The sequence below is a fragment of the Sus scrofa genome, chromosome 7 (genome assembly GCF_054392235.1).
Source record: "Sus scrofa isolate SSC_HxYL_T2T_F1_AM1 chromosome 7, Sscrofa_HxYL_maternal_Yorkshire_Landrace_v2.0, whole genome shotgun sequence".
Lineage (NCBI taxonomy): Eukaryota > Metazoa > Chordata > Mammalia > Artiodactyla > Suidae > Sus > Sus scrofa.
In genome coordinates, this window is record NC_139389.1 from 135292388 (window position 1) to 135509228 (window position 216841).

The 216841-nt window shown below is 51.2% G+C and overlaps 4 protein-coding genes, 2 long non-coding RNA genes and 1 pseudogene across 42 annotated transcripts; 3 read left to right on the forward strand and 4 right to left on the reverse strand.

Annotated features, from left to right (window-relative positions):
• Positions 1-363: 363 nt before the first annotated feature.
• On the reverse strand, positions 364-7148 carry LOC146402110 (uncharacterized; annotated as a pseudogene).
• KLC1 (kinesin light chain 1) lies at positions 1588-69673 on the forward strand. Of its 16 annotated transcripts, XR_014811442.1 has the most exons (18): positions 1588-1860; positions 30874-31135; positions 32629-32859; positions 34316-34394; positions 34879-35104; positions 38150-38237; positions 38838-38939; positions 41576-41749; positions 41890-41989; positions 45022-45071; positions 45162-45229; positions 46333-46441; positions 50219-50353; positions 54985-55035; positions 57139-57269; positions 61398-61464; positions 68990-69062; positions 69300-69673. XR_014811442.1 is itself a non-coding variant. In XM_021081533.2 (17 exons), exons 2-16 carry the CDS (start codon positions 30875-30877, stop codon positions 69059-69061), a joined length of 1920 nt encoding a protein of 639 aa, XP_020937192.2. In that variant the 5' UTR covers positions 1588-1860; position 30874; the 3' UTR covers position 69062; positions 69300-69673. The 16 variants fall into 16 exon arrangements, 12 of the variants coding, with proteins under 12 accessions (XP_020937192.2, XP_020937193.2, XP_020937194.1 ...); XR_002341081.2 differs by lacking the exon at positions 61398-61464 and having other exon boundaries at positions 50219-50380; XR_002341083.2 differs by lacking the exon at positions 61398-61464.
• On the reverse strand, positions 66765-79223 carry XRCC3 (X-ray repair cross complementing 3). 13 transcript variants are annotated; one of them, XR_014811447.1, is made up of 8 exons: positions 78258-78314; positions 75580-75926; positions 73457-73594; positions 73128-73340; positions 70428-70582; positions 68348-68720; positions 68219-68253; positions 66765-68131 (listed from the first exon to the last, which is right to left on the reverse strand). XR_014811447.1 is itself a non-coding variant. In XM_013997336.3 (8 exons), exons 2-8 carry the CDS (start codon positions 75632-75634, stop codon positions 67864-67866), a joined length of 1077 nt encoding a protein of 358 aa, XP_013852790.2. In that variant the 5' UTR covers positions 75635-75926; positions 79150-79223; the 3' UTR covers positions 66765-67863. The 13 variants fall into 13 exon arrangements, 6 of the variants coding, with proteins under 6 accessions (XP_013852790.2, XP_013852783.2, XP_013852788.2 ...); XR_014811444.1 differs by having other exon boundaries at positions 68348-68560; positions 69682-70582; XR_014811448.1 differs by having other exon boundaries at positions 75580-76036.
• Positions 78636-86542, forward strand: ZFYVE21 (zinc finger FYVE-type containing 21). 2 transcript variants are annotated; one of them, XM_021081541.2, is made up of 7 exons: positions 78636-78816; positions 83309-83359; positions 83437-83605; positions 83771-83846; positions 83946-84037; positions 85697-85839; positions 85937-86542. In XM_021081541.2, exons 1-7 carry the CDS (start codon positions 78679-78681, stop codon positions 85970-85972), a joined length of 705 nt encoding a protein of 234 aa, XP_020937200.1. In that variant the 5' UTR covers positions 78636-78678; the 3' UTR covers positions 85973-86542. The 2 variants fall into 2 exon arrangements, with proteins under 2 accessions (XP_020937200.1, XP_084826408.1); XM_084970282.1 differs by lacking the exon at positions 78636-78816 and adding an exon at positions 79492-79817.
• A 236-nt stretch (positions 86543-86778) lies between these two features.
• Positions 86779-182011, reverse strand: PPP1R13B (protein phosphatase 1 regulatory subunit 13B). Of its 9 annotated transcripts, XM_084970275.1 has the most exons (19): positions 174889-175085; positions 174576-174709; positions 166148-166261; positions 144632-144779; positions 139861-139980; positions 130297-130373; positions 108050-108151; positions 105298-105472; positions 104347-104543; positions 100269-100409; positions 96823-97003; positions 93337-93506; positions 92636-93137; positions 90868-91643; positions 90291-90428; positions 90090-90223; positions 89453-89619; positions 88260-88459; positions 86779-87782 (listed from the first exon to the last, which is right to left on the reverse strand). In XM_084970275.1, the coding sequence occupies exons 4-19, from the start codon at positions 144777-144779 to the stop codon at positions 87741-87743; spliced, it is 3270 nt and encodes a 1089-aa protein (XP_084826401.1). In that variant the 5' UTR covers positions 166148-166261; positions 174576-174709; positions 174889-175085; the 3' UTR covers positions 86779-87740. The 9 variants fall into 9 exon arrangements, with proteins under 9 accessions (XP_084826401.1, XP_084826403.1, XP_084826400.1 ...); XM_084970277.1 differs by lacking the exons at positions 166148-166261; positions 174576-174709; positions 174889-175085 and adding exons at positions 95394-95498; positions 181671-181935; XM_084970274.1 differs by lacking the exons at positions 174576-174709; positions 174889-175085 and adding an exon at positions 180465-180714.
• LOC146402111 (uncharacterized) lies at positions 137663-139287 on the reverse strand. The gene is made up of 2 exons (XR_014811451.1): positions 138989-139287; positions 137663-138333 (listed from the first exon to the last, which is right to left on the reverse strand). It is a non-coding gene; the product is annotated as an uncharacterized LOC146402111 (long non-coding RNA).
• Positions 182012-202838: 20827 nt separating the features above from the next.
• On the forward strand, positions 202839-204996 carry LOC146402112 (uncharacterized). The gene is made up of 2 exons (XR_014811508.1): positions 202839-202943; positions 204275-204996. It is a non-coding gene; the product is annotated as an uncharacterized LOC146402112 (long non-coding RNA).
• Positions 204997-216841: the final 11845 nt, after the last annotated feature.

The following is a 216841-nucleotide window of genomic DNA, read 5'->3' on the forward strand; positions in this document are numbered from 1 at the left end:
GAGAATAAAAGAAAGATACAATAGAGTCTGAGCAGAAGGGCCGCAGTGGGGACGCAGAGGGGACGGACCGAAGCCATTCTACAGAGCTAGACTCTTGGTCACCCATCAGAAGAGGGCATCAGCACCTCGGCTTTCTCGCTTGCTCGCCTGCTGGGTGAGTGGAAGGAATGTCACACACTGAGCCCCGAGTCTCAGACAGAGAAGGGACTCTTGCTCAGCCTGCTCCCTTCTCCAAAGCCTTCTGGTTACAGCTGCCTGCCAAGCCCAGCCCAGTTGTTGAGGAGCAGGTGACATCCAAGCTGCAGTGTGTCCCAGTCACTCAGGGAGTGTGCAGGGGTTATTGGACTCTGTTTAACTGCCACCCCCCACCGCCACCCCCAGTAACTGCTGTGTCATGGAAGGCACTTCCCCACTTCTAGCTCAGCTTTGCATTTATAAATGAAAGCAAATTAACTGGACCTCCCTGGGAACATCCAGGGCCCTTTACTTCCAGGGTGACTGAGTAATTGCAGGGTTGAAATGGATGGCAATGCTGGGGCTAACATCTGAAAAGCAGAGCAGTTCAAAAGCAAATGTGGGGGCACATTGGCACAGGAGCCCCTCCTGGTTAATAATGAGACTTGGGACATCTGCAGGCACCTGGGGCGGGGTTCTCTCAAGCGGGTGGCAGGCAAAGAAAGCTGAGCTTTACCCACTGAATCAGCACCATCCTCCCAGCTGGCTGCTGAGTCAGGCCCGCAGAGCTGGCCATGCAGCAGGATGAGGCCCAGGGGCACTTTCTGACCTGGAAGTACTGCCCTTCGGGCTGGGCCAGAGTTGGCATCGCAGCAGGGGTGTGCCCTGGTGACGGCTGCCCGTGGGTGGGATGCGATGGCGGGGGTGGCACCTCTGCTGTGGCCAGGCAGGAGGGTTAAGCACCCCGGCCACTCTGACGACCCTGAGGTCCAGTTCCTGCGAGGCCTCCGTGGCTCAGGCGAGGGCCCAGCAAGTCCCCTGAGCTCTGACTCTTGAAGATCCCAAGGCCCAGCGTCCAGTGACCGAGGGGGGGAGGGCGTGGGGGCCAGGGCCCCGACCTAAGGCGGTAGGTTTTCCTGGAGGAAGGCCCCCTGCCTTCGTGCAGCGCCTCAGGACCCTTTCCTTTGGAGGGGCTGGTGAAAGATTTAAACGAGCACACGAAACACACGGAGACAGGGTTTGCACACAGCAAACATTATTCTCGATTCGCGAGGGCGGGAGTCGGCCGCGCGGGGAGCTGACCCGCCGTGCTGGGCGCCCCTCTGCCCCTGCCCGCGGGGAGGGGCAGCCGCCAGGCGCTCGGGGTCGCCGGCAGCCGCGCCCGCGCGGGGCCGCCCACGGAGGGCCCCTCGTCGCCCCTCGCCCCGCCCCAGTGTGGCCCGCGGCCGCCGGCCCGGGACCGCATCCGCGCCGCGGAGGCCCGCTCCCGCCGGCCCTCAACCCAACCCGCGCGGCGCGGGGGCCGAGGGGAGCCGCCCGGCCTCGGTTTCCCGGGCCGCCCCGCCCCCCGGCGACGGGCAGGGTGACGTCACGGCAGCGCGTGGCATTGTGGGGCGGGAGCGCCGAGCCGGGGGAGGGACGCCGAGACGCCATTTTCGGCGGCGGGAGCAGCGGAGCCGGAGCCGGCGGAGCGCGGGGCGGCGGCTGCGAGGAGGAGCCGCGGGAGACAGCGCGCGCGGGCGGCTGAGCATGCTGCGGGGCGGCCGCGCCGGCGCTCCTCGCTACTGACCGCGGCGCCGCACCTGAGGCGGCCGAGGCGGCGGCCCCGGCGGTCCTGCTCCGCGCACGCGCCCGCGGCCTCCCGGTGCTGACAGCGCGAGCGCGCGGCCCCGCGGGAGCAGCACGGTGAGTCGGCGGCGGGCCCCGGTCCTCCGGCCTCCCTCTTGCCCCCTCCCCGGGCCGCCGCCCGCGGCCTCCCGCAGGTCCACCCGCTCCCCTCCCGGTCCCGGTCGCCGCCCAGGCGCGGCCCCCTCCCCTTCACGTTCCCCCAGGTTCGGGCGCCCATCGCGCCCCGGCCGCACCCCGGCTCCGCATCCCCGCTCGGCCCTGCTGCGGCCGGGGGCGGGGCGGGGCGCGGCGGGGGCGGCCGCTCCGGGAGCAGCTGCGGCCCCGGGCGCCGCGGGGCGGGGGACGTGGCCGCGCCCGGGAGCGGGGCGCGCGGCGCGCGGGGAGGGGGCGGCCGGCCGGCTTTGTCCCGGTCCTCCCTCTTCCTTCCGGCCCCCGCCCTCTCCCGCGGCACCGCCCTGGGCGGACGCGCCTGTCAGGCTCGAGGGCGGCCGGCGGCCGGCGGGTCGAAGCGTGCGGGGTCCCTCCCGAGAGGCCGGCGGCACCTCGCCTGCTCCGGATCCCTTTCTTTGAGGCGCCGGGGGCGAAAACGTCTCTTCCGCCGTGTTCACCGAGGCCCGAATTGCTCCCGCTCAGCTGGCAGCATCCTGGCCCCGGAATACTTAACTCGGTTGTCAAATTTGGTTCCCCTCTTTCCCTAAAAAATTAAAGTGAAGCGTTAAAGTTAATGCCTGGTGGATTGAATGGTTTTGTAAGTTAAGGTTTGTAGGTGCAGGTAATTTTGTGTTGGAGATTTTGTATTGTTACTGCTTTTTATGTTTTGTTATTTAAACAACATGGAGTTTAGATGCTAAGTGTTTGATAAGTATTTGAGAAAATGATGTTGTGACAAATGTGAGAGTAGCACAGCATTTGCGATACACCATTTAAACTGCTGTGTGAAAGGGCAGTTGGTTCTCTGATTCTTTGCATTAGTTAAACTTCTAGGCTGTTTTTGTACAGCGTGACTAAGCCATGATCAGAATCATCAGCTCGTAACACATTGTAATAGTTAAGTGTAAAAACTCATTAGGAATTGGAACAACCTCTTTAAATGTCATACTCTTATTAGGACGAACCTTTCAGGGGCTGGCCACAAGCCTTAGATAAGATGGGAAATGATTCATCTTCTGTTTCCTGAGTGTTTCCAAGAGTTCAGTGATACTAAATAATAAAAACGAGATTGTTGGGGCTTCTGTGTGGGAGGGTGCCCTCTCTTGAGCCGGTTTCTCCAAGTCATCCCAGACTGCAGCCTCATGTTGCAGTGGAGCCCGGCCGCCCTGTGGTGTTGCTGAGGGCTGTGGGGGACCAGGCTGGTAACCTCACTGCGGCCTGGCTCGTTCCCCTGGCTTGGCAGCGCCTTCTGTAAATGCTGTAGACGGTACGTAGTAAAGGTAGAAGGACATCCGTGGGAATCAGGACAGTGATTGTCGCTAGCAGGGACTAGGAGGAAATGCCACTGAGACGCATAGAATCCTGAGGGTTACATAGCAAACGAAAACTCCGTTGCAGTTACTTAAATTATACCTTCTTAAAAAAAGATTATGCCTTTTTTTGGGGGGAGGGGCACACCCTTGGTGTGTGGACGTTCCTGGGCCAGGAACAGAACCTGTGCCACAGCAGTGACCCAAGCCACTGCAGTAATAACACTGGACCCTTAACTCGCAATGCCACAAGGGAACTCCAAAGTATACCTTCTTAAACATGTTTCATATGGTTGAAAAGTAGGTAAGTCAGTGTGTAGCTTTCCATGTAGACTATAAACTATCTTAAAAACACAGTTGTGTAAAGGGAACTAGAAAATAGAGGAGTCAGAAGTGGAATGAAACTTAGGATTCATATGACTGGAAACATAAGTAGAATATGTTAAGAAATCAGGACTTTTAACAAAGAAGTGGTCAGTAATGTCCTGAGCAGAAGCACGGGGAGATTTGAAGTGTCAGTGTCGTGGCATGGACTAAAGATGTTAGCCCATTAGGTTGCGAAAGCAGGGTCTTCAGTGTCTCCTGAGAGCCCCCTGCTGTGCTCAAGTAGTCGGGGACGAGGAGACAGCCGCCGCCATGGAGGAGCTCCATCTGATACCACAGAATAGGTCCTGTACTGTGCCCAGTGCTCCGAGGTGATGCAGGCTCTGAGGCTCGAAGAAAAGTGGGGTGGGACTGGGAGCGGTGGTGCTGCAGATTTCGAAGGGATGAGAGGGAAAGATGGGGTCAGGAAAGGCTTGTACACAGAGCTTAGGGCTTTGCTTTCATCCCGAGGCTAAGGAAGGAGGAGAGGAGGGGCTTAGGAGTGAGGTGATGGTTCACAGGTTCAGAAAGAGCATGGATGGCCTAGTGAGACTGTTTGTTTTTGGTCTTTTTAGGGCCCCACCTTCGGCATATGGAGGTTCCCAGGCTAGGGGTCAGTCGGAGCTGTAGCCGCCGGCCAACACCACAGCCACATCAGTGCCAGATCCGAGCCTGCGACCTACACCAGAGCTCACAGCAATGCCAGATCTTTAACCCACTGAGCGAGGCCAGGGATCAAACCTGCGTCCTCGCGAATATTAGATTTGTTTCTGCTGAGCCATGGCGGGAACTCCGAGACAGGTACTCCGCTCTAAGTGGACACTGAGAGCTTTTGCATTAGGGCAGTGGCAGGAGGAACGAGGACAGATGAGTGAGAGAGGGGTTGAAGGGTTCGGTCCTTACTTGGGATGGAGTGGAGTGAGGGAAGGGGGGCTGCAGGCAGAAGGAGACTGGAGGCAGTGTTTGAAGCCAGAGCCAACTGTTAAAGCATAAGCCGGATCCTGGCGCCTCTCTGCTGAAGTTCTTGCCACTGTCCTGAAAGTCCCCCAGCCCACCTTCCCCCCTCTTGCCTTGTCTTCTGACTGACTCTTGCCCTCCTTCAGGTGCGCCCAGGTGCACCTCGAGTCTGCTCTTCTGGACATCAGAGGGTCCTCACTTCCCCACACACTGCTTAGCTCTGCTGTCTCCTGTGCTGCATTATTGTACCTAATTATTTTCTCATTTAGTTTATTGTCTGTTTCCTTCACTTACATTCGAAGTCTCCACCAGGGAGTGTCAGTCTTGGTACATAAGAGGCACTTAAATGTTTGTTGAGGGAACGCGCCTGGAGTTACTTCCTCGTCTCTAACTTGAGTGACTCACTGGCAGGTGACACCCACTGAGGTGGGGAAATGGGGACAGGAGGTGGCTGGCGAGCTTGGGTTTGGGTGGGTTAAATCCAGAATAAAGTTCCTTTTGGTGCAATGCGTTAAGGATCCTGTGTTGTCACTGCAGCAGCTTGTGCCACTGCTGTGGCCTGGGTTGGATCCCTGGCCCCGCAACTTCCACGTGCTGTGGGTGTGGCCAAAGAAGGTAGTAACCAGAATGCTTGTAGATGGGCAAGTGGGATTGGTGGTCAGTTGGATATTCAGATCTGGAGCTCAGAACAAAGATTTAGGCTGGAGGTGCAGATTTGAGAGGCCTCATGTTGTTGAAAGCCGGTGACCTCTCCAAGGGAGCGTCTGATACCTGGTAGAGGCTGCAGAGAGGCTGTGCACACGGGGCTCCTGGGACACAGGGAAGAGGAGGAGGGCAGAGGCTGATTGGCTCAGAGGGAAAGGAAGATTTGGACAGAAAAATCTATTGGATTTGGCTTCTGGGAGGTTACTAGTGACCTTTTAAACATTTTCTGAGAGTATTACCTTCTAAGGCAGGAGGGCTAATTCGGAGGTGACCTGCCTTTTTTCTCCCAAGGCATGCTTGTGTCATTTTGCCTCCTGTTAATATACTCTTAGATCAAAAACGTGTTGTGGGAGTTCCCATCATGGCTCAGCGGAAACAAATCTGACTAGTATCCGTGAGGATGCAGGTTTGATCCCGGGCCTCACTCAGTGAGTTAATGATCCCGCAGTGTCATGATCTGTGGTGTAGGTTGCAGATGCGGCTCAGATCTGGCGTTGCTGTGGCTGTGGTGTAGGCCAGTGGCTACAGCTTGGATTGGATCCCTAACCTGGGAATTTCCATATGCCGTGGGTGTGGCCCTAAAAAGACAAGGGAAAAAAAGAATTATGATTTTATTTTTATTTTTATTTTATTTATTTATTTTTTTTGTCTTTTTGCCTTTCCTAGGGCCATTCCCGTGGCATATGGAGGTTCCCAGGCCTAGGGGTCTAATTGGAGCTGTAGCTGCTGGCCTACACCAGAGCCACAGCAACGCGGGATCCGAGCCGCGTCTGCAACCTACACCACAGCTCACGGCAACGCCAGATCCTTAACCCACTGAGCAAGGCCAGGGATTGAACTCATCACCTCATGGTTCCTAGTCGGATTCGTTAACCACTGAGCCATGACAGGAACTCCTATTTTTACCTTTGGAGTCAGGTGAAAGCAGTCTGGATCTATGCTTTTAATTTTTTTATTTTCAATTTTTTTTCTTTATGGAACATGGAAGTTCCCAGGCTAGGAGTTGAATGGAGTTGCAGCTGCCGGGCCTACACGGCAGCCACAGCAGCGGCAGATCCGAGCCACATCTGTGACCCACACCACAGCTCATAGCAACGCCAGATCCTTACCCCACTGAGCGAGGCCAGGAATCGAACCTGTATCCTCATGGATACTACTCAGGTTCGTTACTGCTGAGCCACAGTGGGAACGCCAGTGGATCTGTGCTTTTAAATATGCTTGGGATGTTGATGCTTAATAAAGAAGATCTCAGTGAATATCTGTAGAACAAGCCGTTTGAGCTGAGTGGCGTGCGTGTGTAAAGTAGAAGCTGTTTCCTTGGTTATAAAATACCCTGGTTCCCTCACCTGAACCTTCTCTTGTTCCCTGGGTTTGACGGCATAACATGGAGATTTGCGGAAGTCACTGTACTGCTACTCCTCCAGCTGGTGAGAGTGAGTCTGAACCAGAAAACCTTGGCAGGGTGATCAGCTCCATTCTGCTGTTGAGGAGACGGGATGAGCGAGGGCAGAGGATGGAAACCAGAGGTGCACAGCTTTGAGGTCAGACCTGTAACTCCAGGCTTTGTGGGTGCATTTCAGGCCTTGAACCACCTTGCTGTCATGAAGCACAGCAATGCTCATTTCAGGATTTCCCTTGTGGTCAGTGAGTTAAGGATCTGGTGTTGTGGCTGCTGTGGCACAGGTTTGATCCCTGGCCTGGGAACTTCCACATGCCAAAAACCCAGACAAACAAAAATCAGCCCAAAACAATGCTAAGCTCAGTCCTCCAGTGGCTTTCACCTGGGAAGCCCAGGTGATGCCGGCTGGGCCTGGCCACTCCCCGGCCTTGCTGTCTAATGTGCGGTGCTTTGCTCACCATGTTGGTGGTGTACTTGTGCTCTCCACAGAGGCTGGCATAGGATGTGGTCTTCTTTCTCGTGGGGAATATGATGGTGCATTTTCTCTTCAATTCACTTATTTTGCCTGTTTAAAAATGATTTGTATTATTGACAAACAAGGGGAAATATGTTTTCTTTTAAAATTGTAGTTAACCCTCCCCCAAACTAACCTTCTTAACTATTTCAAAGTGTGTAGTTCAGGAGTCTTAAATAGGTATACATTGTTGTACAGCAGATTTTTAGAACTTTTTTCCAAAACTAAAACTCTGTACGGATTAACACCTCCCCATTTCTCCCCATCCCCTCAGCCCCCAGCAACCACCATGTTACTTCTGTTTTCTGTGAATTTAACTACTTTAGATACTTCATATTCCTGGGATCGTATAGTATCTGTTTTTTGTGACTGGCTTATTTCACTTAGTGTAGTGTCCTTAAGATCGATCCATAATTTCTGTTCTTTTAACTAAAACATCATTAAGTTGTAAGGCTTTTTTCTGAGCGACATTTATATGAGTTTTCTATTTACTGTGTAACAGATTACTGATATTTAGTGTCTTAAAGCAATAACATTTGTTATCTCACAGTTTCTGTGCATGATGGGGTCCAGGCATGGCTTGCTGATCTCTCTGCTTAGGGCTCATGTGGCTGCAGTTGTGTGTTGGGCTGTAGTTCTCTTCCAGAACTCAGAGTGCCCCTGCAAGCTCTTGTCGTTGTGGCAGAATGCAGTTCTTTTGGTTGTAGGACTCACATCCTGGTTTTCTTGCTGGCTGGATGGCTGTCGGTTGGCAGCTTTCTTAGCTCCTAGAGGTGGCCTGCACTCTCTTGCCAGGAATACTGATTTATTTCCTTAACTCTAGGTTAGTTCTGTCTATTCTAGAGCTTCATATAAATGTAGGAGATGATACAACATGCGTGTTTTGCATCCAGCTTCTTTAATGTAATGTAGCTCTTTGGACTCAGGGCGTGGAACAGATCGTGTCAGTGGTTTGTTCCTTTCTGTCCCTGTGCGGCTCTTCTCCTGTATGGACTGCTGCAGTCTAACCATTCTCGTCTGGATGCGCATCCGGGGTGGGGAGCCCTCCCTCTTGGACACCATTATGTGGACGCGTATTTTCATTTCTTTTGCGTAAATATCTAGGAGTGGAATTTGCTCACACAAATAGATACCGGGTTGACTTTTAAAGACACTGTCACTTTCCCAAAATGGTTGTGCAGTTTGCACTCGCAGCAGCAGTGTGTGTGAGTAGTTAGTTCCAGTTGTTCGCTGAACCTCCAGCTTCTGGTTCATCAGCTGCTGCTAGATGCTGACCTCTTGTGGTGGGTCTGGCGCGCCTCCCCGGTTACTAACCGTGATGTGCACTTACTCACATGTTTGTTGGCTTTTACACCTGCTTTCATGAAGCGTCTGTTCAGGTCTTTTGCCCATTAAAATAAATTGGGTTTTCTTTTTATTATTGATTTTAGGAATTCTTTTTCTTTTCTTTTCTTTTTTTTTTGTCTTTTTGCCATTTTTTGGGGTACTCCCTCGGCATGTGGAGGTTCCCAGGCTGTTCCCAGGCTAGGGGTTGAATCGGAGCTGCAGCCGCCAGCCTAAGCCAGAGCCACAGCAACACAGGATCCGAGCCGCGTCTGCAACCTACACCACAGCTCATGACACCGCTGGATCCTTAACCCACTGAGCGAGGCCAGGAATCGAACCCGCAACCTCATGGTTCCTAGTTGGATTCGTTAACCACTGTGCCACAACGGGAGCTCCGATTTTAGGAATTCTTTGCATATTTGGGTACATGTCTTTTGCCATATGTTAGAAATATTTTTTTCCCAATCTGAGGCTTAACTATTTGGTTTTTTTTTTTGGTTGTGCTTTTTAAGAATCAATAGTTTCAAATTCTGATGAAGTCTACTTTGTCATTTTTTTTCTTACATGGTACTTACTGTTGTCTTCTCTGTTTGTTTATTTATTTATGTCTTTTTTAGGGCTGCTCCTGCAGCATATAGAAGTTCCCAGGCTAGGGGTCAATCAGAACTGTAGCTGCTGCCCTACACCACAGCCATAGCAACTCAGGATCCAAGCCATGTCTGCAACCTACACCACAGCTCACAGCAATGCCAGATCCTTAACCCACTGAGCAAGGCCAGGAATTGAACCTATGTCCTCATGGATACTATTTGGGTCTGTTATCACTGAGCCACAACAGGAACTCCTCTAGTTTTAAATCATTAAAAATGTATATGCTCTTTTGGGAAAAGCCATTATATAGGAAGATGTAAAGGTGTGAGTTGACTCTTTTCCCATTACCTCTCTCCTGAGAGAACTCATTTTTAAAAAATGTTTTAATGGAAGTTCCCATTGTGGCTCATGGTTGATGGATCTGTCTAGTATCCATGAGGCTGCAGGTTTGATCCCTGGGCTTGCTCAGTAGGTGTTGCTGTGAGTGGTGGTGTAGGTTGCAGACATGGCTTGGATCCTGCATTGCTTTGGTTGTGGTGTAAATGTCTGGCCTGGGAACCTCCATATGCCATAGGTGCAGCCCTTAAAAAAAAAAAGTTTTAACTGGAGTTCCCGTCGTGGCGCAGTGGTTAACTAATCTGACTAGGAACATGAGGTTGCGGGTTCGGTCCCTGCCCTTGCTCAGTGGGTTAATGATCCGGTGTTGCCGTGAGCTGTGGTGTAGGTTGAGACGTGGCTCGGATCCCGCGTTGCTGTGGCTCTGGAGTAGGCTGGTGGCTACAGCTCCGATTGGACCTCTAGCCTGGGAACCTCCCTTCTTAGGCCCGGGAGCGGCCTAAGAAATAGCAAAAAGACAAAAAAAAAAAAAAAAGTTTTAATGCCTGCCTTTAGTTAGGAAAGAAAATTATTCCATATGTGTTTTATTAATGCTTAAATATATAAACTCAGTCTTACGGCATTGTGTTAATCTGCTGACATTTTTCATTTACAGATAAAAATGGCTTTTTTTTTTTTGCTTTTTGTTTAGGCCTGCACCTGCAGCATATGGAAGTTCCCAGGCTAGGGGTCGAACTGGAGCTGCAGCTGCCTGCTGTACCACAGCCACAGCAACCTTGAATCCGACGGTTGTAACCTGCACCACAGCTCATGGCAACGCCAGATCCTTAACCCACTGAGCAAGGCCAGGGATCGAACCTGCGTCCTCATGGATCCTAGTCAGGTTCATTACTGCTGAGCCACAATGGGAACTTCCAAAAACTTAAATAAATGTTTATTTAAAGAGAGAAGAGAGAGAAGACAGGTGTGGAGAAAGCAGAGGCAGAGGTGGCTTGGGGCAGGGGTTGAGGGGGAGACCGAGACAGAGGAACGAGAGAGGAAGGGGCCAAAGATGCCTTTTTTTTAAACCTCCAAATGAGCACTTCTATATCCTTTTGCCCCAGGCGCCCGAAACATCCTGTCCTGCGTTCTCTCAGTCACACTGTCTGATGCAGCTGTTTTCCCTTCTGCTCACTCAACCGTGGATGGTGGTAGAGTCATCTGCGTTCCTGGGGCTTACTCACTTGTTTTTAGCAAAAGCATATGCTCCTGTATTTTCATGTTCCTTTTTCCTGTGATTTCTCATGCTTAAAATCTGCATCTGAAGAGATGGACCTGTGGTCCCACAGCAAATTAAATGACCTCAGCACACTTCCTGGCCTTGGCCTGGAGCCCTGCATGGGGGAGAGCAGGTACTTCCCCCGCTGGTTGGGGACCTGGCCTCCTTGTGACGTTCCTTCCACGGGTGGTGTGGGTAGGTCATCGGAGAGTGAGAGCATCTCTGTACAGAGAGGTGGCCAATTTCAAAGCAGAACCACACCCAGCCAACTTCCTGAGCAGGGCTGTGGGAAAAAGTCCCAAAGAGTTCTGACTGCCCTCATTTCTCTAATTTTGCAAGGGCATCTGCCTGTAATAGATTCACCCAAGAGGCAGATACATGCTTTTGCTTTCTGGGGTGGTTTGTAGTTGTGGGATGGCAACAAATAGATACTGTAAATTAGCAACGAGTAGATACTGTGCACTCTAGATTAGATTAGGTGAGAGGAAGAGTTAGAGGAGATACCATGGTTAAAGTAGAAAATGATGGCGTCAGAGTTCCCATCATGGCTCAGGGGAGACGAATCTAAGATCCTTGAGGACGCAGGTTTGATCTCTGGCCTCGCTCAGTGGGTTAAGGATCAGGCATTGCTGTGGCTGTGGTGTAGGCTGGCGACTACAGCTCCAATTCGACCCCTAGCCTGGGAAACTCCATAAGTCAAGGGTGCGGCCCTAAAAAGACAAAGAGAAAAGGAAATGATGGGTTAATACAATTTCCCTTCTGTAACAGGCTTTGGGATTGTACATTGCCTCTGTCAGTTGATAGCCCAGAGGTGAAGCTTCCAATCAAGAGGTACCTAGTAGAGCACATTCTCCCTTGAGTAGATTATAGTGATTTGTTGTTGTTGTTGTTGTTTTTCCTTTGTCCATGCCTGGATCTGCAGCATTTGGAAATTCCTGGATAAGGGATTAAACCCAAGCCACGCCAGTGACAATGCAGGTGTTGGTGACCCAAGCCACCAGGGAACTCCAGATTATAGTGATTTTTTTTTTTTTGTCTTGTTGTTGTTGTTGCTATTTCTTAGGCCGCTCCCGCGGCATATGGCGGTTCCCAGGCTAGGGGTCGAATCAGAGCTGTAGCCGCCGGCCTACACCAGAGCCACAGCAACGCGGGATCCGAGCCGCGTCTGCAACCTACGCCACAGCTCACGGCAGCGCCGGAACCTTAACCCATTGAGCAAGGGCAGGGATTGAACCCACAACCTCGTGGTTTCTAGTCGGGTTCATTAACCACTGCGCCATGACAGGAACTCCTGCAGTCGGCTTCTTAACCCACTGCACCACATCAGGAGCTCTGACATAGTGATTCCTAATGTGTAAGGGGTAGGCTGTGTGTGGCTGGAGAAAGTATGTCTATTATTATAATATGGTGTTACATTTAGAAAACAGACTTATGTTGTAACACAAACTCCAAAGGGGCATGACATTTGTATTTTTATCCAAAAATGTCCTGGCCTAAGAACGATCGAGGCCCTCCAGGAGACCTTTTTGGATTTTGCTCAGATCTGAACCTTAACTTTGTTATATGAGCTGGGGGAGTGACGCACCTCCTCCCGCTCAGCCTGTCCTGCCTCCACCCAAACCAGCCAGCCGGTCCGGGAAGTTTAAGAATTACTGTTTTGTGTCACCTCTTTTCCAGTAAGTTGTATTCTGCCTTTGACTCTGTATCATTTTTGTTCTGAAATTTCAGAACCACAAAATACATTTTTACTTCTTCCATCACCATTGATTACTTTGCTTTTTTAGTTGCACAAGGTAATGTATATTTGGAAAACCTTAAACGCATTGAAAAGGGCTTGCGCTTTTTCTTGTGTATTAAAAGGGGAGCACAGGATAAAAAGATTGAGAGATGAAGCTTTCTGTTACTCCTTGGCAGAGCTAAAATAGGTAAGGTCCCAAGAGGGGTTTGCTGTTTTGCTTTGTTTTCTTTGATCTGTACCATTTAATTTAAAAAAGGTCTGGTCATATTTTACTAAGATATGATTCCTGTATGAAAAAATTCACAGGATTGTGCAGCCCTCTGAATGCAGAACATTCGTCACCCCAGAGAGAGCCCTGTGCCCGTTAGCAGTCAGCTCCCTCGGGCAGCTACTGATCTACGTTCTGTCTCCGCGGGCATTTCCTATAAATGGGATTGTGTAATCTGTGCCCTTTTGTGTCTGGCCCCTTCAGTTAGTCCAGTGTTATCTGTGTTGCAGCATGCATCAGTAGTTTGTTCCTTTTTATTGACAAATATTCCACTGGATGGATGTAACCACGCTTTGTTTATTCGTTCATTAGTTGCTGGACATTTGGGTTGTTTCCACAATTTGACTATTATGAATAATGCCAAAATATTTGTGTACAAGTTTTATATTTGTCCAGGATTTTTTTTTTTTTTTTTGACCATTCATGTGTAAGTTTTAACATAAGCAAGTTTTCAGGAGTTCCTGTCGTGGCTCAGCAGTTAACGAATCTGACTAGCATCCATGAGGATGTGGGTTCGATCCCTGGCCTCACTCAGTGGGTTAAGGATCTGGTGTTGCTGTGAGCCATGGTGTAGGTCACATACGTGGTTTAGATCCTGTGTTGCTGTGGCTCTGGTGTAGGTCAGCAGCTACAGCTCCAAATGGACCCCTAGCCTGGGAGCCTCCATATGCTGCAGTTGTGGCCCTAGAAGATGAAAAAAAAAGAAAAAAAAAACAGCAAACCAAAAAGGAGTTCCTGTCATGGCTCAGTGGTTAATGAATCCGACTAGGAACCATGAAGTTGTGGGTTTGATCCCTGGCCTTGCTCAGTGGGTTAAGGATCCGGTGATGCTGTGACCCGTGGTGTAGGTCGCAGGTGCAGCTCAGATCTCGAGTTGCCGTGGCTGTGGTGCAGGCTGGCGGCTACAGCTCCAAGTGGATCTCTAGCCTGGGAACCTCCATATGCCGCAGGAGCGGCCCTAGAAAAGGCAAAAAGACAAAAAAAAAAACCCAAAAAACAAGTTTTCAGTTTTCTTGCATATATAACCAGGAGTGGAATTGATGGGTCATTCTGTAAAGAGTGGCTTTAGAATCTAACCAGTTCTTTAATTTTTTGGTCTTGTAAAATATTCAGTGTACTTAGCATTTCTATTCTTGTCTCAGTGTTAGGTTGGTCTATTTTTATTGTGGGAGAAGTGTCAAATTCTTTCTGTATTTGAGAGTTTAAGTTCCATTGCCTACAACTCTAGACAGTCTAGTTGCACACGCAAGCACAGCAGTGTAGTTGCTGAATCAAAGGTACATCTGAGCAGGGTGGAGAGAGCTGGGTTCTGATTCTGTTCTCAGTAGTGTGAGCACAGACTATAACTTATAATTGTCTCCTGTTATAAATAGGAATTATAGTGTTAGTTGACTAAACGACCTCAGACTTTTTTTTTGTTCTTAAAAACAATTCACATTTATGCTCAAAAACTAAGATACTTTGATGTCAATTTTTTTTTTTTTTTCTTTTTAGGGCCTCACCTGCGTCATATGGAGGTTCCCAGGCTAGGGGTCAAATTGGAGCTACAGCTGCTGGCCTACACCACAGCCACAGCAATGTCAGATCCTAGCCAAGTCTGTGACCTACACCACAGCTCATGGCAACACCAGATCCTTAACCCACTGAGTGAGGCCAGGGACCTAACCCACAACCTCATGGTTCCTAGTCGGATTCATTTCTGCTGTGCCACAATGGGAACTCCCGATGTCAATTCTTAATACACATATTGTGTATATCTATTCTGTTTTGTATTCTTTGTATGTTGATTGAAAAAGTAACCCTTTTATTTGAGAATATGTTTGGGTTTGCATAAAAGATGCGAGGATAGCATAGAGAGTTCCTGCATATTTGCTCTCACGTTAACATCCTATCTTACTGGGTTACATTTTTGACAGCTAAGGAAGCAGCACTGATACATAATTATTAACCATTCTCCACATTTTATTTGGATTTTACTGATTTTCTCCTTGTTATGTTGCAGGGCCCCTTCCTCACGGGACACCATATCACATTGCCCTTAGCTATCATTTTTCCTAGTCTGTTTTTTTTTTTTTTTAAATGGCTGGTGCGGCATATGGAACTTCCTGGGCCAGGGTTTGAATCTAAGCTGCAACTGTGACCTAAGCTACAGGTGTGACCTTTGCCACAACTGTGACAACACTGAATCCTTTGATTCACTGTACTGGACTGGGAATCGAACCTGTGGTTCCACAGAGATCTGACCTGCTACATCAGATTCATTCTTTCTTCTTCTCTTCTTTTCTTTTCTTTGTCTTTTTAGGGCTGCACCCACTGCATATGGAAGTTCCTAGGCTAGAGGTTGAATCAGAGCTGCAGCTGCCGGCCTATACCACAGCCACAATAACTCAGGATCTGAACCGTGTCTGTGACCTACACCACAGCTCACGGCAATGCCAGATCCTTAACCCGCTGAGTGAGGCTAGGGATTGAACTTGCGCCCTCATGGATACTAGTTAGGTTCGTTACCACTGAGCCACAACAGGAACTCCTTAATGGTGGTTTTTTTTTTTTTTTTTTTTTTGTCTTTTTGCTATTTCTTTGGGCCGCTCCCGCAGCATATGGAGGTTCCCAGGCTAGGGGTCTAATCGGAGCTGTCCCCACTGGCCTACGCCAGAGCCACAGCAACGCCAGATCCGAGCCGCGTCTGCAACCCACACCACAGCTCACGGCAACGCCAGATGGTTAACCCACTGAGCAAGGGCAGGGACCGAACCCGCAACCTCATGGTTCCTAGTCGGATTCATTAACCACTGTGCCACGACGGGAACTCCATTGGTATTTTTAATAATTAGTTTTTTTAGGTACAGCCTGAAGTATGAAACAAATATCCACAGTTCCACATTGGTACAAATGATAAATAAGTGAGGGAAGAGGCAGCTCAGAGGCCCTATCTCCCAGACAAAAGAATTCCATAGAATTTACACTCCCTCCTGAAGAGTTGAACTCTCCTCCCCACCCCCTGAGCGAGGGCTGCACTTGTTGGCCGGCCTCCCACCCATGCACTGTGGATGGGGTGTGGGGAGGTTCCCTGCAGTGGGAGAGCAGCACACACACCTCAGCCACTGACCAGGACTGACCCCACTAGCTGGAGGTCAGGTGGAAAGCGTAGACTCTGGCTGTAATGTGTTGAGATTGGTACTCGTACTTTTTAAAATCATTTATACCAAAAGGGGAAGCCCAGAGAGAGCAACATCTCTTCACTCAAAAAATATTTGCTGTTCTGGCATTGAAGGCCAGTGGGGCTTGTGCGCAGGAGCTCCACGGGACTGGGGGAAACGGAGACCCCATTCTTCTTCTTCTTTTTTTTTTTTTGTCTTTTTGCCATTTCTTGGGCCGCTCCCGCGGCATATGGAGGTTCCCAGGCCAGGGGTCGAATCGGAGCTGTAGCCGCCGGCCTACGCCAGAGCCACAGCAACACAGGATCCGAGCTGCGTCTGCAACCTACACCACAGCTCACGGCAACGCCAGATCGTTAACCCACTGAGCAAGGGCAGGGACCGAACCCGCAACCTCATGGCTCCTAGTCAGATTCGTTAACCACTGCGCCAAAACGGGAACTCCTTTTTTTTTTTTTTTTTGTCTGGAGACCCCATTCTTAAAAGACACACACAGACTTTCACGTGCACTGGGTCCCAGGGCAAAGCAAAGTCTCCACGGGAATCTGGGTCAAACCTGACCACAGTTCTTGGAGGACATCCTGGGAAAACAGGGGTGAACGTGGCTTGTTGTGAGGGAAGGACACTGAAAGCAAAGCTCTCAGGAATATTCAGTAGCAGACAAAATAGACTTTAAAATGAAGAATATTTTAAGGGACAAAGAAGGACATTACATAATGATCAAAGGATCAATCCAAGAAGATGATGTAACAATTGTAAATATCTCTGGAGGTGGCCATTTAGGGAAAATCTGGCCCCACCGTCAGTCAGCTGCTGAGAAGCCCCAGCTCAAACAACAATCCAGGTGGGATCACAGCCCTGCCCCTCAGTAAAACAGGCTGCCTAAAGACCCCCCAGGCACACAGCTGCCTCTAATCCCATCCAGAGACTAAGCCCCACCCACCAAAGGGAGTAGAATCAGCTCCACCTACCAGAGGGCAGGCATCAGCCCCTCCCATCAGGAAGCCTACAGCAAGCTCCCCATACTGACTTCAGCCACAAGGGGGGCAGACACCAGAAGTAAGAGAGGCTACAACTCTGTTATCTGTAAAAAGGTCACCACACCAAAAACCAATAAAAATGAAAAGACAGAGAACTAAAACTCAGATGAGGGAGAAAGGAAAAACCCCAGAAAAACAACTAACTGAGGAGGAGATTCTTAGCCTCCAGGGAAAAGATTTTAGACTGTTGATGCTGACGATGATGCAAGACGTTGGAAATAAACTGGAGGCAAAGATGGATAACTTACAGGAAACACTGACCAAAGAGATACAAGATATAAAACTTAAACAAGAAGAGATGCAAAATACAATAACTGAAATAAAAAATTCCCTAGAAGCAGCTAACAGCAGAGTACAGGAGGCAGAAGAACGAATAAGCGAGGTGGGGGACAGATTAGTGGAAATTACGGATGCAGAATGGAAAAGAGAAAAAAGATTGAAAACAAATGAAGAGAGTCTCAGAGAACTCTGGGACAACGTTAAACACACCAACATCCGTATTATAGGGGTGCCAGAAGGAGAAGAGAGAGAGAAGGAGACAGAAAAAATATTCCAAGAGATAATAGCTGAAAACTTCCCTAACATGGGGAAGGAATCACTCACTCAAATCCAGGAAGCACAATGAGTACCATACAAAATAAACCTAAGGAGGAATACCCCGAGACACATGTTAATCAAACTGACCAGAATTAAAGACAGAGAAAATCTTGAAAGCAGCTAGGGAAAAGAAACAAATAACATACACGGGAACCCCGATAAGGCTATCGGCAGATTTTCAACAGAAACTCTGCAGGGCAGAAGGGAGTGGCATGATAACAGGATGAAAGGAAAAAACCTCCAACCAAGATTACTCTACCCAGCAAGACTCTCATTCAGATTTTTTTTTTTTTTTTTTTTTTTTTGGTCTTTTTGCTATTTCTTTGGGCCGCTCCCGCAGCATATGGAGGTTCCCAGGCTAGGGGTCTAATCGGAACTGCAGCCGCCAGCCTACGCCAGAGCCACAGCAACGCAGGATCCGAGCCGCGTCTGCAACCTACACCACAGCTCACGGCAATGCCGGATCCTTAACCCACTGAGCAAGGCCTGGGATCAAACCCGCAACCTCATGGTTCCTAGTCAGATTCGTTAACCACTGCGCCACGATGGGCACTCCCTCTCATTCAGATTTAAAGGAGAAATCAAAACCTTTACAGGTAAGCAAAAGCTGAGAGAATTCAGCAACACTAAACCAGCCTTACAACAAATACTAAAGGAACTTCTATAGGCAGAAAAGAACAAGAGAAGAAGGAAAGAAAAAAGAGCAGCAAAAACAAATCCAAAGCAATTAATAAAATGGCAATGAGAACATACATATCAATAATTTCCTTAAATGTTAATGGACTAAACGCCCCAACCAAAAAGACATAGACTTGCTGAATGGATACAAAAACAATATATATGCTGTCTTTAAGAGACCCACTTCACTTCTAGGGACACATACAAATTGAAAGTGAGAGGATGGAAGAAAATATTTCATGCAAATGGGGATGAAAAGAAAGCTGGAGAAGCAATACTCATATCAGACAAAATAGACTTTAAAATGAAGAATATTTTAAGGGACAAAGAAGGACATTACATAATGATCAAAGGATCAATCCAAGAAGATGATATAACAATTGTAAATATCTACGCACCCAACACAGGTTCACCACAATGTATAAGGCAACTGCTAACAACCTTAAAAAGAGAAATCGACAATAACACAATCATAGTGGGGGACTTTAACACCCCACTTACAGCAATGGACAGATCAACCAGACAGAAAATCAATAAGGAAACACAGGCCCTGAATGACGCATTAAACCAGATGGACTTAATAGATATTTATAGGACATTCCATCCAAAAGCAACAGAATACACATTCTTCTCAAGTGCACATGGAACATTCTCTAAGACTGATCACATCCTGGGCTACAAATCCAACCTTGGTAACTTTAAGAAAGTTGAAATCATATCAAGCATCTTTTCCGACCACAACACTCTACGACTGGGAATCAACAACAAGAAAAAAACTGCAAGAAACACAAACACGTGGAGACTCAACAACATGCTACTAAACAACCAATGGATCACTGAAGAAATCAAAGAGGAAATTAAAAAATACCTAGCAGCAAATGACAACGAATATATGACACTCCAAAACCTATGGGATGCAGCAAAGGCCGTTCTAAGAGGAAAGTTTATGGCAATACAAGCCCACCTCAGGAAACAAGAAAAAGCTCAAATAAGCAAGCTAATTTTACATCTACAGCAGCTCGAGAGAGAAGAACAGACAAGACCTAAAGTTAGTAGAAGGAAAGAAATCATAAAGATCAGAGCAGAAATCAATGAAATAGAAACAAAGAAAACCATAGAAAAGATCAATGAGGAGTTCCCATCGTGGCGCAGTGGTTAACGAATCTGACTAGGAACCATGAGGTTGCGGGTTCGGTCCCTGCCCTTGCTCAGTGGGTTAAGGTTCCAGTGTTGCCGTGAGTTGTGGTGTAGGTTGCAGACGCGGCTCGGATCCTGCGTTGCTGTGGCTCTGGTGTAGGCTGGCAGCTACAGCTCCAATTGGACCCCTAGCCTGGGAACCTCCATATGCTGTGGGAGTGGCCCAAGAAATGGCAAAAAGACAAAAAAGAAAAAAAAAAAAAGAAAAGATCAATGAAACGAAAAGCTGGTTCTTTGAAAAGATCAACAAAATTGATAAACCCCCAGCCAGGCTTATCAAGCAAAAAAGAGAGAGGACTCAAATCAATAAAATTAGAAATGAAAAAGGAGAAGTAACAACGGACATCACAGAAATACGAAGAATCCTAAGAGACTACTATATGCAACTATATGCCAATAAAATGGAAAACCTAGAAGAAATGGACAAATTCTTAGAAAAGTACGATCTTCTAAGACTAAAGCAAGATGAAATAGAAAAGTTGAATGGGCCAATCACAAGAACTGAAATTGAAACTATGATTAAAAAACTTCTAACAAACAAAAGTCCAGGACCAGACGGCTTCACAGGCAAATTCTATCAAACATTTAGAGAAGAGCTAACACCTCTCCTTCTGAAACTATTTCAAAAAATTGCAGAGGAAGGGATACTCCCAAACTCATTCTATGAGACCGCCATCACCCTGGTACCAAAACCAGACAAAGATTCCACAAAAAAGGAAACTACAGGAGTTCCTGTCATGGCGCAGTGGTTAACGAATCTGACTAGGAACCATGAGGTTGCGGATTTGATCCCAGGCCTTGCTCAGTGGGTTAAGGATCCGGCATTGCCGTGAGCTGTGGTGTAGGTTGCAGACGCGGCTCGGATCCTGCGTTGCTGTGGCTCTGGCGTAGGCTGGTGGCTACGGCTCTGATTAGACCCCTAGCCTGGGAACCTCCATATGCCACGGGAGCAGCCCAAGAAATAGCAAAAAGAGGAGTTCCCACCGTGGCGCAGTGGTTAACGAATCCGACTAGGAACCATGAGGTTGCGGGTTCGGTCCCTGCCCTTGCTCAGTGGGTTAACGATACCGCGTTGCTGTGAGCTGTAGTGTAGGTTGCAGATGCGGCTTGGATCCTGCGTTGCTGTGGCTCTGGCGTAGGTCAGTGGCTGCAGCTCCGATTCGACCCCTAGCCTGGGAACCTCCATATGCTGCGGGAGCGGCCCAAGAAATAGCAAAAAGAAAAAAAAAAAAAAAAAAAAAAAAAGAAAAAAACTACAGGCCAATTTCACTGATGAACATCGACGCACAAATCCTCAACAAAACGCTAGCAAACTGCATCCAACAGTACATTAAAAAGATTGTACATCATGGTCAAGTGGGATTTATTCCAGGGATGCAGGGGTTCTTCAATATCCGTAAATCCATCAGTGTGAAACACCACATTAACAAACTGAAGAATAAAAACCATGTGATCCTCTCCATAGACGCGGAAAAAGCCTTTGACAAAATCCAACACCCATTTCTGATAAAAACCCTTCAGAAAGTGGGCACAGAGGGAACCTACCTCAACATGATAAAGGCCATATATGACAAACCCCCAGCAAACATCATTCTTAATGGTGAAAAGCTGAAAGAATTCCCACTGAGACCAAGAACAAGACAAGGATGTCCGCTCTCGCCACTACTCTTCAACATAGTTCTGGAAGTCCTAGCCACAGCAATCAGAGAAGTAAAAGAGATAAAAGGAATCCAAATTGGAAATGAAGAAGTAAAACTATCCCTATTTGCAGATGACATGATACCATACCTAGAGAATCCTAAAGACTCTACCAGAAATCTGTTAGAGCTCATCCACGAATTTGGCAAAGTCCTAGGATACAAAATTAATACAAAGAAATCAACGACATTTCTATACACTAACAATGAAAAAGCAGAAAGAGAAATTAGGGAAGCAGTCCTGTTTACCATTGCATCCCAAAGAATAAAATACCTAGGAGTAAACCTACCTAATGAGACAAAAGACCTGCACTCTGAAAACTATAAGACACTGATGAAAGAAATCAAAGATGATGCAAATAGATGGAAAGATATACCATGCTCATGAATTGGAAGGGTTAATATTATCAAAATGACTATATTACCTAAGGCAAGCTACAGATTCAATTCAATCCCTATCAAATTACGAAGGACGTTTTTCACAGAACTCGAACAAAATATTTTAAAGTGTGTTTGGAAGCACAAAAGACCCAGAATAGCCGAAGACATCCTGAAAAAGAAAAATGGAGCTGCAAGAATCAGGCTCCTGGACTTCAGACTATACTACAAAGCAGCTATCATCAAAACAGCATGGTACTGGCACAAAGACAGAAATATGGATCACTGGAACAGGATAGAAAGCCCAGAATTAAACCCACACACCTACAGCCAACTAATCTATGACAAAGGAAGCAAGAATATACAGTGGAGAAAGGACAGCTTGTTCAATAAGTGGTGCTGGGAAAACTGGACAGCCACATGGAAAAGAATGAAATGAGAACACTCCCTAACACCATACACAAAAATAAACTCCAAATGGATTAAAGACCTAATATAAGACCAGACACTATCAAACTCTTAAACATAGGCCAAAGACTCTCTGACATATACGACAGCAACATCTTCTCAGATCCACCTATCAGAGTATTGACAACAAAAACAAAAATAAACAAATGGGACCTAATCAAATTTCGAAGTTTCTGCACAGCAAAGGAAACCCTAAATAGCACAAAAAGACAACCCACAGAATGGGAGAAAATCTTTGCAAGTGAATCCACTGACAAGGGATTAATCTCCAAAATTTATGAACAACTTCTGCAGCTCCATACCAAAAAAACAAGCCTATCAAAAAATGGGCAGAAGATCTAAACAGACAGTTCTCCAAAGAAGACATACAGATGGCCAAGAAACACCTGAAAAGATGTTCAGCGTCACTCATTATTAGAGAGATGCAAATCAGAACCACTCTGAGGTACCACCTTGCACCAGCCAGAATGGCCATCATCCAAAAGTCTACAAACAATAAGTGCTGGAGGGGGGTGGAGAAGAAGGAGCACTAGTACACTGTTGGTGGGAATGTAAATTGGTGCAACCACTGTGGAAAGCAGTATGGAAATGCCTCAGAAAAATAAAAACAGAACTACCATTTGATCCAGCAATCCCACTGCTGGGCATCTACCCAGAGAAAACCACGACTCGCAAAGACACGTGTACTCCGATGTTCATTGCAGCACTATTTACAATAGCCAAGACAGGAGTTCCCATCGTGGCGCAGTGGTTAACGAATCCGACTAAGAACCATGAGGTTGCGGGTTCGGTCCCTTGCTCAGTGGGTTAACCATCCGGCGTTGCCGTGAGCTGTGGTGTAGGTTGCAGACGCGGCTCGGATCCCGCGTTGCTGTGGCTCTGGCGTAGGCCGGTGGCTACAGCTCCGATTGGACCCCTAGCCTGGGAACCTCCATATGCCGCGGGAGCGGCCCAAGAAATAGCAGCAATAACAACAACAACAACAAAAAGACAAAAGACAAAAAAAAAAAAAAAAAAACAATAGCCAAGACATGGAAACAACCTAAATGTCCATCAACAGAGGAGTGGATCAAGAAGATGTGGTCCATATACACAATGGAATATCACTCAGCCATTAAAAAGAATGAAATATCAGCATTTTTTGCAACATGGATGGACCTAGAAACTATCATGCTAAGTGAAGTCAGCCGTACAATGAGATACCAACACCAAATGCTTTCACTGACATGTGGAATCTGAAAAAAGGATAGACGGAACTTCTTTGCAGAACAGATGCTGATTCACAGACATTGAAAAACTTATGGTTTCCAAATGAGACAGTTTGGGGGCTGGGGGAATGTGCCTGGGCTGGGGGATGGAAATCCTGTGAAATCATATTGTTATGATCATTATACAAGTACAGATGTGATAAGTTCATTTGAGTAATAAAAAAATTTTTAAAAAATATTTGCTGAGCCCCCAATTCTATACTAGACACTGTTCTAGGGTTAGGGGTTGGACTTTACCAAAAATCACTTTTTTTTTTTTTTAGGGCTGCACTCATGGCACATGAAAGTTCCCAGGTTAGGGGTTGAATCAGAGCTGTAGCCCCCAGCCTCCCCCACAGCCACAGCGAAGCCAGATCTGAGCCCCATCTGCGACCTTCACCACAGCTCACGGGAACCGATACTTCACTTACTGGTCAAGGCCAGGGTTCGAACCTGCATCCTCATGGCTCTCAGTCAGGTTTGTTTTCACTAAGCCATGCCAGGAACTCCCCAAAAACTATTAAAAAAAATACTGTGGTCACAAAAGAATATCCTGAGTGCTGGGGTGGGGGGGAGGAGGGGGTTTACTGAGAGAGAGTTAAAACAATCAGAATGACTTCAGGTTTCTCAAGAGCAATATTGGAAGCAAAAGGCAATCAAGTGCCTTCAGAATTCTGAAGGGAAATTCTTTCCAAGTTAGAATTCTGTAGCCAGCCAAATAAACTCTCAACCTTTTGAGAAGAGAAGAATGACCTTTTCATGGAGTTCCCGCTGTGGCACAACAGAATCGGCAGTGTCTTGGGAGCCCTGGGACAAATCCCAGGCCAAGCAAGTTGGGTTAAGGATCCAGTGTTCCCGCAGCTGCAGCTTGGGTCTCAACTGCAGCTCGGATCTGATTCCTGGCCTGGGACCTCCACATGCTGCTGGGCGGTCAAAAAAGAAAAACGAGAAAGATATTTCCAGACATAGATCTCAAACGGTGTTACTGCTCATGCGCCCTTTCTCAGGCTCCTGGAAGCATGGGGGGCTCAGAAATATTTTTTGAGTGAAGGGATGTTGCTGTCTCTGGGCTTCCCCTTTGGGGGGTGAAGGCCTGGCTGCCAGGGTCCCATGGGCCAGACCTGGTTGAGGGTGGGGTCCTCCAGCTTCTCCCAGTGCGGCCTGGCTCCGCTGCCCTACTTCACTGGGCAGGGCAAGTCATCCTTCTCGCGTAAAGCACCAGCGCCGCTGTACGGAGTTGTCCACTCTCGGTTTGTCAGGTCCCATCGTTCCCAGCAGGAGTCCCTTGTTCTCAAGAGTTCTCTCAATCACTGATGTGTTGCAGCAAGTAAAAAACTTACTCCTGTCATAAAAGACAAGTTAGGTTAAAGGACAAATTAAAAGATAATTTTAGTATGTGCTAGGAGCTATTTGTGTGTTACCTCTCTTGGATTATATCAAAGTAGAAGTAAAGCAACAGAATATGGAATTTTTTTTTTTTTTAATCTTTTTGCCATTTCTTGGCCGTACCCAAGGCATGTGGAAGTTCCCAGGCTAGAGGTCCAGTCGGAGCTGTAGCCACTGGCCTATACCAGAACCACAGCAACTCGGGATCCGAGCCACGTCTGCAACCTACACCACAGCTCACGGCAACACTGGATCGTTAACCCACTGAGCAAGGCCAGGGATCGAACCCGCAACCTCATGGTTCCTAGTCGGGTTCGTTAACCACTGAACCACGACAGGAACTCCCCCAATATGGAAATTAGTATTTTTGCCTGGTGTTTTTGTTTTATTTGAAAATGGATTGTTAGTTATGTCTGTATGTTGGTTATTATTGCTAGTCATCCCTTCTGGGTGTTTTCAGGGTCCCAGTCCTTCCTTTACCTGTGTTATTAGGAATTTATGATACAGAGATGGAGCAGTTGCTTTGTTTGTCTTGTTTCAAGTTTGATCATTTAGGGATTTATTTTCTTAATCAAGGGCCTGTTTTTGGTTTCCTGTGCTTCCAAAGGGCAGGACAGCCCTTGGAAAGGATAAAATTGTATTTATTAATTTCCACTTATTGGGGTAATTTGTAAAGGAGCATATCTTTTTATTGTTTTTCAAGTGGCATTTTAAAAAGAAATAAGAATTGTTTTATTTTTAGGTTATAGGCTATTACGGGCAGGATTTAATTAATTGGGGGTCTGAATGTGGAGCCATGTGAGGCTCTCAAATGAGAACTTAGGAGTTCCCATTGTGACTCAGCAGTAACGAACACGGCTGCTATCCATGAGGATGTGAGTTCAGTCCCTGCCCTCAGCTCAGTGGGTTAGGATCTGCCATTGCTGTGAGCTGTGGTGTAGGTTGCAGATGTGGCTTGGATCTGGTGTTGCTGTGGCTGTGGTGTGGGCCTGTAGCTGTGACTCCATTTGGACCCCTAGCCTGGGAACTTCCGTATGTTGTGGGTTTGGCTGTGAAAAGAAAAAATATAAAATTGGATTCCTTTAAATGCTGTTACTTAATTGAAGCATCTCCTCAATTAAAGTGATACGTCTTTCTCATTTTGTTTTGATTTTTTTCCTGTAGTAAGTCCTACCTTTTATTGTTTTCCTACTTTTGCACAGACTCTCCTCCCTTTCTCTTTCGTGTGAACAAAACTGCCCTCTCTTGCCTCTTCAGCCACCTCTATAACCTGTGGAGGTGTGACACTGACTGTTGTTACAATTGGACAGGATTTTTTTTAGATTTTTATTTTGTCTATTATAGTTAATTTGCAGTGTTCTGTCAATTTTTGCTATATAGCAAAGTGACCCAGTCATACATGTGTGTACATTCTTTCTCTCACATGATCCTCCATCCTGCTCCATCACAAGTGACTAGATACAGTTCCCTGTGCCATACAGCAGGATCTCATTGCTTGTCCACTCCAGATGCAATAGTTAGCATCTGCTAACCCCAAACTCCCCGTCCTTCTACTCCCCCCCTCCCCCTCGGCAACCACAAGTCAGTTCTTCATGTCCATGAGTTTCTTTCTGTGGATGGGTTCATTTGTGCCATGTATTCGATTACAGATATAAGTGGCATCAAATGGTATTTGTCTTTCTCTTTCTGACTTACTTCACTTAGCGTGAGCGTCTCTAGTTCCATCCATGCTGCTGCAAAATAGCATTATTTTATTCTTTTTTATGGCTGAGTAGTATTCTATTGTGTTTATATACCATATCTTCTTAATCCACTCATCTGTCGATGGACATTCAGGTTGTTTCCATGTCTTGGCTATTTTGAATAGCACTGCAGTGAACATAGGGGTGCATGTATCTTTTTCAGTGAAAGTTTTGTCTGGATATATGCCCAAGAGTATTGCTGGGTCATGTGGTATAATTTTCTCAGGTACCTCCATACTGTTTTCCATAGTGGTTGTACCAGTTTACTTTCCCACCAGTAGTGTAGGAGGTACCCTTTTCTCCACACCTTCTCCAGCATTTTTTTTTTTTTTTTTTTTTTTGCTCTTTAGGGCCGCACCCACAGCATATGGAAGTTCCCAGGCTAGGGGTCAAATCTGATGTACAGCCGCCAGCCAAGCCACAGCAATGCTGGGTCTTTGACCTACACCACAGTTCATGGCAGTGCCAGATCCTCAATCCACTGAGCGAGGCTAGGGATTGAACCCACATCCTCATGGGTACTAGTTGGATTCGCAACCACTGTGCCACCACAGGAACTCCCTCTCCAGCATTTGCTGTTCACTGACTTGTTAATGATGGCCATTCCGACTGGTGTGAGGTGGTGCCTCATAGTAGTTTTGATTTGCATTTCTCTAATAATTATCGATGTTGAGTAATTTTTCAGGTGCCCGGTGGCCATCTGTATATTTTCTTTAGAGAAATGTCTATTCAGGTCTTCTTGCCCAGTTGTTGATTGGATTGTTGGTGGTTTTGCTGTTGAGTTGTGTAAGTTGTTTGTATATTTTAGAGATTAAGCTCTTGTCAGTTGCATCGAACCTCTGACTTTTGTTCTTTTTTTAAAAAAATTTTATTTATTTAGTTTTTGTCTTTTTGCCTTTTCTAGGGCTGCTTCCGGCAGCGGCATATGGAGGTTCCCAGGCTAGGGGTCGAATCAGAGCTGTAGCCGCCGGCCTACACCACAGCCACAGCAACTCGAAATCTGAGCCGCATCTGCGACCTACACCACAGCTCACAGCAACGCCAGATCCTTAACCCATTGAGCAAGGCCAGAGAGTGACCCCGCAACCTCATGGTTTCTAGTCGGATTTGTTAACCATTGTGCCACAACAGGAACTCCTTCTTTTTTTTTTTTTTTTTTTAAAAAACGTGTGTGTGTGTGTGTGTGTGTGTGTGTGTGTGACGACTTTTGTTCTTGATTAATGAAAACATCCTTGGCAAATGCTTTTGCTGTGGTCCTTCTTGCGCTAGTCCCAGAATCTCACCTCTGGCAGTGCAATAGGAATGCCTCTGCTGTCCCTCTTGATCACGGCCTCAGTTCCGAAACCTGCAGAGCGGAACCGTGGTCCCGGCTGTGGCATCCAAGTGGCTAGGGCCTGCTTTGAACACTCTCGTTGTTTCAAAGTAATGGACAGGATTTCATATTCTATCAAGATAACTTACTGTTCATCCATGCCCCGAGATCCTTTATTTTCCAGGGGTGGTTTGAGTCATGAAGTTGCTGTCATTTCTTACTAGGTCTTGGGACTCTCCTTTGCATCCTTTTGGGTTTGGTATTGTTGGGAAAGACTGAGAAGTTGCTGGTGAGACTTTTCTCTGGCAGTGGACCTGAGGGCTGGCAGAGGGTTGGGGAAGAAAGATTAGTGCCAGCCTTTGATGGATTGCTCCGTCGCTTTGCCACTGAAGCCCTCCTCTCTCTCCTGACTGCTGCCACCGTCTTTTGTACCCTACCCCTGGCTCTTGCCTTCAGAACGCAGGTGTCCTCTGATCTCACTCTGCTTCATCTCGTCCAGTTGCTGTGTGCCTAGCCCCCTGCAACCTGCAGCCAAGGCAGCTGCTTGCATGCAGCAGGTGCTTTCACACCTCTGCCTTGGCCCCATTGCTGGCAGTGCCCTCCACACATCTGGAGAGGATGGGCTCCTTTGGTAGGAACGGTTCTCCTTGGGGGGTCGGGAGTCATTTCTTCCATGGAGCTGGCCACCCCTCTCCAGTGGAAGTGACTGCCCGCTCACCCCCGCCCCCCCCCCCCCATGGTCCCACCATAAGGTTCTGTCACCTCTAAAGAGTCTTTGTCTCGGTGGACATTCGCCTTTAGCCTGTCTTCCCTTCACTTGCATGTCTGTCCCTCACGTCCCTAAGGGCGAGGCCCTTGTTAAGCTGTATATTCCAGGGACTCTCTCAGAGTGTTCTAGTTCAACACTTGTATCTAGTTTGGGAAAGAAAAGATTCAGTGTTGCACTGTTAGGAAGTAATACACAAATGTGCTGCTGCTAAGAGTGGGAAAGGAGGCCTTCTTTTTTTGTTTCTCTGGGGACACCAGTTCTGGAAAGGGAACTTAGGTAGTGTTCAGAGCAGCAGTGTAGCCTAGTGGCATTGAATCCTGCTCCGTGACAGCTGGTCCTAAGTTTCATTCATTCATTCAGCAGATAGTGTATTTAGCAATACTCTGACAGGCTGGGAATACGGTGCTGCACAAGGTAAATGAGGTCTCTGCTCTTGCGGAGTTTGCAGTGGGCTTGGAGAGCTGAAAGATAAATAGATATATAGCAAATCTAATAATAATGCAGCCCGTCAGGTAGAGGAGTCCCCTCTGTTCTCTTGTTTTTCTGGGCTCTTTGTGGTGTGGAGGTGGATTTCTTTTTTTTTTTTTTTTTTTTGTCTTTTTGCCCTTTCTTGGGCCGCTCCTGCGGCATATGGAGGTTCCCGGGCTAGGGGTCGAATCGGAGCTGTAGCTGCCAGCCTACGCCAGAGCCACAGCAACGCAGGATCCGAGCCGCGTCTGCGACCTACACCACAGCTCACGGCAACGCCGGAACCTTGACCCACTGAGCAAGGGCAGGGATCGAACCCGCAACCTCATGGTTCCTAGTCGGATTCGTTAACCACTGCGCCACGACGGGAACTCCCGGAGGTGGATTTCTGAATAGTCCCCTAGACAGCTTCTAAATTTCTAGTTTATTAGTCTTCGGGTTATGCAAAAAAAAAAATCAGTGTTCTAGTATGAACCTGGGGGTACAGGGACAGATGTGACCCTGTTAGCAACTGCTTGTAGCCTTCACTCCTAAATCTGGGAATATGAGGTCTGTGTCCACTGCTTCCCTTCCCCCAGCATCTCAGTGCCTTGGCCACCAGGTGGTCTGTGGGGTCAGGAGCTGTCCTAGGTACTGTCCATTCAGCTCGGTATGAGATAAGGCCCTGGCTCTTTAGATGGGGCTTATCTTCAAGAGGATGCAGACAACATGCAAAGCAGAGATTTCAGGGGTTGTAAGTGCGCCGAAGGCCGTCATTCTGACACGTGATCAGACTTCCATCCCAGTCACTCTCCTTCCTGAACAGGCCTTGTTCATGACCACTGTTCCTGGCCTTTTTAAATGAAATTAATTATCGGATTTAAAAATAGACGCAAAACTTGAGAGGACAGTAAAAAGAACTGTTGCTTAGTTTCAGCTGTCATCACCATTTTGCTGAGACTCTTTTCTGTGCTTCTTTCCTCCTTTTTTTTCTCCCTGTAGTATTTTATTTTTATTTTATTCATTTATTTACTTTCTTTAGGGCTGCAGGTGTGGCATGTGGAGGTTCCCAGGCTAGGGGTTGAATCGGAGCTACAGCTGCTGGCCTCCACCACAGCCATAGCAACGCCAAATCTGAGCTGCGTCTGTGACCTGCTCCACAGCTCTCGGCAACATTGGATCCTTAACTCACTGAGCGAGGCCAGGGATCGAACCTGCATCCTCATGAATGCTAGTCGGGTTCATTTCCGCTGTGCCACAATGGGAACTCCCTCAGTGTAGTACTTTAAAGCCATTTCCAGATACTCTGTTATTTCCTCCTGGTGGCCTCTTGGCTAGTCCCACCCAGTAGGCGAGCATAGCCCTCCTCCGCCTGGCGTCTTTACAGCGCTGGACACCTGCTGTGCTGCTCCCGCTGCCCGTGCGTCAGACATGCAGTTGCTCTGATTGTTCCCGTGCTCCTTTGCTGGTTTCTCTTTTTCCAGCTGTGACCACTTTTCAAGGCTTTGTCTGGTAAATATGTTATCAAGAATTTATTGGCTCTTCTGCATATCATTAAGGAAGAAAAGCTTGTAAACATTCAGAGAAAATTTTATTCACTGAGGCTGTATGTTTTGGAAATGCCATTTGGATGTTTTGCTGCTTTTAATCTTTGGCATTACTTACAGTTGCTGTCATTTCTTCCATTAAAAAATTAATTCAGACATAAGCCAGAAAGGTAATTAAAACTGGTCTGCAAAGGAAAAACAGGAACAGTACAGAATATAGTATTCGAAGGTAATAAATCACAGTACACATAGTAATTATTCACCTATGAAACGTTGAGTTGAAAGTATTCACACGTTTTTTCTTTGTTTTTGGCCACACCCGTGGCATGTGTACGTTCCTGGGCCGGGGTCGAATCCCAGCCACAGCAGCGGCAATGCCAAATCCTTAATCCCGGGCCTCCAGGGAACTCCTGCACGTGTGTTTTTCGTGAACATGGGAGCTAACGGAGCCTCGAATGCCGTGTCTAGCTTAGGTTCCTCTCTCTGCCCTAGAATGTACGACAGCATGTCCACGATGGTGTGCGTAAAGGAGGACAAGTTGGAGAAACTCACGCAGGATGAAATCATCTCTAAGACGAAGCAAGTAATTCAGGGGCTCGAAGCTCTGAAGAATGAGCACAATTCCATTTTACAAAGTTTACTGGAAACGCTCAAGTGTTTGAAGAAGGATGACGAGAGTAACCTGGTGGAGGAGAAGTCGAACATGATCCGGAAGTCGCTGGAGATGCTGGAGCTGGGCCTGAGCGAGGCGCAGGTACGGCTCAGCCCCGACGGGCCTGCGAGTCTGGAGGCCGCCTTTGAAGTGTGAGGGGGGCCCACACGGGGGCGGGTGCCGAGAGAGTGATGGAGATGGGCTTACAGGGGGCTATGTGCGTGATGCCGCCGAGGGCTGATTCGGGCAGGTCTCAGGTGTTAAAAGTAGATCGAAAGGAGAGGTAACCGCACGCGTGTCGGGATTTGATTGGACTGAACACATCAGAAAGCAGCAACAGTGGCCTAAACGTCATAGTCTTGTGTGAAGCACATTCTGAGGTAGGCTTTCCCAGACAGGCTCTATGGCTGCAAGGGGTCGGGGTCCCCGGGCCCCTGGACAGCCTGTCTCGTGGACTCAGGGTTCTGGCTGCAGCCACGCGACTCCACCCTCGGGCGGGACGGGCCTCCTCCGGTCAGTTCTCTGCCCGGGCACAGCCCTCTGCTTACATTTCATTCTCCAGAACTGCTTCCATGGCCGCACCTAGTTGTCAGGGACACCGGGGAGTACTGCCCTGCCCGCTAAAGTGCCAGGTTCCTAAGCCTAAGGAGGAAGGGAGGATGAGTGTTGGCCAATAGCTGATCTTCTCTGCAGGAGACAAGATTACCTTCTGTAAATATATATATTTTTTTGGTCTTTTTGCCATTTCTTGGGCTGCTCCAACGGCATATGGAGGGTCCCAGGCTAGGGGTCCATCCGGAGCTGTTGTCACTGGCCTACGCCAGAGCCACAGCAACATAGGATCTGAGCCATGTCTGCAGCCTACACCACAGCTCACGGCAACGCCAGATCCTTAACCCACTGAGCGAGGCCAGGAACCGAACCCGAAACCTCATGGTTCCTAGTCAGATTCGTTAACCACTGAGCCACGATGGGAACTTCTGCCTTCTGTATTTTTAAAAAAATTTTTATGGATGTAGAGTTGATTTACAATGTTGTCTTAATTTCTGCTCTACAGTAAATGTGTCTCAGCTATACATATGTATATTATTTAAATTAAAACTGACTTGGGCTCAGCTCTTGGCTGGGCAGCGCCTTCTGACTCACGGTGCTAGCCACAGAGCTGTCCTCCCTTACCTTGGACATGAAGGACCACCTGTGTGCCCACCCGCCCGCCCCTCAGAGGGACTGCCACTCGCACACATGCTGTCACCCGTGGGCAGGGGTCTCTGAGGTATTCTCTTGGAGCCATCCAGATAGAAAGTAAAAATACAGCTTCATCAGAACAGTAGCCGCCTGTCCATTGCTCGTCCGCTTTGAGAGGCTCTCCAAGAGAAAAATGTCTTTTTTGTGGACGTTCTGCACGTGTGAGATTGTGGACCCTGCCTGCGTAGCCCGTGACTGAGGTGGCAGCGGAGGCAAAGTGCGGTTTGTCCTCGTGTGCGCCTCAGAGCACATTCGGCACGCGCGCAGGAGCTTGAGCCCCAGGGTGCTTGTGCAGGCCGGGGCTTGGTGGGACCCATCGCTGCAGGGCTGTCGTGCTTCTGTCTGTCCAGGTCATGATGGCTCTGTCCAATCATCTGAATGCCGTTGAGTCAGAGAAGCAGAAACTGCGTGCACAGGTTCGTCGTCTGTGCCAGGAAAATCAGTGGCTGCGAGATGAATTGGCCAACACGCAGCAGAAATTGCAGAAGAGTGAGCAGTCTGTGGCTCAACTGGAGGAAGAAAAGAAGCATCTGGAATTCATGAATCAGTTAAAAAAATACGATGATGACATTTCTCCATCCGTAAGTGCTTCTGTAGGAATGCAGTAGTGACAGTAGTTACTGTCTCAGAGCCGGTGGATTCCAGCTGGCAGGGTTTCCTCTCCCCTCCGGCCACTGCAGTGAGCAGGACCCAGGGTTATGGGCTTTAGGACTGGGTCCCTGGGCAGGTCATTTAAGTTCTCTTTGGAGTGTTCTTTTTATCCTTTTTGTTTGTTGGTTGGTTTGTTTTTGGCTGTGCCTGTGATATGCAGAAGTTCCTGGTTCTGTGACTGGACCCACACCACAGCAGTGACCTGAGCCATATTGTGACATTACCACATCCTTAACTCACTGTGCACCAGGGAACTCCCATGTGTTTTTTTTTTTAAACAAATGGTCAGAAAATGTAAGAAGTTCTCTGTAAATATAAAGTACAATGCAAGATCCACCTCTTTATGGTGGGTTTTGTTTTGTTTTTTAAGGCTGCACCACAGCGTATGGAGATTCCCAGACTAGGGGTCGAATCAGGAGCTATAGCTGCTGGCCTACACCACAGCTCACAGCAAGGCCGGGGATCGAACCCACATCTTCACAGATACCAGTCGGATTCGTTTCCTCTGTGCCACAGCAGGAGCTCCTTTGTGGTGGTTCTTGACTTTCTCTGAGACTCCCTGCCCAGAACACCTCGTGGTCCTCCCGCTCCTCCCTGTGCCTCCTCCGGCCCTCGCGAGGGTCTTGGAGCGTGCGGGTCCCCAGGGAGCTTGTGTTTTCCTTTCTCTGGGTGCTCGTCCCTGTCTTGGTTACTTTTTTTGTTTATCATTTATTTCTGATTCAGTTAACTTTTTTTTTTTTTTGCTGCATCCATGGCATATGGAGCTTCTTGGGCCAGGGATTGAATCTGAGTCACAACGGCAACCTACACCACAGCTGAGGCAGTGCCTTATCTTCAACCCATTGCGCTGGGCTGGGGATTGAAGCTGCTCCTTGGCAGCACCCTGAGCTGTTACAGTCAGATTCTTTTTTTTTCTCTTGGCTTTTTAGGGCCGTACTCGCGGCATATGGAGGTTCCCAGGCTAGGGATCTGGTTGGAGCCCCAGCCGCTGGCCTACGCCACAACCACAGCAACGCCAGATCTGAGCTGCATCTTCAGCCTATACCATAGCTCACGGCAACGCCAGATCCTTAACCCACTGAGCAAGGCTAGGGATCGAACCTGCAACCTCATGGTTCCTAGTCAGATTTGTTAACCACTGCACCACGATGGGAACTCCTAGAGTGAGATTCTTAACCACCTGTGCCACAGCGGGAACTCCTCTAGCAAGCATTTTACTACTCTTTACTGAACTGATGGATAAACCAAATTGTGGATAGTTTTCTGTATTTGGTCTGAAAGTTGAATCGTCTTTTCTCTTTTTAATTAACATGCAATTTCTGTCAGTGATTTCCAGTGCAGGACTTATAGGACTTGTCAGACTCTTGTCTTGGGCTGTTTTTGTAGGAGGACAAAGACACTGACTCCACCAAAGAGCCTCTGGATGACCTTTTCCCAAATGACGACGACGACCCTGGCCAAGGAAGTAAGTTGGTTGGGGTGGTCCCCGGCGGCACACGAGTGGGAGGTGTTAGTCCTCTTGGGGGGGTGACTGCTGTGATGAGTGGGCACCCTGGTTGCTGCGCTGCCTCAGCCGCCTGTGCACACTCGGGCGGCCCTGTGTTTCCCCAAAGGATTTCAGGTCGTTTTCGCATCGGGCTGTGGCGGCGTGTTAAACCAGGCCCGCGTCAGCGGGCACGCGCAGCCAGTTCAGACGTGGTCTGTGCTTCTCACAGAGAGCAGAGGACAGAGTGAGTTCTCCTGGTGCCAGGAGCAGCCCTGCGCTGTCGGGGGCGTGCGCCGCCTATGAGTCGCCATGTCCCCAGCCTGCCTATGGCCTGCTGGACGGCTTTCCATGTGGGGGGCCATGTGCTGGCCTGGGGCAGAGCTAGACGGGGACAGTGCTCTGACTCGATGTCACCTGGGTGCTTTTCTCTGCACGCGTCTGAGGCGCAGCTTTCTCTGTGCAGTCCAGCAGCAGCACAGCAGCGCGGCGGCGGCGGCTCAGCAGGGCGGCTACGAGATCCCGGCGCGGCTGCGCACGCTCCACAACCTGGTCATCCAGTACGCCTCCCAGGGGCGCTACGAGGTCGCCGTGCCCCTCTGCAAGCAGGCCCTGGAGGACCTGGAGAAGACCTCTGGCCACGACCACCCGGACGTGGCCACCATGCTGAATATCCTGGCCTTGGTGTACAGGCTAGTAGTGTTCGCTTCGTGCTGTCCTCTTAACCCCACCCAGAGGGGACGTGTTCAGTGACCTTACCCCAGCCCTTTAAAACTGGCGTGAGCCACGTCTCCCGCCGTATCAGCCATTTTTCTTCAGACAGTAAGTTCAGAACGTGGAGCATGCTCTCCAGCAAGACTCTCTCGCCAGAGTAGAGCAGACGCTGCCTGGGACACACGGCCCAGCCTTCCTAGAGCAGCTCTTGCGCGCCCTTCTCTCGGGTCAGACTAAACTTGCGGTTTTCCTCCACTGCTCTTCCTGTGTCAGGCTTCTTTTGTCCAGAATGGCCTTCCCACGAAGCTGGCCAGTATCCTCTCACCCTTCTTTTTTTTTTCAAGTGGCCACACCTGCAGCATATCGAAGTTCCTAGACTCTGGATTGAACCCAAACCACAGCTGTAACCCGCTGTGCTGGGCTGGGAGTTGAACCTGCGCCGCCTCAGCAACCTGAGCCCCTGCGGTCGGATTTTTTTTTTTGTCTTTTGTCTTTTTAGGGCCATAAACACGAGGCATATGGAGGTTCCTAGGCTAGGGGTCCAATCGCAGCTGTAGCTGCTGGCCTACGCCAGAGCCACAGCAAGGCGGGATCTGAGCCGCGTCTGTGACCTACACCACAGCTCACAGCAACGCCGGATCCTTAACCCACTGAGCGAGGCCAGGGATCAAACTTGCAACTTCATGGTTCCTAGTCGGATACATTAACCACTGTGCCACAACGGGAACTCCTGCAGTCGGGTTCTTAACCCACTGCACCACAGCTCAAACTCCTCCTCCCACTGAGTCCTTTTTCTGTTTTTATTTTTTTTTTAGGGCCGGACATGAAGCATATGGAAGTTCCCAGGCTAGGGGTCAGATTGTAAGTATAGCTGCTGGCCTGCACCACAGCCACAGCCACAACATTGAGCTGAGTGAGGCTAGGGATTGAACCCTTGTCCTCCTGGACACTAGTTGGATCCTTTATCACTGAGCCACTGCGGGAACTCCTCGCTGTCCTGGTTGAATCCAGGGTTCCAGGTGCCCGTTGCCCCCGTGCCCGTAGCCCTGTCCCTGCCTCTCACAGCACTTGCCTGTTAGACCCGACGTGTCGTCTCTTCTGGAATCGTGGTTCCTTGAAGTTGAGGGTCGCTTTTTCTTCCGGTCTCCACCTTGAGTCACTTGAGCGTGTTCCCACCGCAGAAGCCCTTGGCAAACTTCTGAGTAGAATGAAATAGGTTTTTTTTTGGTCTTTTGTCCTTTTTTTAGGCCCCCCCCCCACCACATAGGGAGGTTCCAAGGCTAGGAGTTGAATTGGAGGTGCACCTGCCAGCCTACACCACAGCCACAGCAATGCGAGATCTGAGCGGCCTCTGCAACCTGCATCACAGTTCCTGGCAACGCCAGATCCCTAACCCACCGAGCAAGGCCAGGGATCGAACCCCCGTCCTCTAGTCAGGTTCATTACCACTGAGCCACAACGGGAACTCCCCAGCAAGGCAGTTTTAAAGGCGAAGTGAGGAAGGGGTGGTGTCATAGGCTTAACAGAATCAGTTCTTAAGCGGCTTGCTTATGGTCATTGAGTAGATGATTTCTTCCACTTGGCAGTGGTTTTTAGCATCTGAAGAGCTTGGGAAATGTTGGTGAGATACCATTATCTGGGTATCTTAGGGAGGAGCCCCACCAGGGGTGTGGGAGGGTCCATCCTGGCCGTCGCAGCGCACACCTCGCCTCCTTGAGCTCGCATAGCACTGCAGCAGTGACGAGCTGTGGCGGCCGTGTTTAACTGGGTCTCATCGCTTTAACTTTGTTTTGGCTGTGCCTTCTGCATGTGGAAGTTCCCAGGCCAGGGACGGAACCCACACCACAGCAGGGACTCGAGCAGCGGCAATGCCAGTGCCAGATCCCCAACCTGCTGTGCCATAGGAAACCTTCTGAACCGTCGTTTTGCACTTGGGACGTTCACAGAAAGTTTGAGCCAGTTTACATGATAAGATGATTGAAGAAGAAGCCTACATACTTGGCCAGAATTAGTGTGTTTTGGAGCATCTTGAAGCCTTGACAGCCCACCCAGGGTTCTGTAGGGCGGGCTGGCTTCTGCAGGCAGGGCCTTGCCGGGCAGCTCGTCTTACTCGGTTACACTTAGGCTGTGTGTCACCCCGTCTCACGGAGAGCCACATCCTCAGCACGCCGGGTGCTTCTCTCGCACAGTCGGCCAGACCTTTCATCCCGCCCTGCCCCAGCAGACTGCGGCAGTGTGGGCACATCCTGGGTTTATTTCCACAGGCGTTTCCAGGGCACGTGGTGTATCACTAGCTTCCTGCAGCAGCCCTGTGAGTGCCGTCTGACTGCGACAGCCAAGGCCACGTGATGTGCCGGAGCCACACTGCTGTTCACCAGCAGAGCTGGGCTCAGACATGGGGGCTAGCTCTGTCTGACACAAAGGGAAGCTCTGTCCACTGTCCCGGACTGCCTCACTGACTCTGCAGGGCAGCGGGCAGGTGCAGAACCGCACACAGTGTGGGCAGGATTGTTCCTGAGATCTGGGTGGAGGGCCAAGCTGGTCAGGCCCGACCCAAGCTCACCTCGCCAGTGTGCTTGTTGATGGAGTCTTTTTCTCCTACATTAGGAGTGCTTTTCATGATTTTAATAGCTGGCTTTTATTTTATTTTACGGTCTTCTTCTTCTTCTTTTTTTTTTTTTTTTAGGGCCGCACCTATGGCATACGGAAGTTCCCGGTCTAGGAGTCAAATCGGAGCTGCAGCTGCCGGCCTACACCACAGCCACAGCAACATGGGGTCTGGGCTGCGTCTTCGACCTACACCACAGCTCGGGGCAACGCCAGATCTTTAACCCACTGAGCGGGCCCAGGAATTGAACCTGCAATTCTCATGGATACTAGTCGGGTTTGTTACTGCTGTGCCACAACGGGAACTCCCTGACTGTTATTTTTAAAAATTAAAGCTTAACCGTTATTTTTTTATTGTGAACATTACGTAAAAAGAGTAAGCTCTAAAGCACTTCGTTGCATGTTTTTCAATTTAGAGACCAGAATAAGTACAAAGATGCCGCGAACCTGCTGAACGATGCACTGGCCATCCGTGAAAAAACGCTGGGCAAAGATCATCCTGCGGTTTGTGCATCTGGTTCTTTCCTCTTTGTGTATTTTATTTTCTCTAACATGTTCTCTGCCCCACTCATTTTAATGTTAAACTCAACAGGGAAGAGTTGAGAGCTGCCTTTTCACTGGACAGCACAGGTGGACCTCACTCGCTCAGTACCGGCGATAAGCCCCAGTGCTGGCGACCCTCCTGTTCAGCAGGTGTCAGTGTGCGCTTCGTTTATCGCCCACCTCCGATGGGTCACCTACTGTATTTTTTGATCCTAAATCAAATTGCATGGACTTCTATAAATTTTTTCCTAAAGATTTTGTACTGTCTTTTTATTAAAATCTGGTCAGATTTGCATATAGATCTACTTTGGTTGGCTTGTGGCTTCCAGTGAAATTAAAAACAAATCAAGACAGGGTTGATGTTGATTTAAGTGTAATACTCTGCAGGGTTACTTTACGGGCTCTCTGTGTAGTGAAGCTGCTCTTTTGCTTTAAGTGAAGTCACGTTCCTTGGTCCAGCTGAGAGCACGTCACTGCAGTACTGGGTGGGATGATGTGTGGTGTCTGGAGGCCGCTCTGCTGATGGCGTTTACCAGGCTGTGGTGCCCTCTGTGTTGGCAGGTGGCAGCAACTCTGAATAACCTTGCAGTGCTTTACGGCAAGAGAGGAAAGTACAAAGAAGCCGAGCCGCTGTGTAAACGGGCGCTGGAGATCCGAGAGAAGGTACGACTGGGCGCAGGTTCTCATTGCTGAGATGCTGTGTTAACCGTGCTGTTGAAATATTTCCCTTCTAAGCTCTGAGAAGCGACCCCTATGATGCATTATTACTGACCCTTTCCTGAAAATAAGTCTTTCAACCAGGTGGGCAGCCCCAGGGCAGAGCCAGACGGGGCCATCGGCCCACACACGTCGGAGTTAGGAGGAGTGGGTATTCAGAGGGTGGGGCCTTGAGTCGGCAGGCCCTCCCGGCCTGAGGCGGCCTAGAAATGGTCTACAGCGAAGAAGGCTGTTCTCAGGCCCATGACGGAAGGTGCGGATACGTCATCTGACAGTGGGGTGTATGCCTATCAGTAAGAAGAGTTTACAGTTTTTGGAGTTCCCATCGTGGCACAGTGGAAACGAATCCAACTAGAAACCATGAGGTTGCGGGTTCGATCCCTGGCCTCGCTCAGTGGGTTAAGGATCCAGCGTTGTCATTAGCTGTGGTGTAGGTCGCAGGCTTGGCTCAGATCCTGGGTTTCTGTGGCTGTGGTGTAGACTGGCAGCTAAAGCTCCAATTGGACCCCTAGCCTGGGAACCTCCATGTGCCGCAGGTGTGGCTCTTAAAAAAAAAAACTTTACAATTTTAAAAATAAGGTCACCAAATATGCTTATAAATCTTAAAAAAATAATTATTTTTGAGAACTAAAGAATAACCCAGAGGCGTTCCCATCGAGGCTCAGTGGTAACGAATCCAGTTGGTATCCATGAGGATGCGGGTTCTATCCCCGGCCTTGCTCAGTGGGTTAGGGATCCGGGGTTGCTGTAGAACTTCTGTGTGCTACAGGTGCGGCCCTAAAAAGTAAAAAGCAAAACAAAAAAACAACTCACAGCTATAGATTAAGTCAGTGTCATGGTTATTTAATGCCAGCTGCTACAGTTTATGGTAATGAGGTATTTAAAGATGTAACTTGTCAAATTCGTCGTTATTCTGTGACTGTGCTCAAATGTCATAGAGACTTGAGTGTCATGTCGTTGCTGTGATATTTTAATTTGGTTTGATTGTGTGAATATTTGCCATTGATACTGAGAGATTAACATGTACTTTGGGGTCATATGGCGAGGAGTTGGGCAAGGGGAATGAAAAGCGGCTCATTTTTCAAATTATGCAGGTCACGTTTTGTCCACGTTGCCATGTGCATGGTCTTTATGACGTCAGATGGCTTTTGTTTTAGTTCTCATGTATCCACTCAGCTTTTCAGTGGACTGGGGTTAAGACCCGGGAGAACCTCAGGCGTATCAGGTTGAGGATTATGAGCTGCGAATGATGGTCTGTCGCATGCGTTCGTGTCGGCTCCTTCCTCACTCGTTGAGCAGACAGCTACTGAGGACTTGGTAGAGTCGGTGATTCACACGTTAGATACGGCGCCCTGCCGGGGAACGATGCCCACCAGACGGACCTTGGGGATGCAGGTGCTTTGACGTCTAGCCTAGAGCCAGGAGGAGTATAGAGCCTGGGCTTCCCCCAGACGGTCAGGGTTTGAGCCGAGTCTGAATACCTAAGGTCCACGCTTCCCAGGCAGGGAGAGGCAGGCATGCAGAAGGGGGCAGCTGCAGCAGCCTCCCTGGGGACTGCATGCGTACAGGCACAAGGTGAGGGCGTTTGTCCAGTATTTATTCACTCCGCTGTGTGCCAGCGCCAACCGGGTGCTAGGCTTACATCGCATCCAGCTGCACTCTGAGGCGTCACGTTTTCACGGGCGAGAGGCAGGCAGCAGAGAACTAAATGGATGAGATGGTTTGGGGTAGGTAGTGATGCTTTCAGAGGAAGAAACGACTCGTGATGTGCTGTGTGCCTTGACCGGGGGGGGGGGGGGGGAGCGGGGGGAGGGGTCCCTGAGGTCAGGGATGTGCCGTTAGTGGGGGCGGGGGTGGGCAGAGGGCCCTGCGGGGAGAGGGAGAGCATCGGCGTCTGGGACAGCGAGGTCACAGGGCCCGGAAGGTGGACCTCGAAACAGGAGGGTGCGGTTCGGGGTGATGGCAAGGCCCCCGGTCTGCATGTGGAGGGGCTGGGATGTGGGTTGAAGAGTGGGAAGGCTCTGCTGAAGGCTCTCGATGTGTCGCTGTCAGCGTGACGTGGTTGGAGTCAGGGCTGGGTTTACACCTGGGCTCCTCCAGAACGTGGCAGTCGTCAAACAGCCTTTGGAGAACCCAGCTTGCTCATCTTCAGAATGTGCGTGTGTCACCTACCACGTCGGGGTCCTACAGGCGTTGACTGAGCTGAAGCCTGGGAAGGAAGTCAGCACCGTCCCCCCCAGCCCCCCAGCCATGAGAGTTTAATACATTCTGGTTTAAAAATTTTTTTGTTCATTTGTACCTGCGGCATGTGGAAATTCCCGGGCCGGGGATTGAACCCACACTGCGGCAGCCACCCAGGCTGCTGCAGTGATAATGCGGGATCCTTAACCTGCTGGGCCACTGGGGAGCTCCTCTGGTTATTCGTGTTTTTGCATGGGGGCCAGTTAATCGTGGTAAGTCTGGGAATGAGGCATAGTCATGTTCATGATCGAAAGATCCTTCTCCTAGAACAGGGTGGGTGATGGATTGGTTGGCGTGAGACACGTCGTAAGTGTTTCTAATAAGCTAACTTTGGTCCCCAGGTTTTGGGAAAGGATCACCCTGATGTGGCCAAGCAGCTGAATAACCTGGCCCTACTGTGCCAGAACCAGGGCAAGTATGAAGAAGTGGAGTATTACTATCAGAGAGCCCTCGAGATCTACCAGACCAAACTGGGGCCTGATGACCCCAATGTGGCCAAGACGAAAAACAACCTGGTAGGTTGCCCGAGGCAGCTCTGGCCATAGAGCCGCGGGCTTTCCTCCTGGGGCTCTGCCTCCCTCTCACCTGCGGGCAAGAATGTAGGCGTTCGCGTCACTCACACAAGAGAATGGTAAGCGTCTTGTTTTGTTTCAAGGCGTCCTGCTACCTGAAGCAAGGAAAATTCAAGCAAGCAGAAACACTGTACAAAGAGATTCTCACTCGGGCACATGAAAGAGAGTTTGGTTCCGTGGATGGTAAGACATACACTCCTTCCTCGAAGCAGATGCGGGTGTAGAATGCATTAGAAAGAGTGGTTTCCAGCTCGGGAATACTCAAGTCATCACCATATTTTCAAAATAGAATTCAATTTGCATTTATGTTCATTTTATTTAATGTTTTTTTTTTGTCTGCGCCTGCGGGGCCTGGGATTGAACCTGCGCCACAGCAGCAGCACCACTGGATCCTTAACCTGCAGCAGCACAAGGGCACTCCTCATTTGAATTTTAGAGCTGATTTTCTAAGTAGCGCTTAGAGGAGAGGACATGGCCCAGCCTGAGTGGCCATGGCAAACGCCCGCGCACCTGCCCGGGCAGTGCTGATCCTCAGCAGGCTGTGCCCCTGCGGCCAGGCCCGATGGGCCCCCTGCTGCGTTCTTTCCCCACTGCCTTCTCCAGAGTCCACGTGTCTGAGCGGCTTTAAGCATAGTTTAGATGCACTAACTCTGGAGAGCCTTCCTGGAGGCCTTAGTGCTTTCTAGAATTGTTCCCAAAAGACTGGCATGAACCAGCAGCGTCAGCACTACTTGGGACCTGTCGGAATGTGGATTCTCCACCCACCCGGGGCTGCTGGGTTGTTGGACCTCAAGCTCTTTAAGGCTGGTCTCCTTTGCCTTCCTTAAAGAATTGTAGGTACATAATACACGTTTTGGAAGAAATCTTTTCTAAGATTTTGGGAGTTCCCTTCGTGGCTCAGTGGTTAACGAATCCGACTAGGAACCACGAGGATGCGGGTTCAATCCCTGGCCTTGCTCAGTGGGTTAAGGATCCTGCGTTGCCGTGAGCTGTGGCGTAGGTCGCAGACACAGATTAGATCCCGTCCTAGAATAGATTTACAAGGAGATCCTGCTGAATAGCATTGAGAACTATGTCTAGATACTCATGTTGCAACAGAAGAAAGGGTGGGGGAAAAAACTGTAATTGCAATGTATACATGTAAGGATAACCTGACCCCCTTGCTGTACAGTGGGAAAATTAAAAAAAAATAAAAAAAGATTAGATCCCGTGTGGCTGTGGCTGTGGTGTAGGCCGGCGGCTGCAGCTCAGATTCAACCCCTAGCGTGGGAATCTCCATGTGCCGCAGGTGCAGCCCCTAAAAAGCAAAATAAATAAATAAAGATTGGTCAGTAGAGTGGTCTTTGTGTGTCACATTGGGCATTTCTCTACCCCACCGGCCGTCACAGTGTAAGGCGTTCAGCGTGAGGACAGTTGTCACCAGCGTGTGGAGACCTTAGGTTTTGTAGGAAGGACAGATTTTGATTAATGTTTTTTTCTTTTAATATTTTAGAGTTTCTAGAAACCACTTCTGAAAAGTCTTTGAAAGGTGTATTAATTTCTTTTCTTAGTTAATCAGCGGAGCAGTAAATCTCTTAGCAGGGGACGGTGTTGCCTCAGGCCCTCATTCTGCAGGTGGATTCTTTTGGCGGTTGTGCCAGGTTAGGGGACAGTGCACTTCCCTGCCAGGGGCTGGCGGTTCACCGGAGCTTCGTGTTCACGACTACCTGCGGCGGCCGTGCTGATGTCGTGTGGGTTCCAGGCCATCTCCTTAGTGTGATTTGCTAGCCGCTCTCTGCTAGAAATAGAAGTGTGAAGTCCAGTCAGCTGGGTTCTGTCCAGTTGAAAGGAGTTTTTCTGTTCTTGGATTTCTCCTTCACGCACATGTTGAAACGTGGGACCAAGGCGTTGTTTTCTTTAGGCAAGATGCACACATGTCCTGCTTGGCTCTCGGGGCGTGGCCCTCCGGTCACAGGGCCTCCTTTGCTACAGTGTGGCACTGAAACCCATAACCGGGTTTGTTGTCCGGGAATCTGGTTCTCCCAAGATTGGCTGGTTCTTGTTTATTCTAGCAGCGGAATTCGTTTAGTAAGCATAGCTAAAACTACAGTAAATACCAGTGTTACCAAGTTTTAAATACTGTTTACTCTTTTGAAACCAGTGTTTAAACCAGTTTCACGCTTCCGTGACACGACAGTGACTGTACTCCTCTTAGTTCAGCGTCTGGGACGTGCAGTCGTATTTAATTCTCCCGGCAGTCCTGTGACGTGGCCAAGCATCACTCCATTGTAGGAGCAAGGACGCCACAGACTCCGGCCCGCCCCGGGTCTGGCGGTGGTTGGATGGGCTTGGAGTGTGTGTCTCTTTCTCTAGAGCCCGAAAGAGGTCCTCGCTGTGGGAAACCTCAAAAATAAGCACAGAGCGGGTTCTCACGGTGGCACAGCCGTCACGAACCCAGCTAGCGTCCCTGAGCACGCAGGATACTAGTACGGGCCTAAAGAGACAAGGAAAAGAACAGAAAAAAGTGCAGAGACGGGAATGTGAAAATCACCCATGATTTCATCACCCAAAAGGTAGTTTAATACGTTCAGTGTCGTTCTGTCCCTTTTTTGCCTTGATTTGCATACTTGAAGCCGTACTTCACGTACAGTCCCGTGTGCGGCTTACTTTCCTTTGTACTTGCAGCTTAAGCGTTTTTCACGTCGTAAAAGTATTTTCATAGTCCTCACTTCAAAGGCTGCTTATCCGCCGTGATACCGGGCGCATTAGTTGTCTGGAGGCGTTGGATGAGAGGGATGTGTGAGCGTCGTCAAACGTTAAGGAAGTTTTAAGGGAAGGCTGCCTTCTGTTTTCTCCACTTTTGTTCCCAGCGTCGCACCGCTTTCTCTTAGACTCTCGTTTAACGCGGCGGTGCTCAAATCCTAAGCGGCCCGAGTGCTGTGCGCACTCCAGCAGTAAGGGTTGTTACCTCATCAGCCCCCGGCCCCTGCCTCGCCTCGCCTCGCTCTGTGGGTCCTGTGGCCTGTCCCCAGAGTGGCCTGTCCCCAAAGTGCCCGCTTGTGTCTCGTGGTCCGCTCCCGTCCTCACAGTTTCTTCCCGTTGCGAAGCTTCGTCTGTTCACTTTGTGAGAAGTAACGTCTGAAAAACAAAACGAAAACCCTGCAGTCAGTGGAACTCGACAGCTTACGCGCGGGGGCCTCTCTCAGGCTGACAGCCTGTTCTTTTTCCTTCTGCAGATGAAAATAAGCCCATTTGGATGCACGCCGAGGAGAGAGAAGAGTGTAAAGTAAGGACACGTTGTTTTGAGAGATTCCCTAAATCGCGTCTTTGATGGCTGGAGATAATTGCTCATTTGAAATTATTTGTTGTGATTTAGGGAAAGCAAAAGGATGGGACGTCTTTCGGAGAGTATGGCGGCTGGTACAAAGCCTGCAAAGTTGACAGGTATGTCTGCTCAGCTGTGGACGGTGCCCTGCTTCCAGGGTAGCGTGTATGTGGCCGAGTGTGTAAAGGGCCTTAGGGAAGGCTGGTTGCGCAGTCCCACATGTCCCCAGCTCCAGTACAGACCCATGACTTCACAAGTGCGATAACTCCGTTCACAGGAGCCCGCGCAGTGGGGGTCACGTGGGACGATACAGCCTCCGTCTGTTCACCCTGCCTCCCAGGCTCGCTCTGAATCCAGGGGGATGGCAGCCCGGGACGCGCATTTGAGGCCCAGCTCCCGCAGCGGCCCCAGCCGGCACTTGGCTCGCAGCCTGTGCGGACGTCCGTTTCCGCCGCTGACTGGGACGCCTTCCGTGCCGTCTTCCTGGTTTAACGTCCACTCATCCTTGGAGACTCCGTGTACCAAATAGTTGAGGAAAACTCTCTGAAGCCCTAGTTTGGAATAAATACCTCTCCTTTGGGTTCCCTGTAGCACTTTTCATAATTCCTGAATTTTATGCACCCCCCCATTCTGTGTAAACTGCCTCAGACGTGGAGTATAGCCCCTTTGTTTCTGTACCTAAAGCGCCTGTCATCAGTGAGAAGAGACCTCTTGAGGTTTTTACACTACGGTGAACTGGACTGATTGCTCGAGCGCAGAAACCCAGCGTCTGGGTCCAGCCTGTGTGGTCTGCCTCCCACACACGGCCGTCACTCTCGGATGCAGGTCCCGCTGGAGATGAGCTCCGGGTTCACTCCTCGTCCCCGGACGTGTACAGAGGGGGCGGGGGGGGTCCTGTTTGTGGCCTGACGCAGAGCGAGCCTCATGGTCACCGGACAGACCAGCACGGACCTTTCTGTTGCGACTGCCCAGTGGTCTGGGGGCTCGGCCGCTACCAGGAAGGACCACAGGGCTCATCCCGCCACCACGGGGCCTGGTGCCATGGGCAGGGCGCGCTTGGGATAGAGAGCCTTTTAGAATTTCACAGCGGGAAAAGTGCCAGAGAAATTTAAGTAATTTTAGCCAAACCTAAGTCTGTCAGTCCTTTAGATTGTATGCTGTTGATAGTGGTTGATGTAAAACCTATGTTTAATAGGTCCGTATATCATATGCTTTCTTATAGTCCAACTGTTACAACTACGTTAAAAAACCTTGGGGCACTTTACAGACGTCAAGGCAAATTTGAAGCTGCAGAAACGTTAGAAGAAGCGGCCATGAGGTCACGTAAACAGGTCAGTAAAAACTTTGACTTAACCTCCTGTTTTGAGTTTAATGATTCTCTTTTATGAGAGTCATTGAAACCTTGATTTAGAAATAGAAAATGTTTAGTATTTTAGTTTGTGTAAATAATATTGTTTAAAGTAAAGGTAAATATGACATCAAACTCAAGCAGCAAAAGCAAAAGGTCAGTTGGATTCATCAAGATTAGAAACATTGCTACACTCAAGGGCACTGTCAGGAATAAAAGATAGCCGGAGAGCGGGCGGAAATACCTGCACGTCACACCTCTGATGAGGTCTAGTCTCGAGAGTGTGTGAAGACTCAAGGACCACCTAATTAAACGGTGAGCACAGGCCCTGAAGAAGCAGTTCTCAAGGACGCTGCGTTACTGCCAACAAGCACGTGGAAGACGCTCAGCCTCCCTCATTCATCATCAGGGCTGCAGGTGAGAACCAGTGAGTGAGCCCTGCACACCCCCCGGAACGGCTCTTTAAACAGGAACCAGACAGAGGTAGCAGGGTTGAGGCAGCAGCAGAGAATCGGGGCCCGTGCAGTGCTGGTGAGGGTGTAGCGTGGTCCAGCTGCAGTGGAAAACGGGCTGGAGGTGTATCCGAAGATTGGGCACAGGCTTCCTGGGTGACCCTGCCAAGTCCACTCCCAGGTACACACCCAAAAGAATGAAGCACAGGTTCTTAGAACAAATACGGTTGTGATTTCTTCCCTCTCTCTTTTGTTTTTTTGTCTTTTTTGGGCCACACCCATGGCATATGGAGGTTCCCAGGCTAGGGGTCTAACTGGAGCTGTAGCCACCAGTCTACACCACAGCCACAGCAACGCCAGATCCGAGCCACGTCTGCGACCTATACCACAGCTCAGGGCAACGCCGGATCCCATGACGGGAACTCTGTGATTCTCATTCTTCGCGGTGGTTGCATTCTAGAAAGTTGCTCTGAACACTGAACTAGCCAGTAGAGAACCATTGTTCCTGGGGAGGGGATCCAGAGGGGGTCCAGCAATCCTCTGGTCACAGGTGCGTCAACTGATCAGTGCAGAACTTGATTTACGTGTGTTTCTGTCTAAAGACACCTTAGTTAAACTAGTTTGTGTTGTTGATTTGCTAATATCGGCACCGTAACTCATGCCGGAAGGACGCTTATTTTTCTCCATGAGGCATGTCCCAGCCTTCTCGTGCTTAGGGATACTTGATGACACCTCCACACTGCTCTTGGGGGCATTTTAACGGTGGGACTAGTGCTAACAGTGCGGGAAAGGTGGTGCCGAGTTTGTAGACGGGGTGGGGGACGAAGCAAGAAAGCAGAGCGTCGGTGCGTTCTGGCTTCGCTGGGGACCAGTACATTGGGTGATCGGAACTTTTTTCTGTGTGTCTGAATGGCATGAAAGCGCTGCCCGCGTTGATTTTGGGGTGCAAATAAGCTTAGGCAGGCGGGTGAGGTCACAAGTGTGGCCGCTGCTAGCGATGACCATTGGCTGTGCTTGTGCATCTACGGTCATGGCACACCAGTCTCAGTCGTCTGGCTCCAGGAAGCAACCCACACATCTCGGTGGTTGAATGGACGTGCAGATGAGGTGTAGCTGTACAGTGGAAGAGTGTTTGGGAATAAAAAGAATAAAAAGAAATAAAAAGCACTTTCCTTCGTCAACTGAGATGTTTTAATTATGCTGAGACACAGTGTGTAAAGAACATGCAGGAGAAACACTTAATTCTTGCCCTTTAATTACCAGTTTCCAGAATAAGGAGCTGGTGTGTTACGTTATACGTGTATGTGTTCAAAGAGGGCAGGTTTTGCTTTGTATTTTGAGGACTGAGGGGCAGGTGTGGGTTGTTCCCAGATGCCCATCTTCTGGCTGTGAGTAAAGTGACCTGTATACCCCTTCGAATTTTTTTCTTCCAAGAGATGCAGTGCAGGAGTTCCCGTTGAGGCGCAGTGGTTAACGAATCCGACTAGGATCCATGAGGTTTCACGTTTGATCCCTGGCCTTGCTCAGTGGGTTAAGGATCCGGTGTTGCTGTGAGCTGTGGTGTAGGTCCCAGATGCGGCTCAGATCCCGCATTGCTGTAGCTGTGATACAGGCCGGTGCCTTCAGCTCCGATTGGACCCCTAGCCTTGGAACCTCCACATGCCTTGGGTGCGGCCCTAAAAAGACAAAAGGCAAATAAATAAATAAAATAAAAAAGAAATGCCGTGCAGGTTTGAGACCTGGCAGAGGTGGTGTCCCTGGTGCTGCCCCAGCTCGTGCCCCCGGGAGCCCCTTGGCTGAGTCCCGCGGTCCCTCTGGGTCTCCTGACGGCGGGGCTGCTGCTCCAAGGGAGGGCGCCCAGCTGCGCTCGGCCTGGGGTTCCAGTGTCATCAGGCTTTGCTGCGCAGTGTTGGCACAGCCGGCCGTCTAGAGAGCCAGGAGTTGCTGAAGTTTGGGGAAAGGGGTTGCCGGTGCTCTTCCGAGACCTGCTCCTCCTGCCTGGCCAGGACTGGTCTGCTTCACTGTGACCGTCGTTTGGGGATTTGCCTTCTGACGAAACTGGGGCGGGGGGGGTCCGTGAAGGTACCGTTTCTGCACAAGCTGTTTGGGTTGGCGTTCTGTTTAGAACGGAGGACGTGCTGCACCTTGGTCATCGGATGGCCCCGAAAGGCGTGTGGAGGACCTTTGCTGCTGGGCGTCAGCGGCTCCAGTGCCAACTCGGCCGCACGCGAGCTGGTCATTGAGAAGCAGGCGTGCTGCTGGTCGCTCCCAGGAAGCATGAACGTTTGCTCTTCAAGTGCCTTTTGTAAATTAGTGGTTCATTTCTCAAATGTTACTCTGAGAACAAAGTGATCCGTGTGTTTCAACCACACACTTATTTTGGAAGCACAAAGCCCCCGGCACTTAGTGTCAAAGTGTTCAAAGCTGGGCGTTTCCCCAGCCTCTCATCGTGAAGCTTCCGCAAGAGAGAGGAAAGTCGAGAGGACCTCAGGCCCCTCTGCCCGCCGGCTGGCTCAGTCACGGCCCTCCCCTCTGTCTGCCCGTCAGTCCTTTTTTTGGGGGTGAAGGCGTTTGAAGGTTGTATACTCGGTACACTACCTTCTAAGTACCTCAGTGCGCGAGCCGTTGAGGGGCTCAGTGTTGTTCATCGTTTTAAACAGTCGAGGTGAAATTTCCTACGGCGACATGCACGCGTCTCGAGGGTTGCTCCTGAGAATCACGGCTCTGATTCCCCCCCCCCCCCCCCCCACGTTCAAGAACGGTGTTCTCCTAGTAGAGCTTCAGGGGCCGTGGCAATCCCTCACAAGCACACCAAAGCGGGTCCCCCCCCCCCCCCCGGAAAGGACGGATGTGAGACGGACACCCTCTTCTTCCCGTCTTGAAAGCAGGAGAAAAACCTTCCTCTAGAAGCCCAAGTTCAAAGCCAGCTGTTTCAAGGAACGTCTGCCTCTGGCAAGGGGGAGGGGGAGGGCGAGAGGGAGGGCGAGGGGGCGGCCTGGAGGCAGCCTGGAGCACCCACGGCATGCATTCAGAAACCTCGTGCATCTCTCTTCCGGTGCTATCTTTGGGGGGACGTGGTACTCTTGGGCAAGTCCTCCGAACGATAGTGGAAACAAACATCTGTCTTCTCTCCCACACCTGATGAATGCAGACAGACACACTGGAAGAGCACCCACCCCCCCTTTTCCCCCAAAGGACTCTTGTCACTGTACAGACGGGGGGGGGGGCGGCACGGGGGTGTCACACGCAGTCTTGGTGCTTGAGCCTTGCGTGCTAACGGCGCAAACCCTCTTCCCCGCGGCTCCCAGGGCCTTGACAACGTGCACAAACAGAGAGTAGCTGAGGTGCTGAACGACCCCGAGAACACGGAGAAGCGGAGAAGCCGCGAGAGCCTCAGCGCGGACGTGGTCAAGTACGAGAGCGGCCCAGACGGAGGGGAGGAAGTGAGTATGAGCGTAGAGTGGATCGGGGTAAGTACAGTACACGGCCGGCCCGGGCGCGGCCCCTCCAGGCCTGCCCGCCAGCGCCTCCGCCTCGCTGCCTGGCAGCCCGCTCTTCTCCAGTGAAGTACGAGCTCAGCTTTCCGTCCGTCCCTCTCTTCTGCTAATACCACGGCTGCTCCCTGTTTGGAGTGGTCGTTTCCTTCTTTTTAGGAGTCCCTGAAAGCTGTTTGGCTTCACTTCGAACACTGAAATGCTGATTGAGTGTCCTGGTTATTTAGAGCATAATCTATGATCTGGTTTTATTTGACTGTTAGGATTAGTGTGGCAGGTGACTAACTCGCTTTTTTAACTTACCCGTTGTCATGGCTAACTTCAGTGCTTCTAATTCCACTGACCAGGCTGCTGTAGATTTTGTTGGAATTAATTTAAATACTTTAAAGGGAAAAATGGTGCTTCAGACAGAACCTGTCCGTAGAAAGGAGCAGGTCAGGTGCTCAGGAGCGAGACTGTCAGGGCAGCTGCCCTTGGGGTCCCAGCTCAGTGCGGAGGCCGGGGCAGTTCGTGCTCTTTAGTTACCTGCCAGAGGCCTTTGGGTCTCGAGCACGTGCCTGCGTTGGAAACACGTCCCCCCCCCCCCCCCCCCGTGGCCAGGCTCTGCCTCTGCCTCTGCGGAAGTCCTCATGGCTGCTGCTTCTCCAGTGGTTGCTGACCACTGCGTGGCCTTCTGGTCCTTTCCTCCCTAGGGTCAGTTTTGGAACACGGTGACTTTTGGCCCATTGAGCTGATGTCTTTGAAGCGTTCCACTCTTGCGGGGGAGGGTGGAATGCAGAATCAGCTTTTGCGCACTCCCGTGCACTACTGATGGTTTCGAAGTCACGCACTGCAGTTTGACTCGGTGTAATTGTGTAGGTGTTTTGCCAAATAGTTTTGGGCTCTTTTATAATCTGTCTTTTTGAAAGTCTTTAATCTGGGATTTTCTGTGGCAGCAGCCTTCGGGTAAGGGGTAGGCCCTGTCAGTTGACCTTTTCTGCAGAAGGTTACTGACCGCAGTGTCAGGAGCACACCTTTTTTGACTGTGTTCATCTGACAGCTCCCTTGCCTTGGTCTCTCCTGGGCCAGGACAACCAATCAGCATCCGCTCTGACCATTCACCTGGTGGGCAGTCCTCCAACAAGGCCAGCGCCCACGGCACAGCCCCTCCGGTCCGTGTCCAGCCCGCACTGTGTACTGTACTGTCCCCGCGGCGGTTGCCGTTGTCCGCATGCTTTGTGTCGAGGGCCAATCCCTTCTCTAGTCTTTAGAAGCCAGGGAGCAGGTTTTAAGGCTTTAGAAGGCAGTTCTGGAGGAGCTTTCTCTTGAGACAGTATTTCTAGGTCAATCTTTCTATGAAATCATAGGGTGATTAAATTGTTGAGTTCTACTGTCTTCTGAGACTTAAGACTTGGGGAGGAGGGGCAGCTGCTTTCTTACTACTGTGGAGGGGCTCGGGGACAGCTTCCTGTTGGGTCTGCGGGCGGGAGTCTGGTGCAGCCCCTCCTGCTCACTCCCCTTTTCATTTCACGTGTCCACTCTCACTGTGGCCTGCTGTCCCTCGGGAGGCTCCCGCGCTGGGTGCTGGATGCCTTTTGACTTGAGCCTCTGCATCTTTGCAAAATCCGTCCCAGGGCAGTTCACGCGGTGGCGGGTTCACTTGACGGAAGAATCCAGGGCTCACGTCATCCAGCGCAGTGGTTCCCAAGTTCACGTTGAGCAGCGGAAGGAACCCTTTTTCAAATGGGGCCTTACATGCGTGAATTGGGACGTACCCGGCTTGACTGGCAGGGACAGCGGGAGCTGGCACCCTCGCTGCTGGGCACCTTGAGGCCACTGCTCAGACCCAGCGCCCTACCCTCCCCGGGAGGCCTGGGCTCGCTACCAGTCTCCTTTTTTTTTTTTCTTTTTTTTTTTTTTTTGTCTTTTTTGTCTTTTGTTGTTGTTGTTGCTATCTCTTGGGCCGCTTCCGCGGCATATGGAGGTTCCCAGGCTAGGGGTGGAATTGGAGCTGTAGCCACCGGCCTACGCCAGAGACACAGCAACGCGGGATCCGAGCCGTGTCTGCAACCTACACCACAGCTCACGGCAACGCCGGATCGTTAACCCACTGAGCAAGGGCAGGGACCGAACCTGTGACCTCATGGTTCCTAGTCGGATTCGTTAACCACTGTGCCACGACGGGAACTCCTCCAGTCTCCTTTTGAACCTGAGGTCCTGAGAAGGTCGCTCTCTCCCAACATGGCCTCGAAGCTTGTTTTCCACCCTCACTTGTATGTTTTAAGAGGAGGCAGAGGAGGCAGTGGGCACACCGAGGTGTTGCTTACAATCAGCTTTATGGAGGTATAACTGTATGCAGCCGCAGGAGCCCGTGTCAAGCCTCACCTTGGTCTAGATGCTAACGCACCGCAGGCCCCACGTTGGTCTCTGCCCAGGCGTGAGGATGGGTTCTCTAATGTCGTCTCCTCGTGCGTGCAGTTTCCCTGGGGTGACAGGGTGACAGGTGATCCCTGGCCCTGGGGAAGCACACTCCATGTGTTGCCCTTTGCAGGCACTCCCCGGGGGGCACCAGGGTTTCCCCGTGTTGGCGCAAAGGTAGAAGAAGAGGTTAGAGAAGGTTAGAGAAGAGGTAGAAGGGAATCGCGGGTTGAGGTGGGTGTGGAGGCCAGACCTGCCTGTGACTTCACGCTCTGGCCTCAGGTTTTGTGAGGCAGCTTCCTTGTTCTCAGCGGTTTACGTTAAAATCGTAAGACTTAAACACATTGGTGAGAAAAAGCCATTTTGATTTTGTTTTATATTAGGGTCCTATATTAGATTTTAATTTTTTAAAAAAGGATTTCAGTGCCCTTGAGACGTTAGAAACTCCTGCCAAAGGGAAAGGGCTGAGCTGCTCGTCGGGAAGATGGCAGGAGTGGGGCTGGGCTTGCCCCCCCATTTACACCAGGCAGGGGGCCTTCTCTGCATCCAGAATGGCCTTGATGGCAGAGGGCAGTGTGGTCAGAGGCGAGACTGACCGGGTCACAGCTGTTGCTCCCTGCAGACTGTGCGGTCTGGGTCAGCACAGAGCTGAGTTGTAGGCTCTTAAAATAGAAGAAGGCGTTCCTGCTGCAGCGCAACAGGAATGGTGGCATCTTAGGAGCATGGAGACGCAGGTTCGATCCCTGGCCCAGCACAGTGGGTTAGGGATCCGGCGTTGGCGCAGCTGTGGCTTAGTTCGCAACTGCATCTCGAGTCTGATCCCTGGCCCCGGGGAAGCACACTCCATGTGCCCCGGGGCTGCCAAAAAAGGAAAAAAACCGAAAAGGATACTGGACATATTCTAATAATTCATGTGAAATTTTTGGTTCAGATTCTTGACATGGTAGATAAATTGTTTAGGGAAGAACAATTCTGGTTTTTTTTTTATGTACCATAAAGATTGTGATTAAAGTACTTGAAAATGTAGCTTCATCAAACTTTTTTTTCGTATAAACCATTCAGATATGAAAGTTTCTATCAAGATAAGTCTTTAATAATCCTGCCTCTAAAAATGCAGATGCCCTGTGCAGAGTAATCCTTTATCGATAAACGTAGATTCCACTTACCCACTGTCCTCGCGGCTTCGTGTTAACTGTGAGGCCCACGTGAGCCAGTCCCTGGGACCCAGGTCCCCACTGGGACCTACAGGAGCCCAGGGGCCGCAGGTTATTAAGGAGTAGTGTTTGCCCCGGTCCCACTGGGCCGCCAGGAAACATCACAGGTCTTGCATTCAGAGTGGAACCTGAGGTCCTGGAGGCAGCCTTCAGCCCCGGCCCTTCCGTTTCCTGGCCCCACTGCTCTCCTGGGGTCCTTCCCACCCCTGTGTCCCCATCCTTTTTTACATGGCTCCCCCCGTGAATATTTCTAAAAGCTTTAAATAACCAAACTCTTTCCCAGGATTACTGGGGCTGGGACATACTGTTAATTAGGAGTAGTTAAATTTTTATTTTTAAAAAATGATGTTAGGAAGACGACTGGGATATGCCAAAGAAAAAGAACTTACCAACACCAGCTCACGCAAAATCCCTGGATAATAACTACGGCTGTACAATTCTTAACCAGTACGTCACACTGTGAGTCCGTGTTGAGAAACCCGCTGTTTGGATGCAGGTGTTCTCTGCGGGCTCTGTGAAGACGCAGCCTGTGGGGACGTGTCGGAATTCAGGGAAACCTTCCCACCCGCAAGTCCCCATCGGGGAGGAATCCCCTGGTTCGGGTGGGTCTGTGCCGCCCTTCCCGGTGGTTCCCAGGCGGCCAGAGCAGAGCAGGGCGGGCGGGCCGCTCCGCACGCAGACCCAGCCGGCAGCTTGTCCAGGGGCTGGGGTGGGGGGGGGGCGCGGGCGGGGCGGGCGTGTCAGACGTCACTGCCCGCATCCGGCCGAGTGTCTGTGCGGGACTGCTGTGTGTCTGTAACACCGCCGCAGCGGAGCCCCGAGTGTGGAAATGAACAGAAGCGTTGTGCTGTCGATAGAATGATGTTAACATTTTAACACTCTTTTTCTGAAGAGCAGCAAGAATTTGTTTTCTTGTCCTCCCAGCATTTGTGGGGAGTTGGTAACAAGTTTTATTTTTCCATTTTAAAGATGAGAAAGATGAAGCTCGGGCTGGTTAAATGACTTGCTCAGCGTCGCATGGTGAGTCAGCGCGGGCGGGGGCGCAGGTCCCGCCGTGGGGGCTTCCAGTCTGCAGGACCCAGGATGCGTTGCTTCCCCAAGGCCCTTCTCCGTAGTTAATTCTCCTGTGGGTTATCAACTGCATGTTCAAACTCTGCTGTGAACTCTTAAAGTCAGTGTTTTCTAAAATTTCGAGACTGTCTAAAATGTTAGTGTTTTTCAGAGGTAGTCCTGTTGATTTCAGGGAGAACTTCGTAGCTGGGGGTACAGGAGGTTTCTGGCCGGGGTTAAGCTTCCACGGACGCGCTCTTGCTGTGCGGGGCGGAGCCGTTCCTTGGTCACTGTCCGTGTCTTTTGTTGCGGAACCTCCTTCCGTACAGCTACTTGAAAACATTCTTTTGTAAGTATCAAGAAGATTTCTAGCCCAGTGCTAGTCCGTGCTCTGAAAACATGGAGTTTTATTTTGACGATGCTTAACTGGTCTAGATTATGTACGAGATAGCGTGAAGTCCAGTTCCTGGCTTTTGCTGGGCTGGCAGAGCAGGCGGAAGGTAATTCCCTATACTGAAGCGATTGAAAATGCTGCTACGGTTTGTGACCTAGAAATACTGTAAGCCAAGCTGGGCTGCGCGCAGAGCGGCTCCTTCTGCCAAGTTTCACCCGGCTCTCTCTCCGTTTCTGTCTGACAGGCCTAGCCGTCCAGTGTGGCGCTCACTCTGTCTCCTGCATGACGGGCGGCACCTCCTCCAGCTTTCCTTCTCTCTCCAGCGCTGACTGCTGTGTTTAGCAACCCTAGGATTCTTGTCAGAGCTGCACCTCTCTGTGACTGGCCATTCCTCTTGGTGCTGCTGTCCTTTTTGGGGGGTCCCTTATCTCTGTATACATGTAGCTTTGCCAGATATGTACTTAGGAATATACACTGTATTAATAAAACCATTTACCGTGTAATACATGAGTTTAAAAATTAAGAGCGCTTAGCTGTTCACTTTGGTAAGAGGTAGTTCCGCGTGTCCCCAGGTGTTACTGCAGTGGCATGATGGTGACTGTGACACTGGCGAGGCTGTCAGCATAGGGCATGTGCTCTCCCGCGCCCTCAGAGGCCTGGCCAGGCCGCCCCGGGCCCCGGGTGCTCCCTCTCGGATCATACGCGCAAGTAGTTTGCTGTGTAGTCTTTGTGTGAAATTCGGGCAGTTCTGCTTTTCTCTACTAATCTCTAAGTGTTCAGTGATTTGTGTACTTGTGTCTTTCTAACTTCTAATAAACTCACTCCAACTGACCTGTGTCTTGGTGTCTGTCTGCTGAGTAGACCTTCTCTCCCTCTCTGTGGAATGCAGCATTGCCGAAGCTTCTAGAAGGGGTGGGGCAGCTGGGAATTCATCTGAGAATAAAAGTTGCTCTGTACACATTTTTTTCACACTGTGGTTTTGATTTTCGTATCCAAATACTGCCAAGTGTTTCTCTCCTGTTGACGTCTGAATCGGTTACAATGAAAGCTGGCCTCTCTTACTTGCTTCCTACAAGCGGTCTGAGGGTTTCTGATTATTCAAGTAGAATATTCATTTTATCTAATGTTCCCGTAGAATATTCATTTTATCTCATGTTCCCGTTACACTTAAAATCAACATTTAATAAAACTTGTCCTCTGAAAACTTACTGAAGAAACAGTGCGTCTCTGGCATGCAGATGAAGTTGTTAAAAGAAGTTGCTTATGTCCAGTCGAAGTGTTTTGGGTCCTGTACGGTTCCGTAGACCAGATTCCATGTTTATTAAACATTTAATTTGATTTCGGTGATACTTATAAACGCTGCCTTAATTTCCTTGAGACTCTTGGTGTGTCTCTTGTTTCAAGACAGTAATATAAATTAACTTTCCTTCGGGGAATTTATGACTTTTGTTTGAATGAGCTGCTTCATGTGCAGAGGTTGTCACGGTCACTGGATTATCTTTAATGAAATTGGAAATGGATGTACAGGCAAGTTGGTGATGTCTTCAGGAGTCGTAGTAGCAGCAGGTCACAGACCAGCAGGGCAGCTGTGCTGTGAATTCCTGTTGGATTCAGCTTCGCCTCGTGGGCTGGGGAGGGAGAACCATCTGCAGCTTCACATTTGTTCACGTTTTTTTCAGGACGGCACTGGATCTTTAAAACGCAGTGGTTCCATTAGCAAACTCCGGGCTTCACTTAGACGCAGCAGTGAGAAGCTGGTTAGGAAGCTGAAGGGAGGAAGTTCTCGAGAGAGTGAGCCGAGGAACGCCGGGTAACTATCTCCAGCCCCACCCCGCCCCGCCGCCGCCGCCAGAGCAGCACGGATGACAGCCTGCTCCCCAGATGTTAGCCATGGAAAGGTTGAGTGGTTTCAGCCTCATGTTTTCCCAGGATAGGCTGAGAAATAATTGCGCAATTTCCTGTTGGGAGGCTGAAAGGGCTGATGCCTTCACAAGACGTTTATGGGAGTTCCCGTTGTAGCTCAGCAACTAGTATCTATGAGGATGCGGGTTCCATCCCCGACCCCACATGGTGGGTTAAAGACCCGGCATTGCCGTGAGCTGAGGTGTAGGCAGGTTGCAGACGTGGTTGGATCTAGTGTTGCTGCGGCTGTGGTGGAGGCCGGCAGCTGCAGCTCTGATTCGACCCCTGGCCTGGGAACTTCCATGTGCTGCGGGTGTGGCCCTAAAAAATGAGTAAGTAAATAAATAAATGTGTTTTAACCTTTGAAAATCAAATGCTAGCTATGACCATATTAAATCTCATCAGACAGGTATTTACTGTGGGAATGAAAATGGTTGAAACAGAGAATTACAATTCCAAGACGTTAAAAGAAGTTTTTTTTTGGTTTACAATGTTCTGTCAGTTGCTGCTGTACCGCAGAGTGACCCCGTGTCTCTCACACACACACACTCCTTTTCTCATATTCAAGTCTTACGAGTTTTTTCAGAGGATTTAAAAGCCCTTAAGTTCCGCGTATCTCGGGGGGTTCGGTCGTGAGTCTTCTAGGCTCTTTTGAACAGTGACGTCACAGTTGCCGGAGGAATTAGGTTCCCTGTTTTATAAGGTCCGTCGGAGGGAGGGTTCTTTGTGCTTCTCTGTGTGAACGTTAACAAATTGCCCTGGTTTCTGGGTTACTTCTGGTATAAACGGCTTCGTGTTCTTGGATGCATTTCTCACAGAGGCAGTGTTTTGTCAGCTGTTCCGTGAAACTCTCCCTGCCTATAGCAGTACCTACTTTTTGAAGATTTGAGTCTTAGTATAATTTTGTTTAAAAAGTTATTTCTGTTTGCGTTCCATGGGGACCTGTCTCCGGACTCAGACTGAGTCCTTTGCGTAACTGGTGGGTGGTTTTAAAGGCATGAGCCTTGCCAGCCCTCGCTCTGCTTTTTGTGAGCCACATCCGTCTCAGTCCCCTTGCTGTGGGGACCTGCGGCCCGGCTGCCTTAGCCCTGTGCCCAGGCAGCTCTCTGCTGCCGGAGAGACCTGTCTTCGGATGGCTTTGGAGGGAAGAGGAGCGCTTTGCTTTTTAGAAGTGGCCGTCGCCCTGCTCAGAAACGCCCGCAGTCCCGTCACTGCCGAGGGGGCTCAGGAGCTCCCAGACGTGCAGGTGGAAGCGCGGAGACCCGCTCTTGGGGCTTCTGAGGGCGACAAGCGTGGCACAGCTGTGGGGAGGCAGGCGAACGCTTGCTTAGGGGCGAAGGTTCAGGCGCTCTTGTTTAAAACACTGACTGATTTCCAGAACGGAAGTGATGGTACTGTTTGCCCTGCTGAACTTCGAAGGCACGAACCGTCTCAGGGCCGCGTGCCGAGGATGTGGCCAGGGCCGCCCGCCCTCTGGGCCTCTGCTCCGTGGGCGGGTCTGGGGCGAAGTGCCGGTGCTCGCAGCGCCTGCTTGCTTGAGCCTCTGCGTGTTTTAAGGCTTTTCGAGCGCAGAGGCCAGTCTGGCACTCAGTCCCGCGACGCGGGCCTTCCCTCCCGTGTGGCAGAGCTCACAGCCTCTGTCCTGACTGTGACGTGACCGTGAGTGAACCCTCCCCACTGTGGTGTGTTTACAGCGCCAGTAACACTTGGCCAGCCTGACCGGGTGTCAGACCCACACACTTGGACATACCAGCAGTTTTCATATGTGATAGTTTTTGGGTTGATACTTTAACTGAAATTTTTGGAAAACAAAATAATGTAGAAATTTTTCCCCATCAAATGCATGAAACAGTGTAACCTTCCCATTTCCTGGCGGGTTTATAAAACAGGCTGCCCGGCCCTACTCTTGAGTTTCTGATATAGTTGGTTAGTGGGGAGGCGGGAGGAGGGGGAAGGATGGGGGGGTGACTCTGCCTTTTCAGCGGGCTCGCAGGGGGCGCCAGTGCTGCTGGGCCAGGTGGCGCTGTGGGAACCTCTGAGGTGGGTGTTGCAGGAGCAGGGAGCCCCCCCCCCCCCCCCCCGCCAAGCGCCAGCTCCCGACTCCCTGGGGTCTTCTGGACACCACAGTTAGACGAGGAGTGTGGATGCCATTTGCAAGAGGCGCTGACAGGCCCCAGTGGTTCTTGCGTTTCATCCTGAAAAGAAAAGGAAGTTTGAGGACAAGGACAGAGGTTGTGAGCCTCTCTTTGAGGAAGTAGCTGACCAGTTAAGCAATAGACTCATTAAATGTGCCCGAATAAGTGTGATTCCGTTGGGATTTGGTTTGATCTTGTCCTTTGTTCTCTGGTAGTTCCAGGGGGAGAAAAGCTCTTCAGATCCCTGGCAACACGTGTGGGGGCTTCGCTGCCGTGTTCTGTCCTGGCTGGAAGTGGCGGAAGTGGGCTTTACTTGGGGCTAAGGAAGTTAAGGTCCTCACTCCGGGGTAGGTTATTCAGGGAGAACTTGACGGGTGTGTCTGCTGCGTGCCTGGCGCTGTGCCCATGGCACTGGTGGACATGTCGGCCGTGGCCGTGAGCCCGTGTGGCTGCGGTGCGCCTGCGTGTGGGTCTCGTGTTCAGCCTTCACACCTGTGCTGGAGCCTTGCAGCCGCGCCCTCAGCTAATAGAGCAAATGAGACTGCTCACTGTTTATGTCACGGTACTTCAAATTCAGGATTATTGAGCCTATCCTAGACATTTAAAAATAATTCTTTTTTTTTTGGTCTTTCTGTCTTTTCTAGGGCCACTTCCCGCGGTATATGGAGGGTCCCAGGCTAGGGGTCCAATCGGAGGTGTACAGCCATAGCAACTCGGGATCTGAGCCACGCCTGCGACCTACACCACAGCTCATGGCAACACCGGATCCTTAACCCACTGGGCAAGGCCAGGGGTCGAACCCGCAATCTCATGGTTCCTAGTTGGATTTGTTAACCACTGCGCCACGATGGGAACTCTTAAAAATAATTCTTATACTGGTTTTTTAAGCTTTAAAAGCTAATGGCTTTTCTGTCTGAGGTCATCCATGGTGGCAGTGATTAACTTTCTGACTGTCCATAATTTAAGTTATAGGTAATTTGTTAATTGTCTTAAAGGTGTCAGATGGGAGAAAAAAATAAATATTTGTATGAATCACTATATTCTTTGTAAATCTAGAGCCTGAAAATTTATTTTAAATTTTGGTAACTACACAGAGAAATACTAGCCTCAGCATTTATTTTACTAATGAAAGATGGCTTGTTTTTTCCTAGCTTTAATATAGAAAAATATATAAAATACAGAGTGTGTGTTTTTTTTTTTTTTTTTTTTTTGCTTTTTAGGGCCGCACGCATGGCATATGGAGGATCCCAGGCTAGGGGTCTAATCAGAGGTATAGTTACCGGCCTCCACCACAGCCACAGCAGTGTGTCTGCGACCTGCACCACAGCTCATGGCAATGCCAGGTCCCTAACCCACTGAGCAAGGCCAGGAATCGAACCTGCCACCTCACGGTTCCCAGTGGGATTTGTTTCCGCTGCGCCGTGACGGGAACTCCTGGAGTGTATGTCTCTTAATGGTGAACCTGGAGGGTCTCCCTGACGTGGTTACTGGGGGTGAGGTTTACACGAAGCTCATCGTGGGAGGCACCCCGGCTCGCCCGCGCAAGGCAGTGGGTGGTGCTGGCAGTGCCTGGACTCCTGCAGGAGCTGGGTCTTCAGGAGGGAACATGTAATGACCCTGGGGGTGTATGCACGGTACTTGAAGACGTATTTTGCCAAGGAAGACGCAGAGAAGCTGCTGCTTTCTAGTGGGTGCTAAATACAGTTAGTTCTGGGTGTCCGTGCGAAACTTAGATGGACATCCTGGCCCGAGTAGATGGAGGCCTGCTGTCCGTCAGGGATGGTTCTAGGCCCCGGTGGTGGCAGGGGCCTTGGCGGGGTGGCTTTGCTCGGCTTCCTAGTCCTGGTTGACTGATGTGCTGACTGTTTGTCCTTGCATGTGTGTCCACTGTCGGGTTGCAGCATGAAGCGTGCCCGTTCTCTGAATGTCCTTAATGTGGCTGGCACGGCAGCCGAAGACCAATTCCAAGTAAGGAGCCCTGCCCCACTCCCCGTCCTCCCCGCCTAGACCGTGCGAGCTGGGCTCTCCTCGGCGCTGCCGCCCTTTCAGCAGAGCCCGCGCACGTGTTAGCCTTGCTGACTGAAGACAGAGACAGGAGTTCCTGGTGCGGCTCAGTGGGTTTAAGAACCCAACGTTGGGAGTTCCCGTCGTGGCTCATCCGTAGTGAACCCGACTCGTATCATGAGGACCTAGGTTCGATCCCTGGCCTCGCTCAGTGGGTTAAGGATCTGACGTGGCCGTGAGGCTGTGGTGTAGACCGCAGACATGGCTTGGATCCTGTGTTACTGTGGTGTAGGCCGGCAGCTGCAGCTCTGATTTGGACCCCTAGCCCGGGAACCTCCACATGCCGCAGGTGTGGCCCTGAAGAAAACAGACGTGGGGGCATCATAGCGACCTTCTCCTAGCCCGTGTTGACCGCCTGAACCGTGGCGGGGTGTTCGTGCTGGGAGCACTCACGGTGCATCGATGAATGAATGGTCTTTAACGGCACGTTGACTGACTCCCTTAACAATTACGTATTCAGACGTAGAAATCTCAAAACCTGAGCAGTTACTCGTTTGTGTCCTTAATTTGGATGATTTTAGCCTCTATTAAGTTTATAACTAATACAATGTCTGTCTAAGCTATTTAGTGTTTTAAAACTATTCAGAACTTAATATAATCAATTTGACACAACAGTTTTGGGCACTTTGTCACCGGTTCAAGTCTTGCACAAACCTGTCATCTTCATGTTTAAAACTATTGGCATCCTGTTCTCCATCACACGTGGCCTTTTTAGGGGTTCCCTGGTGGCCCAGCGGTTAAGGATCCAGCATTGTCACCATAGTGGCTTGGGTCTCTGCTGTGACTCGGGTTCGATTCCTGGCCTGGGAACTTTTGCATGCCACAGACATGGCCAAAAACACTGAACCAACCAAAAATGGCCTGGAGTTCCCTTCGACTAGGAACTGTGAGGATGCGGGTTCGATCCCTGGCCTGGCTCAGCCGGTTCGGGACCTGGTGTTGCCGTGAGCTGTGGTGTAGGTCACAGGCGCGGCTCGGATCCCGTGGGGCTGGGGCTGCGGCGTCGGCTGGCAGCGGTAGCGCTGATTTGCCGCCGCGACCGGGGACCATGGCCTGTTGAGGCAGCAGCTTTCCCAGTTGCCTCAATCCCACCAGGAAACTCAGGCTCACGGACAGCGCGTGGGGGCGGCCCTGGCAGATCCGCTGACCTTCCTCCCCCAGCACCCGGGAGACACTGTGCCCCAGGCCTCCGGTTGAGGCTGCAGATGGCGGGGGGATGCCGGGCAGTTTGGTTCAGACGCTCCTGGCGATGAGGGTCAAAGCAGCTGCTCTTTAAAGGTCTGGTGTTGACTCGGTCCTTGCGCTCCCGCGTCTCGGTGGTTCAGCATCGGGACTCTGGTGCTGACGTGAGTCGTGCAGCTGATACTGTTAGTGCAGAGACCGCCGAAAGCTGGCAGTCTGTGAAGTACTGGTTAAGAGTAATTTCTCCGTTTGTTTTTTCACACAGGAACGAAATAATTGTCTGGCAGACTCGAGGACTCTGAGCGCCAGCCACGCTGACCTGGCCCGCTGAGGGTCGCGGCTCAGCTCGATTGAGTCCCCGAGGCTGTTGGAGCGCTGGGACCCTCAAAGCTCTGCCAGGCCCCTTCCCCCCTGCCCGGGAGCCCCAACCCCTGGTGATGTCCCTTCTCAGATAGTGACCTTCACCACCCACTGGGAGGTCTGCTCGGAATTCTGTGAAGTGGCCTGTAGTGCCCGAGAGGCACTGACGCCCGGTGGTGAGACCCGGCCGGGCGTGGTGGCCGGGGAAGCAGACGTGGCCCCGAGCTGGCTTCAGCGCTGGGAACTGGCTGCGGCTCGGGACACCTGCCACCGCCCCCCAATCGACTGTAATCCTGTGTTAGGGCTGTTGGTCGGGACTGGAGCCTTGCAGTGCATCCTTTGAGGATGGGAGTCTGACCACCTGTGGCAGTGGTGCCCGGGCTCAGGGCCGGGGGAGGCCTCGCCCTTCCTGGGTCTGCCGCTCGGCCCGCCTGTGCCCCCAGGCTCCCGCTGCTGCGCTGCTGGCCGCGCCTGGGCAGGCCCCACCCCTCAGAACCCGTTTCCCCTCTCCAGGCCCCTGTTTGCTTGCCGGGGGAGCTGCGTGTGTTCCTATTAAGAAGCTTTTGTTTGTAGGAATAAGTAACGGGGCCGAGTTCTGACATGGTCATTTTCAAATCACCCCTGGAGTGTTTCCTGAAGGGTCTTTGAGCCCGGCCGGGAGGCTGAGAAAACCCTGGACCAGTGACGAGGGGTAGCTCTGGGTGACGAGAGCCGTGCAGAGGGTCCCTCTGTGCTGGGAGCTAGAACCGGAGGACTCGTGCTCTCTTTGGGTTCGAGAGGGGATCTGGGAAGCTGTGAGCATCTTTGTGAAAGGCAGTCGGGTTTCGACTTTATGTGGTGGTGGTGTCACGGCAGAGGCACTCCCAGCACCCTTTTCCTCAGGAATCGTGCTGGGCTGGGTGCCTGCTCCCTCCGGGCGCCCTCGGGCTGCATGTGTCCTTCAGGCTGAGTGTGGGCTTGGGGCATCCTAGGGTTGGTTACAGCAGGGAGGTCCCGTTGTGGTTCAGCAGGTTAAGGATCCAGTGTTGCTATGGCTGTGGCGTAGCTCTCAGCTGCAGCTCCTTCTTGACCCCTAGCTTAGGAACTTCCACGTGCTGTGGGTGCAGCCATAAAAAGAAAAAAAACCCCAAAAACCAAAAAAACTTTGTTTGAAAGTTTCCTGTAATTGAGGTGTGACCGCATGGCGCAGGTGCTTCTGCTTGTGCAGTGGCTGCATCCATGCAGGCAGGCTCCAGAGCGCATGCAGCTGCCCTGGTGAGGGGCCTGCACAGCTGGTGGCTTTCCTGCAGCTTGTCTGCTCTGGCCACGCACTTTTCTTCAGCCCCCAGCTCCATGAAGGTTTTGCAGCTTCTAGTGGATCAGGAACTTACTTTTTTTTCTTTTTTTTTGGTCTTTTTAGGGCCGTGCCCATGGCACATGGAGGTTCCCAGGCTAGGAACCTCTAGGAATCAGAGCCGTAGCCGCCGGCCTACACCAGAGCCACAGCAACGCCAGGTCCTAGCTGCGTCTGCGACCCACACCCCAGCTCACGGCAACGCCAAATCTGTAACCCACTGAGCAAGGCCAGGGATCAAAACCGCAACCTCATGGTTCCTAGTCGGATTTGTTAACCGCTGCGCCACGACAGGAACTCCCAGGAACTTTTTTTTTTTTTTTTTTTGTCTTTTTGCTATTTCTTTGGGCCGCTTCTGCGGCATATGGAGGTTCCCAGGCTAGGGGTCGAATCAGAGCTGTAGCCACCGGCCTACGCCAGAGCCACAGCAACGCGGGATCCGAGCCGCGTCTGCAACCTACACCACAGCTCGCGGCAATGCCGGATCGTTAACCCACTGAGCAAGGGCAGGGACCGAACCCGCAACCTCATGGTTCCTAGTCGGATTCGTTAACCACTGCGCCACGACGGGAACTCCCAGGAACTTATTTTTTAAATGCTCTCTAGAGGGGTTTGAAAAACTTCCATAGGTTTTGAGAAACCACTGAAAACAGAAGAGCAGAATGGTATCCCTGCACGGACACTGCACTGCTTCCCAGTCTGAGTTTAGGTACAGTAGGGGCCACGTGGCTCCGCCCAGGTGCAGGTGCAGTGTCTGTGTCACATCGCAGCCCAGAGGGGGCACCAAGAAGCTCTTCTAGCTCCTCCTCCCACGACATTTGAAGTTTTGTTCCAGCCACAGAGCTAACAGTGCATCTGAAACATCCTTAGCTTCCCTTAGTGACACTTGTTTCTGGAAAAAGAGGGCATGTAAAAAGAAGAAACAGGGCTGGGAATTTAATGTGAAGCTCCCAGTAGGTGGAAGCAGGCCTTCTTTGCAGGAGTCTTGGTTGAACCTGGCCTGGCCTCAGCTCCCTGAGCGTTGTGGTGGCCTTTGCAAGGCCACGTTGGAAGCCTTTGGCATAGAAGCTGGCAGGGCTTCCCGAAGCCGGGCTGTAAAAGCCTTCGTGTTTCAGAGGCGGTTCTACCTGGGAATCTTCGCATTCGCCCTGCTTTTGGGCTTGATGGGATCTCAGTCCCCAGGTCAGGCTGTACCAAGTTTTAACCATTAGACCACCAGGGAACTCCTTGCAATTTCTCATTTTTCAAACTTAGCAAAATAGAGCTAAGTCAGGGAGTTCCCGTCATGGTTCAGATACAAACCCAGCTCGTATCTGTGAGGACGTGGGTTTGATCCCTGGCTGCGCTCAGTGGGTTAGGGATCCAGGGTTGGGGTGAGCCGCGGTGCAGGTTGCAGACGTGCTTCAGAAGCAGCGTCGCTGTGGCTGTGGTGTAGGCCGGCAGCTGCGGCTCTAAATGAGACCCCTCGCCTGGGAACTGCCACGTGACGCGGGTGTGCACCTAAAAAGACAAATAAAAAGCCAGGGCTACATGAGGTTGTAACTGCTTCAGGTCTGGTGGGAGGTTGACGCTTGGAGGGGCTGCTAGACGCTTGCCTTCCTGGTCGGGGCACCCGAGGGCTGGACACACTTCCACACTGTCCATCAGGCTGGCCTCCCCTGGCGGGGGACGTGGACAGGAGCCGAGTGTCTGCAGGCTGCACCTCCAGCGTCAGCAGGTGGCTGAGGGAGAGCCGGCCCTTGCGGCGCCTCCCCGGGCCTTTTCCCCTCGGCAGAGGGCTTCACTCGGTTACCTTCGGCAACTGAAAGCTGCTGGGAACGCCCCTGCGGGGAACCGTCTTTGGTAGAGTCTAAGGGCGGTGAGGGGTACCGAGTTTACGGCGCGTCGTGCTCGTCGTCCTTGTAGGAGGTTTGGATGTAGGAAGCCGACTCCTGGTGTGTTTACATTTGCACTTGTTTTTGGGGTTTTGGGAAGCAGAAGTGAGCGGGTCAGCTGAGTGAGCGCCGTCTGATGGTGGGAGCTAACCCCGGGGTTCCTGGCTCTGCAAGGACTGTCCGCTTGTCCCCGTGGAGCGGCTGGGAGGCCCGGCACAGGCAGGGCGGACACTCCTTTGGGACCTGTTGGCGTTCCTGGGACACAGAAAACCCCACTGCAAGGGCCCCGAGGCCCGTGGTGGGTGGCACCCAGGACGGCCCCTGGCCGCCAGGGGCTGCGTGCTGGCCTGAACCTCCGCGGTGTGGGTCAGCCGCTAGACGTGCCTGCTCTTTGGAGCGACGGTTTTCTCATTGTTGGTGTGACGTGCATAGGAAAGCACTTAGAATTTTCCATGTCCAGTTGCAAGAATAAAGTTTTATTTCCCGTTGTGACGTCCCTGTGCTTTGGTGGGAAGGCCCTTCTGTACAACGCCACTCCCACAGAGGAGCCTTTTCCTGCTCAACACACACCACGCCACCTCTTTGGGGTCACAGACGGCTCTGAAAACATGATGGAAGTTGTGCACGGTGATCCTGCCCTGAGAAATGTACAAACCAGCGGGTGACAGGGACCTTCGGCCCCACCCCGGGCTGTTCTGGGGCCCGTTCTGCCTGAGTGGATGGTCCCGTACATGTCCAAGGGCCATGAGGAGGCCTGACAGCGCGCAGCCCACGTGCCAAGGCCCGTGCCTGGCAGAGAGCAAACTGGCGAGGGGCCGGGGGCCGTCACCTCGCACGTGCCCTTGTCCAAGGCCTGCGTGCCAGGTGGTGAGGTGGTGGCACAGACACAGCGACAATGGGTGAAGGCAAGACAGGCCGGCAGGGTTGAGCAGTCACACACGCTGACACCACGCCTTGTGGCCACGACCGGACATTGGGGTTCTGGCATTTGTCGCAGGCGCCGCAGGCCCCTGGGGTGGGGTTGGGGGCCTCCTGCCTGGGCGTTGGCCAGGGAGGCCAGGCTGTAGGAGGCACTCGGGACACACCAGGACGTGCTCTTGTGTGCCCAGAACTGGCTTCCCAGCAGATGGGCCAGACCGGGGCCGCACTGGCTGCTCCTTCCTCCAGCCAAGGCTGGCGGCTGAGGCCACGCAGACGTCACTTCTGCCTGGTCCCTCCCCTCCTGGGCCCTGCAGCCTGCAGGGGAGTTCTCGCCACCCTGTGCCAGATGGAAGCCCTGGAAGCTCTGGCCATGCAGTGTGCATGGGGGGCCAGGAGCCGACACCCCCTCAAGGGGGTGAGCGGGCCCGCTGTGGCCTGAGGCATGGGCCTGGGGGCTTTGGGAGGAGGATGGGAGCCAAGTGGGCACAGGACAGAGAAGGCTGCTCCTTGAGAGGCTGGGCGTCCAGGGGACCTCTGTAGGTAGGGACCCTGGCGCAGCCACGGGGGGCAGTGCCCATGGCCTGGAAACAACAGTGCACATCCAGAGCCAGAGGGCGGAGCAGACCCTGGTCCTCAGGTGGGGAGGCCCGTGCGCCCCGAGACCCTAACCTGGCGAGTCATCCAGCAGGACTCGCTCCCAGGCGTGCCTCGCACGCCCTCGGTGGTGACTGTGTAGCAGCAGGACCAGGGCGGCAGGTGGGGGGCGAAGACCAGCCTCAGGGTGCGGCTGGGTGGGGCGGGGGCGGCCTCCTCCGGGCGGCGCCGGTCCATCAGCAGCCTCATCAGGAGCTGGCTGGACCAGGTTATTCCGAGGGCTGGCGACGCCCGCTCCCCCCCGGCCCTGCGGGAGGACACAGGCCGAGCCCCCTGGTCAGGAGGGACCACGGGCGCCCGCCACCGCCCTGCCCGCTGGGACGGCCCCACTCACCCTGCTGCCTCATGCGCATCCACGGCCTCCGTCACCTGCCAGATGAGGGTCAGCGGCGGTGAGGCCCCCCTCTGGTGGCCCAGCCGCACAGGACTCCCCCCACCACTCCCGCGCGGGGCGCAGGCCCACCTGGTTGATGCAGAGCACGGGGCTCCGGAAGGCGCAGCTCAGCCGCCGCAGCTCGGCCCCCAGCGCCTGCAGACGCCTGGCCCTGCGGGCCGAGTCTGCGCCGGCAAACTCGCAGCGGAACGGGGCTGCCACCGAGTCGATGACCAGCAGACGGGCCACGCCCCGCGACAGCAGCACAGGCACTTTCCGACTCACGCAGTCCAGCAGGGTGTCCTGGAAGCCGAGGGGTGGCCGTCACCGCCTGCACCAGGGGACCCGCTCCTGTCCCTTATTGCTTCCCGGCCCCGTCGTGGCAGCCAGGCCCTCTCCTTCAGCGGCCCCTTGCCAGGGCCGACCTGTCCTCACCAGAGCCGCTGGTACTGCCCAGCCCCACCTGTGAAGGGAGGAGGGAGGCAGCAGGCGGGGATCTGGGTCTGTCCTGCGCGCAGGGTCATCTCTATGGGCTGTGACCTGTGGGCCAGCCCCACGCCTCCCCAAGGCCCCTGTGCTCTGAGCAGCTCTGGCCTGGCTGGGGCGCCCTCAGGCCTGTCCCTTGGGGCCACTTCGCCCTGCCCGCCTGGGCTCTCTGCCTCAGTGCCAATGGGCCCTGCCCAGTGCTTCCTCGCCCTGGGGTGAAACGCAGCTCTGTGCTTAAACCTCCAGGCTGTCTCCAGCAGAGGCCCTTTTTGTGGAGAATGGCAGCAGCAGCAGTGGCCTGGAGGACACGAACCTTAACGTGAGTCCTGGACCCTCCTGTCACCACAGGCAGGTGGTGGCTGCGCCCATGGGACACAGGACTCCAACAGGGGTCCTCCAGGAGGTCAAGAGGGGACTGGGCTCCCTCCAGCCTCCCCGGTGGGGCCCCCAGATAGACTCTCCGGGTGAGGGGGCAGGGTCTCCGCCACCTGCCCTATTTCCAGAACCAAGCGGGTCTTGGCAGGCCTGGCCACGACCCCACTGCCTTCCTTTGCAGTGAGGCTGCACCTGGGCCTGGGAGAGCCGGCACAGCGCTGCTTGTGTGTGTCCAGAGCAGGCCCTGTGACAGCCAGGGGACGGTCGCGGAGGCTGGAGGGCCTGGAGCACCACATCTTCTGTGTCCCTGCGCCCTGGGCCCCGTCAGACTAACAGCCACACCACTGCTGGGACACGCTCGCTTGCGAAGCCCCGGTCACGCTTGGCCCCTGGAGGACGTTCTGCCCCTGACGAGCTGTGTCCTGAACCGCCTGGAAAAGGCCACTGGCTGTCCGGGCTCTTGTGCCATTTCCCATCCTGTTATCTGCCCCCACGCTCCATGTGATAATGTATTTTACTGTAAATTTTTTTAAAATTAAAAGTTTATACATCTTATCTTTTACCTGAAATTCTTTTCAAAACAATTCTCAGATGGAGTGTCTGCTGTGGTGCAACAGAATTGACCGCCTTGTGGGAGCTCTGGGACGCAGGTCCAATCCCCGGCCCCACACAGGGGGTTAAGGATCTGGCGCAGCTGCAGCTGCAGCTTGGGTCCCGACTGTGGCTCGGATCTGATCCCTGGCCCGGGAGCTCCATACCCGAGGGGCAGCAGAAACAAACAAACCAAAGCAAATCTGAAGCAGGGAGGGGCTGACATCCCGTGCTCCGGTGCGCTGGGGCCCAGCTCCCGTGCAAACACTGCCCCTTCCCCACAGGCCGCCGCCCCCTGCGTGCTCGCCACTGTCTTGTCCACAGGGCGTGGGAGCTGGGGACGGCTTCCAGACGTGGGGTCACTGCTGGCCCAGCCAGGCCCGGTGAGCAGTCTGCATGCCCACTAGGCCCTGGCCAGGTGCGGGCCCGGGGCCTCGCCCACTTCAGACTCCCGCTGGGCCAGCGGCCTGGACGGCAGGTCCTGTTCTCTGGGCAGCGGTCACCTCTGGCCAGGAGGGCAGGAGGCGCTGGCCTGGTTGTGGCCTTTTCTAGGGGCTGGAGGGGGCGTGTCAGGCCCCAGCTCTCTCCTCGTGGGCGAGGCTGACAAAACCTACTGGACGCCCTTGTCCACCCGAGTTCAGGGAACGGACAACCTGACCGGAACCACACCGGTCCCAGCACGCGATGCCCGCGGGCCGCCCCCCTCCCCGGTGCTCACCACGTCGGCCACGTGCTCCACGAAGATCTGGTCGCCGAACTTGATCTTCCCGAGCACGTCCCCCGGCACGTCGGGCCGCAGGAGCTGCTGCTGCGCCACGAGCTGCTGCAGACGCCGGCTGGGGAAGGCGCCCTCCGTGCACACGTACACGGCCCCTGCGGAGCCAGAGCGCCGTGAGCGCGGCCCGCGCCCGACGGCCCGACTGCCTCCTCCCGTGGAAGAGCGAGTGGGGTCGTCGGGGCCGCCCGGCTTCGCAAGCGCAAGCCCCAAGCTCTGTCCTCCATTCCACTCTCACGGCTCCTAAGATTCTGGGCTGCGTGGTGGCCACTGTCCTTGCGGGCTCTGCAAAAGCCGGTAAACCAAGAGCAGGGCTGCCCCCTGCCCCTGGAGCCAGGAACCCCCACCAGGCACTGTGCCCCGAGGCCTGCAGCTCAAAGAACCAGGGACTCTGGAAATAAAACCTCCTGCTCATGGCAGCTGACACAGCGGTCTCGGGACAGCGCCACGAGGAGAGAGGAGTCACTTCAGCATCTGGACACACACAGGCGGGAGACGGCAGCGAGAGCCCCAGCTCACGCCACCCACCAAAACTAGAGTCTCAGTGGGTCAGACGTGAGAGCCCAGACCGCGAACCTCTTAGAAGAAGAAGCAGGGGTGAACCTTACGAGCTTGGATGAGGCAGCGGTTTCTTAGACACGAAACAAACCACAAGCAAGAAAAGACATACGTGGGCCGTAATCACTGTGCTTCAAGGGACAACTTGCGCTTCAAAGGACAACATCAAGAAAGTGACAGGCCAGCCCACAGAACGAGAAGGCGTCCTGCAGGCCGTTCATCTGATGAGAGTCTAGTCCAGCAGCCAGACGATACAAAGATCTCCCACAGCTTAACCACAAAAAGACACACAACCCCCATCTTCAAATGGGCGAAAGGTCTGAACGGACATGTCTCCAGAGACGCACGAAAGAGCCACGGCAGGTGAAGGCTGCTCCACGGCACTGGTCCCGGAGGGCCCACAGCATGAGGACGGCCAGCTGGCAGGAGACACGCGTGTCGGCTTGGACGGGGGGGAAACGGCGCTGCCACACGACCAGCCCTCCCGCTCCCGGGTGCCCGCCCAGAGCCGCATTCGCCCAAGAGGCCTGAACAACTCCCGTGACCGGCAGCGCCTCAGAAGGGGACTGAGCCACAGGCTGGACACACGCGACGTTACTCGGCCAGAAAGGAATGAAGCGCCGAGGCCTCCAACGTGGACGGACCCTGCGGACCTGCCGCCGAGCGAAGGGCCGCGCCTGACAGATTCCGTTTACTCAGTGTCCGCAGCAGGCCAGTCAGCGGAGACGGAATGCACAGCGGGGCTGCCAGGGGCTGGGGGGGCGCGGGGAGTGACGGTGGCGGGGGCAGGGCCCCTTTGGGCGGACGATGTCCTGGCATCAGATGGTGGCAGTGGGCACACCTGGGAATGAACTGAAATCCACAGCTGTACTTCTTTTTTTGTCTTTTTAGGGCCACACCCGCGGCACATGGAGGCTCCCAGACGAGGGATGGAATCGGAGCTACACCCGCGGGCCCACGCCAGAGCCTCAGCAACGCGGGATCCGAGCCGCGTCGGCGACCTACGCCACGGCTCACGGCAACGCCGGATCCTTAACCCACTGAGCGAGGCCGGGGATCGAAGCAGTGTCCTCACGGATGCCGGTCGGGTTCGTTACTGCTGAGCCACGACGGGAACTCCCCCAGTTGCATGTCTTCAGAAGGAAGTTGATGGTGTGAGAGTTACTCCGCAGTGTCTGAGTTCGCCGAAGCACCATGTGGCGGGAGTTTCTGGGGTACAGCAGTCAGCCGCACACACCGCTCTTTCCCAGCACGGTTTAGCACGGGACGGTGACTCGGTCCCGGGGCTGCGCTGCAGGACCGCGTTTGTTCCACGTCTCGGGTCACGTTTTCCGTTTTTGGCTGTGCCCTCGGATAAGAAATTTCCTGGGCCTGGGATCGAAACTGCACCACAGCAGCAAGCCAAGCTGCTGCAGCGACAACACTGGGCCCTTAACCTGCTGCAACACACGGGAGCCTCCGCACGTCTCGGTTTTAAATAAAGAAGAAAGGTCTGATCTGGCCGAGCCCCACTCGCCAGGCTCCTGCAGCCACAGCGGGAACCCCATGCCTGTTGCTGCCTCGGTCCCTGCACAGCCCCAGGGAGGGACGCGGAGCAGAGCCAGAAGCACCCACCCGCGTCTGTGCCTCCTGTTGGTGAGGGTGTCTTTCATTTTGATCTAATTCCAGTTCAACAGAATTTCAAACCTGGCGACGAGGGGCAGGCTAGGAGGAGGAGCCGGGCCCCATCAGCGGCGGCCTCCCCACCCTGGGCACCTCCAGAACCTTCCCGCACCCTGGCTGCCTGGGGACGAGGCCATGTCCCGGGAGCTTCAGAACCAGACCCAACGTGCACGGTCCTCCAAGCTTCTGCCCGGGGGCTGCCTGAAGGGGGCCGGCAGGTGGGGGGCCGGGGAGGGGGCTCCCCATTCTCTTAGGCCGAGGATGCAAGACAACTCCAGAGCCCGAACGTGGCCGTTCTGCTCACGTGATCGGGGAAGTCACTTCCTCGAGAAAACGCACCTCGGACCTAACATTTAATGTGGTTCTGGCGGCCACGGGTCTTCGCCGGTCACGTCCCACCTCCCTAAAGGTGCCCCTACTCACCGGTGCCCAGGCCCCCGTGCTGCCGTGGGAGCTGCACCGCCAGGCAGAGCTGCAGGGCCAGCTGGGTCTTCCCCGTGGAGCTGCGGCCGGCCAGCTCGGTGATGCCGTCCAGGGGCAGCCCGCCACGGAGGAGCCCGTCCAGCACCGGGCAGCCCAGGCTCAGGCGCTGGTGCTGCTCGGGGAACTCCTCCTCCTGCCGGTACAGCTGGAGCGCTGCGGGTGGAGGACAGGTGACCGTGGGCACGCGGACACCTCCCCCCGCCACGGGCCCCTCAGGGGGAGCTCACACCGCCCTCCCGTCCCCTGAGCGGCAGAGGGGCGCCGGGCACCTGTGGAGACGCTGCCTCCCCGCAGGTGTGAGGACACGGCTCTCAGCAGGTGCTGCACGTCGGGGCCCGAGAGGCCGGTCAGTCTCTGCAGGTCTGGCCCCGAGAACCGCAGCACCTCCCGCGCTGACTTCAGTTTGGCTGAAACGGCAGAAATCACTTACAGGACAAGGTCTGCAGTCAGGCCCGGCCACACAGCCGTGACAACAGCTGTCCCCCAGTTGTGTGTGGGGACCTGATGGCAGGTGCCAGAACCCCCCGGACAGGAAGCAAGCGGCTGCGGGAGGAACGGCCTCTCCGAGGTGGGGGCCTGAGGGAGTCCGGGCGCCTGTGCGGGAACCGAGCTGGAGCGAGGGCTGCGGGGAGGGACCCGAGCACCCGCTGGACAGGCCCGTGACAGGAGGCGGAACAGCAGACACATCCGCGGGGGAGGGCGCCGGAGGGAGGGAGAAATTCTGAGTTAGACGCGTGTATCCTTTTCAAGCCAGTAGAAAGAAAAAAGCACGCCCCATCGTATCCGACCGATGCGGGAGGCGGCCCGCGGACAACACACAAAAGAACTAGGCCCGTAGCTCAGCACGGTACGGGAGAACTAACCCAGCTTCGTCAGCAGTCACCTTCAATACCTATGCAGTGAATGCTTGGGCTAAAGGACAGAGAGGGTCAGACTGGACGGAACGGGAAACAGAGCCGCGGCTGTGCGGCTGCGCTCTCAGGATGGAGCCCCGTCCCCACCCCGTGCTCAACAAACATCCGGCTGTTGAAGGTGGCCAGACACCGGGGAGGGAGGCCGGACGGCGCGAGCGGCTGGTGCAGACCGGCACCTGCAGGCTTGGCGGGCTGTCCGACCCTTTGCGTGTTTAGAAAGGAGCCCTGGAGTTCCCGTCGTGGCGCAGTGGAAACGAACCGAACTAGGAACCATGAGGACGCAGGTTCGATCCCTGGCCTCGCTCAGTGGGTTAAGGATCCGGCATTACCGTGAGCTGTGGTGTAGGTTGTAGACATGGCTGTGGTGTGGGCCGGCAGCTGTGGCTCTGATTCGACCCCTAGCCTGGGAACCTCCATACGCCGCGGATGCGGCCCTAAAAAGCAAAAAAAAAAAAAAAGCCCTGGTGCTTGACAGACCCACTGGAACGTGTGGGAATGATCAGGGAGGCGGAGAGAGGCAACCACTCACTTTGGAGAGAAACCAAAGATGGCGCAAGAAAGGAGAGTCCTAACTCGCCAGTTCAGTGACAGCTGTGGGTCCCCAGTCACAGCTCTGATGGCTGGTGTGACCCGAACTGTGGGGGGAGCGGGGAGGGAGCAGGGGCTCATCGAGCATAAGGCAGCCAGTCCTCGCCCCACACGGGAGTCCTGTGTGCAGCTGGCAACACAGGCAAAAAAATCACACACAGCATCGTAAGGACCCTGTTGAAAAACTAAGATCACACACAGCATCGTAAGGACCCTGATGAAAAACTAAGATGTAAATACGAAAATCTGCTAAAAGACCCGCAAGTGGTAAGTAGTTCCGTTTCACTGTTTAGACGAACAACATGCATGTATGGCTTTGATGAAAATAAAATTAAGTTTTTTATTTTTTGCTTTTTAGGGCCACACCCACAGCACATGGAGGTTCCCAGGCCAGGGGCTGAATTGGACCTCTAGCCACCCGGCCTACACCACAGCAACACGGGATCCGAGCGGCGTCTGCCACCCCCACCACAGCTCCCGGCGACGCTGGATCCTTAACCCACTGAGTGAGGCCAGGGATCGAACCCGCGACCTCATGGGTATTGGTTGGGTTTGTTACCGCTGAGCAACAGGAACTCCCAAGTAAGTTAACTTTAAAGAAGTCCTTTCAGTTACACACACACACAGACACAGACACACACACACAGACACAGACAGACACACAGACACAGACACGCACACGCTGCAAAGCCGCAGCACGTCCCAGCAGCAGTGTGCTCCTGGGAAGAGCGAGCAGAGGGCGGGCTCCCCGGGCAGCCTTGCAGACTCGCCCTACACAGACACACAGGGAGTTCTGTGGCGCAGCGGGTTTGGCCAAAGGGAAGCCAAACACGTGCCAAGTGTATACGCATCCGTTCACAATCGCCTCCTCTGAGTGTCGGCAAACGCACCTTTCTTCACCGCGGCGAGGATTCTGGGATTCAGGTCCAGGTGGTCCAAATCCATGTCTCCAACGGGATGACCCGAGACAAACGACTGCCCAGGGGCACGAGTTCCGCGTCCTGCCGTCGCCTCGCGCCGCCCGGGAGCCGTGTGGCAGCGTGACTGGCCGGGGGTGCAGGCCCCTTTGGGGCAGGACCTCACCGCAGCCCAGAACTTGCAGGGGCTTCACTGCACCAGGAGCGCCACTGCGCTAAGTCTAAGGTGACACCTCTGTTCGATTATTTGGTGACTCAGAACTTGGGCAGACGCGTTGGAAGCGGTCCCCCCGAATTCCCAAGGTCAGACCCTTTCATCCCTGCAGAAAACGGCAGAAGCAGGCTTGTGTTCCAGCCCTGCCCCCTGAGACCCGGCTCACCCGGGAGTGGGTTTTGCATTCCCCAGCTGAAGTGCATCTCCGCAGGGAATCTGCAAAGAGTGGAAAAGGCGAGCCATGCGGCGCGTAGGACGTCAGGGAAGTTGGAACCTCTGGGACCCTGGCCAGCAGACCGTGGGAGCCCAGAGGGGCCTCCAGCCACTCGGCAACTCACAAAGCCAGGGCAGGGTGCACAACTGGGGACTTTGCTTTCCATGTTTGGGATGTCGTACTGACATGGAAAGTATCAGGCAGTTCCAGAAGCTTGGAGAACCAGGTCGTGCACACAAGCTCAGCTGCAGTCTGGCCAGGGAGACACAGGTCTGCGGGGGGGGAGGGGGGGTCCAAGTCACCCAGAACACCCTGGGGGTGGCTGCTGGGTGAGAAAGCTGGTCTCCTGCCTGAGGAGGCCCCCTGGGGACCCCGAGCCTGTGGGTTTTCCTGGCCAGCAGGCTGGTCCCCTGTTTTGCGTGGAGCAGGGGGACGGGGCGCTCCCGGGCCGGCAGTTCGGGGTGGGGCTGACCACTGCCGGGCTGCAGAGGAGACAGCCAGGGCTGCAAGTTTGAGCAGAAGCGCAGCCTGGATGCAGGGCCCGGCACCAAGTGCACAAGAGGTGACAGGGGTCAGAGTAGCTCAAAACAGGCCCTGAGGAGTCCGTGATGGCTCAGAGGGTTAAGGATCTGGCGTTGTCCCTGTGGTGGTTCAGGTTCAATCTCTGGCCAGGGAGATTCCTCATGCGACAGGCGCAGACAGAAAAGGGAAAAAACCCCAGGTCCTGAGGCTGTGTGCAGGGTGCCCCTGAGCTGGTCAAGGTTAGGTTCCTGAGAAAGAAGGGGAGGGCAGAGGGGCCGGGCTGGGGCCTGGATTCTGAATGACCAGGTGAGGGAGGTGCCAGTGCATGAAACCCACAGAAAAACCAGTGGGGCCTGCAGTGGCTCCAGCCCACGTGGTGGGGGGGGTATGGGGCCCCTGGGAGCTGACTGACTGACTGTGGAGCATCTGCTGTGTTCCTGACACTGGCCGTGGAACCTGACCAAGCGCTCCAGGCGGTGGCCCCGCTTCTACCTCCCTGAGGGGCCCCCCAGGGCCGTACCCCTCCATCCAGGGGGAAGTGTGTGCACAGGCAGCTCCCGGCAGCAGGGGGCAGGCTGAGAGCACTGTGTGCAGTTACTGTTTCAGGGGACACCACACACTCTGCTGCACGAGCATGGAGGCGAGACAGATGAGAACACAGAGCCGGCAATGTGTGCATGAACGGCAGTGAAGGCCTGAGCCTTCCCAGGTGTAATCGCTCTTCTGTCTTTGGGGCTCAGGGAGCCCCGGCCTCCTGCGCTGCCAACACACAGGGGGACTGGGTCGGGAGTGGGACCACAGTCAGACCACAGCATATGGTCACACAGCCACACAGTGGCTAGTTTGGGATTCAGGTCCAGGCCAAGAGCTCTAAGCCCTTGACCCAAATTAGCCTGACCCTGAGTTTACACAGCCCACCTGTTAACCAATGCAAAGGGAACCGTCTGATGTCCCCACTCTGCAGAACTCAGTTATCCAGAGGCTGAGCTGCCTGGGGGTGTCCAGCCCTGCTGGGAGAGCCCCGTCCCAAGACGGGGCCTCCTGCTGCTCCCCCTCCCAGGAAAGGTGGCAACAGGCATCCTCCCTCCGGCTGCTGGGAGGGAGCTGTGACCTGGGACCTTGGGTGGTCACACGGGTCGTCCCACTGTTGGGCCACCGCTGTGGTTTCTCCTGCACTTCTGGGCCCCCTGCCCACCTCAGGACCCTGTTCCTCCTCTAGGGATCTTTTCCTTTTCCAGCCCCTGTGGCTTTGAGCACTGCCCCAGAGCTGGGTGCCCAACAGAACCCTGTGCTGGCCGTCCTGAAGGACGCCTGAAGACACACCCTGCCACCAGCGCACACCTCTTCCAAGCCGGCGATCCGTCGCCGCGCTCGTCCACCCTCTGCCCTTGACTCATCCCCTCCCCGCCTCTAAAACGCGCGAACTTTGCAAGGTCCTGTTCACCTCTCAACCCAGGGCCCGGGACGGCTGCCACAGCCCACATGGCCCCGCAGCGGGGCGGGCTGGAGGCCAAGGACCGAGCCCCTCCCGCCCCACCCACACTGCACCGGCCGGGCTGCCTCCCACCACCAGGACCCCGCAAGGACCCTCACTCCCGCGGCCCCTCCAGCCAGCCCTCCCGAGGCGCTCTAGGCGCCCAAAGCCACCTCCACCTCCATCCTCCCCCCGCGCGGCCCCGGGCGGTCACTCTGCGATCTCACCTCGCTCGCGCTCCATTCTTTCCGCCCGCCACGCAGTCCCGCCCTCCCAACCTCCTCTCTCAATGGGCGTTGGGCGCCCCGCGCTCGATACGCCAATAGGAGAGGAAGTAGCGCCCACGTCGCAGACTAACTGGCCAATCCAAAGTCTCAAGCGTCCCGCGGGGGCGGAGCGAGCTGGGGCCGGCCCTCACTGCCTATTGGTGGCCGGGCGCAGGGTGGCAGGGGAGGTGCCCTTACGGCGATTGGAGACCTCAGCGATGGGGCGGGCCCCAGACGCCGATTGGCCTGTGCTCCAGGCAGGGCGTGGCGATTGGGCGCGGGCGCCGTCAGCCTCGCTGGCGGGGCGGGGCGGGGCGGGGCTCCGGGGGGGCGAGGGCCGGGTAGCGGGCGGCGGGCGGCGGGCGAGCTGTGGGGCGGCGTCATGTCCTCCGAGGTGGCCGCGCGCCGCGATGCCAAGAAGCTGGTGCGCTCCCCCAGCGGCCTGCGCATGGTGCCGGAGCACCGCGCCTTCGGCAGCCCGTTCGGCCTGGAGGAGCCGCAGTGGGTCCCGGACAAGGAGGTAGGTCTCGGCCGCCCGCCAGCTGGTCCGCGCCCGCGTCGGCTCCCGGGCCCGCCCTGCCCCCCGACACCCCTCCCCAGCCCGACCCCTCCGCCCCCCCCCCGCGCACCCTGGCCCCGGAACCGCCACCGGCCCGTCTGGTCCCCGCTGTCCTTCCCGCTGCCCCCACGGCCTCCCTCGAGACCCCAGCCTCGGCGCCCCGGCGGAGCCTCCGGGCCGTGGGCACTCTTCCTCTGCTGGTTTTCCTTCTCGGGGCTCCCCGTCTGCCCCCCTCTTAAGAAACGTGCCCCGCCCCCTCCCAGACCTCTGTGCTGTGACCCTGGCGTTGCCCACCTCCCAGGTCATCCGCGTATTCCTTCATGTCCGTCGGGCGCGCGAGCTGCCGAGCTGGAACTTTTGACACAGTTGCAGCCTCCTCCCCCGCGGGGCGAGCAGGCGTCCGAGTTTGTTTATCTGTAACACAGCCTCTGTGTGGAGGGCCCGCCGTGTGTGGATGGCGGGCGGGCGGGCGGTGTTTGAACGGGGTCTGGGGTGTCAGTTCGGAGTCTCCAGGTGGAGAGTCTGGAGGGCGCCCTGCTAGGGGAGCTGCACCTGCTCCGCGACGTGAGGGCGGGGGAGGCGTGAGCTGTCCTGTTGGGGTGGGTGCGGCACTTTCTGAAGGCCCTTTTGTGCTGTGCCCTGGGGTTTGGACAGGATCCCATAAGCCAGTAATTCTCAGCTCTGGGAAGCCGGGCGGAAAACCTTCATGCATTCCTGTAAATCGCGTGTGTTTTAAGAGACGTGAAAGTACCATGGTTTTGGGAGGTGCTTTAAGTTGAACTCCCTCCCGCATTCTGAGTACTTTTCCTCCCTCCCGAGGATCCCGGGCAGCAGGTTTTCTGCGGAGAAATGCGATCAGGTGTTTTAAGGCGGTGGCGATGAAGCGCCCAGAGGCTGGGGAGGGGCACAGCCCGGACCGGCCAGGGCTGCTCTTTTCTCCCACCTCCGTGGCGCCGTCCTGGGTAGGTCGCGGTCCCGCCTTCCCGCAGGTCGCTGCACAGAGAGGGCGAGGTGCCGGGGCGTGGGCGCTGGGGTCGCTGCGGGGGGCCGGGCCGGGCGGGGGCTTTGGTTTCTTGTCGCCCTGTTTGTGCTCTTTCTTTTCTGCATTTTACCTCCTGGTGCTTGTTGTCTTTGAACTCAGGTAACCTTTCCTTGCCTGGCCTCCTTGGTTCCTGCTGTTAAAAGATAATTAAAGGGGAAAAGGTAACCTCCTGACTCTCCTTTTCACAAATGATCGAGCCTCACAGAGTTCATTTAACTGAGTCAGTGAGGGCACCGGCAGGTGTTATCGTGGTTCATGGGGCGGGGCAGCACCGGGAGCGCCGGGCAGACTCTGTGCCCACGGTGTCCCCGGCTCACTGGGCCGGCACCCGAGGTGTCCTGGAGGCCAGGCCAGTGCTGCCCCCTGAGGCCCCTCTTTAGACACGGTTCCCCCAGTAGATCCCCCAGACGTGTCTGCTTCGGGGGTGAAGGGGTCTGGACGCGGCAGCGCTTCCCCTTAAGTGAGCCCCGACCCCCTCAGCCCTTCGCTGTTTCCTGAATGAGTTGTTTCGTAGGTTTTCCTGCTCAGCTGGCCCTCCTCTGCGTCCCTGTCTGGGGAGCTCTGGGGAGACTGATAAGGCTGGGCTGCGGCGCTTGGCTCAGCCTGGCGCTCCCTCCTCCTCTGGTGGGAAGGATGGCAGGGTGCCCTCAGAAACACGGCCCCAGGTTGCCGGCTGGGCAGCCAGAGAGGCCCCGGAGGCCCCGAGTGACCGAGGACTGCCTCTCCTCTGAGTTTAGGGAAGTATGTTTTGCAGTTACTGGCCCTGCTCCAGAAGTTACCAAAGGCAGTGTTGTCCTGGGGCCATGTGTGCTGGTGGATGGGGATGGCGTCGGCCTGGGTGGCGGTGGCGCCTCCCCTGCTGCTTGGTGTTAGGCTCCCTGCTGGTGGCTGGAGCGGGGGCAGTGGAGCAGGAGGGAGGCACGCCTGAGCGTTGCCCGGTGGGCAGATGAGTGACCCTGTGGCGGCCGGAGCCTGTCTTCCGCTGGCTCTGGCCAGCCCCGCCCACGTCTGTTGACCCTGGGTTGGTGGGTAGCTGTGCCCATGGGGACGTCCCTTACAGATGTGGGAAAATGGGGGGGGGCGCAGACGCCTGTAGCTCTCGGCCTCTCAGAGGGGTTCGTGCCCCAGAAGTGACTGAGTCACTTGTCTAGTGTCAACACGGAGGGGACTCCACCCCCGGGAGCTGGTGAGGAGGGCAGCCCTGTGTGAGTGCTGTCAAAGTGTCTGTGGCAAGGGGAGGGGGCTGTGGGCTGGGCATACAGCCACCTGGACGTGCTGCAAGGAGAGCCCCAGATACCCCCCACATCCTTAAAGTCCAAGCCGTTTTGCACCCCCCTTTCTTCCCGTCCGTGGCACAGGTGGACTGACAGCTGCGGTCGTGCTGTGCTGTCACTGACGCTCAGATGCAGATGCAGAGCCCGGGGGAGGGAGCACAGATGTGTCAACAAAACAAAGCTGGACTTGGGGGAGGAGGGACAAGGGTGGACAGCGAGGGCTCCCTCCGGGGCGGGGCGGCGGAGGGGACCCCGGCTCCACGGGCCAGGCAGGTGGGGATGAGCAGTCGAGGGGGTGCGTCACCCCAGGTCAACCTGTCCCAGGCGCGCCCTGAGCTGCGGTGCAGCTGCGGCAGTGCCCATCCTCGACCTGCTGCACCGCAGAGGAAACTCGGGCTCTCCTATTTATGCCACTTGCTGTGGACTGAGGTGCTGGGAGAACGGAGGATGCTGAGGTCCTGCCGCCCATTCTAGCGGGCGGCCTGGAGAGGATCAGGCAGCGTCTGTGTGTGTGTGTGTCTCTAACCCGCACCTCACATCCAGGGCTCTCCCCGTGCTCCTCAGCGGCCCTTTGGTGGGTCTGCCCTTGCAAGTCCTGGGTCTCCTAGTGATGATGCCCGCGTGACACTAGCTTCAGCCCACCCTGGTGGCAGTGTGGTGACACAGGGGCCTGGGTGTGATGCCGTCTGAGGGGCTGGCATCTCAGACACCTTTTGCTCGAATGGTGGGAATGGGCGGAAGCTGTTTCTGGACCCCGTCTCCCCAGGTAGCAGTGTCCTGGAGCCCCAGAGCCTCCGGGTCCGGCGCAGCTCATGGGTCCTGGGGCCTGGCCTGTGATTCTGGTGCCTTGTGGTGCAGCTTCTTTACACAAGGTCTGTGTTCTCTGGCCACAGTCTTACTCTCGTATCTTCAGCCCTTGCTTTATTTCCTTACTTCTCTTTTCATATCAAGTTGTTCTCTTGATAATTTTATTTTATTTTATTTTGTCTTTTTTTTTTTGCTATTTCTTTGGGCTGCTCCCGCAGCATGTAGAGGTTCCCAGGCTAGGGGTCGAATTGGAGCTGTAGCCACCGGCCTACGCCAGAGCCACAGCAACGCGGGATCCGAGCCGTGTCTGCAACCTACACCACAGCTCACGGTAACGCTGGAACCTTGACCCACTGAGCAAAGGCAGGGATCGAACCCACAACCTCATGGTTCCTAGTTGGATTCGTTAACCACTGCGCCACGACGGGAACTCCCTCTTGATAATTTTAAATGTTTCTTTTCTCTTATATAATCGACAGGAAATTTATCTTGTCAATTTTTTGAATATCCTCATTGGTTATTAGCAAGAAACCTCTAGGACACTAATATTTTTAAGGAAGCAAGTTTTAAATTTTACTGTGGACTTCACTTAGAAATCGGTCTCCGTTGCCAGATGTGAACCTCCTGGTGAGTGTCGGGCAGCAGGACACGTAGCCTCCCTGGCTATGCCCACATCCGGTGGGTTCTATGGCTGGCACGGGTGTGAGGTCACTGGAGAGCCTGCCATGTGGCGGGGACCCCCCAGTGCCCAACACACGGAACATTCCAGAACTGACAATGGGAGGCAGTGGCAGTGATGAGTTAGCTTGTGCCTGAAGCCAGCAGGGACTCCGTGGATGGTCCTGGAAGGCCAGGGTGGGCCAGGCCCTGTGTCCAAGTCCAGAGGGCACCATAAGAGCAAAGAGAAAATAAAGAGACGTTAGTCACAGGATTACAAAAGGCTCAGACACCAGCCCAGGGCAGGGTCACAGCCTCGTCCGAAAGGAGAGGGTCACGGGCTCCTTCCAGAAGCCTCTGCATGGCTGGGCACTGGGCTGTGTCTTAGGCCCGCTGGACCTGGTGGGCTCTGGCACCGCTGAATTTCCTCGGAGCCACCGGCCCAGGCGGGAGTGAAGCCAGTCAGTGAGGACCGTGCCAGGGCTGGCTGGGGACCAGCCAGGTCACCCTGGGTCACGTGGTCAGGGTGTCTGCTCCCGGGGCTGGCACCCTGTCGTCGGCCCAGGTGGCTCGCGCGTCCAGGAGCAGCCTTCCCACAGCGGAGACTGAGCCGGGCGGCCGGCCTCGGGGCCTTGCGCTTGGGGCCTTGACGCTGCATCGCCTTCCCTCCTAGTGCCCGAGGTGCATGCAGTGTGGCGCCAAGTTTGACTTCCTCACCAGGAAGGTGAGCGGGCGGGGGCGGGGCGGGGCGGCGGGGTTGGTCCCCGCGGGTCCTCACTGCCCACCGTGTGGCCTCTCCAGCACCACTGTCGCCGGTGTGGGAAGTGCTTCTGCGACAAGTGCTGCAGCCAGAAGGTGGCGCTGCGGCGCATGTGCTTCGTGGACCCGGTGCGGCAGTGCGCGGAGTGCGCCCTGGTGTCGCACCGGGAGGCCGAGTTCTTCGACAAGCAGCTCAAGGTGCTCCTGAGCGGTAAGCGCCCCGGGCCGGCCGCAGGGAGCGGCCCTGGGGGCCGGGAGGGTCCCCCGGCGGCCCCCGCCGGACCCTGACCCGCCCCCGTGAGCCCAGTCTGTCCGCTTTGCCGCCACCCCTCCTCCCCGAGCTGCCGTGTCCTCACATCTGGGTCTGCATCCCAAGGAGCCACCTTCCTCGTCACTTTCGGCCACTCGGAGAAACCGGAAACGATGGTGTGTCGCCTTTCCAACAACCAGAGGTAAGGGCAGGGCGCCGCCGGGTGCCGCTGGGCGCCGGCAGCTGTCCCCCGGGCCCTGGCCTGAAACGGCCCGGTGTGGACACCCTGTGTTTGCTGTAGATTCTTGCTTCTGGACGGGAGCAGCCGCCACGAGGTGGAGATCGCCCGCATTTCCGCCGTGCAGATGCTCAGCGAAGGCTTCCCTCCCGGAGGTAAACGCGCGCAGCGCCCGCAGGCGATTCTCAGGGTAACGCTCAGCATCGAGGCCGGGGGGCCCCCCCCATCCTGCTCAGCGGGTGGCAGGGTCTCTGAGGCGCCTGCCCGTCGCCCCCAAGGACTCGTGTGTAGAAAGTGGCTTCAGGAACTCGCCAGGTGAATGGGCTTAACATTTGGAGGAAGGAAGCCGCGGTGGGATTCGCTTGCTCTGGGACTCGCGTCCAGGGTCAGGCCCAGAGGCAGCGGGCATCGGCCCGGCTCCCAGGGTCTGCGGTGGTGCCCCCGGCCCGCCTGGCCCGCCGGGGTCTGTGAGCTCGCGGAGCACCATCCCCTTCTGGATCGTTCCACCTAAACTGCTGCACTTGAGCAGCCGTCCTGCCCCTGAAGTGGAGCTGGGGCCCCGTCTGTGCGGAGCGCGCTGAAGGCGTCCACGCGCCCTAACCCGTCTTGCTGTCTGTCTCCCGACTGGCTCTTGCTGCTCCCTCCTGCCCGCCTGCCCTCCTGACGTAGCAAAAGACAGTCACACTCACCCCAGCCTCCTGGGGAGCCAGCCCGCCTCCGAAGCTCAGCCCCGCGCCCTCCCCGCTCCCCGCCGCCCTCAGCCTCCGCTCTGTCTGGGGGACCAGCCCCGGGTCCCGGAGGGCCCACGGGCTTCCCCAGGGGTGGGTGTGCGACGAGGCCTAAGTGCAGAAACGACCCCATTCGCTCAGCTCTCAAGCCCAGGGGCGGTGTTCCCGTCCTGACCTCCTGCCAGTGCCCTGCGGGCTGGGCGGCGGGTCCTCCAGGGGCTTCCTGCGCCTCCCGGGGCCACCTGCTCGCGCCTTGCGCCCCAGCGCTGAGGCAAGCGCGGGGCGGTGCTTGGCCACCTCCGTTCCGAGCGCGGGCTTGTGCCTGGTGGCCCCTGTGGAGGGCTGCGTGTTGAAGGGCCAGACCCCAGGGCGCCCAGGGAAGCCGTGGTCCTCCTGCGAGGGGTCCCCGTGGCCCTTCCGGGAGCACAGTGACCCTTCCGTCCAGGGGGGAGCGGGCTGGGCCCTTTGTCGAGGGCCGGGTAGGACCGGTGTTCGGTTTTGCTGGCCACAGACTGAAAACGAGGCGGTAGTCCCAGGAGGTGTGGACGTGTGGCTGTGGCCTTGGGCCGGTAAAGCTCTACCTGGGAGCGCCTGCCCGCCTGCCCGGACCCCGGCTTGTGAAGCGCTCCGAGGGGGCTGCCCGGGCCTCGGGGGGCCCAGCCTGAGGGCCTGGTGGACAGGACCTCCTGAGAGGCGGCGTCTTCCTCCCCGAGTCGAGAGGCGGTAGGAGCAGCTCACTGCGAGGCTTGGTTTCCAGAGCAGGTGTCGGAGCTGGGTCGTCGCCTCCCCAGTCCCAGCCCAGAGACGGGCAGCATCCAGCAGGCTGAGCCGCACGCGGAGTCTCTTTGGGACCTTGTGTACCAGGGTGGCGTGTTGGTGGCACTTCTCTGGTGTCCTCCACCGTGGCCCTGGCTCTCAAGAGCGGGGTGGGGGTGCGGCAGCGTGGTGGCGGGGGGGGGTCACTGAGCTCTGGGTGGTGTGCTGTGGCGTGTTCGGCAGGGTGCCTCCAAGACCTGCACCGGCTGCCACATCGGGGCTGGTGGCTTCCAGGGTGCTCAGGGTCCCCTGCGGTCTCCTCACCTCCAGGAGGCAACGCGCGGGCCACGGGCATGTCCCTGCAGTACCCAGCACCGGGGGCAGAGGGCGTGACGCAGCTGAAGCTGACGGCCGGGGAGGACGCAAATGGCAGCAGGAGGCAGGCGACAGCGTGGCTGGCAGCCATGCACAAGGTACGTGGGCCCAGCCCTTCTGCTGAGAGCACCGCCCACCTTTCCGGACACCCCACCCGCTTCAGCCAGGCACGGTTTCCCTCTCGTCACCTTGCAGGCCGCCAAGCTCCTCTACGAGTCTCGGGACCAGTAGCTGCAGGCGGGCTGGACCCCGCGCCGGGCGGTGGCGCCTGCTCTCTGAGCGCGTGCGCGCGGGCGTGACTAACCCCACACGTGCTGGAAACGCAGCTCAAGTATTCATTCGGCGCTTACCTAGTGCAATATGGAGACGGCTGATTAACGGAGCTCATGCTTTATTTAGAGTGGGTTATCGTGATACTTAATCAGGGGTGGGAGAGCCCGAGCTACACTACTGCTGAACTGTTTTTAGCATAATCTCTACCATGTCTTTACGAGTGCCCAAGTTTCCTAGAAGCTTCTGGCCCCTTGATGTTCATGCTATTAATTCTTCCACGGGAATGACCTGAGCAGTGACAGCCTGGCCTGATTTCTAACACACCAGTTTAGAGTCTGCCTGAGCCCATTCTAGAGACTGTCTGCTGCGTCACTAATTTGGGGCCCTGAACAAACCTTTGCTACTTCACAGAGGGAGGGAGGGAGCAAGCTGTGTGTTTTGTACTTTTCACTTACTAGTTCACTTTATCAAAGTAACTGTACGACGATTTGTATATACAACCTGTGATTAAAACCTATTTTGAAAATACGTATCAGGCCTTGCCTCACTCTGTCTAGACAACTGAGCCTCCTGCTCAGCTCTGTTCTGGCTCCAGAACACAAGACTCGAAGCCGCCGGTGGGAGACAGCGGTTTATTGCGTGCACAGTGACATGGCATCGGCGGAGGCTGTCCCGCGCCACCCGCTGTACAGCCAGTGCCTAGAGGGGCCGGCTTCAGCAAGGATCTACACGTTTGTACATAAATTACACACAAGACTCGTACATGGAAAATAAAGCCTAAGGGCCTGGATTTTAATGAGAGAAAACATTTCCAACATGGTTTTGATAGTTTTGAGTGGCTTAGTCAAAAAATACTTTGGGTTACACATAAAAGCCCGCACGTCCAGTTCAAACTTCCCGAGGTGAATACTTGCTTTAGGTCTGGAACTGGGGGGAAGGTTATTGCATCACGGCCACCGGACCCTCGCCGCTGCCCCTCGTGCCGAGCAGGCGTCCCCGCCATGAGGGGCTGAGAAACACGCCTGGGCAGCAAGGGGCTGCGGAGAAGGTGGTGCTGGGTTGGGACGCCTGACCGCGTGTCGCCTGGTCCTAGGGGCCCTCGTGCCCGTGGCATGGAGTCCAGCCCAGCACCGCCAGCCGTGGGTGACCTAGGCCAGGGCCTGACATGGGAAGTGGAGCCCACGCATTAGGCGCCACCAAGAGACAGACGTTTCCAACGGGGCTCCTTTGGTGACGAGAGGAAGACACGCGTGTGGCGAGGATGGAAAGGGTGAGGGTATCTGTGACCTCCGGGAACAGGAGGGCAGGGCTCTAGCGGGGGACGCACCTTGGCAGCTGCGAGTTCTCGCTGTTGGGGCTGGGGTGACACTGGGAACGAGGGCCTTGGGCCCGTGTCCGTCAGAGCGTGTATCTTCACTGGCAACCAACCCGGGGTTAATGACGGGGCTTCTCAGTGGCAACAGGGCGGTGGCTGAGAAAGCTGGCTATTTATTCGGAGCTGCGCTAACAGCAAGTTCAGTCTCCCTGGAGGAGAACCTGCTCTCCCACCGGGGGCGGAGTGGAGCCGGGGCCTCACCTAGAAACTGCTGGGGTTCACATGCATGCTGCCTGCCGGACGGAGCACCGTCAGGCCACCTCCAGCTCCGGCCTTCCTGGGAGACGGCAGGATCCTCTCTTCGGGGGCTCCTCGTCGCGGGCAAGCCGCCGCGGGCCTCCTGGGGGAAGTTCAGGCGAGCGTGCGCTGCCGGGGTTTGATCCGCGGATACAACTGGGAAGTAAGGGACGGGAGTCAGGACCAGGGAACCAGTGCAGATGCCAGGCTCCGGGGCGGCTCCCCCAGGAGGCTGCACACCAGCTCCTCCAGGGGCCCGCCCCGTTCCCAGGATGGCCGTCCCCTTCTCAGAGCACTGCGCCACCCACCAGTCATGCCTGTCACTGTAAGGCTCCTGCAGGCGCCTGGCTCGCAGCACGGAGAGCAGGGGCCCCGCTCTGCCCAGGGAGGGTCTGACAGCTCAGGGAGCGGCCTGCAGGCTCCCCACCGCCAAGCCAGGCTGCGTGTGGCTCGGCAGCCCTCGGCAGGGTGCGCAGGCCTCCCCACGGCGCCCGCAGGACTTGAGAAAGGCCATCTCCTGCCCAGCAGGACTTCACCCCGTGCTCCACCCAGTGCCGTGTGACCGGCGGGCAGACAGGGAGGGACAGCTGACCAGGGGCACGAGGCCTCAGGAGTGCCACTCAGGGTGCTTACCCCCAGCAGGTTTTTGGGCACGTAGCCCTCCCGGTCCCCAAGGCGAGCCCACCACCAGTCGGTCTCGCTTTCATCCTTGCGTCTCAGGATGGTGAGGGCGTCCCCTTCGTGGAAGGACAGCTCGTCACTGTTCTGGGCATCGTAAGCCCACAGGGCATAGACCACGCCTTTGTTCATCACGCCCAATTTCTCCTGCACGCCTGGGACACGAGAGCGAATGGTCAGGTCTCCGTGGGGTGTGGGCTGCAGAGAGCGCCCGGCTCCAGGGCAGGAAGGGACAGGGCTGGAGCCGAGGACGGCCGCCGCCCTTTGCTTCCTGGGCGCAGTCCCCGCAGGAGGCCCGCTGCTCGAGCTCTGTGTCCAGAAGCAAAGGTGTGTTGTCCAAAACGGCACTCGTTATGGTCGAACCACCCACAGCTAGAAGAGACTTCCAAAGTCGATGACCAACGCAGCTGTGTGACTGCTCCTGGGCGGCTGAAAGCGCTCAAGGAGCAGCACTGGACAGCGCCACCGCGACCCAGGGAGCTCACTGCCCGACTCGCCTGCCTGCGGGGCCCAAGGAAGGCCTCCGTGCCTGCAGCCCACAGCCCCACGCGTGGCCTTTGCACTGGCACTGGCCCGGAGGGGCTGCCTATTGCGGTGATCGCTGTGTGCCCAGGGTCTCAGGTAGGCTGGGCCCACAGGTGCTCCGGTTGTCTGTAGAGCAGATGGCCTGTGACTGTTCAGCCCCCAAGACAGAGACCTTCCCGCCCTTGGAAATCCCAGCCGGGTCTGAGGCGGCTTTATGAAGACGAGAGCCTCTCATTCGTGGCCACCGCCAGGCGGGGACAGGTCCCACCCTGGGACACCTTGGTCACACAGACTCTCCCTGGGCCCACTCCAAGTCCTGGGGCCTCCCAGCCCAAGTGCACAGACAGGCGCTGCCCAGCTGCCCTCGTCCCCCCTCCCCTGCCCAGAGGGGCAGCAAAGATGGAAGCGATTTTGTTTTTAATACCCTGGCAGGGAATCCTGAGAACGTGGCTTTTCCACACTCTTCAGGAACGCGTCTGAGGACGTGTGCGCTCCATCGGGAGGCTCACGGGGCTGCCTTGAGGGTGAGCACGGGGCTTCTCCCCCGCCGGGTGGGCAGCATGGGCGTGTCCCCGCAGCGGCGCAGGGCAGAAGCCTGAGCGGCACCCCCAGCCCCCACGTACCGTATAGAAACTGGGAGCACTGGATGTAGCCCTCCTCCATCTCCTCGCACTTGTCTGCAGCCGTCTCGATGTCGCTGACGGTCGAGGCGAAGATGGCGGCGCCGCTCTCCACCAGCTGCTTGCAGAGGTGGACGCTGTTGCAAGAGGCGGCGCAGTGCAGTGGCGTCCTGGAAGGGACGGGGGCGACGCTCGTGCCCTGCGGGGTGGCTGGGACCAGGCCGCCCCAGGGCTGGCTGCTCAGGGCCCAGCAAGCAGCCGCGCTGCTGTCTTTTCAGTGGCCTGATTTCTACCACACGCTGCTTTGGAAAAGGGCGGGTGGGGAGTGGACTGAGAATGGCCTAGAAGACGGACGTCCCTCCCACGGCCGGCGCGTCCTTTGCAACAGCTGTGCTGATAACTGTTGTGCACGTGTGACACTGAAAAAGCACGAGTTGTTCGAACGCACAACAGACAGCTGCCTGCGGCTCAGGAGGCCCAGGGCCTGCACCGCAGCACGAGCCAACCACTCCCACTCACAGAGCCGAGGCTTTCACAGAACCGCTGAAAGAACTCAGGCCGGGGGGCCGCGCAGCTCTGGGACCACGTGCCGCATCCTCGTCCCCCCCAGACCCACCACCCGACGGACCCGGGGCCTCACCAGCCGTCGCTGTCGGCGGCGTTCACGTTGACGCCGAAGTCCAGCAGGAACCTCACGATGTGGTGGTGGCCCGCGCAGACGGCGTTGTGCAGCGGGGTGATGCCCTCGTCGTTGGGCTTGCTGGGGTCCTCCACCTAGGACACAGGGCGCGTGAGCCCCGCCCGGGCGCAGGCAGCGCGGGGCCGCGGGGCGCTGGCTCACCTCGTAGATGACCCTCTGCACCAGGTCGAACTCCCCCTCCAGGGAGGCGTCCAGAAGCAGCGCCAGGGGGTTGAACCGGACCCTCAGCCCGTGCCCCGTGCGCTCCGAGTTCGGCTTCTTCAGGTTGGTCCGTTTGCTCTATTGGGAAGGAGCACGCTTGTGACTTAAAGGTGACAGGCCGCTGCGGTGGGCCGCGGGCAGGGGCTAGAGGCCAGGTGGAGCAGCAGCCCCGGGCCGCACAGGACCAGCTCTGCCCGGGGCGCCCCGGGGAGGCAGCCAAGCTTAACTGCTTCCACCCAGAGCTGGCAGCTCCCTCCCGCCCGTGAGGGCTCCCTCTGCAGCCCTCCCGCCGGGTTTTGTCTGGAGATCCTCCTTCCTCACTGCCTGCCCTTGGGATCCCAGGCGTGGCCCTCTCTCCTTGGGGACATCTTCTTGGGCCCCCTAGTAGGAGACCACCACCCCAAGAGCCCCCGCAGAGCCCCAGAGCCCCTGGCACCACAGCCAACACAGGCGCATCCTTGACAAGTGCTGGCTGGGTGACGAGGGAGCGGTGGCCTTGGTCTAGGGTGACACCCACCGTAGAGACAGCAGGAGGGGGCACGGCCGGGGGAAGTGACAGGAGGACTTGCTCCTCCCCTGGAGAGGGGGCCTCGGCCCCAGGGCTGGGGACCTGCTCTGTGGACGGGGCTGTGGCCACGTTGTTGTTGTCATCCTCAGCCGGCTCAGCTGTTTGGTGGGTGTCTGGGGGACAGGTGAGCCCCTCCGGTTCGGGGGAAGGGAGCTGGTTGTCATTGGCGTCTGAGGCCGGGGCCGGCTCCGCAGGGTGAGGGGCTGTGGGGGGGGCCGGGCTAGCCTCCCCCAGGTTCCCGTTGGCCGTGGTGTTCCCGTTGTCCACGTCGGCTAAGGTGCCCAGGAAGTCCTGCGAGGGGCTGGGCTGGTAGAAGGGGGTGCCCTCCATGCCTCCGGCCAGGGTGTTGAACCGCTGGTACAGCAGCTTCTGGATGTTGGGCCCGCCGGGGCCCTCGGGCTCCGTGATGGAGCTGCGCTTCTTCAGAGGCCGGGGCGCGTTGGCCAGCTTCCTGCGCAGGGCCTCCAGGTCGGCGTCGCTCTGGTAGCGCAGCGGCGAGTGCACGATGGGCGTGAGCTTGGTGGGGCTGAGCGGCCGCGGCAGGCTCTCCACGGTGCTGGCGCCGCCCCCGTCGCCGGGAGGGGCAGGGCTGTCCTGCTCCGGCTCTTTCTCCGCGCTTTCTGACGGTGGCTGGGGCTGCGAGGTGCTCGTGGCCAGCGACCCATGCAGAAACGGTAATGGGGACGGAGACGTCGAGCCAGACGGTAGCACAGGCTTCCCATACACTGGAGGAGACACAGCGGATGGGGCCTCAGCAGCCTGTGGAGTCTGGCGCCTGGTCACCAAGCACCTTTGATGACACGGAGATGGGCTCCCACAGAGACCGTGAAGCTGCTGCTGAGGATGCTAAGCCCCAGTGCTAAACCCCAAAGGAACCCGCCGTTGACAGAACCCCACCACTCCTGGAAGGTGGACTGTCTCTAATTGATCACTTTTGACATCGGGGCTTTTTCAAATTGAACAACAACAAAAGGTCACCAACCCACCTTCCTGCCTTCAACAGGTGCTCGCTCTCTCCGGGCCAAGGAGACAAGAACCAAGCCGAGTGGCCTCAGAAAGGAGGGCCCCCCTGACGGCCTGGGAGCTCTAGAGAAGGGGCCGGCCTTTCCGCGTGGGCCGGAGCCTGCCGCAGGCAGCCCCTCCAGGAGCGTGCAGGTCTAGAGGCCCCAGCCCGTGCTGATGCACGGCAGCCTGCCTGCCGCACAGCTCCGAAGCGCCGTAAGCCTCTGCCTGCCTCCAGGCAGGCTCCGTTCTCTCCACCTCCTGCCCAGAACCCCTCATCCCGCCAGGGCTCTTCTCCCTGTGGGCTCTGGGGAGGGGCCACAGCTGCAATCCCCACCCCCTCGAGACACTACCCCTCCACAGGGCTGGCTCAGCTACCTCTAGGAGGCTGCCAGCTCCCCAGGCAGGTCCTGCACGAGTGACTCTGAAGCAGGAGAAAAAGGAAATTCCACAATCTCACCCTTCCGGGAACTGGATTTCCTGAGTAACGTGGGCAGGCGGGTGCTCAGACAGGAAGCCGGAGCTGCGGCCCACCTGCACAACTGCTCTATGCGTTTCTCCGTGTGCCCCCATCTCTCACAGAGGCCCGGCTACACTTTACGTAAGCGTCAAGTTTAATCCTAAATGCAGGTGACCCAGAAGTAAGGCTATGGCTTGGCCTTTTTTCTTAGGTGTGATTTCCTAGCCCCAAGAGAAGAGATCCAGACCCTCGTACCTGCTTTAACCGACTTATTTAAGGTGCCGTGTGCCGCTGGCTGGTAGTTCTTAGGTGGTGTGGCTTGCTGGAGGTACATGGAGTATATGGAGCTTGAATTCACTGTCTGGGGTCCTTTCCTGGGGGACTGTGGCCTTGATCCTTTATCAGCCAGAAAAGGCCTAATGGCCACAGTCAGTGGGAGTTCAGGTTTGCCGTCTCCAGCTGGAAATGCAGGCAGCCCTGCTGGCGGGTACGTGGGACTTGGTGGCACAGAAATTCTCTGCTGGATCTGCTGCGAGGAACCCGGTGGGTGGGGGCTGCCCGCAGGGGGCAGCGGGGCAGGTTTCTGTCGACTGGGCAGGCCTGTGCTGGGCCTGGGCAAGCTGCCCTCCTTCCTCCTCTCCAGGGAGTTGGTCGAGCCTGGGCCCACGGGCGCAGGACTCGGGTATGTCCCATAGCTTGGGGGCGGCTGCTTGCCAACGCCAGGGATCGGGGGTGGCACTTTGCCCATCTCGAGGCCCTAAATTTAGATGTTAAAAAGAAAGACAAAGTCATCCTTTGAAAAAAGTGCTCCGGGCCCCGGCCTGCATGTGATTTGGACACGAACGGGATCATGGGTCTCCTGCCGCCGCCTGCCCCCCTCTCAGATGAGGACAGAGGCCGGGCGGGGATGCGGTCAGTTAGGAGCTCGTGCTCTGTGACAAAAACAAACGGCTTACCAGCTTCTCTGTGGCACCCAAGGCTGGCAAGGGCACAGGCTGGCTCGAGACAGCCCCCTGCTTGAGAGGCCCCTCGGTGCTAGAGTCCCTCCAGTCCACGCTGGCAATCTGTGTCCCTTTCACTGAAGAGCCTGAATTTTGTTTTAATGTTGGCCAGTTTCCATCATTGGCTTGAAAAGAACACAGAATTTAAGTAAAATGTTTCCTGAATTAGTTGAACCCACCTAAGAATAACCCCGTCAGAAGCAAAAACCACTTTCTGAGACGTCACACCCTGATGGTGCTCCAATAACCAACCAGGGGACCGACCACCCCCGCCCCCACCCGGGCCTGTGTGGGGCGGGAAGACCACCGCCAGCGCCCAGAGGCTCCCCCGTGTACAGAGGCTCCATGACCAAGCACAGCGCTGCTCCAGCCCGGGCAAGGGGTCAGAGGATGGCAGAGACGTTCTTGGCCCCATTTAAATACAGCTCAAGCCATTACAGCAACACCAATGAATCAAAGAAGCATTGGCACTTGGTTTCCAAACCCAATTACAAATAGTTATATACAGAAATAAAAAAACACCCCACAATAGGTTTGACCTGTACTGCTTCCAGTATTAAGAGAAAAATCTGACCGTGTTAGAAATTTCTATCCTCTGAAAATAATTCTTGACCAAGGAGGACAGAAGCGGTCCCACTGCTCAGAGTAGCAGGCTGCCATTCTGCCACAGTGACTAGAAGGCCCGTCGAGCCAGCGCTTTCAGGAAAGCCACAGAGAAGGTGTGCTTTTTACCAGGGCATCTTCCAAACTGAGAAAGGGTGCCGCGGTTCCATGGTAACCCTGCTCCCCCAGTGACCCCGACCCTTACAGCACCTGGAGGCCGGAGCACAGCCCCACCCAGGCTCCTGCCTCTCCCCTCGGGACAAGAAGAGCACAGCCTCGTCCCGCCACCAGCCGCGGGCTCGGGCAGGGGATGACAGGAGCAGCAGGGAAGTCACTGTCCCTCACAAGAGCAGTGCCTGAGCCCAGACCTGTGGTTCGTGAGACAGGAAGGGTCTGCTCCAAGGGGGCTTTGTGCACAGCCACGGGGGGGGGGGGGGGGGGGGCGGTGTGCAGTGGGAGAAGGGCCTCTTCCCATGTCGCCACGCATCATGGCAGGCTTCCGGCTGCGGGCTCGGAAGGGCTCTGGGGCAGCTGCCAGGGCCCCGGTGAGGCAGGCCCCGGCCTCGCTGGCACCATGGCTTTGCGGTGGGGCTTTCATGCCCCCTTGGCTGTACCAGCTGTACCGGTCTGGTGGAGGCATGAGGCCAGAAATGGATGCGCCGAGGGTGAACTCTGGGCTGATGGGGAAACAACCCGAGCCCACGCTGACTCAGGAGGGAGGGGGAGGGTGGCCACGGGCACTGGAGTCCTGCCCTCCCACAGGTCACAGGACATGCGGCCACCAGCTGCTCTGGGAGGGCTTATGGACATCAGGCACAAAGGGACTAAGAATCGTCTTTCCTCAGGATGAGGCAAGAGATACAGAAGGAGGATCATTACGTCTTATGAGAAATGGACAAGCGTCATCTTAAGTGAGACGGGGTGTTTCTGTGCTGAAGATAAAACCAAACCCTTCATAATGAACTCAGAAAATCATCTTAATTTCTATTTTTTTTCGATTTTTTTTTTTTTTCTTATAGCCACACCCGTGGCACATGGAAGTTCCTGGGCCAGGGATTCAATCTGAGCTGGATCCTTTAACCCACTGAGCCAGGTCGGGGACCAAGCCTGCGCCTCAGCAGTAACCTGAGCTGCTGCAGTCAGATTTTTAACCCACTGTTCCATGGTGGGAACTCCAAAATCATCTTAATGTTGTAAAACCAAAACCAAAAATCCCCTGCTGTGCCAGCATCGATCAAACCCTTGCTTTCACACCTGCTGAAGGCAGGGACAAGGTATGCTTGTGTGGCTTCTTTCTCAAGCTGGAATGCGAGGAGCAGGCCTTTGTCAGTTTGGAAGAAGAGCAAGGGCCGATTTGGCAGTACCGAGGGGGACCAGAGCCTCCCAACCAGGCCTGCCAGCCAACATACGGTTTGCAAAGGGGCTTGCAGGACGCTGTGACGAGCCGCGGTCAGGCCCGATGTCGAGGTCTGACCCTGTCCACAAGCTGGTCACTCTGCGTTTACCATGGCCATCTGTGTGACACAGAACCAGGACAGCCGATGGCATGGTTAGTCTCCCCGGGGAGATTTATCGCCCCGGCTCTGCGTCTGGGCCCAGGTTCTGCCCCCAGCGTGGGGGTCCGCTCACCTCACAGCACAGAGAAGAGCAAGGCTACTGCGGAGCTGGTGGAGGCCCCACTCTCCCAGCCCCCAAGGGCGCCTTCTCCCGGCGGCCTCTGTGTGGCAGCCCCCCAACACCCACAGAGAAGAGGGGCGACGCCAGCCATCCCCAGGCTGGGGCGTGTCTGAGATGAAGGCAGCAGAATGGGAGCTGGCTGTGCTAATTACCCGCCGTTGGAAACCGCTGAAGAGCTGAACCCGCAATGGAGTGGTTCAAACTATAAATATCAGCCCATGGAAGAGCGCTGTACTTACAGCTCCAGGCCAATGACACACTGCTTCTGAGACGCAGCGGCAAAGAGATCTGAGCCAGCGCCGCCTTCTCCTGCCTGCTCAGAGCAAGCCCCGGGCCCTCCAGCGGGAGCAGCGGAGGCGCTGCTGCTCAGACCAGTGCCAGGAAAGAACACGAAGCAAACAAAAGCCAGCATGGATCTACCAAACCCAGTGAAATCCTCGACGTTGTCAGCCGGACCCAAGTTGGCAGCTCTGCCATCAGGTGGGCTGGACTCGGTGCCTCTGTGTGTCGGGCTGCAGTGTCCGCCCCGGCCGTATACAAACCTCCCCGCAGAGAAGCCCTGGCTTTTCATGCGTCCACTTAAAACACGGTGCCCTTCCCCCAAGGAAGGAGGAGAGCGGCTTCTGCGCGGGCCCGGCCTGCTCTCGCCTGGGAGGCGGGCGCTGCAGGGACTCCACGTTCTCAGGAGAGCCGCGCACCAGCGCCCTGTGGGGACCTGGTCCGGTGACACCTCACGCCTCCGTGTGACCGAGGACCAGAGGGATGGTGTGGGGATTTTGTGTGGATGAGGACTGTGCCGAGACAGGAGAGGCAGACCAGCCACGGTGCCCTGTGTGTGGGGCCGCAGCGGCATCAGGCCGGGCAGCAGGCCGGGTCACAGTGAGGTGTCCACTGCCAGCCACCGAGTGCCTCACAGGTAAGCAAAACCTGTGGCCTGAGAGGATCAGGCCTTAACCAATCTGGGTTTTGGAAAAGCCACACAGTGAAGACAGTTCAATAAAGAGAATCTGTTCTTGTTTCAGGATCACTGTTGCCATGGCAGCACACAGCTCCCCAGATGCCGCCCTAGAGGACAAAGTGTCCTGGGGGACCCCGAGGGTGGCCGAGGTCGCTGCCCCCCCACAGTGCCCCTTCCCGTCAAAGGGGGCCCGGGCCACTCACCAGACTTGGATCTTCCGTGGGCAGCACTCGGGGCGACGGTGAGAGACTGGGGCTTTACTGGGTCTCCAGGAACAGAGTAGCTGCCGCTGCTGGGAACCTGGATGTAAGGCCCCACTGCAGCGACCCTGCCCGGCGTGCTCAGCGGGGACTGTGGTGACGACGTGCCATTCACACGGCTCAGCTGCAACATGGGAAGAAGTGGCGAGAGTCAAGTTCTCCTCAATTCAAAGAAACTGTAAGCTTAGTCCGATGCACTGCTCGGATTTGAACCACTCACTCAGGAGCCAGTTCTCAGGAAGAGCGGGCCCTCGAGAGGGCGAGGTTGCCCGTCATGCGCACGACCCTCCCCCCTGGGCGGGCAGAGGCATCCGTGAAGCCTGGGCTCTGAGCCTGGCTTCAAATCCTGCTCTGCACTTCCTTGCTGTGCTGCCTTGGACAAGTGACTTAACGTCTCGGAGCCTCTGTGCCCACGTCTGAAATGTCGGGATAAGGGTCGTCGTCAGGGTGGGATGAGCCACGCAGGACAAAGTGACGGGGCCTGGAACAAGGTGAGACTCCGACCAGTTCCATGAAGGCAGCGCTGTCATTCTCCTGAGGACACCAAGCCATGGCCAGTGACACTGCCCAACAATGACTGGCCCACACCAGGGACATAACGAGAGAAGCGCTGACTCTCAGCTGGGCTCCAAGGGAGAGCGCCACACCCGCGCTACAACCGTCTGCAAAATCTGCGTGCTCGAGCCCGCACCCTTTCGGAGCGAGAGTCTGTGATTCAGACCACTGCGCAAAGGTGCCTCAAACCTCTGCTCTGGAGACACATCTCCGCAGAAGCACCAACTTCTTCAGGGAGCTCCCTTGGTGTATCAGGTGGAAGCAGAAGTGATGTTTCTGTAGCCATCTGTGACGGTTAATTCTAGCTGTCAGCTCGGCTAGGCTGATACCCAGATATTTGGTCACATGTGTCTAGATGTTGCTGTGACGGTATTTTTAACATTTAAACCAACAACCTGGGAGTGAAGCAGCTTGCCCTCGACACCGTGGGTGGGCAGCACCCATCACCTGAAGGCCTCAGAGGTCCTGGGAGGGAGAGGCAGCTCTGCCTGCGACTCCAGGTGCGACATCAGCCACGCCCTGGGGTTCACACTGCACTGCCAGCTTCAACAACCGCCTGAAGCCACGCCTTACAATCAGCTCCACACACGTGTACACACACAACGGCTTCAGCTCTCTGGAGAGCCGATGTCCACCGTTACTGAAGAGCGTAAGGCAAGCAAGCACGCCGCGTCCGCCCCACGGTCTTGGTGCTGTTAACCGAGAGAGAGAGAGAGAGAGAGAGAGAGAGAGAGAGAGAGAGAGAGAGAGAGAGAGATAGAGAGAGAGATAGATAGAGAGAGAGAGAGAGAGAGAGAGAGAGAGAGAGAGAGAGAGAGAGAGAGAGAGAGAGAGAGAGAGAGAGAGAGGAGACCCTTCCGACACCACCGGGCTTTACGCGCTCTGGTTAAAAAAGAAAGTGTGGGTTGGTAAACAGAGCCACAGAAGCAGCAGCTGCCTTCTTCCTCCGGCCTCCTCCGAGCACCTCCACCCCGGCGAAGCCCCTGTGGCCTGCCGCTCGCCTTGCCTCCCGAGAGCCACCTTCGGAGCAGGAGCTGACAAGAGGACACCTGTCCACCCCGACGGCACCAGTTCCCGAGCAGGGATAAGGGGACTTGGGGAGGACGGTCCCAGCTACCTGGCTGCCCGCTCCATTTCCACGCCTGCGGTGGACGCCCAATCAGCTCTCCCCATAGGCTCTGCTCCCCGCAAGCGGGGGCACAAGTGGAACGAAGGCCAAGTGCCACATCCGGCCAGAGACGCCACACACAGCAGCCCCGTATGCTCCCACCAGCTCCCAGAGGTGCACGTGCTCACCAAAGCCCCGGAGTGACCGCAGGACTTGGGGACAGCCTGCCTGTGACAGTGGGGCCAGGTAAAGCAGCTGCAGGCCCAGGGTCATAGAGAGGCTACACGAGGAATGAGGTACCGAGCTGGAAAGATGTCCGCGTTGCAGTTATTAAAAAAGAAAAAAAAGACAATGTACAGAGCAGTGTGAAGGGCACAGTTCCTACAATTCCATCTTCAGTGAAACCTGAACGCCTGCTGGGAATCTGCTGCCTTGGGAATGGATAAGCAACGAAATCCTGCTGTGTAGCGCTGGGAACCACATCTAGTCACTTGTGATGGAGCCTGATCATGTGAGAAAAAGAACGTATATATGTACGTGTGACCGGGTCACCTTGCTGTACAGCAGAAAACTGACAGAACACTGTAAACCAGCTATGATGGAAAAAAAATTTTAAAATAAAGCAAACAGAACAACAACAACAAGAAAAAACTGAGTGCCTTTCTGTCTAAGCAAAAGACAAACCATTAACAACCATCATCCCTGGAGAGTGAGAAAGATGGAAGACTTCCATATTTTTCTTTAAATGTTTCTGTACTGTTTTAACTTTCTTTCAGTGACTATTTATTACCTTTGAAATTCAAAATATCAAATAAAGATTGTTCTTAATCTTTTTTTTTTTTTGTCTTTTTAGGGCTGCAGCCATGGCATATGGAGGTTCCCAGGCTAGGGGTCTAATCAGAGCTGTTGTCGCCGGCCTACACCACAGCCACAGCAATGCTGGATCTTTAACCCACTGAAGGAGGCCAGGGATGGTACCCACAACCTCATGGTTCCTAGTTGGATTGGTTTCCGCTGTGCCACGACGGGAACTCATTATTATCTTTGCTTTTTAGGGCCACACCTACTGCATACGGAAGTTCACAGGCTAGGGATCGAATTGGAGCTGTAGCTGCCAGCCTACACCACAGCCACAGAAATGCCAGATCTCTGACCCACTGAGTGAGGCCAGGGATCGAACCCACAACCTCATGGTTACTAGTCAGGTTCGTGTCTGCTGTGCCACAAAGGAATTCCCCCTCAAATAAAGATTCTAAAAGTGCTAAGCCTTTCCACAGCACGTTGCTCAGGAGTTTACAAAGCCCTTCACCTGTGCTACTGCTAAGCATCCTTACTCCTGGGGCAGGAAGGACAGATGACCTCACAGCAAGTACACGAGGCTACACGAGGTCCAGGCATTTGGGCATGTGGCAGAGCTTACGGCGGGTGCTGCTAACTCCAGGGCCAAAGCGTCCTCCAGCGGAGAGGAGGCGGTGCTGCCTGGAGAGACGGCCGTGCGGAGCAGCAGCCCCACAGCCCATGGGGGTGCTTTTGACTGCATATACCAGGAAGCAACTGTGTCTTCGGGGAAAAGAACTTTCTCCCACCCATTTCTGTATGGCTCGAGGCCGGTTTACGTGCCATCGGCTGTGACAGGTGGGGGCAGAATGGCATTACAGTGAAGATGTACCATTGCGGATGAGCGTTGTTAGTAGTTTAGCTCACGGATCTTCCCGTATTCACACACCTGGATTTTCTTCCCATAGAGACGCTCCCGCAGCTCACTGATGCGCTTGTCCATCACGGCCACCTCCATGTTGCGCTTACTCAAGAGCTCCTTCTGCTGCTGGAGCTTCGAGTTCTGTTCCTGGTTGAGCTGGTTACGAATCTGAACAACAGAAAGTACGTGCATGATCTGTATTAAATAATCAAACGGTCTTTGTTAGGGAGATAAAGAAAAAAGCGACATTTAGTTCAGGTGTACTTAGATAGACGCATTGTCCCTGTGTGCTAAGTATTTTACAGATACAGCATGGATGAGGCCAGAACATAATTCTTTTTTTTTTTCCTTTTTTTTTGCTTTTTAGGGCTGCACCTGCAGCATATGGAGGTTCCCAGGCTTGGGGTCCAATCAGAACTGCAGCTGCCGGCCTACGCCACAGCCACAGCCACAGCAAAGCCAGATCCAAGCTGCACCACAGCTCACGGCAACGCCAGATCCCCAACCCACTGAGCGAGGCCAGGGGTTGAACCTGTGTCCTCATGGATACTAGTCAGTCTTATTACCGCTGAGCCACAATGGGAACTCCACGTAATTCTTTTCTTTCTTTTGTTTCTCTTTTTTGGCCACACCTGTAGCATGCAGAAGTTCCTGGGCCAGAGATCAAACCCACACGACAGCAGGGACCCAAGACACAGCAATGGCAATGGGGACCTTAGCCCGCTGAGCCACAGGAGAGCTCCCAGCACAACTATCTTCCTATCTTTGTTCTTCCTTCCCTCCCTTCCCTCTCTTCCCTTTTTTTTTTAATTTAAAAAGATTTTTAAAATTTTCATTTTTGCCTTTTAGAGCTGTACCTGTGGCATATGGAGGTTCCCAGGTTAGGGATCGAATTGGAGCTACTGCTGCTGGCCTACGCCACAGTCCCGGCAATGCAGGATCCAAGGCTCATCTGTGACCTACACCACAGCTCACACAACAGCTCAGTGGGATTCCCAACCCATTGAGCGAGGCCAGGGATTGAACCCCCGTCCTCATGGATGCTAGTCAGATTTGCTTCTGCTGTGCCACAACAGGAAATCCTTTCTTTCTTTTTTTTTAAAGTATATGGCTACATCTGCAGCATATGGAAGTTCCTGGTCCAGGGACTGAATCCAAGCCACAGCTGAGACCTACACTGAAGCTGTGGCAATGCCAGATCCTTTAACACACTGCACCGGGCTGGGTACTGGGTATCACACCCACACCCCTGGAGTTCCCGTCATGGCGCAGATGAAATGAATCCAACTGGGAACCATGAGGTTGCGGGTTCAATCCCTGGCCTCCATCAGTGGGTTAAGGATCCAGCACTGCTATGAATCTGTGGTGTAGGTTGTAGACACGGCTCAGATCTGGTGTTGCTGTGGCTGTGATGTAAGCTGGTAGTTACAGCTCCAATTCAGCCCCTAGTCTGGGAATCTCCATATGCTGTGGGTACAGCCCTAAAAAGACCAAAAAAAAAAAAAAAAAAAAAAAAAGACAAATAACTACAAACATATCTTCTTCAAAGCATCCAGAATGACCAGTACCAATAGTGTCTGTGGGAGACCATGCGATGGGCCTCTGGAATGGTACTTCAGTGACAACGCACCAGAAGTGCCCTCTAAGGAACAAAGGAGAGGTGTCTGTCCTGCCCCGGGCAGTTCACCAAGGACGGCCAAATCACCAAACATGTTCTTGTGTCTTTTTTTTTTTTCTTTTTGTCTTTTCTAGGGCCACTTCCCATGGCATATGGAGGTTCCCAGGCTAGGGGTCGAATTGGAGCTGTAGCCACCAGTCTACACCAGAGCCACAGCAACGTGGGATCCAAGCCGCGTCTGCAACCTACACCACAGCTCACGGCAACGCCGGATCCTTAACCCACTGAGCAAGGCCAGGGATCGAACCCACAACCTCATGGTTCCTAGTCAGATTCGTTAACCACTGCGCCACAACGGGAACTCCAGTTCTTGTGTCATTTTAACGGGTTGTAACCAGCACTTTCAAAAAATGAAATAGAGACTAGAAAACATGAGAGTGCCCTGCACACAAAAGGTTAAGTCTTGTTAAGATTTTCAGATGCACACACGTACGAGCAAATACATGCTTGCATGTGTTTACCAGACAGGAGGTAATGTACTTTTTAAACTACATTCCAATAAAAAAGTTGGAAATACATATAAAGAAATATACTACATTCATCACACTTCACCAAAAAAAAAAAAAATCCTTAAAAACCCTGCACTTTTAACAATTGCTTAAAAATATAAAAAACTATAAATTCTATAAACTTTCTCTATGCATTTAAACTACAGAACTTTACAGCAACAAGTCTGTTTACTCTCCACAATTAAAAATTCTCCATTACCCATTTGCAATGGATGTTTTCTGACCCAATAAAATAGTTTTAGGAAGTGAAATAAAGAAGGTAAACAGGGGTTCCCATCATGGCTCAGTGGTTAACGAGTCTAACTAGCATCCATGAGGACGCAGGTTCGATCCCTGGTCTTGCTCAGTGGGCTGGGGATCTGGTGTTGCTGTGAGCTGTGGTGTAGGTCACAGACTCAGCTCAGATCCTGTGTTGCTGTGGTGCAGGCCAGTAGCTACAGCTCCAATTCAACCCCTAGCCTGGGAATTTCCATATGCTACGAGTGTGGCCCTAAAAAGAAAAAAAAAAAAAAGGTGAACGGAGTTCCCATTGTGGCACAGCAGAAATGCAATCTGACTAGTATCTATAAGAATGCGGGTGTGATCCCTGGCCTCACTCAGTGGGTTAAAGATCTGCTGTTGCCACGAGCTGTGGTGTCACAGACACGGCTTGGATCCCACGTTGCTGTGGTGTGGTACAGGCCAGCAGCTGTAGCTTTAATTAGACCTCTAGCCTTGGAACTTCCACATGCCATGGATGTAGCCCTAAAAAAAAAAAAAAAAAAAAAAAAAGATAAACCATCAAAACAAAATTCTCATTTCATAAAATGAAATAAAATACTTTTTTCTTGCAAGTGCTCATAGTATTGCAAAATTTGTTTCTGCCTTTAAAAAATCACCTGCTGAATGACAACTTTTATTTTTTTTTGGCTTTTTATGGCCATACCCGTGGCATATAAGGGTTCTCAGGCTAGGGGTCTAAACCGAGCTGTAGCCACCGGCCTACATCACAGCAATAGCAATGCTGGATCCGAGCTGCATCTGCTACCTACACCACCGCTTATGGCAAAGCTGGATCCTTAACCCACTGAGCAAGGCCAGGGATCGAACCTGTGTCCTCATGGATGCTAGTTAGGTTTGTTAACCACTGAGCCATGACGAGAACTCCCAAACAGCATCTATCTCGTCAAAACACAGAGGCCTTAAGTATCATCTAAAGCCTAATTCTTTACCAGTTCAGTGCCAATTAAAATCATACTCCATTTCAGTTCTGAAAACATGCTAAGTGAAAGAAGTCAAAGAACTGGAGTTCCCGTTGTGGCTCAGTGGTTAACGAATCCGACTAGGAACCATGAGGTTGCGGGTTCGGTCCCCAGCCTCGCTCAGTGGGTTAAGGATCCGGCGTTGCCGTGAGCGGTGGTGTAGGTCACAGACACAGCTCGGATCCCGTGTTGCTGTGGCTCTGGCGTAGGCTGGCGGCTATAGCTCCAATTCGACCCCTAGCCTGGGAACCTCCATATGCCACAGGAGCGGCCCTAGAAATGGCAAAAAAAAAGTCAAAGAACTACCTATTACATGATTCCCATTCCTGTGAAAGTTCCAGAACCGGCAAATCCACAGGGATGGAAAGCAGAGGGAGGCGGCTGCTGGGTGATGGCTGAGAGACGCTGGGTTTTTTTGGGGGATGGAGATGCTCTCAAAGCAACTGTGATGGTGGACAGAACTCTGCGGAGATACCAAACCCACTCACCTGTATACGTTCAGTGGGTATGCTACATGAATTCCATCTCAGAGCTGTTTTAAAAGCTCTTTGTACTGAGTACTTTTTGTACCTACGATGAAATTAGAATCCACTAATTTGTTTCCGGCCTACACTGGAAGAAAGCCCCAAAGGTAGGGACATTTGAACCGAGCCAGTCCTCAGACCCAGGCACAATACCTGCAGCTCCTGGTATAGTCTTTTGAGCTCCACAGCTGCTGGTCCCGTGAGCTTGCCAGTGTAAGACTGGAACCCGTTCAGTTTTCCTTTCTTTAAATCTTCCAGCTGCTGACTGAGCTGATCAACTCGTAAAATCGCAGTCTGTACTTCCTGTTTCTTTTCCTGGAACATGGCACTGAACCTCTCTATTTCAGCAGCTATAATTACCACCAATAAAGGAAAAAAAATCAATTAGTTGATATTCTTTTTTTCATGGTCTTTTGCTATTTTTGTTTTGTGATTTCATCTTCATTTCTGTAATTTAACTCAACACTAGCATCATCTAGTGCCAGACCTTCGTGAGAAAACCGTAATATTGCATAATCCGAAACGCATGTCAACAATCCTTTGGAACATAGTATGGCTGCTTGTATGGAAAAGAATGGTATCTGCACTAATAAATATTTTAAAACTAGGGCAATCAACTCCAAAGCAAATCCCAACGCACCAAACAAACCATCGGTTCTAGGAGGGCCAGACCACCCAAGTCCAGCTTGCTTACGACTGTAACATCAAGTAGGCCCTGAAAGAATTGATTAATCAGGCAACAATCCACACACAGAAACAAAACGTGCGCGTTCGTATGCTTTGTCTTAACCCACAGACAAAATGTCCGCTATTCACGTAAAACAGGCCCTCATGAGGAGCCGGGTCTTCAGAGACCCGAGCCCCGATCCAAAGGGTGGCTGCTACCACAGAACCAAAGGCTCCTTAGCACTGCGGAGGCTGCAGGAGATCCTGCAGGGTCTCCCAGGCCAGCCCACCCTCCAGTTAGATGCAGACGGCCCAGCAAAGCTCAGCTGCTTCTCTACGGCAAGACCTGATGTCAGTCCAAGACTGAACGCATCCGGAAGCTGGACTCTCACTTCCGCTACACCTGCGCATGGGGATGTGAGTGGGCGCGGCACGTACACAGATTGCCATTCATAATTTTGCTGTAGTCCACCTGTCCTCTCATGGCTCGGATCTTCTTCAGCTTATTTTCCTGGGCTTCCACGCGTTCTTTCAATTTCTGAAGCTTTTCGTTTTCAGAAACAGACTGTTGCTGACGGCGCTCCTGCTGCTTTAGAAAATGTAAACGCTGCTCCTAACGAGAGAGGAAATGGCTCACTTTGAAAATGGAAATTGCGATTACTTTTATACACTGATAACTAGAGCTTACGTGGAGTCCACAGATCTCCTGTCTTAGTGGGTACTGAGGACATGCTGGGCACAACCTCACCCCTATCCTGTGTGTGAAGCCCCAGCAGCCCAAGCTTCCTGCTGTCAGTACCAGGTTTCCTGTCGCTGCAACGCAGCTTCCCAGGGTCCCGGCATTTAGCCCCTAAAGGAAATGAGCCCTGCCAGCAAAGGACTTCATACTGAACAGAGAGAAGGTGATCGGCAAGGAGATGAACCTCTCATCTGTTAAGTGACATCCAACAGTCGAGGAAGTGTTTGCTTTCCTTGGGATTATAGTTTCTTCAAAAGCAGTGAAATATTTTATAGTCCAACAAGAACAGGACAATCCTCAAGTAAAAATACATACAACACTCTTCAAAAGCTTTTCCTCTGTTAATGTGAAAACATACCTGAAGGATAACAGTAGACATTAAATGTTCACAGTCCCATCTGTGTGCAGAAAAGGAACTTAAGGAGAGGTTTAAGTGTGATCGTGAAGGTGCGACGCAGTACACGCTCAGGGAAGGGAGTACGTATGTAGAGGCGCAAAAAGTTAGCATTAACTTGTGATTTATACTGCTGCAAATATCTACTTTTTTAAAATAGCAACACTCAGACCAGTATTTGGAAAAAAAACAAGTAGAATTAGAAAATTTTGTGATCATATAATGCCATGTACATTTCCTCTTAGAACTGTTATTAATGGGATGAAAATACTTTCCAATTTACTTAACTTTTCGGGGGTGGAAGTTCCCAGGCCAGGGATTGAACCCAAGCCACAGCAGTCATAAATGCCGAATCCTTAACTGCTAGGCAACCAGGGAACTCCCAATTTACTTCACTTTTAGTTGTTCTTTATTCTTGTATACCCAATAAACTTTGCAAAACAAGTCCAATTTAAACTATTATTTATGCAAAAGTGGGTAAAATTACATATTCAATAAATGAAAAACAGTGGAACTGGACATTTGGTTATTGAGAAAACCTCTCTACAAAGAAATGAGTGAGACCCAGTTGGTGATTCAGCATGTTCTCGCCACCGCGGTTTCAGAGCATTTAAGCACATCACAGCATACATCACTCCTAGCAGGCATGCGTCATAGGTCTGATTTTTCAGCCCGAGACTAGACCATTGCTTAGAAAAGTTGTGAAACCAAGCAGGACCCTGTGTGGCCCTCCTGGGTGGAAACGCCTTTCTGTGTCCCCATCTCTGATTCATAGGAAAAAGGTTTCAGACACTAACCCTTCCCTGAGTTCCAAAAGGCAGGTTGTTACTGAGTAAGGGAATGCAGACACAGACGAGGGGCAGACAGGAAACAACGGGGTCCTGCTTCCTCCTCAAGGGACACACTTAACAAGACATTTCTCAATCCTTCTGAGGAACTAAGGCCCTCACCCAGGTGGGGGATGGGGTTTCAGGCCGAGCACTAGATTCCTGGACACCAGCCTAGCACCTCACCGCCAACCCATCACAAAGTCACACACCCAGCCACCCTCGCCCCCACTTTTGCTAATAAAAAGGCCTCTCCAGGAGTTCCAACTGAGGTTCAATGGGATCAGTAGCACCTCTGCAGGTTCAATCCTTGGCCTGGCACAGTGGGTTAAAGGATCCAGCGTTGTCACACGTGTGGCACAGGTGCTGTGGCACAGGTTGCAACTGTGGCTTGGATCTGATCCCTGGCCCAAGAGCTCCATATGGTGCAGAGCGGCCAAAAAATTGGGGGGGGGGGCTTCCCTGAAAACCATCGGGCCATTCAGAGTTTTTGAGCACCAGCCGCCCATTTTCCTTGCCTAGCCCTGCAGTAAAGCTTTCTCTTCTCCAAACTTCTTTGTTTCGCTCTGTCTGGCCTTACTGTGTGTTAGTATCAGTTCCAAATCCTGTTACAGGGGTTGGACAGCAGATCTAACAGGCAGTCTATCAAGAGAGTGCTGATGAAGCCCTGCACTGTAATAAACCAAAGAGATGCCTTGTAGGGTGGGACAAAGCAAAGCCACTGTCTTTGGGGCCCACGACCAGGGTCTTATTATGAGTTGCTGGCTTCTTCTAGAACACTAATGCCAACCACACCAGAAGGGAAAGGAGGCAACAACGGAAAGCATCCTTTCTCTCCAAACTTTATCTACAGTTGGGTCAGGTCTGGGGGTTGTGTGTACATATGCCAAGGGTCACATCTTCCTGCCCTGGTCATCTCCCAACTTCAAGAGGCTATAGTCTGCCTGTATTGTTACAGAAGAGATAATCAGGACAGACACTGTTTAACACTTTGGCGGCGTGGTCCTGCTTCCAGGGGTTAGCCACCAATGTATTAACCCCAATCTAAACAATGCAGAAGGAAATTCCCCTGTGGTGCAACGGGTGAAGGAGCTGGCGTTGCTGCAGCTGTGGTGCGGCCCACAACTGTGGTTTGGGTTCCATCCCTGGCCCAGGAATTTCCACATGCCACAGGCTCAGCCAAAAAAAGAACTAATGTAGAACACACTTGTTGAACGTTTAACAACCTACCTTGGCAACCAACATTTGCTGCTGGTTTTCAATTTGCTGTTGTTGCCTAGCTGCCATATCTTGGAGCTCTGAGAGGGTAAGTTCAACACGTGGATTCCCAACCTACAGAGAACAAAATACACTCAGACTGGAATGTATGTTTATCTGCATCGTTTTTCTCGAGGGCCAGGATGCACACATACCAGGATTTTTAAATAGGTTCCTTGAAATTAGGGGAACAGAAATTAATTTATTTTCTCATAAGAACTTTTCCTGGTTGAGGGGGGAGGGATAAATTAGGAGTTTTGGGATTTACATATACACAATCCTATATATAAAATAGACAATCAGGAGTTCCCGTCGTGGCACAGTGTTTAATGAATCCGACTAGGAATCATGAGGTTGCGGGTTCGGTCCCTGCCCTTGCTCAGTGGGTTGGGGATCCGGCGTTGCCGTGAGCTGTGGTGTAGGTTGCAGACGCAGCTCGGATCCCGCGTTGCTGTGGCTCTGGCATAGGCCAGTGGCTACAGCTCCGATTCGACCCCTGGCCTGGGAACCTCCATATGCCGCAGGAGTGGCCCAAGAAATAGCAAAAAGACAAAAAAAAAAAAAAATAGACAATCAACAAAGACCTACTGTGTAGCTCAGGGAACTCTACTCAATATTCCCTATGTGGGAAACAAATCTGAAAAAGAATAGATATGTGTGTATGTATAACTGAATCACTCTGCTGTGCACCTGAAACTAACACAACATTGTAAATCGACTATACTGCAACATAGGATACAAAACCTAAATAAATGTGCGAGTGACACCTAGAGACAAATGCCATCTCACTGCCACCTGGTCTCGAGAAGCTGAAATATATAAAAGATTTAAAACACAAATATCTCATTAAAAACACCACAGGTATGGCCTACACCCAGAGACTGAGTCATTATTGACAGAGAATCATCTATGTGAAATAAACACAAAAAGATAACACATCTGGGGAGTGGCAGCTGAGAGACTCTGCAAGCATCTGTCCCCATTACCCGCCGACGATAAATATCAACATTAGGCATGTCTCTTGTGCTCATCGTAAACTTTGCACTTGAGTCATCGCTTTCCATTGATGAACTCGTTGAAGCCTCACAGTGATGCCTTCAGGTGGCACGCCCCCATTCTACCAATGAGGAAACAGGCAGCATTCAAACGGGGTGCCCCGGGTCAGACGGTCTGTGCAGACAGGCAGGGTTCTGAGGCTCGGTCCTGACCGCCTCCCACGGCACACTGACTCACAAGCACATGCTTCATGAATGTGTTACTGTGCCAGACATGACCAGGCAGCATACCTTCACAACCAATCTATGCGCTGGACAGAGGAGCCGAGGCATCCCAGGAAGAGAGGGAAGGGCCATGGCTGCGGGCACAGAGCTGACAGGGGGGCAGCGTTTCAATTCTGGCCACATCCGTCTCCCACCAGCCCATCTGTGCTAAAACCACACAGATGCAAGGCCCCCCTCAGATGCCCACTTCCTACCTCTAGGTCCATCTGTACTCAGAACCCCCGCTACCTGCCACCACCTGGACACCCCCTGTAATTCCTGTCAGAGGCTCCAACCCCCACGCCTCCAACTCCAGTCCTCCCTGGATTTTACGGTGTTCAAGCACACTCTAGATTCCCAGAAAATGGAATCAGGACTTGTTCAATAGTTTAGCTGGAACACCCACTCTGTTCATCTACAATCCCAAGAAAGCAATACCAAGCACACCCCTTTTCAAATATACATACTGTCAACTGCCAGGTGACAGCAACTTCCATTTGAGAAGAGATCTGTTCATTCTCCAAAAGTGCCTGGTACAACTGTCACAATGCCCCAAATTCCTGCTTTAACACAATAAAGGGTTCTAATTTTCACCTGAGATTTTCCAATCGCAACAAAAGCTTTTGTTTTGATTTTCAGGGCCACACCCGAGACATATGGAAGTTCCCAGGCTAGGGTTCTAATTGGAGCTACAGCTGTCAGCCTACACCACAGCCACAGCAATGCCAGATCCAAGCTGCATCTGCAACCTACACCACAGCTCACGGCAATGCCGCATCATTAACCCACTGAACAAGGCCAGGGATCAAACTCACAACCTCATGGTTCCTAGCTGGATTCACTTCTGCTGCGCCACAATGGGAATTCCCAGAGGGTTTTTTTTAAGAAAACAAAAACATCTGACGCAAATTCAATCCTTTTATGGCAGGCCTATCAGTATGCATTCTCTCTATGTAAACTAAACCCCAGAGGAACAACTTTAAATTCTCCATATGAAATCAATTTATTCAGACAAACCTATGACCTAATTCTTCGCTTATTTCTTCTCGCTGCCTCTAATAAGAAGAAATCAAATCCTGCTCCCTTGGACACATCAAGGTCCCTCATTATCTGATGAGTTCAACTCCAGGTCACAGAGAGGACAAGCCACTGCCACGACTAGCAAAATTAGCTGAAAAGTTCTCCCAGTGACAGACCAGCAGGCTTCTACAAATGCAGGCCCCGAGACAAGGAGACCCCTCCCCAGCCTTGCGCCTGCTAACATCCTTCCAGCAGGGACTGCCGCCTGAGGTCCCAGGGGCCCCCCTCAGGACCCTGAATTCCACAGCCAGGGTTTAGGTTCCCAATGAATGCATAGCACTGCTGTCACCCACTGTCCACAACGAACTTGGCCCGGCCCACCCCCACCCTCAACAAGTGCAGAGAACACCAGAAGCCTCGCACCCCAGCCTTCACGACCACTCATCTGGGCCCGTCACCCCTTCTTTCTCCGGACGTCCACAAACCTACTTGCAGAACAATGAATTAAGAGACTTCACTCCTCCAACTTACAACATTTTATGCACAGTAGGCTCACCTGACAGAAAACTTCTACCAGGGGTCCTCTAGCTAATGCAGGTCCCAGCTCACCCAGCGCCCAGAGCACCAGCCCCTGTGCCTGGCCACAGACTCCGGCCGACGATGGCTTGTTGCGTGGTTTATAGGCGAATCTTTCCACCATGCCTGATCACCATCTACAGAGACAGCATCTTCTCAAACTCCAAAGCCCAGACTTCTTTTCATCCTGTCTTCCCACGGGAGTCTCCGAGCTCGACACCATTTTATCGGTCTCTCTCCCAACACCTCAATAACCCAAATTATTGGGTGAAGGGCTCCATCACCGCCCTTCTATGTCGCCCAACTCATGTCTGCCTGGAAAGGCGATAAGCAGCAGCAGCAATGGAGCTTCATAAATGAAGAAACTAAACTATGTGCTCAAGAGCCCAGCATAAGGGACAGAGAGGGACCAGCACCTCAGTGCTCCCCATTCGCATGACAGGGGGACTGTGACGGGGTCAAGAACACCGCTGTTTTTCTGAGTACGCTACATGTTCAATACCATGACAATTCACTTACCCTCAATGTGCCGAAGGTAATCCTAGACATCAAAAATAACAGAGGAGTTTCCCATGGAAACGAACCTGACTAGCATCCATGAGGACGCAGGTCTGATCCCTGGCCTCGTTCAGTGGGTTAGGGCATTGCCGTGGGCTGTGGTGTAAGTCGCAGATGCAGCTCAGATCCAGCGTTGCTGTGGCTGTGGTGGAGGCCAGCAATTACAGCTCCGATTCGTACCCTAGCCTGGGAACCTCCATATGCTGTGGGTGCAGCCCTAAAAAGACAAAAATAATAACAGAAAAGTGGGAGTTCCCATTGTGGGTCAGCGGGTTAAGAGCCCGACTAGCATCCATGAGCAGTGACGTGCTGCAGTGATAATGCCAGATCCTTAATCTGCTGCACCACAAGGGAACTCTCGGCCAGGTCTTATCCAAAGCAACTTCCAAAGAACAAGACAAGGGTGCTGTGAGGCTAGCATGGTGTCGTCTCAGGCAAAGTACCCCAGCCGGGCCCTACCTTCACTACTGACCAACTGAGAAAGTAGGATTGTGTATGAGTCTTGTGTTTATGTACTTTCATTATTTTTAAATACAGAGATTATTTGTGTGCATTAAAAAACCTTGGGAATTCCCACTGTGGCTCAGTGGCAACAAATCTGACTAGTTTTGTCAGATGCAGGTTCAATCACTGGCCTAAGTGGGTTAAGGATCAGGTACTGCTGCGAGCTGCTACACAGGCTGCAGATGTGGCTCTGCTCCCAAGGTGCTGCGCCTGTGGCGTAGGCCTGCAGCAGCAGCTCCGATTCAACCCCTAGCCTGGAAACTTCCATATGCTGTGGGTGTGGCCCTGAAAAATAAAAAGGGACCAAAAAACCCAAAATGTTTGCTGTTTAAATACATATATAATTTCACAGCACTCATAATAAAAAAAAATCCCATGATTTTCTAAGTTTTATGTTTCTAGATTTAAGATAAGCAACTTTAAAAAAGGTTGATAAGCATATATTCTAGTCCGTTTCAGATACAAAACCTCAAAAACATCCACAGAGGTAAGAAGTTAATGAAATGACAACAGGCTAGTTTAAGAAATAAACAGTGAAGTTTTTGAAATTTACTTTATTTTTTTTTTTTTTTTTTTGTCTTTTGTCTTTTTGTTGCTATTTCTTGGGCCGCTCCCGCGGCATATGGAGGTTCCTAGGCTAGGGGTTGAATCAGAGCTGTAGCCACCGGCCTATGCCAGAGCCACAGCAACGCGGGATCCGAGCCGAGTCTGCAACCTACACCACAGCTCACGGCAACGCCGGATCGTTAACCCACTGAGCAAGGGCAGGGACCGAACCCGCAACCTCATGGTTCCTAGTCGGATTCGTTAACCACTGTGCCACGACGGGAACTCCCTGAAATTTACTTTAATTGAGGCACAACTGACAGATAATAAAACGGCCATTTAAAGTATACTGCTGGGAGTTCCCGTCGTGCCTCAGTGGTTAATGAACCCAACTAGCGTCCATGAGGTTGCGGGTTCGATCCCTGGCCTCACTCAGTGGGTTAGGGATCCGGCACTGTCATGAGCTGTGGTGTAGGTTGAAGAGGTGGCTTGGATCTCGCGTTGCTGTAGCTTTGGCGTAGGCCGGTGGATACAGCTCCGATTAGGCCCCTAGCCTAGGAACCTCCATATGCCACAGGTGCCGCCCTAAAAAAAAAAAAAAAAAAAAAAATACAAAGTACACTGCTGAATGAGTTTTGACAACTGCATGTCACAGTGTAACCACCATCCCAGCCAAGAGCTAGAACACTTCTGTCGTCCCAGAAAGTTCCCTCCTGTGCTTCCCAGTCAATTCACTTCTCCCAACTACAAAACCAGCTGTCCGCGAGGTCAGGGGGAAGGATCAGGCCATGACAGCCTAGTTCTGTACCCTGGAGAAGCTCACGTAGACGGGGTTACAGAACGAACACGTCTTTGGGTTTGGCTTCCTTCGCTCACCACAGCATTTTAGAGACGCAGCCAACTGTTACCTACATCGGGAATGCGGTCCTTCCTACTGTCCAGGGTCCTCAGTATTCAGGCATCTGGGCGTAACAGCTCATCTGCCGATGAGCGCTTGGGCTGATTCCACCCTTGGGCTACAGGAAGAAAACCACCTTGAGCGTTCAAGTGCCAGCGTTTATGTGGACAAATGCTCGGGCTTTTCTTGGGTGACTGATGTCAAGAAGTGGAAGGAGTGGGCTGCGTGGAAAGCATATCTTTAACTTCTAGAGACCACTGAGCTGCTTTCCAAAGTGAAGTACCATTTTACACTCTGACCGGCAACAGGAGAGTTCTAGCATCTCCACACCTTTGCCAACATCTACTGCTGTTAGCGTTTAAATTTTATTTATCCTCCTTTTAAATAATGTTAACCCCTCTTTTTTTTTTTTTTGGTCTTTTTGCCTTTTCTAGGGCTGCTCCCTCGGCATATGGAGGCTCCGAGGCTAGGGGTCGAATCGAGCTGTAGCCCCCGGCCTATGCCAGAGCCACAGCAACATGGGATCCAAGCCGCATCTGCAACCTACACCACAGCTCACAGCAACGCCAGATCCTTAACCCACTGAGCAAGGGCAGGGATCGAACCCGCAACCTCATGGTTCCTGGTCAGATTCGTTAACCCCTGCGCCACGATGGGAACTCCTAAATAATGTTAACCTCTTGGTAACGAAAGAATTCTATGTAAATGGTATTTTGATAAGTAATGAAAAAAGCATAAAAATGTCCATAATTAAGCTATCAACGCTAAACACATTATGATCAGACTCTCAATAAATAGGCCAGCTAGATTTGCCAAAAGTTAGATATAAAGGGGGGGCTGATTTTTCCATGCTAATGTCTCATTTATACTAATAACGTGTAGGTATCACAGCTCATAAAGCTATTAAAATAAAGTATGCTTGACATACAGGCTATCAGAACTAGATTTTTTAAGATATTAAACAAGTGCGACTTACTTGATAATTAGTTAAAAGCTTCAGACCACATGCCAGTTGATAACACAGCTCTTATCAAATGTATGTTCATCTCTTCAGGCAATGTGTTTTTAAATATAATTTTGAAACTGGTGTTATGATAATTCAGTTATGAAAAACATATAATAAAGTTTCTCAAAACAAACCATTGTAGACAATTATGCAATGCACTTGTCTTCCATCCTAAGCCTCTAATTATATGTTTTTGTAGATTTTCAGTCTTTCTAAATATTAGAAAGAAGACTTAGCTTTACAGCCTGTCTAATGTTCTCCTGAAAACATTCTGCCAACATGTGCCAAGCGCATTCTTCCGATGCATGCCCCACACTGTCAAAGACGCCACTTTATCTATGAAAATGCAAGGACTCATCACTTTGACACTATCTACCCCGTTCATGACTTCTCTGTAGAGGTTTTTAAAAAGTCACCCCATTTTCCAGAAAACTTTTTTAGGTATGACTCCTCCAAAACCATCTTAAACAGGTGCTCTATAAAAAGTGACAGGCTGACATTAGTTTCAAGCAACTAAACAGTGACCAGTTTACTCACCCCAACTGCTCCCACCCGAGACTAGGATCCAGCCCGACCCTGACGGTGCATCTGGTGGGCTGGGTCCACGCGGTGGGCTGAAGCCACAGCCACGTGAGGAGATGTGTCTGCTTAGAGCCTCTGTCTACTGGGCACAGGCCACCTCTACCTGTTTTAAAGTGCTCCCGCTTCGCTTGTGTTACCCTGATGGTGCCTTCCTGTCCTGCAATTTTAAGTTCTGTTTGAGTGCATTCTCCCCAAAAGTTGAAAAACTGATGAAGAAAATGACATAAAAGGAAGAATTGACATTTCAAAGGCGTTCCGAAGGACAATTCTCTCACAAGCCTCTCCACCAACCACACCTACCGTGAAGCCATCTCCTCCTTTTGCAAATCCGACACATGTTCACTGCATGACATTTCATGAACCAACCGTTTTAGTGTGTTGTTTCTCACTTACATGAGCATGGCTTCATTTTCTCTTCTTTTCTTTTTTTTTGTCTTTTTGCCATTTCTTGGGCCGCTCCTGAGGCATATGGAGGTTCCCAGGCTAGGGGTCGAATCGGAGCCGTAGCCACCGGCCTACGCCAGAGCCACAGCAACACGGGATCCGAGCCGCGTCTGCAACCTACACCACAGCTCACGGCAACGCCAGATCCTTAACCCACTGAGCAAGGGCAGGGAAACTGAACCCGCAACCTCATGGTTCCTAGTCAGATTCGTCAACCACTGCGCCACGACGGGAACTCCATGGCTTCATTTTCATGTGTTTTATTTATATCTGTGAAGGCAGGCTGGGACTCAGCAGTCCACCTTTCTTTATCTCACAGGTCGGGTATTAGCCCCTAACCGTGGCAGAAACTACAGCTCGGTTTCTGTGGGTGAAGGCTTTACAGACAGTGTGGCTGGGCAGTCCTGGCTTGAGACTCCTCCTGCGACAGAGCCAAACCCCAGCCAGGGCAGTAGTCCGTTTAGGGCTGGAGGATCTGGTTCCAAGATGGCTCGTGCGCATGGCTACCAACGTGGTGCTGGCTGCTGGCAGGAGGCCTCAGTTCTTCTCCAAGGCGGCCCCTTCTCAGAGCTGCTTTTCCAGTGTCTTCTGGACACAGTGGCTGCCTTCCCTCAGAGCAAGCAATTCAGGAGAGAGAGCCAATCTTTTTATGCACTAACTCAGAAGTCACACAACCTCACCTTCCCCACATCCTGTTAGGAGCAAGTCACTAGGCTTGGAGATGAGGACAAGAGGCTCAGCCTTTGAAGGGAAGCATGTTAAAGCATCTGCAGACATCCTTAAAAACCACCACATCCACTGACTGTAAAATCTCATGAAGACTATATACTTCTACCACTGTCTTACTCACTACTTAGGAGTTTGGTTGTTCTTCCCAACAGCACTATCGTAATCCAAAGAAGACAGAGAATGCTTACGAGCAAGTCTAAGAGAGCAAGGTAAGAGGCCAATCAATAAAGGTTTAATGGGAGTTCCCTTCGTGGCTCAGCAGTTAATGAACCCAACTAGGATCCATCAAGATGTGGGTTCAATCCCCGGCCTAGCTCGGTGGGTTGGGGCTCCAGCGTTGCCGTGAGCTGTAGTGTAGGTTGCAGACACGGCTTGGATCCTGCATTGCTATGGATGTGGTGTAGGCTGGCAGCTGTAGCCCGGATTCGACCCCTAGCCTGGGAACTTCCACATGCCGCAGGTGTGGCCCTAAAAAGCAAAATAAATAAATAAATAAAGGTTTAACTATAAATGCTGCTTTTTTTCCTCAATGCCTAACCTGTATCCATTCCTTGGTAATCAATTAACAGCAAAGACTAAGGGATTTTGTCAGCAATTAAACACATATCAGCTAATGGGTCACTTCGGATATCAGCTTTAATCCTGATATGCTGATTTTATTTATTTTTATTAAAGTGTAGTTGATTTACAATGTTGTGCCCATGTCTGCTGAATAGCAAAGCGACCCGGTCATACATACATGTATACACATTCCTTTCTTATGTTCCATCGTGGTCTATCCCGAGAGAATGAAAACAGGTCCCTGTACCACACAAGAGGCCCTCACTGCTTATCCATTCTAAATGGAGTAGTTTGCATCTACTAACCCCAAACTCCTAGTTCATCCCACTCCTCCCTCCACCCCTTTGGTAGCCACAGTCTGTTTCCTACATCTGTGAGTCTGTTTCTGTTCGGCAGATGGGTTCATTTGTGCTATGTTTTAGATTTCACATATAAGTGATATCATACGGTATTTGTCTAACTTACTTCACTTCATATGATAATCTCTAGTTGAATCCATGTTGCTGAAAAAGTCATTATTTCATTCTTTTTTATGGCCAAGTAGTACTCCCTTGTATTTACACACCTTATTTTCTTAATCCGCTCACCTGCTGACGGACACTTAGGTTACTTTCATGTCTTGGCTATTGTGAATAGTACTGCTATGAACACAGGGGGGCATGAATCTTTTTGAATTATAGTTTTGTCCACACATGTGCCAGGAGTGGAACTGCAGGATCATATGGTAGGTTCCATACTTTTCTGAGGAACCTCCATACTGTTTCCCAGAGTGGTTCTATCAACTTACATTCCCACCAATAGTATGGGAGGGTTTCCTTTTCTCCACACCCTCTCCAGCATGTTTTTGTTTTTGGTTTTTTTTTTGTCTTTTGTTCTTTTTAGGGCCGCACTCGCGGCATATGGAGGTTCCCAAGGCTAGGGGTCTAACTGGAGCTGTAGCTGCCGGCCCACACCACAGCCACAGCCACGCCAGATTCGAGCCGTGTCTGCAACCTACACCACAGCTCATGGCAACACCGGATCCTTAACCCAGTGAACGAGACCAGGGATCGAACCTCCAACCTCGTGGTTCCTAGTCGGATTCATTTCCGCTGCGCCACGATGGGAAATCCCAGCATCTGTTTTTTGTAGATTTATTAATGATGGCCATTCTGAAAGGTGTGAGGTGGTATCTCACTGTAGTTTCAATTCACATTTCTCTAATAATTAGTAAAATTGTAGGAGTTCCCATCGTGACTTGGTGGAAAGGAACCCGATTATTACGCATGAGGACACAGGTTCGATTTCTGGGCTCACTCAGTGTGTTAAGGATCCAGCATTGCCCTGAGCTGTGGTGTAGGCTGGCAGCTGCAGCTCTGATTCGACCCCTAGCCTGGGAACTTCCCTAAAAAGACCAAAAAAAAAAAAATTAGTGAAATTTGAGCATTTTTTCATGTGCCTATTGGCCATCTGTATGTCCTCTTTGGAGAAATGTCTATTTAGGTCTTCAGCCCATTTTTCAATTGGTTTTTTGTTGTTGTTGATTTGTATGAGTCGTTTGTAAATTCTGAAGATTAAGCCCTTGTCAGGTGCATCATTTGCAACCATTTTCTTCCTTTCTTCAGGCTGTCTTTTCATTTTTTTGCTTATGGTTTCCTTTGCTGTGCAAAAAGCTTGTGAGTTTGGTTAGGTTCCATTTACTTATTTATGTTATTTCTACTGCCTTGGGAGACTAAAAAACTATTTGTACAGTTGATGTCTGAGAATGTTTGGCCTGTGTTCTCCTCTAGGAGTTTTATGATGTCATGTCTTATGTTTAAGTCTTTAAGGCACTGTGAGTTTATTTTTGTGTATGGTGTGAGAGTACGTTCTAGTTTCACTGATCTGGTATGTGATTTTAATACTCAAATAACTTCATCTTTGGTTATAACAGGTAAGTTCTTAGCATCACTGTAATATTATTTGGGAAAAAAATTCCCTAAGCTTTGAAGTTTCTTTCGTGTTCAGTTTATGTGAAGAACACCCTTACCCACTGTGAGCCTAGCCACCCACCCTGGCTGCTCCCAAAGGAGCTCAGGTCCAGGGTTCCTACCACCAAATTCACGTTATTTATATGCCACCTGTCTGAAACCTTGTTTCTTTCCACCCCAGGCTTCCTCCCTAAGCTCCCAACTTGCATGAACGGCTCCAGAGCCGTCTCTGACTTGAGGCTACCTGCCGCGACAGGAGCTGGTGCTCAGCACTCTTGGTCTCTCTCACATCCTTGCCTGCCTCTCCCTTCCAGAAGCAACACTTTCCCACCACCCTGCTTTTGCTCTCATTCCCCCTTCTATCCACAATGCCTCCCCCCACCTCCTAAATTCTTCCTATCCTTCAAGATCAAGCAGCAATGCCACCCGCTTCCTGAAGGTGTCCCTGCGTGTCTAAGGAACTGCTTACACAACTGTTTGGACACTCAGGATCTTTCTTTTTTTTTTTTTTTTTCTTTTTTCTTTTTAGGACTGTACCCACAGCATATTTAAGTTCCCAGGCTAGGGGTAGAATCAGAGCTGTAGCTGCAGGCCTACACCACAGCCACAGCAATGCTGGATCCAAGCCGAGTCTGCAACCTATACCACAGCTCACAGCAACACCAGATCCTTAACCCATTGAGCAAGGCCAGGGATCAAACCCGTGTCCTCATGGATACTAGTCAGGTTCGTTAATGGCTGAGCCACAACAGGAACTCCTCCTCATTTTCTTGAAAGATGATTTTCAAGGAATTTCTTTTCTTGTAGGTAATATTGTTCTCAAATGTTTCTTTTGCAGGTTTTCTTTAAAGAAAGGCCGCCCTGTCAGCCAACAACTCCTCTTGTTTACACCAGCATCTCAAGTGACATTTCCTTTAAGTTGCCGTTTATAAATAATAGGATGCTTTTTGAGCTTATAGCTCTATAACCTTGAAATTTTTATTTTCAAATATTGCCTTTGAAAATAAGTCTCTCTGGGATTCACGTAGCTGTGACTCCACTGCCAGGTGCAGCCAGCAAAGCCTCACAAGGCTCCCTGCCTCCAGCCTCACTCCTGCCCCTCCACCCAGACGTACAACTCACACACCAGCACCCAGGGATCTTCTGAAGCACAGCTGATCCTGCCTTTCTCTTACTTGGCCTCCTCCCAGAGCAGAGCCAGTGCTCCAGCCCCCCGCCCTCGCCCTCGCCCTCGCCTGGTTGTCCACAGCACGTCCACAACTCTCTGCCACCGCACAGCCCTGCATCTCCTTTCCTGTCTCTGTGGAAGCCTCTGGTCCCCAACCCCCGTCCCCTCCTGCTACTCTGGTGCCTTGTCCTCCTCTCACCACACTCCTGACACTGTGTTGTGGTTTACCTGCTTACACACCTCTCTCCAGAAACACCCCTTCTTTCTCTGTGAAATCTGAGGTAGACTTCGAGTAGCCACCACCAAACACCTTGCATTTATAAGGTCTTTGGTCTAGCTAAAATAAAAATAAATTGGAAACAGGGAACTATATTCAGTATTGTGTAATAATCTATAACGGAAAAGAATACGAAAAAGAATGCATATATATGCATAACTGAATCACCTTTCTCTACACCAGAAACCAACACAACATTGTAAATAACTACATTTCAATAAAAATAAGTGAACTGAGTAGAACTCAGAATAAAGAACTTCCGAGCCTGAGTGGTAAGACACCTGAGTGTCTGCTTACGATTCTTTAAACTGTATGTGTTTTACATATTCTTCTGTTTATTAATTTCTCAATAAGAAAGTAAGACAGGGGAGTCCCACTGTGGCCCAGCGAGTTAAGAACCCAACTGGTATTCATGTAGGTTCGATCCCTGGCCTCACTCAGTGGTTTCAGGATCTGGCACTTCTGAAAGCTGTAGCGTAGGTTGCAGATGTGGCTCGGATCTGGCGTTCCTGTGGCTGTGGTGTAGGTTGACAGCAGCTGCAGCTCCAATGTGACCCCAGCCCAGGAATGTCCATATGCTGTGGGTGCGGCCCTAAAAAGAAAAAAGGTGAGAAAGAAAAAAGAATTAGACCAGATGGCCAATATTACTCCCACCTGGAGATAGTGTTCTCACTTATTCAGCAAACCAAAAGGAGGGATAATAATATCAAGGGACATTAGAAACATCCAGGTTTTTGGTAGGTTTTTTTGTTTGTTTTTGTTTTGTTTTGCCTTTTGTCTTTTTTAGGGCCACCCCCAAGTCATACGGCGGTTCCCAGGCTAAGGGTCTAATTAGAGCTGCAGCCACCGGCCTACACCACAGCCACAGCAAGGCCAGATCTGAGCCGCGTCTGTGACCTACACCACAGCTCACGGCAACACCGGATCCTGAACTCACTGAGCGAGGCCAGGGATTGAACCCGCAACCTCATGGCTCCTAGTCAGATTCATTTCCGCTGCGCCACAACAGGAACTCCTAGGTTTACTTTTATCACATAAAATGTTCATTAAAGTTGAACCTGTCTAACATCTCATTATATCCTGAGCTGGTATATTTCACATTCTAACAATTACTAAGTCTCACAAATTAATAAGAGGCAATTAGACTTCCAAAACATATTCTGGCTCCCACACCCTGCAAGAACACTATAATATGCTACCTCTTCCTATCAGTGTGAATTACTCTTATGATTAAAATTCACCCATATTGGGAGTTCCTGTCATGGCTCAGCAGAAACAAATCCAACTAGTATCCATGAGGATTTGGGTTCGATCCCTGGTCCCGCTCAGTGGGTTAAGGATCCAATGTTGCCATGAGCTGTGGTCTAAGTCGCAGATGAGGCTCGGATCCCATGCTGCTGCGGCTGTGCCTGTGGTGTAGGCTGGCAGCTATAGCTCTGATTTGACCCCTGGCCTGGGAACTTCCATATGCCATGGGTGTGACTCTGAAAAGCAATAAATAAATAAAAATAAAAAATAAAAAAATAAAATTCACTCATATCAATCCAGTTTGGATTAACCACATTTATACACAAAGCAATAGCCCAGGAGCAGTCAGGGCTAGAAAGACCAGCAGGAGAACAGGACTACAGAAAAGCATAAACATAAACACCAGTAAGGGAAACCATCCCCATGCCACAGGAGCACTACGAGCTGGACGCTGTGGTAAGTGCCCTGCTCTGACAATGAGACCCGCAAAACACTCCTGACAGCAACATCTAAAAGGCAAGATAAATCCCAACCACCCATTTTTATTTATTTTTTGGTCTTTTTTCCATTTCTTGGGCCGCTCCTGAGGTATATGGGAGGTTCCTAGGCTAGGGGTCCAATTGGAGCTGCAGCTGCCAGCCTACACCAGAGCCACAGCAACGCGGGATCTGAGCCGCATCTGTGACCTACACCACAGGTCAAGGCAACGCCAGATCCCCAACCCACTGAGCAAGGGCAGGGACCGAACCCGCAACCTCATGGTTCCCAGTCAGATTCGTTAACCACTGTGCCACGACGGGAACTCCCCCAACCACCCATTTTTAAAAGCAACACCAAGCTGACAAAAGAAGAAGGATGTTACAGGGGCCAAAATTAAAAGACACCAGAAGCTCTGGGCATTGAGGAAATATCAAAGCTGGCTTGTGCCCACCTGGAGAATTGCCTGCTAGAGCCTGGCATTAAAAAAGATGATTTTCCAGGGGGGAAAACCTCACCACAAGAACAAGCCTCTCGCATAGGGTCTCCTTCATCCCTCTCCAGGGGAGAAGAGGGAACAGTGGAAGCAGCGCTGGTGCAGAGCCCTGGATGTGGAATGTCCAGGATGCTCTAAAATTAACTGCCTACAGCCGTGCGCCAGCAGTGGCTCTGTGTGCCGGCCGCGCCACTGCCCTCTGCCAGCCGGCAGGAGGAAGAGGCCTGCAGAGGATGCTCCTTCAGATGGAAGCAGCGCTACAAGCACCGTGAATCAAGATGAGTGGGAAACCATCCCAATACACACACTTTGGATAAAGAGAGAAGGATGAGGACCAGCCCCTGGTGGCGAGTCCAACAGGAGATGCCCACATACATCCAAGACCCCAAATCGGTGTGAGAGTGCATGAGAAATATACCCCAAACCCGCAGATGGGGGCAGGGGAAACCCGCCTTTCTTCATCAGGGTCTGAGTGGAAGGGGACAACTCCTCTAAGAATCTGTAAACACTAGCGAGCCCTCGTGTAAGCTTTGAGGCCCACAAAGGGGACCACAGAGCAAGTCTAGCTGCATGCCCAGTTACTGACCAAGGCAAATGCTACCTCTCGGGAAAATGCCACCTTCACGAGGACCTCAAAAATGCTCACAGGCCAACTTCCAAGGAAAACGAGCAGCTCATTGTGAAAAATCAAAGCACACAAAGATCATGGTACCATGACTTAAAGCCAGGAGAAGTGACATATGCAGATACTGAAATTATTGTTGCAGAATATATAATAACTATGTTTAATGAACTAAGAGAAGCTTAAAATATGAACAAAGAATAACAAAAAAGAGGTAGAAAAGAACCAACCAACCTCCAGAATTGAAACCTTTTTTCCCCTTTCCTTTCCTTTTTTTTCTTTTTACGCTGTACCCATGACTGAGACCATGGCATATGGAAGTTTCCAGGCTAGGGGTCAAATCGGAGCTGCAGCCGTCAGCCTACGCACAGCCACAGCCACACTGGATCCGAGACACATCCATGACTTACGCCACAGCTTGTGGCAACATCGGTTCCTTAACCCACGGAGCAAGGCCAGGGATCAAACCTGCATCCTCATGGACACTATGTTGGGTTCTTAACTCACTGAGCCACAATGGGAACTCCTGGAATTGAAAACTTTTAATTCTCAAAACCATTTTGTTGTAGTTGACATAAACTGTACATATCCAAAGTGTACAATTTGAAACCGTCACCACAATCAAGAAAATGGACAGAACCATCACCCTCAAAATTTCCTTGAGTCCCTTTCTAATCCCTTCTCATACCTCCCATACCCACTCCCAGCTGCCAGGTCCACAGGCAGCCCCCCATCTACCTTCGGTTATGAGAGCTTAGTTTATGTCTTCTAGAATATTATATAAATAGAATCATAGTGTGTACTCTTTCGTCTGACTTCTTTCTTTCGGCCTAATGATTCTGAGATTCATCTATGTTGCAGCATGCATCAGGGGCTCATTCCATTGTGTGGATATATCAGTATTTCTGTCTATTCGCCTGTTAACAGACATTAGGGTTTTTCCTAGATTTTTGGCTGCCACACAGCAAACTGCTGCGAACATTCACCTACAAGTTTACATGGACATCTGCTTTCCCTTCTCCTGCACAGATACCTAGGAGGAGAATTTCTGGACTGTACAACATATTTATGTTCAAGTTTCACAGCAACTGTCTAAGAGGGTTCCAGACTTCAACATTTTCCCTTCTCAGCAGCCGTGTGTAAGGGTCCCAGGCTCTCTGCACATGTGCCAGTACTTGCTATCACCAGCCTTTTCAGTTTTAGACATTCTAATAGGTGTGTGCTGGTGTCTCACTGTGGCTTTAATTTGTATTTCCCTGAAAACTAGCGGTGTGAGGTATGTTTACACGTGCTTAAGTGACATTCATATACCTTCCTTAGTGAAGTATCTGTTCCATGTTTTGCCTGTTTTTTCTAAAATTGGGTTATTTTATTTTTTATTTTTGGTCTTTTTAGGGCCACACCCATGGCATATGGTAGTTCCCAGGCTAGGGGTCAAATTGAAGCTATAGCTGCCAGCCTACGCCACAGCCACTGCAACATGGGATCCCCGATGCGAGATCAGGGTTGAACCCGCATCCTCATGGATACTAGTCAGATTTGTTTCTGCTGTGCCACAACAGGAACTCCCTGGTTATTTATTCTTAATGAGATCTGAGAGTTCTTTATATATTCTCCATACAGCCCTTTGTCAGGTATAGGATTTGCAAGTGTTTTCTCCCAGACTGTACTTTGTCTTTTCATAACAAATAATATTAAAAGCACATTATGGAAGTTTCTGTGTGGCACAGCGGGTTAAGGATGCTGCGTTGCTGTAGCTGTGGCGCATGGCATAACTGTAGCACAGGTTCAATCCCTGGCTGGGGAACTCCCATATGCCATGGTCACAGCCAAAAAAAGGAAAGAAAGAAAAAGGAAAAAAGCATATTATGTACTAACATCCAAGACAGAATTTATTAACTGAAAGATGTATCTTAAGAAATTATCCAGAACACAGTACAAAGAGACAAGGAAAGTGAAAATATGAATGAGAAGTTAGGGGAGTTCCCGTCGTGGCGCAGTGGTTAACGAATCCGACTAGGAACCATGAGGTTGCGGGTTCGATCCCTGCCCTTGCTCAGTGGGTTCACGATCTGGCGTTGCCGTGAGCTGTGGTGTAGGTTGCAGACGCGGCTCGGATCCCACGTTGCTGTGGCTCTGGCGTAGGCCGGTGGCTATAGCTCCGATTCAACCCCTAGCCTGGGAACCTCCATATGCCTCGGGAGCGGCCCAAGAAATAGCAACAACAAAAGACCAAAAAAAAAAAAAGTTAGAAATAAAATGAAAGAGGGAGTTCCCAATGCGGCGTGGCGAAAACGAATGCGACTAGTATCCATGAAGATGCGGGGTCGGTCCCTGGCCTCGCTCACTGGGTTGGGGATCCAGTGCTGTCGTGAGCTGTGGTGTAGGTCGTACAGGTGGTTCGGATCCTGTGTTGCTGCCGCTGTGGCGTAGGCAGGAAGCTGCAGCTCCAATTTGACCCCTAGCCTGGGAACTTCCATGTGCCACAGGTGCGGCTCTAAAAAGCAAAAAAAAAAAAAGAATAAAATGAAAGATATGACGTATGTCTAATCAAATTTCCAAAAGAAGAAAAAAGAAAGAATGTGGAAGAAGAAACACCTGTAGAGAGAACTTTCCAGATAGATTAATAGATGCCAATCCTCAAAATCAGTAAATTCAACAAATCCCAACAGGAGGAGTTCCTGCTGTGGCTCAGTGGTAATGAACCCGACTGGTATCCCTGAGGATGAGGGTTCGCTCCCCGGCCTCATTACGTGGGTTAAGAATCTGGCGTAGCCACAAACTGCTGTATAGGTCGCAGTTACAGGTCAGATTTGGTGTGGCTGTGGCTGTGGCATAGGCTGGCAGCTGCAGCTCCAATTCAAGTCCTAGCCTGGGAACTTCCATATGCTGTGAGTGCAGCCCTAGACAACAAAAACAAACAAAAACCCAACAGGAGTAATTAAAAGAAATGCACACCTAGTTCTGCTCAAAACAGAATTATTGACTCTTAATTTCATTAAATCTCAAAACCACTAAATGACAGGAAAGGGATTTCTGACATCAGATAATATAAAACCACAACAACCACAGGCTACGAGGAATGGAGACAATGAAAACGTCTGGAAGCTAGAGAATGGATGAGGGTAACCAACTTAGTGCAGCTGAGACAAACCTCAGGACAGAAGAGTTCAAACTGCATAAACAGCCAAGTCACATCACGAGCTTCAAAAGGTTCAGGAATTGGCAAAATTGCAACTCTGGAAAGGGGGGTGAAAAGTAAGGCACCTAAAATACAGCAGACTGCGTGACAGACATTTTAAAAAGAGTAAAATGCTAGACCTCCTTTCCAACTCTGGGTGACTGCCTCTCTCCCAACAAGTTTATTCACCAGGCAACTGAAATGTTACCGGAGCTGGGAGATGACAGTCACAGCTGAATCCCGGGTACCATATAAAGAAGACCAAGTGACCATACCAGGAATACTTGCCTCCAGAAATAAACACTCACATCTACCGTCAATTGATTCGACAAAGGTGCCAAGACAATCCAATGGGGGGAACAACAGTCTTTCACTGAATGGTACTGAGATAACTAGGTGTTCACACACAAAGGAGTAAAAAAATTAACTCAGAATGGACTGTAGACTGCAATGTAAGAGCTAAAACTATAAAGCTCTTAGAAGAATGAGGGTGGGGTGGCGGCAGGATCTATTGGCCTTGGCAACTTAGTGGATGTACAAGAACAAAGCAGAAATCGACTCAGATTTTAGCACGACTGGCTGAGAAAACAAAAAAGTACTTTCAGGACACCTAAGTAAATACCCACTTTCCTTCTGAGAGCTTTGGGGCCTGCTAGATAGAGGCTACATACACGAGCAGCTCCCAGTGAAAAACCCCAGCACTGGGGGCCCCAACAAGCTTTCCTGGTCGACGACGTTTCACACAGGCTGTCACAAGTAGCTGTGGGAGCATTAAGTGTGGCCTGTGTGACTCCACTGGGGAGTCTGTGCCTGTGTCCCCAGCCATCACCGCACATGCCTGAATCCTGCGCTGGACTAAATCACAGCCGTGAAGACGGCCCTCTGCTGAGTCTTGTGAGTCCTGCGGCAAATCACTGACACAGGGATGGTGCTGGGACCCCTCACACAGGCACACACACTGAGAATAAGTCAATTTACCTTTACGCCATAAAGCTAAACCAGATCTCCAACATTCTGTCGGATAAGTAAGTTCTAAATGCTTATGACAGTGTGGACATGTAACCTGGAGGTCCCCAAACCTGGTGGGGCAATAGATTCATGGAGGGATCTCTCCAGACCCACCCCCAGACTCACTGAATCCAAAGTTCTGCCAGTGGGACCTGGGCCCTTACACCTTAGACAACCTGACTTCGTGACCTGCAACTTTTGGAGAGCGTAACTTCCCCAAGCTTCCTGCCCCAGCAGCTACTGGCGAGCGTGAATCACCCAAGTTCAGCACCCTGTCCTTCGCTTCCAACCCACACGCCGCCTGGTCCGCTCCTAGCTGCTGTGGCCCACAAGGGAGACAGTTCGGTGTGCCATTATTCTGCACGCAGGGTGTCCACAACACACTTTTGGAGAAGGTTATTTTTAACATCTCGTTAGCTTTAAAAGTGCTTGGTGGACAACAAAGTGCATTTCGAAGGCAACCTATCATTAGGCTTAAAAGGCAGGTGGGTGTGCCATCAAATACAGTACCGGCTTTGATGCCATGCTTCCAGCAAGAGTCAGACCTCTAGACCAGCCCTCTACCTTCCTCTGATCACAAGCTCAATAAAGGCTACACACACATTTTTAATTTCGGTTTTGGGTTTCAGTTTTGTTGTTCATGAAATGTAAACATTACCCGCATGTTAACAAGCAAGAACTTCATCCTGGAAAAGATCTCAGACCGATCCCCTCATAGTACCTAGACGCGCTTTACTGCATCCTTGGACTCCTCTGAGTCTTGTCCCTCAGCACACACCCAGCTCAATACACACGGCCTACTCCATGCAGTCAGTTCACCTTCCTGAAGCTCAGGTCACAGGAAAAGGATCGTCAACATTCTGCGGGACAAGGAAGTTCTGAATGCTTACGACACTGGGGACAAGTAACCTGGAGGTCCCCAAACCTGGTGGGGCAATGGACTTGTTCAGGGAGTTTTCCAGGCCGAGTCCAGATTTGGTAAATCAAAAGTTCTGCCAGTGGGGCCTGGGCCTTCATTTCCTAAGACTTTCTGAAGAACATACGCCTCGCAGAACTCCTCCAGAGGCTCTATATCTGGAGTGGACAAGTATGTCAGAAGGCAGGAGTAAGAAGAGGGTTTGTGGAATGATCCTTAGAAACTGGATGATAAGCAAGGAGAATATGTGATCTTGGCACCAGGAATAGCTCTGTCTGAGTGACACATGATTGGGACATCAGAACCCAGGAGAAGAAAATAAGATATAGGACATCACTTCGCTCTGCAGTGGACAATATCTGCAAGTCGAAAATAAACAGTATTAAATGATTTTTAACTTTATCCTTTTGCTTTTTGGCTGTGCCCACAGCATGCAGAAGTCCCTGCACCAGGGACTGAACCTGAGCCACAGTAGTGACAATACTGAGTCCTTAACTGCTAGGCCACCAGGGAACTCATGGTTTTCAACTTTATAACCAATGTATACACAAAGTATAAAAGTCTTAATTAGACTTTTATTGTCACCACTGTACTGAAAGGACAGCTGAGGGGTTTCCTTGTGATGCAGCAGGTTAAGGATTCAGCATTGTCTCTGCACTGGCTCAGGGGGCTGCTGAGGCAGCAGTTTGATTCCTTAGCCCAGGAACTTCCATGTACCTTGGGTGCAGCTGGGAAAAAAAAACAAACAAAAAAAACCTGACAGGCGGGAGGGAAGGGGAGATGGAGGAAAGGAAAGGAGTGCTAACACCCTCATCTTACAAGGAGGGAGGCCCAGAGCTCTGGTTTAAAGTTGATCATACAAAGAAAGAGGTATGTAGGTATATCACTCAAAGTCACGATGGTGGCCAAGAAAAGAAATAAAACCCCAACTCAATAATAGTAAGTTCGAAGGCACAGAGGCAAAGTAATTTGCTCCAACTTAGCTAGTGAGAAAGTTCAGAAGTCAGTGTCTGAACACGGGCCTCCGTGCTCCAGATCTGTGATGTTTACCAGGCTGAGGCTGTGCCGAGCACCGCACGCGGAGGTCAACGGCCCAGGGATCTCTAGCTAGCTAGCGGCAGAGCTAGAAGGAGAAACAAAATCTCTAACCTTAAAGTCACTTGGAAACGTTACTACTAAAATTCCTAGAAAAGATCATGGTGAAAATTTCTCTCACTGTTCGTTCTTCTCTCAGTCTTCACTTCTGCTCATTCTTTGAACACGCACTAACATTTCTTAAGAAGAGCCCTTCCAGGTAGACAAACTTCCTCCCCTATAATTGCCGCTAGGCCTCTTCTCCAACTCTACCCCGCAGGATAAAAGAAATCCCCGCTCCTGGAGACAGCTGCGAAGACTTAACCCCCCAGCCACCTTGTCTTTCGGACCTGACAGAAGGATTAAGACGCTGAAGATGCAACGTAAATCTGCCTGCCTATCTCTCAGTCTACAAATGAGACCATGTGCTCTCTGGGGACAGGCCACTGTCACGAGCAGAGAGGTGCACCACTGCTGCTCCAGGACATGCCGTGAGCAGCATCGGGAAAGGGCGTGGGGCGCACTGCTCTGCCTGAGAGCGTCCAGTGCGCGGCCGCAGTGGGGACTGCTAAGACCGTTACCACTCAGTGATGGCCCTCACACCTTCATAAAAATGTTTGCAATAGTCAACAGAAAGGACCGCTTCTACAGGGAAAATAAAGGGAAACCTCAGTAAAGTGGAGTCAGGAGGCCACAACACACGAACCACTGGACACTTGGACACGAGTGGGTGCAGATCCCCGCAGGCAGTAACAGCCCCCACCCAGCAGCAGCACGAGCAAGCTCCGCCTGGCCCGGCAACAACTTGGTCAGGGAAGAGCCCCCCAGCTCCCAGTTTCCTCCACACACGTTTTGTTTGTAACAGCCCCTCCCAACTTCCCCTTCTCTATAAGCGTTTCCTCCTGTTTCAGTGGACGTGCCTGTGGCTGGACATGGTTGTCTGTCCTGAACTGCAGTTTGCTGTTCCCAATAAATTTATTTTGCTGGTAAATACCTTGCTGTTTAACGGGTTTAGATTAACGCTACCCTCCAAAAATAATTATTTAAAAATAAATTATAACCCAAACTCAGCAGTACCTATGAAAAGCAATGAAAAATTTTCAATTTAACTCAACTCTTACCCCATTTTCAGCCCGTTTTTCTCCAGGTACATTTATTACATTTCTCTGAGTTCTTTGCTCTTGGGTCTGACGGCCACCTAGAGGAATGAAAGGGTCAAATTTACCAAAAAGAAAAAACAAACAAAAAAAAACCTCCAAAAATAAAATTCTATCATTTCTTCACTTATTCAAATATTTATTGAACACGAGTATAAAATACAAGGTCAAACAACTCAAAAATCAGTACAGCTGAAAAAATGTTTTATAATCAATCTTTATACATAGTTGTTTAAACAAAATCTTCTAATATTCTTTTTCAGAATTTTAAAATTGACTTATAGCAAAAAGTTTCTAACACTTAAAAATAGTCAAAGTGGTAAATTTTACATTGTGCGTACTTTACCACAATTAACTTGGCGTTCCCGTCATGGCTCAGCAATAATGAATCTGACTGGCTCCCATGAGGACGAGGGTTTGATCCCCGACCTCACTCAGTGGGCTGAGGATCTGGCCTTGTTGTGAGCTGTGGCAGAGGTTGCAGATGCAGCTCGGATCCCGAGTTGCTGTGGTGTAGGCCAGCAGCTGTTGCTCTGACTTGACCCCTAGCCTGGAAACTTCCATATGCCATGGGTGTGGCCCTAAAAAGACAAAAAAAAAAAAAAAAAAAAAATTAAGGCCGTTATTTTTTTCCATTGTGAAGCTTTACTGAAATACAGTTGATTTACAAGGTTGTCATCATTTCTGCTGGACAACAAACTGAGTTAGTGATACATGTACACACATTACGTTCCCTTTCAGACTCTTCCCACACAGATTATCACAGAATCCTGGCTGATGATTGGCCAATGGGGACCTGCTATATAACACAGAGGTCTATACAGCAGGAACCCATTGGCCAATCATTCCATGTACCTCAATGTGCATATGCCAAACCCAAACCCCGTCCACCCCTCCCACCTCCCACCACCTGTCCCCTTTGGTAACTGTGAGTTTGTTTTCAAAGTCTCTGAGTCTGTTTCTGTTCTACAAGTAAGTTCATTTCTTTTTTTTTTTTTTTTTCTTTTCTTTCCTTTTGTCCCTTGTCTTTTGTTGTTTTTGTTGCTATTTCCTGGGCCGCTCCCCCGGCATATGGAGGTTCCCAGGCTAGGGGTTGAATCGGAGCTGTAGCCACCGGCCTACGCCAGAGCCACAGCAACCCAGGAACCGAGCCGCGTCTGCAACCTACACCACAGCTCACGGCAACGCCGGATCGTCAACCCACTGAGCAAGGGCAGGGACTGAACCCGCAACCCCATGATTCCTAGTCGGATTCGTTAACCACTGCGCCACGACGGGAACTCCAGTAAGTTCATTTCTATTCTTTGTTTAAATTCCACATCTAAGTGGAATTTATGTTTCACTCAGTATGATAATCTCTAGGTCCGTCCATGTTGTGGCAAATGGCATTATTTTATTTTTTATAGCTGAGTAATATTTCATCGTGTGTATATACACCACATCTTTTTTTTGCTTCTTTAGGGCTGCACTCATGGCATATGGAAGTTCCCAGGCTAGGGGTCGAAGTGGAGCTACAGCTGCTGGCCTACACCACAGTCACAGTAACGCCAGATCCGAGCCTTGTCTGCAACCTATACCATAGCTCACAGCAACGCTGGATCCTTAACCCACTGAGAGAGGCCAGAGATTGAACCAGCCTCCTCATAGATCCTAGCTGGGTTTGTTACTGCTGAGCCACGAAGGGAACTCCCTGTACCACGTCTTCTTAATCCATTCCTCTGTTGATGGACATTTAGGTTGGTTCCGTGTCTTGGCTATTTTTGAATAGTGCTGCTAGGAACATAGGAGTGCACGTCTTTTCGAATTATAGCTTTTTGCTTTTTTTTTTTTTTTTTTAGGGCCACACTTGTGGCATACGGAAGTTCCCAGGCTAGCAGTAACAAACCCAACTGCAGCTGCCGGCCTATACCACAGCCACAGTAATGCTGGATCTGAGCTGCATCTGCAACCTAAACTGCAGCTCACGGCAATGCCAGATCCTTAACCCATTCAGCAAGGCCGGGGATGGAACCTGCATCCTCATGCATACTAGTTGGGTTTGTTTCCACCGGGCCACAATAGGAACTCCTCAAATTATAGTTTTGTTTACATATATACTCTTCCCTACTTCGCTGTAGACTGTTTGACCATGGGAGCGTAGGCTGATTTCTGGGCTTTCTATCCTGTTCCACTGATCTATTTCTAGTTTTGTGCCAGTACCATGCAGTTTGTTTTGATGACTGTAGCTCTGTAGTATAGTCTGAAGTCAGGGGGACTGATTCCTCCAGCTCCATTTTTCTTTCTCAGGATTGCTTTGGCTATTTGGGGTCTTTTGTGTTTCCTACAAATTTAAAAAATTTTTGTTCTGCTTCTGTGAAAAATGCCATTGGTAATTTGATAGGGATTGCACTGAATCTATAGACTGTCTTGTGTAGTGTAGTCATTTTGACAATATTTGATTCTTCCAAACCAAGAGCATGGTGTATTTCTTTCCATCTGTTTGAGTCATCTTTGATTTCTTTCATCGGCATCTTATAGTTTTCAGGGTACAGGTTTTCTGTCTCTTTACGTAGGTTTAGTCCTAGGTATTTTATTCTTTTTGATGTGATGGTAAATGGGATTATTTCCCTAATTTCTCTTTCTGATCTTTCACAGGATTTCTATATATGAACAAATTAAAGCTTTTGTATTTTTTTTTTTTTTGTCTTTTGTCTTTTTTTTGTTGTTGTTGTTGCTGTTGCTATTTCTTGGGCCGCTCCAGCGGCATATGGAGGTTCCCAGGCCAGGGGTTGAATCGGAGCTGCAGCCACCGGCCTACACCACAGCCACAGCAAGGCCAGATCTGAGCCGCGTCTGCAACCTACACCACAGCTCACGGCAACGCCGGATCGTTAACCCACTGAGCAAGGGCAAGGACCGAACCCGCAACCTCATGGTTCCTAGTCGGATTCGTTAACCACTGCGCCACACGGGAACTCCAGCTTTTGTATTTTAAGAGACTAAAATAGAAGTTATAATATCCAGTAATGAAAAAAACTTGTGCACAAAACTGATCTTCACAAATAGGGTTAAAATTGAAATGCACACCATCTCTGAATTCTTTGTTCTATAAATTTTTTTTAATTTTAGGAGTGTTGGAGTGCCTGTCGTGGCGCAGTGGAAATGAATCTGACTAGAAACCATCAGGTTGCAGGTTCGATCCCTGGCCTTGTTCAGTGGGTTGAGGATCAGGCGTTGCCGTGAGCTGTGGTGTAGGTCGCAAACGTGGCTCAGATCTGGCATTGCTGTGGCTCTGGCATAGGCCGGCAGCTACAACTCTGATTAGACCCCTAGCCTAGGAACCTCCATATGCCGCAGGTGCGGCCCTAAAAAGACAAAAAATTTTGGAGTGTCTTCAAATTTAAACTGGAAAATGTTTCCTATGTCCTGTCATTATTTTTTAAACAAAATAAAGTGTGTGGTACAATTTTGTACCAGGTGAATTTTAAGTCATAAATATTAATGTCTGTGATATGCTGGAATGCCTGCTCCTACTTCACCAACCTCTCCAGCTTCTACCTGATGCTATTTTGAGAATTATCACACCTGAGAGCCTACTTTATTACCCAGAACACATAACTTCAAAGGGTCATGAACCTAACATCAAAAACTTTTTCCTTCTATTTCTTTCCTGAAACTTTAAAAATTTTGAAGAAAAATTACATTATGGAAGTACAGTGATATTACTTACTACCCCCAAGGAAGCAAAGACTAATCCTTGGGAGATTAAAAAATCTTACTCTTTTTATGTATAAAGCAAAGCTACAGAGTGCATAAACAGATCTGTTGGGGAAAGACCCAGCAAACAAGAACAGAATATGCACAGAAGGGCCCTTAGGGGCGCAATAATGAAAAAAGAGGCTAAGCAGATGGGAATGACAAAGCAGGCATGTGAACACGGTCATACGAGACACAACAGCCATGTCACAAGAGCTGTTTTCTGTTAGCAGAAACTGCACATTCGCACATCCTAGACTATGGTGTCTATCAGTTTACACGGTAAATTAAATTCTTAGTGTTTTGTTTGTTTGTTTGCCTTTGCTTTTCAGGGCTGCAAGTGCAGCATATGGAAATTCCCAGGCTAGGGGTTGTGCCTACACCAGAGCCACAACAACGTGGGATTGAGCCTTGCCTGTGACCTACACCGCAGCTCACGGCAACGCCGGCTCCTTAACCCACTGTGCAAGGCCAGGGATCAAACCTGAATCCTCATGGATACTAGATGGATTCATTTCCACTGCACCATGGTGGGAACTCCAAAGGTAACCCCTTTTAAATAACAGTGATCAGTGACAAGTGCCTTTCCTCAACTCTCTGGGGAGCAGAGAGGAAACATGAGTTTCGGCTCTTCAAATCTGGCTGCTCAGCTGGAGAAGAAATTCAGTGAACAGAAGCAAAAGAGGGAACAAGGCACCCGTGTGAGCCAGTCTACCCGCTGCCACCTCCTCTGCTCTGGGACAGAGGTGGACTGTGCACAGGCACAGACAGAGGGAGAAGGGCAGAGGCTGGAGCTTTACAGCAGGCGGAGGGATTCTGAGTTAGGGCAGGGTAGGGATGAACATACAAGAAAGAAGGTGGTGGAAGAGAGAAATGTCTTCAGTGAGGCTGAGGAGATGGGTGGGGCCCTATTACAAAGGCCATCAAAGTCAAGCTGTGGAGCCTGGGAAAGGGAAGGAGGGGCTTTGCTGGAAGTTCTGAAGAGTGATGGAAGTCGTGGTGGCGAATCTGGCTCTTCCAATCCTGTCCAACCCTCCGACGACAGGGTCGCCACACCCCTCATGGTGCTCCATCCCGCTCCCCTGTCTCAAATGCAGCGACACCGCACTCTCCCCCCAGGTCCTACTCACTCTTCAAGGTCCCATCTACACCAGATGCCCCTCAACACCCCACTGCTCAACACCCTGCTCTCCCCACTCTTCTCATGTGTACCTGCCCTGTCAGCACACCAGACCGAGCAGCGTGGGGAGCCGATGAAGGTCGACGGCAAGGTCAGTGCTGTTCCCTTCTTTATGACTCTAGACAGTTCTCTCCAGGATCCCTAACACTGTGAAACTTTACAGCATGAGAATAAAACAAGTCCTCCTCCCCTCCCTACACCATCTTGGGACATTAACGGGTTATGTATACATTTACTAGTGATTAAAGTAAAATATAAAGCTTTTAAGTATAGCCAGGCAAGGCAGAGTGTAAGCACTTGGAGAGCTCAGGTAGAGAGTTAAATACTTAGCACTAGAAAAGTGTCTGAACTGCCAGCTAATCTAACTCTCCTTCCCAGAAGGAGCTTGTCCAGAGAGGTAGGGCCCTTTTCTAAGGCAAAAGCAGATGAAGCATTAGACCTAGAGCCTTTGTCTCCTGACTCTAGACAACCAGCAGCCAGTGGAATAAACACCCAGAAGTACGAGTTCCCACTGTGGCATAGTGGGCTAAGGATCTGGTGGTGTTGCTGCAGCTGTGGCATAGGTCACAGATGCTTACAGCTATGGCTTGGATTCAATCCCTGTCCTGGAACTTCCATATGCCATGATGTGTCCAAAAAAGAAAAGAAAAGAAAAAAAAAAAAAAACCAGAAGTAATGAGGCACTGCAAAAAACCCAGCACTTTAACAATGTGTATAGCTACAGAAAGATGCTCTTAAAGTCGAGAGCAGTTCATTCTAGGTGCAAAAGGTCCCTTAATAAAAAATACAGAGAGAGGGATAACTTGAAATAAAGGAATCTTCTTTTTACAAAAGGATGTCCTTTCTGTTGTTTGTTTTTTTTAAAATACTGTAAGTAATCCACAATCAATGTTAAATAACAACTTAAGGGTCTTTTCCTTAACTGTACAGTACATATGCTTTCCAAAAAAAAAGACTTCCTTATTACTTTGTTTAAATTTTAATTTTTTTTTTCTTTTTTTGGCTACACCGGCAGCATACGGAAGTTCCTGGGCCAGGGATCGAATCTGAGTCTCAGCTGCAACCTATGCCACAGCTGTAGCAACGCTGGATCCTTAACCCATTGCAGCACCACTGTGGGAACTCCTATTCTGTTTAAATTTTATTTTTATTTTTATTTTTTTTTTATAATTTTTTTTTATTTTCCCACTGTACAGCAAGGGGGTCAGGTTATCCTTACATGTATACATTACAATTACATTTTTCCCCCACCCTTTCTTCTGTTGCAACATGAGTATCTAGACATAGTTCTCAATGCTATTCAGCAGGATCTCCTTGTAAATCTATTCTAAGTTGTGTCTGTTAAGCCCAAGCTCCCGATCCCTCCCACTCCCTCCCACTCCCTCCCCCTCCCCCTCCCACCAGGCAGCCACAAGTCTCTTCTCCAAGTCCATGATTTTCTTTTCTGAGGAGATGTTCATTTGTGCTGGATATTAGATTCCAGTTATGAGTGCTATCATATGGTGTTTGTCTTTGTCTTTCTGGCTCATTTCACTCAGTATGAGATTCTCTAGTTCCATCCATGTTGCTGCAAATGGCATGATGTCATTCTTTTTTATGGCTGAGTAGTATTCCATTGTGTATATATACCACCTCTTCCGAATCCAATCATCTGTCGATGGACATTTGGGTTGTTTCCATGTCTTGGCTATTATGAACAGTGCTGCAATGAACATGCGGGTGCACGTGTCTCTTTTAAGTAGAGTTTTGTCCGGATAGATGCCCAAGAGTGGGATTGCGGGGTCATATGGAAGTTCTATGTATAGATTTCTAAGGTATCTCCAAACTGTTCTCCATAGTGGCTGTACCAGTTTACCTTCCGACCAACAGTGCAGGAGGGTTCCCTTTTCTCCACAGCCCCTCCAGCACTTGTTATTTGTGGATTTATTAATGATGGCCATTCTGACTGGTGTGAGGTGATATCTCATGGTAGTTTTGATTTGCATTTCTCTTATAATCAGCGATGTTGAGCATTTTTTCATGTGTTTGTTGGCCATCTGTATATCTTCTTTGGAGAAATGTCTATTCAGGTCTTTTGCCCATTTTTCCATTGATTGATTGGCTTTTTTGCTGTTGGGTTGTATAAGTTGTTTATATATTTTAGAGATTAAGCCCTTGTCGGCTGCATCATTTGAAACTATTTTCTCCCATTCTGTAAGTTGTCTTTTTGTTTTCTTTTTGGTTTCCTTTGCTGTGTAAAAGCTTTTCAGTTTGATGAGGTCCCATGGGTTTATTTCTGCTCTAATTTCTATTGCTCTGGGGGACTGACCTGAGAAAATATTCATGATGTTGATGTCAGAGAGTGTTTTGCCTATGTTTTCTTCTAGGAGTTTGATGGTGTCCTGTTGTATATTTAAGTCTTTCAGCCATTTGGAGTTTATTTTTGTGCATGGTGTGAGGGTGTGTTCTAGTTTCATTGCTTTGCATGCAGCTATCCAGGTTTCGCAGCAATGCTTGCTGAATAGACTTTCCTTTTCCCATTTTATGTTCTTGCCTCCCTTGTCAAAGATTAATTGACCATAGGTGTCAGGGTTTATTTCCGGATTCTCTATTCTGTTCCACTGGTCTGTCTGTCTGTTTTGATACCAGTACCACACTGTTTTGATGACTGTGGCTTTGTAGTATTTCTTGAAGTCTGGGGGAGTTATGCCTCCTGCTTGGTTTTTGTTTCTCAGGATTGCTTTGGCGATTCTGGGTCTTTTGTGGTTCCATATAAATGTTTGGATTGTTTGTTCTAGTTCTGTGAAAAATGTCATGGGTAATTTGATAGGGATTGCATTGAATCTGTAGATTGCTTTGGGTAGTATGGCCATTTTTACAATATTGATTTTCCCAATCCAGGAACATGGAATATCTTTCCATTTCTTTACATCTTCTTTGATTTCTTTGATTAAAGTTTTATAGTTCTCGGCATATAGGTCCTTTACCTCCTTGGTCAGGTGTATTCCGAGGTATTTGATTTTGTGAGGTGCAATTTTAAAAGGTATTATATCTTTGTATTCCTTTTCTAATATTTCATTGCTGGTATACAGAAATGCAACTGACTTCTGAATGTTAATCTTATATCCTGCTACTTTGCTGAATTTATGAATCAGTTCAAGTAGTTTTGGGGTTGAGTCCTTAGGGTTTTCTATGCATAGTATCATGTCATCTGCATACTATATGGATGCCTTTTATTTCTTTTGTTTGTCTAATGCTGTGGCCAGGACTTCCAAAACTATGTTGAAGAGCAGTGGTGAGAGTGGGCATCCCTGTCTTGTTCCAGATTTGAGTGAGAAGGCTTTCAATTTTTCCCCATTGAGTATTATATTTGCTGTGGGTTTATCATAAATGGCTTTGATTATATTCAGGAATGTTCCCTCTATACCCACTTTGGCGAGGGTCTTGATCATGAATGGATGTTGGACTTTGTCAAATGCTTTTTCTGCATCTATTGAGATGATCATATGATTTTTGACTTTTTTTTTGTTAATGTAGTGTATGATGCTGATTGATTTGCGTATGTTGAACCATCCTTGTGAACCTGGGATGAACCCAACCTGGTCATGGTGTATAATTTTTTTGGTATGTTGTTGGATTCGGTTGGCTAAGATTTTGTTGAGAATTTTTGCATCTATATTCATCAATGATATTGGCCGATAGTTTTCTTTTTTGGTGGTATCTCTGTCTGGTTTTGGAATTAGGGTGATGGTGGCATCATACTGTTTAAATTTTTTTTGTTTGTTTTTTATTTTTTTGTCTTTTTGCTATTTCTTTGGGCCGCTCCCGCGGCATATGGAGGTTCCCAGGCTAGGGGTCGAATCGGAGCTGTAGCCACTGGCCTACACCAGAGCCACAGCAACGCAGGATCCGAGCCGCGTCTGCAACCTACACCACAGCTCACAGCAACGCCGGATCGTTAACCCACTGAGCAAGGGCAGGGACCGAACCCGCAACCTCATGGTTCCTAGTCGGATTCGTTAACCACTGTGCCACGACGGGAACTCCTGTTTAAATTTTAATTCAAAAATAAGTAGTATATTCCCATGGTTCAAAGTCAAATGGAGGGAGTTCCTGTTGTGGCTCAGCTGGTTAAGAACTAGACTAGCATCCATGAGGATGCTAGTTTGATCCCTGGCCTTCGCTCAGTGGGAACAGCTGTAAACTGCAACAACAGAGGTCAAATAAAAGTGAGACGCCAACTCTACTCACCACTTGTGAGTGAAGGCGGGAAATTACATGAATAATTAATTTTAATATTTATTCCTATTTTTCTTTTTTGCTGTTTTTGCTTTTTAGGGCCACACCTGTGGGCATATGGAGGTTCCCTGGCTAGGGGTTGAATCAGAACTACAGATGCCAGCCTACACCACAGCCACAGCCATAAGGATTCAAACAGCGTCTGCAACCTATACCACAGCTCACAGCAATGCCGGATCCCCAACCCACTGAGCGAGGCCAGGAATCAAACTCGAATCTTCACGGATACTAGTCGGATTTGTTTCTGGTGCACCACAATAGGAAATCCTATTCCTATTTTTCTTAAGTTAACTTTTACGGCAAAAATTAGGAAACGGGGGAAAGCACTTATCTACCTTGTTCGCTGCTCTCAGTTGGGGAATCCTCATGTCGAAGGAAAAATTTCACTTCTTCCCTTCGTGGCCCCCACTTCTGAAGATGTTCGTACATCATATAATCGAAGGGTATGGGACGCTCTAGGAAAAACCAAACAGTAATCTCACTTTCCCCAGAAACAAATAAACTGACTCCTACCAAAAGTAAAAAATAAATAGGAATAATTTAAAATAAATGTACACTTAGATATGAGAATTTAAGGATATTAAAAGCAACAAGTTTTAACTTTAATGAAGTAAGAGTATGAACGTGAAATAATTTAGGTAACATGTAAGGAAGTAAACATAAAAGCAATTTTGCAACATTAGAGAATCTTGAAAACAACATTGTTTATTATATTTAGTATGAAACTGTGCCTCCCACTCCTTCAAAGAAACATACTAACAAATTGGTGGAACCCTGTTATTCATTAAATGTGGTATTTGGCACACGTGTACCAAGGACAGACAAGGAGCTTTCTGCAATTCAGCTGGCCCCCACACACACCTGCAATGAATGTTCACAGCAGCATTATTCACAGTAGCCAAAAAGGAGAGAAACAACCCAAATGTCCACTGACTGATAAAGGGATAAATAAAATGTGGTATATCATACAATGGATATTACTCAGCCAAAAAAAGGAATTATGTATTGATGCACGTGCTACTACATGGACAGACAGTGAAAACATGCTACGTGAAAAAAGCAAGATCAGAAAGCCCTGCGTTGTATCCTCCAAGTGACACGAAGCACCCAGAGAGGAATACAGGGGCTGCCTGGGCAGAGGAAGAAGAAACGGAGAGGTAAAGAGTTTGGAGATGGCTGTATAACACCGAAAATGTCCTAAAACCATGGGACCAGACACTTGAAAATAATGCTTCTTATGCTATGTGCATTGCATTTCAATTTAACAGGAACAGGAAGAGTTCCCGTTGTGGCTCAGCAGTAACAAACCCAAGCAGGATCCATGAGGAGGTGGGTTCCATCCCCAGCCTCGCTCAGTGGGTTAAGGATCTGGCATTGTGTAGGCCAGCAGCTGCAGGTCCAATTCAACCCCTAGCCTGGGAACCTCCATGTGCCATAGGTGCAGCCCTGAAAAAAACAAAAAAACAAAAAAATAAAGGGAACAAAAAGGAAATCTTGAAATGCTCCCACTGCTTCTTGTGCTTGAAAGTGAGAAAGGGGAGTTCCCATCATGGCACAGTGGTTAACAAATCTGACTAGGAACCATGGGGTTGCCGGTTCGATCCCTGGCCTCCCTCAGTGGGTGAAGGATCCGGCATTGCCGTGAGCCGTGTTGTAGGTCGAAGACGAGGCTCGGATCTGGTGTTGCTGTGACTGTGGTGTTGGCTGGCGGCCACAGCTCCAATTAGACCCCTAGCCTGGGAACATCCACATGCTGCAGGAGTGGCCCTAGAAAAGGCAAAACGACCAAAAAAAAGAAAAGAAAAGAAAGTGAGGAGTTCCCATCGTGCGCAGTGGTTAACGAATCTGACTAGGAACCATGAGGTTGCGGGTTCGATCCCTGGCCTTGCTCAGTGGGTTAGGGATCCGGTGTTGCCATGAGCTGTGGTGTAGGTCACAGACGCGGCTCGGATCCCGTGTTGCTGTGGCTGTGGTGTAGGCCGGCGGCTACAGCTCTGATTGGACCCCTAGCCCGGGAACCTCCATATGCCGCACAGTGGCCCTAGAAAAGGCAAAAAGACAAAAAGACAAAAAAAAAAAAAAAAAAAAAAAAAAAGTGAGAAAGGATATCGGCAAGCCTCAAGGCTTACAGAAAACAGAGCAGGACAAAACCAAACAGTATCTTTCCTCCTTTCAACACAGGTGTATGGCTGGGGGAGAGTCTGCACAGCCTGAGAACTTGACATTAGTCAAAATAAAGAACTTTGCGAGCTGCAGCCTAGTCACACTTTGGAGGTGTGACTTACTGCACTGCCCTAGATAAGCTCCCAACTTCTTTAAGGAAGGAAATCCTTCCATTCATAGAAATGCAACACCCACTGTGCTGCAGCCTCACCCTCCTTACCCTGTGTGTAAGTGAGCTGATTCAGCATCGAGGGCGAGGACATCTCAGCTGAAAATGAAATCTGTGTGCTCAGTTCAGCTCAGAACTGAGAATGTGATTCGGCAAAAAACAAGCATAAATTGAACACTCAAGAAATATTATCTCATATTTTTAGTTTTGAAAATAATATTTTTTATGGATACAGGCCTATAAAAAAGATTTTTAAAAACATTGTTATTGTGATTTTATAGCTGTAAGGCGCATATTTAAGTCTAATCATGGTCCTCAGGTTTATAAAATTTTGTCTTAGGTCATATTTTTTTTCATATTGCTTTGGCTTATGATGTTAGTAGCTTTAATTTTAGTCACTTTACTAGTCAACATGAAGAATAAATTTTCATGCTTTTACAACTAATCAATTTACAACCTTCACTTATATCCAGCAAGTGTGAGCATAACTTTATAAAAGTTAAATTCAAGTTTGCCTCGATCCAATTATTTAAAAGATTTTTTTTTTTGCCATTTCTTGGGCCGCTACCTCGGCATATGGAGGTTCCCAGGCTAGGGGTCCAATCGGAGCTACAGCTGCTGGCCTACATCAGAGCCAGAGCATCGCCAGATCCGAGCCGCATCTTCGACCTACACCACAGCTCACGGCAACGCTGGATCCTTTACCCATTGAGTGAGGCCAGGGATCGAACCCTTAACCTCATGGTTCCTAGTCGGATTCATTTCCTCTGCGCCATGACGAGAACTCCTCATGATCTTTTTAAAATAAGAAATGTTAACTAAAACTTCATTTCTGTTTTAATGTAGAAACAAAACTACCCTACACATATCGTGTAATATACACTAAATCTTGTTAGCATCTTACATAATGGAGAAATCTATGATAAGACTTTCAGGCATTCCTGAATAAGGCAAAAAGATCAAGTAGGAGATTGTGTACAAAATGAAAAACTGAAGATCCCACCTGCACTCCTGATTCGCACCAGAGCTGACACCCTGTGTGAGGAAAGGACCCACAAGGAGAGTAGGGTGACAAGCTGGCCACGTAACCGGCTGTTACAGGCTGGGCTATGCACCCGCACACCCAGCTTCCCATGTTCCAGTCCTAAGCCCTAGTACCTCAGAACACGACCGTATTTGGAGAGAGGGTCTTTAAAGAGGACTAAGTTAAAACAAGGTCATCAGGGTGGTCCTAACCCAGTGCGACCGGTGTCCTTACAGAGAAGAGAGGGCACAGACACACACGGAGGCAAGGCTGGATGAAGACACAGAAGATGCCTCTGCAAGCCAAGGACAGGCCTCAGGAGAAACCAACCGTGCTGACACTGAGAATCCAGCCTCGAGAAGTGTGAAAAGATAAACTTCTCTTGTTTATTAAACCACCCAGTTTGGGGTACTTTGTTAGGGCAGCCTGAGCAAACTAATACTCAGATCGACAGAGAAATTCTCTTCTCAAAAGCACCGACAACTATATTGGAGTACTTTCTTAATGACATACTGATTACACAAATATACCATGAGTTACAGATGCAGCAGTTTTTATGCAAGGGCTTCTCCGAAACCTGAAAATCACTTTAAGGGTTCCTCTAGGGTAAAAAGATTGAGAAAGGCTGTGCGAATGCTTACTGGTGATGTGACGCACAGTATGGTGGCGACAGTAAATAATAGCAAATATTGTATTGTTACTTGAAGCTGCTAAGAGAGAACTTAGAAGTTCTCATCACGAGAAGAAAACATTCTGTAACTATGTACAGTAATGGCCATTAACTGGACTTACTGTGGTGATCCTTCTACGATACACACAAATATCAAATCACCTTACGGGATAGGAGAAACTCACATAATATCGTATGCCAATTATACCTCGACTAAAAATGGTGAAAATGAAGAAAGTACAAGAATTCACTGATGATCCCTAAGTGCCCTTTAAACCTGTCCACCTGTCCGACCATCTCTTTATCAGCTCCACTCCACATCTTCCAGCTGCTCCTTCTCCTACTCTCCGACACAGATCCGTCCCGACCACACAGCCACTCCTCCCGCAGGTGCACTAAAGGCTGCCCTCCTCTGCCGGAGCGGAGGCTTTGCTGGCCCAGTCCCCGCCCTCCCAGGCCACCTCCCTCCGGACTGTCTGAGGGCGCATCACGTCTACCCCACTCTTGCCCTTCCCGCACCGCCCCCCTTGCCCAGGATACTCCCTCCTGTCTAAAGCCAAGCTCACATCATTCGGCAGAATATTCTGCTCAGTAATCCTATGACTTGCCCTGACCCTCTCTGCCCTGGAGAGAACTCTTGCCGACTTCATGTGGAAATGTTCATGAAGGGCCTACTACGTAAAGGGTTCTGTACACAGAGGAACAGGGTGTTTCTGCCTTCGTGGAGTCATCACGGGGAAGAAAGGCAGATCAACAGCTTGACATGTAACAGACACAACACGTTAAGGGTTATGGTCACGGTCTCAGTGGACAGAGAATGCACTTGGACAGCAGGCGATCAGGACAGACTTCACCCAGGAGCTGGTCCACCTCCCAGCTCGTTTCAGATGGTACGGGGCAAGTCACGTGACGTACCTTTTATCCACTGTGTTTCTAACATCCTGTCCCTATGTCATGTGACACTATTTTCCTCATCAATTCCTTATTACCTCAGGTAGCGAAGAACCAGAAACAATATTCCACCTTCGATAAACACTAGGTTTCACGTCCGCAGCAACCTTCATAGAGCCTAATACGTACCATTTCCCCGCCACACTTCAGCTAAATGGCAACTGCCTTCTCCAGGCTCCTTGCAAAACTCTACAACATCTCGACATGTTGTTTCTGGTGTTACAGGAACTTCCGTTAAAATCTGTTCATTGTTGCTCAAGAACACAGTTAATATCATCTGTAAGAGAAAAGATTAAGTTAAAGCCACAACTGAGAGTCACTGTCAATAAAGAGATTAATCTGTAAACTGAAAGTGAGCCCCCCACACCCCTACTCCCACCCCCCCAAATGCTTACTGGATTAGTTAAGCTGATTCTAAAGTTCACTTGTAGAAAAATTAAAATGAAAGACAAGTCAAGAAAATGCCTAGGGAGTACTGGACGGGAACTAGCACTACCAGACTACAGCCTCAAAGTAATAGGTACCAGCACATAAAGAGATTAATGTGACAAATTATGAAGTCCGGAAACAGAAAATGGTAAATGATGAGGGAGGGAAAAGACCACAAAATAAATGACGTCTGAGTAACTGAAATACGCATCTGGAAAAAAAATGGATTCATCCTACACATCATACGCAAGCTCCTAACATCAAATATTTAAATATAAATCAAATCAAAATTATAAAAATTCTAGACTAAAACTAGGTGAACTCCTTTTAATAACCTTGGAGTACAGAGCCCTTTCTAAGCATGACTCAAAAACCAGACACCATAAAAAAAGATATATTTAAGTAATTAAATACAAGAATCTTTGCATCAAAGCAAAAAAAACTGGAGGGAAATATCTGCAACTCATATTACACATAAAAAGCTAATCTCCTCAATATATAAAGGGCTCTTAAAAATTGATAACAGGAAGGAGCTCCTGCAGCGGCACAACAGGATCAGCAGTGCCTTGGGAGTGCTGGAACACAGGTTCCGTCCCCGGCCCAGCACAGTGGGTTAAGGACCTGCTTGGTGTTGCTGCAGCTGCAGCTTAGGTTGCAACTACAGCTCGGATCTGATTCCCAGCCTGGGAACTCCATATGCCTTGGGGCAGCCAAAAAAGAAGTAAAACAGAACAAAAATTGATAACAGCAAGTTTCCACGTGGTACAGTGGGTGAAGGATCCAACACGGCCACAGCTATTACACAGACTGCACCTGTGGTGCAGGTTCGTCCCTGGCCCAGGAACTGCCACACACCACAGGTGCGACAAAAAAAGCTGGTAACAGACCAAAAATTGAGGAGATGAAAGAACGTATCAATTTAAAAAGTGAAAATGACCCTTAAGTGAAAATGCACTATAATGTACTTGAAAAATTTTTTAAATTAGAATTGTCCAGCGTTATTTTTAAGAACATCCTTAAAAAGCCTTACTACTTAGATCTAAGATCTAAAGAGATATCGGGAAGGGATTTTTAAAAAACCATTACTCCTAAAGTACAGTTTAAACCAAGATTTTCTTTAATCAGACAGTATTATAAAGCATTTGTTTAATCTCTGATCAAAGTCAGAAACAACATCTGCACTTGTCCCAAAATTCTCCTCGGAAAAATCTCAGTGGTCAATCAAGTATTTTAGTTCATTGTTAAAACATTTTTTCTTAGCAGTGCCCTGAATTCCTAAATTTTGAGATTAAACATCTTTACACTGACGGTCAGATTTTATGTCACCAAAATTGATAACAGTTATGAACCATTTTCATGCCACCAGTCCCCCCTCACTCCAACGACCCTTGATCGCTGCCAGTTCATTTTCTAAATGCAAATCAAGGGAAGATACTCCCTGGCTTGAAATCTCAGGAGCTCTGCCCTAACGGTAGTCCTTCCCAAAACATTTCTGCTGGCTTATGGACAGGAAGCAGGTTTTGTTACTGCACACTATCTAATGTTGTAATGTTCCTGTGAGTCTCTGCCTTTCCCCCAGAGAGGCTCCGGGGCTTGGATTTCCACACAATACCCTCTGAGAAAGCCTGGACTACAGCATCAACTCAAACTCCTAGCACAGCAAACAGATTCCTAGCCTCCCAGACCTGGTTCCTTCCTGCACTGAACCTTGCTCCCTCAACTCCAATCAAGCTCTCTCAGGCTGCTCACTGTCCTTCTGCCCCAGCGCCCTTCCTGTTTCCCTATAAACTCCTATTCACCCTTCAAAACTCAGCTCAGATGCCACCACCTCTACAAAGCCTCCCCTCACCACCTCCTCTCACCAGGGGGTTACAAGCACCTTCCTCTGTGATCAGGTAACTCCTCACACATGTCTCTGTTACATCACGGCTCCCGCCCTCACCAGGCTCTGCGCTCCTCCAAGTAATTCACTTTTGAATCATCCACTCCCACTGCCTTGGTCAGCATCTGATGTGACAGGCACACCAAAACCTGGCCACATCCACGAATGACACACAAAATAAAAAACCTCCACCAAACTACAAGGAAATACTACACACGATCTAAGTAAGATGCATCCAGTCTGTTCAATAAACAAGTATTTTTTCTTCAGCTCTTCTAGGATATTATAAGCACATTTCTACTCTGCAAAAAATTAAACAGTTATTTCTGCTCCTAACCCACAGGGGACTTTCCTTTTAAAAACTGAGGGTTTGTTTTTTTTTTTTTGTCTTTTTTTTTTTTGCCATTTCTTGGGCTGCTCCCGCGGCGTATGGAGGTTCCCAGGCTAGGGGTCAAATCGGAGCTGTAGCCACCGGCCTAGGCCAGAACCACAGCAACGCAGGATCCGAGCCACGTCTGCAACCTACACCACAGCTCACGGCAACGCTGGGTCCTTAACCCACTGAACAAGGCCCGCAACCTCATGGTTCCTAGTCAGATTCGTTAACCACTGAGCCATGATGGGAACTCCAAAAGTTGAGAGCTTTTAAACACTGACATAAATGGCCTGCAATCTATAGAATTGGGAATAAAATAGGTGATTTCTGGATCCAATGCAAATAACTCCAGAACTGAAGGGCCTCAATAATATACAAGTTTCACCAGACCAATTGGGATATATTTTTACTGTTTACACACATTTATTTTTATACTTCCAATGGTAAATATTCTCCCATGAGATTTTATAGCCTATAAAATTTTTCAAGATCTAATATTTTCCCAAACCATGCTTTACAAATCAAAATTTCAAATTAGTGAACTTTTTTTTTTCTCCCATTTCTTGGGCCACTCCCTCGGCATATGGAGGTTCCCAGGTTAGGGGTCTAATCGGAGCTGTAGCCGCCGGCCCACGCCAGAGTCATAGCAACTTGGGATCCGAGCCGCGTCTGCGACCTACACCACAGCTCACGGCAACGCCGGATCCCTAACCCCCTGAGCAAGGCCAGGGATCGAACCCGCCACCTCATGGTTCCTGGTCGGGTTCGTTAGCCGCTGCGCCACGACGGGACCTCCTAGTGAACATATTTCTGCAAGTGTCTTCTCCGCATGTGCGTATGGCCGTGAGACAGTAGCAGCCAGCAGAGCGCCCCATCTCCCCGGCTCCTGTCTTCTTCAGTCCTCATCCTTTACCCCTCGTGCCAACTGCAGAGGCCGCACCAGAGCAAGGCAAGGTTTACCTAGTCATCTGCTTCTGGACCCACGGCCCGCATGCTCACCACTCCCAAGGGCACTTAGCAGCAGCCTCAAAGGCGCGACTGTACTTCTCTGCTCAAGAGTTTTTTAGGAACTTGCTGTCCGAATGAATGACGGCATGACACTGTTTGGGGACACGTTATGAATTACCAAGACTTTTCAGCTCATGAATAAGTTCAGTAGGAAGGGGGGAGGGGAAGAGAGGCAGACTGGCAGAGTTACATTTATGTATGTACATATTTTTTCAGAAAAGAGGACTTATTAACTGCAGCAAGTAAGGAGAACACTGGGTGTCTTTCCCAAAGCACTGTCTCCTGAACACTTATTTTTAAAAGCTAAGAACCCCTAGATAACTTATCCAAAAGTCACTATAAATTACTTCAGTTTTTAATTCTATTTCATAGTCTTTAGTAAACCCTATCTTTCCTAATATTAGCAAAAGTCATTTCTCCTAGGGAGTTTCCTAGTGAGCTAGTGGTTAGGACTTTCACTGCTGCTGCTGGGGTTCAATCCTTGGTCTGGGAATTGAGAGCCCACATCAAGCCACTGCATGCTGTGGAAAAAACCCAAAATTCCACTCTAATCTCTACTACTCAACCAAAGCTAATTTCTTTATAATCATGACAGATTTAAAAGCTTTCGAGATAAATTAAGCTGGCATTAACCTGGATGGTAATACTTCCCTAAAGCATCCCCTAAATTTAGAACTGAAAAGGCATGTGACTGCTACCATTATTCTAGCAAGGTTTCATTAGATTAAAAGAAACTGAAGCATCTCCAAGACAAATATCATACCTATTAATTCTAGATGCATTTAAAAAATATCTTAACAGCTTTGAAATCACAATATATATTACAACCAGTAGTATATCACAACCTAATGGGTAGTTATGTTTTTCTTTCTTAATCATAGGTATAAAATAGAAATGAATAGGGTTAAGGATTAAGAGGACAAAGAAAAAAAGAAGTGAATGTTTATTCTTCCTGAAATATTAGTATGTTGACAATAAAAGATTTGGTTATCTACAGTTAGAAAAACACACAAAGATTCATACAATTGCTGTAACAAGTACAACATGTGATAAGATGCCTTATATGCATTTCCTCAAACTGTTCCCTCTGCCCAGACAAGTCACACTAACAGACCCTGCCAGCTCCTGCCCACCTCCTCTTAGATGTATTTCCTGACACCGGTGTCTACCCATCCCGACCCAATGTGAGTCAGAGCCCCCGCTTTTGCTCTCCTATAACAGACTGTGGCTATTTCTAGCACAACATTCTTACACTAAATTATCAGTGGTTTTCAAGGATTACATCCTCTATGGAACAGTGTTTACTACTCATAGGAACGAGTTACGGCCCGTCACCTGTTCTTGAAATCATCTGTGTCTCAAGATGCACATTTTGTGTGTGTGATTTTATTTATTTTTGTCTTATTATTTTTTTATTTTATAATGATTTTTATTTTTTCCATTATAGCTGGTTTACAGGGTTCTGTCAATTGTCTATTGTAAGCAGGGTGACCCAGTCACACACACATGTATACATTCTTTTTTCTCACATTATATTCTATCATGCTCCATCATAAGTGACTAGATAGAGTTCCCAGTGCTATACAGCAGGATCTCATTGCTTATCCGTTCCAAAGAAGACACACATTTTTTTAAGTTGGAGTTCCTGCTGTGGCACAACAGCACTGGCAGCATCTCTGGAGTTCTGGGACGCAGGTTCGATCCCCAGCCCAGCACAGTGGGTTAAAGATCCGGGATTGCTGCTAGGTCCCAACTGTAGCTGGGATCTGATCCCTGACCAGGGAAGTCTATACGCCTCGGGGCCACCAAAAAAATTTTTTTTTTTTTTTTGCTTTTTAGGGCCACACTTGCAGCATATGGGAGTTCCCAGGCTAGGGGTCCAATCAGAGCTACAGCCGGCTTACACCACAGCCACAGCAACGGCTGAGCCCTGTCTTCGACCTACACTACAGCTCATGGCAACGCCAGGTCCCTGACCCACTGAGCAAGGCCAAGGATTGAACCCGCATCCTCATGGATCCTAGTCAGGTTTGTTAAGTACTGAGCCACAACGGGAACTCCCAAAAATTCTTTTTAAATTGGAGGAATTCTTTTGTGGCACCTCAAGTTAGGGATCCAGCATCGTCACTGCAGCAGTGTGGGTTCGATCCCTGGCCTGGAGTACAGCAAAAGAAAAAAAAAGTTATTAAAAAACAAGGAATGAAAAAAAATTTTTTTAAGTCAGAATGGCCACAAGGCCACTGAGGGCAGAACTTGTGTTCTCTAACTCAGGGCCTGAGTGAACTATATGTGCTACTCAGTAAATGAAGACGGAGGCAGGCGAGCAGGCAGACACCTAGCTTATCAAGTCAGCTAAGAGGTCACCTTACCCTCATTCTCAAGAACAACTGAGCTACATAAAGAAAATCAATTGGAATCAATCACTAATTTAAGTAATCTACACAGTAGAGCCTTTAAAACATTTGCAAACTTGTTATTTAAGAATGTTCTTGGTCCAAGGAAATCAAAGCAAAGCACAAATTAGGGATGTATAAGCCATTAAAAATTAGACACTATCTGCAATATCAAATCATCACACCGTACACAATGTTCCATAACGTTATATGTCAATTAGACAATGGTACAATGTTATGTGCCAATTATTTCTCAAAGCCAGAAATCACCCATAACAAAAAAAAAAAAAAAAAAAGAAAGAAAGAAAGAAAGAAACTATCCTATAATGGAAAACATAGACAGTGACAAGTGTTGACGAGGATAAGGAGAACTGGAGGTCTCATAAACTGGTAGTGGAAAAATAAAATGGTGTAGCCATTTTGTCTTGTTTGTTTTGCTTTCTAGGGCTGCACCTGCAGCATATGGAGGTTCCCAGGCTAGGGGTCAAATCAGAGTTACAGCTGCCAGCCTATACCACAGCCACAGCCACTCCAGATCCGAGCCATGTCTGTGACCTACACCACAGCCCACGGCAACGCCGGAACCTTAACCCACTGAGTGAGGCCAGGGATCGAACCCGCAACCTCATGGTTCCTAGTCGGATTCGTTAACCGCTGCACCACGACAAGAACTCTGGCATAGCCATTTTGAAAAACTGCTCTGCAGTTTCTTAAAAATGTTAAACATAGGGAGTTCAGTGGGCCTCGCTCATTGGGTTAAGGTTCCGGCATTGCCGTGAGCTGTGGTGTAGGTCACAGACGTGGCTTGGATCCCGTGTTGCTATGGCTCTGGCATAGGCTGGTGGCTACAGCTCTGATTGGACCCCTAGCCTGGGAACCTCCATATGCCACGGGAGAGGCCCAAGAAATAGCAAAAAGACAAAAAAAAAAAAAAATGTTAAACATATTTACCACATGACCCAGCAACTCCACCCCAGCTACCCAGCCAGGAGAATAAAAGGACATTGTCCACACAAAGTCTCATATGCAAATGCTCCTAGTAGCATCATCCCTAATAGCCCCCAAATGTAAACAACCCAAATGTCCATCAACTGATGGATGGAAAAATTAGTGTATTGTACAATGGAAAATAAAAAGGAACAAAGCCCCATAAAAAGGAACAAAGTGCTGATACAGGCTACAACAGAAACAGACCTTGAAAACATTAAGCTAGGGCATTCGAAGAGGCCAGATAATACCACATATCTCACGAAATGTCTGCAATAGGCAAATCTGCAGACACAGAAACTAGATAAAATGGGGAGTGACTACAAATAGGCACAACATTACTTTTTCGGGTAATAGAAATTTCTAAAATTAGATGGTGGTGGAGGTTGCACGACTCCATAAATTTATTAAAGATCACTGCGTTGTTCACTTCAAATGGGTGAATGTGGAGTTCCCATTGTGACTCAGCAGGTAATGAGCCCCACTGGCATCCACGAGGATGCAGGTTTAATCCCTGGCCTCGATCAGTGGGTTAAGGATCCGGCATTGCTGTGAGCTGTGGCATGTGTCATCGACACAACTCAGATTGACATGGCTGTGGCATGGGCCATCCGCTGCAGCTCCGATGTGACCCCCAGCCTGGGAACTTTCATGTGCCACAGGTACAGCCCTAAAAAGCAAAAAAAAAAAAAAAAAAAAAAAAAAAGGTGAATTTCATGGCATATAAATTGGGAAAGACAAGCTCTACTTCTGTGATACAAAGACGCCTGGAACTGGAAATTCAAGCTCTGTCCTGGGCTCTGCCACTGACTCTGCTGTGACTGTCTGGGGAAGCTGCCCTTTGTCCATCTCTGGGTCCTGGCTTCTTGTCAGGAGCTCAGTACATAACACAGAGGGAACCCCCTCAGGACAATGTCTCTCAGACTTTTCTGGCCCTGATCCGCTCAGGAAAAGCATCAGATCCCTCAGTGCACCAACCCCACCTATTTCCATTTTCTAAAGGAAAGGAAACTCAGGGATAACAAAATATAACTGAAGAGAAATAAGACAGTAAAAGCTATATTAAATTCTCCTAACTTGTGATAACTCACTAAGTAGCTTATGAGTAAACAGCTCACAAAAGCCGCTAGGAGGACACCAAGGGGCGCTTGCCACTTCCCAGGGGCCACACTTCCCACTGTGAGGATGGACACTAAGCTCCCTTCTGGTGCGAATGTTGCAACACTGTTTACAAAGTTTAGAATCTTAGAGACATTAGGACTGTGAGGAAAAGTAGGTCTGAACTATCACCCTGAATGCCTCCTCCCACTTTCCTGAATCAGCTTCTCAGAGGCTGAAAAATACACTCTGGGGAGCCCTTGCCCACCTGCACAGGCCGGGAGCATAAAGTCAGAGACCTGCCAGGCCCTCCGGACTCCCTTCTCTCTCCTTCCCCACCACCACCGAGTGAGCAGTCCTGCTGGCCCTAACGTCATGTCCCAGAAGCCGACCACGTGTTTCCACTGCTACGGCGCTGGCCCGGGCCGCCACCACGCCCCAGTCTGGACATGTCCAGGAGCAACCTCCCTGCTCTGTTTTCACTCTTGCCCTTCAGATACATCACTTCACTCAAGTCTCTTCATGGTTTCCTACCTCTCTCTGAATAAATTCCAAAGTCCTGGGTTCTGCCCAGAAGGTCCCAGGGGCCTGCCTCTCACCACACCTCCCCTCACCCCCCTGCACCCCCACACTGGCATTTTCACACTCTGCCAACAGAGCGAGCCGGCTCCTGCCTCAAGGCCTCTGCACCTGCTGTTCTTTACTGGACCCCTCTTCCCGCGGCTGCCAACAGGGCAGCATCAGCCCCCTCCGTCAGGCCCCTCTCGGCGCAGCGCCGCCTCCTCAGGGAGCCTTTTCTAACCGCGCCGTCGCCGAGAGCATTACTCTTCCACACTCTAGCCTCTCCCTGCTCTTCCTCTTCTTTGCTTTCACCACCACTTGACCTACGTTGTTCACCCTGTCTCCTCTCCCTACAACATAAGCTCCCTGAGAGTTGGGATTTTAGCTGGTTCACGACCCTATCACTGGCGCCTGGGTAGTGCCCGGCACACAGTGTACACGCAGTAAACTCCCCCAAATATATAAAAGATTTCTTTTTACCACAGGTTAAGTCATGAAGGGCAGGTGGCTGCCTTCTTCAAGGTCTCTATAGGGAAGAAAAAAAAAAGCCAGAGAATTCCCTGGTGGTCTAGTGGTTGAGACTTGGTGCCTTCACCAATGCAGGCCCAGCGTGATCTGGTCTGGGAACTGAGATCCCACATCAAGCTGCTGCATGCCACGGCCGAAAAAAAAAGTTTAAGGAAAAACAGCCAGTATTTTACCCCTCTAATTACTGAGTCCACATCAGAGAGAGGAAAGTAAAAAATCTTCTACAAACGTTAGTGTACTAGAAAAAAAAAATGAGTTCTTGTTGTGGCTCAGCGGTAACAAACCCAACTAACATCCACGAGGACATGGGTTTGATCCCTGGCCCTACTCAGTGGGTTAAGGATCCAGTGTTGCCATGAGCTGTGCCATAGGTTGCAGACGCCACTCAGATGCAGCGTTGCTGTGGCTGTGGTGTAGGCCGGCAGCTGCAGCTCCGATTCGACTCAGCCTGGGAACTTCCACGTGCCACGGGTACAGCCCTAAAAAAAAAAATACAAAAACAAACAAACGAACAAACAAAAAACCATTAGTGTGAAAGTCAGAAGCCTGCATATATGATACATGATACTTGGTAGATTTCACTCAAACCTAGAGAGGCACAGATGTCGCTTGTTTAAGCTTTCTCTCTTTTTACAAGGTGGCACTGCAGGATGTCAGAGGGAGAGTACCACTGCAGGGGGGGGGGGGGTGTCGAGGGGGTACAGGGACTCCCACTCCCACTCCTACAAATTTTAGGGAAAAGAATTAACTCCAGGGAGTTCCCTGGTGGCCTAGTGGGTTAAGGATCCAGTGTTGTCACTGCTGTGGCAAGGGTCACTGATGGGACACAGGTTCAATCCCTGGCCAGGGAACTTCTGCATGCTTCAGACACAGCCAAAAAAAAAAAAAAAAAAAAAAAGAAAGAAAAGAGAAATAACTCCAAAGAAGATAAATTGTCTAGTAAGATCATATTAAGTTCAGTTTTCATATCTGGAATTTAATATTATTTTGGCAAAGAAACAGAACTAGCCTTTGAAGAGCAATGAAATTTCCTTTTCTAAATAAGACTACAGGGATAAATATTTAACACTCTTGAGAGGATGGATACACTTAAATATTTTTTATGATTTTTATTTTTTCCATTATAGCTATTTACAGTGTTTGATACACTTAAATATTTGAGTAGCATCTATTCATAAGAAGAAACTAATACAGGCAAATGACCATTAAATTAGATCCTTAGTAATCATATCAATTCTGTTTAGTTCAAGTCACTATTTTTGTTTTAATAATTTAACATTAAATATATATTCTATCACATAAAAATTTCCTGGACTTCCTGCTGTGGTGCAGCAGGTTAAGGATCTGGCGTTAACGCAGGTCACAGCTGTGGCTCAGATTCACTCCCTGGAGCATGAATTTTCATATGCCACAGGTGCAGCCAAAAAAGAAAAAAAAATTCTTCTCACCAACTAGAAGTAGTGAAATTTGGTTATGCTATTCCTAGGAATGTGGAAATTCTATTCCTGGGAATAGAAAGCATACATCTTAACATCCCTTCACCATATTTCCCTAATCCTTCCAGGATTTAAAAAGCACATCCATTTTGAGGGAACCTGTCTAAAACCTTTGAGAAATGCAAAACCCATGAAGCTCCTTATAATGCCTCAATACGTCATTACTCCGTACTATGTGTGAAGGCGATGCAGCTGGCCAAATTTAATTTATTCACTACAACTTAAAGAACCCTCCAGAATAGGAGAAGGGCAGTACCATCTCTGACAACCCTGTTAATCAATGTTGGGAATCACTGCCCAGAGGGACAGGTGCTTAAATGACAGTGTCCACGTGAACATTATGGAAACAGAACAGTGATCTTCAAGGCACAGGCTGTGACCTACTAATGTGCTGTAAAATCAAGCAGTGCCTCAGGATCAGGTTTGTGTTTTAATAGAACAGAACAATACAAAACAGTATTAAGAGAATGAAAAGACAAGTTTCGGTCTAGGAGAAAGTATTTATAAAACACATATCTGAAAAAGACTTGTATCCTAAAAATACATAGAACTCTTAAAACTCAATAAGAAGAAAACAAAAAACCCAACCAAAAAATGGACGAAGATCCAAACAAACACCTCGTCAAAGAAGATACACAGACGGCAAATCAGGATGGGAAAGATGCTCATCATAGGTCATTCGGGAACCGCAAATGAAGACAAAGAGACACCACCATATACCTACCGGAATGGTCAAAATCCAGAACACTGGCGACACGAGATGCTGTGAAGACGTGGAGCAACAGGGACTGGATGGGAGAAATGCAGAAGGGCACAGCCGCTTTGGAAGACAGCCTGGCGATTTCTTACAAAACTCAACACATACTTAGCATCGGAACCAGCAATTAAGATTCTTGGTATTTACCCAAATGAGCTGAAACCTTATATCCACACAAAAACCTACATACTAATGTTTATGGTGGCTTTATTCCTAACTGCCGAAACTTGGAAGTCACCAAGATATCCTTCAGAAAGTGAATGGTTCATCCAGCCAACGGAGTGTCATGCGGTGATAAAAAGAAATGAGCTAGCAAGTCATAAAGAGACATGGAGGAAACATAATTGCATATGGCTAAGTGTAAGAATCCAGTCTGAAAGGCCACTTACTGTATGAGTCCAACAATGTGACATTCTGGAAAAGAAAAACTATGGAGACAGTAAAGATCGGTGGTTGCCAGGGGCTCAGGGTGGGAGGACGAATAAGTGAAGCACAAAGGATTTTTAGGGCAGTATACTACTCTGCATGATACCATCTTGCTAAGTAAATGACCGTTGTCAACACCCACAGAAATGTACAACACAAAGAGTGAGCCCTCACGTAAACTATGGACTTTAGTTAATAATTACGTATAAACATTCATTCATTAATCACAATAAATGTACTCCACTAAAGCAAGATGTTATTAACAGGGAAAACTGTTGGGGCTCCATTTTTCTGTAAACCTAAAACTGCTGTTAAAAATAGAGTCTATTAACGGGGTTCCCATTGTGGCTCAGCTGGTTACGAACCTGACTAGTACCGGGTTTGATCCTTGGGCCTCACTCAGTGGATTAAGGATCCAGTGTTGCCACAAGCTCTGGTGTGGGTCACAGATGCGGCTTGGATCTGGTGTTGCTGTGGCTGTGGTGTAGGCCAGCAGCTAGAGCTCTGATTCGACCCCTAGCCTGGAAATTTCCATATGCCGAGGGTGTGGCCCTAAAAAGAAAAAAAAAAAAAAAATAGACCCTATTAATTGAAGTTTAAAAACTAAAAGAGTACACTACACATGGTCAAAGTTAAGTGTGGTCTCCTGACAGTCTGACTCCATCTACCCATACAGAGAGACACAAGAGTGTGTGTCTATGTATAAGACTGGGTCACCTGGTAAAAGAGGTTTCTTGGTGTTGGTAGGGGCCAAGAAGTTTGGAAGATACTAGTCTCAGGGCCTCATGAAACCCGCTAGGATTAAATGAAACAGGAAAAATCACTACACCAGGCAAAAAGCACTCCCATCACCACTTATCCATGCTTATTACCAGGCACTGTGACACGCACTTCACACATTCTCAATTCTCACACCAACTTTGTGAGATAACTACCACCCTTAATTTTGCAGATTAGGGAAGGAGACTTGGAGAGGTTAAATAACTTGCCCAAGGTCATCGAGTTAAATACCAGAGCAGGATTTAACCCTGGTCTGACTGATTCCAAAACTGAACCACTACTCTAAACTGCTTCAAAATAAAAACACAAAGACAGCAAAATTTTAATAAATACCTTCATACTTACAATATACTCCCCATTTTAAATACCTTCTCAATTAACCAATTTTTATCTAGTGCCTATTTACCTGAAATGCAAAGTTAATCATACGAGGGAATCTGAACAAAGACTCATGCATTTTTTCTAATTATTCAACTATAAAGACTATCTAACAGATGTTTTAATTAAATTCTTGACCTTTTGAAATCTTGAATTAGGTGTACCAACAATTCTCAAAATAAGGCTTTTTCTTTCCACATATTTCTTTGTAAAATTTAAGAAAATATATCCCTATATGTATTCCTTAAAAATACACTGATCCACTCCTAGATATACACCTAAGAGAATTAAAAACATGTCTATAAAAAAACTTGAACAAAAATGTTTATAGCAGTATTATTCATAACAGCCAAAAAAAGGGAAACAGCCCAAACTGACGAATGGATAAACAAGTGCTATATATCTATCCATACAATGGACTATTACTTGGTCATAAAAAGGAATGAAGTAAAAGGCACAAATACGGATCAACCTTAGAAAAGTTACGCCAAGTCAAAGAAGACAGACACAAAAGGTCACATGTATGACTCCATTTACATGCGATGTCCCAAACAGGAAAATCCAGAGACAGAAAGTAGATTAGGGGTTGCCAGGGGATGGGAGGAGGGAGGAACAGGAAGTGACTGCTAATGGGTACAGGGTTTCTTCTTAGGGTGATTAAAAAAAAGTTCTGAAATTAGATTGTGGTAATGGTTACACAAATTTATGACTTTATTAAAAGCACTAAATTATATACTTCAAAAGGGTGAATTCTGGAGTCCCTCTGTGGCTCAGTGGGTTAAGGACCCAGCACTGTCACTGCTGCAGCCTGGGTCACTGCTGTGGCATGAGTTTGATCCCTAGCCTCAGGAACTTCCACATGCCATGGGCATGGCAAAAAAAAAAAAAAAAAAAAAGAAAAAATCTAGCTATACCAGTGATTCAGTCTATAAAATCAGGAGTTCCTGTTGTGGCTTAGTGGATTAAGGATCTGACATTGCCATAGGCTGCAGTATAGGTTGAAGATGCAGCCTAGATTTGGTACTGCAGTGGCTGTGGCATAGGTCGCAGTTACAGCTCCAATTTGACCCCTGGCCCAGGGAACTTCCATAAGCTGCAGGTGCAGCTGTAAAAAGGAAAAAACAAAAACAAACAACAACAACAACAAAAAAACACACTATGCAATCAGTAAAATATTTTTCCCAATGGAAACATCTTTAAATGGATCTTGTATATATTTCTTTTTTCCTTATCATAAAGATTTGTAACTACACAAACCCTGTTTCTCATGTTTGCTAATAAGAAGAGTTGAGGGCTAGCCCTTGGCAGCAGGAAACGAAGCTTAAGACAAGGATAATTAGTAATGCTAATGTCTCTGAGAGCACTTTGAAGTGACATGTGGAGACACCATAGCAAATACTATTCATCTACACAAGGCCAGAACATAACTTATAACGGAAAAGTCCAACAGCACTACAATGTTTTTACAAATAACTCTGTCCACTTCGTCTCTCAAATTTGAGCCAGCTCTTGAAAACCATGATGCTACTCTGAATTTGCTTATAATGCTCTGAGTTGTCATTCTCCAAAATATTCCTCTTCTTTAGAAAACCAAGCAAAACTGCGGTGCAGAAAACAAAAGTCCCAGTGCCTGGAGATAATCTATGCCATTTACAAAGGAAAAATACCTCAACAGATGTCCCTGAAGGCCTTGTGGAATCTAAATTCAGGCACTAATGACATGAACCATGATAAGATGTCCTAATGAAACAAGACAGACCACTGTTGTTACAGCAGAGTGATATGGAAGATAAAGTTTCACCTAATTAGGTGAGTTCCATGGAAGAAAAAATTCGGGTGTTAGCACTGTTCAGTAACAGCTGTAACCAGGATCCACAAGTCACTATGAAAAGGAAAACTAAACATTAATTCGCTAATCTCCATATAAAACCCATCATTTAAAAAAAAACTTGCCTAAGCTTCGTCATCACCTTTAAAAAGCGAAACCTCAAGGTTTTAAAATAAGTTTCCATAATAAATGCCTTGTGCATGTTTTATGCTTAGGAAAATTGCTTGTTGGAGGTAGGATACATACAGAGCTACAATTTTTTTTCAAATTCTGCTAGTACTAACATATCTTAGGCACTTAAAATCAGAATAAAGTTTATAACGAGATACTTAACTTCAAAGGCCTTTTACAATTTATTGATAATAAAACAGCTATTATTTCAGTGCTTACTACGTTCACACAGGCCCTTAGTTCACGGAGCAAGGCACGAGGGTGATCCGTGTCACAGCAGACTGAAGGACTGTGGGAGGTCGTGTGACTAAGAAGTGCCAGAGTGTCCGACCCCAAAGCTTAAGTTTCTACTTGAAGAGCTCAGAAACAAAACAGCGGAATACCTAAAAAACCCAGCACAACTACTCAGGTTGTTCATCCCTATCCGCCTGTAAGAAACGATCTCTATCCAAAAGTTATCAGATGGAAATAGAACTATTTTTTTTATTATGGAAGAACCAAACTTCGAACATAACATACATGCTCCTTTGTAAAGCAAAACATTTTAAGTATGAAAACATTAGTAAATTAGCAGAGACTCATTATAAAAATCCAAAGATGAATGTACTCAACAGGCTAGACTACCTCTGGGCAAAAAAATTCCTATTAAGAAAGGCTCAGATGAAAACCAACACCTTTCCACTCTTCCGTATTCACCTCTTTCTTGACCTGACCTGGGTCCTGAGAGTTGGAGCTGCTGAGACACCACAAGAACCTTTATGAAAACCTGTGTACAATCTGCAACACTTCAACACCATTGCTTCTGAGGAGAGAATTATGTTTTCCATCACTCTTTAAAACACTAAGCTACATGTAAAGTTTCTTATTATTACACATCCAAATTTTCACCTCTCCAAACAACTTCTATTACAGAAATCTGACTGAATTTCTGAGTATTAACATTGTCAGGAAGTTAAGTGTTCTGAGAAAAGGAAAAGAATGAACATTCTCTCAGCCCCTACTGGACATTCATACTAATTGATTTAGTCCTCACAGCAACCTCAGAAACCCCAACTGCCATGACTTTCAGATGACAATTCTCCCCCGGACTCACCCTTGGCAGGTTTTCCGGGGTCAGGCTTATTTCACATGCCCGTCCCTCTGGCCACTGCTGACTCAACTAAAGAAGACACTCGATGAAAAACATCCTTTATCCCACAAGTGTCTACGGAGTGCCCACTAGGTGCCAAGCACTGGAGATTCAGCACTGACAAAGCAGAGAGGGTTCCTGCCCTGTGGAGTTTTCATTATAACTTGAGGAAAGAGACAAAAATAAGTAGGTAGAACACTTAGAGTATGGTGGGTGGCTGATGGCAAAGGAGACTGGGAACAGGGCAATTTTAAGGACGGTGGTTAGGAAAGGCCTCCTGGGAGGAGGTGAGGGAGTGAGCCTGCAGACAGCTTGACAGAAGAGCTTTCCGGCCGAGGGAACACACGCAAAGGCCTTGAGGCAGAAGAAAGCCCGGCTCGATTCAGAATCAATAAGGAGTCCGCTTGGCTGGGGCAGAGAAATCAAGAGGGAGAAGAGGAGGAGATGAGAGGCAAACTACTAATTAGGCTTTTGCTTAAAGGGAGAATGGAAGTCCTTGGAGGGTTTTCCGCCAAGAAGCGGCATGTTTTACCATAATGATCTACAGACTCACTCTGGCTGCTTTGTTGAGAACAGACGGAGGAGCTCAGAAACAAGAAGACCCCTTAGGAGGTCTGAACTGAAGCTCTGTCGAACCCAGGAATCCAGGAGATAGTGCAAAATAGACTGCCTAGGTTGCAGCTCTGACAAGACTTGACGACGGAGTGCACGTGGGCTATGAGAGAGTCTGTGCCAGAGAGAGGAGACCCGCCACCCCTGTTGCCAAAGTCCCCAGAGACAGCCCACTTCCCACTCCGCCCGAAGCTTCAGTTGTTCAGCTCTCCCTCCAGCATCCTTTCAATAAACCCCTCTTTTCCAAGAGCTTAGAAAGCAAGAGTTGATTTCTGCCACCTACAACAAAAACCACTAAAGCTACCATCATTTTACAAGAAACCTGAGGTATAAAATTGGTTCAGGAGTTCCCATCAAGGCTCAGTGGTTAAGGAATCCGACTAGGAACAATGAGGTTTCGGGTTTGATCCCTGGCCTTGCTCAGTGGGTTAAGGATCCGGTGTTGCCATGAGCTGTGGTGTAGGTCTCAGATGCGGCTTGGATCCCACATTGCTGGGGCTGTGGTGTAGGCCAGAGGCTACAGCTCTGGTTAGACCCCTAGCCTGGGAACCTCCATATGCCATAGAAAAGACAAAAAAGACAAAAAAAATAATAATTAAAAAAAAAATTGGTTCAGCACTCATCCAAAGCACCACAGTTTCCGGGTGGCTGAATTCAGAGGTAAACACAAGTCTGCCTGGCTCCAAAGCCAGTCCCACACTGCCTCCCAGGCCTTGTCTAGTCCTCTACCTGCAAACAGGTACAGAGAATGCAAAATCAAAACAAAAATTTGGGGGAGTTCCCATCCTGGCACAGTGGAAATGAATCTAACTAGGAACCAGGAGGTTTCGGGTTCGATCCCTGGCCTCGCTCAGTGGGTTAAGGATCTGGCGTTGCCAGGAGCTGTGCTTTACGGCACAGTGGCAACAGCTGGCAGCTGTAGCTCAGTGAGACCCCTAGCCTTGGAACCTCCATATGCCGCAGTGTGGTCTCTATTAAAAAAAAAAAAAAAAAATTGGAGTTCCCTTGCGGTATAAAGATCCAGCATTGTCACTGCAGCAGCTTGGGCCGCTGTTGTGGCATGGGTTCGATCCCTGGCCTGGGAACCTCCACATGCCGTGGGCATGGCCAGAAAATAAAATAAAAACAAAAATGAAAGTGGGAGGGAAGTAGGGAGAAAAGGGCAACAAGAAAACCTGCCTGAGTGCCAGGGTGAGAAGCAGGGACTGTCCTGCTAGGAAGGCTGCTCTCCTTTCCCGCCACCCCCCAGGTCAAGAGCCTCAGCAACTCTGTTCAGTAAACAAAGGGAAGTCCTAGTTCCATTCCGAGTTAAAAGTTCTAGCTGTTTCCATCCAGAAGAGGAGAGGAAATGGGGCCAGGCTGACAGATCATCTTTCCTTTGGTCTTATCATCTCCGTACACTGCCATAAAATAGATTTTGTTCCCCCTGTGGTCTCAGAAATAGTTAACATATTATTGTTGGCTCAGCACTCAGAGTGATCTCACAAGGATCCATATTGTAACAGGAAAATAAAATACTGTGTTCCCTAAGGTAACATTCATACCGGTCCTATTAAAAGGATACATTTTAAGCAAATTTGAGAGGACAGTACACAGGTGCCTCAATTTTTTTTTCAATAGGAACCAAAATTGGGGAAAAATAAAAGATAAAAAATATTTTGGTAATCTGAGTAATTTTAGAGTAAGTGATCAGTTGCTTCTTAATCTTTTCATGAAAGCATTCAATGCAATTAAAAGGGATATGCTGAGTTCAAAGTTAAGCTATCATAAAGATCAGTCATCAAATCCTAGTGTCAGAAAGGAACCTTATCTAACTACCATTCCTTCCCCATTTTACAGATGAGGAAGCAGAAGCCCTGAGAAGGAAATCATTTGTTAAGGTTAATAAATCTTATTAGTAACAAAACTGAGACTAAAATCAGGTCTCTTGATTCTCAACCCAGCAGGCTTCCTCCCTCTCGGCAGTTAATTTAGTTACACTGTTTGTTTAATACTGAACGAGTAGGTCTGTAAAATGTCCAGCAAGAAGCCTGACACACATATTCTCTCAAATCTAATTTCCTCCCCCTCTTATTTATTTAAATACCTGGCAACAATTCTGGGCACTGCAAAAGTTAGAAAAACCCCAGAACTTTAAAAATTATAGAAGTGAACTAAAATTAAATCACAAAAGAGAACCATGAAACAAAATGGACACAGAAACATATTATCAATGGAGTTCCTGTCGTGGCTCAGTGGCTAACAAATCAGACTAGGAACCATGAGGCTGCGGGTTCAATCCCTGGCCTCGCTCAGCGGGTTAGGCATCCGGTGTTGTCCTGAGCTGTGGTATAGGTTGCAGATGTGGCTCGATCCTGCTTTGCTGTGGCCGTGGTGTAGGCCAGCAGCTGTAGCTCCGATTATACCCCCTACCCTTTGGAACCTCCATATGCCGCGGGTGCAGCCCTAAAGAGCACAAGAAAAGAAGAGAAACAAGGAAAAGAACCACGTCTGACATGAGAGTGAAAAGGGAAGCACATTATCCCTGTTTTACAGATGAAGATGCAGGGTCAAGAGAGGTTGCTTGATAATGTTTCTCAAGGTCCGAATCTAAACCCAGGGATGACTCCGAAAGCCACATGACCCATGAAGGTCCCAGGTCTCTTTCAGGACAGACACCACAGCTTGGCAGACCACCTCCCTCCTTTCTCCTTTCAAGATGAGGCAGACAGTGCTTTTATTCTCAAGAGAGAATGAGACGAGGAGTTCCCTGGTGGCTCAGCAGGTTAAGGATCCAGTGCTGTGGCCCTGGTTACAGCTTTGGCATGGGTTTGATCGCTGGCCCAGGAACTCCATATGCCATGAGTGTGGCCAAGGAAAAGAGAGAGAGAGAAAATAAAGGGAGAGGAGGGAGAGGTGTTCCTGTGGGCCTGACACACCTGACCCAGCTATGGAGCGTTCTCTTTCAGCCAAGCCCAGCAAAAGCTCATGGACCACGAGGACCCCTGTGCCCAGATCTAGGCCCCATGGGACAACCAAGATCCTACACCTGAGGAATCTACTGACCTTGGAAATTCAAGCCACAGAGCCCAATTTCAACCTTCAAGGGTTCTGCAGTCTGGCAGCCCTCTCCTCAGCTGCCGTGTCCAGCAGTAACAGTATCAGGGCCTGTTTACTGCCTGACACGATGCGCTAGACCTCACGCTGAGCATCCTCCATGCATATCGTTCAATCCTGCCAGAGAGCCTAGAAGAGGCTTTTCTTCTTTTTAACTATTATTATCCCTATTATTTTTTAGGTGGCAAACAACATACACACAATGTTTTGAGAGTCTACTGAGAGATGTAATAAAAACAGATGGTCTCCCCTAATGACCCACACTTTAAACAGCTGGTATACATCCTTTTGGACCTTCCTCTCCCCCACGAAATTCTTTTCTTCTTTTTTTTACAGTGAGACCACATTAAGCAGAATATGGGGTTTTCAGCCAACACTACATTTGGGGGATTTTCCTACGAGAATACATACAGTTCCACTTTATAACTTTTTTTTTTTCAGCCACACCTGAGGCATATGGAAGTTCCCAAGCTGGGGATCAAACTGGCAACACCGCAGAGATAAGCTAGATCATTAACCACCATGCCATAGCGGGAACTCCATTAGTCTATACCTTATTTCTTCCTATGGCCACAGTATAATTTATTGAGCGAGAGGTACTGTTACTTTCAGGCCAGGAGACAAGCTCTAATAGGTATGCAGTTTGTTTAAGGTCACACAGTCAGTAAGAGGCAGGGCCAGGGCTGAACCCAGGCCTACTTGATTCCAAAGTCTGTGTTCTCACACACTCGGTCCCACAGGTATCTTTTCTGAATGTCTCCATCAGTGAATTAGTGGTTTTAAGCCTCCAGTGCTGAGCACTGTGTTGGCATATAACAAAAAAGCTAATAAATATTTGTTGTGTGAGTATCTGCTGAATGTCACTTTTTTGCACTCATTTATCTTCCCTCCTGGGCCAGTCAGATATTTCACAACGCCCTGGGATACAGCGGAGGCACAAACATAGCTGTTGTAAGTATAGGTCTGATACCCAGGACAGAACTGCCTCCTATTCTCGGCCTGGGTCACTTGGCTTCTCTCCATCTCAGAATTCACATGCAGCGCAAGCTCAGAGCCCATATGCTTCTCCATGAGCTTCCTGAACAGAGGACTTTCACATGGAAACTCCTCTATTCAGCTCTAAAACATCATAAGAAGCCAGCACTAGAAAGGATCTTAGCAATCATTTATCTGGACTCCTCCTCACTTTATAGTAGTAGAGACTGTAAACTATGGTTTTATGACAAACAAACAAGGCTTCAACCTATAAGAAACTGAACATCTCAAAACGAAACTATATGGCACGTAAAGCAGATCTTGCTAGGTACTGCTTGGGGATGGGGATGGCAAGATATGAAGGCAGTGAAATTCTGCAGAAATCTAGTGTCTATTTGAGCCTCCAAAAGACTACCAACTCTAAATCTATAGTTTGTCTTGCCTGACTCCATGGTGGTGTAGAATTCTGACATTGATAATCTGCAGCACCAGAGTTCTCTGAATTTTAGCCGATTCTTCATCAACTGCTAGAAGTGGGTTCTATTTTCCCATAAAGCTACAGATTAAGACACCTGAATAACAGGTTTGTGTAACAAAAAAAAGCTGGCAGGACACAAAAGATCCTTTCTTTCCATTAAATTTAGTTATGGAACTTAGCAACTTTGACTTGACTACCAAAGGCATGAGCAGCTGCTACTGCTACTATAAAAACATCTCACTTTCCCTCCCAGTTACCTCACATAAGCCTTCGTATGATTATCAGCAACTCTCCAAAAGGACTCCCACCAGAAACCAACTGGACCACGAAGTCCTCTCCGTTAACAATGATATTTGAGCATCTGTTCAGTTCTAGAGGCAAATAACCACATAAGGAGATTAAAATTAGGCTCCCAGGTTTATTTTTATGACAAGACACTGCAATATAATAGACACAAGAAGCCAAAACCCAGAGCTTAAAGCAAAGTTACATTAGGACTGCCTGCTTCAGATGCCAGCATCAGGAAAGACTGCCCAAAGGAAATAACACGTGGAGTTCCTTTGCGGCTCAGGAGGCTAAGGATCTGGTGTTGTCATTGCCGCTGTGGCTGGCCCAGGAACTTCCACATGCCAGGGGCACAGCCAAAAAAAAAAAAAAAAAAAATCAATAAAAACTAAATAGAAGTAACACAGAGGCTAAAGGAGTTAGGCATGAAGTGGGGGGTGGAGAATGCGTGTGGGAGCCAGGAGATGGGCAGATCAGGCTGTAAGTAGACAGCCCACTTAATTGTTCCACAGACTGCCAATCAATGAGTGATGAAAAGAGCCATGATTAAATAAATCCCCATCAGGCACTGCTTTCTTCCGTGCCAAAAACTTGACATTTAAATAACTATACCCTAATTTGGCTATGTTTCCAGCCATACTTCACTCTAGAAGGTGATAAAGGACCTCCTCTTAAATGTCTTCCACATGCTGAACAGTGATTTTTTAAAAATTTTGGTTTCACTTTTGCTAGTCTTTTCTACTCTATTTACAAATAATAGTAGAAGGTGATACTCTCCAAATTGGTTAGACCATACCAAGAGAAAAGAATTTAAACTAGGTAGTCCCTCCAGACATAGAAGGGCTGACAAAGTATTTCTGAGAGTGGTTTAACTATAACAGCACTAGAGGAGTTCTCATGGTGGTGCAATGGGATCAGCAGTGTCTCTGCAGAGCCAGGACACAGGTTCAAGCCCTGGCCTGGCACAGTGGGCTAAAGGATCTGGCATTGCCACAGCTGTAGCATAGCTCACAACTGTGGCTGGGGTCTGATCCCCGGCCTGGGAACTCCACATGCCTCGGGGAGGCCGAATAAAAGGAGAAAAAAAAAAAACAACCTATAACAGTACTAGAAATTAAATGTTGATAAAAGTCATCCTTTCAAATCTTTCCTAATTTTAATTATAATCCTAAAACCTTTAATTATTAATTGCACCACTTCTGTGCCTGTTAAGCACCCTCAATGTTGCACCAAACAAGAAAATTAGTTACCCAAAGACATCAATTAGAAAATATCCTCACAAAATTACAATCTAACATTTCTTCACCTGTGAAAAATTGTTCATTTTCTATCTAAATTAAGCAGTCTCCAGAGCAAAAATGTATTTTGTTTTATTTTACTTTTTAGGGCCACACCCAAGGCATATGGAGGTTCCCAGGCTAGGGGTTGAATTGGAGCTGTAGACGCCAGCCTACACACCAGAGCCACAGCAATGACAGATCTGAGCCGCGTCTGAGACCTACACCACAGCTCATGGCAAGGCCAGACCCTTAACCCACTAAACGAGGCCTGGGATCAAACCCACAACCTCATGGTTCCTAGTAGGATTCGTTCCTGCTGAGCCACGATGGGAACTCCACAAAAATGTATTTTAAATGTACTGATCAAAATCACTTAACATTTTGGAGATAATAAACATTCAGAAGATAAAAGCACACATCTATAGTGTTTATTATAAACCAGGCACTGTTACTGGTTCTATATATATAAACAACTCATTTATCCTACAAAACCCAATGAGCTAGGTTCTACTATGACCTCTATTTTATAGATGAGGACACTAAGACACAGATAGATTAAGCAACTCACCCAAGATCACATAGGTAGGCAATTAAAACAGCTGAGATTCAAACCCAGACAGTTTGTCCCAGAATCCCCAAATCCCTGCTCTTTAACTACTGCATTATACTGCTTCTCAGGAGTTTTTTGAATATAAAAGCAAAAATTAGTAAATGAAGACTACCATAATAAAACACCAGCTATTGGTAATCCTTAAGGAATTAATTTTTAGGAATGACAGCATTCTCCGAATAGCTGCAGATCTAACCCTTTTGAGCCAAAAATCTGAAACCGTTCTGTCCATTTAATACGGCCACTAGCCACACATATGGCTATTGAGAACCTGAAATATGGCTATTCCAAATGCAGATGTGCTATGTGTATAAAATGTGTTCTGGAATTTAAGAGGCTTAGTAGGGAAAAAAGAACGTAAAATACCTCACTGATAAGGTTTTAATACTAACTACATATTTAAATAATTTTAGATATAGTCAGTTAAATAAAATGTATTATTAAAATAACTTCACTTGTTTCCTTTCGTTTTTTTTCTGGCTACCAGAAAATTTTAAATTGCATTTGTGGCTCACACTACGTTTCTACTGGACAGAGCTCATCTAAAATGCGTCCGGAGGCTGCCTAGGCTCCGACACCGTACACTCTTCCTTCCATTACTCAGTCACCACGAGGACCTTCAACCACCCTGTGCACAGCCTGCCACTTGTCACCGTGACGGCTTTGCTGCTGAATGAGGCCAGGATGCCCACCCTCAGACGGCAGCCCACAACCTCAGGCTGTGCTTTAAGCTGTGACCTTCTATGGGTTCCAGCAGCTACCCCACTCTGTCAACCTCAGGTGCAACATCTGAAGACTTAGAAACCAGGTAAGTTAGAACTATGCAGCATGTAAGAATCATGGTTAAGTGAGAGCTGAGGAGGGTCTCCTCCAAGTTGGTTTCAATACATGAGTCCCTGACAACTATTCTGACTGCTCAGAAACCCTTTTCTGCCTCAACTGTACCCGCAGACTCTTTCCATTGATTCTAGACACTTAATACCAACTTTACCTTAAATCAGAGCACTTTACAACTATGCTTAAAACCCTACAAGAGGAGTTCCCACTGTGGCGCAGAAGGTTGAGGATCTGGCATTGTCTCTGAGGTGGTTACGATTTGATCCCTGGCCAGGAACTTCCACATGCCACGGAAGTTCCATTTTCAGTTCGAGAAAAAGAAGTTCTGAAGACAGATGGTATGATGGCTACTGAACAACGTAAAAACACTTAATGCCACAGAACTGTACACTTCAAAATGGTTAAAATTATAAATTTTATTCTGTATACTTCACCACAATTTAAAAAAAACCCTTCAACAGTTTCATATCTTTCTCAGGATCAGGTTGAAACTCTTAAGCAGGTCATCCATGGCCCTCGGAGTCTGACCTCCACCCACCTCTCCAGCTTCCTTGCTTCATCCGGCCTTAGGCTTCACGCAATTTCCCTCAACACAACACACCGATGCAGATCTCAACGCCCTGCAAACATTACGGCCGATTCCTAAAACCCCCGCCCTGTCACCTCTATCCCTTCTTCCTCATCCTTCTGAATGCCACTCAAACGTCACTCCTCTGTGAAAACTGCACTGACACCCCAAGGTTGAGAAGACTCCTCTCATCACTGTGTCCGACTGCAGCCTGTACTCTGCCACTCTTACAATCTCTGTCTTTCCAAATGGCACTTTTTGTTTATATGACTGATCCTCCCCTGTGAGCTCAGTGAGTGCAGGGCCTGTGCCAGCCCTGGCACAGACCCAGCATATAAGGGATGTGCCCTAAATGCCTGTTGAGGCCATTCAGTAGGTGAGTACTGGCTCAATGCCCACCAGGGACAAGCAGTGCCCTAAACACTGGGGACGCTGCAGTGGGAACAGAAAAGGAAGCCCTGCTTTTACAAAGCCTCCACACATAACTGCCAAGTGGACAGAGCACTATAAGGAGAACTGAAACAGTCAGGGAGGGGCATTTCACACAGGGTGGCCCGGAAGGTGCCAACTAGGTAAAGACTAGAAAGAAGCAGGTGAGCAGAAAGCAGTGAGTGAAGTGAATCTGAGCTTGTTCTGAGCTGTGGTCTGTATAACAGAGGGCACTGAACAGAGGCGGCCAACTTTAATTTCTACGAAACGCAAACTGCTGTTCCCTTTCTGTCCCATCGACTTGATAGGTTTTGCATTACCACCTGGTTCTCTCAGTACAAAGAATATAAGCAACCTACCTTGGTGGGATAAAGTGCACTTAAGATACTTTTCCAGGAGTTCCCATGGTGGCTCAGCACTTAAAGGAACCCAACTAGCATCCATGAGGATGCGGGTTGGATCCCTGGCCTCACTCAGTGGGTTAAGGATCCATGTTGCTGTGAGCTGCAGTGTAAGTCGCAGAGGAGGCTCGGATCTGGCATTGCTGTGGCTGTGGTGTAGGCTGGCAGCTACAGCTCCAACTGGACCTCCATTTGCCAAGGGTGAAGCCCCCCCCCCCCAAAAAAAAGATGCTCTTCCAATTGAATCCTCTCTGCCACGAGGCCTTAAGGTTGCTAGAGAACACTTCAATGAGGAGCAGGTATTACTGAGTGCCTATTCAATACATTAACAGAATGCAGGGAGCACCTGACAGTCCTCACAACTACCTTTTGAAATTTACTGTTGCTAAAAGGAATGGGTGTGTACATATATGACCGGGTCACTTTGCTGAACAGCAGAAACTGGCACACCATTGTAAATCAACTATACTTTTTTCTTTCGTTTTTTAGGGCCACTCCGGGGCTAAGGGTCAAATCAGAGCTACAACTGCCAACCTATGCAACAGCCACAGCAACACCGGATCTGAGCCGCATCTGAGACCTACACCGCAGCTTGCAGCAACACCACATCCTTAAGCTATCAAGTGAGGCCAGAAAGTGAATCCACATCCTCGCTGACACTATGTTGGGTTCTTAACCTGCTGAGCCATAAGAGGAACTCCTAAATCCACTACACTTTATTTTAAAAAATAAATACACTGTTATTAAGCCCCCTTTGAAGAGGAAAACAAGGCACAAAGAGGTTAAACAACTTCTCCAAGGTCACAGAGCTGGTGAGTGGCAAAGCTAGAATTTGAAATCTGACATCCTTAGCTCCAGGGTCCGAACTGATAACTATTATGCTATATTGTTCTACATCTGTATTTTCTACCGTAAAATACTCTTTGTTTCTACTGTTGTTTTATTTTCCTGTTAATCCTAATACCGTCAAATTTTACTTCATCTTTCTCACATTTTGACAAAATCTCACTTCTCATTTCTATCACAAAAATCTCTTATTTTGATCATTTGTGAGTTTAATTATTATTTACTGATATTATTTTCAAGACTTCCATTAGAAAGAAATATAAGTGTGCAACAGAGCAAAAAGCAGAAAACTACTAATGCAGAGACACAGATTACACTGCCCTAAAAAGTGTGCATATAAACTCTTCCAGGGAAGTTCCCTTGGGGCACAGCAAGTTAAGGATTCAGTGTTGCCACAACTGTGGCATAGGTCTGATCCCTGGCCCAGGGGCTTCCACACACCCTGGGCATGGCCAAAAAAAAAAAAAAAAAAAAAAATTTTTTAATGGAGTTCTCTGGTGGCTCAGTTGGTTAAGGATCCAGCATTGTCACTGCTATGGCTCAGGCAACTGCTGTGCCGCACGTTAACTCTCTGGCCCAGGAACTTTCTGCATGCTATAGGTACAGCTCAAAACAAAACAAAACAAAACTCTGCCAGGTGCTGAGAGCACAAAGATGGAGGAGGCCCAAGCCAGCCACTGTCCCATGAAGTTGGATCTAGTGGGGGCTCAGGGTGGGACTGATCAGGCAAAATGACAAGTAGAAGGGATGACAGACATGTGTGGCATGTCACAAATGCCCAGGCAATGATCTAGAACACCAAAAACACAGCATTAAAATTTTCTTAGGGAGTTCCCGTCGTGGCGCAGTGGTTAATGAATCCGACTAGGAACCATGAGGTTGCGGGTTCGGTCCCTGCCCTTGCTCAGTGGGTTAAGGATCCGGCGTTGCCGTGAGCTGTGGTGTAGGTTGCAGACGCGGCTCGGATCCCGCGTTGCTGTGGCTCTGGCGTAGGCCGGTGGCTACAGCTCCGATTCAACCCCTAGCCTGGGAACCTCCATATGCCGCGGGAGCGGCCCAAGAAATAGCAACAACAACAACAAAAATAAATAAATAAATAAAATAAAATAAAACTTAAAAAAAAAAAGTTAAAAAATTTTTTTTTAATTTATTTATTTATTGGTTCCCCTAAGGTACCTTATTTTTATTAGAACAGAGTTGTAAATTTCTGCTGTACAGCATAGTGACCCAGTCTTACATATACATACATTCCTTTTCTCATACTATCTTCCATCATGTTCTATTCCAAGAGGTTGGATATAGCTCCCTGTGCTGTACAGTAGGACCTCATTGCTTAAATGTATTTACTTAAGATTTAAAAGTAACAGATACAGCAGGTGTCTCAAGCTCAACACAGCCAAAAGAACCTCCTTCATCCCCTTACAGCTCTTTAAAGCTGTTCCTTCTCAGGCGTTCTCTATCTTAATTACAGGAAAGGGAAGGCCGGCTGTGGGAGCCACCAGTGTCTTACCCTCAGCTCCAGCCGCTGTGCTTCCTCCCTCTCTTTCAATCACACACACATGTCAGCGCACAGTCACATATACACACATGCACACTGGCACACCCTCTCATCCCACCTATTTGATCTCCTATTGACTGGATCTCTCCTTTTACCTTCAGGTCAAGTCTGACCTACAGCAACTGGTCTACTTCCTGTTTCTTTTTAATTTTCCTTACTCCACGGTCCACGCCCGTACCATCCCTCCTCCAAATTCTCCCTCTACCATGCAAAGCTGACTGCATCACTCCACTTCTAAAAAACATTTGGTGGTTTCTGATCACCACAGGGTCAAGAGCAAAGCCCATCAGAGGACACACACCTCTTCACAATGGGGTCCAACACTACTTTCCACATCATACGTTCTTCCATTCAGCAAGTGGTCACTGAACACCAACTATGTGGCCAGTCTCTGGAATAGGTACTAGTGGTAAATGGCAAATAAAGAGACACAGCTCCTGGAGTTCCTGTCACGGCTAAGCAGTTAACAAACCTGACTAGCATCCATGAGGACACGGGTTTGATTCCTGGCCTTGCTCGGCAGGTTAAGGATCTGGTGTTGCCGTTAGCTGTGGTGAAGGTTGCAGACACGGCTCGGATCCCACATTGCTGTGGCTGTGGTGTAGGCCAGCAGCTGTGGCTCCAGATTCGACCCCTAGCCTGGGAACCTCCCTATGCTGCAGGTGCAGCCCTAAAAAGACAAAAAAAAAAAAAAAAAAGAGAGAGAGACAGCTCCTGCCATCATGAAAATGACAGCCTAGGACAAGAAAGACATTAATTAGTCACACATTTAAGACTACAACTACAACAAGCACTGCAAAGGTAGATCAGGCAAAATGTTCTGAAATTAAATAGTGGCAACAGTTCTACAATCTTGTAAATACACTTAAAACCACTAAATTGTACACATTAAAAGGTGAATTTTATGGTCCATGAGAATTATATCTTTTCAAAAAAGGCACCCCAGGAGTTCTTTTGCAAAGCAATGGGTTAAGGATGTGGCATTGTCACTGCAGTGGTTTTGGTCACTGCTGTGGCAAGGGTTTGGTCTGGGAACTTCCACATGCCTTAGGCATGGCCAATAAATAAACAAATAAATAAACAAAGGCACACCAGGTTGAATGCCTCTACTGGTGTATTTGGCCAAGACAAAAATGGAAAGCTTTCCAGAGGAAATGAAAGTCATTACATACAACTAACATATACTGAGCATCTACCATACAAGAAGCATCCTTCACTGTAATAATCCATCTGATCCTAACAGTATAAAGTACCCTATAAAGTATAGGGTTTATCCTAACCCTATAAAGTAACTATGATTATCCTCAGTTTAAATACAAAGAACTGGAGTTCCCGTCGTGGCGCAGTGGTTAACAAATCCAACTAGGAAGCATGAGGTTGCGGGCTCGATCCCTGGCCTTGCTCAGCGGGTTAAGGATCCGGCGTTGCTGTGAGCTGCGGTGCAGGTCACAGACGCGGCTCGGATCTGGCATTGCTGTGGCTTCGGTGTCGGCTGGCAGCTACAGCTCCAATTAGACCCCTAGCCTGGGAACCTCCATATGCCATGGGAGCAGCCCTAGAAAAAGGCAAAAAGAGAAAATAAAAACAAAAACAAAAAAACCCCAAAGAACTGAGGAGCCCAGTAACTTTACCCATGGTCAGAGAACCAGTAAATGGTGATGCCAGAATCCACACTTAAGCCAGATGACACCAGGGCCCACACTCTTACCTGCTATAGAAAAGTCACCTGGGCAATGCCTGCTATTCAAAACTACTTATGATAAAATAAGTGACCCATTGTAGTTCACGTCTTCCAACAGAAATTTCCCCCTATGTACTCTGTCTTAACAGTAACCTATAAGGCCCTGCAAGATCCTAACCCATCCACTCACCACCATCACCTTCCCGACTTCATCTCCTCCACTCTGTCCCTCTCATATTCGGCTCCAGCCACACAGGCCTCCTCTTAAGATTTCTCCAATATGCTGGGCATGCTCCTACCACAGGACCTTTGCATTTGCTTAAGCTGTGACAATTACAATAACAACGTATGTTATAAACGATTCCGTCAAAATTTCAGTTAACATTTTCTCTAGACACACTAACGATACTAATAATACCACTAGCAGGATTCTGTTCTGAACGGTACACTAATATTTCAAATGTCATTTACTAATCCTAATCAAAACTACCTCATTTTCCCACCTTTTATTGTTCTGTATGATGTCACCGTGCAAGATTTTTATTTTACAAAATCTAGTAATGGCAGTTTTTGTTACTAATTAGTATGAACAACAGTCATACGGCTATCTCTACAGTGAAATAAAACAAACTAGCTGAGAGAGTGTCACAATAGAACCTGACTGCCACCATTCCTCTGTTCTGCCCTAGAACCACAGTTTGTGGAATAACTATGGCAACAGCACTTCAAGGCATCAAAATTCCACTGAACTTTTGCTGAGAAACTACTGCCCATCTGTGCAAAGACACAAAGATGCATGTTGACAACCAGTTACATAACTTCAATATAATAACCCGCTGATATTTTGAGTTCCTATCATGTTAAAAATCTTAATTCTTTTTTTTTTTTTTAGCTATTTCTTGGGCCGCTCCCGCGGCATATGGAGGTTCCCAGGCTAGGGGTCGAATCGGAGCTGTAGCCACCGGCCTACGCCAGAGCCACAGCAACGCGGAATTCGAGCCGCGTCTGCAACCTACACTACAGCTCACAGCAACGCAACACCGGATCGTTAACCCACTGAGCAAGGGCAGGGGCCGAACCCGCAACCGCATGGCTCCCAGTCGGATTTGTTAACCACTGCGCCACAACGGGAACTCCTTAAAAATCTTAAGTAATTCTTAGGCCTTATATACTGGCACAGACTTTTCAAAGTAGAATGCTGAGAAAAGAAAGATACATTTAAAACAGAGCTGTACCCAAACTCAAGATGGTAAAACCATCACTTTTTATCAAAAAGATTCACCATGAAAGTCTTTCAAATATTAAGCTCCATTTGAGGTAATGAACATCAGAGGAAAATACTTAGCTCCATTCAACTTACTAGCACTTGCAGCAAAATGCCTTGACTATAGCAAACTCCTGTAAGCAACCGGCACAAAGGCTAGGAATAAAAGCTCTTGAGTCAGTTTGTTTTCAAACCTTGTTTTACTACTTATGAGCTAGGGAACCTTAGCCAAGTTTCTTTACCTCTTGAGCCTCCGTTCTTCATAAAAACAGAGACACCACCACCAAACCTATGACACAGTGCTTCAGCAGATAACGACAAATACCATTCACTGAGTGCTCACTGTTACTAAATTGAATTGTAGGAAGTTAAATAACTGCAAAACTTTATTGCTGTGTTTAACACTGCAGCCTTTAGAAGAATTATCGCTACAGTCTATTTTTTAAGTTCAATTAAATTGTAATGATAAAAGCTTTTATATACACATCTTTCTATGACTGAAGCTTTGCTTTTCCTTTTGTAAATTTTTAGGCACTCTAAAGGCTAGAAACAGCTTTATTATGTCAAGTGGTAATATGTTTGTAATTTTTGTCTTCAAGAAACCAGAATTTTTTTCTTTTCTTTTCAGGGCTGCACCTGCTGCATATGAAAGTTCCCAAGCTAGGGGTTGAATCAGAGCTGCAGCTGCCGGCCTATATCACAGCCACATCAACGCCAGATCCGAGCTGCATCTGAGACCTACACCACAGCTTGCGGCAAAGCCAGATCCTTAACTCACTGAGTGAGGTCAGCAAAAGAACTCACATGAGGCTATGTCGGTTTCTTAATCTGCTGAGCCACAATAGCAACCCCAAGAAACCAGAATTTTTAAAAAATCTTTTCCAGTCTTCCATGTTTAGTTTACTGAGTTACAGTGTAAATTCAAGCCTATCAAATGACTTATTTATTAACAGTAATAGTAAACATCTCCCAAGCTCCTTCTATCAGCTCCAACACACAATGACACCTGGGCCGTGAAGGATTTTATTAAAAGGACGCCAAACCAAGTGTCAGGTTGTCTCAACTTTCGATGCAGCCAATGTAAGTATTACTGACCCTCATGAGAGTACCTGCTGTACATCAACTACCAGACCAACCACACACATTTGGAAATCACCAGCACCAACTCATATTACAGACGAGAAACTGAGGCCCAAAGAAATTAGGTCCAAAGGTCACACAGTTACTCACAAGCAGGTGCTAAAACCTAAGCCTCTCTACTTCCAGTCTGTCTGTGTCAAGTACATGACAGCTGATGGTTTAAAAAAGAGAAAGACCTCTTCCAGAGCCTGAAAATGTTTTCTACATCATTGGGAAGAAGGAGAATACCTGAAATAAGTGAATGTTTGTTTAATGAGAGCTAAATATTAAGCACAAACTAAGGTAACCCACAGCCTACAGTGACTATGCTGAAAGGGCTCCTAGGACAGAGACAAGTGGAATCAACCAGTCACACTACGTGGTGTCTACTGGAGGTAAGGAGTCCCACTGCTGACATTACCAAAACACTACCGCCAGAGTGCCTTTCTAATGAATAAAACACACTTCAGAGCCACAGAACTTCCTTTATTCAAGTCAACAGTCCTTTGGAAGAGAAAACAGTATCCTTAGCATCACTCCCCAGATACATTTCACCTGCCCACAAAAAGTCTTACAGCTGCAAAATGTTCGTTCTCTGTCAAGAAGAATGACGCTAATGATCACCGCAGTTTTCAGCCTTTTCATGCTTCAAATGAGGCTATTTTTATTAAATTCTTATTTCTATCAACGTTGTTTAAGTATAGCCTAAATGATTTCAGGTGTAGACCTTAGGAACCAGCCAACCCATAATCTTTTAAGTGTAGCCCTTTTTTTCCCCTTGGGAAAACATTTTTTAAATGTTATCCATTGACAAAAAGGTGAATGAGGTCAGATACTAGAATGTGATGATATTTTAAGAAGGGAAAATTCCAAAATATAACTTTGTTTAAAAAAGTAGACAGTCACGAAACTCTGTGTAACAGGCAAATTACTCCTACAAAGACATTATTGTGTCAGATGAGAATATGACCAGATACTTATTTCCAACAGCTGAGAGACTGCGTGCTGCAGCAACCCATCTGATTAAACCTTATTACAGATACTACACACTAATTGCCAACTCTCAAATAAGTAAAAAAGAATATACTCTAAACCTGAGTTGTTCAATATAGTACCATTGACTACACATGGCTACTGAGCACTTGAAATGTCCTAGTCTGAACTGAGGTGTGCTAGATATAAAACTTCGCTGGATTTCAATGACTTAGTATCAAAAAAGAAGAGTAAAATATCACATACAGTAAATTTTTCACACTGATTGCATGTTACAATGATAATATTTTTGATAGACTGAGTAAATAAAAGGTACTACTAAAAATAATACCACCTTTTTTATGTAATCACTAGAAAATTTTAAATCTCATTTAAGTGGTATTTCAATACATTCCTATTGGATAGTGCTACTCTATACAAACTGCAAAATATGATCTAATCTTCCTTTGATGATTCATGATGCTGACAAATACCAGCTATATAATAAAGTAAGAAAAATCTTATTTATATCTTGGATACATAGTTCAAGATAGTATCAAGTAAGAGTGGCATGCTCTTAAAACTTATATTAAATTTACAACCAATCCCAGCAAAGTTTATAGAGGAAGAACTCAATCCTAAAAGTAGATTTTTTAGGGAACAAGAAGGAAATACAAAAGACCACAAAAGAGGGACTAAGAGAAACAGCACCTGTGTCTAGAAGCCATTTTCAAACAAAAGCAGTGTGTTTTAAACAGTTAATAGGCCTGTTTTTTAAAACAGTATTTGATTATTTTGAGTATCATGAAGAAATGTCCCGATGTCAGCAGGGCAAACTTCTTAAAAAGGAAACCTGGTAAGCAAGAGACTAGAAATTCTAACTATGTGGAGTATAGAGGTTAAATATCTGAATGTACCGCATGGCACATGTAAGCCAAATTTCTTAACAGAGCATTTGTAATTAAACATTACACAAAGATGACACTAACCACCATCTTACGGATCACCTTCAACATTACTACAGCATGATACATAATCAACTATTACAGGATTTAGCTAGAAGTGCTTTCAAAATTCCAAAACACTATAATGTCTTTTCCAAATCTAGCCAGTGAGAACTAGGGAGGGAACTGCTTCCAAACGCCTTATCTTGCAGAGGTTAAAATTAGAAATCAACAATTCAGAGCCATATTAACCATAATAAATACTTGCGTGGCATTCTGTCTGACAAACACTTTCAGACACATCATCCTCTCTGATCCTCAGAACAGCCCTCAGATATTGGCATGTTTTTAGAGGTAACTCCAGGTTCAGAGAGAGACCTTGACTTGTTCAAGGTCACATTGCTAAAAAGTAGCAGAACCAGTACTTGACTCTGGATCTTCTGATGCTCATCCAGTTCTCCTTCCATTACCAGGCAAGCATTCATTTAAAATCAAACGTTTAGAAACCCAACAAGCTCTCATGCCAAAGAAGGATCTAAGGATCAACTAGGTCAAACCTTAAGACTCTGCAAACACGATGTGCTGGAATCAGTTCAAAAAGGGGAGAAGAGATTATCAAGAGACAGGAAACGACTTGAAAGATCAGGAAAAGAAATTTCTAATCTAAATGTCCTTGGGTGCAGCACAGCAGAACAACAGTGTTCAAGTAGACAATTTAGAGAAACAGTACTTTCCTTACGAAACGTGATTTTTAATGTAGAAACTGTACGTGAAAAGAACGATTTTGCTGTTACTTCATTAGAAACGTGTGCGAGAATTTTACTTAACATGTAAGGCTCTCAGAAAACCAATACATCCAAGTGGGTACCACCCGTCCATTTTTTCCATAAATCATGACATTCACTTCACAAAAGGCCAGATTAGAAAAACTGCAATTCAGCACCCACTGCCATTTAGTTTTCAGGGAAGGGGAAAGGGACGACGGCAGGAGAATGGCCAATGCAACGGCCACGGGCTTCTTTCCGGAACGCACCGAGGGCAGGACAAAGGCGGCACCGCCGCAAATGCACCCGGCTCAACCTTCAGAACACCGCGCGGGCCGGGGAGAGCCGCGGGCGCACACCTCGCAGGCTCGGGAAAAGGGCACTCCTAAGATGGCTCTCCAAACCCGCGCCCTGAGTGAATGCTCCAAAGCAACGGGATCCCTGCACCAGGAAGGGACCGGGAGAGGGGCGGTTTCCAGCGTGGGAACGCCACGCGGGGGTGCCCACGCCGCCGACTCCCGACACCACGGCAGCAGACTGCAGGCGGGGTCACCGGCGCCGCGAGACGCGGACGCCGGCCAGCGCCGGACGGCACCCCCGCCTCCCCACCCGGCCGCCCGCCGGAGAAAACGGACGGAAAGCTGACTGGCTCCGATTTCCCCTCCCGCTTCCCCTCCCGGCAGCCGCAGCCGGAGGCTCGGCAGGAAGGGCCGCGCCGCGAACGAGGGGGCGCCGGCCCGGGGATCCCCGCCCGGACCCCGCCCCCGGGCGCCCGACCCCGCCGGCCGCCGCCCCCGACGCCGGACCCCGGACCCCGGCCCGGCCCGCCCGGCCCGCGCTGACAGCCGGCGCCGCCCCCACCTGCCCGCCCGGGGGGCGCCGGGGCCGGGCGCGCCCGCCAGGCCACTTCCTTCCCCGCCCGCCCGGGCTCGCGCGGGCCCCGGGGGCAGGGAGCCGCGGGAGGAAGGAGGCTTGGCCGGCCGCCCGCGGAGGAAGCCGCCGCCGCCCGCACCCACCGGCATCATCGCGGCGCGGGTCCGTGGCGCCCTCAGCCGCCTGACAGGACGCTCGGCGCCGCGCCGCGCCCGCCGCTCCGGCCGCTCTCACAGGCCGCGCGCCCGCCGCCGCGCTCTCGGGCCCTCAGCGGCTAGGCGGCGGCTGCGGCGGGCTGCGGAGCCCGGCCAGCCCTGTCGCGGCCGCCGGCGCGCTGCGTCGCTGTCCCGGGACCGGTCGTCGCCGCCGCCGCCGCCTCCGCCGGACCGCCTCCCGCCGCCAGCCCGCGGACTCTCCTCTCAGCCCCCGCAGGCCCCGCCCCCGGCGCGTCGCCCCACTCGGGGCCAGCCGCCCCCTCCGATTGGCCCGGCTGGACTCGGGGCGGGCCTGGGGGCGGGGCCCCCCAGCCCCGCCCTCCCAACCTCGCTCCCGGCGGCGGCCAGGTACGAGCGCGCCCTAGCGCGTCCGCGCTCCCGCGGGCGAGCGGGGGAGGGGCGGCCGCGCTGCGGAAGCCGGGCCGCTGCCCCGCCCCGCGTGACGGCCTGTGGGCTCCAGGCCGCACGGGGCCGAGATTCGGGACTCTGGAACACCTTGGGCATGGGAAAACGGAGGCGTAAAGAGGGAAGGACCCGGCCCGGGCACCAAAGCGAGTCACTGCACGGCCGAGACTCGAACCCCTAGTTCGGGCAGGCCGGCGGGGGCGGGGCGCATCCCGCGGCGACGGCGCGCGCTCGCTTCTGACCGCGTCCTGACCCCTGGCGCCCGGTGGGGCTGCAGGCTAGAGGCTGGATCGGAAGGGCGTGGGTGCGCCCCAAACCATGCATGTGACCCAGCTCCGCATTGCTCAGGATGAACCCACGAACCGGCCTGGCACCTGTTCCTCTCCACCACCACCTCTCCGCGGTGCCCTTTCCCCACGGCCAGCCGAGCTTCCCCGGCACATAACCGCCCTTCAGACCTGGCCCTTCGCACAGGCGATCCCTTCCCTGGCCTAGCATTCCTTGCGCACCAGTGCCAGCATCCTCTGATGCCCAAACGTCCCCAGGCAGCATCCCGTCCTCATCTCTAGGATCTGGGTCTCTCCTTACAGCCCTGTCTCCTGTGACTCCATCCCCTCTGATCTGAGTGTCGGAGGCCAGGGCAGGGCCATTCATCGGTCCTGAGCCCAGCGCTGGGGCCGAGCCGATCTTCACTAAAGGCCTCCCAATGGACAGACATCCTTTCTGTACCCGCCACGCTGTGCCGTTCACTTGAACGCTGACAGAGATGAGACGGTGACCGACGTATTCCTCAGGCGGCATTTAAACTTCCTCGAGTATCTGGAGCGTAGGGGTCTATTTATGGCCCCACACACCACCTTGGGAATGGCCCAGCTCTTCTGAGGGGCTTGAGGCTGCGGGGAGGGGCCGGGGGACCACAGAGAGGAGGCTAGAGAGCAACCACCTGAAGCCAAAGGAGTTAGTGGCTGAGAGTGCAGACTTTCCAGTTAGACAGACACTTCCTCTGCCACACCCTGGCAATTTGATCTTAGAGAAGCTACATCTTCTCTCTGTATCTCAATTTGCGCATCTCTATAATGGGAGATTACAGAAGTAATAACACCTGCCTCACGGGATTTGGGAAGATTCAGACATGGTGTATGAAGATCTCCTAGCACAGTTTGTGGCCCGTGGGAGCTGCTCCGTAAATAGTAATTTTCTCTAATTTTGCTATCATTAGCAAGCGGGCTGAGTAGAAAAATGTATCACAGGTAATCCCCTGAGAGATTACCCAGGGATTTAAAAATTTATACACACTGGGCATCCTTGGCTAATGACACATCTCATGGGAGCAGGGTTTGGAGAGAACAGGAAGCGCGAGGAAATGGAAGATCCTAGCTTAGAAGTCAGAGACCTGGGTTCTAATTCCAGCTCTGCTTCTGACTCCTGTGTCGCCCTAAGCACCTTGCATCTCTTCTGTGGGTCCTGGTTTCCACATCTCTAACCAGGGAGGGGTTAGCTTCCACGATCTCTCAGGGCTTTTCAGCTCTGACACACTACATTCATGAGCCGGGAGGTAGGGGTAGGTACGGGCCCACCGAGCCAGACGAGGGGTGCGCTTTTCCAGGGCTCTGCAGAGAAGTACCATCTGATAGGTGGTCAAAATGAGTGCCCTCTCCTGAGAAGGGGCGTCTTGGCCACTGGGGTCCCACCCTTGCCTGCAAGACCTGGAGGCACAGACAGTGGCAGCTGCCCTGCCCTCACCCCAAGTTACCCTCCATCCTCCAGGCTGGCATCCATCTGAAGCCAGGCTGGTTGGTGGCCCTCCACAGAGGCTCACTGGTCCTCCTCCTCCTCACCATCCTGCTACCACCTCCAAGCACAGGCGCCAGCACCTGGTATCCAGACCAAGGGTGTGCACAATTGGCCAGTCTGCTGTAACCTCCACCACACCCTAACCATCCCACACATGGACCTAATTAGGTCACACATAAACCCTCCCACCGTGCGAGGCCCTCTGTGTCTCCAAATCACCCAGATTAAAGTTCCCAAGAGGCCCTTCAGGAATCACTATTGATGGGATATGGTTTTTAGGGTTATTTAAGGTGGTCTAAGAAGATGTTTAGGCAGTACAGAGACGCACATGACCAAAACGGTTCAGAGAGAGAGAGACAGAAGGAGAGAGGGAGGAACAGCTCAAGCATATTCAGGAAATTCTTGATAATTGTTGAAGGTGGGTGATGTGTTCGTGAGATATTGCCCTTTTCTCTCTACTTTGGCTGTTTGAAAGTTTACATTAAGAATGATCCAAGGAGTTCCCCTCATGGCTCAGCGGAAGTGAATCTGACTAGCATCCATGAGGTCACAGGTTTGATTCCTGGCTTTTCTCAGTGGGTTAAGGATCTGGCGTTGCCTTGACCTGTGGTGTAGGTCACAGACGCATCTCGAATGTAGTGTTGCTGTGTTTGTGGCATTGGCTTTTGCAGCTACAGCTGATTCGACCCCTAGCCTGGAAACCATATGCCGTGGGTGCGGCCCCAAAAAGTGGAAAAAAGAGTGATTATTCTAAAGTAAGTAAAAAGCCCATTTGGGGAGAGAATCAATATGGAATCATATTTACCTAAAGGAATTCTCGAAGAACCAAGGACACGAGTAAAGTAATGACTGTAGGTGGGAATAGGAACTGGTGGATTGGGAACAAAAGTCAGAGTGAGAAGTCTCACTACTACTTTTGAAAAATAAAGCTTGGAGTTCCCGTTGTTGCTCAGTGGTTAACGAATCCGACTAGGAACCATGAGGTTGCGGGTTCGATCCCTGGCCTCGTTCAGTGGGTTAAGGATCCAGTGTTGCCTTGAGCTGTGGTCTAGGTCGCAGACACGGCTCGGATCCTGTGTTGCTGTGGCTGTAGTGTGGGCCAGCGGCTGCAGCTCTGATTAGACCCCTAGCCTGGGAACCTCCATATGCCTCAGGAGCGGCCCAAGAAATGGCAAAAAGACATAAAAAGAAAAAAAAAAAAAAAAAGAAAGAAAGAAAAAAAGAGAAAAAGAAAGCTTTATCATATGGAAGTTCCCTGGCCAGGGATCGAATATGAGCCTCAGCTGTGACCTATACCAAAGCAGTGGCAATGCCAGATCCTTAACTTGCTGTGCCAGGCTGGGGATAGAACCCGTGCTTCAGGAGTAAACTGAGCCACTGCAGAGATGCCAGATCCTTACCAGCTGCACCACAGTGGGAACTCCCTAGAGGAGTTTTAGATTTACAGAAAAATTGCAAATACAGAGTTCCCATATTCCTCTCCCAGCCCCCACCCAGTTTCTATTATTAACCTCTTATATTAGTGTAGTATGTTCATTAAAACCAATGAACCAGGAGTTTCCACTATGGTGCAGTGGGTTAAAGATCCAGTGTTGTCTCTGCAGCGTCATGAGTTTGATTCCTGGCCAAGAGCAGTGGGTTGAGGATCTGGCATTGCCGAAGCCATACACAGGTCAAAGTTGCAGTTCAGATTCAATCCCTGGTCCAGGAACTTGCATATGCTGTCGGTGCAACCCCCCCCCCCCCAAAAAAAAAACCAATTGGGTTGTGATGACCATTGCACAACTATAAATGTACTAACATTCATTCAGTTAAAACAAAACAAAACTGGAGTTCCCTTCGTGGCTCAGTGGTTAACGAATCCGACTAGGAACCATGAGGTTGCGAGTTCGATCCCTGGCTTTGCTGAGTGGGTTAAGGATCTGGCGTTGCTGTGAGCTGTGGTGTAGGTTGCAGATGCGGCTTGGATCTGGAATTGCTGTGGCTGTGGTGTAGGCTGGCAGCTGCAGCTCCAGTTGGACCCCTAGCCTGGGAATTTCCATATGCTGCGGGTGTGGCCCTCAAAAGACAAAAAACAAAAACACACACGAATATCAATACTTTTTTAAAGATTTAAATTTTTCCACGGTAGTTGATTTACAGTGTTCTGTCAATTTCTCCTGTAGAGCGAAGTGACCCAGTCATACATATATATATTCTTTTTCTCACATTACCCTCCATCCTGCTCCATCACGAGTGACTAGATATAGTTCCCTGTGCTATACAGCAGGATCTCATTGCTTATCCATTCCAAATGCAATAGTTAGCATCTACTAACCCCAAACTTCCAGTCCATCCCTATCCCACCCTTAATAAATTTTTTTTATCATCAGAGATAACTTTTTTTTGTCTTTTTTTTTTTTTTTTTTTTTTTTTTTTGCTTTTTAGGGCCACACTCAGGGCATATGGAGGTTCCCAGACTAGGGATCTAATCAGAGCTGTAGCCACCAGCCTACACCACAGCTCATGGCAATGCCAGATCCTTAACCGGCTGAGCCAGGACAGGAATCGAACCCGAAACCTCATGGTTCCTAGTCGGATTCGTTAACCACTGAGCCACGAAGGGAACTCCCCAGATAACTTCATTTTTAAAAAATGTATTTTATTTGGGTATAGTTGATTTACAATATTGTGTTAATTTCTGCTGTATAGCAGTGATTCGGTTATACATATAAATACACACACAAATACACATTCTTTTTCGTATGCTGTTCCGTTATGGTTTCTCACAGAATATTAAATATTGTTCCCTGTTCTCTACAGTAAGACCTTGTTGTTTATCCATTCATACATTTTTTAAAAAATTTTAGGAGTTCCTGTTGTGGCTTAGTGGTAGCAAATGCAACCTGTTATCCGTGAGGACTCGGGTTCGATTCCTGGCCTCACTCAGTGGATGTAGGATCCGGGGTTGTCATGAGCTGTGGTGTCGGTCACAGACACAGCTCAGATCCCTCATTGCTGTGGCTGTGGTGTAGGCCAGCAGCTGAAGCTCCAATTAGATCCCTAGCCTGGGAACTTCCATATGCCTTGACTTTGGCCCTAAAAAAGAAAAAAATTGGGCCACACCTGTGGCATGTGGAACTTTCCCGGGGCCAGGGATAACACCCGTGCCACAGCAGCCACCCACGTCTCTGCAGTAACAATGCCAGAACCTTAACCCGCTGCCCCGCAACTGAACTCCCATTTGATACATTTTTATTAACTAAAGTCCATATTTTATTCTGATTCCTTTACTTTTACGCAGTGGCTTTTGTTCCAGGATCCCATCCAGGACCACACGTTCTGTTTAGTCCTCATGTCACTTGCGGCTCCTCTTGGCAGTTTCCCAGACCTTCCTTGTTTTTTAAAGACCTTGACAGTTCTGAGAAATACTGGTTAGGTATTTGGCAGAGTATTTCTCACTTGAGATTTATTTGATATTTTCCTCATAATTAGAACGAGTTTATTTATTTATTTATTTTATTTTTTGCTTTTTTTGCTTTTTTTAGGGCCTCACCCGCAGCATATGGAGGTTCCCAGGCTCGGGATCCAACTGGAGCTGTTGCTGCCAGCCTACGCCACAGCCACAGCAATACAGGATCCGAGCAGGGTCTGTGACCTACACCACAGCTCATGGCAATGCCAGATCCTTAACCGACCGAGTGAGGCCAGGGATTGAACCCACAGCCTCATGGTTACCAGGCAGATATGTTTCCACTGTGCTGCAACAGGAATTCCTTTTTTTTTTTTTTTTTTTGAGTTTATGGGGTCTTTTTTCAAAGAATATCACAGAGGCAAAATGTCATTTTCTTTGTTTCTCTTTTTTTCTTTCTTTCTTTTTTTTTTTTCAGTTTTGGCTGCTTTGGGGCATATGGAGCTTCTGGGCCAGTGATCAGATCCAAGTTGCAGATGAGACCTAAGCCATAGCTGTGGCAACACTGGATCCTTTACCCTCTGTGCCAGGCTGGGATCGAATCTACATCCCAGTGCTTCCAAGCCCGTCTGACCCCACTGCCCCACAGCAGGAGCTCTGTAAAACACCATTTTCATCGTAGTATATCAAAGGCACATACTACCAACATGACACTCCACTGCTGATGTTGACCTGGTCACCTGGTCACAATTACTATTTATGTCTGATTTTTGATCCAGGTGAATATTGCACTATTTGAAATTAAAATTGTCAGGAGCTCTCTTGTGGGGGCAGCAGGTTAAGGACCCATCCTTAAAGAAAAGAAAAGCAGCAGAAGAAAATAAAAATTTTAAACATCTTGGGCCCGGTATGAGTTTGCTAGGGCTGCAAAGATCACAGCATAAGCGTCTTAAACCACAGAAATTTATTTTCCCACAGTTCTGGAGGCTGGAAGTCCTAGTTCAAGGTATTGGTAGCTTGGGTTCTTCTGAAGCCTCTCTCCTTGGCCTGCGGACGGCTGCCCTCCTGCCAGCTCTCCACAATCTTTCCTCTTTGAAACACGTCCCCCTTGTCTCTCCCACTCTTTATAAGGACATGCGTGGGACTGGATTAGGGCTCAGCCACGTGACCTCCGTTTAATCCCAATCAACTCCTCAAAGGCCCCGTTTCCGAGTATAGTCGAGTACAGTCGTATTCAGATGTGTTAGGGGTTAGGATTTCAACATACGAATCTTGGGGGGGGGGACACAATGCCGTCCCCAACAAGACCCTTCCCAGCATGGCTCTAGTCTCCCTTTTCACATTAACCTGCTCTGCACCCCACACCCAGAGGTCACACCCCAGCCATCCAGGGGCCTGGGCCTCCCCATCACCAGCTCCCCACACCTGCAAACAATCCCTTCTGCCAATTTCCTCAAGAAGTGCTACCCGCTCTTGTCACAATTCAAATCTTTCCTCTTCTTCAAGGCGTCTCTAGATTCCCCCCAGGAGCCCACATCTCCGCCGCCTTCTCCCAGACTGCTTAGTCCTGGCTGCCTCATCACAACCTGCTGCCTTAGGGTGGGAGACCGACCTGTCTGCCCCAGGGACCGGCGGGCTCGTTTCGTTAGTGAGAGTGGCCTGGGTTTCTCTCCTGCGCCAGCACTGGTCCTGGCCTTGGCAGCACAACCTTGCGTAAGGCGGACAAGGGCCCTGTCTTCACGGAGCTTCTACTCTCGTCGCGGGAGAGGATGCTCGACAAGAACATGAGCAAATAAAATAACTTCAAATACTGGTGAGCACATTAAAAAAAAATTCAGCAGAGCCAAATTAATGTGACCGAGACAGCTGCTTTTGTCAGGAGAAGGTGACATTTGAGATGGGACTTGAATACGGAGGAGGCAGCCTCCTGGGCCCCAGGGCGGCTGTGTGGAGGAGGAGGGGGAAGGAGTGTGCTCTGCAGCTCCGGGACAGTCGGGGGGGCCCTCAGCCGCGGTGGGGGGAGGCAGGGACTGACTCAGGGCTGGATTTGTGAGCCATGAGTCCATATTTTATTCTGGGGAGTAGTGAGACCGGATTGGTGTTTTCCAAGGCCCAGTGGCCACCATGGGGACGCTGGCTGGCACGTGGCCGGAGTGGAGGAGGGAGACCCTTGGGAGGACTGAGGTGGAGGGTGGTGGATGCCAGGAAGGGGTTCCGTTTGGAATGTGCTTCGAAGGGTGAAACTTGGGGAGTTCCCATTGTAGCTACGCGGAAACGAATCTGACTAGCATGAGGACGCAGGTTTGATCCCTGGCCTCGCTTAGGTGGTTAAGAATCGGGCATTGCTGTGGCTGTGGGGTAGGTTGCAGACGCGGCTCGGATCCCGCGTTGCTGTGGCTCTGGTGTAGGCCAGCAGCTGTAGCTCTGATTCGACCTCTAGCCCAGGAACCTCCATATGGCGTGGGATGTGGCCCTAAAAAGACCCGGAAAAAAAAGAAAAAAAAAGAAGAAGGTGGAGCTTGGGAAGGAGAGAAGAAAGGGAAGGAAAGACAGGGGATGGCCTCCAGGCTTCTGCCCAGTGCCAGCGGCTGGGGTTCAGACAGGCTGTCTGGTACCCACATTGCCCCCTGCATACTTAGCAAGCAGGAGCCGGGGGTCCAGTGCTGATGCCCTGCTGTGCCATGCTGTCCCCAGAGGGCCACAGGTCAGTACTCATGTTCCTCTGACCAGGCTGAGGCTGGGCACCTCCTCTTCTCTGCCCACCACCCCTAAGTGTTGCCTATCTCATTCCTCCCCCCCCTGCCCAGCCACCTCACTTCTTGTTTCCATTTAGCCTCCTTACCACCGAAGGGGTGTCTCTAACGTGGGAATCATACCTGCCCCACGGCCCCAGGGAGGCCCCTCGGTGGTTCCGTCAGGGGGCGGGGGGTCAGCCCCCGAGGGAGCGAGGGAGCGTCCTGGCTCCCAGCCTCCTTTCGCCGGCCTCCTCCCACCTCCACCCGCCCCAGGCCAACTCCCCCCTCCCCCGCCCCGCTCCGCTCCGCCTCCCCAATCCCTGCGCGTCGCCCTCGTTCCCCCCCCCCCCCCGCACACCCCGTGTGTGGGTGGGGACAGCGGGGGCGGAACCAGAGGCTCTGTCACAGTTCCCGGGAAACCTGTTTTCACAAACGTTGGCTGCGAACCAGTCTTGGTTCCGTTCGCTCCCCAGGGGCACTAAAACTGTAATATTTTTTGTCATCAAGGTTAGAAAAGAGCTTGGTACGAACACAGCCGGCGATCTGTTTTTCGCCTTTTGTTCCGCTGGGCGCGGCCCTGCGGGGGTGTGTCCCCAGCGCCCAGCACGCAGTGGGCGCCCAGCAGCGTTGGTGGATTCGACGCCACGCTGCCTCCACCCGGACCCCGCAGCTGCCGCGCCAGGCCGGGAACCGCAGGGCGGGGCTGGGGGCTGGGGAGCGGTGTTCACTCCCCCACAGGCCCCTGTGCCGGCCGCGGGTGCCTAGGTGCCGGGTCACCGCCTGGCAGGGGGTGGGGGGTGGGGGTGTCCTTGGGGGAGGGGTCCAGTGTTCCGCACACAGGAGCCTCAGCTCATTCCTGCGGCTCCCCGGCAGGCAGGTGTTCTCTGAAGCCCAGAGAGGTTTCGCCCCTTGCTCAGGGCCAAGGAGCGGGGACCGCCGGTGGCCGGGACGCCTGTCCCACGGAGCAGGTATCCGCCCCACGGCCAAGGTGCCAGGTGCGAGCTTCCAGCCAGAGGCTGCCTCTCGAGCTCCCAGGGCCGCCGGCCCCGTCCTGGTGGGCGGAGTCTCCGGAGGTGGGCGTGGTCCCCCGCCCCTGGGGCGGGTCCGACTCCCATGTCCACACACTTAAAAACGCACCGCAGCCACACCCCTCATCCTGGTCTGAGTCCTCAACTGGGTTCTCCTCTCTTCTTGGGACCCGCCTGGGACCCGGCTGGGCCCCTGTGGGCAGAAAGCCAGCAGTTGGTCCGGACATTCGTTCCTGAGGATGCTCCTTTCTGACTGTGACTGTGTCCTCGGCAGACTGGAGGCTGTGAGGTTGCAGTCCCTGCCCGCAGGGAGCTTGTTGGCAATTTAGTGTCCGGCCTTTTGTTCTCCCCCCCGGCTGTCCACCCCGGGCCTTCCCTCCCGCCCTCCCCGGCTGGGTTCGCCGGCTGAGTCCCCTCCCGCCCAGCGCCGGGCAGCAGCCCTCCCACCCCTCAGGTGTTTCCAGTTTCCCCCATTATTCATGATGCTGTCACATCAGTCAGGGTCCCGTGGGAAAACAGATGGCTTCCGCCAGTTAGGGAAATTCCTGGAGGGTTATTTACGAAGGGGGGGTCGCTTACCGACAGGGAGCGGGGGAAGGGAACCAGAGCGGAGCGCAAGCCTCCGGGAGCAGCACCGGGGGCGGTTACCACTCCTAGAGCGGGAGGAAAGCAGCCGGAAGGTCGCCAGAGATGAGAAAAGAGGCACCAAGGGGGTGTCTGGTCTTGAGAGCAATGACATTCCGTCAAGCGACAGCCTCCCCAAGGCGCTCCAACCGGGAAGAGCCGTGTGGAGTCCCTGACCTGCCACGAGGGCACTTCACTGGGCCAGCCCACTGGGTTCCTTCCTTCCTTCCTTCCTTCCTTCCTTCCTTCCTTCCTTCCTTCCTTTCTTTCTTTCTTTCTTTCTTTCTTTCTTTCTTTCTTTCTTTCTTTCTTTCTTTCTTTCTTTCTTTCTTTCTTTCTTTCTTTCTCTCTCTCTCTCTCTCTTTCTTTCCTTTTAGGGCCTCACCCGCGGCATATGGAGGTTCCCAGGCTTAGGGGTCGAATCAGAGCTGTAGCTGCCGGCCGACACTATAGCCACAGCCACACCCGAGTCTCATCTTCGACCTACATACACCACAGCTCAAGGCAATGCTGGATCCTTAACCCACTGAATGAGGCCAGGGATCAAACTCGCAGCCTCATGGTTCCTAGTCGGATTCATTTCTGCTGCCCCACAAAGGGAACTCCCAGTCCACTGGGTTCTGAGGGCCTGGGACCTGCGGAGGCAGCTCCTAGAGATGGGCCTTGGGGGCGGGGGCACAGTTCTGACTAAATTCTGAACTCTGTATACACTTGGCATTGTTTTCTGAGCTTAAGCTCCATTTTGCAGTAACTAATTGGATATTTTGTAGCAAGAAGTTAAATGAACTCTCCATGGGGCCCATGAGCTTAGACTGTGGAGCTACAGACCACCTGCTATTTAGGTCGGTCTGTGTAATTTGGGGCAAGTTGTCCAAGCTTTCAGTGCCTCAGTATACTCTTCTATAAAATGGGGTCACAGTGCCTTCCTCAAGGATTTTGGTCTGGATTATATAAAATAGTGAGTGTGGCACACAGCGACTCCCTAGCCGGCGTCTGCTGTTCCCCTGTGCTGGGTGTGACGCACCTGCCAGGCCAGGAGGCTCCTGGTCTGGGAGCCCCTGTGCCCATCTGTGCACCTGCAGCCTTGGATGACCAGGCAGGCCAGCCTGACCTTGAAATGCCCCCACCAGCTGAACGGCAGCGTCTTCTCCCTCTCCTCCCCCTCCGTCACACAGACCACAGACATGAACACGAGCCGGAACAGGGTGATCTGTTCTTTTTGCCAACCCAACGCAGGCAGCTGGCAGCAGGGGTTGGCCCTTTTGGGGGGGTGGAGCTAACGAGGCTGACGGCTGACATGTGTACTGGGGTGCCCGAGACATCCAGGACAAATTCTGGAAACTCTTCCAAGGGGGTGGGGGTGACACTGGACAGACGGGTGGTTGTCAACCCCTTAGCCTGCCTGGCTGAGCAGGGAAGGCATTCAGCTGAAAGAGGTACGAAGAACTCCTTCAGACCCTGTGGGAGCCTCGCTGGAGAACCCTGGTCTTGACAGATGAGTCCCCCTGGGCCAGAAGGGGGACTGGTTTTTAACCAGGCAAATAGTATGCAAATGCTTCTGATGAAAAACTGCAGGCCAGTCTCTGAGCCACATGCCCCAGGGATATGTGGGAGTTCCAGGGATGGAACCTGTGCACAGCAGTGACCCGAGCTGCTGGAGTGACAATGCTGGATCCTTCACCTGCTGTGCCACAAGGGAACTCCATGGACGATTTTAATGTGTGTGTGTGACTTTCATTTTTATAAACATTGTGCTTACACTGTTATACCTTAGTGTTCAGCACTAGGTATTATTAACTGGCTCCCTACCACGGCCGATGAGAGTTCAGTAATCCCACTTGCCCTCTCCCAAAACATCTTTCCCTTTTCACAGCACTGTTACATCGTATTTCCCATTTAAATGACATTCAGTATTCCATGATGTACCCTTGTAAATAGTGCTCACTGCTGAGCCAAGTTGTGTACAGACTGCTTTGCTATAATACATGTTTTGTGTGTGTGTGTGAGCGTGTGTGGCCACACCTGTGGCAAGCCGAAGTTCCCGGGCCAGAGATCAATCCTGCACCACAGCTGCGACCCGAGCCCCTGCAGCGACAATGCTGGATCCGTAACCTGCTCCACAACACGTGTTTTGTTCATGCCGATTGGCTCACAGGGACTGGTAGGCAGGGAAATGACGCCAGGGCACCCCAGAGGTCAGGTGGTTCCTACACAGTTTTTCCCAGTGTATTAATGTCTTGAAGTCATCGGGGCATGAATTCCAACAATTAAGAGGGCCTTAGCAACAGATGAGGGCCTTGAAAGATGAGGAAGCTGAAACATCCCACAGGGAAGCCTTCCCCTTAGCGCACGAATGGTGCGATGTGGGACCATTTCACTGCCTCTGCGTTCAATCTGTCTGGGGAAGCTGAGCGTGCAGATGAAGCAGCAGCAAAGACGCGCCAGTGAATGACAACATTTTGGTTTTGATGCGTAAAGAGAACGATACCTCTATATTGTATTTTTATTGTTGATGAAACTGGTCTTTTTCTCTTTGTTCCTTTCTTTGGGGCCGTACCCGCGGCTCATGGAATTTTCCAGGCTAGGGTTCGTAGCTGCAGTTTCCAGCCTACACCACCGCCACTGCAACTCAGGATCTGAGCTGTGTCTGCGGCCTACACCACAGCTCGCGGCAGTGCCGCATCCGTAACCCACTGAGCAAGGCCAGGGATCGAACCCGCATCTTTATGGATACTATTCAGATTTGTTTCCACTGCGGTACAACAGGAACTCCCTCACGAAACTGGATTCTTTTGGAGGTGAACCTCTTCAAGGGTCAGCATCTCTGAGGAGGCGAAGCCTGAAGGCTAAGGCTGCAAAGGAGCATCAGCTGTGCTTTCAGGTGCTCAGGCCAGAGGGGAACCGACTGTGTGAGTGTCTGCATTAGTATCATTGTTGTTTTTATTAGGGCTCTTGTTACAAAGGTCTGAGGAGCCAAACAAACTTAACAAAGGAGGTGTATCCAGAACATATAAAGAATTCTTTTTTTTTTTGTTTTGTTTTTTGTTTTTTGAGGGCCGCACCCACGGTATATGGAGGTTTCCAGGCTAGGGGTCTAATTGGAACTTTAGCCACCGGGCTACGCCACAGCCACAGCGACACCAGATCCAAGCCGTGTCTGCGACCTACACCACAGCTCATGATAATGCCAGATCCTTAACCCACTGAGCGAGGCCAGGGATCGAATCCACAACCTCATGGTGCCTAGTCTGATTCGTTTCTGCTGCGCCACGATGGCAACTCCGTAGAGAGTTCTTACATCTCACGAATACAAAAAAAAAAAAAAAAATTGAAAAAAGAGGCGTTCCTGCTGCAGTTCAAGGGGATTGGCAGCGTCTCTGCAGTGCCAGGACAGTGGGTTAAAGGACCTGGCGTTGCTGCAGCTGTGGCATAGGTCAAAACTGCAGCTCAGATCTGACCCTAGCCGGAGAACTCCATATGCCTCCGGGGCAGCCAAAAAAGAAAAAAGAGTGAGCAGGGCCTTCTCTTACGGCGCAGGGGGTTAAGGATCTGGCATTGCCATGTCGTCACTGCAGCACTTGGGTCACTGCTGTGATCTGGGTTCATTCCCTGGCTTGGGAACTTCCGCATGCCATAGTTGTGGCCAAAAAATAAAATAAAATAAAATAATAAAAAATAGCAGAAGATTTTGCTTTTTTGTTTTCTTTTTATGGCTGCACCTGCAGCATATGGAATTTTCTGGGCTGGGGTAGAATCAGAGATGCAGCTGCAGACCTAGGCCACAGCTTGCAGCAATGCTGGATTCTTAGCCCACGGAGGGAGATTAGGAATCAAACCCTCGTCCTCATGGACACTATGTCAGGTTCTGAAACCACTGAACCACAAAGGGAACTCCAGAGCAAAAGATTTTGAAGGGACCCTTGAGCAGAGATGTAGATGACACATAAGCACACGAAAAGATCGTCATCAGTCAGCATCAACGAGATACCATCACATACCTGCTATAGAGGCTACAAGGAGTGAGGCCGACAGTATCAAGTGTTGGCGAGGAGGACGGCGTCTGGAATCTATCTCACACACGGCTGCTGAAACTGCAAAATTGTTCGGCCCCTTTGAAAAACAGTTTGGTGTTTTTGTCTCCTTTGGGGAGAGGTGCCTGTGGCAAGAGGCATTTCCCCGACCAAGGATTGAATCCATGCCACCGCAACAACAAGGCCAGATCTATAACCAGAAACCCCATAAGGGAGCTCCTATACCACATTTCACTTTCTCTTTCCTTCCTACCTTCCTTCCTTCCTTCCTCTCTTTCTTTCTTTCTTCGCAGCATCCATGGCATATGGAAGTTCGCAGGCCAGGGATGAATCCAAGTCGCAGATGTGATCTAAACTGTAGCTGCAGCAAGGCTGGATCCTTTTACCCGCTGCACCAGGCTGGGTGTTGAACTCATGCTTCCACAGTGACCTGAGCTGCTGCATCAGCTTCTTAACCTCCTGCACCACAGCAGGAGCCCACATGCCACGTTTTCTTAAAACAGTCTGTTGATGGGCACCTGTGCTGTTTGCATGTCTTGGTTATTATAAGTATGAAGTGTTTCCTGGGTGGATGCCCAGGAGTGGGATTGCTGGATTATACGGTAGTCTGTATTTAGGAGTTTTTGTTTTGTTTTGTTTTTTGCTTTTTTTTGCCATACCCACAGCCTATGGAGGTTCCCAAGCTAGGGGTCTAATCGGAGCTGTAATTGCTGGCCTACACCACAGCCACAGCCACGCAGGATGAGAGCCGTGTCTTCAACCTATGCCATAGCTCATGGCAATGCCTGGTCCCCAACCCGCTGGGAGAGGCCAGGGATCGAACCGGCGTCCTCATGGATATTAGTTAGGCTCGTAACCTCTGAACCACAGTGGGAACTCCTCCTTCTACATCTTCATAGTGGTGCTTATATAACTACTTACATTTTTAAGAACTCATCAAATTTCATGCTTAGAAAGAAAAAAAAAATTACTGTGTAAATATTATACCTCAATACTCCCAACTTGTTTAAAATGTTCCACAGGTTTTAAGTGCCAACCCTGCTTTTCTCTGTAAGCCGTGTTATTTTTAGTGAATGGATTTACAAAAGGCAAGATATTAAAGGAACATATATATTGAGTTATACCAAAAAAGCCCTCAGTTGTGATTATATTTCCTTTCCTTTATAATTTTTTGTTCTTCTGGGAGTTAATATGCCTCAGTTTTTTTGGGGGGGGCCACACCTGCAGCATGTGGAAGTTCCCGAACCTGCCTGCACACAACATGACCCAGCCACCTCAGTGACAACGCCGGACCCCTAACCCACTGTGCCATAAGGGAACTCCCTGATATGCCTCCATCTGGATAGGCTGCTCTCAAGTCTGCTGCACAGCTATCGTCCTGGGAATTCTCCTCAACCTCACTCCTGCATGGGATTTGTTTCCTGTATACTTTATCATCCATTTTCTTGAGTTTGCATCTTCTTCAGGGCAAAGCACATCCTCCAGTAGCTTATTGAGATAAGGTGCTTGGGAGGTGAATTTTCCAAGACTTTGCATTCTGAAAGTGTCTTTACTTGCACAATTGACGCATAGTTTGGCCGGGAATAGAACTTCAGGTTGGAAATCATCATCTAACAGCATTTTGAAGGCACTGGGACTTCCTGTTGTGGCTCCGTGGTTAGCGAATCTGACTAGGAACCATAAAGTTGCGGGTTTGATCCCTGGCCTTGCTAATTGGGTTAAAGATCCTGCATTGCTGTGGCTGTGGTGTAGGCCAGTGGCTACGGCTCCAATTAGACCCCTAGCCTGGGAACTTCCGTATGCTGCAGGTGTGGCCCTAGAAAAGACCAAAAAAAAAAAAAAAAGAATTTTGAAGGTGTTGATTCCATTGTCATCTTGCTTCAAACATTGCTGTAGAAGAGGTTCTGCTACCTCATCTTTTGAAAATGACGTACTTTTTTCTTTTAGCAAGCTTTTAGAGTCTTATCTTTATTCCCACTGGTTTGAAGATTCAAGTGCTCTTATGTTAATTTTTATCCATTAATTATGCTGGTAACTTGGAGAGTTTTTTTTCATCTGGATACCTGTATCCTTCAGGACTGGAAGCTTTTCTTTTTATGTCTTTTAAAAAATTTTTTATTATTTTTATTTATTTTTTGTCTTTTTTGCTGTTTCTTGGGCTGCTTCCATTGGGATCTGAGCCTTTTCTGCAACCTACACCACAGCTCACGGCAGTGCCGAATCCTTAACCCACTGGCAAGACCAGGGATTGAACCTGCAACCTCATGGTTCCTAGTCAGATTCGTTAACCACTGAGCCACGATGGGAACTCCATTTTTTTGTCTTTTTAGGGCCACACTCGTGGCATACGGAGGTTCCCAGGTTAGGGGTCCAATCAGAGCTGTAGCTGCTGGCCTGCAGCACAGAAACACCAGATCCTTAACCCACTGAGGGGGACCAGGGATCAAACCCATGTCCTCATGGATATCAGTCAGGTTAGCTAACCACTGAGCCCTGACAGGAACTCCTGGAAGTTTTTCTTAAAATTTTCTTTGATAATTTCATCTCTTCTGTTTTCTTGCTCTCTCTCTCTCTCTCTCTCTCTTTTTTTTTTTTCGGTTGTTGTTGTTGTGGGATTCCTGACATCCCTGCTTTTAGTCTATTAATTGTCTTATTGAAAATTTGCTCCTTTGGAGTTCCTGTCATGGCCCAGTGGAAACGAATCCGACTAGGAACCATGAGGTTGTGGGTTCGATCCCTGACCTCGCTCAGTGGGTTAAGGACCCGGCATTGCCGTGAGCTGTGGTGTAGGTCGCAGACCCGGCTCAGATCCTGCGTTGCTGTGGCTGTGGTGTCAGCTGGCAGCTACAGCTCCCATTCGACCCCTTGCCTGGGAACCTCCATATGTTGCAAGTGTGGCCGTAAAAAGACAAAAAAAAAAAAAAAAAAAAAAAGACAAAAGAAAATTTGCTCCTGTCTCGATGTGTGTTTTGGGAGGTGTTTCTTCAACTCGAGGAGAAGATGGTCTCAGGATGACTGTGGACAGTTTCACGGCCACCTGCACACTCAGGACCTCCCAGCTTTCGGCTCCAGCCTGGACTCTCCTCTGAATTCCGCATTCTTTCCTATCACTGCCTTCTTGGCCTCTCTCCTTGCGTATCTACCGGGCATCTAGGCTTAACACATCCCAAACCCCATGCCCAATGGTAGGCTGAATAACCCCCCCCCCCAGATAAACACATTTTAACTCCCAGAACCTGTGGATGGTCCTTTAGATGGCAGAAAGGACTGGCAGGTGTGATTAAGGTAAAGCTCCTGAGATGATCCTGAATTCGGTGAATCTTAAATGTCATCACACGTGTCCTCATAAGAGAGGCCGGCCGGGCCAGGGGAGGAAGCAAGAGGCATGAAAACAGCTGCAAGTGAGGTGAAGAAGGGGCCAGAAGCCAAAGCATTCGGGGGCCTTCTGAAGCTAGAAAAGACAGGATGCAGCTTTGCAGAAGGAACCAGCCCTCTGGACACCTTGGCTTTAGGGCGGCGAGATGGATTTCAAACTTCTGTCCTCCAGAGCTGTAAGGCAAAAAATCGTGCTATTGTAATCGTGTCTTGTAGTTGTTATGGCAACCACGTCCGCTGACCCCCCTCCCCCCCAGCTCCCCCCACCCCAGCCTTCCTCCTCCGCTGAGGGAGGCCCATCTGTGCTCAGGCCAGCCCCTCAGAGGGTCCTCGTGTCCTCCTGGCCTCATATCCCACATCCAGGGGACCAGGAGATCCTTCCAGCTCTGCCTTCAAAATGCCTCCTGAATCTTTCCAGGTTTCCCCACCCACCGCAACCACCACTGCCAAGGAGTGTCGCCCCTTGCCTGGATCCCTGCAAAAGCCCTGGTGGACTTCCCATCGTGGCCCAGTGGAAATGAACCTAACTCATATCCATGAGGATGCAGGTTCGATCCCTGGCCTCGCTCAGTGGGTTAAGGATCCCGCATTGCCATGAGCTCTGGTGTAGGTCGCAGATGCGGCTTGGATCTGGCATTGCTGTGGCTGTGGTGTAGCCCGGCACTGATACGACCCCTAGCCAAGGAACCTCCATGTGCCTCAGGTGCAGCCCTGAAAGACAAAAAGACAAAAAGACAAAAAAAAAAAAAAAAAAAAGAAGAAGAAGAAGAAAATGGGAGCGTCCTCATTCAAAGGGCAGGGGTGAAGCATCATCAAACGTACCAACGTATAAAACGCTTTCCTTTCTCCCAAGAGAAAGTCTGTCTCTCCTGACCTGCTGTGGTCTTTTAATTTGTTGATTGTGGCTGCACCCATGGCACGCGGAATTTCCCAGGCTGGGGACCAAACCCATGCCACAGCAGTGCCCATGCTGGATCCTTAACGCCTCGGCCTCCAGGGAACTGCTGTCATGGTCTTTTTGGTTGTGTAATGTTGCACTCCCTGGGGCACAGGGATGCCCACCATGACTTGCAGACCCTGACTGGCCCCCAGGGCCCCACCCTTGGTGCACACACGGATCACAGGCTGCTGAGTCAGCGGTCTCCCCTCCCCACGGGCAACCCCCAAGGGGTTATGAGCTCTGTACAGGGAGTACTCGCTCCTGCCAAATCACCGTGAGAGCAGCCGGGGGCAGGGCTGCCACGTCCCTGTGCTACCCTGGGATGCTCTAGGGTGCATGGAACTGTTCCCGACCCTCCTTGCACCCGTGCCTGGGTTCCCACCGTAGGCAGAAGGTGGTCCGGTTGCAGGGCTGCTGTGCGGGTGTCTGACGGGGCCCGGGGCGCCAGCCAGCTGACGAGTGGACCATGAGGAGGCAGGAAACCATGCGAAGGAAGACCAGGCATTAGTGAGCCCAACACCAACCCCCGAGCTTTGGACTCTACTCACAGAACACGCGAGGTAAAATTATCCAGGCTCTCAGGTGGGGAAGTGCAGGCCCCCGAGGGTGGGGCCCTCTGTGACCGTGACCGTGAAGCTGGCCTGGCCCTGACGTCTCTCCCTCAGCCTCATCAATGAGGCCACCTCTGACTGTCCCCCCCTTTCCCTGCACTCCAGGTGACCTCGTTCATCTGGTTTAAAGCCTGACTCTCTCTCTCTCTCTCTTTTTTTTTTAGGGCCACACACTCTGCATATGGAAGTTCCCTGGCTAGGGGTGGAATTGGAGCTACAGCTGCCGGCCTGCGCCACAGCCACAGCAATGCCACATCCGAGCCATGTCTGTGACCTACACCACAGCTCTTGGCAAGGCTGGATCCCTGACCCACTGAGCAAGGCTGGGGATTGAGCCTGCATCCTCATGGATACAAGTCAGGTTCTGAACCCACTGAGCCACAACAGGAACTCCTAAAGTGTGATTCTCACCCCTGAAAAAGGTGCCTGACGGGGGAAACCTGTCCCCAGCGCCTAGGACAGTGCCCAGCACACTAGAGGTGCTCAGTGAATACACCGCAGGAACCATTACACGAGGGAATGACGAAGTGAGTAAGCGGAGGGCTTTCTCCCCACCAGCATCCTTGCAGCTTCCTCAGATCTGCCAACTCACCTCCCTCTGCTTTCCACCTTCGGAACCAGCACCAGATTCTCGGCTCTGTTTCTCTGTCCCGTGGCTGCCCCGGTGGGCTGGTTGCTGGCCCCTCAATGCTGGGGCGTTCTGGAAAGCAGCAGCCGAGACGGGTGTCCTCCGGGGCTGTCTAACCAGCCCCCTTTCCATTCTCAGCTCTGCTCCTGCTCCTCCTCCTCTGAAATTCAAATTTGTAGCCCTAGGAGCCAGGCTCCTCTGTAGGCACCTGCCAACTTGGTAAAACTATGACTCTCAGAGAAAGGTACAATTGCCACTCCCACTTCTTAGGTGAGTGAACAGAGAGTGGAGGTTGAGAAACTTGCCTGAGGCCACACAGCTGCTCAGTCTGGGCAGGACTTGAACCTGAGCCTCCAACTGCACAGCCTCTTGGCTCTAACAGTGCCCCTGGCCGGGTGGCGGTGGCGGAGATGCTGGGCGGGGAGCGCCAGTCCCGGCAAGCCTTCCGCGGGGAGCCTGCGCTGCTCCTGGATGGGGCCCTGGGGCGGGGCTGAGCTACACGCCTCTGCTTTGGGGTCTGAAACCAGAACTTGCTGCTCTCTCCCGGGGTTCCACAGCCTCGGCGGGCCAGTGCCCACTTCCCTCAATATAGGGAAATAGAGGGAAGCAGAGGAAGCAGCTTGGGGACAGTACCGCAGAAGGGACAGGGGCGTGCCCCGTGCTTCCGAGCTGGGGAGGGGCTGCAGAAGGCGCACTCTGGACAATGGCCCGGCTGCTGTGCCAGGAGCAACCAATGGCCAGGAGGTGCCCTCCAGGGCCTTGGACCATGTCAGCCGGCCGACATCCACAGGGGCGGGGCCGGAGGAACTGGAAGGAACCCCTACAAGCAGCACAGGCTCCAAGATAGGGACCATGGGTGACCTTCTCCCCTGAGGGTGACAGGCCACTCCTAGCTGTGAGCAGTCCAGCCATTCGGGTCCCAAAGGTCCGGATTAGCACTGCAGGCTTAGAGGAGGGGCCGGGACCCACTGGGACCCACCCCGCCCCTAGAAGAGGAGGAGGAGCCGGGATCCGCCCCGCCCCTAGATGGGGAGGAGCCGGGACCCGACCCGCCCCTAGAAGGGGAGGAGCCGGGACCCGCCCCGCCCCTAGAAGAGGAGGAGGAGCCGGGACCCGCCCCGCCCCTAGAAGAGGAGGAGGAGCCGGGACCCGCCCCGCCCCTAGAAGAGGAGGAGGAGCCGGGACCCGCCCCGCCCCTAGAAGGGGCGGGGCCGGGACCTGCTTCCAGAGGAAGGGTCAGGGCACCGAAGCAGGAGGGGAGGGACTCAAGCACGGCCTGTGCTCCAGAATCCTGCCTGCTGGAAGCCTTCCCCGCCCGAGGCTGAGCAGACTTGTCAGGTAACTGCCGTGGTTTTGTCGTGTGTTGCTCTACTCCGCCTGCGCTCAGCTCCCCGGGGGCGCTTTTCCACACCTTATCTTTTATCTTCACCACTTCCGCCCCTAGGAGGTGAGAACTCTACCACATCCCCATTTGGTGGGTGAGGAAACTGAGGCTGGATGAGGAGAGATAATCTACTCCCCCCGGGGGGGGTGCCCAGTCGATTGGAGCGCGGGCAGCGCCAGCGGGAGCTGGGACTGGAGGGCAGAGTCCCCGCCTGGGCCCGCAGGCACTGGCTCAGGACCTGTTGGGCCAGAAAATAGTCCATCTGGTTACCTGGGGGGCCCAGGCTTCTCATCTCAGAGAAGCTCCCATCTCCTCCCCCAGCCAGTTGGAGCCCCTGGTCCCCCACTCCCTGTGCCCTCCTGGCAGGGAACACTGACCCGGCTCCGTCCTAGCCGGGCAACAGTGTGCTGCCCACACAGGGGGTTGTGGAGAGGCTGGGCTTGTGGGCAAACGACATTGGCGTGAGGTCTGGGAGGTGGTGACGTCCCCAGGCCTCCTTGGTTCCCCGGTCAGAGCTCAGCACAGAAGTGACCCGCTGCAGCTCCTCAACCTTCAGGCCTCAGCGCAGACACGCCCTGCGCTGCGGAGCTCCCATCCCGTCTGCTGGGGACCTTGGCCTGAGCCCTTAGCCGGCTTCTCTCCTGAAATTGCTACGGCGGCGAGCAGACAGCTTCTGCACAGACACTCCCTGTGCCAAAACAGGGCAGGGCCGAGGGAAGGGTGTGGGCTGGGCCCTAGGCCCCCATATCCTGGGGGTGGTTGCCCTGGCTTGGCTCCAAAGGCCTTTCAGGCTGGCAGGAGGGGTCCTCGGCACCCTGCCCGCTCTGGCGCCATAGGCCGCGTTGCTACCCCATCGAGGCCCAGGGCCACCCCACAGGGCCGCTCCCTAACTGTGAAGGACAGGCACTGCCCTGAGCCTCCGTCTCCTCATTTCTGACGCAGAGCTGCCTTGGACTTCCCTTGAGGCCCAGGTGTGCCCTGCTGGCAGGCACACCAAGATGCAGCGAGGCAGGCCTTTGAAAGGCAGCAGGCTTCGCACCTCTGCGCCGTTACTGCAGCTGCTGCTACAGATCCGTTCCTCCTCCAGGCCCGTGGGCAAGCGTGGGTGCGGCGGGCGGGCGGGGCGCTGCCTCCCTTCGGGAGCCTCTGATGTCCCCACCCTGGACTCCTCCCCTCCCTGCTCTCGGTTTCCACTGTCGGGAGTGTCACCTTCCTAGTACATGTCTGTCCCTGCAGTGTGTCTGCGCGCCTTCGTGACCCCATGGCTCTGCCAGGGCCTGGTACCCAAGGTGCATGGGGCGGGGGGGAGGGGGAGGGAGGGAGGACCTCAGCCGTCTCAGGGCTCCTCTCCTGTTGCAGATGGGAAAGCCGAGGCCCGAGGACGCACAGTGAGGCCGGGCGGTGCGGGCAGGCTGCAAGCCAAGCGAAGGGCCTTAAACCAGGGCTTCGGTTTGATCTGAGGTAGGGATCTGGGTTCCAGAAGCCTCCAAGAGCTGCAGTTACAGGTCAGTGTCAGGTCGGCGAGCATCCTGGGGACACTGCTGTGTCTTCCTGCACCTGCCCTGCCTGGAGCTCAGGTGTCTGGGTCTCCATAGCAGCCTGGGTGGCTGGGATGGAAGTGGCGCAAGCCACACTCCACAAAGGGCTCCTGGGGAGCTGAGTGGCACCAGCTCTGCTGGGTCTTCAGGGAGAGGGACGGGGCCCCAAAGATACACGAAGGTAGGAGCCATCCCCAGGCATCCTGCGGCAAAGGCCAGGGACCCTGACTTTCCTCAGTCCCAGCCTTCTGCTGCAGCCCATCAATCCCCACCCAGCCCCGACCCCTACGTCCCCTCGTCAGACAGTAGTGCCACTCCCTGGGCATCGTGTCCCCAGCCACACTCTTCCTGAGTGTCCACACAGCAGCTGCTGAAGCCGGACCCCACCAGACCATCCTGGCTTCTGGCTCCCATTTGGCTGCAGGATAAAGCCCAACCTCATGTGCCTGGTGTTCCAGGCCCTCCAGCTCTGCCTCCTGTGTCTAGACTGCCCTTAAGAGGGGAGAAAGGGGGTGTCCCCAGGCAGGAGGCGGTGGCTCTGAGCCTTGTCCAGAGTGGGCGGGCCACCCAGACTGACTGAGCTGCCAGGTGGAGCAGTGTCCCAACCCTAGGTGTGCATGTGTGAGGGGCACCTGCGAGTGCAGTGGGGGTGAGAGGGTGTGTCCAGTGATGATGGGCCACCGTGGGACCGTCCCACGTCCTGGAACCAGCTTTCCCTCCAACTGTCTCTTAGCAAACTGACCACCTTACAGTTCCCCCTCGGAGGACCTCAGCCGAAATGGTGTGGCCTTGGTCAGAATGGCCCCCGGGGCACAGAGCTGGGCCTCTGACCCGTGCCGGTGGAGTCTCAGGTCTGGCCTGACCTCTTGCCCCAAGACTGCTCCTCCTGGCTGGGGGCGGGGCCTCAGATGTGGGCGGGGCCTCAGCAGGCAGGGGCGGGGCCTCCCTTGGGGTTTTTTTTTTCAGCCCTTGCTGTCAGCCAGCTTCCTTCCCTTGGGGGCTTCTGTCTGGCCAGGCTGGGTCCTGCTGTTCTTTACCGGGGCGCCAGCCCTCTCCATCCACGGCCACCTCTTCTCAGATCCTGTGCCCTACTAGTGGTGACAGTGCCAACGTGGACGATAGGAGAGCTTCGGCCCCTGCGATTCCCGGGCCCCTACCTTGGGAGGGTCCTCAGCAGACCTCCCACCTCTACCCAGACCTCCCACTCCGCTGCTGACACCCTGGCTCAGCCCTCTGAACCTGCCCACCCCCCAGGCCTCTTCAAAAGGACCCCTTCCCAGACACGACCTGCGCCTTCCCAGCAGCCTGTGTCATCGCAGTCCCCGCGGCCAGGCCTCCCACCAGGCTTCTGGGGGCCAGTGAAATGTGCCAGCAGTAGGTCGCTTCTGCCACGAGCACCAGCCACATGGCCCAGCTCGGCTGCAAGGATCTTTTCCTGCAAGACCTAAGATGGGTTCAGACAGTTGTGACTTGCAGCCCAGAGGGGCTGGGAAGCCGAGGAGGGGCCGTTCTCCCAGAGCCGGGTGGGGCTTCCAGGAGGAAGGGCACTGGCTCACAGACCCCATTCCCACCCCTGGGACGTCTTGATTATTTTTTAAGGGTAAATGGAGGCTTCCAGAACCACAGCCAGGTCAGCAGAATGTCTCCACCAGACAGAATCTGCTGGCACACTTCCCTCACAGGTGAGGGAGTTGGCTTGGGGGCTGCCCGCGCTGGAAAGACGGAGGGGACTCGCACCCGCCTGAGTGAGGTCCTGCCTGTGGTGGGCGCTCCCTCTGCCTCTGTGTTGCTCTGACAGAAAGCAGCAAGTGAGCTACTGGTTTACTTGCAGCCCTACTGTGTGCTGCCAGCCCCTACCTGTGCCCGCTCTAATTCATAGGGCACTGAAGGCAAGACTTGGGCTCACAGCTGTGTCCCCAGACCCCAGAACTTTGTCACCCGCAAACCAGGTGCTCAATAAACTCTTGTTAAGAACATTTCATGATATGTTTGTTTTTTGTCTTTTTAGGGCTGCACCCGCGGCATGTGGAGGTTCCCAGGCTAGGGGTCGAATCGGAGCTGCAGACGCTGGCCTACACCAGAGCCACAGCAACGTGGGATCCAAGCTGCGTCTGCGACCTACACCACAGCTCACGGCAACGCCGGATCCTTAACCCACTGAGCAAGGCCAGGGATCAAACCCACAACCTCATGGTTCCTAGTCGGATTGTTTCTGTTGTGCCACGCATGACAGGAGCTCCCGTGATGTTACTGCTTTCTGCCTGTACAGATGGATAACAGAGGCTCAGCAGGGTCGAGTCACGGCCCAAGGCTGAGGCCCCACTGGACATGCAGGCCCAGACAGGTTGGAGGCCCAGAGGCCCAGCTCATCACCGCATGTGCTGTCCTGGGTTCAGAGGAGTCTTCCAGAGTCCCTGAAAGCAGAGTGTCCCCTGAAGGAGGCTGGGGATGGCTGTAGAATTATTACCGCTGGGGGCACCATTGAATCCCTTCTGACCTGACCCCTGAGTTGCTCAGATTTGGCCCGAGACCAGCCCCCTTCTCCAGCCCTCGGCTGTCCTGACTCCGAGGCTGCTTATTTCCGTGTGTTCCTCGCTGCCTCCTCGCTGGTGCTCCCAGGGCTGCCCTCTGCGCTAGCCCTGCTCAGCCCACGTGGTCACTGCTGGCTTACAGGTCGGTCTGGTCCTCTCACTGGGCCCTCCTGAGGAGGGGGCCCAAGGGGCTGGCTCCGAAGAGGCACCATGGACGGAAGGATGGACGAACATGTAAGTGGGTGGGTGCCTGGATGGATGGATGGACAAGAGCACAGGTAGGTGGGTGGCGTGTTCCCGGCAGAGGCCCCGGGGCTCCTGGCTGGGAAAGGATCACAGACAGAGCTGTTCATAAACAGCTGAGGCGGTGGGTGACGTTTGGCCTGCAGAAGGCAAGCCTCGGGAGAGCTGCCTTGGAGGGTCCAGAGGGCTTCCCCGGGAGAAGGCAAGGACACCCCTCCTGACCCTGTGGCCTGAGGGGTGGACTGGGGACTCGTGCGGGAAGTGGGAGGGAGGCAGGTGGTGTCCCAGGCGAAGCCATGGGCTGTAGGGCCCCTCCTCTCCCGCTGTGTTCCCGACAGGTGGCGAACAGAAGCCAGGTTCCCTACTAACCCGCATTTTCAGTTCGGATATCATCTGTGACTCCAAACAGTTTATCACGAGCAGAGTGTCTTTTTGTTGCAAGCCACACACGTGCGGTCACAAATGAATGACACAGGTGTATGATATGACGCAAAGCCACACGATGCCCGCCCGCCTCCCGCCGCGGGGCTCTCTCCAGGGCAGGTCCTCTGCCCTCCGTGCTTAGTGCTACCCACGGCGCCCCTGCCCCATAGGTCCACCTCTCGGCGCTGTCTCGCCGAACGTCAGGCACCATGGACTCCTCGACATGAGAGACGGAAATTCAAGTACGTCACAGTTGACCTTGAGCAACGGGAGATCTAGGGGCGTGGACCCCCGTGTAGTCAAAATTCCGAGTGTAACTTTACAGGTGACCCTCTTCCCTGAGGTTCCACACCTGAGGATTCAACCAACCACAGAGCGTGTGGTCCTACAGCCAACGCTTAGTGAAAAAGCTCCCTGAACAGGAGTTCCCCCTGTGGCTCAGCGGTAAGGAACCTGACTAGTATCCATGAGGACGTGGGTGCAGTCCCTGGCCTCGCTCAGTGGGTTAAGGATCTGGCGTTGCTGTGAGCTGTGGTGTAGGTCACAGACGTGGCTCGGATCCAGTGTTGCTGTGACTGTGGCATAAGGCGGCAGCTGCCGCTCCAATTAGATCCCGAGCCTGGGAACCTCCATATGCCGCAGGTGCGACCCTAGAAAGCAAAGCAAAAAAAAAAAAAAAAAAAAAAAACTAATAAGAACAAAAAACTCTCCAAATAAGTGGACTCACGCTGTTCAAACCCATGCTGTTCAAGGGTCAACTGTACTCACCCTCCTTCCTACTTTTCAGCTTTTTTGGTGACTTTAAATAACCTTCCCTCTGCCGTAGAAACGGCGATTCCATTGCTAGGTATGTGCCTGAGAGAAATGAAAACACGTCGGCACAGAAACCTGTACGCAAATGTTCACGGCAGCATCATTCACAGCAGCCAAAAGGGGAAAACTGCCCAAAGGCCGGGCAGCTGGAGAATTGGTTAAACAAATTTTGTCCACACAATGGACTATTAATCCTCTAAAGGGGATGAAGTCGAGACAGGCTTTACCCCTGAACGATTTGTGCGAAGTGAAAGAAGCCAGCCACACCAGAAAGCACGCGGTGTACGACTCTGCTTAGGTGAAATGTCCAGACGCGGCAAGTGCACAGGGAACGAAGAGTCGTGGATGCCCAGGGGGTGGAGAAGAGAAGTGGGAGAAATGCAACTGCTGACCAGCACAGGGCTTCTCCCGGGTGATGGAAACGACGGAGTGAGAGTCGTGGTTGCTCAACCTTCCAAATACGTGCAAACCTACAGCATCGCACCATTTATTTATTTATTTCATTTTGTCTTTTTGGGGCCCTGCCCACGGCATACGGGGGTTCCCAGGCTAGGGGTCCAATCCGAGCCGTAGCCGCCGGCCTCCACCACAGCCACAGCCACGCCAGATCCAAGCTGCATCTGCGACCTACACCACAGCTCATGGCAACGCTGGATCCTTAACCCACTGAACGAGGCCAGGGTTGGAACCTGCATCCTCATGGATCCTAGTCGGGTTCATTAACTGCTGAGCCACAAAGGGAACTCCCTATCATGGTGATTTTAAAAATAGCTCTTAAAAAAATGTATATATATATATATATATATATGAGCTCTTGCACGTTGCACACTCACCACGTGCCATGGTGACCGTGCTCCATGCTTGATGCGCGTTGTCTCTTTAAGCCTCAGGACGCCCCGAGGTCTGTACCGTGGTCCACTTTACGAAGGAGGAAACTGAGGCTTAGAGACCTCGCTCGACAGCTGAAACACGGCAGAGCTGGGACAGCAGCCCCGGCCGCTCCGAGGATGGATCCCAAACCCTAGACCAGCCGGGAGAAGAGCCCACAGTTGCTTTCTGTTGCCAAATATGGGTTTTCCTCTGCTGGTGCCCACTCGTCCCCGTTCATGTCACGCAGTTGAAGGCCTCTGTGTGGGCAAGTCCTGTTCGAGAATGCCCCTCGGTGCAGAGGAAGGCAACAGAGGCAGCCCCCCCCCCACCAGGATGCTCCCACCTCCCTGGGCCTTCATCCTGACCTCAGGTGGGCGTAGCCTGGGCCGTGGCCGTGACCTGCTTCCTGACAGACAATGGGAGGTCTGTTTGCCATCCCGGGTGCCGGGTGCCGGGATTAGACAATATTTAGCTTTCCCTTGATGGAGAAGCGTTGCCCCTCCCCCACGAGGCAGGAACCAGCTCCCACTGGGCAGGGCCAGCGCTGGGCCCCCCGCCAGGCACCTCTCCCTGCAGCTCAGCGCCCTCAGCGCCCATTCCAGAGGCTTAATCATTAACAGGGGCATGTGGCCTTTGGTTTCAGGTTGGAATTTGGGAGCTGTGCCCAGGAGCAATCATCTCTGACACATTATTTTGTATAAAATCACTTTTAGCCGCCATTAGCTGATAAAGCCGGAATAAAGAGGGGTCCATTAAGCAGCCTTGGCCTCTTGGCATCTGGGCCTCCGTGGGAGGTAACCGAGGGACCTGCCTTTTGGAGGCTGTGAAATCGTTTCTAGAACATTTGCTTTACAAGGCGGCCTGGCCCCTTGGCGGTGTGGCAGCCTCTCCCCAAGTAGTGCTGAGGTTGGCAGTGTGCCCAGGGACTGCGCCCCACTGGGCACAACCACCAGGGGCTGGTGTGTCCGAATCGGCCTCTGTTTAATCTAGGCCCCCCACCCCACCCTCCTGGCTGAGGCAGGGCCAAGGCAGTGATGCCCACAGCTCACCCCCCCGGGAGGAGCAGCCGCTGCAGGGCGTGGGGCTCCAGGAGCATGCCAGCTCCGGGTGCCCAGTCCGGGCCGGGCTCCACCTGGGCTGGCCCCACAGGTGCGAAGCCCCGGCCTCCTCTCCCTCCTCCTTCCCCTGAGCCCCGCCTGCCCGACTCCCTCCCAGATCTTGTTCCCCAGCCCCTCCTGAGAACAGCCCTGGGGACCCCTGCCAGGTTCCTGCTGCCCGACTTAGGGAGGCTGGCGGGGGTGGGAGCTGGCTCTCCTGGTCTCCTCCAGCGGGCTCTTCATCCTGGGCACGGCCTTCACTCTCCACAGTCAGCGCGGTCTTGCTCAGGGGTGACCACAGGGCCAGCGCACAGCCAGGGCCTGCCTCGGACAGTCCCAACTTGTCAGCTGGCTGGTGCTTGGAGGCCAGGCTGTCAAAGGCTCTCGGACCTGGAGGGGCCGTCGGGGGCAGGGTGCACAGAGGGTCAGGGCTGGAGCCTGGCTGCAGCCACAGCCACGGCTTGTCTTCCCAGAGAGCCTGGGGCCTCCCCGTGTGGCCCTGCTCTGTGCCCCTGGACTTTGCGGCTCCTGGACTTCATCTCCTGGCTGCTCTGTGAGGCTTTGGGGCCTTCCCATCACCGGCCCCCAGCTCCAGGAGGCCAGTCACGCCCAGAGGCTCAGGCCAGCCGAGCGTGGGGCCTGCCGAGGTGCCGGAAGGGCTGCCTGGAGCTGCAGGATGGGCACACCCCTGCTCGGGGCTTGCCCACTGCCCCCCTGGGAGCCTTCCTAGAATCCAGGAAATTAAGAAGAACTCAGGCAGAAGTCCCTGGGGCTGGTGGCTCCACCTTTTCTCACGGCAGGACTCCTGGCCCTGCTCTCGGCTCTGCCAGGAAAGCCAGAACAGGCTGCCCAAGGGCAGAGGGCCGCGGGGCCTCTCCAGGAGCAGGCCCGCCAAGTCCCCTCCGGGCCTGTCCTCTCCTCTGCGCCCCTGCTGCCACCCTGCCCTCTGGACCAGAGCAGTAGCCGTCTGGCCGGTCGCCCTGCTCCATTGCTGCTGCGACCCCATCCACGCCTGGGCCCGCTCCCCAGATTGGAGTTGTCTAGTGGTCTCTGTCGCTTTCGGAACACACTTAAAACCTTAAAGCACTTGCCCCACAAAGCGGTGGCTGCACAGACCAAGAGGCTGAAGACAGACTCTTTTGTGCACAGGGTTTGCAGGAAGCTGGTCAGCTATTCAGTAGCTTAACTTTACCGATTCCTCCCAGAGGGATGAAAACACTGAACATACACGCCGACGACTCTGAAACTCTCAGAAAAGTTTCAGACAGGCGGACCTGCGAGAGGAGGGCACGGCTGCCTGCCTCCCCAGCCTGGCTCCGGCAAGGCCAGTGGTGCCATGTACACACCCTACGCCCGGCCCCGCGCAGGGCCAGGGACAGGCACCTCCCTGAGCGACAGGCTGTAATCTCCAGATTACAGAGGGAGCGGCCTCCCATCCCCGCCGCGGCCTGGCCCAGCTCGGCGGGATGCTCTGCGGTCACTCCGTGCCGTCCCCGGGGCCAGAGGGAAATGGAACGCTGCAGGCTGGGGTGCGGCCCCTGAGACCGCCCTGCCAACACCGCGTGGCCTGTGAGGACTAGGGCTGGGGGCCTCGCCTGGCGTTGCCTGCTCCCTAACGGGCTGGGGGATGGTGGAGCCGGCCAGCCTCCTCTAGTTCCGTGCCAAGTGGGACGGGCCAGGTGGGGAGGCAGCTTGTGGACAGGAGGCCTGGCAGAGGCACCGGGTTGGCCCTTCCCTGCATAGCTGACACTTCCCAGACGCTGAGACCAACCAGCCCCGGAGCCTTTAAGGGACCAGCGGGGAAGCTGCTATTCAGGAGCCACGGTGACAAGGACCCTGCCTTTGCAGCGGCAACGCAGACAGACCTAAACTTGCCTCAGCTCCTCCAGCTTTAGTCTCCTCGTCTGTAAAATGGGCATGAGAATCAGGGCACTGCCTCAGGGCAGTCGGAGGAAGAAGGTAACTCAATCCAGATGCCCGGCTGCATGCCCAGGGCACAGAGGGGCCAGGGGCTCCCTTGGGCGGGGCGGGAAGGCCGTTCATCTCGTGTCTGCTCAGATGAGCCAGGCTGACCACGAGGAAGAGGGCGCCCTGGCGGAGGGCATAGGACATCCGGAAACTGCGAGGCCCTGGGAAATCTGTGTGCTCAGAGGCTGGCACCAGGGCTGGGTGAAGCGGACAGGGAAGAAGCTGGGGGCCTGGAAGAAGGCTGAGACGGGAGGCTGACCGGAACTTTCTTCCTGGGCCTCCCTGCCCCCCGCTGCCTGGCAGGGCCTCTGGACAGGGCAGACCAGCTGGCGGGGGGCCTGGGCTAAGATTTCCACTTAAAATTCCCAGGTTGCCCAAAGGACCTGGCAAGTCCTTCAGTGAGGGCTGGAGAGCATTCGCTGAGACCACTCGGTCCTCCCTGGAGCTCTCTGGCCCTTTCCCCGTCCCCGCTGCCCCTGCAGTGCTGCGAGCCCTGCTCCTTGCCCCAAAGGAAACCCAGGCTCAGAGAAGAAAGAGCTCAGGGCCCAACTGGGGTTGGTCCAAGGCCAGGTTGGCTTTAAATTTAAGTCTTTTTTTTTTTTTTTTTTAATGGCCACACCTGTGGCATGTGGAGGTTCCCAGGCCAGGGATTGGGTCCAAGCCTCAGTTGTGGCCACACCAGATGTTTTAACCCACTGCGCCTGGCCAGGGGTCGAACTTGTGCCTTGGCAGCTGCCTGAACTGCTGCAGTTGGATTTTTTTTTTTTTTTTGTCTTTTTCTCTTTTTAGGGCCATACCCGCGACATATGGAGGTTCCCAGGCTAGGGGTCAAATCGGAGCTGTTGCTGCCGGCCTAAGCCACAGCCACAGCAACGCCAGACCCAAGCCGGGTCTGCGGCTGACACCACAGCCCACGGCAACGCCAGACCCTTAACCCACTGAGCGAGGCCAAGGATTGAGCCCACAACCTCGTGGTTCCTAGTCAGATTTGTTTCCACTGTGCCACCGTGGGAACTCCCTGCAGTTGGATTTTTGTCTTTTTTTTTTTTTTTTTTTTTGCCATTTCTTGGGTCGCTCCCGCGGCATATGGAGGTTCCCAGGCTAGGGGTCGAATCGGAGCTGCAGCCACCGGCCTATGCCAGAGCCACAGCAACTCGGGATCCGAGCCGCGTCTGCAACCTACACCACAGCTCACGGCAACGCCAGATCGTTAACCCACTGAGCAAGGGCAGGGACCAAACCCGCGACCTCATGGTTCCTAGTCGGATTCGTTAGCCACTGCGCCAGGACGGGAACTCCCTGCAGTTGGATTTTTAAAGCATTACTGTGGGAACTTCAGGTCTGTTTTATCACTGGGACCTGGGTCAAAGGAGGTCACAGGGCCAGTCAGGATGGCCCTCCCTGTACCATACCCTAGATGCCTGCGGCCAAGGTCCCTCCCCACCCCAGCGATCAGGAGAGCCAGGTGGAGGCCTCACTCTGGTGGCCCCTCCAGCAAACTGCAGGTGCTCAGGAGTGTCCCTGAGGCTTCCCATGGCCAAGTTCAGGGCTGGCAGTGCTGACCTTGATACGGCCACGGCAGTCTATGCTGGAGTGCTCTGAGGGCAGCAGATCCAAAGCTGAGGGGGTGAGGACCCTAGCCCTGCTCAGGGCCCCGAGTGTCTACACTCGGTGGGCGGGTCAGCATCCCCTCGCGATGTCCATCTCTGAATGTGCAGAGGAGGACAAAGGATGGCGCCCAGCCCTGAAACCCCAGAGTCCAGTAGCAGCCGCCGCAGGGGCCCCTGTGATCAGGGACCCTCAAGGGGGTGGGAGGCCCCTCCCAGCCCCTCCCCATTCTCCACGAGGTGCCCAGAGGCCCAGTCTGGGCCTGGCCACTCTGCCCAGTGGCCTCAGTTGTCCCTGTGTGGGCCCCTAACTCAAGCTGACCAGTCAGGATCTCCCTCCTGGAAATGGGACTCTGGATGGGCCCACGGAGGATCCTGGGGCCACACCTGGAGGCAGGGCCCCTCCTCCTCCATAAAAGAATATTAAAAACGACATTTTGGAGTTCCCATTGTGCCGCAGACGAAACGAATCCAACTAGGAACCGTGAGGTTGCGGGTTTGATCCCTGGCCTCGCTCAGTGGGTCAAGGATCTGGCGTTGCCATGACCTGTGGTGTAGGTCGCAGACGCGGCTCTGATCCTGTGTTGCTGTGGCTGTGGTGCAGGCCGGTGGCTGGAGCTCAATTCCACCCCTAGCCTGGGAACCTCCATATGCCGTGGGTGTGGCCCTAAAAAAAAAAAAATAAAGACATTTAATGGAGTTCCCTGGTGATGCAGGGGATTAAGGATCGGGCTTTATCACTGCTGTGGTTCGGGTTCCGTCATTGGCCCTGGAACTTCCATACGCCACGGGTGTGGCCAAAAAAATTTAAAAATGGCATTTTGCGCCCGAGTTGGCCTAAAGATGAATATATTCATGTTATGCGTGGAAGCATTTTCTTCAGCCTCGTGGAGACGGGGCCCGTGCAGAGGAGGCCCCGAGGTCAGTGCTGCGGGCCCGAGGGTCAAACTCCCCCATCAGCCTGCGAGATGCCCCACCTCCTCCCTGTCCTCCTCTTTGGGCCTGAGGTGCCCAGATGTGGCTTCTTTGCACTGGTGGCGGGAAGAGCGAACTCGGCCTTCCTGCCCAGCCACGCCCCTGAGTGGCCTGAGTGTCACCCGCGGCGGCCGAGCCCGGGCCCCCGTTTCACAGGTGAGGACGTGGAGACCTGGGGAGCTCCGCCCGGGGCCTGGCCTCGCTGCGGATCCAGAGCCGGGTTCCGAGGAATCAGGCTGTTCTTCTTAAGGGAAGGGAAGCGGCTTCCTCCCCGGGATCTCCTGCCCACTCTTTCCTTCCTCCCGTCCTGCCTGCGCGCCGGGGCTGCAGCAGGAAGGGGCCGGAGGATGCGGCTGGGGTGGGCGGGGGCCGGGGGCCGTGGGCCGTGGCTGCTCCAGACCCCCTCAGGTGCCACCCACTCTGGGCCTGGGGCCGCCCCGCGGGAGGAGAGGCCCCGTGGGGACAGCTCTGTCCAGGGGGCTGCCCGGCTGCCCCCGGCTCCCGGGAGAAACCCGGGCCCCACGGAGCTCCATCAGCTTTTCCCTGGGACAGGAAACGAAGCGGGCAGGGCGGATGTAAAAATAGAAGCTCAGCCGGTCCGGGCAGGTCCGCGGGGCAGCTGCACGTCTTCCTCCTCGGGGCTGGCCCCTGGCACGTGCAGCACGGGAGGGCACTGCTGGGCCTCCTTCTTGTGCTTCCTGGGCACCTCCTGGGCCACCAGCCCTGGGAGGCCCCTGGTCCAGGCCCCAAGGCCTCTGGGCCAGCCCTGTGGTGGGGGCGACTCACGGGGTGGCCGGCCAGTCCGGTTTCTGTCCCCTGAGCCTCCCCCTGTCGGCGTGGCACACAAGGCCCCAGGGGGTGGCGAGTCGGCTGTCCCCACCCCACTGGAGATGTGGCACTTCCCTCAGCGCTGCCCAGCCCACCTCCCAGACAGGCTGACCCCTCTACCTCCATTTCCCAGGCAGGTAAAATCGAAGGTCTGGGGGGGGGCATGAATCCTGTTCCAAGGACGAGCACCTGCTGTGCCCACCCCACTCACCCCCACCCCACTCCGCCCGGAGGCAGGTCGGGCCCCTCCCTCCTGGGTCCTGCGCTGCTGCAGGAAGGCGCAGTCCCAGGCCAGCCTTCCACTCCGCCACTTCCCTCCCTGGCAACCTGTTTCCCCATCGCCAGGGGGAAAGTCAGCTCCTGCCTCCTTAAGAGAATGGGCCGACCACGCTGCATAAGCTGCAGAGAGCTGGGAGGGCACGAGGCTGCGGGAAGCAGGCTGCTCTCTGAGGCAGCAGCTGAGAAGCACCTGACGCTCCCGCTGGGCTGCCCTGCGTTTCCCTCGGCGTCGGTCATCTTCCGGCCACGCTCAGCTGAGCCTGCAGGTGGGTCAGGCGCGATGATGACCGGGTGCAGGTGACTCACGAGAGCGGGAGGAGGAAGTGGGTTGCCACGTCGGTCCCTCCGAGAGGCCAAGAGCGAGAGTGTGACGTCACTGCTGCAGGGACCTCATCCGCGGGACCGCCCGAGCCCCGCAGTCCCTCCGTCCACTCTCCACACCAGCTCTGCGTCTGCAGCCTGAACTGAGCCCTGGCTGAGAGGCCGGGGGCCGGGGACGCGGCCAGGCTGTTGGGAAGCTGGGACACAGAGTGGGCGGGCAGGGACCCGGGGTGGGGGATGGGGCCGTGCCTAGGGCCACCCTCCCAGAGGCCTCGGCTGGAAGCCTTTCGCACCTGCTCCAGTGAGGTTACTTCTGAGAGATTACACTCTGAAATGGGAACTTGTACCCTGTGTCACCGTGTTTGTAAATCAGCTGCAGCATTTCAAAACTGGACCCAGATCCTGGACTTCCCACTCTGGCACAGTAAGATTGGCGGTGTCTCTGCAGCTCCAGGACATAGGCTTGATCCCTGGCCCAGTGCAGCGGATTGAGGATCTGGCTTTTTTTTTTTTTTTTTTTTTGGCTTTTTAGGGCCGCACCCTTGGCATATGAAGTTCCCAGGCTAGGGGTCAAATTGGAGCTATAGCCGTCGGCCTACAGCACAGCCACAGCCACAGCCACGTCAGATCCGAGTCTTCGACCTACATCACAGCTCACGGCAACACTGGGTCCTTAATCCACTGAGTGAGGCCAGGGATCGAACCCACATCCTCTTGGTTCCTAGTTGGGTTTGTTTCTGCTGCGCCACGAGGAGAACTCCAAGGATCCAGCATTGCTGAAGCTTCGGCCTAGACCACACCTGTGGCTCAAATCTGATCCCCGGTCCCGGGAACTCGATATGCCGTAGGGGGGGCGGGGAGCAAAAAGGAAAAAAGAAAAGAAAAACAATTGTAGCCAAATCCTTGTGGAGTGGAAGTGGCTCTGGCCCAGGCAGGGATGGCGGGGAGCTGCACGGAGGGGCTGGGGTGGCCCTGGGCAGGGTCCATGGGCCCTGAGGGCAGGTGCCCCTCTGCCTTGTGCCCTGGGGCCCTCACTCACCTCACCCTGGCCCCAGCCCGGAACACTGTTCTGTGAACATGGGACAAACTGAGGCACGAGTGGGGCTCCCTGGTGCTCACATGCGAGGGTCTGTCTTTCATTCCTGGCAGGAGGCGGCCTCTGACAGGGGAGCAGAAAGCCTGGGACGGGGACTACAGCGCTGCACAGGGGCAGGGCAGTGGGAGCTGAACCCCCTGCGGCTTTCTGGAGGCCGGAACTGAGTGTCCACAGCCTGGAGCCCAGGAAGCCCTGCCCACACCATCCCCTGATGCCGCCCTGGCTGGGCCGGGGGATTATTACTTCATTGTTCTCCAAGGGCCCTGGTGCGGTTTTTCGATTACCAAAGCGATCCATGCCCGCGATAAAGACCTGTGAGCCCTGAGCCGGCGGTGGCATTAGCTCGCTTCGCACTCCACGGATGGGGAGGTGATGCAGCCATCGCAACTCATCAGTATCAGCAGCAGGGTGACACAAAGGATGTAGTCAACAGCCTTTGGGACACGGCTGGGTGAGGCTGCTGGAGGAACGCCCTCCCAACCTAGAGTTGACCAAAAGCACAGGGATGTCTGCGCAATCCTGGGGAGGCGGGGGCAGGGGTGACGGCTGAGAGCAGGTCCTGGCACGGTCCCCAGGCCGCTGGGCCGTGGCCCACAGGGCTACTGCCCATCTTTCTCCTCCAGCTGCTTCCCGCTGCCGGCTCTGGGTGAGGGTGGGGTGACGGCCGGGCTGCTGTGAGTCTCCGGTGCTTCCTGGGATTAGGGGAGGCCCTGGCGGGCCCGGGGCAGGGGTCCCCTTCCTGCACGGGAAGGCACCTGAAGGCCTATTCA

Coding starts and splice junctions, on each gene's coding strand:
- KLC1 (XM_021081533.2), top strand. CDS start 30,875: ATGTACGACAGCATGTCCACGATGGTGTGCGTAAAGGAGGACAAGTTG. Junction 38,238..38,837: donor TGGGCAAAGATCATCCTGCG/GTTTGTGCATCT, acceptor CTGTGTTGGCAG/GTGGCAGCAACTCTGAATAA. Junction 38,940..41,575: donor CGCTGGAGATCCGAGAGAAG/GTACGACTGGGC, acceptor TTTGGTCCCCAG/GTTTTGGGAAAGGATCACCC.
- PPP1R13B (XM_084970277.1), bottom strand. CDS start 181,742: ATGCCGCCTGAGGAATACGTCGGTCACCGTCTCATCTCTGTCAGCGTT. Junction 144,780..181,670: donor TGAACGGCACAGCGTGGCGG/GTACAGAAAGGA, acceptor TTTCTCTTACAG/ATGATATTAACTGTGTTCTT. Junction 90,224..90,290: donor TGCAGAGGGTCATCTACGAG/GTGAGCCAGCGC, acceptor CCTGTGTCCTAG/GTGGAGGACCCCAGCAAGCC.
- XRCC3 (XM_013997336.3), bottom strand. CDS start 75,634: ATGGATTTGGACCACCTGGACCTGAATCCCAGAATCCTCGCCGCGGTG. Junction 73,341..73,456: donor GGGAGGCAGCGTCTCCACAG/GTGCCCGGCGCC, acceptor CTCCACCCGCAG/CGCTCCAGCTGTACCGGCAG. Junction 68,254..68,347: donor CCGTGCTCTGCATCAACCAG/GTGGGCCTGCGC, acceptor CTCATCTGGCAG/GTGACGGAGGCCGTGGATGC.
- ZFYVE21 (XM_021081541.2), top strand. CDS start 78,679: ATGTCCTCCGAGGTGGCCGCGCGCCGCGATGCCAAGAAGCTGGTGCGC. Junction 83,360..83,436: donor TTGACTTCCTCACCAGGAAG/GTGAGCGGGCGG, acceptor TGGCCTCTCCAG/CACCACTGTCGCCGGTGTGG. Junction 83,606..83,770: donor GCTCAAGGTGCTCCTGAGCG/GTAAGCGCCCCG, acceptor CTGCATCCCAAG/GAGCCACCTTCCTCGTCACT.